At 38.3% G+C, this 288358-nt stretch overlaps 2 protein-coding genes and 1 long non-coding RNA gene across 3 annotated transcripts; all 3 read right to left on the bottom strand.

Annotated features, from left to right (window-relative positions):
- Positions 1-133221: 133221 nt before the first annotated feature.
- On the bottom strand, positions 133222-259265 carry lrp1bb (low density lipoprotein receptor-related protein 1Bb). Its single transcript, XM_067603669.1, has 78 exons — positions 259259-259265; positions 259023-259163; positions 257693-257818; positions 256121-256234; positions 251205-251285; positions 250881-251051; positions 249453-249635; positions 244274-244474; positions 241775-242020; positions 238895-239092; positions 237818-238022; positions 233057-233221; positions 232463-232707; positions 225196-225327; positions 224729-224956; positions 224130-224304; positions 223735-223829; positions 220439-220588; positions 215750-215890; positions 215492-215617; positions 214911-215042; positions 207684-207818; positions 207236-207365; positions 206008-206134; positions 205696-205847; positions 204982-205106; positions 204362-204733; positions 201210-201399; positions 198037-198241; positions 195552-195744; positions 192494-192619; positions 191272-191400; positions 190951-191070; positions 189961-190074; positions 189619-189768; positions 189282-189404; positions 183055-183174; positions 182060-182188; positions 181515-181637; positions 180414-180554; positions 179992-180179; positions 178569-178752; positions 178391-178476; positions 175529-175651; positions 172113-172294; positions 171740-171939; positions 171170-171358; positions 170885-171033; positions 170517-170610; positions 170139-170255; positions 169608-169727; positions 168625-168744; positions 163530-163646; positions 162305-162417; positions 159997-160129; positions 159143-159249; positions 158776-158908; positions 158214-158336; positions 157918-158040; positions 156171-156314; positions 155747-155881; positions 154757-154876; positions 154316-154557; positions 153682-153905; positions 152490-152596; positions 151318-151434; positions 150901-151074; positions 148969-149094; positions 148404-148568; positions 143910-144071; positions 143166-143340; positions 142700-142804; positions 140237-140350; positions 138558-138634; positions 137696-137786; positions 137209-137359; positions 135422-135496; positions 133222-134409 (listed from the first exon to the last, which is right to left on the bottom strand). Exons 1-78 carry the CDS (start codon positions 259263-259265, stop codon positions 134269-134271), a joined length of 11412 nt encoding a protein of 3803 aa, XP_067459770.1. The 3' UTR covers positions 133222-134268.
- A 4387-nt stretch (positions 259266-263652) lies between these two features.
- On the bottom strand, positions 263653-269112 carry LOC137192726 (low-density lipoprotein receptor-related protein 1B-like). The gene is made up of 5 exons (XM_067603621.1): positions 269098-269112; positions 268921-268969; positions 268591-268827; positions 267680-267860; positions 263653-263890 (listed from the first exon to the last, which is right to left on the bottom strand). The coding sequence occupies exons 1-5, from the start codon at positions 269110-269112 to the stop codon at positions 263653-263655; spliced, it is 720 nt and encodes a 239-aa protein (XP_067459722.1).
- A 979-nt stretch (positions 269113-270091) lies between these two features.
- LOC137192453 (uncharacterized) lies at positions 270092-270555 on the bottom strand. The gene is made up of 2 exons (XR_010930570.1): positions 270371-270555; positions 270092-270222 (listed from the first exon to the last, which is right to left on the bottom strand). It is a non-coding gene; the product is annotated as an uncharacterized lncRNA (long non-coding RNA).
- Between the last annotated feature and the right edge of the window lie 17803 nt (positions 270556-288358).

Here is a 288358-nt window from a genome sequence, read left to right as displayed (position 1 = left end):
TTCCAGCATCCATTCATGTGCTTAGGGCTGGGTGTTATAACTAAGCATGTTTAAACACCATTTTTGCAAAACAGTTGATATGATCGTTCCCATAAAATGAAAAGCTAGCATTAAGTAAAGAATATGGCCACCTTGAATCAGAAACAGCGGCTGCCACCTGCCATTAACTGAGAACAACAAAAAAAAAAAAGAGCTCCCTTTTTTCTTCTGAAATTCAGTTGGTGTGTGTTATGCTCTCCTGCAGTTAGCTGGTCTGGCCCTTTCTGTCCATCTGCTTCTGGGTCACTGCTTGTGGCTGGCTCATAGAGTAGTTTCTTTTATATTTATTTTATATATTTATTACTGTGTTATTTTGTGTGTATGTCGCTTGTGTTACATTTATATCCACCAGGATATTGTGTATTGATGTTTAGCTGCTTATGTTGCAGTTTTCATGTATTTTTGGCAAAGTTATTTTTTCAGTTCTGCCTTCTTTGTTTGCTTGCCACAACCACTCACAGTTGGACTACATATATCAGATCGTTTAGGAACACTGACTAGTGGCATGGATAGCTGAAGCCTTGTTTGGTCTCTGGTGTTTTTGCATCTATTGCACTTTTTGGAGTATGTATCTTGCTTAACAACTGGACACAACCTTCCTGACAGCCTGCGAGTCACATACTCTAGAGATTTTCTGCTGCAGCTAAGATTTCACTCCCACCAAGCTGTTACTACAGAGAAGTTTCCGGAGGAAATACTATGCGAATATTATTCCAACCAAGGGGATTCTTCTCACAACAAAAAGAAGGTAACTAGAAGGGTAAAGAGAAAGGGAAGAATTAGTGCAAGACTTAAACAGGAGAAATGTAAACACAGACTGCTCCCCTCAGTCATCCTGGCTAATGTTCCCTCTGCAATAAAACAGATGAACTACAAGCCAATGTTAATCACATGTATGAATACAGTACTGCCTCCATTATTGCATTCATTGAAACGTGGTTAAAAAGGAATGACGACATCGACACTCTGCATATAGATGGCTTTGGGACCCCCCTAAGACTTGACCGAGATAATGAGCTCACAGGCAAACAACATGGTGGTGGCGTTTGTCTCTATGTAAACACACCCTGGTGCTGAACGGTCGCCATCAGAAAGAAGCTGTGCACCAGCGACATCGAACTCCCACAGCTTTTTTTCATTCTAGTTTACATCCACCCCAGAGCAAATGAAACCACAGCCATAGAACACATCAAGAGAACATTAGACAGGCTTGAACTCATATCCCCGGACCAAATTCATCCTGGGTGATAATCACTGCTCAGCCAACAAATCTTTAAAAGGTTTATACCAAAACATCACATGCACCGCCTGCCTAGGAAAGACACTGGATAAATGCTATGGTTCAGTCCCAGACGCATACAGATCCATCGCCCCCCCCCCGGCTCTGCCAACCACCACACCATTCTGCTTGCATCAGCCTACTGACCGGTCGTAACGAGGACAGATAAGGTAATTAAAACCATTAAACAGTGAACCAATGATAGTATTGACAGGGTACAGGGAAGCCACTGACTGGAATAACCTCATAGTCCCGTCCAGCAACATCAATGAGCAAGTAGACGTGGTCCCATCATACATCTCTTTCTGTGTAGGCAATATCATTCTCACCAAAAAGGTCACAATCTTCCCCAACAATAAACCTTGGGTGACTAAAGAACTCAAGGAAATCCTAAATAAGAAAGAGAGTCTTCTTCACTGGCTCTGAGACTGAAAAAAGGAGGTTAACATTGGGGTCAAGCGTGCCATTAAAACTGACAAACTGAAATATAGAGACAAAGTGGAGCAAACATTTACGCAAGGGAACCTCTGCTCAGCTTGGCAGGGCCTCAAGAACATAGTAGCTGTGAATACTGATTCCACCACCTACAAGCTCATTCAAGTTGCAGGCAGCAGCCCAGCATCACTCCCTAAGGACCTCAGTACACCAGATTCAAGACAGACAACAGCACCCAGCTAGATGCAACCATCTCCACACTTAAACTCGGTGACTCTGCCCTTACCATAAACACACAGGATGTGGTGAAAGCCCTCAAGAAGACCAAAGCAAACACAGCACCTGGGCCAGAGCTCCATGGCCAGTGGTATAGTCCCCCAGCTGTGGAAACACTCCACAGTTATTCCCATACCACAGAAGGGCGCATTCAAGGCCCTGAATGACCTCAGGCCTGTGGCTCTCACCTCTCTTGTGATTAAGGCTTTGGAGAGGGTCATCAAAAACCATATCACCAAGGCAACAGACTCACAGATGGACCCACTCCAGTTTGCATACCGCACGGGCAGAGGGGTTGAAGATGCAAAAGCATTCATTGAAAGCATTCATTGTAGATACCATAAAACCATAAACATCTGGAACACTACAGGAAGATTCCTGTTTGCAACCTTCTCCTCAGCATTCAGCAACCTGCAGCCACACTTTCTTGCTGAAAAACTCACCACCACCACCACCTACCAATCCTGTGGATAATGGACTTTCTCACTAACAGGTCACAGAAAGTGCTTTTCAAACACACCTTCTCCAACCTCCTAAACACTTCAAGTGGTTCCCCGCAGGGCTGTGTCCTCTCACTCCTGCTCTTCATCCTCCACATTGTTGACTGCAGGTCCACCCAGCCAAACTGTCATGTACTGATGGCACAGTCCTTCTATCTCTGCTATCAGGCCCCTCACAGCACCACAGTTCAGCTCTTCATGAGTTTGTGGAGTGGTGTGACAACTCCTGACTGGTACTTAATGTCAACAGGATCAAGGAGATGGTAGTGACCTTCTCCATCAATCAGAGGGAACTGGCTGCGGCAGTCATCACCACTATCTACGGGAAGTCAGTAGAGGCTGATGAGGAATATAAGTACCTGGGCACAATCTTCAATAATCTGCTGAAATTTGCCTCCAACACAGAGGAGATCCTCAGGAAATGCCAGCAGTGGCAGTAACTCCTGAGGAAGCTCAACTCCTTTGGGGTCAGCAAGGACATCCTCACAACATTTTATTACTCCTTCATTGAGAGCATCATGACATTCTCTTTCACCTGCTGGTTCCACACCATCAGCCTCCAGAACAGAAACCGCCTGCAGAGCACAGTCAAAATGCAAAATTATTGGACTCCCTGTCAGAGCCCTGTCCACCCTATACGAACAGCAGATGCTAAGGTCAGTCAGCAGGATCTCACGTCCTGTTCCCTGCGTTTGAGTGGTTCCCCTCAGGACGCTGCCCAGTCTGCAGGACACAGAGGAGAAGGGCAACCTTTGTCCCCAAGGCTGTTCAGCTGCACCACTCCCAGCCATCCCTGTCCCTCTGCTCTCCCTGCTAACAGTCCCCCCAACTCCATACACACACACACACACACTCAGACATGGTTCATGCACTGAACACCTCTCACTCTTTCTCCCACACACACACACACACACACACACACAGTGACTTGCACATGGCTCGGACTGATGCTGCCATCTATGTTCATCGAATTACCATGCACTTATCATTCTCATATCATCATCATCATTATTATCATAATGTGTACAGCTTATTTTTGCTTTTTATGTATTTTTTAAATTTTTCCCTGTATTGTGTTGCCTGTTGACTGTGGTACTCTACATGCCTCTGCAAACTGCCCCTCTGGGACAAATAAAGTGTTTTGAATTGAAGTGAATTGAATTGAGTAGTACCAGTCTGCAGTACACTGTGCACATGTACATAGGATTTGTTCTATTAAAGTCAACAGGTTCACCTCACGTTTTGGTAAATCCACTTTTTGTTATGATTGTCACTACAGCTTCTTTTGTCACATCAGAGTACTGCTCTTTAGTTTGGGTTTTATTTAATCAAGTTCTTTCATTTCTCCTATAATGCACGTGTTCATATGGAAACTAAAAAATAGCATCTGTATTCCTCAGGTTAGGAATCGCTTAATTCTCACACTTAGTAAAAGCTTAAATGTGACCTCCTCAACTCCCCGCTCCCTCTGTCTCATCACTTTTACAGCATGAATATATTATTATTATTATCATCATTATTATATCTTATTCTCATCATATTCACATAAGTAAGGGGAACATGGAATTTGAATGACTACATTTAAACTGCAGATGCTGAGAAGTACTGTAGTTTTTGACAAGCAGTTTTAGACTGCTGTATGTAATGTAAACACACTTTCCTTTTGTTGCAAGAGTTGGATGCAGACTTAACTTGGACCAAATGCGAGTGTGCTTGTTACATTGATTAGATCTCAGGATAAGAAGGGATTACACCTCCAGAGGACTCCTGAATTGATTTTGGCCTCCACTTATGTTGCTAATGACTGAGAACTTTCAGTTTGTCAGTAAAATAAAACACAGACAGTTTACAAAATTAATTTGAAAAGTTGTCTACTGACTTGTGGATGATTCATTCTTATTTTTTTTTTGTATTTTTTTAGATTTGTTTTTCATCTCCAGTGTGCTCATTAAATAAAATGTTTTCTTTGTGTTGTTTTCTGCTATTTTCACAAAACAAGACAATTGAGTAGGTTGAGTGGCTTACCTGACAAGGCATTCTGCTCTGTTTAAATATAGAATGATAAATGTTAAAAGTCAGCTCACCTTATAATATTGTACTGTATACAAAGCCTGTTTCAACTGTCATGAAATATATTCAGAAACTATACAATATATTCAGCCTTCAGACTGCAGAGAGGCATTGGGTTCTCAAAAAAGTACGTCCAATGGGACTTCAATGGGACTGCATTCTCCAAAGAGATGCATTATTGAAAAACAAGGCTGATTTGCCAGTAGACTTGTATCATAACTACTCACAGGCAGTGGAAATTTTAAGCGCAAGCAACCAAGGCAATTGCCCAGAGCTGCAAGTGGGGGTTGGGTGGCAACCCTCCACTCTCTCTGGGAGAATACCTGCAAGTCATAGAATATGCAGGTATTGGCATTCATTTGCATTACAGACTGAAAAAAAAAATCACAGCGTAAGAATGCAAATACGTATAGCTAGTGGAAAAACACATATACTGCAGAGCAAAAAATAACCTGTGTAAACTGTGGCAAAGACACCTCTTCTCAAGTTAAGTTAAATATTAAAATGGTTATTTCAAAGTTGTATGCCTCCACTTCATTATCCACAGAGACAGGAGCAAAGAAGAAATCTTCACAGACGAGTGAAGAAAAGAGGATTTAAAGCAAATATGTAGTTGTATATCAGTAGTATTGGTAATTGTAATTTAATTTAATAGATGCTAAGTGCCTAGTTATTTGGTGCTCTTCTCTTACAACCTGATATCATGGGATCCAGACCGGTGTGCATCTTTTAATGTGAGGAGATAATAAGATTCAGTTAAACGAAACAACTTTGAAGAACTATGAACAATTTATTTGTCAGGGAAGATAGTTTCCATTTTGTAGACACTATAAGAATACACAGTATATTTCTGTTTACGCACTCAGATTATTGGAAATCTTTTGGAAAGTGACTCAATAGCCTCAGTATAATGGAGATTGACTATCTGCCCCTTACATGTACCTATTTCATTTCTTTGTGCCCATTTAGTTTGAGTTAAAAGTGAAAAGGCTACTTCAGCACTGGTCCTCTGAAAAATCTGCCCCTGAAATACAACCCTTATGATTGGGTATTTAAGGTTTTATGTAATTTTGTGTAACACATTAAGGCTAAGTGAACGTACACGCAACCTTCACTAGAGGGTACATATAGGCGTCTTAGTGGTACTTGGGAAAACATTTACATTCACACAGTATATTCTCAGTGTTTAGCAGCATACAGTTTAGCAGAGCTGCTTTCTCTCCCCTGGATTTTTCGAAAAAATGATTATGCAAACAACATTTATCCCTTGATAAAATGAGTCAGGCATTATCTGAGTAAAAAACAAACAATGAGCAAGTAATTCTCTTTGCACTGCCTGTATCCAAACATAAAACCAACAAAGAAAGAAATTACCTCCACAGACACACACATACAAACCACCCTCCTCTACTCATTACTGCTGTGGCATGTTATTTCTTGGCTGAAATGGACACTTTCATTTTCTATCTCTTTGTTTACTCATTCTATCAGTTGGCTGCACATTTGGTGTACCAAGTTGATTTTGTCCTCTTTCTTTACAAAGAGAAGCAATCAATGTGTCATTTTATTCCGCTCCTCTGTGAAATGTTAAAACCTTAGCAGTCTTTGGAAATCTTTGTGCTAAAAGTTCTGTGAGTGGTTCAAGATCAAAAATCAAATGAATCTTCACAAAAAAGGAATCAATAAGGATAGATTCATCATTTCAGATTCTTTTGAAAAATACCTTTTTTTTTAGTGTTTAGCTGACAGTTGTTTGCTGATTTTTAGTGATCTTATGCTTTGAACCGTGTAATATGCAGCATTTAAGGACATATATTGCAGTCTGCATCAGTGCAACATTTACATTTCGTAGCCATACATAAAACATGTGACTTTGAATGCATGCAGCAAGTTTTCCCTAAAACTTCTTCTCTTTCGCATTATGCTTCCCATTAAACTGAATATGATCCCACAAAATGATAAATGATCTTACTAAATAGGGCTGTAACAGTACGTGTATTCGTACCGAACCAACATGGTACAGGCATCGCGGTTTGGTGCATGCCGTCGTATGAAGAATACGCCCTGTGACCCAAACAATTACTGTAAAAATGGTTTAATAATCCACTTACTCCGACGTGTGGAACAATAATTCTAGAGCGTGAGTAGTACCACCCGGAACATTCTTGCAGTGCATCACTTAGCTGTAGCATGGATGTATGCTAGCCAGCTTAGCCAAGGTAGCCTGACTACCCTTGAATGTATAAGGAGAACTGGATACGGCGTCGGCAGCGGGGCTCCATTCATTCCTATGAAAGTTGCTCAGTGGTGCATGAAGCCAAATAGCCACTTCCCACTGTAAAGAAATTACCTGGACAAAAACACTGTGCAAACTCTATGCGCCCCATGCTTCCATAGAGTGTGCTCACTAGAGATACCGCTGGCTGAGACAGCTATCTTCCGGTTTAGCTCTCTGGTTAACTTGAATGGAGATAAAACAATTAAATTGTGCAGCCCCTCTAGACTTGAAATGTGATCGGACTGCATGGATCAAATTCTGATAGTGAAATGAGTTATTTCGTGGGGGTTTGAAGCTCAATAAAATGTATCCACTGTTTACAGCTGCTCCTTTTCCCATGATTGTGTGCGGGAAAAATGTTTTTTGGGCCCCTGTCGGACCCAGAAAGTTGTAACTCCACTGTTGGCCACTATGCCAAATTGGCTTCAAAGCCTGGCGCTGTTCCAGGGGGCTTTGGTTACCCTTTAGTGTCGCTGCCATCAGACTGACATATGAGAGACCCATAACACTGACTGACTGCAACAGTATTATTAAAATATGCTCCGTTATCTCCGTAGTGAAACAATACTACTCATCCCTGTCCATCTCCCCTCTCTGTGACGGTTGACTCTTCACTCCACGTTTGAGTGAAGCCATGCAGAACAACAATAAAAAACATTTGATTTCTGACGTGGTGAGACAGCACATTTTAAGAACCAGTTCTGAGAGAGAAAATGCAGATAAAAAGTATGAAGTAAAAGTAGTGGTTTGGTCCCTCTGACTGATTTTTTTTTTTTTAATTTAACCAGGAAGTCCCTTGAGATCCCTTTATCCAGACAGCTAACCAATTACAGTTTAAGTAGAAATAAAACACAACACATAGGGAATACATACATCAAACACAAGGAAGAGACTAAATCCAGCTCAAATAAGGCAGTTGAAATTCTCAGTTACATGACTTTAACATCCATTTAAATTTTCCATATATTATATATATTATTATATATGACATCATTAGATCATCAACACTGAAGCAGCAGTGTGTAAGCAGCATGTTACTGTTGTCGCTGCTGGAGGTGGAGCTAGTTTGAACTACTTTACATACAGTTAGACTATAAATCAGCATAAAACAGCTGTCAGCGCGTGTTCTGACTTCTTGCAAGAAACAGAAAGGTTGTTTTCCTTTTCCACTGCAGCACAACTAAACTGTTTCGGTAATAGTTATGGCCGAGGATCCATTGTTGGATGTTTACATTTTTCAGAATAAAAGACCAAATATGATATTTTCTACCTTTCTTTTTTTCTGCTATACCGAAATCTTAACGAACCGTGACCCCAAAACCAAGGTACTAATGATTAAATATTTAAGAGCTGTGCTGGAAATAAACCTCACTCCTTAGAATTTTCCCCTGAAAAGTAAAGCCTTATGACTGCCAGTTTAACGGACCATGTCACTGAAGAGAAAGGAGTGACAGCATATCACTTTACCTGAATTTTAGACCCAACAATTCCTGTATAGCATTCAGGGTACTAGGTAAACTTAGCTTATTAAGTTAGTCTAATTGTAATTGTCTTATTGTTGAACAGCTGGAAAAAATCCTGCATACATGCTTTTAGCAATGTACTTGGTGAAGGCATTTAGAAGGTACTGTATGCAAGTAGTACTAGTAGGTATAGTGCTATGCAGTTAGTTATTGTTAGTTGTAATGATGGATGACTACCTCAATATTTTAGGAATGTCCAGAGGGCAACAACTGCAAACTAGGGAGTCAAACTAGTGATTTATAATAATTGTAAGATAAAAGCATGGCTGGGAATATTCTGTATTTTTCATATAGTGAAAAACTAAAATGCCAAAACCAACAATGAATTGATCCTACTAGCAAGCATTGACAGTGTAGCCATAGTCTGATATAGCTTATCACTTAAAGCTTATCATTAATGTCCATTGTTGTCCAAAAATTATTTGAGGTTGCACTCAGTGGAATAATTCTTTATTATTATGAACATGGGCACTGTAGTTTATTTTGGGTCAATCTCATATACACACCCTGCTGCTGTAAATCCTCAAGAGCACCAATAATCTGAGACTTAAAATAGTCCCCAACAAATGCACTCTATACTCCTGTTTGAGTAACATTTGCTAAAAACCACAGTGCTGAGCAGTTATAAAGTTCTTTGACCTAATTAAAAAGTGAAACTATGTATTTATGAACTGTTTTTAAATAATTATGCTTACAGTGGGAGCAAAAGGAAATTGGGCTAAGCAGCATTGTTGGTTTGGTCTTTTCATGGGATTTGACAAAAGATGTTTCAATGTCTTATTGGTATACTTTGCAACAATTTTGTAGAGAAATACAAAAACTAAAATACAGAGTTGAATTATAAAAACACAAATAAAACTGGTAAAAAGTCAGCTGATGCACTAGATTATGATAAATTTATCTCCTGGTGTGTTGGTTTTTACTGGTTCCACTTACCTCTGCAGTGATGAGTGGTTGGAAATGATAAGTGAAAAGTGATCTTCCATGTCAAAGTCTGATGTTTTGTTGACTCATCCCAGCATGCCGAACTCCTTCCTCTGTGAACTGCCAAATCTTGATGTGATTACTCTTTTTTGCAGACATTCAATGTTGTATTATTCATTTAAACCAAAATAAAGATCATACAGGGAATTATTTTGGAGGTCCTCCAGCAGTAGTTCACAATCTTATAAATCCATTTAGCTACTTTCTGTTATCGTGTCCCCGACCATTAGTTCACCTACAAATAGAAACATCTGCGATAATTTTATTAAAAGCTTGTACTTAGTAACACAGCTGTGTCACACAATTTATTGTTGATTATTCAAACTGAATGAAACCAACAAGCAACATATGCCAATTCTACATCTGCTTACATTTTAATGGGCTAATTGTTCCATTCAGTTCCACATTAGGTTAGTTTATCACACTATGCCTCAAAGTCAATGGGACACAAAGGCTCAGATTGAGTGTCATTCAGGTAATGGCACATGCACAACACCTATAGTTCTCCTCTAGTGTCCTTGATATGACGTCTGTTTACTCCTGGATCAGTATGGATGTGCAATTAACAATGTGAGAATGCATACAGTAACTGAATGTGGATTCATTTAATTCAGATGTCATAAGCAGAGAAACTTTCAAGGACTACCACTGAATTTTTTTAATTATGAAATGTATGTCTTGCCAGATCTGTTTTCATATATAACAGACAGAGTAAAACCAGCCACACTTACAAACACCTCTCCAGACATGTGTAATCAACAATAGCGGTAATGTACTGCTTTATATTAAACATGTGCATCAGTAATGCTGTGATTTAAACAGACTGTCTTCTACTTGTGCCGATGTGCAAATGATCAGTTTGTGTAGATCAGAGATCTGTGTCTGGCGCATGGAGAATTCAGAATAGACCAAAAACTTTGGCACGCACGCTCGCGAGCTGTGCTCACAGCTGGTGAGCTCACGCTGCTGGCAGCAGGCAACAGTGCATTATAGTTTAATCTATAATGCTGAATCAAATTTTACCAATTGATATATTTTGTATCTAAATCTAAATCTGCAAACATAGCTGAGTGGCACAACATCAAAACATACAAGCAAAGTAGGCTATCTCACTTGAGTAAATGAAAATAGTTACTTCTCACTGTGAGCAGTTCAGGTCATGAAAAAACAAGGTAAATGATTGTATGCCTGACATTCAGAAACCTCCTTAATACCAGTAGTGGAAAGTAACCAAGTACATTTACTCAAGTATTATTATTAATTACAGTTAATAAGTACATGTACTTTACTTTCTACTTCTATTCCACTTCATCTGGGGGGGATTCAGAGGAAAACACTGTATGTTATCTTACTACATTTATCTGACAGTTTGTCACTACTTGCTTAGGAGTTTAGATTTAACACACAAAATATACTCTCTCAATGTTTTCTGTCTGTTTGCACTATTGATACAAGGCTTCATTCCACAAATCTTTAGGTGCCACTGTGTGTTTAGCTTATTTTTCCTTCACTTTGATGCTCGACCTTCACTGTGCTGAATGATATATGTGCAGAGTTCAATACCAGAAGGTTGTTTTCACATTCATCTGCTGAAAGTGGAAAGTTTCTCTATACGCTCATCTTAAATCTGAGTACAAAGCGTGAATCTACGAGCATGGTTTGTGCCATCATAAATAGTCTGAAGCTTATTGAGGTCCTGAGTGCAATTAAACAAGTGTAATCTGAAAGCCTCTAGTGCACATACACTGAGAATGAACTTTACAGTGAAAGAGACATCTTACATCCAGTAGTTAAACTTTTGAAATTAAAATTATTTGCATATCTATAGATTCTGGGTTTTTCAATGAGGGAGAAGGAGGAGATGTAACTTTAAGAATATTAACAAGACAATTGAACTTTTTTTGTGGAAAATCATACCAGGCACCAAAAAATTATTATTCCACACTGAGCAATTTTATATATTAAAAAATGTCTGGAGGGGACCTTTAAACAAACATAAGAGTGCAATTTGAGAAAAACAAATTTCTGTCAATTTCCTGTTACCCTAAAATGCTGAAGATCTTTTGATGTTCTATGCTGCCAAAAACTAACTAATATAGTTTCAGTTTTATTCATATGAAAAGATCTTTAATGGCTGATAAACCAGACATTGTGGACACTGACTTTTTAATTGCCCCGCTGGGAGATGAATAAGGTTACTGAATTGAATATCGAACTGAAATTGGTTAATGCACAGGCTACAGAAAATGGCATTTGATAGATGTAGTGGCTCTCAGTGAAAGGTGGTGTGGGTATTGATGGGCGTGCCTGAAGGCAAGAAAGAAAATACACAGAATGACTGCTCCAGCTGTACGATTTTCTCATCTTTCTCCTGAAATGATGCTGCACAAGCTGTAAGCTTGAAACTGATTTACTAATGAACAGACTCAATAGATTTAAGAATCCAATTCTCCCAGGAATAACCTTAGATTGTCCTCCTCAGGTATTGAATTCAAAGGTGTGACAGTTGTTGCTGAGAGCTGAAATTGGATTAATCAAGACCAATATTTGCTCAAGGAAAGTATTTTTGTTGTATAGCCTTTTATGTTTTCTATGTGGGTTTTTTGTGTGAGTGGTTTCTGTATCTAAAGCACTGAATTGTCTAATCTTATCCTCAGGGGTTATTGTTCAAGATGTGCTAACTGCCTCACTTTTGGCAACTTGTATACATAAAGGAAAAATGACAGCCAACTCTTTCTCACAACAACATATTTTTGGTAGGTATATCTTTATGTTTCCTTCCTACTCAAACTCAACTGTAAGAGGGGCACCCAAAAATTATAAAAAAAACAAAAAACAAAAACAAAAACAAAAAACTGTCATTATAAAACTGCAATCAGTGGTACCTTTCTAATCCTCTTCAAAGTACCCTCCTTGAGAAGCAGTGCACTTGTCCCATTGGAATTATGCTTAGCATAATTATGTAGCAATTTTTCTAGCATCCTTGAATACAGGTGAGATTTAACATCAAGAAACATCTTATCATATAATTTTAAGAGGACAGGGTAACAATCATGTATTACTTAAAAAGGGTCCAGTTTTCTATTAGGAAGTTATTGAACCTTGGAGGTGTTAAAGGCATACTATGCAGGATTTACTTGAAATACTATCACTTATGACCCAGTAGAAGTGTGTGGCAGTGTATGTATCTACAGAGACTCTGCCCTCTGCCTGTATTCTCTTATTATTTTGCTGTGTTTGGGACTCTTCTGGGCGTCAACCTTTTTGCAGTGGGTGTGTAGCCCCCAGCCAATACCAGTACGCGGGGTGTGAGATCGGGACTGGTAACGTAGCTACCAGGTTACATTGCTGTCTCCGTCTCTTTCCTCTGCTCTCTGTCTGTTTGACCGAGGGCGGGGCTGAGCTCCACACACACACACACACACACACACACACACACACACACACACACACACACACACACACACACACATACACATGTACACACTCACACATAGAGCAGAGAGGCCTAAGCGGACAGGATGAAGTGTGTGCTTTGGCTGCATTCACACCAAATCCAGCAATGCGACACCACAGGGTTGTGTGGAGATATGGGTGTGTTTAATTGCGCTTTAGATCGTAACCGCCAGGAAACAATCAGAAAATAATGCTTTATTTATCTGATTTGCTGCTTTGTTCTCGCTAACGCCGCTTGCTCTCTTCGTTCACTCTCTAGCTTGCTTGTTCGCTGCTGCTGTCTGTCTCTCTTGCCCTGCTCCCAGCTTGCTCTGGTGTCGTTTAGCCGGGGAGGAGGGGCCAACTTTGAATGGTGTGCTTACAAACAGCAACCGACAGATCTTGCATAGTGTGCCTTTAAGGACAAAACTCATTCCAAAAGGCATTAAAAACTTTTACGTCTTTTTACTTATTTGAACAGTTTAGAGTTTCAATTTTCAGTTTCAGAATAATTCTCAATTGGTTTCTGGGAGAATGGGTCTTCTCTCTCAGCAGCGTGGGGTGGAAATAGTATTGATGCTGCCTCTCCTCAGTGAGGCAGAGAATCAAGAGAGCAGGAGTCTGGCAGTAGGGTGGATATGTACTGATTGAGAGCAGAGACAGCTCATCATAGCTTATCAAAGGGTGAGGTTCCCACCATGTAACCACTCTGGGGAATGAGCTTCTTCCGCTGGGATTTCTCCCCAGAGAAGATGGCTGTATTGCAATTTAACATTTAATTTCACATGGGTGGGATGAGAATGTGCCAACCCCTCCCTCTGATCTTCATTCCCCCTTTAAATTAAGTGATAGTGAAAGGCAGCCGGGCCGTCATCAACATCATCTCAGAGCACACTATACTATACACTATATAACAGAGCAGCCATTTTAAATTTCTATTCCTGCTTCCAGTTGCTGTATGTATGAGAAGATTCAGAACTGCAACAGACAGTAAGTGTGGAAGAAGTTTTTTTTTTTTTCAGACATCATTTACGAACAGTCAGGATATCAAGTGGATTTAGAATCTAGGTTTTAAGAACAGATATTTAGGGGGCATCACATAGTCAATGACTTTTATTGACCTTCATCAGAAACTAGTAGGTATTATAAAAACATTAAGAGGCCTCGTATCTGCAGTACAGGGGTATAGCACATGTATCTAGATTACAATACCCTTTACAATTCACACATCTAGCAGACATGTCGCAACATTAGCATTCATTTGGAGTTGTGTGTGTCCACCTGACTAATTTAAAGTCCAATGTTTACTCTACCGCTAGCTTTGTTTTGGTCTCCACCAATTCTTGAGGGAAATATCCTTGATCCTCTTTAGCTGCTAGATGCTCCACTATGTTCACCAGCTAATATAGTATCAGCAACCACTTGATACCGTTTATAGTCTGTATTTTTTCACCAATAGCCATTTAATGTATTTACATTCTATAATTACTTTATTAAAACAATGTGAGCTTGTTTGGCTGCAGTGTAGAAGATATATCAGTTGCTCTTCTGTTGTACTTCTGAGTACAAAGTAGCTACTCAAGGAGTGTTTGCTGCCACGTGAGTTCTGGGACCTGTATTACTGCACCTAAAATATTACTGCACTTGTAGCTACAACCAATCTTTTTTTTATAACAGATCCATTTTACCTGGCACTGACAAAATAACTATTTTCGAGCTGCATTTGGAAATAAGGCTGATGAAAGGGGTGAGAACGAAATCTGTGGGTTGTAAAACCAAAACAACAAGCTGAATGATGCTGAAACACTCCAAAGGGCAGAGGAGGAACTGAACAGGTGAGTGATAATCCTCTGTGGGTTCACCATTCACTGTGCACATAGTCATTCCACTACTAGTTTGAAAATATTCATGCATGATTGTGCAGGTTTAGATAATGTTCATATAAGGGGTTTTTTTGAGTGCATTTTAGCTGGCACTGACAAAATTTAAGTATTTTGTTATTTAGGTATGAGGACATGTTGTTATGACAGATGAAACAATATTCTTTTGAAAATGCCTAGAGTATCTGCACTTGAGAGGTTGCTTTAACTACTGTATGTACTTGACCTGTGGCATCAACACACGTCTCTGCTAGTAGCAGGCGCTGTATGTATAAAGTCTATTCACTGGTTTGCAAAGCCTGGGCCAAGGTACTTTGTCAAAGACATTTGTCATCTGTCCTTGTCTCTTCAAAGCACTGGAGTACACAAGCAGACTAAGGATGTTTAAAATTCAAAGAGATTCAGCTGTAGGGGGAATAGTGAAAGAAAAGTTCTGTTCATTATCAGTCCTTGGTTTGTAGTTTGTTGCTGTTGTTTTTTTCATGAGATTTGTTGATAAAAATAAAGAGATGTATAACACAATTCTAATATATTAAATAATGATAGCTAATGAGTCATGCAAGCCATAGCAATATGAGATATTTGCACAGAATGTATTAAAAACCTACAAAAATGTCAGCATTAGAAATGTACATAGTCTAATTAAATGCTATGTAGCCTCATTCACCCCTAGTCATTTTAATATTTGATGGTTTTACACTTACAGGTGCCAAAGGTCATGGGCAATTTGAGCATTGGCTTAACTTTTTAACATTGACTTTGATTAACTGAATCTGTAAAAAATTAATAGTTCACTGAAATAGAAATGCAGCATCTTATTTACGGGCATCAACTAGCAGGGTCTGTCTAGAACTTGCCAACAAACTGTAAATATGACTGTGAAATAAGTGGTGTTCTGAAAGGTGTGAAATAATAAACGAGCATTAGCATCTTATGAAAGTCTCTTGTAGATTAACGGGGAAAAGAGAAAATTGCAAAACTATCACATTTATCAAGGTTGTATAAAATTCTGAGTACATCTAGGAAAATATCTAAAACATCTAGGTCCCACTTAGTTTAATGTATGTTGCTGTGTATTAATTTTAAAATTTTCTGCATGACATCGCAGGGGTACTCTGCCAGTGGAGATGGCATTACGTATTCAGAAGACAATTTGCCCTGAGTACCTTACCCTTGATTATTTGAACAAGAAAACAGTATCATTCCACCGTCAACATTCAAAAAAGCAGAACAATTTCCATTCAACGTTCAGACAAAAATAATAAACCAAAGTCAACCTTTGATGGATATGCTACAAAGGACCAACCATACTCGGTACTGGAGATGAAAATGCTGCTTTACTTTGACTTTGTTTGATTGTGGTTAATGTAGCAGATGGTACAGGGTTAATGGAGTTGTCTGACATTGTGGAGGTACTGCTATCCAAAAGTGAGGTAGACGCGCACATCCAATAAACTTCAAACAGGTGCTGGACCAAAGAAACAATGTAACAAAGGAAGATGAAGGTCCGCATACTGTAGTTCCCTTAGATGCAGTTTACTGAGACATCCACCAGTAGAGCTACATTCTTCAGACCGAAGAGGTACAAAGTTTACTGAAAAATGTTGTCAGTATTTAGAATAGGTATGTAAAAATATCCTCAGTTAAGACTTTAACCAAGGCATCACTATGCTGAAAATGATCCAAAGCTAAGTGATAGTACGGTGTTTTGGGCCTCTTATATAATTATATAAAGACTAGAATATGAAGCTGAGCATCACTTTTTTCCATAAAGAAATCTTTAAAAAAAAGTGTTGAAGACAATCGCAAACAGATAGTATAACATCATGGCAAAACACATTAATGTTTCAGCACTATCCAACCTTTTCAGCAAAATCAAGGGTGACCTATGTATTAGTTTCAGCTCTGCCCTCAGTTCTAAAGCAAAATGTTAAACAAAAGACTGATAGTAATATGATACAGAACATCCAGAGTCATTATTGATGGTACTAAATGGAATGTCTGGCTCTGTCCCAATACTCACACTTGTGGTCATGTGGATTTTTTTTGCAGGTTGCTACTTGTGTTACTGATTTCTGGTGATTACCATCAGAACTCAAGTGCCCATTAAGACTGCAAGCGTGAAGTGTGGAGGATTTTCAGAACACAGTATAAAAACAAGTAGGGGCAATAAAGTACAAACAAGTCAGAACAGCCACACAGAAGTCCAGGTACAGTCAACTAACTAAAAAACAATTAAAAAATCTAATTATTTATTGCCTTATTTTGGCACTGCCGGCTAACAGTCATGACTCTGTGTTGTGTTTCAAGAAGGATTTGATATTTTTTCTTCATCCTTTTTAAGGAGATGCTGTGGGAGGCAATGTGTAGAGTTTGTACCAGCCATCAATAACATTCAGGACTCTATTCTATGTGTTCTGAATGCCAATTAATTTAGGGTCAGGTTGATTTGACTTTTTCTGCAGTATCCAAAAATGGTGTCATATTCAGTGCATATCTCTTTCTCTTTCTGTCACTGCTTCTTTTCATTGTGATGTCTGGATCCATGCTGTCATTTGCCCTGTTAATTCCTGCTACTTTTATTCTCTTCATATTCTTAGTAATTTTACAGCTACCTACACTAATTAAGCTTTAGATGTGTCTGATGAACAAATATAAACACCAGACACCACAACACATGTCTCATATTTGGGTACCGAAATAGTTGGCAAGCTGGTTAACTGGTTAACTACATGCATCCTTTGAACAGAGCTGGAACCACAGTTTCAGTTTCACGTTCTAACAACCCTTTCCAGCCATAGGTTTTATGGACAGTTGCTGTTTAATTGATATTGTTGAATTCACTATGTTGTCAAATCTGTGACTATAGAAAAATGGACAAGTATTAAGTATTTTTTATTCACTTTGTAGGTCATTTCTCATTTGTAGGCACTCCACATATTATGCTTTGTGACAATTATTTTCTATGTATGTAGTTTGAGATGTTAAATCATTTTTTCAATAAGTTTACTGATAATTAAAGGGGGATTACACTGCCGAATTGTCTGTAACTTGCTAATGTTACTTTCAAGGCCACTTGTAATTTATTGTTGATTTATACATACCCCACATCACCTGACTTGGATGTGGTTCCTTATTAGGATTAAGCAGGTGCTTACAAGGTCATCACAGAGATCACTCTTAAACATCAACATACATGTAAACCATTAAAAGCTCAGAAAACAGTTACATTTCATAACAAATCAGTACAAACAGGCAAAAAAGTGGGAAAACAAGTTTGCTAAATTATCCTCTGACTCTCATGGCTAATTCCCAACATGATATAAGTCATTCAAAATAGTTGCTTATTAAACAAATCACCAGTACAGGTCATCATGTGGATTCCTTCTGTATTGCCTCAATGGATTCCAAATATTTCTTGACACCAAAGTAAGTTAAGTCTGTCACCAAGTGTTTGTAGGAGAAGAATTCAGCTGAGGTATGCCAACTGATCTCCTTCTCCTAATAGCACTCTTATGTTCAGACATTCTCATATTCAATGGCCTTATATTCAAGGGACATTTGATAAAATAAATTAGATGGTTAGACATACACTAACAACAACAAGACCAAATGTTCTCTGTATGTGTATCAGTTGACCAAGTATGTTTGGCTTTCATTTTAATTTCAGATGGGGATAACCTTTTACCCAGCTTACTCTTCTTTTCATTACACATCCGTGGTTTCTCACACACTCACCAATGTCATCTTTAGCCAATAAGAGCCAATGCTGGTTTTGCACTTTCAAAATGTCTCTAAATTGATGTCTGAAAGGATATCTTTTTTTTTATTCTGCTGATACTTGTAGTACTTGTATACAAGCACATTCACACAGACAGTACATATCCCTGTCATGATGGCAAGGTAATGGCACTGCTCATGCTATCATAGAAGGTTGAGTATTCCTGACAACATCTATTGCTCACAAGATAATCCTGGCAACACAATGTGTTACTGAAATAGCTGATTACTTTTACCCTCAAGGAATTGAGTAGACCTTACACTAAGAAGACTTTTTGGTGTATTTGACTCTTGGTTCAAGCAGACATATCAATAAAGGATTCATTTATCTTGATTGTGATTATTGTGGACAATGAATGATTCTATTACTAGTTATGGGTATTTTGCGATAAATAATGGTAATGTTAAGTTAATACAAAATTAATCTTCAGAAGACAGCCACAGTAACCCAAAGACAGAAAACTTTACAAAAGGACACAATGTTTTAAAGTTAGAACAAGAAACAGCTAAGACTCCATCTTGTTCACACATAACTTTGTGTTCCCTGTAAAACTTTAAACATTCAGTGATAAATTATACAGTGGCAGCATTCTATTAAGGTGGCTGTAGGCCTTCTGTTGCCAGTAGCTAGAGGCTAACAAACCTTCCTATTATTACACCCAGGCCTGTACACATACAGTATGCATCCCTGTAGACTGTTTGTATAAATGAGTGTCTTGTCTATTGTGTGTTGCCTTGATCTCTCAAAGTAGCTCTCCATGGTGCTGAAATGCTGATGCATATTTTGCATCGGATTTGTGTCTGTGTCAGCTTTGGTTTATCTGTTGGTTTGCATTGGCTTTCTTTGTAATATGAGATGGTAGCAAATTCAATTTTGAGATAATTTCCCATTTGTAGGGTGTAGCAGTGAAAACAAACACTTCTTTACAGATCTTTATTTGTGGCAAAAAATCTATATTTACTTTTGTCAGACAGCTGTGTGTTATGTGCTTCTCCTGTGCTCTGTTCCTGCCTCAATGCTCATTTGAGCTCATCTGAGCAGTCGAAATGCCCACTTTAGATAACATTTAGTAAATCACAACACATGTAAAAAAATATTTTCTGTGATGACAGAGAGACCCCAGTTCTTCTTTGTAAGGTTTTGCTTAAGATCTTGCATATGACAACTCTGAAGCAGATCTAGCACCTTGTCGCACCTAAATGTCACACACATATGCCAGAACTGACAATATATTAAATTGTTTAGGGCAACTGCAGCACATGGATGGGAGAGCTAATGGAGTCAGGCCCACCGCTCTGACTGCAGATGTGTTTAATGTTGTGTGGGCTGACTGACCGACATTGCCTTATCTCTTAACTATTTTCTGTTTCACTACTCCACCACCAAAAGATAGTTCAGTTCTGCAGAAACACAGCATTTTGGGTTGTTGCAGCTTCAGCAGAAGATGAAAACATGCAAGAGTGAACAAAATTATGTTCAAACTAGTTATAGGTTGGGTTTAATAGGGCAGTGACTAAGGCTGTTGACCCATGCTTGGTGCAAAGCCTAATGTTACATCTCTACTACTAAATGTTACTATGATTAAATTTAGTATCTTGTATGTGTAATCATATATGATTTTAAAAGTAATTTCTCCAAAACTGCCATGATTTATGCTATTATATGACACCCAACCTGCCATATCCAGCACAGTCAAAACTAAGGTCATACTGACAGTTATTGCTGCTGTAATAAATGTCAGTGTTAAACACCAAACCATAGCAATATGAACAGGCACAACATATGAACACATGAAGTTATGTTACTCACATCCTGTATAGGTAGATTTTGGCAGATCTTGGTGGGAAGGGATCTTAGAGTTTCCGTCTCTTGGTTTTATGAGCTATATTTGGTCTGATGACCCACTCTAATGGGATTAGGGTCTTCCAGAGAGTCCCATAGACTGGCTAATGCAACTCATCAGATGTGAATGCCTCCTCTCTTGCAGACAATCATATCCTGGTTTGTGCTCTCCTTGCGTAACAGGAGTGAGTGAGGTGAAAAGGTTAGAGGTCTGGCTTAGGGTGAGCAGGGCAAAACATGCCTCATGCATTACAACAAGGTAGAGGAAATATCACTAACTACAGTATGTGTCAGGCAGGAAATTCCAGTTTCCCACACTGCAGTACTCTATCTTGTCTTTGCCTAAAGTTAAGGTAGCCTGAGTACAGTGATGCAGGTATAACCTGTAGATGATGTATTCATTTACTCCAACTTTGATGTCTTAATATATGGGCTTCACCAAACTAAACCAACACATAATGTGAGAGTGTATATAGCAACAATGTAACACTGACAAATATCCAACATCTTAAACCCTGCAACTGGCTAACAAGACAAGATGAATCGATTACAGTGACACTGGGACTTCTAAAATGTGTTAGCAAGTTTGAACCTGTGCAACAAATTTAATACCATCTCCACTCCAGTCTTTATTTTTCATACCAAGTTCCTTCCACTTTTGAAATGCAGTGCCTGCAACCACTTAGGTCAAGATTGTCATTTTGGGCTGTACATCAAGGATTTCTTGCGACACAGGTGTTGTGCTAAATGTATGTCAAAAAATCATTCACTAGAAGGAAACTACATTGGGGGTACTTCAGTGAGGAGCTGCATTTGACAAATTCACTTCACAAGTATTCACTGTTTATCAAAAAGCTTTATCAGTTCTTAGTTGCTTCGTCTGCTAAATGGAAGCAGTGATCATCTCAAAAACGTATAACTTTTATTACTATGCAAAAGAAATTATCACACTATATCTGGTAACACTTGAAAGAAGCAGTTCTCAAGAGATTCTGTTGGCAGTTACTCTTTACCACAATCTTCTTTATCATCAGATACTATCATTAGAGTTAAACCTTTGTTCTCTGCTGCTGTAAGTCCCACTTGTGACTAAGATGTGAGTATTTGATTAATATTTGGCATTTAACTATATTTGGAAAAGCTTTTAGGCAAGTGTACAAAGGAACAAGTTGAGTTACTGCAATTAAAGTCCATTTTGAAAATTATTCTCACCCTCCCTATCAGTATTCCTATAAAAGTAGTGTTCCAACAGTTGACCTTCAAATGCAAATGCATACGGCGCTTTTGATAACAAAGAATCTTTCTGTGATATTTTAAAGTGACAGCTACCACTTCATCACTAGATTCACTGCAGAAGCAACCCTTAATCATACTAATTAAGTGGAATTAGACAATGGGGGTCTGAAATATTCATGTTGCACTTAACTTTGCCTTTCTTCTCCAACAGGATATAATTCACATGTTCTTTAGTGGGAACAGCAGAATGGTTCTCGAGTCTGGATAATGTCCGAATGTCAGAATATGAGTGAATATGAAAATAAATGCTGCAAAAAATACACAGGTGTCTTCAAAGTCTAGATGGGGCATATGGTCTCTTACATGGTTGTAATAGTTACTGAGTGAGGTTTTTACATTATGCTCTCAATGATAATCAAAAGACAACATGACACACAATGTGACGAGATGCCACTTGGCAATGGCAGAACACAGAATGTATCTTTGTGTATGCTGTCTTTTCTGCACAGACCAACTCTCTTTTTACATGAAAGGTGGAGTGGCCATCTGACAATTTTGGCTCAGTAAAGCCCTTCCACAGCGATGTGCTACTCTCCCAACACAGGCACAAAATGGATGGATCTGTTAATAGTGCTGTCCTCATATTGTAATACCATCTGTTCCATGGCAGGCCGTCGAGGGGTTTGCCATCAATTTGACTGTGCAGATTGAATTTTCATGCTCTCTCTTTCCTCTCCAACCTTAAACTCTTTGTTGCATCCTGGGGAAAGTAAGACTGAACAAGAAAGAGACTCATCTTTGTGTGTTGACAGGCCACTTTCAATTGATGATGTAGTGCATAGATGATTCCTGTATGTCAAAATGTCCACATCATGATTAAGTACTGGTAATAGCGGTATTATATTATGCAACCAGACTTGTCTCTGACCTTACCTATAGTTTTGAATGTATTGCAAATGGCTTCAAAAACTCACAGTGTAATTCATTGATGCTGAGTCCAGATTTGCAAAAACCTACGGAGAACACTAATGTAATATCTCATGGGACTGTTTGTATATTGTGTGTGAGTGCATGTGTGTATTCTATTATGAGCCACTAAATGCTTATTATTGTGCCTGAAAGGACTAGAGGTAAATGTTTCTGCTTTTCTGTATTGAATTGGAAGCAGCCAGATAATAGATTCTCTCCACACATTCCTATAAACATAATTTATCACCAGGAAGGCAAGAGAAATTAGGTTTCTGTGTATTGTGAGATAAACAATATTGTATTATGGTATTGGTATTACATGAATACTGCTTATATCAATAGGTCGTCTGACCTCATCCTGGCAGGAAATACTGGGAGGTTTGGGTGCCTACAAAGATGTCAAACAAACTTATTGCTTTTACTTCATTTTAAACAGCCTCGAGCCTAACATTTGCTTTTTTTAGAGCTGCTGTGTCTCTAAAAAGTGTCTCTGCATGAGTGGTCTCACTCAAGTGGGGACGACTGACGGCTAAGCTGTAGTCAAAGCCAACAGTGGAACAGACGGATGCACTATACGACAGACAGGGTGCAGATGACAGGCAGGTTCATTTCACCAAAACTGCTCCAGGGAAATCGGCCCAAGACTTTCTGGATATAGCTTTAATGTCTTGATATGAAGACTGGATAGATACACATTTGAAGCCCTCAGCAAAACACTGATGATAATCTGGCATGCCAAGTTGTCAAAGCAACATGCGCAGGGTTGACATGAACTTGTCTTCTTGTCTTCTTCTCTCTCCAGTCAGGTATATTTAGTTCTTGTGATAACCCTCAGTTACCTTTTCTTTAATAGCTTTCACCTAATTGTCATAACACAATGAAGCCACAAATCAACAAGAGTGTAGTTAAATGGTGAGATTTTAGTTTTTTCCTCTCTGCTTTCTGTCTATACTGGAGCAGTTGGGGACTGAATGAGGCAAGTCTCTGCCTGCAAGCATTAATCGTACACTCTCATAGAGTCTCCGTTGACATGGGGAGGAATACTGCGAGTGGGAGCAATGGACTGTGTCATTTTAATGCCCAATTTCAGCTTGAGCTCAGACCTCCCGCCAACCAAATCAATTGCTTTTTTACTGCTGGGCCTTTGTTGATGAGTAATGTCAGACAGAGGAAGCAATAAGCTTTAATCAGGAGCACATTCACTTCATCTTTTACGTATGAAGACATTTGGACGTGCACAGATAAAATCTTTAAGGTTGGAGTTTACTGATAGAAATGGCCAAACATAACTCCAAAATACAATCGGAATTGCTCCACTTCAGCCAAATAGGCCATTTACTCCTTCAGAACACATTTTTAAAAAAGGGCTTCACTGTCATATTCTATTTTGTTGCAAGTAATATTGCAGCTGATGTTAGTGAAAATTGTCCTCAAACCACTCACAAGAGTAGGTTGTCGGGTCACAATTGCGACTCAGATCATGGCAAGCTTTTCAAGGTTCTCTTTCCTCCCTCATGCTGAAGCCATTGTACTGTACCAGCCTCACAGTCCAGAGAACCACAGCTTTATTTGTGTTTGATCACTGGACGAGTGTAGCATTGCTGTGCCCTATTTCATACATGGAAATTATGATGCAACATTTTACAGTTCTAATGCCTGCAGGGTTAATGATACTGTGAATGAACCCTTTGATGCACATTACTGTGGCACCCAGTTTTCTAATGAAACTAAACTAATCAGATCCTCCAAAGCTGACTTCCAGCTGTGCAACTACAGGCGAGTACAGACACAAATAGACTCAAAACTGAAAACTCAGATGAGTGACGTCCATTTTAATCAGATTGCTTGTTTTATTTATGGAAATTATGGCTTCAACATTATTGTTACACATAAACATTGTGACACACAGAAGGTCAGTGCATAGATGGGGCAGACAAAAGATTCATTTAGACTGTGGTCAGTTGAGAGTTAGTTATGATTGCAGCAACAAACACAGTGTGAAAATACCTAAGAAATGAGAGCAAAGGAGGCACAGTGGTGCTGAACTAGGCATAAGAGTGAATGAGCTCCTGGCCATTTTGAGTTAATTCACATAAATTGTTCTCTAATAGTCACAAAAGGAGCACCAGCCATATACATCAGCCTCTCAGTGTGTAAAAATGCTGCATGTTAATTACCAGTCGATATGGGTGACAGCAGGGATTATGCTAGCTCAACAAGTGGCTGGATGAGAGATGACTTGCCGACCAAAACCTGTGGTGTCCAAATTTTTCTATTAGTTGAAGAGGGATATTGGGAAGAAGGAGACTTCTAGAGACATACACTGGAATGTTTTAGAAACTTGGCATGGCACAGACTGGCATTTTGCCAGTAGGGTTGAGGAAAAGACCATTTTAAAATGTCCATGAAGATCTAAAGTTAGGCTGATTTGCATATCCATTGGAAAGCTTCACTTCATGGAGAAATAGCTGCCTGGAAAGTGGCAGCTTCCTGGTCTCACTTTACAGCTATCTGACCACACACAACCCAGTTGCTTTTACTTGATAACTATGATTCTAAACTTCAAGAAGAAAGTCCAAGTGTTGTAAACAGCCAAACCAAAGGTACAAGGAAGACATCATGTCCTATCTTGGTTTATTGGTGGAGCTGCATAGAGAATAGAGTGTTCCTCCCAGCTAAACTGAGTATGATGCACATTGTTGGGAGTTTTCCCTAACTGAAGCTGAGAAGTTTGTATCGGTAATCAATCAGGACACACAGAGAAGTGAAAATGGAAGCTACAAAAAGCTGGGCCATTTACTTACGAAAGGTTCATTCCTCATTGAGCTTAGACGTGAACTTGTGAGATATTCCTAGAAGTGCTGTAAAGTTATGCAGCTGGATTTGGTTGAGTTCACCCGCTCTCTAGTAGGATTGGATCAATTAGTACTCTGGCGTGCACAGAGGTGAAACAGGAGGGGAGATGAATTCAACAAGCTGGTTTATTAGGGTTGGGAGCTATGGGAATCAGTTTCATGCATTATTGTTTTGTCCTAATAGCAATATTATTATTTTCTACCCTTATTTTGTTTTCTTCAAAAATCATCTGAAGATTGAACATTGTCAGTGTTGGTTTATTAGTGATCTGACATTAAACTACTATTTTATGTAGTTTAATGGTAAATTTACAATTAAGTTGTATTTTGTATTTATTGTTTGTGTTTTAGGTATATAGTATGCTGTTGTTATTTCACAATGTCTGCTTTTAAGAGCCCATCAAATGAGCTTAGGCTGTACATGATGTAATAGTGTTACTTGTAACTAACAGAATACATATGATTATGCTTTTTAATATAGCCATATGTGCATTACAATATACTTGTCTTGTCAGATCATTTCATCTCATGAATATGAACAGTATCAAAGGGGGTTCCAGGACTTCGACATAATCAGATTTGTGAACAAATAATAGATGTTTTTTTTTTAATAATGAATAGAGATCAGCCATTCATGTATCAGAGGAAAAATAATAAGCTTCACTAGTTCTTGATCCAATAATCAAGCGGAAGATGAGTGACACCAAAATTCTTACAATTGGAAAGTAATGCATTTTCAGCTAATTGAGTACTTGCAAATTAGTATTTGCTCTTACAGCTGAAAATCAGAATCATTTTAAAAGTTTGAGACAGTATAATGAGGTGCAAACAAACTTGACTGATGTGCTATCCTGGTGTATTAGGAGGCTTATCTCCGAAAGACCCATTAGTGATATTAGAAATTACCAGGAAGAACTGGCTACAGATCCATTTTAAATAAATCATATACATGTTTTAATTACTACAAGTCCATTAATTCCATTGATCTCATTATTCTGAGAGTAAAGCCAACCAGATAGGTTTTAGTGATGGATTGAATATGCTGCAATATGAAAAGGAAGCATGGTCTGACAGGCTCTCAACTTTTACACAATTTTTCAAGAAAATCTAACAAGCCCATTGTTAAACATGTATAGGGGATTAAAATCAGCAAAAATACCATCCCGTCTTCATTACAAAATACTTTGGGCTTGCTTTTTAAAAAACAAGATACATCTCTAACAAAGTACAGAGCCTACAGGATTTGTACTTATATATATATACATCGTATGCAGATGATATTATATTATTTCTTATTAGGAACTCAATATTAACCCGCTCCATTTTGAATTTTTTTTTCCTGGTGTTAAAATGTACAAGGAAAATCAACCTAACTAAAACAGAAAACATGACAACACACATGCATTACCTTGGAACTGAAAAGACATACAGAAGAGACAAAATAGAAGTAAAATCTGGAGAACACCAAACAGGAAAAGCGCAGACAAAGAAGTGTACACTCTGCAAGGAATACAAAGCCCATTGTTGTAAGGTATAAACTAGAAGTTTGTAATAGAGTAATATAAACTTAAGTAATATATTACATTTATCAGCCTTTGTCAGAAATCTGCAGGAGTCAACACAAAAATAGCAACAACTGAGGACAAAATAACCATCCCCAATGTTCATCCCCTTTTATGCACAGAAATAGACAGAATATCAGGAATATATTACAATATAATACAGTTAAATGGCACAAGATTTTTTACGGCCTCAACATTATTATAGATGTAAATCAGTGCCTCCCTGACACAGTCACAAACCAATCAAAGTTGGGGGGAAATCCAGTAAAATTCATACTTATTGGCCCTTTTGATGTCTAAAAAAAGATATTTGACTTGGTTCACTGTCAGAATAATAAGCTAACACAGACTTACATCACTTGGAAATTAGTTATGTTTAAACATTAGCTTTGTCTGTAGTCAGCTAACCCTGCAACTGGACTAAGTACATGTCATACTGCACAGTGTATTAAATGCATCTCATGCTGAAGTGAGAGCTTTAATTGGCAGTAGTGGTAACATCCTGTAGAGGCCAGACATCCCTGAAGCAAATCAAGCCGCAGGGTCTTGGTTTCATTAGGCAGATTTTTATTGGAATTGGCTCTGAGATGCAGTGCTGTTTCATTAGTCACCAGACCCTGACCCATGGCAAAGAATAGACAGACTGTCAATTAAAATCTTATATCAGTCAGATCAGATATGTCTGAGTAGAGTGTAAGCACAGGTTAAATTGGAATTTAAGTAGCTATGGGATCAATCTTTCTAAATATATGCCAACACCTGATTACTGTATATTAGATAAGTTGATAATAACTTTAGTAAACTAAAAGTAAACATGAAAATCAATATATATTTCAGTCAAAAGAAAAACTTAAGTTGGCTGTAAAAATCAACACCTATTACAGGGCATTATCAAATAATTACATCATTTTCACAGCATTTTTTCTCATCCAAACACATGTAATCTGTACTCAGCTGCGTCTTGTGTGTAAACTCTGGTTTTTTCGGCCCACTCCTCAGGAAAATATCTATGTACTTTTGGCTTTCTAAATGTTTATTAAAATGACTTACATAATTTGGAATAGCATTAGATAAAATCATAAAAGGTAGTGGACACTTTGTCATATGCTCAGTACTGGTAAGCTCTCTCATTTACATTTATTTTTATTCATTTGGCAATGAGGTACAATCCTCTTCCTGGCATGTTTGAAAAGTACTTTTTGGAAGAAAAGTCTTATCAAGGCACCAGGTTTAGTATAAATGGCTGATGTTTCAAGAAATGCACTTGCGTTCAAATAGTATTCTTGAGAATTACTGATGATGGTTCTAACTGACTTTATGTCAGTGTATTGTGCGAGGTACTCAAACCAAGAGCGCACCATGAACATCCAGGTGATGATGTGTCCATCATATGGTTAGCTTTATCCCGTCTCAAAGACATGGGCGAAAAGGCATTTACTGCAATGAATATCCCAATGGCAGTTCTAGGGGTTGACCTGGGGTGGCCATGGCCACCCCTAAAATCTCAAGGGCCACCCTTGTGGCCACCCCAGATCTGAAAGGTCATTGGTCAAGTTCATCAACACAATAAGGTGGGACAAATGCTGGTCAATCAACGATGATGGCTGATCAGCTGACATAGAGCCAGTTTGCCATTTCCTTCTACTATAGTAATGGTAGTACTGAGGCCCTGAGAGCTGATCTCTAGTCAGCAGACTTTTGACCATGAGTCAGAAAAATAGCAGGTCTCAAAATTGAAAGTACGTGCTGCCTGCCAGGACTCAGGACTCAGGACTCAGGACTCAGGACTCCGGTCACAATAACCACAAGCTGTGACATGAATAACGTTCCTGACAAGTGTTTTAAATATGTTTTGCACAGGTAAGAAAAGTATAATGGGACTGTTATGGTGACAAAATAGAGTATATTATTACTAGAGAAATAGTTTTGAACCTTAAAACAGACGTGTTTTAAGGTTCAATGTGTAAGAATCGGCCACCTGATCCAAACAAATAGGGGGCAGCATATAGCAGTCGGCTGCTCCAACAACAGTGCAACTTTCCATATAGGCATTATTTGGATGAACTGACAACTTATTGGGAATCTACATGGTTACTTTCTCGCCTGAAAAAATATTAAAACTTAATAAAGTTACATATTAACAGTCCTACAGTGAAAATTTCAGCAGCACTCACCCTGGCTCTGCCATTACTAAGGCAGCGCTACTTCTTTTTCCTCTCATGTTGGACTGAGGGCAGACTGGATGCTACAGTGACTCATTATCACCCCTGTGGTACAAAGTGGTATTATGAGACAGTATGGGCCAAAGCTAGCTGGTTAGCATACTAATTTCAGTAGATATCAATGCAACACAAAATATATACATCATTATTTCATCGTTTCATCGTCATTTCTTCACATTCTCACTCTGTTGATGATTTTAGTTCAAATCTTACACATTATACCTTTAAATAACCACTGCTTCCCAGAGACTGTGATAGGTGGAAATGGAAAATGGTACATGGAATAGAAAACTGAATAGAATGGTAACTGCATGTTAGTGCTGTTCTAGGTTGTAATTTTGAATTTAGTTGTGGGTGGTCAGGATGGCACCTTTAGTTTAATGCTGTATTATAAAATGTAAAAACATCAACCTGGCCTTGAGTACAAACATTACAATGGATGCTAACATGAGTTTATCTGTGCATAGGTTGAAGCAATGTGATGCATCGAACATCTGTATTCACATTTTTTGATCACCTGCTATTCATTAAGGTTCTCTATGCTATGGCCAGCCCCACACTAAGTCTGTGTCCCATCTTGGCCAGCTCAGTCAAAATGTCCAGTATACTGGAATCTCCACCAAAGAATCAAGTTTGTATTCCTTACTGTATTAATGTTCTTCAGGTAAATATGTTTGTGGCGGTTAATGCAGGCACAATTTGAGGGTTGATGAGTTTTGCCCTTGGTATGCAGTCAGTGTTTTGTCTGTCTGTGCTTTGATTTCTTGGTGGCCGGAAGAACTCCATAAATGACCACATCAACAGGAAAGTGTTTGCTAGCGGATTTTTGGATATGCTCGGCATCTTGAGTTTAGCAGCTACATGATCCTTTATTAGTCAAAAACTTGTCATATCAGCTGTAGGGATGATCATTTATCAGCCCCATGGCGTTATCAGATACACTGGGCAAAGACTAGACATGCAATGTGGTTATTGAATAGGTTTGTATGTAGGTATGTACAGTTCGTATGTAGGTCTGTGGGTAGATATGTGTCTCCATTACTTAAGTAATTATACTATACCTAGCTACAGCTGGACTCTAGGTGTTAACCAAACATTGTATGGTTGTGTGTTTGATTTGTTTTAGGTAGAGTCTTTGTCTAGAAACTCTACAAGCTAATACCAATGATATGTCACAGTGTAGGAGGGAACAGCTTTAGAGGGATCAGGGGATCAAGTTGATGTGTTTGGTCATGACTGATACTGTAATACCTACCTCTAATGCACCAAATGATAATTTATGATAATTGATTCCTTCTAATCCCACCCCATTTTCCAAGTGGGCAGATAGTTTGCTGCATATGAAAATACCAAATGAATGTGCTTCTATGCCCCGTCTTCACTGCAAATTTGACTGTGATTTGAGTTCTGGCCTTGAGTCACAAAAGTAGTTCCCTAAATAGCGAACTATTCACTTGAATCTAAATGAATCCCAAAACACATGTACCTGAAAAAATTGCAGCAAAATTACTTTACTTACTTCCTATCAGTTTGTGGCACTGGAGGGCATGGGTGCATAAAACATGAATTATCTTGATCTCCTCAGTTTTTGTTAGACCCTGACTTCCCACTCATCCCTTTAGTGCATTGCTTCAGTAATTTTTGACAGCACTTGAGTATTCATCGAGCAAGCTCAGTAACACATGACTGCCTTAACTGCCCTCCTTAAGACATTAGAGAGAGCCAGGAGTATAGAAGTGGGAGCACTGGGTCAGGGGAATTGGAGGCAAGGGAATGGGTCAGGTATTTCAGAAAAACAGCACCTGTGAATCTTTGTAGTGAGCAGCAGCTTTTTGCTTGCAGCAAAAACAACACACACACACACACACACACACACACACACACACACACACACACACACACACACACACAGATAGACTACAGTTGCCCACCTGTTTCACCTTTGCAGTGTTTTCACCTTCTGTTAGGAGATTATATGTAGTGCTGCACATTTGGCTTAGAAAAACAGCACTTCATGTTGAGGACTGTTGTGGCTACCTACATCTTTCTCTGGGTGCATTTAAATGAGGATTGGGTGTATGGTCACAAAGTAGCTCATCATCACCAATTACCTACTTTGACAGACTGGAGAATTAATTTTGCTCCCTGAAGAACATTACATCTCTCATTTTTGTCTTACAATACATTTAGTCTTAATATATTTTAATGCAATGTGTGACAGTTAGACCTACATATCCTCAATGTCACTGTACTTTTACAACAGATCAAATCTGACTGCAAAGTGAGTGTGAGTTCAGCAAGATGGAGAAATAATGAGAGTTTCTAGCTGATTCTGTGAATGGTATTAAAGGGATGGTCTAGAGGATCCCTATTAGTCCCATGATCTTGAACAATTTAGTGAGAATATGTCTCTGCTAGATCAAGATAAAAGGGAATAGAGACTCCAGACCATTAAGCAAAAGTCTCTGGAGATGCTTAGTTGTCAGTAAATGTGACTATGAGCACACTGACAATGGACCAGTAGGAATACAGGTCACTTTCATCATAGAGCTAAACTAAAGTAGAGCTTATTCAGGTGTAGCAATATTGTCAAAATTAATATTCTCCAAGGCAATAAAACCAGTCTCTCTATCACTGCCAATAAACCAACCCCAGAAAGTATCTCTCAGTTGCATCACAAATTTGATTCTCTGGATTGCTGGAATCTAATTGTGCTGAGATGTTGTTTTTGTAAACAAATGTTAATTGAATTGTTACTCGCAATGGCACATTAATGAAAAACATGTAAAAAGGCTTGGACGGTCTATACCTGATAAATTTACACATGTTAAGCAATTATGTATTAAATGTTTTTCTAATCCTTTGTAAGAAGCATAGTGGTATGTAAAAAACAAAAACAGATATGAGCCTAGATAATTAAAGTCTCAAACTTCCGGTTAATATTATTACTTCAAGCCTGAAGATAAACACAAAGACTTAAAATTGTGACAAAGCTGGTGTTGAACATAGACCAGAAATCATGGCATTATAAGATATTATTTATTTAGCAGTTAATTCCTAATTTGTTTGTTAGTGGCTGCACAGGATTTTGTGTATTTTATTTTGTGTATCCATTTTACTAAGCTTTTAACCACGTCTTATATTTCCTCCTCACTATGATAACCAGCTTTTTGCTCCATCTTGTACTCTCAAAAAAAGTATGAACAACCTGGCTCATGTAGTGCTGATGTAGTGCCCAGACATATTCTGAAATAGTTTTATTATTGCCTTTATCACAGCTTGGGTTTTTTGTAGTCTCTGTATCATTTCAGTCAGTAATAATTACATGGTACCTACCAATTCCTGAGCTCTGAGCACCCATCTGACATTTTAGCGATGTCAGACTGGCAACACAAGTAGTCAGACTATCAGACAGGTTGTAAACAATTCTGAGGTTATTTGAACTTATCTGGAAGAGAAAACAATTGTAAAGTGATCCCCTAAATTGTAAACATCCATTATAGTTTACAGACTGACTTCCTGGTTCAACTTTGACCTACAGTACTGCACTTGCTATAGTTGTACACTCATACAGTTTTCCTGTGCAATGAGCAAAAATTAAGATATTTCAATTGTGCTTACATTTAGTTTTACTTCCAAATAAAGTGATTTACAATCTGGCTGAGCTGTTGCAAACTGCTTGTTTACGGGCTTCTGATCATCTGACTGCTTGTTTTTCATGACCTGTTGTGAAATGAACTGGAATTATTTTCTCAAATAAATCTGAAATATTGCCTTTTACATGGTAAAACTAATGGTAAACTTTAATTCATAGGTGTTTTCAGTTTTCATCTTCTGACCACACTACATCCGCCACTTTCATTTGACATGTGTACATTATGGTAAGAGGTAGGACAGGCAGTCTAGTTACTATACTGAGTCTCAGAGGGTTAAATCTCTGTTCTGTCACCGTCTTCTCTTCATGATCACTTGTTCTGAGTTTCAATACAGCTGAAAATATATGTGCTGTCACAGACATATTTGTCCTGTTTATTTTGTCAGACCAATGAATGAGTATAAAATGGTGATTTGTGACTCACAAATGCTACCTGTTAACAAAGGTGAACAGTAACTCCTATACTTCTGCACCAAGAGACTATAGATCACTATTCCACAATATGTACACAAAGGCATCTGACAACATACAATGTGTAAAAGGACACATCTATGTTGTGTGATCAAGTGTATTGAAGGTGAACTGTTTTTGTTCAGTCATGCTGTATTTAATCTTATGAAACATCATCTCTTTTTAGACCTACCAGTTCAATTCACCTCTATTGAGTCTGAAGACTTGTTTCTCAAACCTGTATTTACCACAAATACTGTATTATACATGTCTATTTTTCATGGCCCATTCAGTTCTTTGTCCCATTCAAATATTCTTTATTTTTTAATACAATTTTTATTGGTGAAAAGCATAGGCAGACAGTAATCACAATAGGTGATAGATCACCATTTTTCATATTATCTTTTCCTCACCCATCCTCCCTCCTTTCCCGTCCAACCCCTGCACAACAACAACACACATTACAGAAAGAAAGATAACCAATACATTAATATTAACAATGGGGTGAGCAAATAAAAGGAACCCCGAAGATGGCCAGTAGTAGGCAAGACTGTAAGCCGTTGTTTAACAACGTCGAGAATACATCGAAAATCAAAGACCAATATGTTCCCAGCTTTCAGCAAGACCAGAATATATAAGAGAGGTCTGCCTGTAGACTGCTGCAATGATCACATTTAGGATTAGAATCAGGGTAAATTTCATGCAGTCTAGATTTACTGAAGTGGGTCTGTGTACCTCCTTTAGTTGGATCAGACTGAGAACAGGATAATGAAGATTTCACTCTATCTAATGCTGCATCTCATCAATCCTGCCATCTCCATTCACAGTTCCTCCTCCCAACTGGACTTTGACTGTATCACTGTTCAAAGACATGGTGTTTTGATAAATTTCAGAGATAGTTTGAAAAGGCTCTCCCATTTTGATTCTTGAGGGGGCCTGGGAAAGGAATCTAAACTAAATTTAAGACGTAAAGAGTCAAAGCTAGAAAAAAATATCACCATCATAGAGGTCTTTGAGATGATTGATACCCAATCTGCTCTAGAGAGTAAAGGTCGAGTCCAAAATGGAGGGAGTAAATAAGTGGTTATTGCTAATAGTCCCCAGACACAGCACTGAGAAAAGCATAAAATGATGGTGGAACTGTATCCATTTCTTTAAAGTGGACAGCACCAACGGGTTTGAGGAGTGGTGGGAGGGAGATAGAGGGAGAGAGGAACAAACCAGTGCAGGCAGGGAGGATGAGTGGCATGATTGTGCCTCTAGGCTACACTAATTCGTCTCAGGAGTTTTTAACCAGTAAATAAGTTTTTGTATGTTGGCAGCCCAGTAATAGTGCATAAAATTAGTGAGCGTGAGACTGAATAGCCTTACTGATTCTAGGAACCTTATTGCCCCAAAATAAATGTAGTGATTGCCTGGTCCAGTATGTGAAAATAAGACTTGGGTAGCAATAGAGGAAGGCATTGAAAAGCATACAGAAATATGGGTAAGATGTTCATCTTAACACATTGCACTTTTCCTGAAAGTGAAAGAGGTAGGCTGCTTCAACATTGAAAGGCTGACTTCATGTTGACTATTAGTGGGGCAAAGTTGGCCTCAAAAAGCCAACAGATGCTCCAAACTCCGTCCAGGCTATACAGACTCTGTGTATAATGCGTTATTGTTCACGCATTATACACATCAGTCATGCCAGTGGGAATCGTCCCTCATAATTCCCTCATTTGTCCCTCATAATCCATGTGGAGGCAAGCAGAATGAAGTAATCCAAAGCGAATATTCCTCTTATATAGCTTGGCTTTGACATTGTTGAAGGCAGCACGTCTCTGGGCCAGGGATGCACTGATGTCGGGGTAGAGAGAGACCTTGTGTCCATGGAACAGCACGATGAAGGCCCAAGGTCTGATGTTATTTCCTCAGGCGGCATCTGCTCTCCACAGTCTGTGTGTGCGGTCCCGGTCCCATTTCAGTGGTGTAGGGAAGAACTCCAAAAATGTCATTAAAGAGCTCCATCATAAACTTGACCAGGTCCAGGCCTTCCATCTTCTCCGGTATACTGACCATCCTTAATTTGGACCTGTGTGAATGATTTTCCAAGTCATCTACCTTGGCAACTAACACGCCGTGTTCAGTTTTCAGCGTAACATATGCTTTCTCCAGCTCTACAACTCTTTCACTGTAGCTGGATAAGCCAGTGTCCACCTTGGTTATTCACCGGGCATGTAGGTCCATGGAGGCTTGTATTGAGCCAAGGGATGTATTGACTGGAATCATAGATTTATCAAACAAGGAAGTGACAGTTGCAGCGAGGTCGGTGAGTAGGACAGAGCAAAGATTTTACAGATCAGTAGGTAGCTTGCAAGCGTTAGCTGAGGAATGCATCTCCATCATTGGGTGGTTAGCCGATGTGCTTCCTAGGTTGCAGGCCTGGTTGTTAGCTGGGTTGCTAGCTGGAGCTGAGATTAGCGTTTTCTTGTTTTTCGTTTCATTTTTCCAGGCATGTGGGATGTAATGATGCACTATGTGCCTTTTTATCAAGTACATTAGTCAAAAGGTAAGCTCCTCCACAGAATGTAAAAAGAAGCGAAAATGATCGGGAGCCACTGTTCTCATGACTACTCCGTCTCCATACTCAACTGGAAGTCCTGTGAGTTCAAATATTCTTTGTCTATTATCTATATCAAGTAAACTATCTACTCCATAGCCTGGCAGTAACTTTGCATCTAACCTCAAAAGGCTCACACATATATCTTCCTCCCCTTGCTAAAATTGATGCATATTTGCACGCCTAAGAAATATCTAAACAGGTTATGAATAGCTTTACTCTTGGAGCTCTTCCCTTAACCCCCCAAAACCATAGCCACATTTTCAAAAACTGGGCAAACACAGGCATGAAAAAGTGGGATGTATGAATACAAATATCTTTAGACAATAGAGATAGTTGGTGTACTTTACCTAGAATGAATATGCTGGTCAACCTAAACAAATCTTTACACAACTTTATAATGTTCAGCTTTTGTCACCAAATGAGAACTGACATGTGTTAATACATGTTACAGAGCCTCTAAAATGTATTATTTCAGGCTTTGAGTATCATGTTTGTTCTTAGCCAGAATGATGACATCACAACATCAGTGTGCAACAGATTACTAGATTACGTCCAGTACATTAATTCAGTGTCAACTAACAGTAAAACATGTGAAAGTCAAAACTCAGTGTTAAAATGTATTATTTTTGTTAATGTCAACTATCTGTCATTAGGAAAACAGGAAAACTACATATTGTTTCTAGAGCAGCAATAGTAATATTTTCCTTAGAAAGTCACTATATAAGCTTAATAATACCTTACTGGAAGCCAATCTTGTATTCCTGAGTTCAATTTACTCACAATTTTTATACTTAGTTCAGTTCAATTTTATGGCAGTCACTCACATTTTCATGTTGAAACAACTGAGCCAATGACTCAAACAGGTGGCTTAATTTTAAATGTCAAAATTAAAATGTATTAAATAATCTAGAATAACATCAGACTCTTATTCTGATAAATTATTATTAATATTATGAAGATCAGTTTGTACAGATGGATAGAATAGAGAGATAGATAAATTGGCTGTGAGGATGATATGAAGCGCAGTGTCCTGTGTTTACAAGATGCAAGAACCACAGGTGGCGTTACACCTGTGCGTAATGGTATGGTATGTTACAGTCATTTTAAATGTCATTAAGCTGTAGGAGCTTACAAACACATTTCTTAGATATTTTTATCACAAATTCCTCCTGCAGTGTGGCTGCATCTGCTCGCTGCATCTCAACAGGTCGAATGGCATCAACAATCCATTATGTGTTATAGCCTCATCAGTGCAATAGACAAGTGAAGACACACCAATAATACTCTTAAATATTTTACAAAAATTAACAGGACATTTTTTAATAACTAAAAGCAGGAATTAGCCTACAACCTACAAGTAATTTGATCAAAATATTTTCACAGATTCAGAGAGTAAAAAACCCTATTAGACTGATAATTTAATGAAAGTGTTCTCTCATTTGAATTTAGAGTCTTCTACATTTTATTCTTGTGACAGCAGCAGCTTGTTGTGCGCATCTCCGTTATGTTATTCATGACAATTTGGCAGTGCTCCAAAAGACAAAATACATTCAGTGTAGCATACAGACAGCTCTCATTTTAGCTTGTTTATGTTATCTATTACTATTATCTTAATGGTTCATTTTCAGGACAAACAGGACAGGATTCAGGATTTGGGACAACTGCTCATAATTCGGGATTGTCCCGAATTTTTCGGGACATCTGGTCACCCTAGGCAGTTAACATACTGATAAAATGTTGATAATGTTTTGTCCAGTGTGATATGGTTGAAGTCCCCAGTAATTACTACAAAAGCATTGAGATGCTGAGTTTCAAGTCTTGCAACAGTGGAGAGAATGGTGTCATACGCTACCTCCGCATCAGCTGATGGAGGAATGTAGACAGCAACAACAATGGCGGAGAAGAACTCCCTCGGCAAGTAATTTGGATGCATTTCCACAGCTAGCAGTTCAATGTCCAGGCCACAGAAACATTCCTTCACATTAACATGTTGAGGATTGCATCACCTTTCAATCACATACAGTGCAATCCCTCCTCCCTTCTTCTTACCACTCTGTATAACATCCCTGTCCACCTGAACAGTCCTGAAGCCAGGTACAGTCATGTCTCTGAAACACAAAATTCTATTTCCTTTGGGTCTTAATCAGCGCACCAAGCTCGTCCATCTTATCGCCCAAGGATGTCACGTTCCCCGTGATGATTGCTGGAACAGAAGGTTTATATTTCCTCTTCTTCAGTCTCTGCTTGGTTCAGCTCTGCGACCCCGGCGTCGTCTCTGCAGCCCCTCCAGAATTTCAAGGCCTCTCTCCAGGCAGTAGCACTGGTTTACTCAAGGTAATCAGCTGGCCACGTGAGTAAAAAATGCCCTCACTCCTCTCTGCATGGCCCTCCATTACAAAAAGTGTAGAAAGTAACAGTATAACCACTAGAAAAAACGCAAAACAAAAAGCCATTACCGCTCAGTCACTGAAACGAAATAGTTGAAAAAACACACATGAACAAGAAAATAAAGTGACAAAGTGACGAAAAATCAAACTCTCAATGGGAGCTGCTGCAACAGGCTGCCACTCAGCAGGGTGCCATCTTGCAAAATACATGTTCAGTTACAAACAGAATACGAACAGTATGTGGCATTCAAATCCTAATATTTGTACTATAAAGGGACTGTCTGTCAATTCTCTGTGTGCTAGACCTAAATCACTATAAATTTTTTGTGAACCAATTTTTGAAAATGGGTTTTTTTGATTTGTATGTGCCAATGTCAACAACATTGTGAGTACAAGATCCACTGTTTGAAAAGCATGTCTGTAATTTCCAATGTGATTTGTAGCTTGTAGTATGACCATTGTAGCTCACCTGCTCTGTCCTGATACTGATGAAGGAGATGGAAGAGTATGCATTTTAATAAACATGACACATTTCATTTTTGATGAAAATATCAAGCATTGCCTATTGGTCTTTGTTGAAAATTCAGATTGACTCAGCTGGCTAGTGACTTGTCCAGCAGCTCATATAAATGATTTATCATCTGTGGTGTGGTTTAGGATCGAAGCAATGGCTGCGCTTCTGCCAAGAGGCAATAATATTTGTCAGGCTTGTTGATTGATTTCTCATTTTAATGCACCAGTTTCATGCCTTAATCTCAAGGTAACATTTTGCTGTGGAGTGAAACTGTGGACAAGAGCCAGGGCTGACATATTTGTACTTCATCTTGGGGCAAATCACCATTTGTGTCATTACATTACTGTACGTAATGGTTTTACTGACAAGCTGCACTAAATCCTGCCAGCAGAGATATGCAAGATGTGTTTCTGCACAGTAATGGTATTTCAGTAAAATTAACTGGAACTTTGATGTCTCAAATCCAACCAATATTACTGTAACTCAAAGTGGAGCTTTAAGACGAATCCATGCGAACAAAGCTCTTGTAATGTCAAATGCTAAATTGGCTTCTATTTAGTCAAGACAGTGTGGGTGTATCCGCTATTCCTAATTTATTGCTACTCACACCTGTCACTGGATCTCAGGGCTGCAGTTATGGAAAAAGGCATGTTAGATGGCTTAAAAGCTAATTACACTCAGGATTTGTTACTTGACTCATCTTGTGGCTGCAGACGCTTCTTGCTTTATTACACTGAGAATGACATCCATATTGTCGTAGAAGGTTATGTAGAGTTTCTTTTGAGTATGCTGCCTCAAATAAGCAAGATTGTAAAGAGAACCTATAATTTTCCCATCACTCTGATGCACCATTATGATTGTTCAATTTAATTAAACTTTATTTCAGACACACAGGTCCATATCAGTATAAAAATAATAAAATACAATACAACAAGAGAGAGATATAATCATTGTAGTTCACAAGGCCACAGTGATTAAAACACATGCAGAAGTTTGTTCCAGTCTTTCCAAAAACAAGAGGAGTGCCTTGTGTCACTTCGTGTAAGCTCAGTTAAGGCCATTATGATTACATTTTTGAAATCAATTAATCAACAAATAAATTTGTACATAAAATTCCTCAGCACTTGGGAGCTTGAGCAAGATTATGAATGCATCATTAAATGCAACCTGAAGCTTTTTCATTTTTGCTTCAATATAACTGCACCACAAGTAAGCTGTATAGAGTAGAGTACAGCACGCTCTAAAAAGGGCTGTTTTAAAATCATCTGTACACACACGAAATTTGTGTGCCAGTATATTAACTTGTGTATACAGTGCTGCAGATCGTCATCATCGCATAGATCATTCCTGATCATGTGACCCAAATATCTGACTTTGCTCACCATATTTATAGTGTGCCATGAAGAATGAAGGACAATTTTGCTTCTCATCCTCCTTGGTTTTAGCAATCATGACAACACTCTCTTTAGAATTAAATTTGATGTGATACTCTTCACCATAACTTGAGCAGTTGATGTAAACCAGCACTGTAAGGAGGCAGGACGACTAAGTCATCATCGTACATCGGATGGTTAATAAGACTATCCCCCACCATACATCCAGTCTTACACTTTTAACTTTTTAGAAAGATAGTCCATATACAGATTGAAGAGAACAGGTGATGGTATTCCACCTTGTCGGACCCCATTGGTCACTAGAAAGGGTGCTGATATTCTCTCACCCCATCTAGCCTGCATGGTTTGATGCCAATACCAAATGTGCAAGATCCTTATCAAATATGAGGGGACCCCTAACTCTTGTAGTTTAACAAACAATTTACCATGAATAATTTGGTCAAAAGCAAACTAAGCCAAACCAAAGATAAACAAACGGTCAAAAAAGTTATCCTAACATACCAAGACCTTTGCTCTGATGTTAAGGTTTGGCTGTTCAGGAATGTATATTGTGTACTTTCTATTATTCCTGGAAACATGATAAATAAGCTAAATTAAAAACCTGCACAGTATGCTGTTTAGATTGTGACCAAGTTCAAGTTCAAGTTTCTTTTATTACCACACGGCTAGGCTGGTGGAATTAATCTCAGTACAGATGGAATAGCTGTAACAATACATCACATACAACACCAGTGCAAACATAAAGGACATAAGTGCAAAAAGAAAAATCATACACAGCTCCACATACCATACAATATAATTAGACCAACTTTTGTGTATTCATCAACTACATGGCTTTGGGGATGAAGCTCCGGTTAAAGCGCTCTGTCCTGCCTTCTAGTGACCTGTACCTTCCAGAGGGGAGACGCTGAAACAGATGGTGATCTGGGTGGAGAGGGTAATCCGTGATCTTGATAGCTCATGAGAAGGTACGTTGTGTATATATGGAGTCCAGTGTGGGGAGTTTATAGCCAATTATCTTTGATGCTCTGCTGATAATTCTGTCCATTTTCTTTACTGTGTACTTAGATGTGTTCCCATGACAGACAGTTCATCAGACAGACTGATCCATACTTACTTAAGATGCGTCATAAGGGTTATTTAACATCCTGATAACCACAAATTACAGATTGTGTAACTTGAAGTTCCAAATCTGCCACAGCATGACTCATATAGTGCATTATAAAGTGAGAGGCCTGCTTTTTTCATTTAAAATTGATTATCACTTCTGGACCTTCTATGTTGTTCCTTCCTCTCTGGACATTCTGTCTTCCATTACAGAGTCGTCATTGCGTCCCTTGGAAACATGGGGGAGTACTTTGTCCTGGCCTTTTACCTGAGTCTTTAATGGCAGTGTGCAGCTCTATAGAGAATAGGCTGTAAATGACGAAAAGGTGACTCACACTCAAGAGATCTTTGTTCACTGAAGAATGATAACCTCATACACATACTCATACGTGGGCAAAGAGTGTAGCCCACGTCATCAGTGTCCCAGTCATTGTAGGTGTGGGAGATCAAGGCTGTAGATAGACAATACTCACTTGTATTAGCTACAACATTTGGAGCCAGCCTCAAGTGGCCATTTGAGGAACTGCAGTTTTGGCACTTCCTCATTGGCTTCATTTTTCAGCCCCGGAGGGTTAAGCTTGGGGCTTGGGCCTTTCTGTGTGGAGTTTGCATGCTCTCCCCGTGCCTGCATGGGTTCTCTCCGGGTACTCCGGATTCCTCCCACAGACCAAAAACATGCAGGTTATGTTAATTGGTGACTCTAAATTGCCCTGAGGTGTGAATGTGAGTGTGAATGTTTGTCTGTCTCTACACTATATGTTAGCCCAGAGTGTACCTTGCCTCTCGCCCAATGTCAACTGAGATTGGCTCCAGCTTCCCCGCGACTCTCTAGAGAATAAACAGAAAAAAGAACATGGATGGATGGACATTTACTACTGAATTCATTGCATCCAGGGTCCATACAGAGTTTTTTTCCTTCTGACTAGTAAGGAGCACAATCACTGAATCACTTTTAACAGTTTAATTAGTGACCTGTGCTTTTCCTAATAAGACATGTGGAAATGTCTGCTGTGGAAAAGGCCTAGTTCCATTGTTGTGTATGACTTTCAGCATTTACAGTCAGGGGCGGTAATGTGCAAGGAAGTGTGCCAATGGGGCAACAGAGGAAGGAAGAAGACTGCAAGCTAGTTAACATTGTCAACATTGTGCAATTTAATACTTTAATACTTTAAAAAATGTTTTATGATGAAGGGAATTAATTCAACCTGTTTGTCAGGCCTCAAGGTGACACATAATACATTATTATGCTTATTTATGAGAAAACTCTACAGGCCACCTTTAAGCTGTATTGTATAAATTTCTTGGCCACTGTACTTGGCCGATGGGGTAAACAGGTCTTTTTAGAAACAGTCATTAACTATTTCTGGTCATTTGTTGTTCATAATTTTGAGGACACAATGTGACACAATGTGACACAGTGTGCTCAGTGTGACGAAACCAAATGCCTGGTCCAGGTGGTAAATAATATCCAATGCACTCCAAGGAAGATGTGCTGTCATTTGACACCAACATAAATTTCAAGGTTATAAACATCCCAAAACAACTTTACAAGGATGACCAGTAAAGGACATTAAAGCTTGTTTGCAGTCTGACAGCTGAGCAGATGAAATAATAATACCACTATAACTTCCTGCTTTCTCTTTGCTGACCCATGTAGGCTCTTATTTCTCCATCCCCTAACCTTCAGGGTGGCCCTCACATCAAAAAGTAGCTGAACTACAGTAAAGTTTGTGCAGATTATGCATACATTTGTTATGATAATGCATTATGCATTAAGTCTAAATTCATAGCAAACCTTTACAACATAAAATAATAGAAACCTGTAGAGATCCCTTCACAAATGGCTGAAAGACTTTTGAAATCATGATGGCGTTTGTAAACAAAGCATAATCCAGTGTACCTTGTGTTTTAACTTGCAGTATTATCCAAGCTTCTCACCTAAACACATCATGTGTAGCCTTGAGGGCTGAAAAATGTGATGAAGGTATTTCGTTCCTCATCTCATTAAGTCTTGCATCCTATGGGGCTTATCCCTGTACTTTTATAATCATGCAAAACATTTTGAACCCCACTTTTGAAGGCCCCCACTTCTTGGCAACCTGGTCTGAATAGATTTACTGCTATCATAGAGCTGACATCGAAGGGAGAACACCCAGATACAGGTGATTTTTTTTAACCCTCTTATTATTTACCCCTTTTAGAGTTCTTTCTATTCAGCTCTTGTCTGGATGTATCTTGTGCAAGGTAGCTAGTTAAGTTATTAACTGAAGCTGTTGACATTTTTTTTTTACAGATGTCAACATCATTATCAACAGATGTTTTAAACTTTGATTGAAAAATCAGCAAGTGCTGACTGCAGTCTGGCAAACCTCAAACTTTCAAAACATATAATCTAGGTAAGCAATGGTTTTTCCCATGCTGTTACCCCACCCTCCCCTGTTAAATACTGCTGGAGCCTCAAGTTGCACCCTCAAGGCACCCTGACTTATTTATGGGAAATTAGTTTCTATGTTGTTTATCTCTCCATCCGGTTATGTTTGATTATAGCCTTTACACTGCTAAAAAACATCTAACCAGACTCGCTGCTAAGAATTTTTTTGGATCTCAACAGGCAGTGAGTGCTGAATTTAAGAAATCACTTAAGAAATCACTAATCATCAGTGGCAGTATGTGAACTTTAACATATATATTATAATTTGAGAGTTTTCACAGATTACTGCAGTTAGCTACTACAGTGCCTGCATTATTCTAAATATACAGCAGTCCTAATTTCTATGGTATAGTGTCTTTTATGCACGCATGTAAGCCTGCCGTGTTGAACCTACTAAAACTGCTACTGAGCCTCTATCTAACAGTGGTACGGCTGCAACAGACATCTGATCCTGCAATAAGTTATTGTCTGTATCCCTTCTGCTATCAGACCTAAAACCCAAAAGTGGCTTCATAGACACAGTACAGAGACCATTAGTGAAAATTAACATTTCTTTTACAAAACAATAGGAAAATTAATGACCAATCTGCATAAAAGGGTCATTCAGATGGCGACACCAGTATACTGTAAGTTCTCAGTTGCCTTTAAATTGTCAGGTTCACAGTTTAGATCCAATCTTACCCTGACATTGTAGTGGGCTGAGAAGGGTGTGTGCCAAACAAGCACTCAGCGTGCTTCTTGACCTTGCCAGGCTCTTCAACAAAGTTAAATATTGGCCTACAATCACATTACTTGCCAAAAGGCAGAGCAAGACATAAGAATAACTTTCTATGGATTACCACAGCTCCCCATTTAATTATTTTACCGTCTAGAGGACTGATTGAAATTACAGATGTGCATAGGCAAAACAAATTTACCAACTTATCCCAGTAGTTTAAATTCAGTCCACGGTGGGCAAGACCAATTTTCTAAGAATTATTTTGCAGTACCTCTTGAGAGGGTGACTTTTACAGTTTCTATGAGTTGCCAAGTTTTAAAGTCCCTAGAGAGTTTTTTATTTCACTTTAAAGGGAAGCAAAGTGGCTAGATTGAGCTGAAGCCAGGCATTTTTGAACACAGAGAAGTGACAAAGCTCTCATTCTAGTATACATAAATTTGAGGCTGAATGATAGACATTACTTGTCATTCACAATTGGTTCTATATGTAAATCAAACACGTACAAAGATTTGAATGTTCCCATCTTAATGTCAAAACATGCAGGCCGTATAATACGTTAGACGATAAGTTCACAATTTTTCAAGTCTGTCTTAAAACAATAGCCAGGTGCCCATATGAACTTGCTGTGATAATCCCTCCTGTTTATACTGGCCATTAAAAGATGCCCTCCTAATGCATTTACAGTTTAAGTGAAGGGGGACTAAATCCACATTCCTCATTTTGTGTAAAAATAGATTCTGAAGTTTATCTGAAGCTAGTAGGAGACTTCAGCAGACTTCAAATGGATATCCTCCAAAGTTATAGTGATTTTAGTGCAATATTCCCTCTATGTGTTACTGTCCCTCCACTGAAGCTCAGCATGGAAACACTGTCTGGTGAAACACAAAGAAGGAATTTTGTTCTAAAACTTTGGAAGATCCCAACAACAAGATGAATAATTACAGCAAGCAAAACCTGATTCAATGTTCATATGAGCACCTATTATTATTTTTCATGACAGACATGAAAAATTGTGAACCTATCTTTTAAGGTGTTTCATAGATATGTAGCAATATAGCATTAAAGGTTATGTGGGTTATAAGGAGTATCTCTAATGTGCACTTTGTAGATGACTGTTCATTTTTAATTCAATGATTTGGGGTAATTTGTCTGATCTTGAAGTCTCACCAACAATAAATTAAGAATTAGACGAGGGAGCCCAAAGAAACAAAGGTTTCTACACAAGGAGCAGTGTTGATTTATTGCTGCTTTAGAAGGTGCCCCCCCTGAGTTAAACCATGGTAGGATAGAGGAATAAATCTCTCCTGATCTGACTGAGCGTCTGAACTTGAATATAACAGTTAGTTTGCACCAGAGGTCAGGTCCTCTGGCCTAAGGCCACTTGCAGTAGTTAATCATCAGCACTTTGGCTGAACTAAAGAATGGATAATCCAAGCCTACATGGACACATACGGTCCCCTCACCATTTAGAAACAATTGCAGATGCAGGACGGGATACACAGAATCTGGCAACAATTTACAATAAGGCACACAAGAGGAGTTTTCAATAACAAATCAAGGTGCTAACTGCTAATTAATAGATAGCTAGCAACTAGTACTTAAGAAAAAGGCTGCCAGACATTTTGTTAAAGAACGAGTGGCTTCAAGTTTAATGTCCAGATATCTGTAATGGATTTCTCTTGATTAACACTCGATCAGATATTGCCATGGCTAAAAGTATCACAGCTTTTTTCTCCAAAACGCATCACATCAGAGTGATTGTACATGAACATAGCCAGGCTGAACATTCTGTATATGCCATTTATGTAAAAGAATATACCACATTAGACATTACATTTTTACCATATCTTACAGTTTACAGCCTCATTTTACCTCTACTGATCAAATATGAAATATAGCCATGCACCTGTCACTGAAAACCACCTTAGATTTGCTTATTCATGCAGTAATTTTGGCTTTGAAGTTTCCCTCTAATTGCCATTTCCTTTTGAAGTCAGTGGGACTTATAAGCTTGATAAATTAAATGCTCAGCTTAGATTTCAGTTGGAGTCATTTAATCTTTGGAGCAGTTGGTTGTGGTTATCTCCCAACCTTGGCCCCACCTGGGAGAACAGTCCCTGGGGTTTAACACCATACTTAGATTTTGTTTCCGTACTTTATGCTAATGAATGAATGCAAATATGGTGCCTGACAACAATTTCTTTCACAGTCCTCCCAGGTGTTACTCAGAGTTTATGACCCTTATCAGGGTGTGTGCATGTAAGTATGTGTGTTAGGGAGACTGAGGGAGCCAGAAAGACAGACAGAGATAGAGAGAGAGGGGGTTTATAATAGAATTAGCAGTGATTGAGTTCAGTGGCATGCACAGTCCTAATCACCTCACATTTAAAAGACCCATGAGTAATTGCCATGGTTTGCAATTGGACAGATGGATAAGCAGTACAGTCTCAGTGGACTAAATGTCAAACAGACAGCAGCACTCACAGCATCACACCCACACATATTCCTTGTTCTTACAGAAAGACAGTCAAGGACAAACTACACCACTATAATTAATAGTACAAAATTTTAATACACATTATATGTAACATTTTTTATCAGACCTCAATTAACATATGTGTGTTCTTGTTCAAGTACATGCATTTTTGCTATAATAGCTGTTTTGTTTCATTCTAGCATTTGCTTGCATTGTGTTTCATTTGATGAATTATCCTTGCACAATCTCTGCAGCTGAGAAAGTTTTTAAGTTGGCTTTTGTTTATGAGAACTAATGTGAAATTCAAAATCTGCGGTAATCATTTTGCCCTGAATGTGGTCTCAAATTTTCCCACGATTTAGTCTTTTTTTAGTCTCCACCTCCCACTACTCCCAGCAAGTCCCCAAACAAATGGGGATGGGGATTCCTCTCTTTTAATTCACTGATGGACCTATGCTGGCAATTGAGCCGGTGATTACAATTTGTATTATTTGTTATATTGCCTTCACATAGAGGGTGCGCTTAAAATTACTAATATCCCAAAAGAGCACTTTAAGGAGAGCATGCTGGCCTGATAATCAGCAGCTAAAGGCCCTCTCTTTCCTCTTATTCCCAGTGAGCATGACTCGGGAGCTCTGAAGGACAGGCAGAGCCATTATATTCATGAGGAACAAAGGAGAGGCAAAGGGCTTGGATTCAGAGCACGCTTCTTAACCACACAACTTCTCTGAAAGAGCCAGTGTCTTAAAACTAAGGCTAAAAAAGGCACAGAGCATTTCAGAGTAACTAGCATGCAAGACAAAAAGATTCAGTTAAATTGATGTAACATGCAGCTGCCTTTAACTGCAGCTTATTACAGGGGTTAAAGGCATTCATGTTATAAGGAGGATAAAATGCTGCACTGCTACAAAGAGTTTTAGAACATTGAAATATGACATTTCATAAGCCCTTCACATAAATGTAATATTTAAAGATAAAATGTGCAAAGTTTTTATAAAATCAAGGATATGATATACCATGGACAAGGAAAACACTTATAGAATACAGATATTTTCCAAGTCAATCTTAATACATGACTTACGTGCTTTGTGTACCTTGAAAGAATATTGGTCATTTGTATCACGACTGCAACTTTTAAGATGGGGGACAATTTCACTGTTCTTGTTCTGTGCAAAAATGCCTTCTAAAGTTCAACCAAAGCTAATTAGAAGCTCGAGCAGCTAGAAATTAATGGACTTTAGCTTCCCCTTGTCCATTATTTCCTTCATTAAGACACTTTAATTATTCCTTATATCACAGTCAGTTCCAACCTTCAACTGTGACTAGCTGAGGGACAGTATGTTGATGCCATCTCGCAAAACAGAACTTACTACCACATTAATGGTAAGTAATTACCAACATAATTACCTTATATTGGTATGCTGAGTGGTTTAGTGTACCACACTATTCAAAGGGTAACCGACTTCACCACTAGACCAAGACAGAGAGGAAAGGAAATGTATTCAAATGAGAAGACTTTTTGTTTCCAAAAACATCTAAACCCACCGCAGTTGGGTGCTATGTTTTGGTGTGTGTTTTGTGATTTATCATTGATGTTTGTAAACACAGCATTCAAAGTTGGCCTCTCTACTCTGTGCGTGTGTGTAGTTCAGCCCCACCCTCGGTCAGGCAGTCAAACCTGTTCTCTGTATACATCCATGACACAGACAGAGAGCAGAGGAGAGAGACAGAGACAGTAATGTAACCAGGTCGCTACCAGAGACTGTATAAAAATATGGACGTAGTTACCTCGACGTCACCCGTTGGTTTCTGAAGAACGGTTCTGAAGCCCAAAGTGAGCCGCTCCGGCCGTCGCCATCTTGCAGTACGTGACTGTGCCTAACCTCCAGCCAATCAAAAATGAGTAAAGAGGTGGCCCGAGTGGCTGAAACAAGCCACCTAGTGGCTGGCGGACCCGTCACTCAAAGCAGCCATGTCCTTCATTATGCATAACTTTACAGCTTAATAAAATTCAAACAGGTGAGTTATAAAAAAATTCACCCCCCCGTACAGTTGTCATGAAAGCGGAAATTAGCTTTAGAGACCAAAACCGTTTTTTGGACCAGGCTGTAAACACGTTTATTTCTGCTGTAAAGTTGGGCATTTTAACATGGGGGTCTATGGGGATTGACTTGCAGTTTTTGGCACTTCCGCATTGGCTTCATTTTTCAGCCCTGGGGGTTGCCGCTTGGTTGCTATGCTACGAGTCCCGACCTCACATCCTGCACACTGTTATATGCTAGGGGTTACACACCCACTGCCCAAAGGTTGACGCCCAGAAACGTCCTGAACACAGCAAAAGAATAAGATAAATAAGAAAATACAGACAGAGTCTCTGCAGATAATTACACACTTACATTCACACTTCTAGTGGATCATAAGTGATGATTGAGAGGGGACTATTTTTGTATAAGTTTATACAGTGTTTTTTTTTTAGGAAAATCCTGCATGGTATGCCTTTAAAGGGTACATATCTATATTTTAACTATATTTTTAATCTGAGGCTCTACTGGAATATCTTTGCATGATTTACAGTTTAAAAAATCCCCATTTATCTTATACTGACCCTTTACACAGCCCCTTAGTTCAGCCTCTGTCTGAAACAGGCTGTTTTAGCTACTGTCTCTTTAAAGCTGGAGTGTGGGGCCTCGTCTCCCCCTTCTGGCCATGAGAGTAATTACAAAAACACTGTCAACATGTGTTTACTTCATAGGCTCTGCTGTAGCCCACTCCATTGCTACTGTTGGGCTGTAAGATGGTGGATAAATTGTTTTGAGTGTTACCAACCCCTGTGGTATGACTCTTTTCACTATCAGAATTTGATCCATTCAGTCCGATAACATTTGGAAAGTCTAGAAGAGTTGCACGATTAAATTATTTTATCCCCATTTAAGTTAGCAGAGAGCTAACCATTAGCCGTTCTGCCAGCGGAAGTCTCTAGTGTGCATGATCTGCCCATAGAGAAGTAGTGCAGTATGAATTCATTCAGCCAGCACAGGAATGTCAAACGATGCCAGATTAAAAACTCCAGTATTCTGTGAAATACAGGGAGATTTATTTGGTGTTGATATGCTTCATCGGCATTGTGTGAACTCATTTGGCAAGGGCTTGAATGTAACAGATGTTCATTTATATGTAAAAGTTCCGCACTGCAGGTTTAAGTCCCCCCTCCCAATGAGCCCAGTCTGTTCTGATTGGCCAGCTTCTGGAAGCTCTGTCACAGCCAACTTCCAGCTGCTTGGGAGGCTACGTCAACAAACTATGAAACAAACTACAGTAGGGGGATTTCACTACTTTTTTTCATTCTTTACTCGAAATGTCAACTTCCCTAATACATCTGTACATGTTCAAGCCAGAATCCGATCCAAAATATGAGAGTGGAAACGTAAACAACACATGGAAAAACCTTAGCAACAATCTTAGCAACCAAGGCTACAGAACGTATGGCCGTTTATGGGCATGTGCAACAATCCGATGTCGAGTTGTCGGCAAGGTAGAAAAAAAATGCTGCAAAGTGTTGAAGCCTGGGTGTTTTTTACTTTTCAACATACAGTAACATCAAGTTTTGAAACTTTGACCATGTTTGACATAGATATCCGACATTGTTACAGTTTATGAATAAAAGAAAACTAGAAAAAAAAAAAAAAACTGGAGTATTGGTCCGAATATAAGACAACATTTTATACTGAAAATGACATTTGGAAAAGTGTATGTTGTCTTATATTCAAGGACTAGACACATAGGTAGAGTTAGTCAGCTGCAGGAGTTTCTGGAGGCTCGTGTAACATGGTTTTCTGGCACAGAGGAAAGAAAGACATTGAGCGAAAACTAGTACAAAGCGTCTTCTGACGTCTTCTTGCTGCAGAAACACACTGTGAACTGAATAATCTGTCAAGCAGCTAAGATTTATTGCTGTCACAGATGAGGAGCTCAAAAAGACAAAAAAAACAGTCTGAAAATTGCTTGAGAAAATAATTTTGACCGCTTTCAAGAGCCTGACAGGATAACAGTATGTGACTGATACAAAACACTACACACTGAAGTTAAGTTCTGCTTTAACGGTATTATTTCACTTTTAAGAGAGAAAGGCTTCACGGATAGGAGTCTCTTCTCCATGGATTAATAGAATCTCAGGGAACCTTTCCCAACGGGACTAGTGTGAAAGCATGTTGTTTCTTCAAAATAGTTGTTTTGTTTTGTTTTTTCCCCCCAAACAGATGTTTTATACACAGGATCTTATATCCAGGGCAATATTTAGCACAAATTGGCAACATTTGCAGCCTGCTTCCTTAGCACACAGTGAGGCCTGATGGATGCTGGTTACTGTAGCTGCAGGGTAGATGCCTCTTCAAGACAGTTTATCAAGATGAGTGACAAGTGCTGGGATGGGAGGAGGGACAAATGATGCACTGCTCCAAGGTAAGAGTTTGCATATAGTAGTTTTAAAATTATTGGAGAGACTTAGATCATGTTATGTACATGTAATTTATTTACCGGAAGAATTTATTTAAATATTGATAATAAAAGTCAAAATCATTAATAATAATCTGCAAAGCCTAATGTGGTCTCATTGTCTAAAAATAAAAGTTGAGAGTAAAGCTGACCAACCTGAACTTATTTAGTTAAAAGAAGATAACACATTTTTTTCGTAGTAGTATTGTTCAGATGAATCTTGGATTCTGACTTGTATTAGGTGCAATACAAAAATATAACAAGTAAATATTGCACATTAACTACAGTTAATGTGGATTTATGTGTATGTTGCATACAGAAACTCAGAAATGTACAATAGGCAAAATAAGTTTTTGCTTACAAAAGAAAGCACAGCACAAATTATTTCATTTCTACAATAATGCATCTTGTTTTGAAGCACTTAGAAAGTCCTGTTGCATATACCAGACTGCTTTTTTATTGATTTTAGTTCTGCTTTTAACACTATTCATCCACACATCTTGCTTAAAGAATTAGTTCAGTTGAAAGTGAATCCCTTTCTGATTAAGTGGTATTATTCTTTTTTATTGAACAGGTCACAACAAGTGAAAATTAATTCAGCACTCTCTGATACAGCGATAAGCGATACATGGGCTCCTCAAGGATGTGTCAGTTCAACTTTATTGTTTACTCTGTATACAAATGATTGTGTCAGCTCCCAACCTAATCAATTTGTTGTGAAATTTTCAGATGACACTGTTATTCTCGGCTTACTTCCAAGCAACTCTTACATTAGCAGCTATCAAGCTGAGGTGGATAGGTTTGTGGTCTGGTGTGATGAGCATTACATGCACATCAATGTACAAAAAACTTAAGAAATTGTATTAGATCCTAGATTAACTGGAGATCATAGCTCTGTTGCCATACATAGTCATGACATCAAAAAGATCACTAATTATAAATATTTAGGTGTCCACATTGACATTGAGCTTAGTTTGCACATCAATGTTGCAAGTGTCTTTGTGAGAATCCATCAGTGCCTCCATTTCCTTCGTAGATTCTGAGTTTTTGGTGTCTGCAGGAATGTTATTCTCATCTTCTGTAGAGCTACCATAGAGTCCATTTTATGTTATGGTATTACCAGCTGGTTTGGAAAATAGGACCCTTAGTAAGGTGTTGGGCCAACACGTGCAACTAGAAGAGCTTCAATGTGTCTTGACATTGATTCTTCAAGTCTCTGGAACTCTACTGGAGGGATGAACACCATTCTTCCAAAAGATATTCCCTCATTTGGTGTTTTGATGATAGAGGTGGAGAGTGCTAACACGTAGGTCCAAAATCTCCCATAGGTGTTCAATTGGGTTGAGATCTGGTGACTGTGAAGGCCATAGCATATGATTCACCCCTGGTGCCCTACGGATGGGAGCATTGTCATCCTGGAAGAGACCACTCCCATCAGGATAGAAATGTTTCATCATAGGATGAATGTGATCACTCAGAACAGCTTTGTACTGATTAGACTAAGGGGACAAGTGGATCCAAACCATGCCAGCAAAATGATCCCAACACCATAACAGAGCCACTAGATCCCCTCACTGTATGGATCAAACATTCAGGCCTATACTGCTGACACTATGTGCATTTACGCACAAGGCACAGCAGCATAACTTCATTGATTATTTAAATCTCAGGACAACCCAGCAGGATTGGTCAGGATCTAAAGGTAATTAATGTCCTGTGTTCTTCTAACATCCAAAAGGTCAGCTTTTACACACACACAGTCCAGGTTTATACAGTGAAATTGTGTGGAGTAAAGCAACCATCCTCCTGATAAATCCTGAGCTCTGTCAGGTTTTAGTTTTGCCACTTAAATGTCCCACGATATTTGCTGCAGTGACATTATTGTGCACATGGAAACATTTACAATTACTGAAAGCAGCCATTCTAATCTTTCTTTAAAGTAAATTGTTAAAGAAAACACTCAGACATTAATACAATACACAATAAAGAAATCACCTGGAAAGCTTGCGCTGCTTGTCATAATTTAAAAAGCAATATAGCCTACAGGGACCGGTAGAAGTGGTGTGTAATGTCCACAGTAAGCAGCTGCGTTGCGGCTCGCTCATGAAAGGAAAAAATAAATTATTGCAACAACACAAATGGGCCTGTAGGTTGCCAGCCACCTGGAGACGGAGATGCTGCACCTTGGGCTGATGCTGCAGCACCCCCACCACCCCTGCTCCCCACGGTAACTATATGCACACATGCTCTTGCCCACTTGTCAAGAATATGGTGAATGATGAATCATCTGACCATATCACTTTTCTCCACATCTCTGTACACCAGTGCCTATGGTTTTTGCACCACTGAACTTTCAAATGTGCATTCATCTTTGTAATCAGGAGTTTATGCACTGCAACCCTGCTATTATATCCCTCTCTGTTCTTGCTGACACAGTCTGATCACATCCTGCATTGACATTCTCTGTCACCTGAGTTGCTCTACTGTTTTTCCTAACATATCACACTAATGCACAAGGATCACAGTCATCAAATGCGTGCTCTCACCACAATTTCTGATCCTATTTACTGATGTCTTTCCAATAGATCTAAATGCAGATGTCACTTTAGTCACTGTTCCTATTTAAACACTAGCCAGTTGAGCAGTCTTTGTGACTGAAGCTCCTGCCACCCGTACCCCAACATGAACCCTCTTTCAAAGTCACTTAGATCTTTTCCTCTTGCCATCTTGATACAGAATCAGACTCAACTGGTCCGGCTTAGCACTTTTATACATGCCACAGAGAATGATTAGATGTTAATTGCTTAATTGTACCATGCAGTGCACCTCTGTGGAAGCATCTGCATTCGTTATGTTTCTCCACTCATCTATTCAGGTTTTTCCTCTAATTTGTCGTCTGTCTAAAGCAGGTGATTTGGGATTGACTCACAATGTGAGAAAAGGGAGGGGTAAGAAGAACAGAATCTTTAACTTTATGCAGATATGGGCAATATTTGCCTGGAAGTATACTGATTTCCCAGAAGTCAACAACAACAAAAAAGTGATGCAGTCATGAATCAGGAAATTTCATCTGTAGACAAAGGAAGAGATGATCATTATTGCAGTGTCTGGGAGTCTTTTTTGTATGACCCTACCCTCAAAGATCACAGATTTCAAGAAGAAGAAAGTGTTGCTTGGCACCAAATCACAAAAATTTGTTGGAGAAAGTTGTAGGTTACATATTTACACAATGCTTTCTAACAAGCAGTACTAGGTTACACTTGCAAGCTTTGACATATCTGCAGTAAAGAAGTGAAGAATTTCCTCACTTCTAGTGGGTCTTCATGTTAAGACTAACAAGTGCTATTGTACCCCTGACAACGGGCAGCAAATGACTATGTGGCTTAAATTCTTTCCACAACCCTGTCTCCTAAAATTCTGTTTATGTACAACTAATTTTCAACAGCAAATATGTTTTGGACTTAACGTCTTGTGGCTTCATCTCAACAATTTCATGTCCTGCACATACTTGCATCTTCTATTTGAAGTTGCTGCCGAAAGCAACATTAAGCGCAGGTGGTGACATAATATTATCAGTGATTGATAGTGAATCAAACCTATGTTGTAATGATGCCTCTACATATAGGCTATTCTGAATGCAAACATCTGTGGATAGTACTGTGCAAATTATTGATCATTACATTTCCAGCAGTGTGCCTATTCTCTTGGCAGACTGTATCTTATATGACTCACCTAACCACTGGCATATCCGAGTTATTACTCTCACTGAAATACAGAGACATAGCAGGATGGCTTTCCAAGGCTCCTCTTCCCCTAATTGGTGAGACACTGCTTCAGCTGTGCCTGACACTAGAAGGCTGAGAGAGAAGAGGGTTTGTCATTTGGGAGCAGAGAAGTGAAAGCTAGAGAAATTTGGGAATAACTGAGCAGTATGAGGTAGATAAGGCACACATTGATCACCCTCCATTTGCTTTAACGGCTTCACATTTCCCGATATTAGAAAACCTCCACACTTTGTCTGTTTGGTTAAAACAGCTGAAGAGTGTTTGTAAGGATCATTGACGCAGCTATCCAGACACTTCAAACCCCTCTGTATGCCTCCTGAGCTCAGTAGGAACACACATTTTTACCACCCAATAGAAAAGCACTACAAGGTAAAAATACCAACTCTATGGCCACATAACACCACATCCATCTATCCTAGTGTTTATTTTATGGCTGGTGCAGGAAACCCCCGCGGTGATTATGTACAGTGGTGTAACCTGGGAAGTACAGAGCACAACCTATTTTGGGAGTCGACATTTTTGCTGATGGTGACAACTGCTCAGACATGCTGGTGTTTAGGTTCAAAGGTCATCATATCTCTCCCTCTCCTGATTCGTCTTGCATGGATTAAATAGGCCTCTTCTTTGACTGTCCATCCTTATCACGGAATTGTGCTGCATTTGCATTTGCACACAGCAACACCTTGCATTTATGCAGAACTACCGTATCAACAAAAAAAGTGAAAAAAGTGTTTTTTGAAGACCAGAATAACAGCATTTTTTTCTACCTCACTCCAAAGTAATGAAATGCTTGTTGCCAGGGTGAATTTGTTGTTACATTGATATGTGCAGTATTGGATGTTTGAGTTTAAATAGAGTGAGTGGACTTCGGTGCCAGTGAAGCTTTTAAAATCTTAAGTATGAGAGCAAGTTTGATGATCCAAAACAAATTAATACTGTCAGGCATTTAGTCCCATGTCTATGGCATTGAACTTTCTATGCATATCCCATTGTTGAACACAAGCTGAGCTCTTAAGGCCCCTTTAAACTGCCTCCCTTGGTAAATTCATCATCAACTGATTTAATCTAAATCCAGGCTTTTGGTCTGGTTTTACCCAAGTTCATGCCCTTTCACGTTATCTTTTTTAATGCAGTGATTGCTCCATGGTGAATGCCGATCAGTGCTAATGTTGGAGTTGAGAAAAACAAATAATATCTTAGCTTGTGATACTATACATGCATGTCATTTATTTACCTGAAACAGGACGTATTTTTTCTTAGTCTATAGCTTTATAATCTTTTTGATTTTACATAAGGTTAATTATCTTAAATCTGTAACTTTTGACAGTGTAAATTACGGTTACATTCACATTTTATTCAAGATATTTAACTTAACTAATAATTAATTGCATTTATTTCAGTTTTAACAAATATTACTGATAACTGACTTTCACAGACAGCATAAGAAAACATTAATAACTTGTAAGTCGAATCAGTTGTGTCAAATTTACTTATATAGTCCAATATCACTGATCACAAATTTTTCTTGAGGGACTTATGCTAATGGATTGGTTGAATTTTGGCGGTAGAGTTTACCTGGTTGCATTTGGACCTTGGATCATGTCCTTAAATGATCCACGCTCACTGATATTGTTGTTATTCCCATTTAGTTTACTTCAGTGAATCATACCAAGGCTGTCTCAACACATACTCAACACATGTGTACTTAACAGCAAACTACAGTACCAGTCAATAGTCGGGGACATGTTTTCTCATTGAAAAAGAAAAGCTCAATTTACCCAGGTATGCATACTACTGCATATTAATCCGCTAGTCTTATTACTGGAAACTTGGGTCTCCATATATGTTAAACTGAATCCTTGTTTGTGGACAAAATTCAGATTTTTGCATGTTTAGCTGCCTTAAAGGGTCTCTAGGTTTATCTATCAATTAATTTGAAATGTACCAACCAAACCTTGACCTGCTTTGCATCTTCTGATGATGTGACTTTTCTTTCATTTTGCAGGAACGAAAATGTAACTGAGCAAAATAGCAAAACGGTTTGAGAGTACGGTTTGAGAAGGTTACAGTGAAAATTAAAGCCACCAAGATGAAAGCCAGCAGACATGAAACTGGTACTGTATGGGTCTTGAATTTTAAAATAAGATGTTACTCTGCACCTTTCAGGTTAGAGATAACAATGTTACGTTGGAGCATACAGATGCCATTTTTGTTTATACTTGCTGCAAGCAACAATGACTTAATCCCTGTTTTGCACCTTTGCCTTCTCAGGGCAGCAAACTGCCAGGAAGCCAGCATCTGGCCATGTTTCATATCAGCTGATCTAGCACAGCTACGGTGTGTTTGCAAAGCCTGCCCTGTGAGAATGATAAATTGAAGTGATACATGTGTGGTCTCACCTGTACAGCTCAGGAGTCTCTTGGGTGAATAACTCTGTTTGTATGTGTGTATTGAACATATCGTCTCTCTTGGGGGGGAGTTAGGGTGCTGGGTTCGGTTGGGCCTCTGGGAAGACATTATTGCCCACCCATCTATCCCCATGGGTTGTAGCTCCTTGTATCTCTGCCAGAGAAGCTTGAATGTCATTTGTTACTCCTGTCATCTTATTACATTTCCTTCTGCAGTGGTGGCTCTTTCTTTATTGTGTCTATTGCTAATTTAAATGTGGTGAGTTACTAAAAATCACAGTCTTTCAGTTTCTTACCACATATTTGTAGCACACTTTCATCAAAAAAGTGCTACGTAATGTAGTGTTGGATTTATCGACTGATCTGTAGTTCATGCTGGGCAGTGTCATTGCAGTAAATTATTTATTTAAAGTCGATTAACTGAACTTTTGAGCTTTCTCTGTTTTGTTTTGTTTTTTTCTTGACTAATCTGGCAATGCCCATATCCTGTATCTTACACAATAACAGCTATCAAATGAACACATTCAACATTCAAGAACAACTGAGGGGGCATGACATTCCAGTTTGGCTAATATTGTACACAACACATGGTCTTTCATCCAATTCAACATATCAATTTCATTGTTTAATTGTAGATTTTTTAATAATAAATCACAAATGTGTGCAGTATTTTGTTTTTTTTTTAAATATTTTTTTCTGTTTATTTGTAATAGTTACATAATAGAAACATATTCCTAAAAGATCCTGTTGTTACTCTCAGTCTCCTTGCCTCTGAGCTAATGTTATAGTTTTACATAGAACAGCCCTGAATTTTCTGGTGGTGCATATTCAGAGGTAACATGCTTACAATGTTTGGATTGTGTGTGTAGCTAAAGGTTTAACTCAGATTTCAACAAAAATGTCTTGCTAGTACACTAGATTGTGTGTTAGCAGCTATTGTCAGCTAACAAAAAGTGAACAAAAAGCAGATGTAACTCCAAGAGCATGTTATATTGGATGCATGTTTGACACACTGTAACCTTCGTAAGTCAATTGTTTATTTTCTACACAGACTAGATGTCATAGCTCGCTGGGATCTTAACTATAGCAGATAGCATCCTTGAGCAAGTTCAAACAGTCAGACATGTCTCTTCTGATGATAGACGGAGCAACCTTTCCCTTAAATAGCAGGACACTACGTCCTGCAGGCTGTTCACAAAAAACAGTCAGTGACTTCACTGATATTTTGTCTGATATACCAGCTCCTTTCCCCTCCCCATGCCCAAGCTATGCAAAGAAGATGTGTTGGCTATCTTAGACAAGGTCGCTCAGTTAACCAAGGACAGCTGGAGGCTGTATATGAAAGTAATGCTGTGTATGAGTTGATACGCAGTGGCATTTCCTTGACCCTTGTACCATGGAGGATACAAGTCCATCAGAGCAGCAGAACAGGAAGAGGGCGGAGAGAGGGAGGAATAGAACTATGAGCAGACTCAGAGATGATTGACTGACTGTTGCTAGCCCCTGATTCGCAGAGATAAAGATCCCCTTCAGTGGTCAAAATCAAGTAGAAAAATGTTGGTCTGATGTTGAGGGTGTCCCTTAAATATTTGTGTTCAAGTGCTACAAGCTCATCATCAGTGTGAGTGTTCAGGCAAAGTTGTAAGTCTATCACACACCCTGCTCAAGCTGGACGATGCAAATATGGCTTGACTTGACTTGAGGTTGGAATAGCCTACATTGTGGTCTAGATCAAGGTTTAAGAATACAGTATTACCCAGTATTTTTTCTCACTGACCAAAGAGGAATTCTATTTGTTATTATATAGTTAGTTAGTTAGATTAGTTAGTTAAAGTTAAGTTTTAAGCGATAGGGCCCGGATCTGTTCTGCCCCAGGCCACTCCAGATAGTAATGTTCCTTCTGACATCTGGCCAGCTGACCAGGTAACATAAAACATAGAGACAACTGCTCTGTGAATCTTTCCACTGCCCTCTGATTGGCTGACCAGGTGGAGCAAGTGACTAGTTCCTATCGAACTGTCATAGTATGAGACTGTCAAGCAGTTTTGCTAGGAAAGGAGAGTAGACTGATTTAGGTGTGCTAGACAAACTCTATCAATGTGTTTCCCTTTTTTAGTGTCAGTTTTTCTACTCATGCTCGCCTCCAGAGGTTCATCTGTGAGTGATGGCAAAGTCATCTCCACCACAGAAGTTCGGATACTTTAACTTGACAGAGCGGTGAGCACAAAGAGCATACCAGCGGCTATTAATCATTTTACATCACTCACTCATTGTCCTGAATTTAAACAGCAGGGATTTCTGCCCGTACAGAGGATTTAATTCAGAGCCGTGTTATTGAACCCCATTGATTCGCTGTCATCATAATCTCACCTCAGCAGACAGCTGATGTCCTGTTACAACACATGGAGTTGTTTGTTTACCCAATGATTAGCCTTCTGGGTGCACAGGTGACTAAGTGAAGGCTTGAATGTTTCTGAACATATCACATGCACTATACCGGGGAGGTGAAGAGATGTTGTAATACACTGATCCTCTCCAAGTGGGGTTGTGGTTGAGTATTATCCTATTTTTGCAGCTGCCCTCTATAAGTATGGCACAGACTTTTCTATGCACAGTGGCTGCCTCGTCTAAATATTAATGGCTCGTCTTATTGCCAAGAGCTTCTATGATACCACATTTATGACTGGAAGAAATAAATGACTCAGTGTGTTGGTTTTAATAATGCTCTCTACACTAATTTGGAATATGCAAATATTCATTTTGACTAATACGATTCTTTTCTATAATTTATTTTTGCTGACACAATAGTCTACAAGCAGTATGATGTAAGGCTTAAGAAGACAAATCTGTGACTTAAATGGATGCTGGGTTATACAGAATCTGGTTGAATCTGTAAAGCAACCATGTAAGTTATCTACTCTGAGGGATACCTTTGGAAATGGAGATACTGTGATGAGGTGTGGCTATGCTTTGTGAAATGCAGCCCCTCAAACATCCCCCATCTACCCCGTTCACACACACACACACACACACACACAGAGAGAGAGAGACATACACCTTTCCAACTGCTATGCATTCTTCATGAGAGCAGATCTGTCCCCCGTGGGAGGAACTCCCACAGTGAGCTACAGGCTCTATTCCTGTTTAAACACCATTTATGTCTCTTTCTCTGTCTTTCTTCACCCACCCACCCCCCATTTCCTCTACAGTGTCACATCATATCTTAGTCGACATGATAAGACACAAGATTATCTTCAATCATCCTGACCTCACTTTGATTCAAGTCTTGTCCAGGATGGCATGTAGGCGGAGAGTGGACTGATGGGTAGCAAGCGGCGTCAAAGTGTTCGGATATGTGGCCTGAATGCATGAAGACAACACGCCTGATCCATTACCCCCTCTGTCACATTCTATTACATATATCAAACTGATAGTGGGGCTCGTTTGGCTATGAGACATGTAGGATTATGCACTCGGAAGAGATGGACAAATAGAGCAGACAGATCTGTTATGCTTGGTTATCAGGGGGCTTGGGTCCTGTCAAAACATTGCCTCATCCACTTATGAAGTGTTCCAGACTGCTGTTAGTTACCACACTTATCCTGAGAATGGTGTTTAGTTTTTTAAATTAACGCAGAGCACCCACTGCTGCATGGACACTAAGTTCAACCTCCTAAAATGAAACCAACAGCCAATGTAAGTGCATATGTGCCTGCATCGTTGATTGTGTTGTTTAAAGGATAGGTTTGGTCTGTCTTAATACAATACTGACACGCCAATATGTAAGTGTAAATAGGTCTTGGTCGCTGTAACAATTCCTTCTCTCCACACTGGCCCTGAAGCTATTCTCTTGGAACGTGACTGCACTGTAAGAAATGGGGGACAAAATCCACAGCCCTTATTCTGTGCTAAGATACATTCTGACATTCAGCAGATGCTAAGATGAGGCTTCAGTAGTCTGAGTTAGCTAACTTTAGTCTTCCAAAGTTATACTCTATTTAATACAAAAGTCCCTCTTTTTTCCCCAGAATTGAAATTCAGCTGAGCTGTAGTGGAGGGATACATTCTGGTAGGTGCGTGTAAGTTTGTTTATGCCTTTACTACTCAAGATGTGCTGAGAGAAAGCTTTGAATGAATTTTTCACTTTGCAGACTTGATAGCTGGAATATTTTTGCAGTCTGTGTTTTTGGACACAAATATTTTGAATGTTTTGGTGCGTGTGTGACATCTGAGAGCCAATCTCCAGCTGTTGTGGTTGAAACCTTCGATTTTCAAGTGCCTTTGTGCCTATAAGACATATGGTTCACGTCTGTGTTTATCTGGTGTGTTCTGAAAGAAACAAGCAATGGGCAAATGCGTTCGAGAGATTTCCTTTGAGAGATCCTGAAAGGACTGAGTTGTGGCAAACACTGTCAAAATGTATATAAATACAGTGTTTGCAAGGCTCAGAAGAATCATCAGTCATCACCAGTTGACAAGGTGGTAGGTAAATAAATATACAGGATGTGGTTCACTCTGTTTGCATGTGAATAAAAACCGGTTCTGTCAACAAATCTATATGTGATGACTAGAATGTATCCCTTCACCGCAGCTTGGCAAGTAACATTCTGGGGAGACAAAAAGGGGGAATTATGGAATACAGACTGTAACATTGGACAAACAGACTGGAAGGTACCAACATGATTTAGCTAACTGAGACTGCTAAAGCATCATATTAGCATCAGATGAACTTTGGAATGTATTTTTACATAGAATGAGGGCTGCAGATTTTGTCCCTCATCTCTTACAGTGTAGACTCGTTCCAGGGGAATAGCTTCAGGGCCAGTATGAGGAATAGGAATTGGTACAACGACCAAGACCCATTTACATGTACATATGAGTGCGTCAGTAATGTATTCAACAATTCAAACCTATCCTTTAAGAGCCCTTGTTCTTGAAATTCTGAAAAAGGGTCCCAAAAGCCTTGAGCCTTTAGTACTCAAAAACCATAAACCAGATTCATGGCTGTTGATCAGAATAACCTCAAAATATTTACATAGGATTTATTATCTTAAGTATAGTGATGAATAAATGATATACTAAATAACTGTCTAATTAACTTTTACCCTGGAGGAATGACATTGAAAGTTCTTGGATGAAGTTTTAAATTATGTTACATCATTTTCTGTAATTGAGCCCCCCTGTCAATCTGGCACAGTGTTATCAGAAGTAATCCAGCTCAAGCACTGGGTTATGTACCAAAGCAGCCCTTAAATATTCAAAATTCAACAGAAGCATCAGCAGTCTGTGCTGTGTTTTGCTGTTCACAACAGACTCATTCTTATAAAACAGTTTGATGTATTTGTATTCTATGTGAAAGTCACTCCTCATCCACAAAGACCACTGTTGTCTCCTATCGAACCACAAGCCTTAATGATATATTGTTCCTCCCCCCTCCCTGCAATTGTGACAGAGAACACCTTGAACAACAGTGTGTGCATTAGCGTATCTTCACAGCAGTAATCGCAGCTGCAATATGGGCCGGAACTGCAGCCATGCCAGAAAAGAGATGTACTCAATGGGTGCTTTCAAGTTCACGTATGTGATTAGCTCCATTCTCCAAGTTAAATTAAATTTCAATTAAATCACACTATGTTAAAAAAAATCACTATGCAGAGAGCAGTGGATTAGCATTGTGATGTATTTACTTACCTTGAACCTTGGTTGTTTTCTCCACACCATTTAACACCCATCACCAATGATTCAGTCACTGTAATTTGGAGTACATGTTAAGGATGCTTGTGTCCCTCAGGCCTACAAAAATGGTTAGACGTAGCATGTTTGCTGTCAGGCAGTTAAAAAAAACTCAATGGGAGACTCAATGTGACATCCAGACCTGTAAGAGGATGTGGAACACCCAACTGTCTCCTTGGCTTTGATCTACAGGGGGTTTGAGAGTAGACATGCTGGTCTGCCAGTTAGTCGAGTATGTCACTACAGAGGAATAAAAACAGAACTGAAAAGATGCTGTAAGTGTCTGCATACTCCCTTTGCATAAATTATTCTGACAGTAAATTCTTCAAAAGATTGTGGAAGTGATTCCAGGATAGGGCTCGTCTTTTCAGCGCTTGGGAGAACAGGTATAGTTTCAAACAGAGACAAAAACCTCTCAAAAGTTCTCTCTGCTGCAGGGAGTGTTATGGTTTTGTCTGCCGCGAGATGAAAGGAAAGCAGCAGGGTTTTGATCCAGACTCAGCACGCCACCAGGAGTTAACCAGGCCATTCCTCCAAAGCTCATGTCACCAAAGAGATTAATTGGCTTGGGTCTCCTCAGAATATTACTGATTGGCTCTCACAAACACAGAGGCCTTTATCTCATTGGCTCAGGCACTGCCTCGGGTAGAATGAAAGACTGAGACCTTTCAGCAGCAAAGTCCAACTTAATATCTGACAGCTCTTTCATGAATCTACTTTTTCTCTCGACCCTCCAAGTGTTGTCTACAGCTTTGTTAGTGTCTTTGAGGGGAAACTACTGTATTGTTATGAATCTGAGTTTCTCTTTTTGTTGCCACAACATGAATTCTGTAAGCACTGTTTTGCACGACTGCATGCCATCTTATGTAACCATCTAATTTTGACGTATTCTGAAACGACGGGTCTATTTTTTATACTTTTTTATACTCTATTTTTTATACTATAGTTTCTACTGAACCTGCAACAGTGTATGATGTAATGCTTAATTAATACTGATTTGACAGTTTTATGAGGCAGGTATATGAGGGATAAATATCTTACAGTGCTGGTTAACGGTGTAATAAATCATTTGGAAACATACTGTATTAATTAATCATTAATCAGCAGCAGCTACAAAAAAGTATAAAATTAATGATTATTTTATCATAAAGTCATTGAGTAAACTAACAAGAAAGCCTATATGTACAAATAGGATGCTCCCATGTTACTATTTAGCCTAAACATTAGCTTACAGAATGGCAATTGTGCTACATATTCGTCATTTTAAAGTGTTCCTGCTTTCCTTTAAAGTTCTTATTAGTTATGCAGCACATAGGGGATAACTAAAATGCAAATGAATAATGCATTAATTGACATATACAGCACACAATTAACAGTATGAATGATAACTCATAATGTTGGGGGATGTATCATTTAGTGTTAATGCTGTTGTTTTCAATAAGTGCATCATAGCTAATAGGAATGTTCTCAAGATGAGATTATTGTTCATCATGTTTAAAAGTAGTCCTACACCAAAATGATCAACAACTCAATTAAACAAGTTGTTGTTTGTCCATACACTCCAGAGCACACTTTTTCTGATTTGACGCCACTATCGGCAATTATTGACAGGATGACACCGTTTGTCTGTGTCTTTCGAAACCGTTACAAATCACTGTTGAAAAATAAATATGTTTTATGATGTGAAAATGCTTCTGGCTAGGTTTAAGCACGAAAACAATGTTTTAGGTTTAGGGAGAGGTTGTGGTTTGGGTTTAAAGAAGTACTTTATTAAGGTTAGGTAAACATTGTGGTTGGGTTAAAATTACTACTTTTTAAATTTAGGGAACCTTCATCGCCATGGTTACAATAATGACCATGTGGTTAAGGATGTGATTGTGGTCCTGTTGACTCCTGGTTAGAAATAAGAAACAAACAGCAATCTACTGTGTTAAATTCTTCCCTAAACAGAGTTAGCTACTCTATAATGATTTCCTCCTTTGCTCCCGTTACTTGAACGTACACATACAGTAGTATGCAAAAGTTTTAGGCACTTTAGATGTTTAGATTCTTATGCATGATGCAATATCATCAGGGAGGCGTCTGATCAGTCCCGAATTTATGCTGCAGCATGACAATGTCTCCAAACATACAGCCATAGTCATAAAAAACTGTCTTCAGTGACAAGAGGAACAAGGAGTCCTGCAACAGATGGTATGGCTCCCACAGAGATCTCAACACCATCGAGTCAGTCTAGGATTACATGAAGAGACAGAAGCAACTGAGACGCCTAAATGCACAGAAAAACTGTGACAGGTTCTCCAAGATGCTTGGAACAACCTACCTGCCAAGTACCTTGAAAAAGTGTGCAGGCGTACAGAGGAGAACTGGTGCTGTTTTAAAGGCAAAGCGTGGTCACACCACCATTTAATTTTTTTCCGTTTACTAAACTTTGTATGAAGTTAATTGGTAAATAAAAACTATTCATGGCATCCTCACTTTTAGTGTCTAAAACTTTTGCATAATATAGTATCTTTTAGCAATAAATTAGGTCATATTTTCGCAGTAATTAGGATAGATAATTACTTAGAGATGCATTCTTTGATCACTGTATGCAGAGTTCTGGTCATCTATCCTCAGGAGCAGGTGTCCATGATTTTAAATCACATTTTACAGCTGTCTTCATGATCTGCATATTAAAAATTGTTCAAGCCTCATCATTACTTACACTCTGTGGCCCTGTCAGTAATGAAATAAGCAATGAAACTTCCTTTATTGATAGCTAATCATACAACTAATTAGCCTGTTACACGACCATACCCAAAGCAAACACACCAACTAGCGATCAAGTAAACATGTTGATTTGTGAGTTGTTGTCTCCAAATATTATGAAATTGAAATGACAGGTATAAATTGTCCATGTCCTCATTTCCATACAACAGTTGCCCCCCTGTCTCGGTTCTGTTTTGTTCCGTTCATTATATAACTCCTATACTACTGTATCTTTTATGTTTCATATATAGTACAAGTCAAAATGTGGACACACTTTCTCATTCAAGTGTTGGGGAAGGTGTGTCCAATTTTTTGACTGGTACTGCATATTGACTAATGTACTTTTACTTAGAATATCAGGAAACTGCACTATTGGTTTTACATATACATGGCATTAACCACACTGGTTTAGGAAATATTCTCTCTCTCTCTCTCTCTCTCTGTCGCTCTACATATATATACATACATACATACATACATACACACACACACACACACACATATATATATATATATATATATGTTCAACAATCACATACTGTATGAGTTTAATGTTTGGCGGTAAGTGTACTTTTGGCCATGGATAGCAGATGAACTTGTAAACTTAAAACTTGTAATAACACTCCTGGTAACTCACTATCACTTTCATTCAGTTTCTTGTGTTCCTGCTAACCTTAAAAACAACAAAAAAAAAAAAAAAAAAAAAAAAAACATGACTTGGCTACATGTTTATTGGATGTGATAGCAGGCATATTAATCTAAACCTTTTGTGTTGACTAAGTCATTAAGTTGTTAGTGAGAGGGAGTGAACCAGACATTTCTATGTACCAAGGTTTTCCCTTCACATGTGGAGCTGTGGGGACATGGTAGGTATTGACCTCCACACTGTGAAAGTCACAATCTGAGATTGAAATGTTAACTCTCACCATCAGAGCTCGACAATAACCATAATGAAGACTTTGTGACCACAGCCGTTAAATGTTCATCAACTGATTGAGTGTGCTGAAATCTTCCCTTGGCAATGGGAGGAGAAAGATAAGAGCTGCATATGGGCATCATTATCAATGATCAGGCCTCTGGATGAAAACCATTAAACTCCCTATTTGATGGAGATTACGCTTGATGAGATGTTAGGCCATATGTGAGTGGGTTCACTGAGAGGGCATTTGTTGACATCACAAAACAAAGTACAATATATAAATGATTTATAACGCACTATAATATTGTAAGCAGATATAGTTTTATTAATGTATTTAGCATCAACTATAACTTGTCTAGAAGTTAGTTATATAGGTGTTGCTATATGAACAGACAATGAATGAAAATATAGTAAAATGTACTTGTAATAATACAAAATATGTCTTAATGGAGAAGTTACAAATTACAAAGTTACATTAATAAACACTTAAGCATGTCCTTACGTGTGCTTACAACTACATTATGTGGGTTTATAAACCATTCATTACATGTTAATATACTGTACTGCTTATATATGTAAATAGGGCGACTTAAAGTAAAGTGTTACCAAAATTTTTCAATTTGATCAGTTCTACTAGACTGTTCAGTGTTGGTATGGAGTAGGGGTGTGCCCGAATACAAATACATTATTCCGCAAAGCACAAACAGTGGGTTTTGTTATGAATATTTGTTTCATACAAATATTATAAAAAAATATTTGTTTGTCTGCAATTAGGTGATGGGTAAAGTTTTAGCTCAGTAGTCAGCGCAGTCATCTATGATCTGGGAGACTCCCGTTTAAGACCCGGAGTGGGGACCTCCTTCGTAAGGTAGTTTATTCATGAACACTTATTGTAACACTTTAATTTTCTAAAATGAAAAGCATAACAAAACAAAAACAAGATTTTAAAGCGTCTTTCCACTTTTATTCAAATACAAATAATTTTGCTGCCTCAACAAATACAGATACAAATACAAATACTGGGCCCTCTGCACATCCCAGTTTGGAGCACCAATTATATAAAATACTCCATAATCTTTTATAGAAACAAATAAGTAAATATATGTTGGTTTGTAAAGGACCTTGTAAAGAACCATCCACAACACTAAGATTTCTGAACAACAGTAAGGAGAAGACCACTAAGTAAATAAAAGATTAATGAAGAAATACAATCCAACCCTGTCTCCTAGAAATTACATTCATTACAAAACAACAAGTTACAAAAATGTTGATACTGAATGTCTGAGTGAAATGTACAGAGAAAACGCACCTAGTTGTTTTTTTTCCCACTTAAATATCTGATCTTGCAGTGCAATATCCCCCAGTAGAAACTACAGCATCATTAAACTTTTTATGGCTATGTTTCGGCACTGGTAGCACTTGGTTAAGGTTAGGAAAAAGACTGTGGTCGTGCTTTAATACGGAAAAGTTTGAAGTGCCTTGAAGCATTTAAGCCACACCACAATCTTTCATTAACCTTAACAAAAGTGTTTTTGTTGCCTAAACCTAACCACACGCAGGACTCAGGATGCAAACTTGGGTCTCTGTTGCCAGAGTCCTGCATCTCGTTCGCCCTCTATCCACCCTGACCGTCTCCGTCCAACTTGAGAGTGGTATATAAATGTAGCACTTCATTCAATAAAAAAAGTTACCTGTGAACATAATCTAGGCAGTGATTACATTTGACAATGCAACATAATTGGGAAAACAATTTTGTTATATATGAATGTAATTTCTAGGAGACTGGGTTAATTTGAATAGGTTCACTGGTGTGATGCGAGTAAGGGATGTCACTGCTGGCAGGTTGGTTTGGGTGCCTGCACAGTGGAGGCTGGAACTTAGGGGAAAGCATGACCCTCTCATGCATTATACTCTACCTGCGAAGCTTATTGCTGCCAGGTAAAAAGAAACAGTTGGTGACATGTGTCACAGCGGCAGCACATATCCCCCCCAGGCCAACAGAAGGGTTAGCAGTGACAGGGACAAACAAAGAATTGGGGACAAACTCAGAGTGCAAGACTGGGGGAAAAAGGAGGCCAAATGCATAAATATAAAACAACACAAAAAAGAAAAAAAAAAAGTGTGGAAGCACTGATAGCAAAAGCCCAATACTGTGATGGTCTGTTGATCTTGCCATAAACAGTCAAGATTATAAGCAGAATGAAGCATCATCAAAATTTGAAATGACTGTGCCATCAATTAAGACACACAGCTGTTCATTTTCTCGGTTGTTTCAGCTGGCTTGAAACCATATTGTTGTGTGAGGTGCTATTCTTGCAATGAATATTGGAGCTTCACATGTAATGACCCTGGTTTAATAACATAAGTACATCACTACATTTAATAATACAAATGAAATTAGGTGCAGCACAGAATGACAAAAAAAGTCTATGTTTTCCCGCATCATTACCTCCCTTATTTGTTGAATATACTGATAGATGAAAAATAGACAAAGGCCTCAGCGCCTTGTCATTCACATCAAGCGCTTTTCGAGGGGGCGCCCTCTCTGCTGGGATAAGGTTATCTTGAATGGAAGAAATCCTTGGAGAAGCAGTATTGATCCAGCCCACAATTTCACACAAAGCTCTACATTCACCATAAAAATGTTGGCAGGAATACAGTCATTGCTTCTCATTTAGGGCTTAACACAGAATTCTCAGGAGAAGCTGGCCAATGGTTTTACTTATTCCATATTCAGTCTCCCTTTGGGCCATATCATAAATGTCATCATATGCAAAGAAGGATTTCTGAATGCCTGGTTGTATAAATGGAGCTGAAAGGGCTGAACATTCACTCCTTTATCACTCAAAATGACCTTACCACCTGGCACAGTGCTGGCTTAACTCTAAGATATAACCTTGACATTTCATTTGTTATGCAATTAGTGATACTTAATTAACTTGTTTTGCTGTCATGTAAAATAAGTACTGTCAGTTATGAAGGTTGATATGAGTTCAGTAAAAATTACAAATGAATTGGTTTAAGTTGCAAAGTGGTCACGTCAAGATTCCTGTGTTAAAAATGGAATACATTCACTCATCACATTCACACCATCCATCAAATTGATTGCAGTTTTTTGGCTCTATAGATGGCTTTCTCAATCTGATGGTAGGTCAGTCAGTCGGTCGGTCCACCACTTTGGTTCAGAAATATCTCAATACTAATTGGATTGCCATGAAATTTTGTAAAGATATTCATGTCGTCCTCAGGATGAATTATATATTTATCTGATTTTTCATGTAAAATCATCATCAAGTCAAAATAATGTTTTCTACAATTGGTTTATGGCCAAATAACTGACAAAAAATAACAAAACTAATTAGCCTTAGCTGGACTTTGTGTTTAATGCTGATTAGCAAATATTTGCATGCTAACACTAAACTAAGAAGGTGAGCATGGTAAACTATTACCTGACAAACCTTAGCATTTTAACATAGTCATTATAAGGGTAATAGCATGCTCATGTTAGCATTTAGCTCAAAGTACCACTGTGTCAAAGTACAGCCTCACAGAGCTGCTTGTATGGCTGCAGACTCTTAATCATGTTTTTCTCAAATTACAGAACTATAGTACAATGAACTCTACTTGACTGATGTTTCAGATCTCAAAATGCTCTATGGAATTATTAAATATATTACTGTTAAGAACTACTGTAAGAATGTATGTGACATCTGGCAAGAAAGAAAGAAATACAATTAAAGGGAGAATGGCAAATACCATCCTTGTAAAATATATATTACAGAAAATCTAAACTAGGCCTTGAATCCCTTTTTTATTGAAGGAATAATAACATAACATTAACTGTATCATAATCAAAGATGAATCACAAAAATGTAAAAATAAATAAAAAAATACAGAGTTTGAATGCCCAAGGAAAAAGACTGGGTTAGGACATCATGATTGGAGTTTTGAAGCAACACAATGACATCTTTTACAATGGTTTAATGAATGCATTTCAAAACCAAGACAACAGAGAAAAAGACATCTGATCTGCCTGGCAAACAGGACAGATGAGTCAAATCTGCATTTATTATCTAGGCGCTATCAAACAATGAGGCAACAAGGATTTGCATGCCATTTCAGACCCTTAGTTTGGGTTTCATATGTCACTGCAGCCAAGCCACAAAACCCCAAGTTATTTTTCAAGGATTTCCCCATGGCGATGGATCAAAGACTCAAGAGAATTTCATAGGGGAAGCTGTATCCTACCTGACCTTGAGAATAAAAGTAATTTATTCTCAGCTTTCCAAGGAACCAGCACACAGAACGATATTAACATCTGTTGGGTCAGAGATCATGCCGAAGCGTATTACGGTGCCTGTGAGTTTCTTGCATGAATTCAATTGAGATCATCTGATAGGGTGTATAAGGTATAGAACAAAGTGCAGCTAGAGCTCAACACTGCACGAGGTCTCTTCATCAAAATGTATTATATTTTGTTCATTGTTTTCATGTTTTTCAGTGATATCATATCAGTTTATAGCCATAACAGGCACAGATGCTTACTAAAATGTCCACAAATACAGTTTATTCTAATTCTAATTAACTAATGTTGTCATCACTTCAAGTGAGTTCTGAACGTAGCAAATATGCCTTTGTGGACAACAGTGTGCTGAGAAATAAAGTAGCACATCTGAATGAGGTAGATAGTTTACTATAGACATTAAAGCTGCTGGTGATTTTCTAGTTTGACCAATAAGTTTAAGATGATCATATCATGCAAATGATACACAGATCATTTCTTGACCACAGACTGTCTGAGGTTTGTGGGGTTTTATTCACAGACGAAAAATAAATTTTCACACGTGAGGTATGAAATGTCAGTTATTTTCCCTTTGAAACAAAGCACCATTTATTCAAGCTTGAAACAAATATCACTGTGAAATATTTGCATCCAAATACTAATTTGTTAAAGGGCAACCATGTCATTTTGAGAATTCTTCATATTGATCCACATTTATATTCAGGATATCAAAGTAGCTAGCAAGACATTACAAGGGATACCCTGGTTTGCCCTATGTGAAAATTTCCAGTGCTCCTTACAAAATCTCCTACAAAACCATCACTTTTCAGGGTAGATGGCTAAGTGGTAACAATGTCATCAGAGACATTACTCTTTAGCTATCAAAGGCCTACTAGTGAAAGCGAATTCACTAACAAACACTAACAAACATGCCCTAAATCTTTTTGAAAACATGTTTAAAGTGACAGTAATGCTTATAACTAACAACTGATTTGCTGTCCACCTTTCAGCTATTAAGCAGACATTTTATTCACCTAGTACAATTCATTGAAAAATACATTTAATTTTGTGATTATAATTTCACAAAAAGAAAGACTTACAACTCTTTTGGTCTTATTGAATAGCAAAACAAAACAAACACACATACACAAAAACAAATAGGTACCATCTTTGTTTGGTCATAAATATTTCAAATATCTGAAAGCAGAGAGTACTCAAAGCAAACAACAGGCACCCCCAGGGTTTAATTTTGTAGCCCAGCCAATGCACAGACATTAATTAACTACTGATGATTAAATCTGTCAGTGACAGCCATCATTTTGGCTGCCAAATCAGTCTCTGGCTAAAACTTTCACGACTTACCTAAAACATGTTAAGATGACAGACTGTAGCTAATTATCACGACCCTTGTGGATTAAAATATAAATATGTCAATTAAAATAAAAATAATGAATCATTCAGACCTATTTTAAACCATCTCACATCTGCACGTTAGTTGGATGCCATCACAGGCAACATGGCAGCTAAGATTTTCAAGCTTTCCATTAACCTTTATAACTATCAGAATATTTATGTGATTGTGACATATTTCAAATTCTCCTGATGATGCACTTTAAACCTATGCTTTGAGTAAATGATTTAGATACAGTTTTTTATTTTTGTTGTGTATTACATCCAGCTACTCAAACTTTGTTTTTGCAGCTACAGCAACAGAATTTGTCAGAGCACTGTTATAATGTGCAGGTGTTGTGTGACTGTCTATAACTGTCCAACCACTGAGTATAAAGGGAGAGTGCTCTTTGACTTCGGGGGCTCTCATCATGTTTTGATGTAGACTCCATGCTTGCAAGCTTTAAAAATATCTTCTAGACAAAGTACTGTGTTCCAGTGATCTTTGCTCATTCACCATATATTGGTGGAAACCCTTAGATTTCCAATGAGGAGACTGTAATGTTCCTTTAATTAATACATGAAACAAACAAAGACCATATTGCCATCATGATTTTCTACGTTGTTTTTCACTATCTTAGGTTAGAATAGCGCTCTTTTAATTAAGTCGTCAGCAATTTATCTCAACGAGCCGACTCCAAATATTCACAGAACAGTAATGGATAGAAATGTGTATTCATTTGAATTTTCTTTTGCAGATATTCTGGAAATTTGGTTAAAATTTGCATGACAGAAAGGAAGTTAAAGTCCTGAAAAACAGAAGCAAACAGAGGCTTCAAAATGTGGATTCAGGACCACAGCACACTGAGTCCAGTGGAAAAACCAGTCAATGTTTTAAAGCTGAAGCCAGAAGATAACTGGAAGAAGTAAGTAAGATGTAATTTAGCTCGGTTTACGCTCTGGTTTCATCAGATATGCTAATATGATAATTAACCAAAGTACTGAAAATATTTTTTTTGTGTTTGTCACAGAAGAATTCAATAAAGGAAGTATAGTCACTAAAATTAATTACCGTTACAGTAAATTACAGTTAATTATTGCTGTTGAATATCAAATATTGATCTTGATCTTGATAAATAAGAAAAAAAAATGTATTTACTGTTACTGAACCTAAACCTTTAGCTTTTTAAAATAACATTTCTTATTTCTATCACTACCTCTAAGAACAATGTAATTTTTAAGGGAATGCTTGTGAAATAAATATAATTATTATTTTTGTATAAACAAATATAATACAATGTGTATTTAATAAAATCACTTCATGAATGGTGTTGTCATTAACAAAACCTATTTACTGTACACAATTTTACTGGAATGTTCTTTTTGATAAAAGCAATGAAGCTCAATTTTCTGTAACTGAAAGTGCAACTACACAACCCAACAGGCTCTGACCATGGCATGGTATTTAGATAAATTGTGACCTTCATTCCCAAAAGTGTCAGATGAAGCAAGGTTATGCTGTAAGCCAGATCAGCTACAACAGACTATGTACTATACGAACTGTTTTCTAAAGGCTAATTTTGTTCCTCATTCCTCTACCATCAGTTCATGACTGCTCATCACAGATAAGTGTGAGCCAATGGAACTGCGTTTCCAAAGAAGCCAGTAAGTGTGCCTAATCCTATTTTAAACAGCTCAACTGGGGGGAGCTGGCTGATATCCACTCCAGCCAGAACCAAAGCCTGGAGATGCTGGTGCTCCACAAGACCCTGCAGATCTGGACCAGAGAGACGAGGAGTAGCTAAACGGCAATATGCAGATGGTCTCATGGGCTATTCAGTGGGTGCCACAGTGGAGCTTCACTGGAGGCATCAACAGTCTAGTTGTAAATACATTATGTGTGGCCAACACTGGAGGCAAGGATGGGATCATGGAAGGCACAGACGGGGTGAAAAAAAAAAAAGTAAGATAAACTGCACTTCAGGCTGAGGAAGGAAGGAAAGGACAGGAACAGCCAGAGCCAATTAGACTAAGAAAAGCAGTGGTGGCTGGTGAGAAACTTTGAGGGTGGTTCTGTACCCCATCTAACCCTTAAAGCTTCATTTATTCTCCCGGGTGGACGTGCACACAGACAGCTGCGGACACCATGGACGGGTAGTGGTTCTGTTTATACTACCTTCTGGGGTCCGCTTGGAAGACACATGCATAGTAGGTCTGCAGGAACATAGTGTTGTGACCTGTCTGCACCAGTCCGCATGGACACAACAAATTGCAGGTACGCGGATGTCTGCACAGAGCCTACGTGCACACCCTCTGGTGATGAAATTTACGTCATGCAGACCCTAGCAGATGCGGAAACTATAATTTCAGCTTCACAGCCATCATCCCAATCCCATGTACTAAATATCGAGCACTTATTTATCACAATGTAAAAGTAAGTGACGATTGTATAAAGTGTCATTATAAAATAATATAAGCAATACTAATATTATAAACTATTATTAATATAATATATGGAATATATAAGGGCTTATGTTAGAGCTGCACTAATTAATGATCATGTGTAATGTGAACAGAGTCACTTATGGTGGCAAGTTTATCACCCATCTTTGCGGTTCTCCTCTGCTCCATGGAGCCGTCTAGTGTCTTTTAGCTAATTGTTTTGGTTTTACAATCCACAACTTCCACAAGAACATTTCAAACACATCGATAAAGAGTTATTCTGCTTTTTTTATTTAACAAAGAATAAGCAAAATAAATTGTAAAAATAAAAAAGCTTGACCAGAAATAATTGATAGACTTTAAGTCACAACAGTTAAAAAACTTTTTCTCTAAAAATGAATAAATAATTACATATATGCATAAATATGAATGTATAATGTCTTCTCCAGAAAAAAATACAATCCTTCTATGACTGCCCCAAACCCATGCTTGTGGATTATGCGAAATCAAGAGGTTCGGACTGAAAATGGCCCAACTGGAGTTTGGAGTGTCATGGTTATGCAGTCAAGTAGACCCAAATGCAGAAAAAACAGGCAAGCAACAGGAACTGAAGAAAATAATTATTTATTTACCAGACTCTGGTTACCAGCAGACGGAGACAAAAACAGAACTGGCTGACTAGAAACAAGAGGAGCGAAAAATAACAGCTGCAAACATCGGGATACACTGACCACGAACTGAAAAAGAACTCAAAGAACAGACAGGCATAAATACACAAGAACTAATCACAGAATAAGACACAGCTGGAGCAGGGGAGGCACTGGAAAAGGAGGGGAACATAAGGATCAGTTAACAATGAAGACACAGAGGGTGTGGCAGGCAACAAACAGGGCAAGGCTAATGAGACTAAACACTGAACAGTTGTGCAGGGGAAAACAGCCTGAACAGGACTACAGCAACACATGAGAAACACAAGGTTACAAACTGTCAAGAATTAAACCAAAGCAAGGTAGAGATGAAACTAAAGAAAACACTGGACTCAGAGGAAAAAAACAATACCAAGCTCAAGCACTACAGAAAGAAACACAAATGGAAAATGCAGTTCACAAACAATCTGTAACCCAGAGCACATTCAAAACACACACAATCCTCTTTATCACTGAGACAGAGTATATTCTGTGTGAGTTTCGGACAAGAGTGAAAACAAAGACAGACAAACCAATATAGGCAACCCAAATAGTCATCATGCAAGATAGTTTCTTAAAAACACAACTCAAATCAGCTTTCTCCCTCTCAGTCCAGTCCAAACAAAAAGGGAGAAAGGTCTAAGGGCCTCTGGAGGACCAGTTGAGAAAGGCAGCTAGGGACACCGAGTCAGACTGCGAACAGAATGAAGGTTACAATATTGTAACCCTTGTTCTATAAGCACAGGCAGAGCCCTCTACTGGACCCTATGGGTAATACTCTCCTCCAATCACATGCATGCCATCACCCACTGAAATTTTCATGTACGTAGCCGGCCAGTCAGGACGTATCTACCGATTCCGTGTGTCTCACACAGTATATAAGGCTGGGGGGCAGCAGCCAGAAAGCTGTGGTACTCCAATTTTGCCCTACCCACTGCCAAACCTATAAACGGAAGATTGGCTCATGGGGGACCCATACCGAAAGGGTCAAGCCAAGGGTGTGGTCTGTGAACGCATCACCATCGGCTGCCTCAACACAGCGTTTGATGTTGTGTCAGTGCATCTGTATTTCACACAGAGATAACCGGAGGGGAGTGGAGCAGACGTGATGTCTCCTCTCCACGGTTTGTGTGCCGGCCTGTAGCATTACTCTCTACGGAGGAAGTAATGATGCTGGCCGCGCTATCATTAACCCGAGAGATGAGCTGTGTATGCCGTCCCATGAAGGGTAGTGGCAAGAACAGCGGGAGAGAGTGCTGACACTAAGCAGACATGAAGCGTCCTCTCCCTGAACAATGTGAGGGTGCGAGGAGTTATTCCTCAGTGATGCCTCACCGTTGCCCGGTGAGATGAGCCACGCTGGCTGGTCTGATAGATAACGGTACCAGAGAGCACAGTGAGAGACAGATCTGCTTCTGTGTGCCGCTTTGTCGGGCGGGATGTGTTTCTTTCTCACAACATCACACCTAATATAACGCTACCCACCCGCCGTCTGCTTCCCTGACAGAGAGAAGAGAGGCAGGGGTGCCAGCTGAGTGAGTGCATTACGCAGCCTCTGTGACTGTCTGGACGATGCAGCCTAGGCCGCTATCATCTCAGTGTCATGGAGGGCCGGAGAGGTGGAAGAAGGATTTTGCTCTTTGGTGGAAAATATCATTTGTTTTATTAAAACATTTTCAACATAGCAGAACACATGTATATGAACAGTCATGGGAGGGGTGGTGAACTTTGCCGGCACATCCAGGGGGGATGCTGAACATAGCCCGCACCAATGTGACACTGTCTCCCATTGACAGTCATTTCAGTGCCGCAGACTCTCCCCATGCGCAGAACTTCTTCAGGGGTCTGCCCATGTGGGGTCTTTCATCCCTACATGTGCTGCTCTGTGGTTGTGGGAGGGCCATGCTGTGGTGTCTCCGTCAAGGTGGTCCAGGAGGTGGCTGATGCAGCGTGGGCTGATGGCACTCTGATGTACCTGCGTGTTGTCCTCCTTGCTGTGATGATGCGCCAATGCACCTCGTCACCTCTCTGGTTAGCAGAAGCGGTGAGCAGTAGATAGTGGCTCAGCTGCACCTTTTCCTCTTCAAGCCTCTTAAAGCACTGAGTGACAGAAGAAATTAATCTGAAAAAAAAAAAAATGCCCGGAGCTATAGGATCTCCCCAAAGGTTTTCTCTGTCTATTCTCTTTAGGGCAGTGAGTCCCAGCCACACATGACGTGAGCCCATTGTGGCAAGCGACATCCCACACCCCGTGGCAATAACAACTCCTAGGTGGTTAGATGCCACGGCCAGCTGTGTGCCCAGTCAGAAAATCTTCTCAAAATATTCCAGCGTGTCCCTATCCTGCACTAGCAGCAGTAGTGGCTTCCTGTTCGCTGATCAGCCAGGTGGGTGAGGAATCAGGAGGGCTGTGAGGGCCTCTTCCAGTGGGGGGCAAACCAGGACAGCTTGTTCAGCGGCTCCTTCCCAGACGTTTCAACACACTGCCAAATGTCTGGGAGAGGAGGCAAAATAAAAGCTGGTTGAGCCGGGCTGTAAAAGCCTTAACTTGGCCAGCTAACTGGTTTAGGTGAGATAGGTGAGGGCGGTGTGAGCCCTACATGCTCTGCCGCCATGGCCATAACCTCACAGCAAACTTAAGTCAGAAGTGGATTTCCGAAGGTCAGCGATGTTGCAGACAAAGATGACAGGATGACGTCATCATCCATCTGCGAAGCTACTGGGACAGTCTCAGCTGAGGCATCCACCGGTGGCAGTGGCAGCGGCAGCGGCGGGACAACGGACAAAGTGGGAGATTCGTCATCAATGTGGGGATCTATGTTGAGCTCCGGTTCATTCTCATGTGTGGATCATCAGTGGAGCGAGACGTCACACAGCCGAAAATGGTTGAAAAGGAGAGGTCTTCAGCAGCAAACTCAGAGTGGTGGCTGCATCATGCCACTTTCTCCATGGTCCTGACCGAGGCGAAGCAGAAGAGATGCAGCAGTAGCGATGAAGCCGGGGCATGATGGGGAGGAACGAGTCCCTTACCCCTCCCCATCTGTAGAGGGGTAAGATTATTGAGCAGATTCGCCATCGCTGAAGACAGAAGGATGAGAGTGGCAGTGAGGCACTGCCTTATATACTGTGTGAGACACATTGAATTGATAGGCGCGTCCTGATTGGCCGACTGCATACACATAAATTTCAGTGGGTGATTGCGTGTGTGTGATTGGAGGAGGGTATTACCCATAGAGTCCAGCAGAGGGTGGAGCCTGTGTGAGATAGAACCATAACATTGGAGGGTGGCAAACATAATTTCTTCCCGTCTGTTTTGGTCGTGTTCGAAACGTATTTTCATCCTTTTCCCTCACAGTCTCTTGACTTTTGTCATTGGTAATCCCAAACTCCAATCTCCAATCTCCAATATCATGACCCAAAGACCTAGCTGCTCTGTTTCAAAATACAACAGAGAATACTTTTAACTGTAATCAGTTTAAGGCATTTGACTTCTCGCGGCTGTTAGCCAACTCATCTGGCTACAATTTGTGAAAAGAGGCCTACACGCACAGTTTGTATGTGTAACAGATTTTCTTAATTAGTGTTGACCAAGTAATCATTTACCATGCTGAAATGGCTGCATATGCAGCATGTGACACCTCCCTCCTTTCTTGAGGCTCTTTTGTTAGGGGTGGCAATGCCAGTCTGTTGGTTGGATGGAACTTTGTAAAGTCACCCCCGAGAAGATTCATTCAAATTACTTTGCTGATCACCTGAGTTTTCCTCCGATGCCATTATAAGGTTGACATGTTGTGGTTTTGAGTTAAATGTCTTGACAACTTTTGGATGAACTGCCATACAATTTGATACAAATGTAGATGACCTTCAGGATGAATTGTAATAATTTTAATAACTTAAATAAAATTGAGGTAGAGTGTTCAGTCACTGTATTACTAGTTAAAGCTAAAGCAATTTAACCTCCAGAAAAATAGCCTAGCTTGATGTCTACCTAACAAACCAACATGACTTTTGTAAGTGTGTTCTTACAATATTTGTTGTAATTAATACATTATTCAGTGCTTCATTCTTTAAATAAAACAGAATTTCTAACATATTGTAATTACATGAAATGTCTACATTCACAGTTTCTTTTTTAAATAGATTTTTGGACTATAACGTGGTACACAATGAGGCAGTTGGCATCTAATGGTTCTGTACTACCTACTCATTAATTGCACCGTATATCTCAGGCCCAGAAAGGTGTTTTTTTTTTTTTAACAATTGATTTTTCCTGCACTCAAACGCTTTCCTAAATGCCCCCGTTCAAGAGCATCACTGGAGATAGTGCAGCAAATGATGGCAATTTTGGAGATAAGAGTTTTCTGATTGGTTAGGATGATAGCTGCAGGTATATGTATATGTTTGCATGGCCATGCATCTTTACATGTAACAGGCCCTATGCTATTGTAGGACGGGGTTCTATACCTTCTTCTTGCCATTAGGGATATAATTCCCACTTATGTTTAGAAAACAGAAAATATGATTAAGCTAAAATATTTACAGACCTTGACAGCATCCGAAATACTATCAGTATTTATACTGCTAAGAGGACAGAAAATTTCTGCAAAGCACTCATCTCATAACACAATGCAAGGACTGCATTTGCATGTTTCAAGGGGTGACAATGATATTTGCATAAATTTAATGAGTCTTTCAGAGGGAAAAACAATGGACACCTGCGGAAACAAGCTGACATTGTTCAAAGGCTTTTTTCCCCCTTATTACTCACAATATTGGCCTTGGCTTGCAGATAAAGCACTGTTACACAGATAATCAGGAGGTTTGACATCTCTGTCACAGAGAGGTTGTTTTCTTTGGAGGGAAAATGTGCACAGGAGATGGAATTTCATCCCCTGCTAAATGGATGACATAGATAGTTAGGACGATACAGGTATGAGAACTTGTTTCTCTGGGAGGGGCTAGCAATCCCTAGTCACAAAGGCTAGTGTGTTACTGCTGGCAACACGAGGCACCTCAGCCTGTGGTATTTTGATGAAAGGAGTTCAACTGTCAGCAACCAAATGGGCAAACTAATTATCAGTGTGAGCTGATTTCCTGGTTCAAGCGCTCCACAGAAGTAGCTCTCCCCAAGCACAGAGTATGATTGTTAAACTGAGAAAAGGTACATGTTCTGGGCAGATACACCAGAGACTGAGTAAATAAATGGGATTGAGTGTATGGAAATGAAATAAATGTGGTCCTCTTATTGGGAACGGCTCTGTGAATTCCAATGAGGGGGAAGATGGTCTCTGTGGCAACCACAGCAAGGATTTACATCCTTTCTGTCAGTCAGGCTTCTAATGTGGATCTATGGCATGGTGCCACACACTGTAGCACAGACCTTTTGTCCTCATATCGGCAGATATCAGATGAAAGTCAATGCAAGCACTACAAAGTTGGCATTTGTGAATTGCGGTTATACTTTGTCATGGTCATTTACATTTTCGGCAGCTCCTCCTGTTTGTGCAGCTATAGTCAGCAGCATATTGTTCTCTCTCCCGAGTCCTTTATTAAATACTGATGAAACAATGGTGACACATAAGCTCTCCTTTGTCAGACCCAGGCTAAGTTAATTAATTAGCCATCCATGCCGCAGTGCCAGGAGGTTGTTGATTGTATCGTTCTAAGCCGTCATCCTGTGTAAATTGACTGAGATTGAGATCTAACAAGGCTTTGACCTGGATCCCTCCCTAACAACCTGATGTGTGAAACATTGATGAGGGGATTTAGCTGGAGGAGGCTAGAGGACTGTTATCTTTAGCCATGCCATCAGCTCCATTAGCTCACAGGAGCAAATGCAGCAGTGGTCAGATGCTATGTCTTTTTATAACTGCAGTACTGGTGTGCAACCTTGATAAGTGTGTCCTTTTTGGCTTTATCATTGTGTTTTCACACCTTTTATCAAACCAAAATGATTCAAACAATTAAGACATGGTATTGAATATGTCAATCCTAACTTTGCCTCCCTGTGTGTAAGTGAATATCCTTTAGCATTTGAATTTGTTCCCATAGTGATGACACTGCATTGGCATTGAGCTCTTTAAATTGTCATTCTGTTGCAGTATGCTAGCAACAATATTCAGGGGATGCCTTGTGACCTGCTCACTCTTTTAATGAAAACACAAGCACAAAATTGCATAGGGGCAATTGTTTCCATATTCTCAGCAGAAATAGTGACATTGGTGGTCACACCATGGTGGTTTGTGAATGCATCACCATCTCCACAGTCCATCTACTGCTGTAAGGCACACCGACTGTCGAGTGAGCAGTCCCCATGGGCCCCAGAGGGGGGTTAGAAGTCTGTTCACTCTCATTTCACATGCTCTTGGACAGAATAACAAGCACAGCAGCTCTGTTCACATGTCGATACACAGACTATTGAAGAACTGTGTTCAAGAAATTACATAAAACATTTTGTTTGGATCTGGGTTTTGAGTGCTTGAACAGTTTGCCATAACCATACAAACCCTAATCTGTGAGTGTATAAAGAGACTAACCATTGATGCAAGACTCCAGTAGAAATTTGAACATGTTTTCAATCAATGTTCTATTTGTTGCATTACAATGCAGTTAGAGACAGTCTAGAAGAAGGTCTGATACAGTGTGGCATAGTTCACAAAGGCAACATATTTTGCAGGGTTATTGTCCACCACCTTTACTGTAAACATAGGATGAAGACAGCATACAGTAGTCACAGCTTAAATTTGGACAACCAGAGCACAGAGACAGTACCCATAAATTCAGCAGTCACCAAATATGGATCAACAGAAAATCAATCAGCAACAATTTTGACATATGGGTAATCATTAAAATAATTTTCAAGCAAAAATGCCCAAAATTCGCTATACTATAGCAAACTATTTAGTTTAGTGAATAGTGAATGATATGACCTAATATAATAAGTATGAGTTAATTGATAACTTGAGAAAATATTTGCAACCCTACAAGAAAATAAGTTGTTTAACCCAGCCTGTTCTCACTCCCAACTAATCAAATACTACTGCTTTGTCACGCCCCTAGGTGTCACTTTTTAACGCATTGGGTACCGCTTAGTGTCATTTTTCAAGGTGCAGGGTAGTCCAGTAGACTTCTACAGAACTCTCACAACATCTGAAATAGATGCCATTATACCAATGACGTCTATATAAGGTTACAAATGTCCTAATTCAGGGGTGGTGTTTGGGTAGATGGCAAGATAAATAGATGGCAAAAAGTAGACTTAGCTGGACTGCTGGACTTGCCATACCATAAAACATAATTATTTTTTAACAGTGATTTGTAATGGTTGGTGCAGGCCACGAAAGATACTTCAAATTGAAATACATTATATAGATTAAATTTTATAAACTGCTGTGATATTATGCATTGAAAAATGCATCTAATAATGACCCAGATGGGTTTACATTGGAGTAAATTGAACATCTGACACGTCTCTTACAGACACTAAAGGATGCCTTGTGTGTCAGTATCAGACATTGAGGGGCATGACAAACCGGCAGTATTTGATGACCTGGAAATGAGAACAGGTTGTTTAACCTCATAGAGTAGACAGATAGAGAAGTCCATAATGGAAAAAAGTAATAATGGAGAGGACACTTAGAAAAATTACAACAGTAAAGGTACAGAACAGGAGATTCTTTCGTTACCATAGAGACTTTAGTTCCCTCAACAGGTCATTTGGACAGCTTACTATTTTACAGTCCCTAAAAAAGCTCCTGCATTCAGGTGTGTTCAAAGAATGAGAATTTCTGAATGTCTCAAACTATTTATTTGATGTCAGATTTTAGCATTAATCATTAACTTTAAAAGTAACAGAAGAAACTACCAATTAACTTATCAACCTATACTTACACCTTCTCTAAAACATTTATATTTCAGAAATTTAAGTTTCAAAATAGTTTATTATCAAAATTGCTGTTCTCTACTTTTGAAGAAAGCTGTGATGAGGTTCTTCTGCGGATTCAATAGGCCTTCATTAGGTATGCCATCCTTACATAAGTGTCTATGATTTACTGTATGCTCACAAGACACAGGGGCCAACACCTCATGTCATTGAAGTTTCCCTGTAGGCTTCATTGTCTGACGTTAATCATGTGCTCCCTTCATTCATTACAGGGAATACACCTGAGTGATGAATACTCAAGGAAATACTAATGAAGGTTTCTTCTGTTATTGTCTAATGGGCTTGCCTGCCTCACTGAATGTGCTCATATTGTATTATTTTAGTCAGTATGTTATTAGCCTCCCATAGTCCCTGGTTTCTAGCTGAGCTGAAGAATCCCCTGTGCTTCCCACAGAGAGACATCAAACTGAACTGGGCCTGATTAAACAGCCTGCTTGAAACTTCACAAAATAACTTTAACAGTTTAACCTCTGAAGAAGCTCTGCTGGTGATTAATTTTGCCCCCCTTTACACTATTGTAATTGTTCACACCGGGAGGGGAGTTAATTGTGCCATAAGCCACAAACCCGAGACCCTGTTCAATTCAAAGTGATTACCATGTCTCAAGGAAAACTGGGCAATTATGTATAATTGCCACTACACAGCATCAGTATATGCTATAATCTTACTACATGATACTGTATGGGATTTGGCTTGTATCTTATTAACACTGTTTAAATTATGCAACTTTGACCCTAATGTCGGGTTTGTCCAGGAACTCATGGTTGCTTTGTGAGCATGACAAGACAGAAGTAGGAAATAAAAATGTACATCCAGGAAAAAATGGCACCTGTTTGACAGGTGTGAAGGAGTTCTGTCAGATATACTGTGTATTGATCTTTGATGTGGAATAACAGAACATCTCTTCAAGCTCTTCAAGGACAAAACAGAAATTCAGTCTGGACTCTTTCGCGTGTCACATACATTTTGACTGGAGTTTTGGGCAGTTGGCAGCAGTATAGCTTGACCAGAGATGAGAGCTGGGGCTCAGAAGCTTATGAGCCCTGGCTCGGTGCCATGCTATGCTACAGTCGACAGCAAGCCATATGGCAGGGCAGCTAATACACAAACCTGGACAAAACCAGGGGCTTACAGAACTATAGATGACAAGGTGATTGTGGAAGACAAACCGAGTCAAGATGACATTGTCTTGCAAGCAACCAGTGGATTCAGTACTGAAGAGATAGAAACATCAAGAAAGTTACTTTTTGGGGTTTGTCCATTACCACTTCATAGGAGTAACCATATAGACAGAGCATGCTATCATGCTAATAATGGTGCAATGCCCTAATGCTAATAGAACCATCCCTCCCTCATAGAACCAAGTTTTGAATGAAAGTGGAGTGTACATTCCAGTATTTTTTATCTCATAACCATATTGATGTGTAAGCACTGCTTGGAAGAATCAATGAGGTAAATAAGGATGTTGGCTCATGAAGACAGCTTTACATGCTCAAACTCAGGCTTGTTTAAGGGCTGTGTTTCATGAAGGACACAATTAAGATTTGTGTTTGTGATGGAGAAATCTCTTAACAGCTGACTTCAAATGTTTACCTCAATGTAATGATTTAAATTTTTAGAATATTGACCCATCTGCTTAGAAAAACAGACACGAGACAGTGTCAGTATGAATGGACACGTTCTTATTGTGGTAAACAACTTGATAAGAAAATGAATCAAAGACACACCTGCACCAACAGATGCTCATAAACCTGGATAAGGTTATATTCATGTATACAAAGTTACATGAATAACCAGGTGGTCTCTATGTTCTATTTAAACCTCAACAAGACTGAAAACCAAGATACTAATGTGCATGTTAATGTACTCAGTGATAGTAATGCTTTTATGTTTGTTTTCTATGTCTACATGGTATGTCAGACATTAGGCAGCCCACTTTTGACAGAAGTATGAGCAGAAACTGCAGCCATCACCAGAAAGACATCAACTGTGCTTGGTCACTCATTCACTCACACACAGTGACACTGATTGGACGGTGTGTCAGTATGTTGTGTAGAGCAGCTCCCATCAGTCTGCCTCACTGGGATGAAGTGGATATTTTTGTGACAAAGACTTTTCACTGTCTACTTTGAAATAAAGCAAAAAACTATTATCATGCCTTGCACTCCAGTGGTCTAAAGGTGCGCAACACTTAAATTTATACTATTCAGGATTTTCCTAAAAAAAAAAAAACAACGTATAGACTCATACAAAAGTAATCCCTCTCAATCATCACATATGACCCACTAGGGGTGTGTGGTGGTGTATGTATCTACAGAGACCCTGCCCTCTGCCTGTATTTTCTTATTTTCTTATTATTTTGCTGGGTTCAGGATTCTTCTGGGTGTCAACTTTTGGGAAGCGGGTGTGTAGCCCCCAGCTAATAACAGTGCGTAGGGTGTGAGGTTGGGACTCTATTAAAATGTGGAAACCAGGTTACATCACTGTCTCTGTCTCTCTCCTCTGCTCCGCTCTGCTCTCTGTCTCTGTGTCATTGATGTATAAAGAGCTGCAGGTCTGTGTGTCTGCTTGACAGACAGCAGGCTGAGCTAAACCAGCGTTGCCAGATGTACAGTAATTATCGTATTTGCATGATATTATTATTTTGCCCTCTGTATGATATACAATCAATAATGCTAAAAGTCTCATAATGGAGGATAATTTGATCATTTTGTGACACTTAGTATTAGTAGTTGTAAACAATCAGGACAGTAAAATATGGATTGTCCACATTGTGTTCCGGCTTCCACGCAGTTTTGTCTGTCCTCCACATGGCGTCCTACACCACCACATTTCAGAAGCTTTCATTAAGGAAATTGAAATTGTTAATTTTTGGTGGAATACTTTAAAATGTAAGAATAATTCCTATAAACAACAGGGTTATGTAACTGTGGCATAACATTGTAAATAAGAGTTAATTGGAAACAAAACTGTATTTATGATAGTTGATTAACTCTCTACTGTATGAGCTGTTTTTTTATGTTCTTGGATTTATAGCTTGAAATGAAGTTCATGCTGACAACTGAAAAAATCCATATGAGGGAAAACCATTACATATCATTTTATCCTACCCAGTAAGTTAGATATTTAGGAGACATTGAGGGCATTTTATAATATTTCATAACAAAGGAAGGGTGCTTATCCATCAAAGCTTGGGCAATAGCTTTCTATTACAAATTTGGATACAAGTGCTACACACCACTTCTCTAAACAATAAAAATGTGATAATTACTTTGGACCTGTTGAAATCTGTTAGAGGGTGAAGCCTGTGTGAAGAAGAACAACATGCATAGCAATCAGCAGTCTATATGACAAACCCTCTTGTCCTTGCAATGACTCTTCATTCAAAATAGGCTACCATCCTCTCAAGATGATGAAGCCTTTAAATAAAGCTCCTTATATTCAACGAGTAAGAACATTAAGCAACTGTCAAGAACTAAATAATCTGTGAAAAGTCTGGCGGTTAGCACATAAAAACTGGAATATATTATGTAGTAATGACACTTAATGGTATTATGAATTCAGTAACTGCTTCACAGTTATTTGATGCACAATTATAAATCTTTTTTTCACACTGAAACAACTGTGTTTGTAACCCATGGATACACACATGCATACATATTGTGTTTATTCAAAGAATTAAAGTATTAAAAGTTGTAAATTAAAATTATGACTGTCTTGCAATAATTCTCAAACAGTGATTGATTTTGTGGATATAAAAAAGCTACTGTAAACATTCACTTTCTCACACTATTCAGTGTCAAATTACATTGTTTAGCATGCAGGGGTTTCTAATTAATCTATACTTGTTATTACAAGTCCAGCACACTTCTAATGTGGTGATAAATGATAGTAACAGTGGCGGAAAGCAAGTAAATATGTTTACTTAAGTTCTGTACTTGACTACAATTCAGAGGTACTTGCATACATTATTGTATATTTCAGAGAGAATTATTGTACTTTTTACTCCACAACATTTATTTGACAACTGTAGTAACTGAGCAGATTAAGATGTTGAACACTTAAACAGATGAAATATGCATTGTTCTATGTACAGTAAATCATGTACATAGTCTAAATTTGCTCCCCTTTGATCAGCTAGAACATTAAAATGTTTCTTACATGTTATTGCATCAGTTATCATAATCAAATAATATACTTTTACTAGAGATGTTTTAGCCGATAATGAAGGACAGGTATCAGGGCTAATCCGGGTATATTTTAATGGATTAATGGGTTAACTAATCTCCTACTCTAACTCTCTCTTACCCATTAGCAAAAAGCAGTGAAAAAAAAACCATTCAGGCAGCAGCTTTTTAGCAGGCACTGATCATCTCTTTCTCCAGTCAAAATGTTCATGGCTTGGGCTAAAAGAACTACTTAGTTAAGGTTTTGGAAATGTCTTGCTTTGGGTTAAAATTACATTCATTGAGTTTAGGGGACCTTCATTGTCATGGTTACAATAATAATTACATGGTAAACGACTAGGGGACAATGATGGTCATGGTTTAAATAAAATAATGTTAATTTGTGGCTGGCAACAGGAATCTCCTGTGTTAAAGCCCATTGTTTTGTTGACCCTTCCATCCACACCAACCTCCTCCCTTTGCAGACTTTGTTGCCATATAATAATATCACCTGATTTCCTCCTTTGCTCCTGTCATAATTACTACCTAGCTGCTTTGTCACTTGAACAAAGCCCTCTTATTTGTATTTTTGGGGCACTTGCTGAAATGACTGTTCTTCTTGGGAGGACAGTTATGGTATTTCAATTATTATTTTAACCTGCAGTTCAGAACTTTTGTCTCCCCCTTCTGGCAGTGAGAGTAATTACACAAATACTGTGGACGTCATCGCCGCAGACCCCTGGCAAACCTATAGTGTAACTAAGTAAGTGTAAACTGGCAATTGTTTGCAATAAAGTGATACTATGTAACTTCTTTTAGCTTATTCAGCTGCCCTGAAGGGGCCAAACGATGAATGAATACAGATTTAAGATAAACACCTTTATATGCTTTAGCACAATTTACTGTTATGCACTGTAATTTCTTTTTAATCTATAGAATGGGACATTTTAAACTATCTGTACATTTGCATGAGCACCAATTCAAATCTTATTAAAATGTCATGATCCAATTGTTTTTGTGTTTTAATAATGCAAATTCTTCAGTCAGCTTAGTAACTTAGATTCCTAAATGGCTTTGATGAAAAATGTATAATATTTCTGCATATATATTGTTCATTATGTCTCTTCTTTTGGGATATCTAAATTTAAAGATTTTATGCTATTTTCTATTAACCATAGCTAACCATTTTCTTTCATAATTCATTATCTTCATGGGAAGTGCTTGTCGAGACAAATTTGAGGATATGCATGATAAGCCTTGATATTCTGCAGTTGTGTTGACCTCCAGTCCAGAGATGAAACTGACTCTGGCTGGGATAATTTAAACCTGCTGCCCTGGAGAGTCAATCCCAAGACAGTCATTTGGAAGACTTTCAAATGGTCTAGAGATGCCTTTGGTTAATTAAAAATTAACAATATATGATTAATTGACACCCTTGATAAGAGGAACTGAACAGGCTTCCATTTGTGTGGGTATCACACTTACAGGAGCTAATAATGATATTCACCAAAATCATTAAGTTTAAGGCCTATTACCATTTTAATTCACATTTTTGTCAATGATTGATCGTCCCAAACTACTTTTCACTGTGATATTGGCATATGTGAAAGGTTGTACTATATATGTATGTAATATTACAAATGCATGGACATGACTTCCATCTCCCTTATCAGGGTAGGTTTAACCCTGAGCCCTGTCCTGGTGTTACATTATGCTACCAGAACTAAACTGTCGAAGATTAACATGACAAAATTAAGTCATAACTGCAGAAATCTGCATCTGCAGATGTGTCTGAATTCCCAGCATACAATATCATGATTATTCTCTTTTATGAAAACTACTACCATGTCAACTACATCAGTTGACACTTCAGTGTATCCTCACCATTAAATCTACAAATATCTAATACAATAAACAAATATGTCAGTGGGAATGCAACAGCCACCATCCACGAGAGCACTGAGCATTAGTACATACAGTAGTGCATACAAGTAAGAGGAAAAGACTAGAGAGGGTCAGCAGGCCAATAAGGGAAAGGAAAAACAGCAGAGTCAGAAAAGAATAACCCTTGGTCCAACAATAACACTATGGGGAGGAGTGAAGCAACACCTGGGTTTCCAAACAGACTTGGAGATGTCATCAGGTTTAATTGACCAATAAGGTAATATGATAATGTAACATTGGAGTAACAAGAGTGGAAGCATAGGTAACACTCAGTTATACAAACTATTTCTTAGTCTGGCATAATCTATTTTTGTCATAATGTTACCAATAATAAATAAAACTACATATTGCAAGACACATCATAATTACTCTCATTCTTTCATCAGCCCTCCTGGAAATTTCGATCACTACCAGCCATCAGATTGTATTTTCTGCTGTGTGAAGAGGATGTGGATCGTAACATTAGTGGGACAAATTCACAAGCTGGGTAAATCACTAACTGCTTGTTGCCATGGATAGAATTTTCACCCCTGCCGAGGCAAGACTCTTACCTTTTGGTGGGTAACGCTACTGTAGCTGCTAGCAATTACATTTGAGCACACAACCACTGTGGGTTCAGATGTTTTCAGTCACGGTAATCAGATCAGCCATATGTACAACAAGGGATGTCATAACAGTAAAACAACAAGTAAAGTCTTTTCATCTCATTTGAAGTCATGTTTCCGTTCCTTCTATCCTGGTCTTGTGTAGAAGTCAGCTGCTAGAGGGCTTTGCCACTTGAATGTAAACATATGCTGTTTTTGGGCATTTGCTGAAACAACGGATGCTCTTGTTTTTCATGGGAGGACAGTTTCGGATGTTGGGGAGTCAAAGGTAAACTTGCCGGGATGATTATATTGTTAGAATTATATACAGAGAGATGAATAAGTCTACTCTGTGTTCCATGTGTGTAAACATCATATCCTAAACATTGTGAATATGATAATAAACAGAATGAGAATCAAAACCAGGAAACCAGTGTGCATATAATATACATACTAACTACAAAATCAAATGCAGTTCAACAAATTTCACAGCAAGGACCCAATTCCCAGAAAACACTTGGTGTGTGTGTGTGTGTGTGTGTGTGTGTGTGTGTGTGTGTGTGTGTGCGTGTGTGTGTGTGCGTGTGTGTATGTGTATGTGTATGTGTGTGTGTGGGGAGGACTAATGACAACTGTCGATGCAGCCATAACACAGCCTTTAATCATGTACCTACTGAAAAGAATGCAAGATAAACTATGAATTCATTTAAATGCAAAGCTTCTTTGCATTTTTTTAATGTAATGAGCTTTTTGTGCTGTGCACTGAAGAAAAGTATGTGTATAAAATTATCAACCAAAATTCTTTTTATGTGATATTATTTCATTTCTTTGTCTTCATATACAAAATGGCAACATTTGAAGTGAAGTCATTCTGTGCACAACTGAATTTCACAGTAAACACTCAGTCTCTCCCCTGTGCTCAACTGTTACGTCTATCAGCGGGTCTCAACAAAGGGAGTCACATCCACCTGCTACATGATGCACATTTCCTTACTTGGGCATCACTCCCATAGTTGGGGGTGTTCTCCAGAGATAAAGCTGAGCTACTGACATGCGCAAAGTGCTCCCAAGGGACTCTCCAAAACCTGTTGTTCCCTTTCTCCTTTCCACCAAGTTAGATTGTTAAAAATAGGCAATAAATGAAAAGCGCAAATCAATTATTGCCTTTGAAGTTCCTCCTTAGTACCTCTGCTAAGCTAGCTAGACAGCTGTCTTTACATACCTGGACACCTAATACAGTGGAAACCGCTTATAGTGATCACTGCCGTCTTGGTCAAATTGATCACTATAAGTGGATGATTATTATAACTGATTTTTTTTTCCTTTTCTTAATTTCTCATGTAGATTACCATCTAATTGACATTTGTATATTTATTACATGAATATAAAATAATGAAATGGGCAGCTTTGCTATTTACTGAATTTTATTGACTGTTCCAAAATACAGAACAACTGTTTGAAACGTTTGAAATCGCTGCTGCATCTCGTTGGCTTGTTTTTGGCAGTTTGTCCTAAACTTCAAGGAGACTGCATTTTTCATTGGGAGAAAATGACTTTTTCCTTTTGTTTTTCCCGTTATGATTTCAATGTGCACACATCACCGGCCTCAGGTAACCAGCTGGCAGCAGACAGATTGTGCGTTGTGCATTTAGGCGGCGGGGGTGGGGGCTGAAGGGACGCCACAGCGAGAAAGTTGAACCAGAATCAACTTTTGGAGAAACGCAACCTGTAACACTGTACAATCCTGTCATGAGGGAAGACAAAAACATTACTAGGAGGAGGAGATGACATTTCTCTTTGTTTGATAACGTTAAAAGTAAAGTTAGGCTTTGCTGATGAGAGAAAGAGGGAGAGAGAGAAAGAGAGAGAGAGAGAGAGACAGTGGTCGAGTGAGCTAGAAAGTGGATGAGAAGAGCGAGCAGGTGGTTACAAATAAGCTTGTCCACAACTGCACCTCACACTTTGTGCTGCACCTCACAGGTGCGTTGCAACGCTTGATAGTTGTGCCACAGCCGCTAAATACACATTGGACAGGTACTATGGGAGTAAGGTGAAAAGAATATAGAATTACCGTAGTTTAAAATGTTTTTTCTAGATGTTTTCATGTATGAAAAGACCCTAAATGAACACTGTAAGTGGACTACTTGATTACTATAAGCAAATTATTTAAACAGCATTTGTATAGGAATGACTGTGTTCTGAGCTTTTTGATCCATATACCCAGTTGATCACTGTAACCATGATCACTATAAGTGGTTTCCACTGTGTTCATCCTAATTGGTCCAGGTACATGCACTATGCCTGAGTTCAAACATTATAAATCTCTGGATATTTACAGACAGTAAGAACAAATTTGTAGCACTTCCTCTACTTGACAAAAAGTTGCCTGTGAAAATAATCAAGGCAGCAATTACATTTCCACATTGTAATTGAGAAAACAAATTAGTAGCATAAACGTAATGGTTTGGATTTTCAGGCCCTCTATTAAGTGTGCTCATTGCTCTGTTAATAAGATTTGAAGACTTATAGTAGCAGACTTATCTCCACAGCACTGTGCCAGCACTGGAGAATGGACTGGCTGCACCCCATCATCATTCTGCTGTAGGGAAAAAAAACGCTCTGGCTTGTTTATATTTCTTTAAACCAATCAAAATTGTCTTGGACAGTACTAAGCCCAGGATGCAGTGACTGTGCCCTTGCAATAGTGTTGGGGGGGGGGGACTTGTTTGAGCCTTGGCATTAAAATGGCTGAATGGCTAAATCCCTGCAAGAGAAAACTGAACTATAAAACAGTTAAAAACGTATGTCGACTATGTTACACAACTTTCACTGATAAAAAAGACAAGCATAACTTGCCATTTTTCAGCATGAAGGTTGCTAGCTCGGAGGTTGTTGTGTAGCAATGCAGATTTTGAAAATGGTAATGGTAGATAGTGGAAAGAAAGGAGAATGCCGCCTGAAATAAGCAGCCAATGGCAGGCGTATACCCACAGTCTACATCCGGTAAGTCAGACTATAGTAGTTGTGATTTCTGCCATGTGGGTATTGATTGACAGCTGTGATTGACAGTTCAGTCACCCATTGCTCTTTCCAGCTCTAAACGGACAAGATGGCGCCGATCATAAGCTGCAATGATATGACCATTACTTTGACACATACCCCTTTAAGAAATGATCAGTACTGGTATCGGTATCATTATCGTTAAAATTGTAGTAAAAAGTAGTAAGATCATATCTAATTAAAAAAGTATGGTATAGCCCATTCTTAGTTAATAGAAGAAAAATAATTTTGAGGTCTGATCTCAAATACAGAAACACATTTTTATCTATTTGTACCAAGGACATCCTTGGAGTGTGCTGATTAATAGCTTATGACTGTATTTTATGAGTATTTTGCACTTGCATTTGTAATACTGGACTTGAGGATATATAATAACAGTCAAAAGTTTGGACACCAGTATGTCCATACTTTTGAATGGTACTGTAAGTAAATCTTGAGCTTTTAATTCAGTCATGTTGGACTTTAATTCTGCGTGTCAAAGATCCATTTCAGGCAGCATATGTCACCATTCAGACATTACCACAAGGCAAATGATTATAAATTATTTCTATAATTACCTGTCAGACCTGTATCCCAGATTTAATCTCATATTAAATGTGTTTTTGCTGATGAGATGATTATCTGTTATTTAGCAATATGCAAATGGTGACATCTAGCACAGCAAGGCCACCGAGTCTGTATATTTGTTCTTTATTGATTTAGACATGATTGATTGGTATTTGACTCTTTAATCCCACTGTAGTGTGATTACTGAGACATGTGCTTTATTGTTCTATTCATTTTAAAACTCTGGGCCACTGAGATAAAAAGATATGAAACGAGGATTTATGTATGTGTCAGTATATGCTGGTATGAATATTAATCAAATGTTTATCAAAAAGCCCTAAGAGCTGAATGAACAATCTGAAATTCCCTTATTGGAAATGGCCATATCAAACAAAAGCAGCTGCAAGATTCTGAATGAAAGGACTTCTTCCATCCATTACCACTAAATTTATTTGGTCTATGTCTCTCTTTTACTGATGGCCAGTCATCGTATCCACACCAGAGCGTCTCCTTCGAACAACTGTCCTATTAATCCCAGTATGGCACGGGGCTAATAGTATACTCCTTAGAGGAAATTACTGAGATTATAGGGCTGCTGGAAACCTTGATAGCCTAAAGATTCCCAGAAGGAGGCATCTGAAAAGTTCCTGCCTCTCTGCTGACAAAACTGTCATTTAAATTGGGCTCAGAATACAAGATGCAACAAGAACAGCAACAGTAACAACAAAATGGGAAAGCAGTGTGGACAGAATGAACCCTAATTGTTGGTCTACCCAAACAAACAAACAAACAAACAAACAAACAACCTTTATGTGGTGAGGTCTTGAAATACCCGTCTGTAAGATTGCTGCAACTTGGAAATGAATGATATGCGCTTGTACTATTAGGGGCACCACCTCAATTGATTAATTAATTAATTACTAATTAATTAATATTTAATTAATGGGGGGGGGGGGGGGGGGGGTTAATTAAATCAAATTAATCAGTCTTATACCTGAAAGTCATGAACTCTGAATACAGTGACCTACATCTTATGATATAAAGGAATACAAATACAGCAACTTTTCAATAAATCAAGATATTTATTGATCTACTAAGGAATAGGGATGAATAGGGAAACACTAAGCATATGTACATGAATGAATTAAAATGAATGAATGAATGAATGGATACATGAATGAATGGATACATGAATGAATGGATGGATGCATGAAATTAGATGAACAAGTTATTGCCGACAGAATGAATGAATGAATGTTATCAAAACTAGTCAGACATGCAAAGAGAGGCTAAGACTCTAACTACAGCCGATAAAAATTTTAATTTTGAATAGGTCTTGCATCGACTCTGAGACAGAAGCATGGTAGATCTTTTGTATTGTATGTATTGTTTGCTTGGTGATGAAGGACTGATGATGAGGAGCATCCCAGAAAGTGCAGAGCAAGGCGAAGCAGACTCAACGTGATCTTCGGGTTGCCAAAGTGACAGCCAGATGAGGACCATTGTAGTAGGTTCACTGGAACAGTTTTGGTTCACTGCTTCTCAGGAGGATGAATCCAATCCATCCATGAATCCAATCTGACTAGCTGAGGCTGTGTAGTGGACACACACGCAGCAGGGAGGTGTCCCAGTCTTGGTGTATTCAGTGATGGGCTACAGAGTTGGATGCATGGAGCTCTAAATTAATCAGAAGAGTCCTTGGAAAAGTCTTTAAAAAGTTTAACTATAATAAAAATAGAAGATTACAAAAATAATCGATTATTCAAATGACAATAGGCGTGCAATGGCTAATGGTACTTAACTTGTGGCTTAGTCTTTTTTTTTTTTCTTAGTTGAGTCTTTTTCGGGAGCTTTCAGCTCTCAGCCATAGAAATAAAGGACAACACCCAAATTGCATGGACGGCTACCATGGCTCATAAGGCCAAGAGAAAGCAGAAGAAGAAGCAGCAGTCAGCAAGCCAAGAGAAAGCAGAAGAAGAACAACAGCCACCTGACAAAGAGTTGTAAGAGTTTTATAGTCTAGGAGGCGAGTTTGGGAAGAAATAAGATCCTTGGAGCTCTTATGAGGGAACGCCTTGGGTTGCTAATTAAATTCTTAAACTAAAACTTTAATTTTCTAATCTGTAATTAAATCTATTAAGAAAGCATTATCCTAGCAATTGAACCATAGCTAAATAATACACTTACACTGTTAATATCAAATAAATTAAATGCAATAATATGTGTAAAGCAGAGCTTGAATTTCCATAATATCAATCTAATTAATAGTTCTAAAACACAGAAAAGTGAACATTGGTTAGATAAGTCCAGATTTAAATTTTTATTGGCATTTTTGACCAATTCATACACTTATCATATATAAAACAAAAAGCAAGGAGAGAGACTCAAAGGGATGTGGCTTCTCTCACAGACTTCCCTACACAGACAGACTGTTTGGCCAAAAGGAATCATAATGTTTTTGAAAGAATTAAACTTTACTTCTTGAATCCCTAGGTACAGATTAGAATAGAATAGAATAGAATAGACTAGAATAGATTTTAGTTAGTGTTGTTCAGAGGATAGAAAATTTACATTGGAAAACTGAAATAAAATGGATGGAATATAGAATAGATAATTACATAAATAAATGTAAAAATCATATACTGTATATGTTCTGTATATGTATAGATAGATACATATTACACACATGCATGTATGTGATTGGCCCACACAGCCGGATGACATCACATTGCATTGCAGCAAAAGTTGAACCAGGTTGAACCAGGATATTTTGCTGGAGCTTTCTGTATTGGCACCCCCATGTGTCGATGCACTGCCCGAGTCAAATGAATGAGAGGGCTGTGTTTTTTTCACACAGAGCTAATGTCTGGACCATTGACTGTATATAAATACAGACATCATGACAGCTCCCCAAAAGTGAAGCCAAAATATCTGGATTGCTCCCTGATGGCTGGCTGCAGTATAAGTCATAAGTCCCGACCCCTCCATGTTAGTGGATGGGACAAGGTCCAAATTAAAAAGTCAAAGTACATGTCAAATAATTTTTTCCCAAAGATGGATTCTGACATTTTAGGTAGTTCTTATTACGCTGATGTATGTCCAAGTGCTAATTTTTCTGATAAGTTTGTTTGTAATCAGTTAAAATAATAAAAACATAATAATTATAAAAATATAAAATAATAATAATAAAATAATATCAAAAGGGCTGAGGGAGTGTCTCCCATGGGCTGTCAACCTGCCGCCAGACTCTATTGGCAGACTCTGGCTCCAAATGTCGTCACATAAGCAGGAGGAAGGAAATATTTTGGCTTCACTTTTGTATAGTGGTAGGAAGGGGAGACGTTTCATCCATATTTATATACAGTCAATGGTCTGAACGCCATTTCACAACATTGGCTACAATACACCTTAAAATGTTATTTTTCATCAAACAGCATAAGTATGTAACCATGTTTAGAGAAGAAGCTTGTGCAGAATGTTTATTTGTTTTTTTTTTCAATCCTAAACCCATTTTCTCTCACAGTTTTACCACAACACAACCACAATCATTAGCCCCTGTCCCCACAGAGTCTGGTCACTATCATGTGTTTACTATTGAAAATCTCCTATCCCGTAGGAAAAAAATAGTACACGTATAGTAGCCCTAATGGATTTAGCCTTGACCTAGTGGGAATTAGAAGTGAAAAAAATTGGTGTCCCTGTTTTTCTGATAAGAGAGAAACCACATGCTGGAAATATTTAAGGTGGTAGTGATAATGTCATTGTTTACAGATCAAATTTGGAATAGGGAGGGTAATTTTATTGCTTCCTTGTCCATCTGTCTTCTGCATGTGTGAATGGCAAGACGTGAGTTTTGCTCCTGTGTGTCCGAGTGATCTGTCCTCTTTCCAGGTCTCCATGGTGAGAGGAGGTTGTGTGGCTCAGGTCCTACACACTAAAAATCAGTGGGTTAAAATTTTATCCAGTTTGGGTCAATATAGTACCAACACAGTACTTAATGTTTCCCAGAAAGGCAATGAAGACAAGGGTTTGTATTGACCCAGTTTTAGTGTTATTATTTTTTTATTATTATTATTATTTTACTGCTGGGTTGTTTACCCAAACTAAAGCCTGTTATAATCTACTCTGCTCTTTTCAATCATACATGTTACAGTTTGTTATTGTTTTTTAATAACTTGTGTATTTTTTTAATGTAATTTGCACATCATTTGTTACAAGAAAAAATACATGTTTTAGCTAAAGCTTGTTGTGTCTAATACTGGGTCAAAATAGATTGCTGCTAGGTAAAGTTAACCCAATGTTGTTTTGATGCTATATTGACCCAAACTTTGTAAAATTTTAACCCAGTGACTTTTAGTGTGTATCTGTTTGGCAGCACTTGGAAGTTGCTCAACCTCCCCTCAATTGTATTCTTTATATCAATCTATCTCTAATTCTGTCACCCTGTTTGCATTGAAACTGCATTTTTGCTATCTGCTCTGTTCTGTACACACAGCATCTATTGTACGTCCCCTCTCTGTTGCTCTTCCTGAGGTTTCTTCCATTTTTTTCCCTATTAAATGTGGGGGTAGTTTTTCCTTATTCAAATTGAGGGTCTAAGGATAGAGGATGTTGTATGCTGTACTGATTATAAAGCCCCTTGAGACAAATTTGTGATCTGTGATATTGGGCTATATAAATAAAAAGATGATGATTTAATTTCCTTTAATGTTTTTGATGTTAAAACAAAACATGGTATTACAGTATATAGAATTGCTTTGCTTCAATGCTTAGAAAACAGGCTTAATATTCAAGTGCTAAAATGCCAGAAACGGAAATGGAAAGCTGCTTCCTGGTGACTTCTTATAAAACAAAGTGATTCCAAAGAAGTTTCAATGACCTCACTAAATGATCAGGGACTCACAGTGAACGATTCAGAAACATGATTTTTTCTCCTCTGTTGTTGTCTACATGCTTGGTTTCATTAAATCCCCTTTTTCTTCAGAATCCACAGTTATACAAGTGCTCCCAACCTGAGTGCTTCCAGAGGCCCCACTGTTCACACAGCCACTGATGCATGAAAGAAATGCAAGGGAGACATTTATATTTTGAAGAAGTACAATTTCCCCTTGATGCATTCAGCTCACTGAGGGTTTTATTCTTTCGTCCCTTTTCATCAATGGGCTATTGTAAGCAGAAGGGCGGTATCATTACAGGAGTTCAGAACAGTGATTATTGAAACCTACAAAAGACTAAACACTCCATGCATAATTTATTTTAAAAATCAATTTTAAATTTAAAAAACAAGAACGACTGAGTTAATACCACGGACAAAATACAAAAAAACAAACTTATTGAGTCATGTTGTCATGTAGACACCCCCACCTCTCTCCCCCCCAAAATCCCACAGGAACTTGAAATCTTGTATTGCATTATGCCAAAACAGAAATGGACATCCAATGAAACACAATCTCATGAAAGATGGGAAAATCTTCATTAAAATGGGTCAAAGGAAGCTGAACACCCAACAACTATGGACTAGCACTAAAAGGAGACTCTGTCAAGATTGGAGTGAAAGTAACGGTGCAGTGTTGTGGCAGTTACACAGTTTCCTGACAGTTCTTGAATAAATGACCTGCCACAAAGATTTTGAGCTGAAATTACTTTTTGAAATTATTTTAATGGTGTTATAGAATTCTGAAACTTAGTCAGACTGGCTTACACAATCAGATTGTAAAATAGCTGAGTGAGATCATGTAGCACTTATTGACTCTTAGGCTGTATTCAGACCAAATCAGGCATTGCAGTGAAAACGCCAGTCCTCCCATTGATTTGAATGGGGGTAGTGCATTTAGGCCGTGGGGGTTTTGGCTGCAGTGGTGCCGCACCAGCCTGTGGCAAGAAAGTTGACCCAGAGTCAGCTTTTGGAGAAACGTAACCCGACGTCATGCTGCAGTGGCCAATCACAGCCAGCAATCAGACTGATCAGAGCTTTAAAACCCTGCCATGAGGGAGGACAAAGACATTACTAGGAAGAGGGGAGGACATTTCTCTTTGTTTGATAATGTTAAAAGTAAAGTTAAACTTTGCTGTCAGCTTCCCTACTCATTTTAAAAAATGAAATGAGAAAAAGAGAGAGAGAGAGAGAGAGCTGAGAGCACCAGCAAGGGGGAGACAGAGTGCAGCTGTGGTCAAGTGAGCTAGAGAGTGAATGAAGAGAGGGAGCGGTGGTAGCCAGAAAGCTGGTGAATCAGATCAATAAAACATTATTTTCGGATTGTTTCACAGTGGTTACGTTCTAGAGCACAAATAAAAATGCCCATACCCCCACACACCTCCGCTCAACCCTGTGGCAGCGTGCCACAACGCCTGATTTGGTCTGAATACGGCCTTAGACATGCCAGCGCCAACAAACAGCACATTTCTTGCCTGTATAGAATATCTTTTCATCAGTTTCTTAATGATGTACTTTACCTGGTAAACTGAAGTAATTTTATTGTTACTTGAATGAATTATCACAATCATCTATCATTATCTATCCATTATATAATGTATACCAGTTTACCCTTTGGAGCCGACCCCTGTGAGGCGACAGGGCTAGCCACCACACCACCATGCTGCTTCTACAATTACCTTATCAGCACTAGCATTCATGTAGGCAATTGTTAATGTAGACATCATAGGCTGTTGCATGGCTATTGTCAGCATCATTATCATGTTTTTATTGATTTTTTACACCTGCTAGCTAACTGTAGCAGTTTGGTTGATGTTGTAATGACTGTTAGCAAACAAGGCTTAGAGGGTCAAGCTTATCAGTCCTACTCTGGCCTAAGTTAGAGTTGCCAGCTTGAATCTGGGATTCACATTTTTTATTCAATCCTTTATTTAAACAGGAAGTCTCACTGAGATCAAAATCTATCTTTCAAAACAGTGGTTACACATTAAAAAAAACCCATTACAAAAACCATTACAAATACTATTCAAAATGCTTGTGTATAATATTTTAAATCTTCAAAAGAAATTATAGATTTTAAGTTTTAAACTTTTTGTAACTTATTCCACTTCAGCGTAGTATTTAAAACCAGTTTTTTCAAGTTCCTAACAAGTGTTAAAATGTCCTGTGACCTGACATTATAATTACTACATTTATATGTGATCAGAGAGTAGACAAAAAAAAAAAAACAATATTTGGTGTAAGCATGCTTTGCCTTTAAAACAGCACCAGTTCTCCTCGGTACACTTGCACAATTTTTCAAGGTACTGTTCAGGTAGGTTGTCCCAAGCATCTTGGAGAACCTGTCACAGTTGTTCTGTGGATTCAGGCTGTCTCGGTTGCTTCTTTCTCTTCATTAGATCCCAGACTGACTCGATGGTGTTGAGATCAGGGCTCTGTGGGGGCCATATACCATCTTCTGCAGGACTCCTTGTTCTTCCTGTCACTGAAGATCATAATGACTCAGTATGGCATATGTTTGGGGTTGTTGTCATGCTGCAGAATACATTTGGGACCTGATACCTTGTGGTATTGTATAACAGATAAGAATCTAAACATCTAAAGTGCCTAAAACTTTTGCACAGTACTGTGTATATATATAAATTACATTAATTATTCTTCATTTATGATTAATACGTCATACACCCATCTTTGGTGCTGGCTAAACATGGGATCTGATATACCTGTAAATGCAATACAAAACAAATAATGCTAAAACTAACCAATTAAATATTAACCAAATAAACCATGATTATAGGAGTGAAAAATCCTAATTTACATAAGTTATGGGGTGGCTGCGTCTTGGGAGGTAGAATGGGTTGTCTACTAATAGCAGGGTTGGCAGTTTGATGCCCAGCTCCTCCTCCCGTGTCCTTAAGTAAGACACTGAACCCCAAGTTGCTCCTGGTGGGCAGGCCAGAGCCTTGCATGGCAGCTCTGCCACCATTGGTGTGTGAGAGTGCAGGTAATTAAGTGCAGTCCAAATGCAATCCATTTTTCAAACATGATTTGGAGGAAAAGCCTGGAGGGAAAGGGTTGACATGCCAGCAGGAAGGTGTTATAACTTCCTTGGAGTGTCCAAATATTTCAGAGCTCTAGTGAAAGTCTACATGCATGGAGTTGGCTAATAATGATAATCTTTATTTATAGTGCACTTTTCTCAGCAGGACAGTACAGGACACAACAGGACAAACAGCACCAACAGCAAAACTGGAACATTAAATATTTATCAGAAACAAATAAACAGACAAACAAACACAACCCGCCTAATATAAAATATGAATTGGATTAGAAAGAGGATCAAATGTGAGAGAGGAACAAAGTAACTTGAATCGACTCAAAAAGTATTGTATAAAAGTGAACTTTGTTCGATAAGGTGGGTGTTACGGCCCTCCCCTGTATAGTTGTGTGTACTATTGAATTGTGCAACGCTTTTCATAACAGAGTGGGGCCTCTGTCTTTTCTGGGCGGGATCTATGTTTATTGACAGGTGCTGGTTCCAGCCCGAATTGGTGGCCCCTCAGTGCCGCAGCCGCCGTGGATTGGCTGGTTCAAGATACCGGTCTACTTAGGTTTAGCATATGTAGCCTCTGATTAGTCTGTGTTAGCCTAGCACTTTTCTAAAGCTGCCTTGCTTTGTGTAGTGTTATCGCTCGGACGTTGTAAATCATGCACTCTGTAAATATCTCTCACTTTGTAAATAGTGAAGACCATTAAACTTTCTTGAAGCAGTAGAGGTGAATCGCCATTTTCTTTTGTACGCTGTTTTTTCCTGTTTTTGTTAGCATAGGGAGTTAGGTTTTTAGGTTTTTGTTAGTACTGGGAGTTAGGTTTAGAAAATGTCTTTTGTTTGATTAATTAGGAATTAATTAGTTAGGAATTGTTTTGGGTCAGATAGTTGGTTCTGTTTATTGTTTTGGCCTTGATTCACCCGGAAGCATAGCTTCATTAATTGGAAATTAAGTCATTTTAATGAGGAACCCAGTCATCTCTCGTATTGTCATACTGCTCACATGGTGTAGCAATAAATTGCTTCTTTTTTTTGCATTCATCGCCCTCCGCTTCTTTGTTCTTATGTCATGCCCTCATGCCCCTAGACCTGGGCGTAACAGTGGGGTCAGCAAAGGCATGGTCTGAGTGTAATCTTTGATATGAGGTTGGCATGGTGAACAGTGGTTAGCACTGTCGGCTTACAACACGAAGATCCTGGGGTGAAATCCAGCAGCTAGTTGTGCATATGTTTTGCATGTGTTTCCACTGGGTTTTCTGGTTCCCTCCCACAGTCCAAAGACAAGCAAGATAGGATAACTGTAGACTCTAAGTTTCCTTTAGGTGTGTATTTTTTTTTTTTTTTTTTTTTGGTGTGTGTGTGGGTGTGTGTGTGTGTCTGTATGTATGTGTACATATAAAAATCTGTCCAGGGGTGCATTTTAATAAGAAAGAGAAAAAAACAACCTGCCATCTCTCTCTCTCTCCCCTTCTCCTGAATATTCTTGATCCCTGTCTGTTATGTTAATGTTAAATTTTCATGGTGTGACTGTGTGTGTGCGTATGTGTGCAGTTTCGTTGTTGCCAGGTGACAAACACAGGCACATAAGAGTGGCATAATACGGATTTCAAATTATCCCCTTTTCTTTTCTTCAAGTCCTCCTGTCATACATAACATGCGGTGTGTTTTTGGTCATTTGTGAGGGATATGTAAAGCGGCAGAGCCAAAAAGTCCTGCTGTGAAACTGATGCATGGTTCCAGGAGCAATTTGATATTAATTTGTGTCTCCACAGGTCCTGTACCCTGAAGCTGATATGGTAATGAAATTGCACTTGTCTGTTTTTATTTGATGTTTGGAGTATTATCTGAATCTAAATTTGATCTTCATTACAGTACCACTATTGTGATGGCCTGTGCACACTCCACAGAAGTGTGAATTTGCAACATCATTACTATTGACATTGTGTACAGTCATTGCAATGCAATTTAATTGCAACTGTACACAATGTGAAGGAAACAGTGTATGCAAGACTAATTTTAGAAAAATTGTATTAAAAAGTGAAATAAAAAATAACTACGACCAGGGGCGGTTATTTTTTTTTTGAGGGGGCACAGTTTCATAATGCATATGTTAAAGGGAACAAAACATGCTTTTTGTGATTTTCTGTCCCTTATGTATTGTTATAATGATGGATGTCTATTTTAAACATAGTCAAAGTTCCAACACTGGAAGTGAATGTAAAAATATGTAAATGTAAAAATGCTCCCCAAGAGTCAAAAGCCCAGGCTTCAGCTTGCTCTGAAAGGTCTGTTTACAAAGTTACCTACTTCCCCATCGAACTGATGTCAGATCATCCGTGCATGCTCACAGTTGGCTGTCAGTTCTTTGTTGCCAAGGTTGTTCATTGGGTCTTTCGCATTGTCCACTTGCATATTTTGGATGAGATTTTGGCTTGAACATTTACACATATTTGAGAAGTTGACATTTTGAGTAAAGAACAAGAAAAAGAAGTGAAATCCTACCACTATTTTGGGTTGGAGTTTGAGACATTTGTTTGTATACTATATTATTAAATTATTAAGGCTAATTAAAAACACAAGCCATCCAATCTCTTGTATTTATATACAACAATCTTCAGGAAGATACATATGAACATACAGTCAAAACAAGGACAACAATGCTCAACAAAGACAATTAAATATAAAGTATGTATGCATGTACAAGCACGTAGGTGAAAAAATAGATACATGCATTAAATGGACAACAACATACAATGTCTATATACAGGTAAAATATATAAGACATATGAGATTCTTTTTTTTTTTTTTTTAAAAACCCACTCAGTTCTTAAAGATACCGTATAAATATAGTTGATGGAGAGATAAAGGGTATTCTTAGTGTTTACATCCAGTGTGTACTAGCTTTGCTAAGAACTGTAAAAGAGAATCCATTAAAACGTACCCTAAATAATAAATTTAGTATTGTACATCCATTAAGTTTGGGGACTCATGAGAGACAAATTAAAAAGAAGAATGGTCAGAATTAAAGCAGTGAAGGTCAAAATATCTTGACTTATAATCCCTAGTGTGGGTCATCCTCTAAAAATACTGGATCCAACATTTCCCATAATGCAACCAAATGTAAAAAAAGGCTTTCTGTTATAAATTTGTAGTCTCAAGGTCAAACACAAAACCCCCTGGTGACATCATTACTTACTTGACTCCCGAGAGCCACAGAAGACACTCCACTTTACAACTGTTTTCATGGACTGAGTGGTACTCCATGACTAGCATATTGACTTTTATGTGTAAATCAAGGGTGTGTCCCTTTAAGTCTTAAAGCTTTATTTTAAAATTATACAATTCTAAAGTAAAGTGAGAGAGAGAGAGAGAGAGAGAGAGAGAGAGAGAGAGAGAGAGAGAGAGAGAGAGAGCAGGGGAAGAAGTTATTTAAAGTAATAAGGTTTGCTAATCTATCTGAAAACATGACTGACTTACATAGCCTTTCTGTGGGCAAAGGGTGAAACATGCACACTTATCAATCATGAGGAGACATAAAATTTATCCAGTAGTTTACTCTAATTGAGGTCCTAAATAGCACATACTGTGTGGAGACCATTGTATCATTACCATTATCATAATCACAATTAAAATAAAAATATGTATTTTTTTATTCTTTCTGCCTGCAACTGAAATGTTCCTTTCACACAAAGCCACACACACAGAAAAAGAAATGTACTCAGCATGTACACATAACTGCAATTGATGATCTGCCACTTCACATTATATTGTACCACTCTATGTGATTATTTCCCAGGTGCAATCTGTAAAAAGACATACATAATTTTATATAATTCTTGGTTACTCAGACACTGTGATAATAAAAGAAATCAGTTTGTTATTGCAAAGAGTTTGTTAAAGTTTGTTAAGTTTGAATTACTCATAAAAAAATAAAATCAGTGAGCAGCCAATCCCTTGATCAGATCACTGAGTAAGATCTTTAACGCACGTGTTGAAATGACATTGTGGCTTTTACTGAAACATTACATACATACACATTTATATGAAAGCACATGGCATTATTAAAAGAACACATTTTGGAAGAGATTTCTCATATTTATGACTTCCATAGTGGATTATTATGACATGGCATTTCATAATAATGAGATCTTTGCCACAGAATTTGAGAAAACTATCACATAATCACGTTACAAGTCAAGGCGTTACCTTAGCGTCCAATTTTAGCTTTGTTTAATACATCAGTACAGTGACAAAAAACACATTTTTTTAATGTCAATTGTTTTGCGAGGGTACAACCATTCCAAAACCAGCAATCTGCCAACAGGACTGAGGGTGTTTTCAAACCCGTGTTGTTTAGTCCTTTGGACTTTGGTTTGTTGTGATTTGCTTGCAAATTCAGTTGTTTAACATTCATTAAAGTTTGCTGTATTTTCATATAGCTCTGTATACTAGAGATTAAATTCAGACAGATTGCATTGTCAGAGCGTAAAAATCAATATGTCTCACTGATATAAATATATTTGAACACTTCCTAAGCAACACTACTAATTGGTTTCATGTTGGCTGAATGTAAGCTACCTATAGGCATTAAGACTCTTGGGGATTTAATGTAGAGTGGAGAACAGAGTACCATCACTGTTTATTTTTCATTTGAATTACTATAATTCTCCAATGTCTTTGCTGGAATGACTGTTATGCCTGCAAGGCTACAAAGTCATGTATCTGTCAAAACATAGTTAGTATAAAATGGTGGACTGTAAAATAAATTAGTTTAATGAAAGCCCAGTAAAAACACTTTTATTTCTCATGTATAGTCCACAGTTTAACAACTGAAGACAACATGTTTACTGTAATAACAATACTTTACCCATGCAAAATTATTTGCTAAATGCATTATGATATTCTTATTTAATTAGGGGTACAAAAGATAGCTACCATCTGTATCAATAACTCCTCCCTTCATAATAGCATTTAGGAATGTAGAAAAATATATTCAAGATTTTTTTTTTTATATATAAATTAGAATGTTTTATCGTTAAAGTGAAGCTGCCTGGATTGGATTTAATTAGGAAAAGCTGTTAATTAATGTATCTGGCACTTTGATACTGAACACATCAGTAAAGTCTTCAGTCACAAAATATTTAATTTGTTTTTCTACAATATCAACTCATTGCGACAAAAGCATGATTACAGTTGTTCATGGTTATGTCCAGGCACTCAGAGGACTTGGTCAAGGTTAGGGAAAGACTGGCTTGGTTAAATATTTAAAAAGTCGGCAGTGGCTTGAAGCATGAGACATGAGACACAGCATGTTTGCTTTACACACAATTAATTAAAACCCCAATCTTTTTGAAAGTTCTGTCCTCCCAAGACAGGATCAGTCATTTAAGCAAGTGGCTAAAATGACATATATTTACATTCAAGTGATAGATGCCCTCTTGCGGCCGTAGCAAAAATGACTGTAGCAATGGAGGAAATCAGATGACGTTATTATTAGAGCAACAAGTTCTGCATAGGGAGAAGGTCAACAACACATCAGACTGCAATATGGGAGATAGCGGTATGTTTCTCATGATGATGAAGTTCCCCTAGCCTTTAGGAACCAGTAATTTTAACCCAAACAATGTTTCCATAACCTTAACACACTATTTATTTTATCTCAAACTTTGATCTTTCCCTAAACCTAACCTAACCTAAGTGCTTTTTGTGCCTAAACCTAACTGGACCTTGATCACAGCATTGTTACACCATAAAATGTATTTATTTTTCAACAGTGATTTGTAACGGCACTGATAAATGATATCCTCCTGACAATAACTGCAGATAGGGGGCATCAGATCAGAAAAGGCTTATATTTGTGGTCCTGTAGTGCATGGACAAACAATGTATTTTGTTGTTTAATCTGGAAGACTTAATGATCTTTTGCTCCTTTAACCACAGTCCTCAGCTTTTTTAACCCACCATTCACGCCGACCTTCTCCCTACAAATTACATGTGGTACAAGAACAGTTCATTCCCTGAAAATTCTTTTTTATGACTGAACATAACCCAGGCAGCAATTATGTTTTTGTCAAAATTAACCAGCACAACAAAGAATGAGAATATAAACATAATTAGAGACAGGGTTGGGAAGCCAGTGTACTGCATTATGAATAGAAATAATGTGTTCAGCTCTTCTGGTTGTTGTTAGTACTCTCGTAGCAATGTTCTGAATGTGTTGCAGTCTTCAGATATTCCTTGTGGGATGACCATGTTTTAGATTATGAAAGGTTATAGTTATTGTTAGTAGGTTAGGTTAAAGTGACTTGATGTGGCTGATAAAGCTAAGATCCCATCCAATATTTCTAACTTGGCCATTAGTCAGTCAATATGAGCAAGAACTTTGAGTATTTCTAGGATGATCTCCATCTTGTTTTTATTTAACTTAAGGAATGCAGTTGCATTTAGATGTTTACTTCCTCTATGCACTGACTCTGTAATTCCATAGTCATAGTGAAAGAGCAGTAAATCTTTGTGTCATCCTCACAGCCATGTTAAGGAATTGTCTTGCATTTGGTCTAAATGGTGCCTTGACACTGAATAATATTAGAGGCTCCCTGGGGGATGTCAGGGTGATGCACTAACATTTAAATGTTGCTAGAATAGTCTATTATAATTATACAGGTATGTGCATTTTAAGGAATTATGGGATCAGACCACTTATGCATTAGAATTCAAATACTAAGTATTCTAATATCGAGACTTTCTTTCTCTAATGTTAAACTAATGTTAAACTGTTTGTTAATTGGTAAAGCAGGTAAACCAGTTCAGCAAACCAACAACTTAGGGCAATGTCCTGATTTTTTTTATATTCCTCCATCCAACATTTGCAGGTTTTTTGATGGGCAGGTCTATCCCATCTAGGTGCAAACTTAATTGAGGTAAACACTGACACAATTCCAAATAGTTTTGAAGGGTACCTTGAGAAATTGATGCAGACCAAGATATAAAAATACATTATTTCCTTTAGAAAACACCTCTTCTAACAATTTCACTATACTTTGAAAGCACATGAAAAGTTATAAAACTCATTTCCACTATAGTCAGGATTTAAAATGAATGGTTGTGGCAAATGACAGTACTATTGGTTATTGACAACTACATCAAGTATAGAAAGGTTTTCTGACAAGGTAGCATATCCAGTACAGTTTATTTTGTTATAGGCTCTGTCATTGCCCCTGTTTACCACAGCATGTTCTCTTTCAAATCCAGTCAATTCACAAAAAAACAAAGTTTTTTTTTCATCTATTTATATGAATCACATGTATAGCTATCTCAGAAAAAGGTTTTGTTTCAGTCAAGTGACAGTGAAATGTAACACCAATGTCACAGGCAGCCTTCTTTTCTCATGAGACATCCATCTATGAACCTTTTTGGAATCCTTATTTTTAGGATGTGCTACTCCCTGTCCTGAAATCTGAAATTTGTACATTTACATATTTTTTTCTTATTTTTTGGCTTCCTTATTATTAACAGGGTGGTGTACTGATCCTCGAAGGATGATACAGTAGGATAAGATTGATCTATAACCTAGAATTTAATTTTCAAAGTTATTGGCACATAACATTATGATCTAGTCGATTCACTCTCCAACGGTGCACCTTTAGTCATTTCCTTCTTGCAAATTAACACCATCCAAGCATACCTTTTCAGTACTTTGCCCTTGAAGATACTGAACACCTTGACAATTACTGTACTCTTCTTTTTCAGACATAATGTTATACTGGTATGAGATTGGTAGTCTACATAACAATAGGCTTTTGAGAGAGTTTTATCACATGGCAAACAGATTTAGAAGTGCACTTATTTGTGAACTCAATATGAGGTGTTAATACACAAAAGAATTTGTCTCCTAAATTTTAAGGTTGCTTGTTGAAACCTTCAGCGTTGGTTTCTTACAAGTGGCAACCACCATTGTCCATTGTACCAAGTATCAGAAATGCTGTTTCTCTAAGTAGTCACCAAGCTGGCTCCAGGATAATTCCGGCTATATTGAAATCATAAAAGAAAAGCCCTAAAATCTCTGCAAAAATTTGCAAAAATTGCAAAAGTTTGAGCCTCAATATCTAGTTTCATTTCTTTTAATGCGTGTTTTAGAAAATCATTGTACTGAGAAAATATTAAATCTAAAAATAAATTGACAGGCTATCTGTCTCAGCTGTGGTGAATGCTGCTTAGTCCACCTCAGCTTCACTCAGACTCAATCCTGCTGCTCATGGATTTCTGGCTCAACTTCAGACTTCAAAAAAGGCTTTTCAATATCCTAAAGGTGACAACACATGCTATATACACTTTTCTCTACATAAGGGTTTGTTTGACTGTGTTGCTGTATTTTTTTGTTTCAAATGTATATTGTGTACATTACAATATCCCATGCCATGTTCAGACACAAAAGTTGTGCCACCTATAAAGTAATTGTGGCATTTCCACCATTACTTTTGCTGTGTCCAAATCCTTTTTTTACCCTTAACTATGGGAACTAAAGTATCACCCGAATATCCATAACTTTAAAGGCACAGTCTATAATTCAGATGTAAACAAAAGGGTGGCCCCACAACCAAATTACAAGATGAAAAATTTCTGTAATTTTCAAATTGACTGGAGGTTGATGTTGTTTTACTTAAAGTTTTCATCTCTGCTCACACTTATCAAGTTGAGATGTTAAAAAATGATTGATTGGCTTTAAACATTTTTTTAATAATATATACAGTAGATATGAGGCAACATTAAACATTTACCTTTCATGATGCTGTCCTCCTTTGGATTAATCCCAGACAGATATTTCTTTTAGCTTTTGTCATTTTGCTGCATGAATTCTTATGTTCTTCTATTTACTTTCACACTGTGTTAAAGGTTCAAGAGTCTCTGAGTTTAATGAAGTCCTGTGGGATTAATAATCTAAATCCAAACACATCAGCATACCCCCTCCAATGCCAACAGGTTCCAGACTTGCTGACAATACTTGCATGCATCATTCCAACCATTGTCATAATAAGGTGTTCTACAGTGTAATGGTGTGTTCAGGCCAAACACAGAGCCAATTTCTCACATGGCGTGATTGCATAAAAAGTCAATGCAAACACACGAATAGACGCAAATTTGCACAGAGCGACATGAATTGATGCGAATATGTGTCCGCCCAAGTTGAAAACGTTTAAACTTGAGCAAAACACAAAGGCACACCTCCTCAGACATGGTCGGTGCAACTGTTACCAGCTAGCTTACAGCAAATGTACAGCAATGTATTTTATCTGTGTGGGGCAAATACACACAAATGATCCTGCGGTCAAACTCACGTGAGTAACTCAAGATGAAAATTCATTTCACATTTGGTCTCAGCACACTATAAGAGATATTGTTCTTTGCTTTACATCAAAGAAAAAGGTGAAAGAATCAACATGAAATTATCACAGAAAACAGATTTGTGTTGTTCATCAATTTCTTCACTGTGACGGTAGCCATCACAGTATCCATGACAGCTAAAGGGCCTGTCTGAAAGGTGTTTATTCCTCCCTTTCAGTGATTCAACCAGCTCAGAGGTCAGCAGAGCAAGACAAGCTTGAAAGGACTGGTTCCTGCTCAAAATACACTTGTATGTCAACTTTCTGTAAAAGTATATCAACTCCTTTATTTGCACAACTTGCCAGGCCCTGCTTAAATCCTAATGGTTTTAAAAATACATGGTGGTGTGGTTCACTTTAAGACAGCAGGAAATCCCATAGGACTCATTATGTGAGTAATCTAGTCTTAAAGCATCTTAGAATTCTCCTGGTGAATGTTTGTGATTTAAACAATACTCCTCCTCAAGCAAATAACCCTAAACCACACACATTCCCCACCCATCGCATTATCCAAGCAAACTTGTATCACAGTCATTAAGTTCAATTAAAGCAGTTGTATGTATAAAAAAGACATTAGAAATTCAGAACACTACATAACTCTTACTAGTAGAGGTATTGTGCTTTACATTTGATTGGTAGCAATATCTCATATAGGCTACTAGAACTAAGGCTATTCTGTTATATATTCTGTAGTTTTTACAGACAACTGAAGGAAAACGCGGTTTTTCAACCTTATCTCCATATCCTTAATGGTATAAATGAAACACTTTACAAGTTCTGTTTTGAAGAATGCTATATGAATAAGCTTATTTGCTTGTTAGTTATCAATATGGTCCATCAACACTTTCTGTTTCAACAGGAGCGAGGCAGCCAGCTTAGAGCAACCCAGATAAATGTTGTACGAACAAAAAAAAAAAAAATCTTGTAGCAAAAAGTCCATTTGTCAGTAAAGAACTACTCTTGTGGCAAATTTTAATATTCTACTGCCTGTATTACACAAATAGCACTAGGTTACAAAAACACGTATCTGTGCTGAAAATAATGGTCTCTTTAACCTGCTGTCTGCAGATGTTTCTCTCAACTGGCTATACTGCCAACCTAGCCAGCAATCTGTACAACACAATTCCTTTGAAATCTAGAGACTGAGCAGGACATCAAGTAAAGTCACTGTCTCCTTAAAGTCATGAGTATGTTCTGTCATGGAGCATAATACTAAGTATATATTCAAGAACAAACATGAAGGTATGCACCTGGTCACCAACAGCATATGCTGTAAATCATGTTGAGTTTGTACTAAGGAGTCTAATATACCTACTGTTGTGGGTTGGTCATTTGTAAGGATAACCTGTGTATATGTGTACATGTGTATATATGTAGGGAAGATTGGGGCTGTATGATAGGGTGTACAAAACACAGGACATTGACACCAGAGATGGAGGTTTGTATACTGAATCCCGATGTCCCAAAGACCATGATCTAACCCTAACGCTAACCCTAACTTTAACCAAATGCTCCCAATGCCTAAACATAACCATAAAAAAGTTTCATAATGCTGTAGTGAGTATGAGCAGACATTGCTCTCCAAGATCAGATATTTTCATGGAAAAAAATTAAATACATAGTCATTTAACATTTTACTCATACATTTTTGCGACTTGCAAGATACATTGATTAACATAATTTTCTCATTATGTTAACAGAAAAGGTAATCCGGGTGGCATTAAGTTTCCTTCAAAACTGGTACTTTTTAAAAACTCTACCAATCCATATAATGTCTCATCAACATTATTCTACTTCATTGATTCATACAGGTACTTGCTGTATGCTGAAAACCTTTGGACATAGAAGCAAAAATAATTTCAAATATTAATTTTTTTCATAAGAAATACGTACAAAAAATACAGAAAAAAATATAATTATTACATTTTTTTTTTTTTTTATACAAGGTGTCCTTGAACATTTGTAATGTTGTTCATATAACAAATAATGGCTGAATACCCTAGATTATTCTGAAAGTGACAATATACAGGAACATTATTTTCAGGCTGTCAGCTTGTCGAAGCTGCTTCCCTTCGTTCCAATAACCCCATACAGCCTTTGATGCATGCCAAAGATGCTTTTCTATTTCCTGTCCATCTTTTGAATGACTTGCATTATGGCTCTCATCTGTGTTCGAACTTCACACGGTAGAAGTTTTATTAGAATTGAACTACAAAAATTGTGTGGGTGAGAATGCAGATTCATAGTTTGGCCAAGCTGCCTCTTAAACCTCTTCTTTTTCTGTATCAGCTTTATCTAGCCCTTGTAACATAAATGCTATCATCACCATTTTACGATTAATAACAAATGACATTTTATAAGAAATAGGAATAAATTACAGTATTCCTAATTCGTATAATAACTAGGCTACTGCATCAAAAGTCCTCAAAACTAAGTGACGTAATAATTTGTTTGTTGAAGTTTTAGTCTTAATTACACTGTCTTAAGTCTTTCATCGAAAATTGTGTAATTTACAGGGGAAAGTGGGGACCAGGAAGGATGAAAGTATGCACCCAAGGAGTCATGTAGCTGCCACTTTCTGATCCTATAATCAGTAGGCAACAGAAATTGAGATTTTTAAGAAGAAGTGATGGTGGTGTGCCTACTATAGCCTCATAATTTGTTTATTTCTAACTAAAAATTAGACCATCATACTGAGGATTGGATGACTTATGCAATTAAGTTCTAAGTATCTCCCAGGCTGTCTACCAAGTATCAGCTTTAGGTTGCCAAAATTGAAAAGATGGTCTGCTACTTTTTCACTCCCTATGACTAGCCAGGCCATCTTCTCTGCTGTTGATTACCACTTTGTTTGGTTGGTGTAGTATCTTCATATAGATGATAGTCAGAGGACTGATGAATCACACATAGATGTCATTTTTAGTTATTGCGTTTTTGTTTTCTTTTTGTCTTTTGCAATCATTATATTTGGCTTGTTTGGCTTTGTCTTGTTTTGTTGATCAATGTGATTTTAAATGGTTTGTTTTATTCTTGCTGTTGTTGTGTGGACCCCCAGAAGACTAGCGATCACTTTGTTGAAGCTAATGAGGATCTGTAAAAATAATACAGGATTGGCGTCAAACTTCAGTTAGCTGTCAGGTGCTATGGTACCAGACCACATGCAAACAGCCTAAGCAGAGGAGACTTGCACTTGCAAAAATATATTATGTTGATAAATTGACGCACACACAGTGCCAAACAAAATGGAAGAATGAATACGGTACATTAACTGGTCCCAATGTTTTCAAAAGGAAGCCAAGATGAAATTTGTTGTGTTTGATGCAGGGACACGGAGGTGCTAAAAACTAAAAAAATGAATAATAAATAAAAAATAATTTAAAACATTAACACATTTAAGTAGTGAAAATAGGCTTAATGACACCTCAAGTCCACACTATTTATTTGAATGTCTCAACTCTTCTCTGAATCCCCACTGAGCAACAGAGGACAGCCCTTTTTTTCTATAGTTTCAAAAGCATGGTAAACAATGCTGGGGGGCAACTTCTCAAAAAGCTCTATTATGTCCTCTCTTTCATGAGGTGTCTTTATCATTAGCTTGTATCCCAGATTTATGAATCACACATGTCTATGAATTTGGTTACTTTACTGCTGCTTTGTTTTTTGTTTTGTTTTTTCTTATTTCATTATAAATCAGTAAAGAAGAGATGGTAAACTATTACATTTTGGAACATTTTATTCAAAGGAAGCTTTCCTCTCCAAAAGGGGACAAATCAGGCACACATAGGTTAAATGATCTGCCCTGAGAATTGCATAGATTTTTTTTCTTTTTGGCTTTAATTTTACATAATTTCACATTCTTGGTATTTTTGGCTGAATTGGACCATTTCGGCTTAAAAATGACGGGTGGTCAGGCCATTCAGAGGCAAAAACAGTAATTTTCCTTAGTGATGCTTTCACCATGAGGCACTTTCAACAAAATTGTCCTTCTTGGTGCATGAATGACCGTTAACTCTTGGTGGTCATACTAGCTAAAACAGTCCAATAGTGCTGTTAACCATAGGGCTGTGTAGTAGAGAATTGCTTGATCATTCAATAAATATACAAAGAGAGCATTGTCGGGTTTAGAAATATTGTAATCAGATAATACAGTCAGAAGTACAATGCATAATATTTCTGAGAGAGAGAGCATACCACCTAGAATTACTTTTTCTCTCGCTGACAATTTGGCACTCAGCCAGTTCTCAAGTACCCCTGTACAAACTCAAAAATACCCATAGCTAACTCTAAAGGTTAATGAACAACCCTCAGATAGAAAGAAAGGTCCAACTAGTCTAGGAGTAAGATTTCTTCATGACCATGTCTGCTAGAATGACAGCACAAAGGTGTGGACCAAAGCAGCATCGGATGACAACGTGACTTTGCTGTCACATTGAATTGAAGAACAAACAACACTGTCCTCTAAGGGCTTGTCACATCAACACATTAAATAGACATAGACATCTACACAACTATGATATGTCTCACCACTGGCTCAGACAAAAGTACAACAACATAAAGTAACTGTTGACCTGAGGCTAAATAACTTACGTACAGTCAACTACCTCACTTTACACAGTAAGGATCTAAGTTTAAAATAGACACAGCACGTAGAACAGGTGTTGAATGACAGACTAACACTGACCACTCAATTTGAGAACAACAATTGTATAATATATACAAGAAATACATCAAATGATAACCATTATTTAAATCTCTTTCACAGCTGGTACTCACAAGACAATACATTTTCATTTCACAGGAATGTAATGATTGTTTATATTAGTCCTTGTCTTCTATCTCCTAGTTTGTCCATCCATTCCTTTCTTTAATTTGTCCATTTGTCAGTATCAGGGTCGGGTCTATGTTCAATCAGAATTAGCTTGTACGACATGTTGTCTGACCCCATTGGAAACCAAAAGTCTTAGTGTGTTATCAAGCTAACATTTGCTAATTAGCACTAAACAACATCTACACCTGGGGCTAATGGAGTGTTATTAATTGTGAAAGTAAAATATATGGACGGATTGGGGAACCCTAGTTACCCGCTGACCGACCACGCAACATTGCCATCCCAAACTACTGACTGAATTTTGATTAACCTTGGGAATGTAATGCATCTTATGTTCTACATTCATCTATGTTCTGGCAGTTTCAGGATTATTTTTAACAAAGTACAACATTATTTGTTTGTTCATCCACGCAGCAATCCAGTATCACACACACATTTCAATCAGATTACAAAAGCCAACAAAACCAAACAAAATATCAAAAACATCCCACTTCAACATTGTAGTCCAGTTTTCTGGAGTACAGGCCCAAAGCAAAATGCTCCTCATGAATTTAACTGTATTACTTTCTGGCCCAGAGGAAGACCACATCACTTTTAGGGAATGATTTGATTGATATCTCTTGACACTGCACTCTCATCACTATAACTCCATTCAAAGTCAGTGTTTGTCCAGTGTGTTGTTATTAGAAAGATATCCAATCCTTGGTTTATCTATGTTCATACAAGTGCATTGTATAATGATCACTATGAATGTAGGAAATAATATCTCAACAATATTCAGAACATATTCATGTGATATGATTATATAGGAATCCTTATTACATCGTCTTTAAAAAGGTATTGAACCAATTAAAAAAAAAAAAATAGACAAAAAAGACTTTACTGTACATACAGATACCATTGTGCAGGATATATACTGTCAATAATTGCTATTTGGTGATTAAAATCTAGCCTAATGCAGCAGAGCATCTGCCCTGGCTGGAAATGGCCATTTACTGTACTTATGATTAATGCTCTTTACACTGACTGAGGAAATGTGCAGTGGAAGAGATGCCTTTAAATGATTCATGTCCTTTTGCAGCTTTTCTTTATATCATTCATATTTCAGTTCATATTCCAGCCCAATGTTCAGATTCAAATCCAGATTCTTGATCCTGCAGACTGGTGCTAGCTGTGCAGTGAAATATAGTGCCAAGTCAAATACAACTACACAACTAAAAAACACAGGATCATGCATGATTTTCTCCTCTGTTCTTTGAGAATTTAAACTACAAATCCCACATGGTGCATGTATTTATCCAGGTGATTGCCTAATGTCTGTTTGCCACCATATGCCATGGTTGTCATGGTTGCTGAATTACTTGTCTTGTATGCTTTCCCTTTTTGTGGTAGGCTGATGATGGTATTAAGTTAGGTTTTAACATGGATGAATGTTCAGTTCCAAAGTGGAGTTGTAAATTAGCTCTTATCATGATTAATTAGGGTATGAGAGGTTGAATTCAAATATAATTAAAGGTTAACAGATGTTTGTTTCCTGGTTGAAATGTCCCCACCTAAAGGACTATTCCGGTTTTCTTTTCAATCAATTTACCTCGTTTCTGCCATCATAATGAATGATGAATTGAAAATGTAATCAAATAATTTCCTGCAGAAACTTTATTTATACGGCACACTTCATACAAAAAGATGCAATACAATGTACATCACAAAACATGAAAAAAAGACAAATGCAAGAAATAGAAACATTAAAGTGAGATGCACAGTCTCAACCCTACAAGGAGAGTGTTCCAGAGTCTGGGGGTGTATGAACTAAATGCAGGCCTCACACACTCCACGCACTCCTGCTAAGTGCACAAGGGTTGAGAGACGTTTGAGCAGGCTGTGATTGACTTTTTGAACACTCATGCTCACTTTTAGTAAGTCTATGACTCTGCTGCCTTTAAAATACCTGCATTTAAAGAAATATCACAGCATGTATGAGATAACTGTATGTTTAACACTGCCGTAGCACTGTTAACTTGTTTATCCCACACAAAACAGTACAGTGACTTTTTTTAAAACTATAAATAGTGGTGCTTTTAAAGTTCTGTTGCAAAATGTTGGCACTAGTTCTCCTTCTCAGTCCGATACAGGTGAGGAATTTGGGACTGAGCCCTCCATCCTCAGATCATCAGAGAGTTCTCTGCGTCGTACGGGGACTATACAGTGCCGTCAGCCATAAAGCTCTGTAGAGGGTTCTGCAGATGGCCCAGTATACCACTGAGGGTGAGCATCTTACCCGACATGAACACCAAGTGTTGTCTGAGGAAAGCTCAGAGAATCATCAAAGACTCATGTCAACAGAGCCACAGACTGTTCTTGCAGAATCATATCCTGGACAAGCAGGCTTTAGTACAGTTTCTTTCATTTAACTGCTGAACAGACTAGGTGATGGTTTGAGCTCCTCACAAGGATTCTTTCTTCACTTAATGTAGTTTACTGCTCATGGTCACCACACTAACACAATATACAGCTTTGTATTCAATTCTGTTGTGCTTTAATATTCCACTGTATTGCCCAGCATGCAGTATATCAATGTTTATTGAGACTTGAATCTTATTTGAAGGTGTAAAGGTACAGTTTGTGTATTTGTTCAGTATGTTCTTATGACCTATGTACTGTATATGTTGCCCATTTTTTATTGCTAATTTTTTATGTCTGTGGTACAGCATGGAACATATATTGTAATCCATAAGGTTACTCCACTGATTAGGGACTTTGCTCATTCCTACCTGTGTAAAGCATGCAGTGATGATCAAGATGCTTTTTTCTAAAATGTACATGTGTTCTGGTTGGGGTCCTCTTTAACAGCTCCAAAATATATTTAACATTGTTGTATCAGCTTGATACTTAAATATCACATTGAACTGATTACATGTTACTTCTGTCTGGGGTCTCAGAGACCCCTGCAGTAAAAAAAAATGCTTAGTTTCATAACAGTTTGTTCATTTGAGGTTAAATAAGGAGACCTTTCTATGGTCTAACTGACCCCTGACGTTTGTGGCAAACAAAAGGAATATATGTATTTGTTCATGCATAACCCATATAATAGAGAGAGCATGAAATACTTCCTCATTTAGTGCTTTATGTTCTTTTTTGTATTTTTTCACCTTCACCAAATATGCAAGATCATTTTGTGGAAATGGGAAATATTAACACTTGAATGATTTCCTCCATATTCAGTTCAAATAAGATCAAAAGAAATGAAAAAGGGTTGATTATGCATTATGTGCATTATTATTATTTTTGCACATACAGCAGTGGGGTCTATGACCCCAGACAATGAGGTTGTAAAGCCAAAGTCAACAAAACACAAGGTTAAATAGTTCAAATAGTCCATGGGCCCTATAATGTATTCATAGCTGTCTGGCATACTGCAGTGTTTTTATACATCACTGCTCCATTTGGTTTTCATTTTGGGTGCATCGGTTTTCAGCTGACACACTCGCCAATAGAGAACAAACATGCCAAAGCTCTTGCTGTTGTGAACTGTTGTGAATCGATGTGAGGAAACATATGATTAAACCAAAATAATTTTGCAAAACATTTTCAAATTGAATGCCGCCCATTTTGCATGCAGATTGATTTTGTCATTTAAATTTGAGGGAATGGAGGACTCATAGGGATCCAAAAGGTGCCAGCAATGTATAGGATTATTTGAGTTTCAATATTACTGAGCAATTTAAGAATTTGTGGTTTACATTCTCAAGTAAACCACAATGAACCTTTCCACTCGCTGCATAGTTCTGGTAATTTTACTGACCTTGATAATGAGCCACACCAATCTCTGGTTAATTAATCTCAAACTATTACTTGCTCGTGGACACTGACATTATGTTGCCACCAGAATGTCTTCCTTAGTAAAGTAAAGAAATTAAAGTCAAAAAGAAAAGCCTCTGGAGGAGGAATTAGCAACCAGCTGAGGAAGAGGTGAAGGCTGTTTCCTTGTGATCACCCTGCCGAACCTGAGATCTCTCAAGAACAAGCTGGATGAACTGATATTTTGTACAGGGTTATTGGTAAAAACCTTGCCTCATCCATAGCAGATCAGCTGGACTGTCTACAGTTTGCATATCAGGCACAAAGGGGGACAACACTCATCATGGTTTACATGGTTGCCAGTCACTTGCAGTGGACACATTTTTTTTTCAAAAGGCTCTTGATCTGACCACCCACAGATGGTATACAATGTTCACACCAGAGGGGTTTCTATTATCACCTATATTATTTTTTAAAAATACCAGTATTTGTTCTGTACCATAAGAATGTCAACTGTCATTACTTTTCTCACTTTTCAGAGTTGGAGCAATGGTATAAATTTAGTTCCCTGCTGATAAATGTTGATAAATAAAACAAACTCATTTTATACCACACAGGTCCATTACCATGTCTTTGAATTAGTCTTTAAAAGTAAATGTTCCCTGTGGAGTTTTTAGTGTAAGCAAACAAATGTTCTGTTTACATTCAGTGTTTCTCATCATAATATATTGTGTGTATCCTTGAGGTCTAACAAATCTGTGGAGTACATTTCCTTCCATATAAAACATTCTGAGAGTGTACCCCCATGGTTGAAGGGCTAAGACACCGCCTATAAAACACATTGTTACTGGTGTCTGTTCCAGAAAGTGGGTTCAGTGAAAACTGAACCCTGAGATGAGGGAAACTCTGCGGTAACTTACTCTGTGAACCTAAGCTGCTCACTTGACTGTGTTTCTGTCCCTCCTCCAGAGTCTGAAGGAGCTGTAGAACACATTGTTTCATTTCCTCATACAGTCGATATTGAAGCACATATTGAAGCCCATTCATTTGTAGAAAGTAAGTAGTAATCTGTTTAAATAATAAAAAAATCTGTCCAGTAGACACATAAGGCCCTGATCAATGAATAATCTTATATCTCTCATGGTGTGATTGATCACACTGAGGAAACATTCCTATCATAGTTATTATATCATATATGAGATGATGTGAATATTTCTGAGTGAGAATGATTGCAGTTCGACTGAAAAAAATGGACTAAATGTAGTTTAAAAGTGAGTTTTTCAATATAGGATGGTTGGTCTATAAAAATAAAATGACTTATCTGTTTGATATATATTTTTGTATGTCATTTTCAGTTGCTGCCACCTGTGTTTTGTCCCCATCAGGTTGCACCTGAACATATTTATTTAAAAAATTGATAACTATTTATAATACAGCCCACAATTTAAAGTGTAATTTCATTGTAATAAGGTACCAACAATGTACTTATGGGTTACTACTGGTGCGTAAATGGGGAACAAAGGAGTAACAATTTACCATTTCAGAGGAAAGGAGAAATAAATTACAATTCAAATTCAATTTTTATGAATACTGGGTACCTATATGGTGCAGTACTAGGAAACAGCTTTTCTTTGGGAAAAATGGTGTTCACAACACTGATATTTTTTAGGAATCTTTCATGTTATTATGGTTATTCACAGTTACAAAATACTGTCAAAACTGTATTATTGAAGAATATAACAAATATATGGATTACGTTCCTAAAATGACAACAGGGGTATTAACTATTGCACTATATTTTCTTACTGTCAACACCTTATATTACAACCCACATAATTTGTTCATACAGTGTAATTAAAGACTGAAAAGAGAGAAGAGAGAGAGAATAGTCAAGACTATTTTTTTTTATTACCGTCTGCATTAGCCTCTCATTATTCTAAGATTTGTACCTGTTTTCTACCCCATAACTACATGGCTGTATCGCAGCATTTATTGAGTGCCCCTGTTGCCACTTTGGGAATGAAAACCATATACAGTATTTTATATGTTCTTCAATAACCTCTCTGTCTGATTTTCAAGAGATTTTTTCAAAGTCCCTTGGGTAACCTTCCTGTACCTCTGCAGTTTTGGTAGCATATACTGTAGCTGTGAAATACATTATACTATAATTACTTTAGTTTTGTTTCCCAGTCCTAGTAGGTACTCAGTACTTACAAAAACACTTTCTTTTATTTCTCCTTTTGAGTTGTGGGTCATGTTCAGAGTTTGTTAAACCTGCTTTCTGGAACAGGCTCCTGGTTTGACATTGGAGACATGTGGATGTGACATAATAGACAGGGATTTACAAAAGCCTTTTTTTTTTTTTTTTTGCTTGCAGTTATAGCAAAATATTGCCACAAGTCCATGTAGTGGAATAGATAAATCAATATATATTATCTCTTATCTGTTCATATCCAAACTTATCACTCTATATTCAGTTTACCCCAACTGCCTGATATAATCCACACTAATGTTTTATGTAGAGCTAAGAGCTCCTCCATCTGAAGGCCTTAGTGACCTTCTCCCTATCTTTCTCCTATGGTCTGCATAGGAGAAGGCCTTTTTATTTATATTATAATATTTATTATATTTTTCTCCCTGTCCAGAAAATTACTGGGCATAAAAATGACTGGAATCCTTCATTACACGTAAGGTAAATGGATAATGATGTTACACATTGCCAACTTAATCATCTATCAACTACTATAAAGGCTTCTGTTGTAATTTTGTTGATTATTCTTTTGGCTCTCAGGGTCTAATTTAAAACATCAAGCCACATGCACAAAGCTGAGTTAACAAGGCTTATAAGAGTCCTGACAAAACTGCATCATTTTTGAGTAGCTCTTCAGAAAGGAAGTCATCTCTGCACTATGCAGCTACACAAAAATAGAGCCACTATTCCTGAATGCTCAATTTAATACTTAAACACAGTGTGACTACAGTATGGCTTGTCTCCAGGGATACAAAAAAAAAAAACAACAAACATTTTTTGGGGTGGCAACAGCAACAAACACACATTCTTAGGCACTACAAATGATAATCAGTAGATGACACTGCGAGTGTAGTGTACATGATACATAACCATCAAATCAAAAGTATAGAATGCCTCTTACTGAAAGTCAGAATGCTACTGCATCAATGGAAGGTACAATGGAGCCAGAACCTGCTGTACCAAAAATAGCAAAAATAGTGCAGTTTGATGTCTAACGTTTTGAGTGCATTTCTTTCCTCATAAAAAAAGATTATTTTTTTAAGAATTTGAAATCATGCAATATTTACATCCATGGTCACCTGTTAGCAGCCTTCCTCTTCCTTGCTTTTGTTGGTTAATTTCCATGCTTAATTGCACGTGATTGCAACCAAATATTTATCAGTGGAATAGAGTGAAATCATCAGTAGGATTGCATGTGTGCTGGCACATGTGTATGTACTGTATGTCTTTGTGTGTGCACGATACAAAGAAAATGAGGACCCGCTTCTAAAGACATTGCCATGTACTGTAGTACTACTAGTGGTCAAAAATTCCACAGGGTACCTTAAAATAGCACCAAAAAGACGGCAATACTTGCACTAAAAAAAGAGAAAAAATTGGCCAATCTAAAAATTCTAAATACTCTAAAGGAGACACTCAGGAAGCTGGTGTAGATAAGTTCACAGAACAGTATTTGCCATACAATACAAAGGCAAATAAATCAATATTTCTCTACCACCTGAGTTAAGTCAAGAACTTTGTTACAACAAAGTATTTCATTTACAGTATTTTCTGAACACAGCCTCAGCTGTGTTCAAGTTTCTGTCCTTCACCACACATGATAAATCAAATCAAACCCTCAAGTCTTACCAAATCTGTTTGGCATCAGCTGCTATCTGTCAGGCGGGTTTAAATGCAGGAAGAAAGGCCCAGTTGAACTTTCATCCCCTTTTTATATTCTACTCCTTCGCTGGGTCTAAGCACTAAACCTTACTTTGGTATCTTCACCTTCATATTTTTCTTTCATCTTCTTTGTTTCTTTCTTAATACAGTGATTAGATTGGGGAACAAAATCTCTTTTAAACTTGTAACCATCACAATAGAGGAAGCATAAAGGAAGCTACACAGTGAACAACCCAAGACAGACATCTAAACTTAATGGGCTTTCAAATGAAAATGTTCACATACGCATTGACAGATCCCAAAAGATCAGAAGGAGAATAGAGTTTCACCTGTTCATTTAAGCCCACAGCTCAAGAGGCAGATGCGTGCATTGAGTTCTATGGATCTGAGGAGTCATGGATGGGACTCACAATTATCTAGTATCCATTCTGCCAGGCCACAAAATTGAGCTGAACTTTCTCTGACCGTCACCCCTCATTCCCCTCACAGCAGAAAGGGTCAGGAAGCTCTAGCGATTCCTACCATGCTGTGGGGCTCAAATACACACAGAGACTCTATGAAAAAAAGCTAACATATCATTTCCTCAACATCTGCTGCCACAGCAGGTTTTTGCCTCCTGTAAGCTGGCAGGGCCTTGTGCGACTGACATGAAGTGGATTTAAACCAATAGCAGGATCATTGCTGCAGCCAGACAGAGCTTGGACAGTCGTGTCTATGGCACCGAGAGGCATACTGCTGTTTATTATCAGCCAGACTGCTTCGCATGCTCCCTTACTTTAGGCCACCAAGGTTCCAGATCAGGCCACAGACAGGCAGACAGCAAAGGGGCAATTTGGCACTGAGGAATGGAGAGATAAAAGCAAGCCCTGAGCTACTTTTGGAATGTTAACATTATTTTTTTCCTGCTTGGATGAATATGTTTGCAAAGTGGAGTGCACCGCCCTGGTTACTTGGCACACGCTACAGTATGCTAGTGTATATCTATCACGTGTAATGGTCCATGGAGGTGGTCAGTCTGTGACTAATAGGTCAGATGTGTCCACTCTGCGTACAATCCCTCCAGCCATGCATATCTGGCTGAATCAGTACAAATAAGGTATACCAATACCTCTGTTCCAGCTCACCTCTTTCATTTCCCACTCATAAGCTATATTGCTGAGGTAGGGAACGCATTTTCTGCTACATACCCCACCTCCTCCCTCTATACTTCCCTTCTCTGATTCAGTACACATGCATCAGTCTACAGGGAGGAAGAGAATAAATAGAGTGGAGACAGTGGCTATTTTCAAATGCATACCATGGCTAATGGCTGCAGTTACTTATTAGGGTTAAGTTGATGACCAGACCTTTATATCTCTGTTGGCATAAAGAAATTGTACATATAACCTCTAACTAGTGGATAATACACACAAAGGTGTCCTGATATGGTGGAAGTACTTTATATTAGGACAACTCTGAGTGTATTATCACAGTTATACCATGACCACTTAGCACAGGAAAAACTATGTACAGTACCTGTGTTCAAATTGCCTTTCATTTCTAAAGTTTTTTTGAAGTCAGTTTAATTCATGGCTAGTTGGATGAATTGATAGATGGAGTTAACTGTCAACCTAGCATAGACAGAAGTATCGTTTCCACGGTTACCTGTAGTTTTTTTATGGATTGCACACTGATTTAAAACAGTGCTTAAACTGCAGACTATACCTTAGTCATGCCTATACCTTTTGGGCTCGGTCCTTAAAAACATCAAGCATATACAATGCAGTGGTAAAAAAGGGGGAAAAAGAGTAGATTAAAATAATAACAGAGGTACTGAGGTGCATTTGAACAGTGATGTGACCGCTTTGAAAAAAAGTGAATGAAAAGTCAGTGACTACAAATCTTTGAACTGAACTGAACAAAGTGATTCGAATCACCAGAGTGATTTGTGATTTCCACCTCTAGAAGGAATAAGTCAATAAGTGAGTGAGTTAGATTACTGTCTTGTTTATCTTGTTTAATCTTGTCTAGTTTGTTTGTTGTTACAGTACCTTTTGTTCCTTTTCTCTTGCTCTCTAATAAAACACTTTATAATCTGTTTTTAGAAAAGTGCCTTAATAGTCAGTGTAGGTGTCAAAGTGTTAGAATTAAAGGGATATAATGTGCAGTACCCAATCAGCATGCAGTCTTTAACACTGCATGCTGCTGTGATCAAGGACCAAGAGCAGAATTGCAGAAACACAAGAGCTGCCAAAGAAAGAGTGGACCCTCCCACAGATTTATTGGCCGAGCTCACTGAAAGTGCAGCTTTCACCGTGGGGATTACAATTCAGCCCCATTTCCCCCTTAATCCCATCATTAGTCAGGGTTTGTGAGGACACAGAACACCCTACACTTTGGGCTGCATGTAAATACAAGGACTTATTGACCAGCATTTTAGAACAAAAAGATCTATTCTTTGGTAAACAGCTTTTAGAAATTAGATAAATGGGACTGGGTATTAAAGCTTCAGAATACATTTTACAGTTCTTCTTAGGACAGATCAGACTTGTTACAAAATTATTGGTAATAAAACTGGTTCATGAACCTTGTCAATGATATAATTTGTTACATATGATTTCCAAACCATTTCTACAAGGTCATTATGTCTACTTTCCACCCCCAACCTCAAGATATATGATCAAATGTAACCCTTGAACATTATGAGAAAACCTATGGCAACATGCATGGCTCTATAAAACCTTTGGCCTCAGTAGTAGTGTATAAAATGACAGTAGAGGTTTGATTATTGTTTTTTAACAGTACACACATTTGCAATAGTGCCAAAATAAACATTTTAAATTTTCAGACAAAGGCCCACTTTCCCTGCAGGATTAAGCTTGAATCTAGACTGAGAATGTTCTCAAAGTGTATCTCCATTGGGCTTTATTTTAGTCTAGCCCACACTAAACCCTTGTACATGTAGGGTGTATAATGTTAGTATTTACTGATGTATGTCCATTTAATTTCAACTCAAGAATGACTGATGGCTAATATTTTAAGAGTCAAAATACTCACTCAACATGTTGCAGGGTGCTCACCACTGACCCAGTTTTATTCAAATAAGTCTTCCATACTGTACTTTTATGCTAGATGCATAACTCTGTGATTAGCAAAGTTGGTTGGTAAGTTCATCAGTCCACCACTTTGGTCCGGACTGAAATATCTCAGAAAATTGATAACCATGAATTTTTGTGCAGATACTTAAGTCCCCCTGAGAATGAAGAGTGTCAGAAAATGCTGGAATGATAGCGTGCCATAAAGTTTGAGTGTTGTGTTGCCTTGGTGTACCCTGGTTTGGACCTCTAAATATATAGTAGTATTTGAAGTTTTTGAGTATTTGGTGTTGCACACCTTTCATGCCACTAGAGTGCAGGACACATTAGGTTGAAGGCTATATAAAGCTGTTAACTCATGAAATCAACAGGTGTTATACTTTACTTAGTTATAATTGTATTGCTATGTATGTACTATTTTACAGCAAATTAAAAACTAAAAAGAATAACAACAATCATAACTATAGCAGCCTCTTCAGTATTCTTCGGGATACAGGCAGTAATTTGGCATGTATGGGAAGTGTAAAGGGCAGCGGTTATGTACGAGAGCTGGTAGCAGCAGCCAAATCAAAGAAGAGATTGAGTTGGGTATATGTTTTTTTTTTTTTTAGTACAGAACAATCTAAGCATATACAGCTGTGGTAAGCCCAGAGGGGAAAACATGTATCCATCAGTCACCCCCTGCACTGCTTAAAGCAAGCTAAACTGCATCACACAGTACTGACACGCTGATGTCCTTCTCAGGATGAACTGTAATAATTTTGGTGACCCCCTAACATTTCATCTAGCACCATCATGAGGTCACATTTTTATTTTGTCCAAAACTTTTATAACCAAATACCAGACATTGCCATTAGTCTTTTCTGTACTTTGTGTTAGTGGTAATTAGCACATGTTAGCATGTTAACATGCTAAGATGGTGAACATTGTAAACATTATACACTTAACATCAGCATGTTAGCACTGTCATTCTCTGCATGGTGGCATAAACATTCAGCTCAAAGTGCCATAATGCCTCAGTGCAGCCTCACAGAGCCTCCAGCATTACTCAAGTCTTGTTCTTAAATTCAATTTTAAAGTTTGGTGTCCAGTCATGCAGCTATTGAGTGCCACCATCAGTCAGGTGTTTTTTTTTTTTGTTTTTTTTTTTATTCATTACTGGCCATTACTTCTTCAGTTCCCCTAAAATTGCTGCAAATGTTGGCATCACCTGTTTCTTCAAATCAGCAGTGTTGAATTTGAAGTTATATCAAGTGGAGGTAAATTTGCTGTTATTTCCATTCAACCCCATACCTCCTCTCTTATTTACTCTTTCTTACAGTCTCTCTCTCACCACACATGCAGAGATAAGCAGCTTTCCTTGGTGCAGGAAGTGGCATGAGTATGCAGCACCTGTTGTTCATAATGTGAATACGACTCCTGCTGTTATTGATTCTGTCCGAGAGATGAGCCCTCTGGGTTTTTCTGATGTTTATGCAGGAGAATGGTGATGCTTGCTAAGTGGAAAAGAGACAATAAATCAATAGGCAAGGTGAGGGGAGGGGAGCACGCCTATCTTAGTTCAGGACTTGTTTTCAAATTTCTGTTTTTCTCTTCTTTTGATGCATTTTAGGGGCAGAGTGAGTGGGCCAGCAGCCCTTTCCTATTTTTTTCCTGTGCAGCTGGGTTACATTACTGCTGAGCTGGAGGTCTTCATTAGTAAAAGACTTTTGTATAAAGAGAACTTGGAATGAATTTCAGTGTACTGTATCAGCTTCATTATAAAACTTTTAACATTTCAGAACACTTTTGTTCATTTATTCTGCATATATAATAATAATTACATGTTCAACTGAAAAATCCATTAACACATATGACCAGTGTGAACCATGAAAACCTTCACAGTACAAACAACTAATATTGGATCATCTGAAATTATTTGATGCTGTACAGTTTATCATAGTTTTTGTAATATGGCATGGTTCATAGGGATGTGCAGCGAGCCCAGTATGTGTATTTGTATCTGTATTTGTTGAGGCAGCAAAATTATTTGTATTTGTATTTGAATAAAAGTGGAAAGAGGCTTAAAGAGGCTTTTGTTTTTACTACACTTTTAATTTTAGAAAACGAGAGTGTTACAATAAGTGTTCGTGAATAAGCTACCTACCTAGTCCCCACACCAGGTCTCGAACTGGAGTATCCTGGATCATAGATGACTGCACTGACTACTGAGCTAAAACTTTACTCATTGCCTCATTGGAGACAGATCTCTACCCATAACACAGAGACAGCACACCATGTAACGTGTAGGGAAGAACTTCAAAGCCGATTATTGCTTTGCACTTTTGATTTATTGCCTATTTTTTACAACCTAACTTTGTGGAAAGGAGAGAGGGAACAACAGGTTATGGAGAGTCCCTTGAAAGCACTTCGCGTGTGTCAGTAGCTCAGCGTTTTCTCTGGGGAAATTAGGAAATGTGCGTCATGTAGCAGGTGGATGTGACACCCCTTATTGAGAACTGCTGATAGACGTAACAGCAGAGCAGAGGAGAGAGACTGAGATAGCGATGTAACTGACCTGCGTGATGGTATTTGACATGTTTTGTTTTTTTTTCTTCCTAAAAACAGATAATTTTTAAAATATTTGTTTCATAAATATTTTAAAAATTATTTGTGACATGCAGTTGAAATTGAGATATTTTTTTCAAACATTTTAAAATACTTTGACAATATTTGAAATTTTGTGATTCATTGAATACTTAATGTAACACATATAAAATGATCACAATTATTGATTTATGATTTATGATATTTTACAAATTTCCTCATCTGATAGAAGTAGGTTTAAATTTTCATTTTCAAGTTACAGCTACAGAAGTTCAGAAGTTCAAAAAGCATCCAGCCAAAGTCACATGATCAGTAAGTTGAGATCAAGAGTACTGTATGTATAACATTTGCATTTTGCCAGAAATTTGGTGCCTGAATTGTGAACTATGATCTACTGTTTCACACAAAGCTACCTTATAAGGTTTGATGAACCACTTTTATCATGATTGTTCTTTTTATGACATGTTAAGTTAATTGTGAGTTTGATTGAATTATGATTGTGGCACGCTGTGTTTGTAATTTGCAATTTTTTTTACAGAATAAATTAACTTTACACCATATGACTTCATACTGTAGTACAGTAAAAAGGCTACAATAGCTACAGATATTATTGCTGCACAAACCACCAAATACAGATTTCCTGTCTGTATCAGTTTTTAAGGCCAACATCAATATTTGTAATTAGATGCATTGATAATTAAAGAAATCCCTGTACCTGATCAATTTAACTGGTCTGTGATTTTTACTGTTATCTATTATTGACCAGACATTGAGACATTGAATTGCCTGTAATTCCCACAAATTATAGACTATAATTTAGTCACATGTTTACAATAGTAAGAAGTGAGAGAGATGATTATTATAATTATCAGTACCGAGGGTTGTTGTCTACTGAAAAAAATGATTTCTAATGCTAGATACTACAATATTTTTTATCACCATTTTCATCCAAGTATTTTTTTTCTTCCAGATTTGATTCCACATATTACTTTGTGTGCTTTTAGGCAGCCAATACTCAAATCTTGGATGTCAGAACTTTGCACCGGCAAAAATGATTTAATTTACAACAATTTATGCTTTCAACTGATTTATCCTTGCAATTACTTTGTACAGAACATATGAATAAAAGGTTATAGATGATCTGAAAGAAGTAGCTGCCAAAAGGGTAAGAAAAGGTATTCATCATCACACCCTTAGAAAACTGTATGCTGTTAAATACATACACACAAATCATTAGTATGGACCCTTAAATGTATGATGGGTACAAAGAGCTGGTACATGAGCAATGAAGCCTATAGTGCCATATTGATCAGATCATAGATATATGATATCATTTACTTTTATGCTAGCATTAGCTCAAATGACTATACTGTTTATTATATCATTGTCCTACTTTGTTGCTGAACAACTGTAGACAGTCCTAAAATACCCCATAGATTGCATACAACCACTGATGACATGTTCTTATTGAAAGGACAATATTTTTTCTTTACAAAATTTAATTAAATTGATTTTTTTCTTTCAATATGCTCCATATTTCTCAATTGGAGTCAGTTTAGCAATATAAGTTTATGATATGGAAATCAATTTTAAATGTTTCAACATTGTTTCTGAGAAGTCGTTTTTTCATCAGTTTGGTATGCCAGATGGCTCATAACTATCAGCCTTGTTGTTATGGAGATGAAGACAGTCAGATGTGTGAATCAGAGCTGCAAACAAAACACTGCGTCATAGTTGCCGGATTCATCCAGAACTGACTCAAAAATTAAGTCCAAAAGTGAATAAAGTCTGAAAGTTTTATCTGCAAAGCATAATGTTTATCTTCTGCTTGCCTGTAGTGGTACAAGCAACTTCCCTGTAGCAATGATGATTCTGCCTTTTAATTTTTAATCCCTAATCTTGCATTGTGATACATGCAGATCTTTATTGTCTGGGCATATTGTTATAATCATTTATTGTGTAATGTGTTATGTCTGCTGATGTTGTGCTGTTAACACTGTGTACTGAGCGTATTCTCTTTGCTGTAAATTTGCAAAAATTTCTCCGACAAATTTGTGGTTGCTTGACCATTGAAGTAGAATGAAATTTAAGCTCAGTGAATGGACGTTTCTGCTCTTGGGGAGCTGTAGCTGACTGCTCCTCATTTTTCTCAACACAACCTTGTATTTTGGAATTTCTAATTAAAGAACAAGACGTTTTCTGAAAGAAATGCTCATCTTTTGTGCTGATGATTAAAAGAGGAATTTCATGTCCATCCCTGGGAATGCTACACATGCCACTGACCTTACACTTGCTATTATGAAAATGAACTTCATAACCCTAATGAGAAAACTAGATTTGGGATTGCAGAGTGAGCCATGCTGGCCTTTTGTCCCTTGTGTAAACCAGAGCACTGCAAGGAAACAATCCCCCATGGCCCCCATAAAGACCACCATTAATTACATCATGAAATGTAACTTTTCAAGATGGTCACATGTTAAAACACCAGAAACTTCATTCAGCACAGACAAATCCAACATTTAATTAATTTGAAGTAATTCACTGCATTTGATTTCCTGGCTGAAGTTACAGCAGAGCCTCCTACAGATGTGCTGCAGTCAGGATCTGAAACACTTCCTCTTCTCAGCACACCAGCTTGTCTTTCTCCAAGAGAAACATGGCTGATCAAAAATAAATTAGTTTCTCGGTACTTTTATCGGCCCATTTGAGAAAGACAAGCTATTGATTTAAAAACTGGTCATCCATCTTATTTTGAACTTGTTGATCTTTCAGTGTTCACAGCCAATGCTCTCAGTAAGATATGCTGTTAACAAACAAAGTCAGTTACTGCAAAGAAACTATGAATATCCTTTCATCAATCTAAAAATCTTCAAGAATGTTTTGGAAAATTATTTTGGTTTTAAGTGTTTGTGTATTTTAAGCTAGAAAATGGGATAATCCATAAAAATATTAATATGATAATATAAAACAACACATACTTGATTTATTTTACTTTTTGGTCATTATTAACATTTTGGAACTGTCCCGTGTTATCACAGCAGATTTCTGAATGGTGTGTTACTAAAAAGCTTTACTGCAGAGGACAGTTAAGGAAGCTGGAAACTGTGGCATCTATTTGTACCATCGTCAAAATGTTGAGGGCTGGGTGCGTTGGCAGATCCAGCTGATAGCACAGACAGATGGAGAAAGGGCAGGAGTGCCTTCTCTGGTTGCCATGGTGACGGAAAAGGTGAAGTGTGTGGAGAGACAGCCATTGTAAGTAAAGTAAAAGGAGAGTGAATTATCATTCAGCAGGTGGCACTGATGCTGTGTCCCCACCACCAGATAATGAATGGTGCTGGCCTTCCTGCACACATAGGGAGGGCAATAATCCCCCATCAGCCACCTTCCTGTTCGCAGCAGGTAAAAGACCTCACACTGTTGATTGACTTGTCAGGTCAGTGGCTACGTGAACCACAGCACTATAAGAACTCTGCCAGTTTGATCACTGGTTGAATAGGTTGATAGTATAGCACATATATCACTACTTTTGTTAGGCCCACTGTATAATATTCTGTGGAGGATAAGGTGTGGTGTAATTTGCTGTGTCATTAGAAAGGGACAGTCGAAGTGGAAATAAGCCCCCTTTATTCAATATCGATTTACATTTTATATAAAAATTACTTACATTTAATACATTTCTTCAAAATACAAGCAGCCAAACAACATACAAATCAAATACAAAATTATAAAATTTCTTATATTTATCATCTTCCTTTTCTGAAGTAACAGATGTGTTTTTATAATAACTCTTAATAACCTTTTTGTAGCTGTGGTAAATCTCTTCCTTGTCTACATCTTTAATCCATCTGTTGACATATGAGCTCTAGAAAAATATGGTATTCAGTATCTGTCTTTTCAGTGTACAGTACAGGATCTGGGAATCTGATCTGAGAACATTCAAGGTGGGCTTCAATCTCTTTCACCAAAAGATAAGTTCATATGGTATATTACTGTCGAAACAGGGTGGATGGAGCTTGAAATCCGTGGAAATGAAAATGACAGAAGACCTATGGAATTACATACTGTGTGAGAAAAGATAATGTTGATATTATGGCCTTTGCAGGAAATCCAGTCAGTAGATCCATTAGGTACAGAGGGGAAAAAAGACAAATCCTCAAAAATCTCAAGCTTCACTGCTCAGTTGTGTAGCTTTGTGGTCCGTACGTCACATGATGTGAAAAAAAAAGCCTTAGCAACAAACCACTTAACTCTTTACCATACTTACATTTGTTCAGAAAAATTGAGCCAAACCTGCCTTCCTTACCTTCACAAAACTATACAGTTTCCATTTTCCCCTTAAACTAGAAACAGATATGGGTACAAATTTGAGCACTGCATTTTATCTGTGCAGAAGTGTGGCTTATGGTGTTAATAAAATTTTTGCGAATCAGCAGCTTTACTTCAGTGTCATACAGTATACAGTATAGTGCTGTATAACTTATGTTTGACAAACATTAGAAAGCAAACAGTAAATGGAAAATAAAACTCTTCAGCAACACCAACAAGGACATAATGCTGATGCTAAACCAGTAAAACCTAAAAGCCTCATATAGGAAATAGAAAATTCTTGTTTCCTCCTTCATATTATACATTGTACACTGTGGTAAAAAAGAAGTACAAAGTGTAAAGTTAGGCTATGCGGCGGTTTCATGAATTGTCCCCTCTAGTTTCTTTGGGAGTAGCTCTCTCCTCTCGTCAATACTGATGACTGGCTTCCGACAGTTTTGCCCGTCCATATAGATCTTTGCATACACTGGGTTGGAGTAATTCATGGGCTGTATAGGAAGGAAAGAAGATGGAGGCAAGAAATAAAGGTAAACATTCATTTACATATTACTTATGGTACTATAGAACAGTGACAGTCTTAAAGCTGCATAAATAGTTTTTTTTTTTTTTTTTTTTTTTTGGCCACTTGCAGGCAGCGGAACCAGCTGAGAATATGTTTTCCATCTTGCACAGTTGTTGTGACTAACATATTAGAAAACACTGCCTATGAATCCAGCAGACAAGAAGAACCATTGGCAGTAATTCAGAGCTGTGTTTTGGCCAATATTCACTCCCATTTTAGCTCTTTTTTGGTCTTCAGCTATTCCTGAGAAAAATATCTGGATCATTTTCCGCTAAATGCTCCAATATGTTCACCAGCTAGTTGCCAACTTGGTCTGTCTGCTGTTTGGTAGCTTACAGTCTGCCCATCAAAGAGCACTGAGTAGAGCTGAGGGAAACTGAAAAGTCAGGTGATAATTTCTGTGGGTTCATCATTACAAGCAACTTCCTGTTTCACATTACACAGAATCATTTGAGTTTATGGTGATATAAAAAATATTGACTAGTGCAGCTGTAAGGAAAGTCCACTGTGATTATCAACTTTTGACAAAGTGAGTAAAAACATCTGAGTTTTAGTCTTTCTAAAGCAGTGCAAAGACAGACACGAGACTCATGCATATTAATGAATTATTACTCAGCAAGCAATAGTACAGTAATAAACAGCAACATGCAGGAAGAAGGCAAGTTACACATAAAGCCATACACACACAGTCTTCTGTCAAGAAAATAATCTAAGTAGCAGCATGTTTCAGCACTCAACTTTGTCCTACATAATTTTGTGACTGTTGATATTAGCTTGATTCACTTTGGCCTGATTTATATTTGGTATAAGTAAACATATCATCTTCATCAAAATGGTTTCCAAATAACTGCAAAGTGCACACTGCTCGCCTACAACCTATGAAGGAATGACTCTTATCCTTATCAGGCAAACATATATTAAGGTTTGAAAAAATTCACCTGTCCAGGGATTACCTCCTTGGGCACAGAATTAATGCCCAAGGTGCGAGGGTCACTGGATTTTACACACCAGCCCTGCAACAAAACAAGCACCTTCGCTGTTTATCATGCCACACATTAAATTTGCCAACACAGCTGTCAGCAAACAGTCTACTGGTTATCTACATGCACAAAACTTCATGAACCATCTAGCTGTAGGTTATATGACTGACATTCAACTAAAATAAAACTGCATGAAAAGAAAAGTAGGGAATTGTTGGGGACCTGGAGAGAATAGTGGAAGACAGAAGCTACTTTAGATTCAAGCCAGCATGCCTCTGTTGAAAATACAGCCAGATTGGACTGACAATAGCAGATGTCAAAGTTGTCAGGGCAAGAAGCAATAGCATTAGGCTTGAAGCTCTAGCAGGTGAGATAGATAACAGTCAGTGTCAGTGAATGTGGTATGATTCATTTGATATGTTGAGTGTAAATGTGAAGTTGAAGGCCATGAACAGAATAAATCACCAGTCAGATGAAAAGTCCCGTTGGTTCACAGCACCTGTACATTCCTGCACATTAGCCAGGTTTAACAAAACCTCTGCAAAACCAAATGTAATTTTAACTGATTCACCCCACTGCTAGATACCACATTTACCTAGTTATTGGAACAAATAACAGAACACAAAATTATCATATGAAACTGAGAAATAGTTTAGAATTTATGGTTGGTGTCCTTGTACCTTAGGAATTAGGTACTTGTTAAACTGAATTCACATTTCTGGAAATACTGAAATTTATGTCACTGTGTGTGTAATGGAATATCTATATACAGTACAGTTCCAATTAGTGTGTTTCATTGATTTTTATTTCAGACATTTGACTAAAAATGACCTAATTTTCTTCCAAGAAAGTTCCTCACTTTAATGATATTCCTTTCATGTTATAACAAGCTATTTTTGACATATTATGACATTGTTTCACAATACTATCAGATACCAAGATATTCAGTTTTTTACAAGAAACCTTTCTTATTATAATCATCAAACTTTCCTGTTATTATGGTAAAAGTAATAGATCAAAAATATAACATCATGTCACATGTCAATCATAAGCATGATTGAAATGTGACAAGGCGTTTGCATGTATTATGGCTTTGATCTGCTTTCATATTGTTTTGTACACCTATACATAATTATTGAAGGTGGATTTGGGATTTGGTGTCAGAGTAGATGCCTCTGTACTAGTCCGTGCAGTGTCGCTACCAGCAATAATGGACATCTCCTACTCTCCCACCCGTTCTGACAGCATGAGCAATACGAACAAGGCTAGATGCGCATTCAGTTCATGCCCTCTCAACAGCATCAAAGCCCAGCATGCAGCCTCTGTCTAACAGCATTAAAGACCTGATTACCCTTCCTGAACACATACTGTACCTCTCTGACACTATATAGGTTATTTATGTTTCAACTTATGTAGCATACTTAGTGAAGTATCCAATGAGAAAGTCCACTCCTGGACTAGAGACAGAACACTGCTTAGGTTGTTGCATTTCTCACAGGTATAGTTTTACATCTGGACCTTGCTATAAGATGAAAAGGCTCTTTAACAAGACAACGACTTTTCTTGTTATATCCAGGAACTAAGCAAATATATTTTTGTCACAGTGGCAGCTGCTGCAATGTTGAATTGCATAAACCAACCAAAGTACAAAGACAAAACCATTAACTTTGCTTTTCAGACAGAAGAAGAGCTTTTGTTTGCCATTATTGTGCTGGTTAGTTTAATATTGAGCTCAACAGGCCAACCTTATGAGGGTCCAGTGTGAAGTTGGGTCGCAGCAGGCTGCCTGCATCAGCATGGTTGTCATGGTCCACTTCATACATATTGTATGACGGGTTCCCAATCTCCACGTTTATTCCTCCGTTCGTCATGGGCTGCCTCTGGACACGTTTTCCCCTGAGGTGTGTGGAGCCAGCCATCATTAACATGACACACAACATGCAGGTCAACATGCTGTACAGCCCTGCAAGGCTCCGCACAACAAATCGCATCACTCTACTTGGCATACTTGGTGTGCATAACTTTGCTGGGCAGACCTAAAAGCTGAATTATAATCAGAGGCTCAGCGTAGAGGTTGCTGTTCTGCAGAAAGCAAAACACACTTTTCATTTATAAAGCACAGATAGCTATTGATCTTTAAAAGCTGAGTAGTGTTGGATCTCTCATCATCTGTTGCTGCTTAGAAGCCTGTTTTTATTCATACTTTCTTTCTTTCTTTCGTTCTTTACTTACCTTTGCCTCCGTCTGCAGATGTAAACACCTGCTACCACCATCACAATTAAGATGACCAGCAGGACCAGAGGTACAATGATAGCTATGCTCCCTAGGGGACAGACAGAGGAGTGATGATGTGGAGAGATAGGTTGAAAGGAGCAGAGATGGGTTCAGATAGTGCTATACTGTATTTAACTATGGCTGAGTATGGTTTCAAAACAGGCCAGTTTATTTTTTTTAGGTTGACAAAACACTTGCTTAATTTACAGCAACAGCTGTCCAGTACATATGGGCTATACTGTAATATTTATGTAAATGCATAGCTTCTATGAAGACTTTTGAGCATAATTTTGAGCACCTCCAAACATCTTAGTTAGACAAACAGGTGTAGTAGAAGTCCCAAAGGTGACATGGTATGTAACGCTAAGGATCAGAAATATAGAATTTGCATTTCTTTGTATATACATTGCTTTCAGTCAAGAAAATGTTCATGTTTTACTTCAGCTGCAGTCCTCATAAGCACACCAGTCACATTACTGAAACTCTAATGGGACGGCAACTGTAGCTCCTCTAATTCAAATGAGATAAACCTGCTGCTTGAAGGCTTTTGTGTTCAAAAACTACAAACTGGCTAGATTGGATGGAGTTCAGTAATTCCTTAGTAAGGGTGCCAATCAGGACAGAGTCCAACTGTGGTGTATGAGTTGGAATAAATGCCTGTAACAATGTGTGGGTGTTTAGAAATGCAATAATTTTCAGATATACAGGTAATAATTCAACTTAAATAGAATGGAGATGCTGTAGCAATGACACATACAATTAATAACATGGAAAATTTTGAGATTTTATAATAAGGCCCATTGAAATTCCCAATTCTCACCTCCGCTGGTATTGTCTGATCTGCTGCTTTTAGGGGCAGGTCTCTCACACTGTGTTCCTGCCCAATTGGCTGAACATCTGGAGGTCAAAAGAGAGTATAAATAAACTAGCATTAGCATACGGCATACTTTTCTTAGCAGAAAAACACGGCTGAGAAAACAATGAACTATCGTATGACATGAGAGGGGCTTACATATACAACACATTATGATTCAATCTTGCTATGAAGTGCTTTGATCCTACACAAACAAAACACCACCTGGAGGGAGAACACTATGTATATACATTTTATGTCCATAAACAGTGGGTGAGAATTTACATGTTGAATATTCAATGTAAAATCAAATCAAAGGATGACAGCGGGACAACAAGTCGTCATCTCTTATGTGTTCCAATGGGATCCGATGGGCGTGATGTATGACCCTTGTTAGAGGAGGTGATATCTAATTTCACACGACTGACGCAGATGGGTCTGTAAAGCATGAGTGATCTGGTGGTGCGACTGGATGATGACAGAATGAAATTACTCTAAATTACATGCACTCTATGAATCAGAACACCAGGCTATCAAAAATAAGAATGCAGCCCCATGAATCACACCCCGAAGAACGAAATGTCACACCACAAATTTTAATAGAAAATTGATCTTGTGTGGGAAGCATGAACCATGAAAAGACTAATTCCTTAAATATTCTTTCAACCTGTGTTGGAGGAATTCATGATAATCACCAATTACTAATGAGATGTTCATCCTAGTAAGGTTACAGTACACATAGGTAATGATTGGTCAATAACGGACAACTTGCCATCATGCACAGGTTGCAAATGCACAGACTGATGCCCACATCACATAGACAATAGTTTCCCCCCTTGTTCCTGTGTGCTGGGTGAGGACTTCATGAGATGGGTGAATGGGTGGCAGTGAGGGGCAGCAAAGATAGAGTCATGCAGCAACTGATAATGTAACAAGTGCTACATTAGCTAATACCTGGTCCAAAACATTAGAAATATCATAATCCCACTGTGCCGAACTGCTAAAACGACTACTATTACTTCCAATAATGATCATTATTCAACTGTTCTTGAAGCTGCAACATTGAATTTGTTTACTCCACTAATTAGTGATTAAACTCTAAAGAGGTCGTAACATATTTTACATGACCAAGTCATTTTTTTGTCCAAGTCTCTATTATAAAAATAGATAACGTAGAGAAAAGAGGCTTCCTAGTTTAATAATGAAAACGTAATATATTATTAGTACTAATGAAAATTCAGTTACTAAATATAGTTAAATGAGAGAGTGAGAAAACATAATGTTGTCTCCTGTTCAGCTGAGTACAGCTGTGAACGTCTGCATTTACCGTGCTTGACAGCAACTTTACGAGCTTGCTGATTACAGTTAGTTAGCCATCCTGTTGTCCTTGTAGCCAGGGCGTGTGACAAAAGACATTTCACTCAAAATGGGAAGGCATATAGCAATCATTTATTAAGGACAGTAAGTAATCATCCCTGAATAACATAATGTTGAGCACTTACTACATGATAAGTTGCTACAAGGCGGCACTGTGACAAAGAGCTCATTTACTGGACTCAGGCTAAAATGGAGCCGGATGGAGTTGGGGTGGAGGTGTGGACAAAAGGGGGTGAGGGGCTCTGAATACAGCTGGAGAGGTGACCTACTTGCAGCGTGGTTTGTTAAGAGCTGTTAATGTGCACATCCCCTCATTCTGACAGAAGTAATCGCAGGGGTTGGCCAGCTCATCACAACGTTGGTTCTTGAACCCTGACGTGCAGCTGCAAAACATTGTGTTGGGAGTGATAAAAGGGCCCAGAGAATGTGTATTGTTGAACTTTTGGCTTCTTGATGAATGGAGACTGAAACACTAATCTCTTTCAACAGCTTCAGTTATAAAATGGAGTAAGTCAAATTAGCAAAATCCAAATATATGTTATGAACACAGAGCAACTCCACTGCTCACCAAGTTAGGGGAATATCTGCAAGAGAAAAATCTGTTACAGTGGTCTCATCTCTTAGATGTGTATTTCCTTGAGAAATAAGGTATGTAATAACAAAATACCAAAGATAATTGTCATTTGATTGCCGAGAATATAAGCTAAATTTCCAAGGACTGGGGATGGAAAATAAGGTACAAAGCATCAAAATATATGTTTTGTAAAAAAAAAACAAAAACAAAAAAAAAAAAAAAACGTACATGTACATTGTGCATAGATCCTACCACATACACAGAAACTTGAACTCAGTCTTAGTGTAATGCTGACAGTCAACAGTCTTTTACTTGAAGTTATCCATAAGTATAATCACAAGTATTCAATAAAACAAAACAAAATATGTGCTCATATAATTGTTTTGTTTTGACAACCATTATTAAAATTGTTGTGAAACGTGTCTGTGTAGAGAAAGTCTACAATTTTTCACATGGAGTCTAAGTTGAGGAATTTTTGGACCCAAAAGTTAGTGCTGCGTGTCAACTTTGCAGCAAAATAAATGTAATTTCACTTCAAGAAGAATATATGAGCTGTCTAAACTGAGGTCCTTTGGATACGGTTTGCCATTCTAATAAATCACAGTTGGCCTGGAAAGAAATCGTATTCATTGTAAAAGACTACTCAAAGTGCTACCCATAGATTAATACCACCTGAGCTATACTCAAATGCAGTGCTGTGTTAAAAAAATCTCCCATGGAGGAAATTGGAAATCCATTTCTGAAGCCAAAAAGTAAAAGTGTAAAATATTGTACTATAATAGTTGAAATGGAAAGATGTTCTTCAGGAATAGAACAACAGAAAAAAAAACATTCTCTTGTTATTGTGCACACATTATCCACAGCCTGTTTCTCATCCACAGCATCACAGATGAGAAATACTTTAGATACCTCTGCATAAAATAATGTTTTGGTTTACTACAAAGTTATGTGTTTATTGATCTAACTAGCCAGCAGAGTTGTTGAAGTAGCTGAGGTTTCTGTAATGTGGAGAAAAAAGAAAAAAAAACCTTGAGCTATTGTATAGTTGAAATGCTTTTCAAGAATACTGAGATAATGAGGTGAGTGAATGCGAGGGCTTGGATGTTTACCATAGCTATCTTTACTGCACTGCTGGTGCATTATGAAAATCTCTTCAATCTTTTTAGTGTTTTATACAAGAATCATCATTAAAATTGAAGCAGCTATAGCCAGCAAGTTTTTTGCTTTAACGAGGCTTGATGAAATATACATTTACTATATTTACTATAGTATTGAGATCAAACACTCTTGATACAGACATATTCATCATCACATGTAATCTCTGTTCTTTTCAGAAAATAATAAACCACATTATCAGGATCTGTTAACCTCAATTGAATAAGATGGGATCATTTGCATAGAAATTGATTCTATCCCCTTGAATTTGTGAGTGATGGCCACAAATTTCAATTTAATTACAGTGGACAATGGGCAGTTAAAAAAAATTGAGAGTTGGCTTTTGAAATGGATTTCCAATTTCCTCCTTGGGGAGATTTTTTTTTAACACAGCACTGCATGTGATTATAGCTCAGGTGGTATTAATCTACAGGCAGCGTTTTGAGTAGTCTTTCACAATGATTTCCCCATGTCTGCTAGTCAAGCTTTTGTCTGCTACAATTTTTTTTTACCATTGAGTTGCATGGCATGTTCAACCACTGACACATACCTCAGCAAACTTCTAAAACCTACTACTGAAGAGAGTCAGAGAGGCCTGACATCAGCTCTTAACTGCAAGGAGGAACAGTGTGATATGTTCAGAATGGCAAGCTTTGAAGGGGTTTAAACCATTTTTTTATGTGCGTAAAAACCTTAAGCCACAGTGAGGTGTCACATAGCATAAGATGGTGTACTGGCATCCAGCCCCCTGCTGTGTCATGGCCTCCAAATAGTGACATCAAACATCCTCTCAACTTAAGGATTTCTTTCCTGAGGAAGACATCTATCTTGTATTATTCTCCAAGCAGGGAAATGGTACCCCGTGATGGTTTTCAGTTCTGCTTGTAAAGCCAAGTTTTCTGGGACACAGAGCCAGCATTTAAATGGAAACAGTAGAAGTGAGAACAATAGTGCAGGACATTATTTTTCCCTTCTTTCCTTCACCCATTAAGCAGTGACTTACTGACAGAAAGGCAGGTTGGTGTCAGGGTCCAGGTGACAGGTGCCTCCATTGTAGCAATATCCGTCACACAGCTGACAGCTTGGTGCTATTCGGCCATTTGTGCAACTGGAGGGTGAAGAAATAACAGAAGCTAGTGGCAAGCAGAAAACTACACTTATACAAGAAGCAAAAATGACTGAGTGGTGGTTTTGTCAAACATATACATAATTCATATAAAATGAGGAGTTCAACTGGCCTCAATCAATGACATTACCAAAACTTAAAACTGCTATAGGATGTGTGGCCCAATAAATTTTTCAGATTTAATCAAATCAGTTAATCAAGCCAGCACCCTGTGGTTAAATCTATTGAGACCTGATTTGAGTAGAATTAATGTTTTTTCCATAAATGAAGAGGGCTATAGGCCTTCGGCATTATAGCAAGAGGGATGAGGGACAAGAATAGCGAGCAGATACCAAGTACTCACTTGCAAACCACATCTCCTGTCTCCTCATTAATGAGGCAGGGAGCACCATGGCACCGAAGACACTTGTCCACCTCGCACTTGTTTCCCTCAAACCTGGCAGGACACACACACTCCACATAGCCGCTACTGGATAACGTGCAGGCTTTGGAGTTCACACAGTAGTGATGACAGATGTCTGTTCCACATTCAGAGAGATAAAGAGAGAGGGGGTAATTTGTAATGAGAAACTGGGAACATGTTTTAAGCTAGTTTGATTGGAATTGTACAGGGCTTTAATGGGACTTAATTATCCACATCGAATGACATCTTAGCCACAGATGAAAACATAACACCCCTTGGGCAAGCAACAGTAGGAAAATATTAATGATGTGCAGTTGAAATTGTTTTCACACAACCCATCATTACAATGCATTGCAAAAGAAAATACATTATCATTTCAACACAGAAATACCCAAAGGTTGTTTGATGGTAGTATTTTGATTTTGTTTATCAGCAAATGTGGTGTTTGTGGAAAGAAAATACTTTAGGGGTTTGCTTTTGTTCCACACACACTATTTGTTTATGAACTTTGAAATGCTTAGTTCTATAGATTTTATGCAGCATAACTGAATGAAAATCAATGCTTCTTTGTTATGATTGTTTGCGGCTAGGCTGAAAGGCTAACGTCAAATAGATGAAGGCCAAGCACATAATAGAAATCATTTAATGTGTTTGCTGCTACCAAGTAGTAGGTGCAGGACTCACGATAAAGACAACGATCTCCAGTATATTCTGCCATACAGCGACACACTGGCTGGTTCCCCTGAGTGACGTCGCATGTTCCCCCATTTAAACAGTAGTTGTCGCAAATCCTCCTCTCACAGAATGGCCCTGAGAAACCAACAGGACACCGGCATGTAGGCTTACCTGGACAAAGGAAGAAAAGGAAAGATTAAGAGGGCATGAAAAAAATCAAACAATGCATTGATCCTACTAACAAGTACTGTCTATACAGCCAAAGTCTGATATAGCTTACTCCTCTGTGTCACAGAATTCTGTGGTTGTTAAAAAACTATTACAGTAAAACATATCCATGAGCCACACCATTGGACTGGTCGGTATGTCTCTTCATTACCATGATCACTGGCAATGTAGTTTATTTTGAGCCACCCATCGACCGTCCTGCTGCTGTAAGTTGTCACTAGTGTGTATTAATCCATGGCTGAAAATAGTCCCAACGAATATACTACTCACTCCTGCTTAAGTATGTTTGCTACAGTACATAACTATTTTAGGACTTTACTCAGCCTTTTTATGACTCATTTTTGAGTGAGACTTCCTTTTCTCAGGTTATATTTGCTTATATACGTATAAAATCTAGTGTTTCATAATCATAGTTTGAGATACCCACACTTTGCAATCTGTGGTCACCTCCAGTGTGTAATTGGCCATCAATCTGATGATCATAGTTATATGTTGTATGGAAATGATACACCCACAGTTACACAAGTTAGTAGCAGTAAAAAACATTCAGTACTTTGGTGAGAATAAAGGCAAAGATCCATCCTTCCATCCATCATTTTCAAGCACATATGCATGTGTGGGTCACAGAGACAGCAGACAGGCACCTAAGTAGAGTAGATGAGGTGCCCTTTTACTCGGTTATGTCCTCCAGATCCACCTCAGGGATCCCAAAATGTTTCCAGGCCAGACACAATATGCATATAATTCCTCCAGTGTGTTCTGGGTCTGCCCTGGGTTTTCTTCCTCATCAGACATGTCTGGAATATCTCCAGCAGGTAGACATTCAGGAAGAATCCTAATCAGATGTTCAAATGACCTCCACTGAATTGCATCAGTATGAAGCCATTTTCAGTTTTCAAACATGTTATATAGATTTTTATCTTACATATGTTTATATACCACACTTGAGGCCTGTACTACTTAGAAAAAGACAACAATGCAGAGATAATTATCTGGCTTCTGGCCAGGTTCTAAGGAATATACCCATCTTCTAGCCAAATACATATTTAAAGGGGAGCTTAAAGTAAAAGGACGCACATTTTTTTTTCATCAAAGAAACAAGCTACCATATTGGGGAAATTCAGTAGTTCCTGATTGACTTCATGTCTCATCATCTGGTTACCTGAACAGGTTTCTTAACCAGATTTCTTTCCATGTGACATCACCCTGAAAATCAGGGGAAGAAACGGTAGGTAGCCAGTAGAATACACTTTGTCAGGAGAAGTATATTGTACAAGTATATAGCACTGTTGGTTGGCACAATTGGTAGTCTGAGGTCCTGCCACTCCTGGATAGATTTTCAAGATGCAAAGGGCAACCACTGTCAGAAAAAAGGGAAGACTGCCTACATCAGTCTCTGGGTCTGATGATGACATGAGTACACCACTTGTACATCACTCAGCTCTGTCATTTTTATTGGCGCTGATGTTCCCAGGCTCTCATTAGTAGTTCATTAGTAAACACAGGAGCATGTACATAATGAAACAACAATACTTCCGCACTGAGGTTAGACATCAAACACACTTCAAACTCTCTTCACTGTACCCCATTAAAGGCATGGTGAAGTCAATTATAATGTATAAAAACATAAAAATGTTAGAAGTGACCTGAAATATAGCAAAGAAGTGACCTGAAATAAAGTTAGAGGCTATGTTAGATGGACAAATTGTGTAAAGATCTTAGGCTCCACAGGGGGCTAAGAACATAAGTAAATAAGTATGGTCTTTATGGTATAATGTACTCCATGTATATTTCTTGCTTAGTTTAACTAAGAAGTTATTTACATGCCAATGAAAATAGACTGAGGACAAAGGTCATGTACTGTGAAACTACTCTCTAAAAAGTGTTATTGCTTATAAAACAAAACAAAAAAAACCCAACCTAAAAATATTGCAGGATGAGATTGTGTATTTCATTCGTACCACACATTGAAAGTAAGTTGTAGCTTAATTGAATACTGAATTGTAAATAAATCCTGTAGACAAGTAATGTATAGCCCCTAATTCCAATTCTTGTTAGAAACACACTTTCTGAATGTTATTATTATCAAGGACGAGTTTACTTATTTTAATGCAGGGGGGGTAGTACTTATTTTTGTTCATAATAAAATAAGTATTATTTGTGGTCAGTTGACCCACTCGACCTCTCTCTGGCATTATGAACCAACACCTTTTTTATAAGACTTTTTCTTTTTGCTAATTTGTGTTTATTGGGTAGCATTTTTGATATAAACTCCAGATATTACACATATTTTTCTTCAAAGTATAGAATAAGAAAGATCTATGCTCCTCACCGTGGGCACCTGGTTATATTTTAAAATGGGGGAACAAACTTGGAAAGATACATAGGGTTAGGGCTCACTGCTGCTCAGGGCTGCTGTTGTGCTGTGCTGCTTTGTCTTATCTGTCCCTGCGCTGTCAGTGTCTTCTATTCGCGCCACAACGTTATCAGTTATGAATTTGTTTTTCACTGCGTGACAAAATGGACATGTGGTGTGAAAGCGTGGTAAAAGTGTCAATTGAATGGGTCTCACGGTCAGTGCTTGAGACTTGGCAGCCCTGCATGCTACAAAGATTTTTTGCCCATTTATGTTATAAAACAAGAAGATTTGTCAGTAGCAGACGTCACGGACACATAAGAGCAGAAATTCAGTGGAACCTTGTGGTTTTTATATATATATATAGAACTCAGAAATGTACAGCCTCTAATTGATTGTGAGGTTGCCTTCATTCATCACTCAATCATTTACACCAATATTCTTTTGCTTTGAAGACATATGCTCAATGCAGCGAAACCTCTTCCTTTATGAGAAACAACTGCCAAGCATGAATGAAACAAAATGCGCTGTGTCCCCCGCAACACAATAAATATCACAACACTTTCATTTTCTTCTCTGCCGTTCACCATAAATAGGAATACAATTCATCAGCCAGTGTAGCATGTTGGGCTTAGCTGGTGAATGAAACACAAACTAAGATTGATTGTTACCAATAGGAGCTCTGCCTTCTCTTATTCAGTCCTGAAGCCCTACTGCAGTGATCCCACAGCAAGTAACATGATTCCTATGCTATCTTGACAGACAGACTCCACCTCGTTTAACGAGCAGCAGTGATTATTCTGGCTTCTTTTTTATGCCATGTAGAGCTGTTTTAAACATCTAAACCAAATTTGAAAAAAGATATCAACACTGACTTTTTTTTTTTTTTTTAAATATCAGTTTGCTTCCTGTTGAGCAGACGCATTTCCCAAAGGCAAATTTTATTCTATGATTCTGAAAGACCAGTGGAGAGTGAAAGATAGCCTATTTGAAGGAATAAACGTTTAATCAAACAATTTGCAACACAAATCAAAAACCCACCTTTTTATCTCCCCAACTATTCAGTCCAACTACTATGACTCCCTCAAACCGAAACACACTGCTCAGTTTTTATTTACTGGATGTCATTCAATGATCTTTAATAAATCCAAACCCCTTGAATAAGATTCTGCTATTATAAACCATTTATGTGGGAATACAAGCCACACTTCCTGTAACAGGGCAATTACTGTGGTGAATCTTTATTTTTAATAACAAATGGAAATGGAGATGTTGTGGGTAATTGCTTTGATTGAGGGATGATGCACGGGCTTGTAAATCAAGGATAGCACTTTTAATAGGGTTGTACATCCTGATTCAATTCCAGCACTGACATCTCAGCATGATATACATTCATGGAATTGTGGGGTAGAACTGTTTGTTCCAGAAATCATAAAAGCATGAAAGTAGACCTTGAATTTAGAGAAGGCTATTTGAGGCTTGTTCTCCAGGAACATCAATGACAAAAACTGCCCAGCTGGCAGATGTTACATTTAGAGCTTAAGTGAGGAAGACATAGAGGTTTAAAAGAAGAAAAATGTGGTTGAATGCCATCATGCACTGGGTCAATGTGCAAGAGGAAATGGGAAGAAATTGAAAATATGTGTTTGTGGCAGTGGTAGCTTGGTTTGACCAAAGCATTCTCTATAGTGAGACTGAACACAAGAACCATCTATTCATGGATACTAGATGCTTATGTTTTAAGTGATCACCCATTATTGACAAACAAAGGTCAATATAAACATGAACCAACAGGGGTCTGACACAAAACAGGAACAACTGTGAAATATAATGCAATTTCTGCAATCCTGCAAGAAGACAGGAAGGAATCATGCTGCAAACAGTGTTTGACTATACAGTATATTGTGAAGCAGACTTACCAAGGGGTGAGCCCATGCAGGTGCCTCCATTTAGGCAATAGTCTGTACAGTGGTTGACCTCACAGCGCTCCCCTGAAAAGTCAGGCCAGCAGTAGCACCTCCAGTCTCCTTTCTCATTGGCTAAGCAGCGGCCTCCATTCTCGCAGGGGGGACGGCATAGTTCACCTTCACAACAGCAAAGCTTATCACTTACTGTGCTGCAGTGTGTAGCAGTCAATCACAACAAATGGTGCTGTGCTGCTTATGCCATAAAACAACAACCAAGGAGGCAGAGATCTGGATTTTCAAGTAGGTAAAAAACAGCACCTGACTGACCATGGACTGCATGCAGGTGGTGAACTCTGGTGACAGCTATGAAAAACTATGGATGTCAGCTCAAATTTAATTATGGCACTGTATATTTACAAGTTCTCATTCTCTGATTATCTCAGGATAAGTAAAGGATTTTCATCTAAGCCACATTGCTCCCTTTATTATAGCCGTGGTTAATCCGCTCACTTACATGGCTAATCATAAAACAACAAGCCACCTAAATTGTGGCATTAAAATCAAAGAGTAGGCCTACCTGAGATGTTAACATCGCTACAGCTGCCATTGACCAGTACCTTTCCCTCTGGACAGGTACATCTGGCACCCGTTGGGTTGAGCAAACACATGAAATCACAAGACATTCTCAGGCATGGATTTGACGCTGTGGAGAAAGTTAAAAAAAAAAAAGTCATTATATTTGGTTGTGAAAAATGTATTTGTTCTATCTCAGAGCAAAGCTATTTATTTCAAGTGTTTTAATTTCTGTTTTGAAGGATGTTATTTTCTTGAAGTCGAGAGAAGCACAAGGCTAAAACATATGAATAACTTCACACAGGCCTCATCTCCAGATTAAATAATCAAGGATTGTAGAATGTGTCAAGAATTTCTTGTTGTCTAATTGATTAGCAGCACTTTGAAGTGCTCTTCATGCTACTGCCTTCAATGGGCAGACAACCACAAAGGTGTTTGTACTATGTTCAATACTGATAATCAGCATGTGAAAGCTATGAGAGGGGTCTGGCAAAAACCATGTGAAAATTAATGTTTGAATTTAACATGAGACATCTAACAGAGCGCTAAAGAGGCCAACCTGAGCCCTAACTGCAGGAGCATAAGACAAACATTTGTAAATTATTTAAAGTTATAATTATGACACCATATGCCAAACACAGAGAAACAGCCACGAGCAGTGATTTGCAAATGTGATTTAAATAAAGATTTCTTTTTAATGAAATACAATTATTTTTATCTATTGTATTACACTCTATTTGCACTATACTGTACCTATATAATAAAATTATCTGATTTCTTACACAACTTATGAAAGTGAAAGACCAAAATAAATCTAAATGCTTGGTAGGCTTTTGCTGAAGATATCAAGCCTTCATGTCACAGATTTTTGCAAGATGTGTGTATCTTCTGCCCACAGACTACACACTACATGCTACACACTACACGGCAGGTCTAATGAGTCTCTGGGGAATGGAACAGCTGCCCTTTAAGTGAAAAACTGACCAAGACTGAGCTGACTGATGCTCTATAACCATTAACTCCAGAGATGTAACACATAACTGGAGCTGTTCAAACACAATACATGAAGAAAGTGGGAGGAGTTGGGAGAAGAAAAAAAAAAAGTTTCCTGTGAAACATGTTTTTTTTTTAATGTTACACACTTGAAAATGTGGCATGTTTCAAAGAGAGCTTCAATCAGCCTTATTTTGAGTAGGCTTGTACTCTTTAGGTATTATTTAACCAAGAGGTGTTATTTAACAGATGTTAAGCATATTGCATTATTAATAATGTTATATGTATGTAAGGGTGGACAGGTGTGCATGTTATTGCATGGTAAGAAATACGATTAATAAGTGTATTTCATTTTTAAGACTTTAAAGGACCAGTGTGTAGGTTTTAGTGGCATCTGGCAGTGAGGTTGCAGATTGCAACCAACTGAATATCCCCCCACTTGTTCTCAAGGTACATCTACAGGAAGTGTGTTGAATTAAGGTTACATGTCTTATATGACTATTTTGTTCATTCCTGATATATAACTTGTGCAGAAGTATATAAATAAGATGCCATACATGAAAGATGAAAGATACATAAGTACATATGAAAGAAAATACATTTTGAACTTATCTTTAATGATGCTTAAGAAATGATAATGATAAAAAATATAACTAACTCCACAAGTAAAAATGTAACAAAAACAATATTTCCAAGAAAACAAAAAGTGAAACTAAAACTATGAACATGCATTAAGAAAGTTAACAAAAACTAAACTGTAATATACAGTATACAAAAAATCCAAATCTAAATAATATCAAAAAATTGTAAAAAAAAAAAAAGTGTAGAACCATAATCATCCTGTTTGGGACTTCGGCCAGTTTTGTTATCTCTATAATTTGTCTCTAGAGAACAATTACACATATCATAAATACCTGTTACTTAAAACTTTAAGACAACTTACCATCTTGTTGTTTGTAACGGTGGGAGATCAAAACATTAGTGGGCTTCTCCACACCCAAATTGAAATATTCCACCGACTGTTTGCCGTACTTGTGAATCTTGAAGACCTCATGTTTTAGTCCAGTTCCATAGATGTAGTCTTCAAATATATCAATTCTGTACGGTTGGGAGATTCCTGTAAATCCAGCAGAGAAAAGAAAATAACCCTTTATGTACACTCACAGCCTTGGGATAGAAGAAGCAAGAATGTGCAGTGTGGGCAGATTGATCTTAACACACTCTTTAGAAGCTTACCCCCGTGAGACATACAAACAGTGTTATTGTTGCAATTATTTGATAAAAAAGTTGAGGAACTCAAAGAGCATCATGAAAAGTATGTGTTTAAAAAGAGAAGTTGCAATTTGTTAGCTGGCATTACCGTGTCTATCACTGATTGTCACCAAAGGGTCTGAGCCATCCAATCTCATGCTCCCTATCTGTGAGAGCTCAGGATCAGCCCAGTACAAACGTTGGTTGAAATAATCAATGGCTAGCCCTGTGGGAGGATGAAGGAAAGAGATTTATCTACCTTACAAATAACAAAGAGATCATCACGGAATCCCTCAATGCAGGAGACCTTAAGGTCAGGACAGTTATATGTAGCAGATGTGGAGCAACCCCTTTTTGTTTCTATCTCCTCCTGGCTGTTTGCATTCAATATTCAATTTTCTTGTGTCAAAATCTTATTGTGCACTGCACTTTTGATGGAATGCCTACATTACAATTTCAAACCAGTGACTCACTTTTACTTTCTCCTAAAAGTCTGACTGGATAATTGAGCACCTGGCTGGGGCATTTAAATCGGTATGCGTTTTTCCACAGATGATGAATTCCTTTTTCTGTGACCAAGACAGAGCCTGGGTCCCTTGAATTAAAGGAGGCCAAAGCAGCTCTTCAAAACTAGATCAGCACTAAGTGTCTCCCTGTAGACAAACCAAGCCCTTCCAAGTGGCTGTAAAATATTCCATACCACATAAATTTCCTTGGTGGTGTTTTATTTATCTTTAGCTACCATATCAAAGCGTCTACTTTAAAGGTGAATATATTGGCAAGTTACTATGATAGCGCTGACTGAATATATAATATAGAGTGAATATGTAGTATGTGTTAAGATATGTGAATTCTCCATAGTTATACAATGCTATATGGGTCATAACGTACTCTATATTGGGGAGCCCAATGACACTTGCTCCTGTGGATACCATCCAGAACTGTAACAAATGCATCTAATATCGTTTAATGCAATGTACAATTTAGATTTACGATTTAATTTAAGATTTGAACAGAAAAGAGCTCATGTAAACATGGTGAAACGATGGAAATTTCAAAATATTCCACTAATGTTTTGCAAATGCTTTATGAGGAAGGAAATTCAACAAGATTATTCAACTTCAAGGATAGACACAATGAATTACAGTGAAAAACAGTGAATGTAAACATTACTTTGTTTTCAAGACAACTACACAGGGTACCTTTAACGTACCAAAGAAACAACAAGAAAGAAACATATTACACTATAAATAATTTGTGGGCTTTAAAAGAAATACCTACCGGTGGGTCTTCTGAGATTTTTCATTAAGAGCACTCTGCGTAAGGAGCCATCCATGGCAGACTCCTCTATGTGAGAGTGATCACCTATTACGCTCCAGTACATCATCCTGCAAGACACAAAGAGAAATACTGTATCTCCCTGACATCATCTCCTTGTAAAATATTGTAGACAGTATGCATAGAAATACACATCTCTATCTATATAGCCTAATAAATAAAAATACATGCATATTACATGCATATGACATGATCATGACCAATTGCGTCACAGCTACTTCATCACGTTTGGTCTTTCTCAGTACAGATTCTTATAAATCCTTCTGTACTTGGTGATGTGTGTCATGTAATATTGAATGGCTTAATGGAAAAGCAATTCCAACAACACTGAGAACAAATAATGCTCTTACATAATATCTGCCAACTGGTGACGCATTAGATGGCGATGTAGCTAATGAATACATGTGTAAAGCCTCGAGAGAGAGGTATCTGCCTCATGTGGATGTGACAACTTTATTGTTGTTGGAAGGGCCCCTTTGACGTGGCAAGGCCTAAGTAAAGTTAAGTAATGTGCAGTAACAGGTAATGTAACTGATTTTGCTACTTCCATAATTTTTTCTTTACATACTTTTTTAAAGAGAATTAATCAATACCTTATTGATTACATTTTCCAGTTAACATTACGTTATTTAAAACCGATCCTTGGACAAAGGTCCATATCTCGATGTTTTTGTCAATAACTGAATATGCATCATACTGTAGCTATCTTGATGACCAAAGGTGCCCTTCCAATAGCAAGGCATGCTTGTCACTTATGTTGAGTGATTGTTGATAAGAATTGGTTTTGGGGTGGTTAAAGATAGTTGGTGTCTCTCACACGAATCTATATGGTAAGGGGACACAACTGAATTTGTTCTGCCTATAGAATTTTTCTTCTTTTTAATTCCGTGCTAAACGCCAACGGATAAACATTCAATGTTATGAGACATAAAAAGATGCAATAAAAAATGACACTTAACATGAAATTGTGACTTAGCTGAAGTATTCTGACCAGAGGGAAGATAACAAATGACTGAAAAAATACAATGGATTAATGGATGAACAAACAAACAAAAAAAAGCCTGCCTACAAATATTTTCTAAAAATAAAACATCTATTGGGCATGTGTTTTACCAGTTCACACTACACAACTTACCCTCGGGCTGGGTTGACAGCAATAGCGTAAGGCTCTCCTGCTATGTCAGTGATCAAGCGAGTGCAATTTGGTCCCTTAAGCTGGCCCACATTTATGGAATATCGTAATTTAGTCCAGTGGGCTGTGTAATAGCTGAACCAGTGCATCCGTGAGTGATCAGTCCAATAAATATTGCCCGTGATCCAGTCAGCAGAAATATCTCTGGGTCGTCGAAAGTCTGAACACTGCAACCAATAACAGCCACAAAGTCAGGCGCTCTATTAAATGTTATTACATACAGTACATTCACATAAATGCGTGTAAAAATGAATAAAAGAAATAGCAAGGAGACATTGGGTACAATGCAGTCTATTATATGACACGGCTCACATGAAAGTTAATTATTTTCATTGTCTCATCTTGAATTGACAGACAACATGAGCAGTCATTGCATTTTACAGGCAGCTTTTATGTTAATCATTAATATAAAAGTTGAGTGCAAAAAACATGATTGACATTAAAGCTGGATTTTGAAAAAAAAAAAAAAGTTTTTTTTTTCTACCCATATTGTCTTAACCAGCAAATTGAGAAAGTATGCTATACACAGTACATTAAAAAATAGCAATTAACACACATCCAGCTTAGATATACTTACAATGTTTCTGACATTTGTTTTAGTTTGACTTCTTTCTAGAGTTTCTTTGTAAAAAATTCCACCAGGGTTAAATTGGGTAGCCCAGATAAACTTTTGGTGGTGAAACAAAGCATCCATCCCAATAATGCGAGCATTGTCCTCAATGTGAGTGAGCAGTTTGTGTCCATGGCTCTGGTTAAACGGATACACAAAACTTCGGATTTCAGTATCATTAGCTATGTAGAGCACTCGATCTTCTGGTCCTGCCCGGTGAGTTATCAATATGTAAAAAAGAAAACAAAAGAAAATTGGCTAAATTCCATTTCGGGTATTAGACAACAGTTTAGGCACAGCACATACAGTTTTATATTTTAGTTATCAATAGTTAATGACAGCATATTACCAACTTAGCAATTATGCAGAATACACAGGAATGTTTGATATTAAACTTTGGGATCATACCTTTTGCTATGCAGTTGCCATTGATCTCCTTATAATTTCTGTCACATGTGCACTTAAAAGATCCTTTAGTGTTTGTGCAATAATGAGGACATGTGTCAAACTGCAGACATTCATTTACCTCTGAAAAGAAAAGTAAGAACAATTTACTTGAGAAAAAGTTTGCTTAAGTAAAAGGTTGCTTTAGAAATGTGTCCGTGACTATAAAGGCTCCAAAGCATTTATTCATATTTTTATAAATCATCGATGAAACACTTAATACACATTCAGAGATGAAAGCGTATAAGCCAGAAATACAGTATGAGCCTTATGTATATTCTCTCCATAAGTGATGCCCTCGACTTGTGAAGAGGACATTATATGTACGCATTAAGTAACACTTTCTCCAATACACGACAAAAAGCCATTAACTGGGAAACAAGAACCAGGTCACAGGGTTGACAAAACAATAAAAGCTATTATCTCTTTAGACTAAATGACTGCAAGCAATATTCTTCATCTGAAATGTGTTAGTGCAGTAGAAGTAGACATAACAAGCAAACATGTCTCAAGGAGAGGGTGTGGGGGCGAGACATTTGGAAAGCAAATATCTAATAATTTTACAGTACTCCTAAAGTAAGTTATGGTATTTCTTACCAGTATTTCTTTTGATGACTTTAGCCAACTTTACCTTTCTTTTAATTTACCATGTAGCAACAAACATACAGTTGAAGCATATCAATAGTTAATAGCATTTTTGATATCAGTGTAATACTATAGGGACTGTCAGTCTCTGCGTCCTGTCCAGAGATTCTCCAGATCACAGATTTGTTACTGCCAGTTTACCGCAGTGAAATTAGAGGCCATAGTTTGGCATGTTTTGACAAGATCTGACAACTGATATAACCACATTATTTGTTTCTATTTAAACAATGTGGATTGCTAAACTCTGGCTTGGCTTTTTCTCTATTTCGCATCAGATGCATTTAATGCATAAAATTGATCACATACTACCTTCACATTGGTCTGTCTTTTGGTTCCTCTTGAAGCCAGGTTTGCACTGGCATACAGCATTAGCATTTGTCTGGTTGCAAATTGCATCCTCTCCACATGGGTTTGTTTTCTTTCCACATACATCTCCGCTGGAAACTACAAATAAAGACAGGACTTTGATTACATATCAGTCCTCTGCATCTTAGACACCTGCTGTGCTTTTCTTTTGATGTGCAAAAGCCAAGAGGACATCATCCTCTTTCATATAGTACACAACGCACCTCAAACATGGGCATACATATATTACCATAAATAACAAAACATCACATCTAAAATGAGGCGATTGCTGAGCTTCCTGATAGCATCATGGTGACATTCGGTACTTTTCATCTCTTCCGAATGCTTCTTTGATCTGTTTGCTTAAGTCAATTGGCGCTGTGCTTACAGGCCTTGCAGTCTTGCTCATCCGAGCCACCATCCCCGCAGTCACTGAAGAAGTCACACTGCAGCTGGATTGGGATACAGCGTCGGTTACTGCAGGTGAACTCTGTCTTCCCACAAGGCCGAGGTCTTCCAGCCACCACCTCTGCTTTAGTACACACAAAATCAGTTTAAAAGACAAGAACTCATAATCTATCTAATCCAGTACCGAATATTCAAGTGCAAATATGTAGCTTTCAGTTTCAAAAGATATTATAGCATAAGATGAAAATGTTGAAATTTAAGAAGTTAAATATTTGGTGATCTACTATCTACTCTACTATCTTATTACTTTCACTTTTCTTCAACTGCCTTTTAACTAAATGTGATACTCTTTTTCTTTTATATCCCAGATTACCTTTGTTATAGGCTGCAAAACAAATCCATTTGTAAACAAAATCACTTCTTTCTGATCCTTTTTAACTCACAGTCAACACTGAGTTTGTAATAGGTGCTACAATAAAGGACATCACAGAAACAGCTGTTTGCTAATTATCTAGCCTGCAAAATTGTCAAAGTACTTTGCATATTTTGTTTTTGGTCATCAGTTTACTTGAATTAATGACACAGTTGTCATCTTTCCTTGCAAAATATACAGACAAAGAATGGGAGTTTGACATCCACCCTGAGCACAAAGGAGTGAAGGAAGGGAAGGAACAGAATTAAGTGATCGAGAGGTGAACGGAGGGAATGATGGGATTAAGGTGAGATTGAGGGGATGGATGGACGGAAGAGGCATACAATGGAGGGAGGTAATGGAGTGAGGTAAGAGATTGATGGTTGTATCAATGGAATCAGAGAGGAAAAAGAGGGGAGGACAGAGAGAATGAAAGAGTGAAAGATGAATGATGTGATTTGTCGCTTCCTATTCGGCCTGCTCCGTGTTATCATTCACAGAAGGGGGACCATGTCAGGACACTATGATAAAAGGACCGGCAGCGGTTGTGCCTTCATATCATATCATATAATCATAGCATATCAGAGTAAAATAAAAAAAAAAAACACTCAAAAATCAATTCAAACCTAAACTATGTACACCAAATGTTTTACAATGAAACTAATAAACCTCACAGAGTGGCAGATACAACAAAACCTGCCCCCACTTTGTCAACAAAAACACGGGTGATTTGGTCAGTTCCACATCAAGAATCCTCTTCAACTTCAAGATTTACACATAACACACCATCAGAAAACCACTGGGCATGTTAATATCTACCAACCTGGTCAGCGTTTGACATTTTATACCAAAGGACACCACACATGGAATGAGAGGTCTAAAATATCTTTTTTCTTTTCTTGGATAAATTGACCTCTTCAACAGTTCGCAACTAATATATGGGGAAGATGTGATAAGGGGTCATAAATAAACACTGGTTCTTTTCAGGGGTCACACGCTACAAAGGTTGGGTTGGGTAATTTCCTGTCTGTATCAAAACACTCACAATGAACAGTGGTCATGGGATGCCAATTTCATTCCCATGCCTAATTAATGTTTTTGGCTGATAAGATTGCTGTATTTTCAATTAGAATGAAACAATATCTGCACCTCCACATGTCTAGGACAAGTGCATCTGGGGAGTTTGGTTATCTAATAATAGAAGTAAACTTCTGCACTCTGTTTAAAAAATAAAATAATAAAAAAAAATAAATAACAAAAAAAAAAAAACTTTTAGGTAACATTTTGCTTATTTAGTAGTTTTATTTATGCTCACCACACTCTTCCTCATCCGAGTTGTCACCACAGTCATCCACTTTGTTGCAGACTTGATCCGTGCGCAGACACACGTGATTATTTCTGCAACGGAATGGCCTTGTAGGAGGACAGGGAAGTTTTGCTGGAGATGAAAAGACACAAAAAGCTAATGGATATGTCTTTCAAAAAACTGCATGGAGTCTTGTATGAAAAGACAATGAAATATTCCCTCTTAGGAAAAAGAAAAGTAGTGCCATATAAAATATGCATCAATTGCCTTCAAAGGAAAGCCTTGTGAGTGACAATTCAACCCACCACACATGTCTATGTCTTCGTCGGAATTATCTCCACAATCGTCCTTGCCGTCACAGACCCACGTGTGGAGTTTGCATAAGGTGTTGTTGCAAATGAATTCATCAGCACGGCAGAAGAAAGCTCCTGCAATTACACAGATAAGTGATACTCTGCCCCATACTTTTAAGACTAACTTTGGTAGAAAAGTGCATTCAAGGTTGTAGAAGGTGTGACTCAAAGAACTGTACATGACAAGATTATAATGACTGATCATTTTGCATAATGGTCCTGACAGCCCTGGACCATTTTGCCTCACAAAAGTAAAGTCTAGAATCCATTTTTGTCTTCCATCTCATCTGAAATCTCTCATTCTTACCGTATTTGTATTTACCTTTGCCAAACATTGTCTTAACTTCCCTCGCCAATATTATGTCCCCTTTATAGTAAAGGCTGTTAAATGGTTTACATGACATATTTTCAGTGTAAAGATTTCAGATAGCAAGTGAGAATCTTTTTTTTTTACCTTCAGAGACCCAGAAAGCATTAACACACTCATGTACTGTAGGGTCACACTCACACCTACCTTGGCTGCAGTTTTCCTCATCACTGTGGTCCATGCAGTCTAAGACATCATCACAGCGCCAGCGCCGGGGGATACAGTGAGCACGATTCAGACACAGAAACTCATCTTCTCTACACTCCTTTACACAGCCAATCTGTCAGCATAGAAATACCACAAATCATCAAAACTGTCCCTTCTAGTGATGTCAGCTGCAATCAGAAAGAAAACACTGAATGATTCATGCTTTAACCTGGGTTTGCTTCATGACTGAACAAGCAGCTCCTCACCACTGAACTACTGCATGTTTAAAAGTTATACAATTTTTGGGAACAGAAAGGAAATGGTCAGAGGAAATGCAATACATTGAATCATGTGAAACTGTACTGACCTCATCTGAGCCATCCAGACAGTTGTCATGTCCATCACACCGCAGGCTGGCTGACACACACCCTCCACTGGCACACACATACTCGTTCACAGAGCATGAAGGGACTACTGGGTAAGGGCAAAGTATATCAGTCAGAAATTGGTCCCCCTTTTCTCACTTAGAAATCACTCAGGTGTGACCTTTTCAGTTTCTTTTTTATGAACGTGTGTAAAACTCCACATCACGGTAATGCTGGAGAGAGATTATTGTAACTTCTGACTCTTAAATACAGTATGGTGTTGTCCTGCAGGCCAGCAAGATCATACTGCATGTATTACCAGGTGCTGAACAAAGTACTTCACAGTACTTGGCCAGTAATGAACGATGGAACTCAACAGAGCAAATCAGTAGAACTAAGAGCACTTGTACTCCTCCACATAATTATCTTATATTTTATTATGGAACATTTTCTTTTCAAGGTCTGACAATTAGCATGGAAGTACACAGAAAAATTGGATTTCTGAAAACAAAATCATTCATTCAACTTACACTTACTTTACTGTGTACTGTATAGTATCTTAAGGTAAGGATGATAATACACAGAAAATTTCTTCAACCAAATTTGACTTTGATTTGAGTTTATGTGGTACAATAATAAGGCTAAAAAATATAATGGATTTGTCCATGCAATAAGGTCTACTTTCTTTTAAATGATAAAAATCACTGTATTGCATGAACTCAACTCTTAAGGAATAGGAAAAAATATTCCTGAGAATACAAAGTTTAGAAACAGGCAATGTTCTATGCACCAACTGGTGCTTGGAACTACTAATCAGTACTCAGACTCAGTCTTTTACAGACTATTAGCTTTGCACCTGTTCCCTGGCAGTTTTTCTCATCTTCTCCCATCTTACAATCTTCTTGGCCATCACACAGCCACTTTTGCGAGATGCATAGGTTGTTGTTACACCGAAACTGGTCATCTGCACAGCGTGCCTCGCAGCCTTTCTGTGAACCAATATAGTAAAAACATGACATAAATATATGGTAGAAGATCACTGTCATAATAAAATTATCATATATTGCATGGTTACTGGTAGAAAAAAACACTTCTAATCTGTGAAATATCTTGACTGGGCTCTGGAACCCCCCCTATCATGCAAACTTGCAAGTGCCACTCATAACTGCTATAAAATATATTCAAAACAAAGTTCATTTTTCACAATCTTCGGATTTCAGTGCTGGCAAATGTAAAATAGGTGAAGAAGCCCTTGTGGTTTCTGTGATGTACTGTGTCTCCTCTTTTAAAGCTCATTCAAACTGCTTTAGAATCCTGGGCCAGTAGTCTCTCAGAGAAAATGTTAATCTTCACTGTTTAAAAATCTGACAATGCCTCAGAGGTTTGCTCTTATTCTTGGAATTGAAAATCAACATCTTGCACTTTTGTACCCACTGACAAAACATAAAGAAATTGAACTTCATGACATGTTGGATTCAGTATGAATACAACCAAATGTTGTGAAGTAATTTTATACAGATTGACCACTACTACATAAATGAAGAAACTTGTTTCAATAGTTATAATGATTAGTCTATAAAATACAGATTTTTTGTGATTTTGAACAAAACAAGAAGAAATAATATAAAAACAGTAAAATCAAACATAAAACAAAGCATGTTCTAAATATATAAACTTGTTTTATATACTGTATGTTCTAAATACATAAACTTGTTCTATATACTGTATATTCTAAATATATAAACTTTCAAGTATCTCTGAAACTTGAAGAAATACTGTTATTTGCATCTGTTTATGCAAATAAAGATGTTCAGTCAAAAGTTTACTGTAGTGGAGTAAATATATTAAACTATTTCTACTTGAGTACAGGTCACAACTAAAATGTCTTACTGCAATTTTTTTTCACACTCAAGAAAATATTTGCTGTTTATAACATAATAATGGGGTGAGCAATCTACCCACATCATGCCCACTGTGAATAACTACATTTAATAATCACCGTTAATTATAAAGGCCATTGAATGGCAACTTGCTTTCCTGAAACTATTTGACTGCGCTGACCCAGAAAGCTGCCACTGGGGAGACTTATAATAAAGGGTTAATTAGGGTTGCGCTGCTTTGCATGGGGAGGGATTACATATAAAAATTGCTGTGCCAATGTTGAACAGAGCAATAAATTAACAAGAATAATGAATCGTAATAACAAGCCTTTGTCCTTGAATTATGCATTGCGCTGCATTATTATCACTGATGGGGCTTTTTGTAAGAAACCTACAAAAATCTCTTTACACCATGAGTTTAAGTTCATTTCTCAACATATTACGAGAATGTAAAATTACAATGGCAATTTGAAACTCTATAAATTAAGATTAAGATTCAACAAAACAAACAGTCTTTGTTTGTTTTGTTCATAAATATGCTTATGCTGAACAGCATAAGGGGATTTGGATTTCCAAAGGCAAATGAATATAGGTTATTTCATGGACTAATATACTTGAAGTTACAATAACTCATCACAGTGATATTTTCTGTCCAGCACTGTTTCGGAATGCAGCGACCATGACGAGGAGACTTGGATTGAGACAATTAATTGTGCCTAGAATATGATTATTTTCTTTTCAAGTGGCAAAATACCCATCCAATTTCACTTCCCCTTCCAATTGAGATATTTATTCTGTTCTTGTGCCGCAAGCTCAGACACTAACAGACATTTACAGGAGATTACAGACTAAATTACAGTATCCATATGTATAAACTGTATTTTTGAACTGTGCACATTGTAACTTAATATCCTTTAATGTCCTTTGTATGGTCTTCACAATATTACATTTTGTGTAAACTGACCTGTAATTGATATATTGGCTAGTACTGACTAATGATTTAATAGATCAGTTAGCACATGGTGATATAAGGAGAGTACATGATTTAGCATGATTTCTCATGATTATAATTGCATGATTATTCACATTAAGAAAGGCAATATGTCAGTAAAGGCAAAATGTCCAAAATGATGATTTATGATTTAAAAGGGTTCTTCTACTTTGAAGTGTGCAGTATTTCATTTTTTATTTAGCGTCTTGCTAATATCTGTGCCTCATTAACAGAACTAGTGTGAGTTCAGCTCCCTCTTTGATTTATAAGTAAGTGGTACACATATCTCAAACACTGGCCTCATCTGAATTATCCAAGCAGTCATAGTCCCCATCACAGCGAAATCGAGAGGAGATGCAGTCTCCGTTTGCACAGGCAAAGTCCTTGTGGTTGCAGGTGACTGGCTCTGAGTCGGGAAAAACACAAAAGACACAAATTCAAGCCAAAATGATTCATTTTCCAGCATTATACACAACAAACAGACATCCCCAGATACAGTTATTGGCCAAATGTTCTGTGTGTAGAATCACATGCTAATGCCTTGGCAAAACCATCGTTTTATATAATTAGAGTCATTTTGTATTAGAAGTGGAGAACACTGGCAAAGCTGATCAGCATGTAAATACATTCATTGCTCTGCTTGCAATTGAGGGGGCAACATACTCTCTGATACCAAAAATTGTGTAACTGCCATTTAGTGCAAGTCTGTCCCTAAGGACAATATTAGGACGCAGCTAAACAGCTGCATCAGATCCACTGTCTGGGCCCTCCCCTCGTTATCATGGATTGTTAGCTCACTCAGGGTGTATGTTATGAGCTGTGCTGCAACAGAGACTCACAGCAGGCATTGCAGCAAAATCTGATTTGCAGCCTCTCCACTGTCTGCTGGTCCACCTGCTTAATTCTTTGCCACCAAACACTTGACTGGCTTTTATTTGCATTTTAAGTGACATTAATAGGTATGGGGAATAAGCATCTAATAAATCATGTAAATTATGGATACTCAGCAAAAACACACAGACGGCCTGCACATACTTATATGATATACAGGCAAACAATCCCACTCAAACATGCAAGGACTTGAATGCACAAACAATATGAAATTTAACTAGGTGCAGTGTCACTTCATGTGAAAATAAAAAGTTTTCTTCTAAAAGATGATGATGAGTATCTAAACAAAAGGGAATATGTACTCAGTAAATTGCATGATATCAAGAGCTCAGGAGCCTGAGCCTCACATTATTCTCAGGGAAATAGCGCAGATAATAAGCTTGAAAGAGAAAGTTGAGGCTGGCTGACTTGATAGTTGAAAACATTACTAACAATGTATATAGAAGGTTGTGCGTGTGAGTGAGAATGAGAGAGAGAGAGGTGACAGGGTGGTTGTGGTGGTGGGAGGGGCAGTCAGGTGTCTTCAGAGAAGTCCAATTCTTCAATGCCTAAGAGCGTGTGGAACGTCAACAGTGTATATAAATGAACAAACTGAGCTGACAGAAAGTGAGCGAGTCAGGTACTCACTGCAGTTCTGCTCGTCTGAGTTGTCTCCACAGTCATTCTGGCTGTCACACCTCCAGTGGTCTGGGATGCAGTTGTTATTCTCGCAGCGGAATTCATGAGGTCCGCACGTCTTTTCATCTTTTTCATCAGGAGCAAACAAACACAAAGATGAAAATGGCTTCAAAGAGCATGAATATTAATGGTGTGCTAGCTATCATATTTTCTGGGTGTAATCATCATTTCCTCAGGGTTTCCCTGAGCAAGTCTGACACTGAGTTCAAAACACAGTATGCACTCCAGAGGCTAACACACCGTAAGATGAAATACCTGACCGTGCTACCAATCTACCTCAACAAAATTTGTGACATGAAGATGGCAAAATGAACTTTCTTCAAAAAGACATCTGAGAGGATTTTGGAAAACAACAAATACTGAAGTCTGATTTTGGCTTTGTTATATTCCAAACCCAAACTGTGTTTCTTTCTGTTCTGTCAGTGCTAACAAGTACCAACAGCAGTGAATTATTGATATTTTAAATGCCATGTCTTTCAGACTGTGACAGACTGCTCTGGATATCAGCACACAGCTTCTTTGTCATTAATGTAATTTATTTGATTACAGTAAGTAGTACGTTCAAAATTCCAAAATTCTTAATTGCTATTAAATAACAGAAATCTCATATTTTCTTTTTTAAAAAATATATAAGTGCAAATTGTGCAAGCGGGATTGTAAACAAGGTTCTCTGGTTTTGTCTCTTTGACGGTGCATGACTTATCCTCTCAACTTGAATGCCCTGAAACTTAAAGCTTATTGTTTGTTGTTTTACTGATTTTTTGATAACACTTTCTATGAAGCCCATGTCTATGATCCATTATAAGCATACTTATAATACGTTATAATCTGCGTATAGCGCAGTATAATTATAGTTATAAGCACTTATAAATATTCATAATGCTTTATAACAATAATCATGACACATTATGAAGCATTTCATAATGACTTGTAAGGTCAAGTATAATACTTCATAACTGCTGGCCACTTGTCATTTCATCAGTCGTTTTATTAGTCATTTTATAATGCATTATAATCACTTATCACTTACCAAGTCACTTTTGTTGATTATACGTTTACATAGTAAGTAAAGCAAAAAGCTACAGGTGTGATTTGAGTCAATTTAGTGTTTAGAGTGAGTTTTTTTTGAGGAAACGTTACATCAGTGAAATGTAAATGTCCATCATTCATGTTCATCACCAAAAATGTTGTGTCGAATTGGAGTACTCCATTCATTGTCTGTTATGACCTGTTAAACAGATAAATTAATTTTACAACGTTTTGTGTTGTTCTTGCAAAGATTTAATTATATTTTTTTTCACTTTACTTAAAGCAAACAATGACCATGTATAATGACTTATAACCAACTTGGAAGAAAGCATGTAGGAGAAACTATGGTGGCCACGAAACCTGCAAAAAACACAAAAGGCCCTCTCTAGAGCCAGTGTTTGGTTTGTCCATTTTGGGCTACTGTAGAAACATGGCGGTGCAACATGGTGGGCTCTGCGGAAGAGGACTGGCTCCCTATAGATATAAAGGGCTCATTTTAAGGTAACGAAAGCACAACGATTCTTATTTTCAGTTTATTATATACTAATTAAAACATACTTATGAATATTATATTCCGTTTCTGCCAAGTCCATTTTGCTAGATGCCACTAAATTCTACACACTGCATGTTTAAAGTACCTTTATAATGCATTGCAACAGTGATCATAATGTATAATGAAATGATTATAATGTGTTACAACTATGAGGATTATAATATACTATGATCCTTGCAAAAAAAAAATGTCTGTGAGTGACCAGCAATTATGAAGTATGATACTTGACCTCATAAGTAAGTATAAAATTCTTTATAATGTGTTATTATTATTGTTATGAAGCATTATGAATATTTCTGAGTGCTTATAACAATAACTATCCAGTGCTATAAGCAGATTATAACACATTATAGGTATGTTTATAATGCATTATAGATATGGATGTCATAGAAAGTGTTATCAATTTTTCCAAAAAAGAAAGAAATAGATTTTTAAAAATTTTGGTTGTACCTGTTTTTTCTTTGCCCAAGAACGCACAATTTTTAACATGTTCCTGCTGCAAGGCAACATTGATCACCACAGTTTAAAGTAAAACATGCTTGTGATGACAGCTTAGAAAATCTGTAGGTTTTAAAATGTGAAAGGAAAATGAGAGAAAACATATGTTGTGTTGATACAACCCAAATAATACAATTACTGAGATAATGAGCCTGTCTTGTACACAAGATATGAAAATTGCATTTGCATACCTTGAACACATAAACCAAAATTAAATTGGTCACCAGACTTGGGTCAGTCATTTGACAGATTGAGCATTCCAGTGTTAAACATTAATGGCCTGAGTTAGAATTATTCAATTCTAATGATTAGATTTTTCTTTTCCTCAAAAAGAACAGATGTTTTGATGTTTGCTCCAGCAATACTTCCTCAGGATGGGTTTTCAAAGTCAAACTGAGAGCTCCCTTTTAAAAAGTCATTTCAGTGCAGGCATCATCAGGGATAATGGCCAAGGTAACGCTGTTATCAGTTAGGGAAGAGATGCGTCAAAAAAGGAGGGTGGCAGATTCTGCCTGGATCTCTTTCCAACATGACAGCAGGAGGAGAGAATCAGGGGGGAAAGCTGAGTTGAGCAGCAGAGGACACGAGGCAAAGCAATTCATTAGGAAGCAGTTCAGTCACTTACAGCATATAAAAGAGGTGACACAGAGAAAAAAAGCTATATTTCCCTGCTAAGTCAGAGCTCATTACTGTGCTAACAAGCAACACTTCCTTAAACAGTCTGAGGTAATTCAGAGTGAAAATAAAATACTTTTAAAACAGCATTATCTCTTTTGTGTGCTCTAAAGTGTTGAGAACTTCAGGTGATGAATTATCAGGTGACACTGACAAACACTGTGGATAATCCTGTTTGAGGGGCTAAAGTCAATCATCAGTAAGCTACAAAAAGTGGGATAGACATTTAGCAAATACAGCATGACATTAGGGTCTTTTCAAGTTAATCGACTCTGAATAACACATGACAAACAGTAAAACCTCTACATGAAACCAACTTAAAATCACAAAGGAATCTATTGAGAGGACAAGTGAGGTGTCAAACATCAAAGCAAAAAAAAGCTCTCTTAATAATAATCAAAGTTCTTATTCAGGCAACTCTATGAAGCAGCAACACCTGGCTTTCAAAACCTAGGAAATCTTGAAAAACTGATAAATAACCATTAGCATTACTAATGTTGCAATTAATGATAAAAGAAATGCAGTACCAGTCAAAATTAATTCAAATTAATGACCTGTGTGTGCAACTCTGGTCAGTGCGGCTGACTTTATCTTTGGTCAATAATGCATGTAACATGACTGATCTGGACATATGCAGGGTGTTTATTATGTATCATGGCTCACAGGCTGCTGCTTGTGAGTGATTTGGTATCAAATCAGTGTTTCTGAATAAGTCCTTGAAGTGTTGGCTGCTGGACCGCATCTTCTGCCAGTGCATTCAGTCCAGAAGCCTTTTTCTCATCATTTCTGCCGTCCATTAAAACTGAACCTCCGCCATTCCCGATCACACGCCTTTGTGAAGCAGGTGTCTTATGTCAGCCACAAAAACAAGGTTTCGGAAATGGATGTAGGAAACACACTGCCATAGTGATTTCTCCATGCGATGACAAATTAGTTATTTAGAAACAGGCCCAGATTTCTCACTAAGTGCTGAGTTTATTTATTTATTTAATTAAATTTCTCTTTAGAGGTGGCGATAGCAAAATAAAGTCTCTCTCTCTGCCTCTATATTCCCTCCTGAGGATTTCCATGGTTCTGAAAGGTTTTGCATGACAGACATGTCATGCATCTGACAATGGAAAAGACTTAGCTGTGAACTTTAAGTAAAGGCTATATTTCAGCTATGTAGGCCTACTAGCTACAGTATATACTTTTGCCACAGTTTAGCTTGAACACTAGCAGGCTTGATACGTTTTCTGGTGGTAGATTTATGATTAATTTGTGTCCTTGGTTATGTGTTGCTGTTTGTTTACATTGCATTCCACTTTTTTCTGCTAATGAAGATGAATCAGTTTGCACAAATCCTTTCACCTCAGTTGTGAAAACATTTGTGCACCTACTGCATGTGACTCCACAGGAAGGGAATACAAAGACTTTTCCAATCCTGTAGTTAGTCTAGAGTTTTATATGCACGTCCTTGTGATGCAGACTTGTAAAACATAATGACATCAAGTTTTAGTGAGTATACAGACATTTTCTCACAGTATCTCAATTTCAAGTCTACAACATGGCCACATTAACAATTAAAAGTTGCATTTTGTACTTTACCCCATATCTGACATTCAATCTAGGTTTAAAGTGAATTTCCAAACCACCCTTTCAACCTTCAATAGCAATTCAAAAAATTTGATGAAAAGGGTACATTCTCAAAAGGGAAGTGGTAATCAGTCCTCTTGTAGATGAATCCTATACTAGTTCTTTGGTTTCAGAAATTTTAACATTTTATATTTTATCAAGTTTTAGAAACAGATTTAGAGAGCAGGGAAAAGAACAGGGAAGTTAGTTTGACTACTAATTTGCATGTGGTAAAATATTTTACTGAGCTTTGCATTGATGGTGAAGTTGTTTTGATTGAAGAAATTCTTGCTCTCTTCAGAGGTATGTCAAGAAAATATAATCCTTGTGGGTGGTGTGTAAAAGTTCTTTATACTGAAGAAGTACAAGTTCCCAAGGTTCTTTACCTGGCCTCGTAATAATGGCTTTGACCAAATACCCGTGGTAGTGAAACTCAGTTTGATTGCATGTGTGTGTTTGTGTGAGTGAATTCAGTATTTAAAGACTGACAGCTGTCCTTCATGGTATTCTCCCTCAGCACAATCAGATAGGCAGTGAGAACAAGTAGAAGGTCTGAGTCAGACCAGAGTGAAGGCAAGTGTAAAATTAATTCAGATTAAATCAGATTCTTCCCCCTTAAACTGAAAAACAAGTGGAGTAGTGTGATTTATGGTTAAGTGGGTTTCCACAACTCACCGCAATTAGCCTCATCTGACCCGTCTGCACAGTCAGGGTCCTCATCACAAACCCAGAGTTTAGAGATGCAGTGCATTGAGGCCTTGCACTGGAACTGGTCTGGGGAGCATGTGCTTTCAGCTATGGGCAGAGAGAGAGGATGTGTGCGGGAAAGAGGAAAGTTATCCATATCACCATTCAGAAGGAAATTTAGATTTGTAGAAATAACTTGAATGTCGGAGTGACCATAAAAAACTACTGTGATATAAGAACCAGTGAGGTACTGTAGCCATTACTTTCTCCAAAACACTTACACATCTTCTTGACATACCTTGACAGTTTAGTATTATAGCAAGCTGGCTGTAGTTGCTTGTTGTAAAACCTCACTTTGTTTCAGATAGCATTTTAATTTCAGCGGTGCAGTGTTCATTACAAAACTGCATTCAAAACCACATTCAATCATGCTGAAAGTCTAAGAAGGGGTGAGGTAATTAGCTTCACTTTAATTAAAGCTTTTTCTCCTCCTTACTGTCTTGCATTCCCTTTCCCCCACTCTAACCCCTCTTGCAATCACATGCAATGCAGCAGGCTGAAAGACTTGAATGGGGTGTGATATTCTGATGAGTTACATCATGGCAGAGAAAATCTGGTCTTATCCTCTGTGTGATTCAAGATCTAATCCCTTTTCACAAGAACAGGGCATAACAAGGGTTGCTTTTGGAATACTTAATGAAGCCTATGCACGGTTAACGGCATCATATAGTCTGTCCAAACAAAGAAATAAATTAACCATGTAAAAAAAAGACAATTAAGGTGATTTATCCATAATATTATGTATTTGAAATAAACATATAAAATAATAATAAAAATAGTAACTTTCATCTAAGGTTTTGCTATATTGTTGAGACATCAAACTGGGCATATATCCATAAGCTTCCCGTCTAAAAGCTCAGAAAAGCCATTTCTAAGACAATGAGTCTGAAAGAATTAATGCAGGGCCTTACGGCAGTCTGTCTCATCTTCTCCATCACCACAGTCATCCTGACCATTGCAGCGGAGGTTAAGAGGGATGCACTTCTGTTTCCTGGTACACTTAAACTGGCCTGACAGACAGATGTATGTCTCTGGAAGAGAAAAACAGGTAAGGGGCCAAGGGAGCAAAAAGCAAATCATCTTTACTACTACTTCTTCTACTACTGGTTCAAGTATTCAAGTAGTATAGCCAGTTATGAACACTTCTACCTTTATTGCTGTAAACACACGAAAAATTACACAGGTAGTGAGCAGTTTGTTTGCAATTAGTTTTTAATAAATAATAAGTGGATAGTATAAACATGGCTGAACACATGAAAAAAACAGCACAAATACAGAAAACAGAAAGTTAAAAAAGACATGACATGCTGTTTAACTGATGAAGACAGATCGCTGGGAAATGCAGAAACATCATAGCAATTAGCAACAGGTTTTAAATGACACAAAATGAAAAAGAACCTCTTAGATTTCATCTTAAACAGCAATAGTTGTTCCATTCTTACCACAGTTAGCTTCGTCTGAGTTGTCACCACAGTCGTTCTCTCCATCACAGATGAAAGGAGGAAGAGCACAAAGGCCAGTACCACACTGAAAACGCCCAGGCTGACATTTGAATTCCGCTGTTGGAAAGGAAATCACAACTATATCTCAGGGTTTAAATTGTGAGAGTTACATACATTGGTACATGGCCCTGTGTAAGAGTGTAAACATGCAAATTAAAATGTCTGTAAACCAAAAGTAAATAAGCAGCAAAGGCAGAAACATCAGTCCCTTCAGTTTCAATTCAATTTGAATATCCCCCTAAGCTCACCAAAAGAGGAGTTGACTTTCTTTACTATAGCACTACTTTAAAGCCAACCTTGGAATAACATGACACTCACGGCAGTCCGCAGGTTCGTCTGATCCATCCCCACAGTCATCCACTGTGTCACATTTCCACCAGAAAGGGATGCACTCATCTGTCCCGCAGCGAAACTGTTAGTACCACAGAAAAATATATTTAAAAGAAAAGAACAGAATTGGAAGTCAACATGAATACTTGACTATTCACTTTAGCTTCAACATTCTTCAAAGCCAGAGTCAAAATCAATACACAACCATTTCCTAGGACCTACGGTACATGTCAGATGAGGAAAGCATATCAAAGTAAAGCAATTTTGCCTTTGGGGGGAAAGTACTGAACAGGACAGAAAAGCAACAATATGTTCAAACTGGACAAGAAGTGGGAAGGAAGAAAAATTCAGCTGACCTGACTGGAGGTGCAGTTGGAGAGGCAGGTCTTATTGTCAGCAGCCAAGTAAAAATTAGTGGGACATGCACATTTGTGTTCCCCACCGGGAGACAGGAGACACAGGTGACTGCATCCACCATTTGCAATCTGACACTGGTGCTTGGGTACTATACAGAAGTGCAAAACAGAGAGTCCAAACTGTATTACACAAACCATTTCCTTCTTAAAACTGTAAAGGAGGCCCATAATCACTGCTCGGCATGGGAGGATAGAATGAACACAAGTGCCAGATGGACTTTATACCTTCAGGCTGGCGCAGGGAGTGGTAGACCTTGATGGATTTGATGGCTTGCCAGGAGTTGAGGAGCTCCATCCCTTGAGCGCCAGTTGTCTTATGAGCACGCCGCAGTGATTTGGACTTCCCATCCGTCCAATAGACAAAGTCCTCAAACAAAGTCAGTGCCATTACCCCTTGGATGTGATCATAAGACACTGGAAAGGGACAAATGGCCACTGTGAGCTTTTTATTCAATTCAGCAACCAGGAGCTTTGCAGCTAACTGGGGAAAAGGGACACTTCTAATACAAATTCCCTTGGACATTTGCAATAAGAGTTGACACTTTTAATCAGTAACATCCATTTAACATCCATTTTTAAACATAAACCATTTTAACTTCATAAATAGCAGTAATTACATAACCATTCCTAAACACTAATAGGTACCAGTCATCCTTAGAGTTTAACTTATAGTATCTATCTAACTATGCCTGTTAAGAATTTAAAAGCCAGATTTGGGGAAAGCAGAGCTTATTGAGAAATTTTGAAGATTTTGTCTTGTATCTTACTGTAACATAGACAGGAACTTAGCCTCACCTTTGCGTTTTTGGGTGCCATCCATGTTGGCAAACAGGATGTGGTTGTCATCTGCCCAGTAGAGCCTCTTGTTGGTATAATCAATAGTGAGAGCAGTGGGGCTATATATCTCCGTGTCAATAATAACCGTTTGCCCTCGGCCATCCATGCCAATACGCCCGATGTGAGGGGGTTCACAGCAGTCTACCCAGAATACGTACCTAGGCAGAAATATAGCACAGTTCAAAGAGCTATGTAGTACAGCAGGTAACCATGATAGGAATGAAACTGAATACAGACACAAAATGAAATTTCCCGAATGAGAGCTGGATCTGCATTTACAGGTTAAGTATCTACATATACCCCTGTTCTCCACTCAATTTAATATGCTTACCCTGTCTGTGGGTCCAGAGCTAGATCCGTGGGGTTCTTGAGACTAGAGCTGATCAGGATGGTAGGGTAGAGGCCATTAGCTTTGGACACCTCCAGTGTATTCTTTTCTGCATCACACCAATACAGATTCTTTCCTATCCAGTCCACTGCTAAGGCGCTGGGAACTGCTGTTCTGTGGACTATCTGGTAACGCAGGGAGAGGGAAATCAATTTCAGTTGCTAGCTGTGACCCTTGCATCTTAGACACGCTTGAAATTATTAACCATTAATAAACACTTGAGCATGTACAAGGGATAGATCATCTGTCAAGTTGGAAGACATTATTTCAACCTTGACAGAAATAGAAAGCAGATCAGAGTCATTGTGAACCAATTTTTATATCTCACAAACATCACAACACCACATATTTTATTGTTTATTATCAGCATACATTTAATTTTATTTATTTTACCAGAAGATTTTATCCCACAAACATCAATTTAGAGACATTAGTATGCTCTAAGTAACACCCAGAACTAAAATGTACATTCAAGTGATGATAGGGATAGTATTTTTTCAGATCTGGTCTGCATACCTGTTATCTGAAATGCCTGTTATTTGGTGTTTCTCTTACTAAAACTAATGAAAAGGTTGTCAATCAGTCATATTCAGTTAGGTTTATGTGCCTACAGTATTACCACAACTGCTAAAATTGTGGGAAAGGCATTAACTGACAGCTCTGACAGTTCTCTACATGTTTTTTTTTTTTTTTTTTTTTTTTGGTTTGAGAATGGTGTATTGACTTTTGCTTTAAGATAAAAATGTCATGATATATTTAATGGAGGTCAAAATCCTGGTGAAACCTACTATACTCCAAATGATTTCACTTGGACTCTCTGTGAAAGAGCTTGATGTTATAAAAAAATCACACTAGTCTATGCCCTTATTTTGTTAGATCAGGAAGCTGTGTCTAAGGTTGTATCTAATTAATTAAGGTACCAATGTAGTTTGACCCATGCATAATTGTGCATAACATGTTTCTCAAATTAGAGACTACAGATGGAGAGCACAAATCATTTCTGCTCCTGCATGACAGCTACAGTTGTGGCTGACATTAGTAAGAATATAATTAATCTGACTCAGAACAGACTCATCCTTACTCTTAATTACATTCATTGTATTTTGATGTGCATCTAAATATATACTACGGTTTATTTTATGTGATCCAGTGAAAGCTGTGTAATTTGCTCTTTGCACTTGTGTATGCAATACGCGGTAGTCTCATCAGCTGGATACTCAAATACAATGACGGTGTAAAACTCTCCATCCTCCATCAGAAAACAGTTCATTTCCAAAAAGTACTCTTTGTATGAGTATTTCTTAACTGTGTAAAAGTAAATGATATAAATACAGCAGATGGAATAGGGGAGAGGGCAGCAGAGAGACAGAGAGATGTGGCAACAGCTCATTAATTCTCTCATTAGTCTAATTGCACTATAAAATATAATTGAAGGTATCTAACTGATGTGACCAAAATCTAGGAACTATCTAGGAACTCCATCAATACGCCCACGACAGTCTAGCCTTTGAGTTTGCAAAAGCAGTTGTTCAGAATAAACAATCATTATGCCAGCTGGCAGATAAAGCCAATGCCTTGAAAACACTTTTTCAAAATCCCAGCACCCGTGCAATCTGTCATTAAAGAACATGGTGTGCTTTGAGGCCTTTTCTGTCATCATTTGCAAGAAAATATATAGCCTTGGCAGAAGACTAGACTGTCCCCTAAGCAGTAATTTGGACAAAAAAATAAAAACAGTCTCTAAAATGTGCAATATTTTCCATCACTACTGCCTCCTTGGGAAAAAAATTCATTGATATGCTTTACATTATGTACAATAAAGTCCCTCTGGTGGTCTTCATCCATAGCATCTGACTGCATTGACTGAAAAGATTCATTTATGTTTTAAAAGAACCTTTGGTTCCAGAAAGTTAACTTGTTCTAAACAGGTAACTTATGAGGAATGTCAACGTTTGAATGTGACTCTAAAACATAAAGACCTGAGGAATCCACAGTATGTTGGATCTCTGCAATTACTGAAAGTCATTTGACTTTGGGCTGCACAAAACTTTTGCTTTCAGCCAATTAAAAGTAAAACTTGTTGCTCTAGAACTGAAATGTTCCTGAGAATACTCATTAAAGCTATTGGTGCATTTTGTCTTTCATAATTTTGTTAATCCAAGTTGCGTGTAAGCTAAATGTTTTCACATACATGAATAGCAACTCTTCCTTTGTCAAGATCGCACCTGGCAACTGGTGATAGCACTGGCTGTTTCAACAAGAATGGACACAGATTAATTCACCTTAGAAGGTTTAAGGTGAACCCAGTTACATAAGGCAGAAAGCTGCTACATCACATTCTGTGGGATGAGAACAAGCATTAAGTGGGTGTTTTCCATCAGCTATCGGTTGCAAAATACTTGCTATAACATGACTGATTGTGTAGCCAGAAGTGTAACTGCTAAAACCAAAGTTTCTATGTTTCAGAGCAGTGCAGCAGCACTAAAAAATAAAAGTAAAAACACAGGAAATACTGAAAATAAAATACAAAAATCCTGCATAGTTTTAATCAAACTGTAGAATTCAATTAATCTCTGCCAGGATCAGATGAAAATCCTATCTTGGCAGAGAAAAAAATCCTCAGATATCCTTACTCATGTCCAGTCTCTCTCTGCCTCACAAGCCTATACCATTGTACTAGATATCAGTGGCTCTTTTAATTAACACAATGTGAGGACCTCCCCGATCTGTGTCTCAGACAGTTTGTCCTCTTGCTGAGCTGTGGCAGTGGCTTAAACACAGACTGTGGAAGTAATTGAGCTGAATGAGTCCAGAACCCCCGCACACCAATGCTAATGAGTTGTGGGATGGGGGCCCAGCAGGTGTTCTGCTGACGTCCCAGTGTCCCCAGTGTCTGGGCTCCGATCCCATGACCCAGACAAATCTGGGTGATTAAACCAAAGAGCACTGTTGTATTCATTGGCCTGTTACATTTATCTGAAAGCCACTGGTGATATTACTAGTATTATCACTTAGACACATTCATTGTTGATTAAGCTAACAGGCTGTTAGCTGCCAACAGTAAAAATTCTTTATGTGGTCTATAAAAAAGGACAAAGCGTGCCCATCATCAACTGATGTGTCATCACATACTGTATGACTCATCTTCAACATAAAAAAGTTAGTGTTGAACGATAGTACATCTTGATAATGTAAAATATATTAGTTAAAAATGCATAAAACAGTAGCTGGATATAGCGAGGAAAGATTAATAAATAAAAGTTGGAGAGGCAGAAATAAAGATAAAGTCAGGGATTCTTGGGTGAAGTAGTACAAGGCACCATACAGTACACAATCACAGCAACTAAATCCTGATGTACCTTGAGATCACTCCCATTGAGGCGCATTCTGTTGATCTTTCGACCACTTGGCCTGGTTGAGTCGACCCAATAGATAAATTCCTTCTTGTAGTCAAAGTCTATGTGGATGATGTTGTTTAGGCCCTGTGAATTACACAAAAGGAAAGGACAGGTCTGTATAAATATGAAAAAGCTATTGAATAGAGGAAATTTAAATGAACTTCAGGAGCAAATTGTCATGTATTTTAATTGTTTATTATATAGAACACCAGTTAACACTGAAACAGACTTCTACAGTACCTCCTGTGATATTTGCAAGCAATATTGACTTAGGTTTAAGTTTTCCTATAGGTTGCAATGCTCTCAGCTATACAGAGCATTTGTAGAGTCAGTGAAGAACAAGTCGAGTCCTATCGAGTCCTATCAAAGCAGAATGAGGTACTTCCTTTCTCTGTCATGCTCACAAGACCCCACTGTCAGTCAGACAGAGCTGCTCACCAAACAAGTGCCCCCACCCTCCTATCTCACACTATGAGTGCAAAGAAAAAGGTGTCAGAAAATCTGACAGGTGAAATGAGACATCTTCATCAGATCATCAACACCATCACAGACAGGCGCCAAAGTGTCCCGCGGGAGCCTTCCTCCAGTCCAAACATCAGCTATAAAGATGAAACCTGCATGCCCCTTACCGGAGCTTCCAGATCCAGAGCTACATTTTCACTTAATTTCCCCTGCTGACTATATGGAAACCAGCAAGCTACAAAATCAATCATAAGTTTGTAACAATAGATAAAGAAACAATAAATGTGAAAATAATAATAATTAAAAAACAAAGTTTATTACAGTGAAAGTACTTGTATCAATACCAATGTCAATAAATCATTTATTTCCACATATTCAACTACTTTTCTCTCTATATGAACAAGAAGACATTATGCTTGACAGTAAAATCTTAGCGCAGGGGATGCGGTCACCAAAGTTTTGCTTGCCAACGAACTTAACTTTGCTTTTGCTTCAAGCATGATTATGAAGAAGGGATCATTCTATAATACCAGCCAACGATTTCAATTGGTTGCAACAAGTTCAAGTTTATCCAATAAAGCTTACTGTACTTCACAGACATAGAACTCTGGCATAGGACTAATTTCCCAAAACAGCAGTTGCTACTGTGTCTATCAACTGTGCTGCGGTTGTCTATAAAAACATTCTGTATTGCTATTTCACTCATTTATTTTGTTATTTTATCTAACAGCTCATGGAAAGCCTAACTTAATTAATGTAAAAAAAAAACAAAGTTATCCAACATCATCACATACCCTTATAAGAAGCAGAACCTGATGTTACAGCTCTACTGAAAAATTAAAACTAGGTAGGAGAACATAAACAGAGCAGCTCTAAAACACACTGTGTTGGAGTATTGTGAGTCAGTTGTATTTGTGGTGGGAGGACAAATTTATGCTGACAGCAGAGGCAATATAAAGATAATGATTGGCTCATTTGAAATTTACATAATATCATGAACATATAATCTGAACAGCGTATGTAATGGTGTGGTTAAGTGATATGAGGTCACTGAAGTATCCACCACCACTTAGCAAAGCCATGTGCACATTTCCCTCTCTAGTTTCCATTACATGCAGTGATTAAAGTGAGTTGTGGCTGATGAGAACTCCGATACAGACAGTAGAGTACATCGAGTCAAGAGGTTAATATGAACGTAAGAGGGGACTGTTGGATACCCGTGGGTTGATTTACAGTCAATCACAGCCAACCATTTGTGATAATCAACAGCCAGATTCAAGCATTGCCCGGAGCAGCTGTGATGAGACCTAGGAACGATTGAAATAGTTTTTCCATGGGGTCCTCGATGGGGTGATTTTGCTTTTTGCCAATCAGAATGGCCAGTTTTCTTTTCCTCCACGGTAAAAGTTGGGAAATCATGATCAACAGTTGACGTCTCATTTACACAGAACAATACTATACAGAAGTTTGTGCGCCATTAAAAGTTTAACCACAAAACCCACTTGTTAAAATAACTGAAGATGAGGAGTACACTAACCTATGCAGACGTAATTAATAATTTACAGTGAAAAGGAGTTTTCCCCTCATATTTCATGAATGTGCAGCTAAATGAGGTGCTTCTCAGATCAAGAATAGCAAACTTTAGAGACAAAAAAGACCAGAACACACAGAATCTTCACTAGAGTCTGAAACACATCATTTTGTTTTCACTGTCATAATGTCTACTTTATTCTTTTCTGGACATTCATGGACATAACTGTCCATCAATTCTGCAATAAAGGCTGTGCAGTGTTATAATAATATAATAATAATAAAATTATAATAACAGTACAAGTTTTACTGCTCTGCTCAAAGGTACAATTTCACACAGGTGTACATCATTATACTGTCAGCTTACAGTAAAATGATTGAGGGTTTTCAAACTGGCTCTGACCAGCATGTTGTTACACATCTTAATTGGCATACTGATGTTTCCACTTTATGACCTTCATGTATTATCTTTTTACATGCACTTAGGTAACCAGGTTACGGTGAACTTTCTCCAGTAAGCTGATTTCTTAACTGTAAATGAGAAAATGTGTAATCATTATCGGGGTATGGGATTAGAGAAACCTGCTTGTTCTGCATTAAGAGTCAAAGCCATTTAAACCCATACTCCCTCAATGTATAGCTGACACGCTGGGTACAAGAGACAGGGGAGATTCAAAATTAGACAAAAAGAGGACAAGATGGTGATTTGATTGAGAATCTGTTGTTGCCTCTTAGCAGTATATCAATCTAATAATGGAACTACCACTTATCTTCTATCCTGTGAGAATGTCTCTACAGACACTATATGACAATGATACAGATATCGCTTACCTGCTTCAAGATGGTGTAATTTGAGCCATCCACACTCAGTTTCCGGATCTCATGGTGGTCCGCCATAATGAGAAAAGGCTCTTCAGCTGAAATGAGGAACATGCAGTATTAGAGGGCCGGCGGGACTTACAGTAGCACTCTGAAATCTGCAAGTGGAGAGAACAAAAATCAGACTGACTTGACAGAGCCTTGCATGTATTAGGGTTGCGCTCCAAGGCTTCATAGCCATCCACACAAAGGCACTTGTAGGAGCCATAGGTGTTGATGCAGCGTTGGCTACATGGAAGGGTAGTGGAGCATTCGTCAACATCCACACATGTCTTCCCATCATCCTTCAGGTGGAAACCAGGCCAGCATTTACACTGATGACAGGAAAACACAATGAAAAACACAAAATGGTAGATTTGATCATGCATACAGGAAATGCAAGACAAGAGCAAATTACTCATGCTTTATGTTCTGATTGGCAAAGTCATGGAAACATCTGAGATCTTTCTTTACACAATGTTTGTTTTCGTTAGTTTCTTTATACTATGTTATAAAAGCAGTATGCTATAACAGGCTGCACTTTGATAATGATTTAAGATCAGTCTACTTTTTAATCAAAGTTTTATGAATGTAATGAAGGTCAGAAATGAAAATGCCTCAAAAACCTAGCAACTAATATACCCTATATGATGACATCAAAGCCATGATACAGACGTACTGTACCAAAAGTCCATCACACTTCTGTGACCATCGCCCCCCAAAAATAACTCATAGTGCTTGTATCAGCTGCTCTGGATTCACAGCAAATCCCTTTCTTAAACAGTTATAACCTTGAGGGCCCTTCTGCTGATCTCTCTGTTCAGGCCATAAACGGATGAGCTAAGGTTCTGCACTGAGTGCTCTCTGTCCAGCTCTGACCCTGTCATGGCAGGCGAGAGAAGTTTGCTATGCTTTCAGCCACTTTTCTGATGCAGTGAACACCATCTTATGGAACAGTAATAGAGGAGAATCCAGGGATGAAGGCATAAACTACTGCAGTATGACAACAGAGATGGCCAACGTAACACTCTAGCGGATGTGGCCTTGACCTGGATTCAACCCCTAACATCACATGCTACTATTGCCAGGCACAGCACAATCGCCCAGCACAGTCAGGTCGCACAGACAGTTGTTGGCATATCATTAAACTCCCTTTACAGTATTCAAGGTTATTCAAAAAGTCAAAGACTAAATGTGTGCATACTCCCACCCATCTTTATCTGTTTAATGATGTGCAAAGTAAGGTTTGATTCATTGTCAGTCATTAATCATTTGTGTCCACACTATTAGTAATATAAGCTCCACATTTCACCTGCTCCTGAATTAGAAAGGATGCTAGTGCTTAGAATTGTGGGTCAGTGGATTCTACAAACTAAAATCTCTAAACTTGAATATTACATATAATGCAAATCACACAGTCTCATTGCTATCTTTCCATTTGCACTTCTACTGCAGCTTGGTTTAACTTTCAGCTGGATGCATTAGATTTATGGACTAACTGCATTCAGCAAGTGATTCTGAAGAGGAATTCACTTCCAAGCTACTGAACCATGACTAGTTCACTGGTCACTTACCTTGTATCCCACAGGAAGATCTTGGCAGTCTTGTGTGCACCTACTAACCCGACGATTCAAGCATTCATTCACATTACAGTTTCTCTCATCTGACCGGTCACCACAATCATCTTTCCCATCACAGAGATTCCCCTCAGAAATACAGCGTCCATTGGAGCACATGAAGAAGGAGCCATTGCACAAGCTTCCTGAAAAGAGCAAGAGACGACTGTCACTGGCACAACGCCCTTAATTTCTCAACAAAGTTGGGGAATGTTTTTGACCTGACAAAGGATGTCAACAGCTTAATTCCTTTCAGAAAAGCTCTCCTGGTTGTAGCACCTTTTAATTCCGCCATATGTCCCTGCCAGTTTCCTGGGCGAAAGGTGCTGCTGGTGACACTGATGAAAAGATTCCAGCTGAGAGCCAAACAGCAGTCTTACCTGCAGCCAGACATTTGAGGTTCAGAGGCAGTTCGTCAGAGTGGTCAGGACAGTCTGCATAGCCATCACACTCCCACTGCGAGCTGAGAAGACAGCGGCCATCCCTGCAGCGAAATTCCTCTGATCCACATGAACGATAGACTGAAGAAAGAGAGATAGCCACTTTTTCGTCAAGTTACACTTGGGGGTAGCAGTGACACAGCTTCAGTTTAAGGTGAAACTTTAGCGGAAGTCAGAGCAAATAGTGTAAAATACAGCTGCACAAGGCAAGATTTCCACTGAAGCACCCCCCTAGTGTATATAAGAAACATTGTTGATCAACAAATCAAGCCATCCAGAGGTGTAATGGTCTCAATAATATCAAATATAAATTTAGAAAACCCTGAATAATAGAAACTCACTACTCAGTCCCAAAAAACATAAATGCATAAAAAGATAATAACAATAATAATAATAAACCAGCTGCTAAAAGACCTAACCAAATTTCATCTTTAAAAGCTTAAACATTTTTACTGTGGAAGGCACAGTTTATCTAATCAATCAATCAATCAATCAATCAATTTCTGGTTAAAAAAGCAAATCATTTATATACTGTAGGTAATCATAATATCATTCCAAATTGTGTTATTCTATCTCAGAATTTTGCATACACAAACTGGCCAAGGAGTAAAGTAACTGCATAAAAACATTATATCTCCTACAGCGTATCTCCGCTCTGCACAAGTCATGTTTTTGGCCCTTCATGTGGGGTCTCTACCACAACTATGGCTTCATGTTTTAACTAGACTTTATTCTGGGCTCCACTTCCATTTTGAATTGTACTTTTATTCACTTCAGGTTTGATCTGCCTAAATCTGTCATATATTTATCATACTGTAAATCTTAATGAGTCTTATCTCACAGATTAATTAGTTAACAGCTCTGATATTCTAGTCCTTTTAATATGATTATCATGTAGAACCTCTTTTCTGAAGGGAGAATATGCAGAGTTTAAACAGTGTAGGTAATACAAGAGAACAAGTAATGCAGCTTTAAATAAGGCCATATTCATATACAATTTGTGAATATTAAGCGCAAGAGAGCAAAAAAAAATCTACTTGCCACATTCCACAGACTCATCAGATCCATCACCACAATCGTCATCATGGTCGCAGACGAATCTCTGGGAGATGCATGCTTTGTTGTGGCAGTGAAACGAGCTGTCATCACATGTGTTGTTGGGTGCTAATGCATGAGAAGAAGTGGGGTTCAATCATCCAAGTGCAAATCAATGGATAAACTTTTTTTTTTTCAACAATGGCATGCAATATGTGTAGAACATCAACATTTAATTGCTATTCCACTGGTCTCTGTGTTTTCTTGTTTTTCAGTTATTAAGAGAATTGTGCAAATGTGCAAATACAACAGCTTTCCACTTTATACTATTTTTCTTGTTCAAACTGAACTTTGCACAGGAATTTACAGCATAGTGGGTGTTACGTGGGTTTCATGTTCTATGAGCTACTATTTTACACAGTGTATTATAAAATTGTACATGGACAACAATGTGTAAACAAACAATGATCTCTTAATTCTGGGATTACATTCAGTTGTTTTTATAATTGCAGAAAGCAATTCAATGTGCTGAACTAGAAGGCAGAATTTACCACAGCCAGCTGCAGACAGTTCATCACTCCCATCGGGGCAGTCCCTTTCACCATCACAGAGCCAGCGTTTCGGAACACAGGCGTACGACCCTGGGCAGCTGAACAGCCCTGGAGCACATGTCACTGAGCCTGAAAGCAACACAGGACCACATGCTCTACTTTCAAAAGCCAAAAATATAATGGGTCAAATGCTCCACAGAGAAGAATAAGTATAAAGGGCACTGAACTGACGCAGGTGTATTTTGTTTTGCTAGGATGGTACCCTGTTACCAGTAATTTACAAAAACCAAAGCACTTCACATCACATTAGAACTCAAAGAATTAAGGTTTCGGTTATGGTGTTGAACTGATACCCCTTTATGACCCCAATGGATTTTAATCATGCAGCAGTTCCCCTTGTAGCAATAAACAAATAATGACTGGGCTATTGTGTGTAACAATTATTTACTTGAATTCTGTACGTCAGCAATACATTCCTTTATCTGTCTGAGGCAAAAGCAACCACTGCAGAAAAAATGGCTGCACAGAGAAATAAAAGGTGAATGCAGTAGCCTAATTAGGCATGCACAGCTACAATACATAAGTTGCTTTTGACTGGAATTGGGCCTCGGAAACCTCTGGGCCATTTTGTTAATATTTCCTTGACACTCCATTACAATCCAATTATACAACCAATGTTCACAGCAATTCTTGTCTTTTTATTGCAGTTGGATTTCTCTTATTTTATTGTGGAATTCATTACACACACATCTCTTTTGTCCATTTAAATAGCTGTGCCTCTGGGGCCTGATGAAAAATCTATTTGCCTCAGTGCCCACTCGAATCATCAGAAATGCCTGCGGTCTCATTTGTTGGCTTATTAAGATTGTTTAATTTCTGTCCATCCATTTCCAGCTCTGTTAAGAGGAAGACATGGAGCTGTCACACGTTATGTAGCAGATGTGACCTTTTATACCCACAGCAAGACTCCTCATGACATCTGAAAGGGCACTAACCACAGATCTGCACGCTCTCGTCAAGGCCATCCTCGCAGTCGTTCTCCCCATCACACAACCATTGTTTGGCAATGCACTTATTCTTCGAGCAGGCAAACTGGTTCCATAAGCATGATGAGTCTGCAGTGGGCAATGGGAAAGAAATTTCAATGCCATAAATCATACAAAGTGAGGAGGAAACAACAACAAAGCGGCATACCCTATAGAAGGGGCTTAGTGCCTTTAATCAAAACACAACAAGTGGGCTGCCTCCTATTTACCCCTTGGCTTGCTTGTTTTCCTTTGTAGCTTTTCGGCTTAGCAGCACACATGAGTATAGCTGCCACACAAAGGACTGTGCGTAGTATTTCTTTCTTTTCTTTCATGGTTACTGTGCAAGAAAAAAAATCAACTGAACACAAAACAATTTTAAATAATGTTTGGATTACATTTTTTAAATAATGTAATATCAAAGCTTGTAGGTACTGATTATTGAGATTAATTTACTCTTATTATATCTAACAAGAAACTAGTGTGCCGGTAGTGATGGGAACAGTTAGAGGTGAACTGAGATGCATTCCGTTGATCATTGTGTAAAATGTGGATATATTCATAAACTGTGCAGAGTTTGTGTCACTGAGCCACCCCGCTCTCCCTGGGGAGCCGTTCTGTGGTCTTTTTCTCTCAGATGCCTGGACTGGCAAAGTCTGACATAGCTTTGATGAGATGTTGAGAGAAAGACGGGGGGATATGTGCTCTAGGTCAGACCACAGCACAAGGAATTATGGATCCTACTGGGGGTGGGTGGAAGGGATGGAGGGGGTCTGTCTCTCATGCTGCATTGCTTTCCTTCCTGTCAGACTTTGTTCATCACACCAGCTTTATGTGTACTGATAGGATGATGTAAGATAAGGATGAGATAAATATTAAGTGGCTAAATCTGGAAACCATGATTATTCAGACTTTCTGTGCGTGATATTAAATTTGCACTTCAAATGCGAACAGCTGCTTCACAGGTATTACAAAATAGCAGGTCTACAGCACATTAAATGTATCAAAGGAAGTCTTTCATGTCTCATTTTCAATAGTGTTTCAAGCAGTAGAAAGGCACATTATGCATTGTGAAGTGACAAATGACTATTTCATCTAATCAGATGTGGAATTTGAAATTTCTGAAATGTAATGACATTTTCCTCAAACCATTTTGCATTTGCCGTCAGATTATCAGTGGCTGGAGCTTTTTATATGATAATTAACTTGGAGGAATGGGAATACTGTCTATTTGTCCTAAGAAAGCTATTCAGAACTTCTCAAAGAATTGTCGCATAATTCATATCAGTTCTGATATAAGCACATTTGAAGCATGGGGTGTTATCATTTCACACAGGCACAAATGGCATTCTTAGATGAAGGAATGGAAATGCTGTTCATGTGTTATGCATCTCTCTAACAACATTCATGGCCAATTTACAAAATTTATCTGATAACCCGAAGACCATTAAATATAAAAACTGGATTGAACTGAACTGCCTTTCTCTATCTGTTAGAACTGAAAAGTGAACAAAGGTGCTGGTTAATTATACAGGAAGAGCAACCCAGACAAGTAAAAGATTTGCAATATCTAAGTCAAACACTCTCAAAGACATGTAAGTTCTGTGGTCACATTTTATTTGTGTTATTCCGCTTCTTAGAATTAGCCTCTGATGTCAGCAGTCCAAAACTGCTGGGGTATGGCTGGTTTGAAGGCAAAATGAATCATACATAAACAAGACTGAAGTTTACAGCCATGCTAGTGGCTCTTTGAGGCTGTACTTAGGCACAGAACTGTTTTGAGCTAAATGCTATAGCGTCAGCATGCTAAGATGCTCACACTGACACTGCTAACATGATGATGTTTAAGCATGAACTGTGTTGTTTACAACAACTCCCCCAAATGAAATGACAAAACACGTCACTTGTAAAAGCCCTCCAGTACGACACATAAAAACATCTCTGGGCTGACACCCCTATCAGCAGGATGACATCATTTGTCTGTGTCTTCAAAAACTGTTGTAAATCACTGTTGGAAAAATAAATACATTTTATAAGGTAATGTAAAGGTTTGCTTAGGTTTAAGTACAAACATGCCACGGACATTTGCTAAAATGATAATGTTTTTTTACTGGAAGTACAGTCACAATATTTACCTTGATAATTTAGTCCAGCATGTTAGCATGCAAATATTTGCTAATTAGCAAATGATGATGACAGTAGAAGAAAAGTCGAGATTTGACCAAAGTCATTACAATTTCATGGCAATCCATCCCATACTTGTCAAAACATATTTTCACAAAATCACAAATGTCAACCTTCTGTTGACGATAAAAAGTCAGGGGATCATCGTCTGGCAACTATGAATGTCCATATAATTTAATAATTTTGTGCCAATCAATGTAATAGATGTAGAGATATGTCACTGGATAAGTGAAAATGGTAACATGCTGGTGGCACCACATGAAAAGTCAGGGGATCACCAAGTACATTACGCTTCATCCTTTGGGCACCATGGATATGTGTACCAAATGTCATGGCAAATCCATCCAATAATAGCTGACATTTTACTATAAAACAAAAATGTCAACCTCATAGTGGCACTATGAAAAGTCAGTTATAAAAGACAGTAGGACTCATGCTATGTGGACCACAAATGTTCATAAAGAACTTCATCTCAATCCATCTAATTGTAGGAGATCCAGTGCCCTTCCTTTCCTTCAGCTAATGTCTGTGAAAGCCCACAGAATGTCTAGGCTTAATTAACAATAACCTTCAACCTCAAGAATATGGATGTATATTCAACTTTGGTTTGGAAATTCCCTTAAAGGTAAACTGAGAGTCCTTTCTGAACATTGAAGTGTCAGTCGGACTCTTCACAAAACAATCCCTCTTCCATTCAACCTCCAGAGAATTCCCAACTGTATCAGGAAGTGGGAATTATTTATTTAAAAAGCAGTTACATTCTTTCATTAACTCCTCAAGTCTCCAAAAAATACTGAATTTAAAGACTCTTCCTTGGAAAAAAGAGAGACTGTTTTACCACAATTTAACCTCATCAGCTTATTTTGATGAGTTGGGACAATTCTATCACTAAGTTTCTATCTATCCCAAATTCTCTTTCTCTCCCCTCTAACTCCATGCTTACACACACACACACACACACGCACGCACACACACACACAAAAACCAACACATTTATCCTCCCCCTTAGGTTTTACACTCTGGTGTGACTTCAGATAAGAACGTTTGCCAGACACCAGTCATAAATTAAAGGAAGGCTTTGCTTGAGTTTTCTGTGTTTCTAAAGCCAAAGTTTGATTCAGTGTTTATTAGGGATATGTTATGTGTTTATGTTATTCACTAAATTGCTGTTAAACTCTATATGACTTGTAGTCATATAGAGTGTATGAAGTGTATGAAGGATTGTATTGATGGGTGATATCCAGTACAGATAATTTGGAACGACACTATGTATGTGTGTAACAAACTGCAGTTATTTCATTTTCTAATCTCCATATATAAAAGGTACTAGACATTCAAAAGTTTGAAAAGAATCAACATTAGTAGTTATAAAATAGAATTTAGTTAACATCAAAAGAAGATTTGTTAAATAACTATAGTATATTTTCATTAGACTGAGCTGATTGCTGTTTAACATTTTTGTATGAGACTATATAGTCAGCAAAGACTGCATTTTTAATTTTATTGTGTAAGCTAATCAAGTTGTTCAACTCAAGTATTGGGATAGCTGATTACATTATGGATTTGTGTTGTCTCTGAATGTTTGGGTAATGTATTGAACTATGCAGGTCATGTGTTTTCTATCAGACAAAGGATTTTCTGGTTGCTGCCAGAGGCTAGGATAAAATAGTGTGTCGGCCTCTGCCCTCATTTTTCTTCTTCTTTGTATCTCCATTCAGTCGCACATCATGTCCCTAAGGGCCTCCGCCATCTTAACTCTCTCCATACTTTCTTTTATTATAGTATCATGTGATTTCCTAAGTTAACTTTCCTCTCTTTTAAGCTACGTGAAGTACTGTAACTCCAGTGAAACAAACTTTATGTTGAAATTCTTCTGCACTTAGTAACTTGAAGTATAGTTTAATTTCGGTAATTTGTCAAGTTATTTAGTAAGAAAGTCAGTGTAGTCAGTCAGGAGACTTCAAGGCGTAAAGCTCTTAATCTTCATCTGCTTCTATGATTAAAGAGTTGGTGTTGTTTTAACTGAACTCTCCAGTGCACCTAAAAACCTACTTTTTTAGAATGGCTTTCTCATAATATTTCATAAATTCAAGTGTGTGCTCTGGGTGATGACTGTATACTTGCTGTGTTCGTATGTGTGAGATGTCTGTATGTGTTCTTGAATGTGTCTTTCATGGTTTTTGTGTCCTATTTTCTTTGTGTCCTAATGCCACTGTAAATCACTTTGTAACCTGTATTGAAAAAGGTGTTATATAAATAAATAAATAAAGTTTTACTTAAATTCTTCAAGAAGTTGGTTAGTCAAATTACTTTAGCTTCAATTATAATTTTCCGGTAGCTACGTTATTATTCAAACATTTCACTATCACGCATTCATAACTTCTTATTCATCATTTGGAACCTATTACACTCTAGTTGATTATTCATTTATCTGTTTGCATTGATATCTCATTTATTCACTTGTTAACCAATTTAGTTAAATAAATATGCATTTATCAGTGTGTCATTAGGTTTAGGGTTGGGGGGGGGTTAGGGGTTAGGGTTAGGGTGGCTACAATTTAAAGCTTCATTTTAAAGCAGAGATTTAGATCCCTGTATTATTACACACTACTTCAGACGTGAGATTGATAAAAAAAAATATTTTCTGTGTCTCCTTCTGGCACAGTTGAAAAATAAAGGTGGGTAGTGCCCTGGTTATTACAAGGTTTTTTATGTTAATAAATGTAGATTATCCTACTCAATAATTGTTGTGGTATTGCAGTCTGGACCAAATCGGTGGACAGACTGACTGTCATTCCCATCCCTAGAGCCATAACACATGCGTGACTAATAAAAATGAAAAACAATGGAAGGGGAAGCAACAGAATTTGTTTGTGTGCACGTGTGTATGTGTGAGGAATGGGATGTACTTGGTGTTTATAATTGCAAATTCCAATAGTTACATCTCTCTTACTTCACAGAGAATGCAGTGCAATACTCCTCCAGGTCTGCACACAGATGACAGCACTAACGTCTGACTGTTTCATGACCTCTTACACTTTAATTGGCTTGACCACACAGTATGAGACAGTGCACTGAGCTGACAACTCATAATACAATACAGGTAGCGAGTGTTTTGACACTGTGTGTGTGTAGACTGTTCCATCAGATCTAATTACATTGTGCATGTGTGTGATGGTGATGAAGCTTAACAACTACTCTGACCATGTACTTTAAAGCACCCAGTCCGTTTTGCTCTGATGCCAAAACCAATGATATGTGAATGGGTATGTGTGCAAGCTGTTGGTTTTGAGAAATTATATTAATCCATACTATGACTTAATTACGGTTCTCCTGTTTAATTGGGGAGATCTTGACTTTGTCATGGTGAGTTCTGCATATATTATCATGGATCAAAGCATAAGCAACATTGCTCTTGCTGCCTCTGGTGAGGGAAGAAGAGGAATGGCATTGTAATGTGTAATCCTTTCAGATGACACTGCATTCCACTGAACCCACATTCCCATCTTCAATATAACCATCTCAGTGGCTGATGGCTCATTAATTAATTGTTACACTGCACTACTACACTACAGTGCTGTATATTATAATTCAGAGAGAAGGGTAAAAAATAATCTCCTCAACAGCCTCACTTTGAATTCAGGGTCGGAACTTGACTTTCAAAAAAGCAGCATCATCCACTTCAGAAGTCTCAAACACACAATAAGGGGGAGCAAAACAAAGTGTATAGAAATTGCCTTATGGCATGATAAACAATCATCTCCTGTCTTTTTGTTTCCTTCTTATACTGTGTGCTGTATGTAATATTTGTTGCAGGCCTGTATCTATTTAAATGACAAACACATTACAACAAATAGCTTCTTGTTAATGGAAAATAAATATCCTTCCATCCACAGACAGTGTTGTGTAAAGCCCCCAAATATGTCATTTATTTCTTCATGTTAAAGAACAAAACACCTTTTTAGTTTATTGTGTAGAAGCTCTACCATAAGAGGTAAGTTTTGTTGTCTTACCACACTGGAATTCATCTGCTCCGTCTTCACAGTCTTTTTGGCCGTCGCAGAGCCATACACTGGAGATGCAGTTCCCACTTGGACAAGCAAAGTGGCCCTCCTCGCACTTCTGCCCATGGGAAACTGGGACAAACAACAAAACCAAGTCAGTCCTCTGGGAACTCGTGATGATTGAGGTCAGTATCTTTTCCTAAGCGCTCTCTGAATCTCTTATCCCACTGTCACAATCATCTCTGAAAATGAGATCAGTCTTAAGTGTTTTCTGACTGAAGCTGGCATCCTTACATCTGTCTCTGAATGCACATTCAAAATGTGTATCTTTGTGTTGGTTGCTCACCCTGGCAGTTGGTCTCATCGGCGTAGTCTCCGCAGTCGTTTGCACCATCGCAGATCCATGAGGGGTGGATGCACAGTGAGGTGGAGTTGCAGCTGATGAAATCTTTTTCTTTCACCCCCAGCTTGTAAAAGTGAGAGCAGTCGTTGTGGTCTGAATACAAAACACAGCACCACAATAATTGTCTGTCACAGTGGCAGTGATGGTGAGGGGGGCAGCATTCAATCTGATGCGAGTGACGAGTACAGATTCAAGTTACTGGATCCAACTGATGTGCTATAGATAGAGCTGAGTGTTTACATTTTCTTTTTAACTGCAATGCAAAACACAAGCCAAAGGACTTACTGCAGTTTTTTTCATCCGAGGCATCGGCGCAGTCAATGACCTGGTTACACCAGGCTGAGCTGGGTATACAGCTCCCATCCTTGCACGATGATTCTGATGAGCCACATGTGACATCTGGGAGAGAGAATTAGCATTTCAAAAAGATAACAGAACAGAAACAGCACTCAGAGACAGTTACAGGTACAGCTCACAACAATACTTACAAGCTCTTTCTGGAGGTGGTGAAAATTAGCTCTTGGTTGCAAACTGCCTAACTGAAAAGGTTTATGAAGAGTCTGTGGACTGCCTGTACTAAAAAATTGCTTGAATATCATGACCCTCTTAGTGTTGTGCAAGAGCAAATCACACTTAATATTTGTTTTGTTGTTTATTTACCAAATACTGCACATCGATTCTTGTCATTTCACCCCTGCATGTTATTACCAAGATACAACTTACATAATCCTGTAACTAAATGTTCTAATGGTAAAAAGAATAACTTATTGTTGGTGCCCCATTAAAAAGAAAATGCAACACAGGAAATGACATATCACAGTGAGATAAAGTCCTTCTGAGATCCCAGAGTGATGACTTGCAAGGTTCACATTAATTAAGAGAACAGTACTGTCTTCTTGTGGACTCAATCAGCTTGGTAGAGTATTAAGAGTCTATACACTTCCACATTTTCCCACTGTTGCTAATTACAGCACAGAAATACACACAGCTGTACTTTTTTTTTCCTTATTTCACCAACAAGGTCAAAACTTACTCAGTCTGGACATACTGGGGACATAGAGCATTGTCCAGACTCTCAAAAGCAGCCTTTTAGGGTGGGGTGTTAGGAGCATCTTTGAATTTGTGAACTCTTTATGATCTTGGGGCTCATTAGAGAGTGAAAGCTTAGCACAGCATGTGGCCTCGCGTGCTGTATTAATATAAGCATTAGTGTGGCTGGATCCTGCCCTCAGAGGCAGGACGGATTGAAGAGAAGATCAAACGGTCGTGACTCACTGCTACAGAAGGCTTCATCAGAGTTATCCCCACAGTCATCAGTCCCGTCACAGAAACGACTGTTGGCCACACAACGTTGGTTGTAGCAGGGCCTGAAACCCTTCCGGCAGCTCCTGTTGTCTGAACACAAAGGCATGCATAAATATGTTAAATATGACCAAAAACCCCTTGGTCCAGACATGACCTTGATGGAAAACAATCAACAGGTGCTTTTAGCAATTAATCCTATAAGAATTCTAAACCAAACCAACATCTATTTTTCTGAAATATTCTTATCTGAATATGCTATATACTGTATGTATGAATATATGTGTTTCTTACCACAGTATTGCATCTTTTCATCTGATTTGTCTTTGCAGTGGGCGATTCCATCACAGGTTAGCTGGTAGTTAATGCACTCTCCATTCCCACACTCAAATTCACTGTGGATGTTGCAGGAGGAATTTTCTGCTGCAGAAGAAGGGGAGGGTCATGAACAATGACTATCAAAATCTCAAAACTTAACTGTGTATATTGAACTAATGTCAAACATACAGGTAAAATCAGAGGCTACATTTCAATGCATAGTGAACTCCATTTTTAGAGCATTTTCTTCAACAACCCAGTTCTGGGTCAACATTTGTAAATGTCATAACTGCATTCAATGACCCCATTATGCTTATACTTCAACTTGAGGGAAATCTGGTATATTCTTATCTGCAATTGGTAGCTAGTTCACATTTGGTCTAGTATAGTTATTTAAAAATAAATCTCAAAATTGTACTTGTAGTGATTTCCGTCATCAAGCATACAGTAAATTAAAACATACTCTGACAATATCCCTCTCTGTTCTGCTTGCAGCTTCATCATTTAAAAATACAAACCTTCTTCCTGCTCTAGTTTTGAATGGAAATGGGATGTGGTAGGAAGCCTGTATTCCTCTATGATATCCAGGCCATCATCCAACTCTTCTGAATCATTTTTCATGTCTGGTGTGGCCAAACTTCCCCCGTTTGAACAGTCTCTCCCACGTTATGGTTTATCCTCACATTGTGTTTCAAATTCAAACAGCAATTTGTCAAATTAGGAAGCCAGACACCGTTGCAATGCTTGTTTCTTGTGACTTTAGGCAGGTAACTGTGACAAACATCCTACTCCTTTGAACTTTGTGTTCTGCTGTCTGCATAGACGTAAAGTCACACAACATTATAGATTTATTTTCCTCAGCAGTATTGACTATGATCGCTGGAGTCAGTACAAACTTACTGATTAGTCAAAGAGGAAGAGACAGCAGCTAGTCATGCTTTCTTGTTTGTGTGTGGCGATGTAAAAAGGAATCAATTCAAAAATATCAAAGGTCCATGTAAACAGCACAAACAAGATCTTAACCTGAGTGTGGACAGTAGCCAGGTTACACTATGCATATAAATGTAGACAATGACCAAGTTCAAAATAACAAATCCATAAAGCGTGCCATTAGAATCAATATTTTGTACTGAGACTGTTCTAAGGGTTAGCAGAGGTGGCCCCTGTATAATTAAATCTGAAGCTCCTCATGACTTACACACGCATCTGTTGTCATCCAACAGCACACGTTCTCCACGACAAGTGCAATTGACCTTTCCATACGGGGTCAGGAGACAAAGGTCACCGCAGCCTCCATTCATGTGTCGGCATGGGGACAGCTCACCTTCAATAACAATCAAACACAACTGATTAAGCGGTCAGAAGCAGTCAAATCTCCTGGGACACACTTCCTGTTTTAGTTGCCATCAGTCTCAGATGTTCAGTGCATTAATGCAGTTATCTGGTGAGGAAGCATTGTAGATTATGCTTTACAAACTTAGGCTCAGCCTTCCTCATCTATTATGTTATTAATGAGTTATATTCCAAATAAATTTTAAAAATTCAGTGACAGAGCTGGAACAAAATTTGCATTATCTTCTTCTCATAGGATGGATTTTTCCCTAAAAGACTGGCAAATCTGAAGAGAAGATCTTGCTTCTTGAACTTGAGGGCTTGACACCAAACCTGACCTTTCCAGTTAATGGCTGCGATAGCTGATATGGATTTTGTCCTGTAAAATCCCATTAAATTAGAGATGGAGAAATCTTGATGTGTCATGCTGTGGTTATTCCAGTTACTAGCAGGAATAAGAAATAGACCACTAAACCAAAAAGATATAGAGCAATTATCCAATAACTAATTTCTAGAATAGATTTTAAGCTTTATTAAGAATGGGGTTGATGTAAGGACAAAATACATTTTGTTTAAATTTAAAGGATCTTAAGTGGCCAACACATGAGTAAGAGGGCATTTCTGTACGAAACATACCGTACTAATACTGACTACAGGCAGCTATCCTCACTGACAGGTAGCAGGTGTACAATGCTGCATATTTTTTGTCTTTCCCTGCCTGGGGTGCTATATGAAAAGGCTGTTTGTAGCTCTGTGGGAATCATGAAATGCACTAAAGCGCATGACCAAACAGCAAGCATAACCAGTGAAAGAAAATGTAGGTGGTAGTCTAGTCTGAGAAAAAAACTGTAGAAAAGAAGCTTAGCAAGAAGAGACACAGAACCAAGTGCAAGTGTTCAGAGACAAGCATGTCCATTGGAGACCCTCCATTATTACTTACCCTCCAGTCATACGGTATTTTATTCATGAAAGATGAATATATAATAATATATATTTACAGTCAGGATATTCTTGACTAAAACAATGCAATAAGAGGTTAACAATATAATGACTGAAAAGGACAAAGTGATTATGAAATCCACCAATGGCCAATGCACATTACACAGTAGACTTGCAGCTGTGCCCATGCAGGTCATGGGATGTTATTGTCACTGTTGGGGAGTAACTAGTTACATGTAACGGCATTTCATAAGTAAATTAATTAAAAACAATTGCAGTAGTAAACAACAATAATAAACAATAATAAAATGAACAATTACAAACCAATATGTCGGTGATTACAAAGGGGTTACATCTAAATATACTACTTTCGGTAAAAAGCGTACATGTAGAGTATAACAATCATTCTGTTGCTTTGCATCTTGTTACTGTGAAAATTTGAGTGCAACACCATCAAGGGTAGGATGGCTTACAAGGAGCTGTCTCTACATCCAGACAGGGGCTGTGTTCGGGATCGCATACTAACATAGTACCTACTACATAGTGCCTACTACATACTTAATCAGTATGTACTGAACACTGCCTACTAAATGAACGATTAAGTATGGCATTACCAGCAGACTGTTCACACTGAAGTATACTCAAGCAAGACAGTCGTGTGACTGCATTCCATGTGACTGCATCATATGATTGATTGCCTGTCTCATCTGGCCAGCGGCTCCTCACATCTCTGAAAACGTTGCAGCAAATTTCCAAACAGGCGTTATTTGGATAAACTGACCACATATTGGAAATCTATATGGTTACTTTCTCACCTAAAAAGATATTACTACTTAATGAAGTGACATTAACAGCTTTTAGCCCGGCTCAAAATCTAATCTAGCAAGAAATTCTTAACTAGTAATCTGTAACATATTAGATTTCTAAAGTAACCTTCTCAACACTGGTGATTATTTCCCATGACAAGATAAACAAGGAACTGTGTACGTCTCAGCATCAGAGTCCAACCTTTGGGACACGCTTAAGCCCACTTCCCTTTGCCCTACTTGGAAATTAAACTTCATACAGCACTTTAGAGACTCCCTCAACACCATAGGCTACTTTTTTATTAATTACCTCTAAAACTTAAGTGTCTAGCCTTTCTAAATAAGACCTTCTTCATTTATCATTCCTGTTGTTTTTGGACATCAAAATGAGAAGCTCTTTTAATCTTTTGCTATTTGTTAGTATAGCCTGGCCAATATATTAGTGGACCGATATTATCAGCCAATATTGACTAATAACAGATACATCTGTGTAGAATATTTGACTTTTATAGTATAATATGTTTTTGTTGTATTTGGGCATTCCTATTACTATTTTAAATAATTCTATTAAGCTTTTATAACATTTACTGCATAAAATGTACTTTTTTTTAAAAGCCTTCACTGTCATCTTTGATTATAAAGCTTTTTGTTCAACTGTATATAAATATCCTAAATATCATGCCTAATACATATCTTTGTCACCAATGAATCCTTGCCAAGCTGCTTTTTTTAGGCTATGTTTTTGGAAAAACAAAAGATTTTTATTATTATAATTACTTTGTATTCACAAATATTGATATTGGCCTAAAATATCAAAAATCAGTCTGGCTTTGTTATATAGTCAAGTGTTATACCACTGAAAAAACATTAAGCCAGAGAGGGATGAAAGTGTATCCAGTCCTCACCAAAAAAAAAAAAAAAAAAAGAAAACAGACAAGTGCATACAAACTGTATAAGTGACACAAATAATTCTCGTTTAGCTATAGTAGAAAGTGCATGAACACATCTATTTTGGTCTATTTTCCTAAACCTCACAAACATAATAAATATGCACATGTACAAACCCCTGCCCATAAGCATGCATGAACACCCAGGCACCTGCATACACATCATACACAAATATTTGCAGACACAACACTGCTCATTAAATTAAGTATCTCCAGGTGTTTAAATACTCACAGTTGTTTGTGTCCTTGGCCACAGCTATAATTCCCATTGGTTGATGAGGTATGTCTGCTCGTAATACCTTGGTGTCACCGCCTGTGTGCTTGTTTGATCGCAGCACAGACCTGCGGGCCCAGTCTGACCAGTAGATGAAATCTGCATAGATGGCGAGCCCATAGAAGTTCCCGGGGCCTGATTTGACAATGACCTAAAAATTGTAGAGCGGAGACATTAGGACTGCTTTACATCACGCTTTTCAGATCTTAGGCTTATATGTCAAATGCTACTCTGGTATGCAGCATTTGTGAATGATTATTTATGCATAGATGATACAGCCACAACACAAGAGGAATTCATACATTTGGTGCTGTCAATATTTGCACTTCCACCCACAAACCCATCACACATGTCTGTTCAAGATCTGGCTGGAGAAAGCATCCCCAGAATTTTGAGTGCAACCCTAGGAATAAATCTGGAGAATAATGTTTCGACTCATTAATCAACACATCACCCCTGCTGCCCACATGACTGCTTAACCCAGATGTTGGGGGAGTAAATGACAGTGTCATTGGCAGGGAGGCAGGAATCCATCAGATCCCTCCTTGTGGGACTCTCTGGGCTTGTGGGGGGGGATCAGGGCCTCCAGCAGATCTGTAGTCTCAGCCATTAGTGGAACAGGTTTGTAAGCAGCATCACATTAGCCCTGTGCCATACTGGGATTAATAGGACAGGTGTTGATTAAAGGAGCCCAGCGTGTGGATGCAACAACTGGCCATCAGATGAGTGAGAGTCAGAGACAGAGAGAGAAAGAGAGGGAAAGATAGAACGCCAGATGGGATGTAACATACTGATAGGAAATTAGATTTGGGAGACATTAGGTTTACAGCCAGAAACATATTACTTGTGTGCTGAAATTGTGTTTTGGATAAATGTGAACATATTTCATGCGATCTTATCATTCTAACTTCAAGTATTCCACTCTGTTACTATTCAGCAGTATTCAAATATCTTACTTCAAACGCCATTGTCAACAGACTCCTACCTGATTACTTCAGTGGTAACATAAACACATTGAGAGCACATTGTTGACATTGAACTCAAATGACACTCAATTTATATTTCCTCTCTTCATGGTAAAAAGGGACATCTTTTCTCCACTACACATGCTGACATCTTGCCTTATCATGCACTCCACTGCCCTTTGTGAAGCACTGCCTTCATTAATGGCATGGGTCTCTACTCTCAAAATGGCACGGCTCTTGTTCTCCTCTGTCGCCAACCACACTGTAAGCATATAATGGCACTGCTGCAGTGAAGAGGATTACCGGGACACTCCATTGCCATACTAGTCTACATTCATGTTTCAACACACAATTGGTGCTCTATAATGCATTTTATTCTATAAAGAATAGTAATCTATAAATAAAATCAGTAGTTCAATCAATAAAAATAAACTCAGAACACACTTAAGTGACAAGGAGACTTAATCTTCCATATCCACAACAGCCAGTCCTTGTATACAGTGGAAGGAGTTGTCTTAAGATTTCCACCACTGCAGTTTGTTTAAGTGCTGAGGTTGACAATCAGCTATCTCTGTTTAATTTACACATTTTAATTGGAATGGAGAATCTGCACCCAGAGTGCTCTCATTGCAAAGCCTTCATTAGCAGGACAAGGCTGCAGAAAGGGCAGGTGGGGATCCGAAGTTGAAGACTTTTTGAGCCTGGTGACCCGGCTCAGCAAATATATGGGTAGCTAATTGAGATGGGCCAAGGTGCTGAGCTGCAGAGGTCGTGTCAAGCAAAAACTGAAATCCCTAGCAAAAAATTGTATCTCGCACTGTAATCCTTCACACACCAGGGATACAGAAGATATAGCCAGTTTTACATTACAATATGCATGCAACTTTTCATTCACAAAATGATAACTCGCCTCACTGAGCTTCTTTACTTTAGCAAGGAATGCCTTTTATGATTAAGCAAACATCTACACTCTAAAAGATGAAATATCAGAAAGAGCGTCATGAGGTATCTTATCACTTGTATTGAGTTCTAGGAACACCAACAGGTATCGGGGAGTAAATGGGAGACAGAAAAAATGTTTAAAAAGGGCAGATAAATTTGAGATGTGTTCCCTGAATATGCACCTTGCTTCTCAGGTGTTTTGTGATAAAACATCCACATCACTGAGAAGCACGTGGAAAATACATCCTAACTCATGAGTCACTGGGTCTCTTTCATAAAAACATTTTTCGATTTGCAGGAATTTCAAAGGGTACAATACAAAAATGTGCAGCTTTAATTAAAATGCTGCCCAGTAATTGCAGTTATAATAAGATTATTAAAAATAAAAATAAAATATGTTTTACAATTGTAGGGAGAGATGTTTCTACAAAAGACCCATTGTATTTTTTTTGTATTTAAAAGCAATTTGGTGCTGCTGGGTGTTCATTTTTGTAAAAAAAAAAAAAAAAAAATAGGACCACAATTTTCATACTCACATATCTGCTGGAACCATCATAATCACATCTCTCAATTTTGCCAAGGCTTCCATCTGAAAAGTAGAGCTTCTCTGCTTTGTGATCAATGGTCAGTCCATTGGGTGTCAGGATGTCAGAGCTGATGATAATCCTCATGGTCTTGCCCGCTAAGGTGGATCTCATGATGCTGGGCCTCTGCTCATTCCAGTTGGTCCAAAACATCAGGCTAAAATGTGCGAGGAAAACGATAGCAAGAATAAGACATTTTTTAAACTGTAGTCCTCAGCAATTTATAAGTTGCAAGTGGCTTCATTTTAATGTGTAGATAACATCAGAGACTCTCTCACTCTCCAAATGAAGCACTACATTATTTCACCTCAGTGCATCTACAAATTCATATCACCTCAGCAAGAACTATGTGTAGTCTGAAATTGGATCAATGAGCAGCAATGATGGCTTTTTATAAGAGCTGCTACACCAAAATCTCACCAAGGGAACTCTGCCATGCAGGGAAAACAAGCACTAATGAATAGGAACATTTTCTTCACCGAATTAAATTACTAGAGGTCTATGCAGTAGTTTCAGTCAGTTATCAACATGATCCCATAGCAGCCAAGACCTCCAGGCCTGTCATCTGCTTCCCTATTTTGCCCTGAAGAAGCTCATCAGTGATAAAGGGTAGCTCAGTTTCAATTTGATAAAACAGATCAGCATCACAGGTTGTGAGATAGAGGTCATTTACTCATATTCTCATCTGTGAGGACTTCTAAGGATATAAGAAACACAGATAATAGCAGCAGACTAAATAAATGAAAGATTTATATCTTAGTTTTTATGGGTTTTGCAAGATGGACAATGCATGTTTTGAATCCACAGCTATGTAGATAAACCACAAAAAAGAGGTGGATATGTTTTCCAATTGTATAAACAAGTTTTTTTTAGCTCCTACACTCTCATCATATAATGAAGTCAAGGAAGTCCACTCCAGTTGGAAAATAAAGATTACGGTTAGAAGTCACAACCAGGGACTGCTGATTAATCACTTGAGTTTGAATTTGAATTATCAGACAGTGGGTCTGAAATGGTGACAAAGTGCAAACCCAAATCTAACCTAGATGTAACATACATACTGTAAATTAAATAATCACATCAGCTTTTCAAAGTACAAACATTTGTTGAAGGCACAGATCACAAAATTGACTCATTAAATGTATGTTTACCAAAACACAATATATCTAAATTTAAGATAGCTCAAATTATAGCGTCAGACAGCATAATGCAACAAAACCTTGGCACCCAATGTAGACTTGCTAAAGAGTCAGAAAGTTGATTGTTGAGAAACTATAATTACTGTATCACACAATTTGTAACTGTGTTTTTTGGTGCTAAAAAAACCCTCCGAAGGTTTTGTCTCAATTTGTCTCTTCTGATTTTCTTATTTTTCTGAAGAAACATGCTATCACCTTTACAGTACAGTAAGTAGATCTGTTTAAGGTCTTTAAAGAAACATTTTTCAAAAAAAGAGGAATTTAAAAAAAACTAAGCCATTTGAATGTTGTAATAATTTTGTAATTAAGTGTTTTTTCATTTAAATTACAATGAGAACCACATTACAGTGATCAACTGCTGATATAGATCAAGAAGCTTGGGACAGAATCATTCCTATACAAATGCTGTTTAAATAATTCAGTTATAGTAATCAAGTAGTCCGCTTACAGTTTTCATTTTGAGTCTTTTCATACATGACAATATATGGAAAAAAAAATTAAAACTACGGTAATTCTATTTTCTTTACTTTACTCCCATTATACACATATGATATGTGCTTAGCGGCTGTGGCACCATTATTACCTCGTGGTAACCTGTCTGCTTCCAGCTGGCTACCTGAGGCTGATGCTGTGTGCACATTGAAATAATGACGGGAAAAAGAAAGTCATTTTATCGCAATGAAAAACGTAGTCTCCTCGCAGCTTATGACAAATTGACAAAAACAAGACAACAAGATGCAGCAGTGAAACAACAAGCATTTGAAACAGCTGTACTGTATTTTGAAACAGTCAATAAAATTCAGTAAATAGCAAAGCTGTTTGTTTCAGTAATTTATATTCATGTAATAAATATACAAATGTCAATTAGATGGCAATCTGCATGAGAAATAAAGAAAAGAATTTGATTATAATAATCATCTGTTTACAGTGATCAATTTGACGTGACAGACGTGATCACTGTAAATGGTTTGCACTGTAGATTAGAATTTTTTAATTATAATAACATGGCCATTGAGTGGTATTACTATCAACTAGGCTAAAAGAAAGATAAAAGGCAGACACAGCATGTAGTTTAAAATAAATGCATTTGGTGTGCTGTCCTCAGATCCAAAAAGAAACTTCTCCATTCGTCAGCAGTTTTGTTACAATGGTAGGCAATCTGTAAAATTGAGAGCTCTACCTGGATCATATCTTGGCAGCATATCAGTGATATTGTTAGGCGCAAGTCTATGATTAGATGTCCACGATTTATAGAAAAGTGATCTTAAAATTCTGTCCTAAAACTAATTGGATGCCAGTGGACAGATTTTAGACTTTTTTTTCTTTCTCCCAGTGAAAACTCTGGCAGTGATATTCTATATGAGGTGTAATTTATTTATGGACTTTCTGAGGATAATGAGCGCTAGTGGAAATAAAAATGAGAGTAGCTGAACCTACAAACCTATAAATAAACACTTTGTGATTGATGGTATCAAAGGCTTGACTTACAGTAGATCCAGACATTTTTTGAATTAATTGAGTGATTTGGAAAGAGTGAGAGAGTGCTTAAAGTCCAACTAAAAATCACATTTAATCATCCGCTTTTGCAGTCAAAAATAATGTCAGCAGAACAAGACGTGTGTTCATTTTTGTAAGTTATATAAGAGAGAGGCAGGAAGGTGGATCTAGTTGTTGTTCCAAGTCTTGTGTTGTGCTGCAGGCTGCTGCCTGGCTGTCTCCATCCATGTAGATGGAGAACTAATGGTATATTGATGAATTAATGCAAAGATAGGGGGTGCCATCATCAAACCATAAAACATAAAATTAAAAAAATCTCAGATTTTTCTCAAACATTAACACGGGACATGTGATTTACAGAGCAGATAATGTATATATGCTGTATGTTGCAGACAAAAAACATTGTAAAGACAAAGAAGAGCTACTGACTTTTGACACTCATCCAGAGCCAAGACATGTGGGTGGTCTTCCTCCGAAAGAGTGACCACGGCCTGCCGGCTAAGGGCACCCACTCGTTTCTGGTCCACAGTTTGTCTGGTGATCGTGGAAGTAGTGGAGCTGGTCCAGTACAAGGTGTCCCAGGCTCGGTGGTATGCTAGGCCCTCCACTGAACCCACATCTAAATGAACAGACAAATAAGACCTCTGCTCAAATTCTAACCAAGTAACCCAACTCAGACACAGCATAAATTCTTCATTCATTCTTTTATAAAGGTAGGCCTGGGGAGCACATAACGTGTTATGTGTCCTTGGTTAAAGATCTACACATAGTTAAAAATTTAATTTGTCTGCCACTGCCTGAGGCCACTAAACTGAATAGTTGCTTACAGTAGTGTAGATTTTTGGTGAAAATACTGACTCTGCTTGTAACAGAAGGCAGGCTCCAATTGTGTTAGAATTGGGATTATGCTTTCTTGGTGATTGACAGGGAACTTCATGCCTCACTATGCTGGTCAGACACCTATTTGTTGATGCAACGGTCACTCAGCAATTGAATGTTTTCATTGGGAACCAATTTCCTAAACACAGAATATGAAAAGGACTTTGCGGCCCCCAGGTTGGAACAAGAATGTGATTTACAGGAAGGGACTACAGACAGAAAAGCTGGCCATAATTCATTATTCATGTTTCATTATTTACTGTAGATTATTTTGCAATGCTTTGACCTATTAAACTTGACCTCCACTGCTTTAATGTTGCGTGAGGAAGGTCAGAATAACTACAGTAATATAGTGTTGTTGAGTTGTCATGTATTAATGCATGAATATGGCTACTATTCCCCATGGACCACTGTAGAGTATTCATGGAAACTTATGATTGAAGGATTGTTTCCATTTTGTTAGGGGGGAGAAAAGAGAAGACAATACTAGGAAAAAAACACAACTTTGCACCTTGTAGCAGTGGAAAATGACACCATGCAAAAAGTAGTAGAGATTGCCAACCTAGTATTAAAAAAAAAAAAATAAATGAATTTAAATCCCCCAGTATAAATAGTTCTTGTGGAGGGCAACAGAAACCTAAAAAGGACTAATATGCCCCTAATCAGATAGAGGAAGCAAAACAATTTCCCTGAAGAGATGAAAACAAAGTTTGTTTCTTTCTCCGATAAATCCCATTTATTAAGATTCAATAAAGCCACACTTTACAAAGCCACCAGACCCAAAGCAGTCAGATATCACAGTTTGTCAGCCAGATAGAGAATTGGCTTTGTTAGGGCTTTGAAAACATCACCTGCGTGAGCCAGGTTCTGTGTATACAATTGTCCATGTCTAACTCTTTTATGTACTGGCACATTTGTTTGTTGTTCGACAAAAAGAACAGATTACCTTTCATACTTAAAAAGGCCAAGGGATTATCTACATATGGGTGTCAGTTGAATGAGAGCAACAAAATTGATAAAAGAAGACAAAATAATTAATTAAAATAATGAAATGAATTTTACAACACCCCTTTATTCACATAATAATAATTATTACATAATAATTATTCACATCTGTATGATGACGACTATCTTGGCCGTAATCCTATCTTTTCTTTAACTCTTGACGTTTGCATACACATGGCCAATGCTAGATAATTTGCCTGTATCCCCTTATCTAAAAACCCATAAACCATACTCTAAAATACTTAAGACACTACCTGAGTCAGCTGACTACTAATTAATAGTTTGCAATAAAAGCCGTCTGGCAGCTTGGAGTTTCTCACAAATTGTTGGCAGGGCAAGGGAGTAATTAATGGGGGACATGGAGTTTAATTAGGGAAATATGGATGATTAACATCTTCACCTTTCCTCAATGACGGGATGCAGGCAGAAACTTTAAGAGGAAAAGAGGAGAGTCTTGCTTTAGATGCTGCCTAAGGGTGATGATTCCAGCAAAAGGAGTATGGATTCCTCAAAAGAACTACACAGTCTTGTATTATAGATTAAAAAATTAAAATTGTAGTAAAATTAATTCCTTGCACCACTTTGATTCCTCATTTTGTAAATATGCTAAGGTATGAAGGACACTTACAAATCCCGACAGATGGTTTCTAATAACGCTTGTTCATCTCTAGAAGATAATAAATAAGCAGAAAGCTCCCTCAGCAGGGGTGTGCGAGAGGGGTCGGGGGGGGTGGGTGGGAGTGGATCAGTAACACTCTGCCAGTTTCCTAGTGGGGGGAGGTTGGATGGGGTGGGGGTGGGGTGCTGAGCTCTGCTCCCAGTGGAAACTTCACAGAATGGCAGATGATGCTAGCCGAGCAGAACAGAGGCTTTTGCTGTTCATCTGACTCCAGTCATGCTTATCAAGACAGGACTGACTGAGCTTTAGTGAAGGAATAGAGAGGGATTGGCCCCATCATTCAATCTGTGACAGTCAGTAAGCGGAAAGCATTCAAACATTGGTATTATACCATACTGATTTTGTGTTAAATGGCCTTTACAGGGGAGAAACAGCAGAAAAAATTGACGAGAGGAAGAGAAAATGTGCATCTAGGTAAATGCTATTAATTCTTTGCTTCCTACGTAAATGCTAATAATTAGTGAATATTGTGTTCTAAACAAGATTGTCCCATAAGATTTAAATTTGCATTAAAAATAACACTACACCATTCTGGTATTGAGTGCAGCACATCACAACAGCAGCTGCTGCAGTCTTGAGTCAGTGTCTAAAGTGGATCTGTTCACCCACAGAACCACTGTGTACTAGAGGCATGTCAGCAGCACTCACATCCCAAAACACAATCAATGTAGTTACACATAAGTCAGATGAAAATAGACCTTGAGGGTAGAAATACGCCTTGGTTAGCAGTTATTTTGTGAAAAGTGCAAGTAAAACATGAGCTGTTATGTGTCCTTGTAGACAGCCATAAACAAACACAAATGTTACTAATCCTACACCACATTGTGCCAAACCATACTCAGGACCATCATGGGTGCAATACTTGCCACCATGCCACCATCAATACTGTAGTAAATGTGTAGTTCCTAAAATGGGCATAAGAAGTGAACATGTATAGTAGCAGAAGGCCTGTTATTATTAATAGCATCAACAACAACCTACAAATAATGTAAACGGAGAGAATGTGAAATTAACTTACTTTCTGCAATAATAGATCTCCCTGTCCAGTCATCATTAATCATCTGGATATTTCCAAAATGGACATCACTGAAAAAGATGCGATTGGTCCCTGCTGTCTTCTGACTATAGTCAAACGCCAAGGCTATGACATTCTTGAAAAGAGCAGGATTTTCAAAAGGCTGGACAGGTGAGTTGAGGTCATTCTCATCTGAAAGGTGGATGCTTTTCAGTATAGTCCTCTCAGAATAGAGGAGATAACCTTCATAGCGCTCACAGGCAAAGCCATCCTCTGCCAAGCGGCCATGGGCGCAGGAACAGGTTCGGCGACCACTGCCCAGGTGAAAGCACAGCTGCTGGCAGCCACCATTACTCCTCGAGCAGGGGTTGGTGCCTATGATATCAAATATTCAAAACCCAACACATGTTAAAATACTGGTTTGCTTTGGTTTCTTCCACTATGCAATCATGTTTAAATTGCATATGACTGCATAGTGGAATTGCAGATGAAAATCAAATGGCAAAATGTAGCAGCCACATATCTGCAGTGTGGCTATTATAACAGCCTTTCAAAATAAGCTGTAAGCATGGCTGTAAATGTAATTTTGTGAATATATAAAACCGTGAAGCTGAAACCTCAACCTTTCTCTCTGCCTCTATTGAAGACTGTCACGTCCTTCAAATTGACCCCCAGGCCACTCCTCATGGTCACAGCCTCACTGGTGTCGGTCTTGAAGCCACGTCTGATTGAACCATTCGAGTAGGCCCTGAAGCACACCAAGAGAGACGGGGGGTAAAATAAGTGATTTTAGTTTCAGAGAAGAAAGCACACTGTATTCAGACTCTCCATTGAGGCAGGGTAATGGTTAGCTTAGATAAATAGAATGATAGAACATTTTATTTGACAATAATAAAGGTAAATCCAAAACTGCAATCACTCAGTTTTGACATGCAATTCAAAGTGTTGAGGATACTTCAAGCAATGCAAGACAGATTAAAAACCATGCAAACTCAACCAATAGTTTATAACGTGTTTCAACCTGCTGCTGTTTCAGAGATCTTACAACACTGCTGCAAAGAACTGCAGGAGTGTGTAACTTCATGAAAAGACATAAGAAATCATTAAATTTATCTTTGTGCCTCTTTTACAAAAGGTTGTGGAAGGAGCTGCTCTTGCTGATGCCATAGAATTCTATCTGGAGTATTTACAAAAATAGGAGGTGACCCTCGCTATGTGGACTTGCCGTTCCTAATGTTTTCACATGAGACTTTTGAAGGGAGGGGTTAATGTCAGGTTAGTATCGCAGGCTTTGCAGGCCAATGCATGTGTAGGCATTTAAGAAAATAATAAATTACCTGTCAGACCAGTAGATGTAAGGCCCAAACACAGCCACTGAGAACAGGTCTACGTTGGCCACTGACAGTACAATCTCTCGGCTCTCACCTGTCTCAAGGTTGATCCTCTCGATCTTATCTGTGCGGGCGTCGCACCAGTATAATGTATTTTCCTGGAAGGCAATTTTAAAATGCATATTACACACAAAACTCTTACACATGGTCATATCTGTGTCACAGAAGAGTAAGATGAGGTAGGAGGTACAGAATGTAGGAGTGTAGTGGAAGGGAAAGAGGTTGATGACGATGTGCATAGGAAAAAAATAACTGTACCTCGTAGTCTATGGAAATTCCATTGGGCCACATAATGCCTGAATTGACCAAGGTGACTTGGTCTGAACCATCCAAGCGGGAGCGGCCGATACAGGGGTTCTGGCCCCACTCAGTCCAGAAGAGATACCTGGCCAACATAGTAACAGCACTCACTGTAACAAACGCACTGATTTTTGCAATATAGTGCATAGTGTAGATACTATTAATTAACAAACACTTGATTTAGAGTCATAACCAGGGACAAAGACCTTGAATCTTTCAACCACCATGTAAGCAGGCAGTTGTTTGTTATGAAGCCTGAACAACTTGATAAGGCAATCATAGGGCTGTGTGTCTGTTGCTTGTTTTTGTGTTCTTTTGCCTCCTAGTAGCCAAAAATATATAAATTCTACTCCAAATATTATATCAATATTATGACTGTCCATCTGAGTTGCATGGGAAGTTATCAAAATTGTAAAACATTTAACAATCTCCCATTTATTAGTGAAATCTATGTTTTGGGGAAAACCTTTGGGGAATATTTTTGGCAATGATCCTTCTTAAAAATATTTTTTGCAATGTTCCTTGGTATAGGTATAACAGGTGTGACAAAGATACTTGGGAAGGATATTTTACAGTTTAAAAACTTTCTATCACAGATGACAGTGTGTGTGAATTATATTAAAACAGTTTACAGTACATTTTTAACACTAAGAAACAATAATTATAAATAAATATTAAACACAAAACAAAATATTTTTAAAACTTTAAGAAAAATAAGGACCAACCACAATCCAGCTTTTCAGTTTGCATTACTGTCAACATATCAAAACCAATAAACATTAACTGTGATTAGTTAGTATTGCTCAATAATGTTGGCCAGCTGATGTATTTATTGTTGGACACATTCAAGATAAAGTAAGTTCTCCCCCGTTTGCTCCACTCAGCATGACCAGTTCATTGTCCAATAGAATTGGCCATTGCTGGGCCTTGTGACATTAATAACCATTTTATGTGGTCATTACCTGGTTTAGATAAGATATTTTCATGCTACCAATCATTATATTTACAATATATGAGTTTCTAGAGGGGAAAGTATTAAGAATGACTTCTGGCCAATCTGACTACAATAAACCTTTTTTTTTATACTGCTGGACCACTGATAATAGAAATGTTAATGATTACATCCAACAGTGCATTGATATAGGGAAAACACAAACATCAAAACACAAAACAAGACATGGCCTACCCCTTCTGTGGGTGGACAGCAATGCCTCTGGGCTGATCAAGTCCTTCAGATATGACCACTGAGCGGTAAGCACCATTCAAACGGGAGATTTCTATTAGATTGAAACCATGGTCTGTCCAGTAAAGGTTCCCTGCGTATAAATAACACAATAAATCAATAATAAGGTGTGTAAATACAGCAGAAGTATATTGATCCTCAATGGGACAAGACATGAAAACACCCCCCACCATGAACATACTCATACAGTACACTAAAACTAATCTTGCATGTGCATTCATGATTGGCAGATACCCTATTGTGTCACTGAGGCTTACTGTTTATTAGCAAAAACATCAACTTAATGCCATAACTCTAAACATTGCACATAAAATGAGAATTTTCAGCAATCAATACAAACTTAACTGTCTGCAGTAATACAACCCAGGGCCCAGGGAATCGCAATACTAACCAGCAATCCAGTCAACCGCGATGCCTTCAACCCGGCTGATGCCAGTAGTGATGATGTCCTCCCTCCAGGTCTGATCACGTTTGGCCCGGGATATTCTGTTCAGGCCCATGTCTGTCCAGTACACAGTGTCATTTCCTGCAAAATACAGTTAATGACAAGACAAAATGGGATAATGAATGTGGCTGCCACAAAAGTATTTATGCCCTCAAACAAAGCAGCTCATGAAACCACATTTTACTGCAGCACGGCCCATTTCACCAAATGTTGTGTGGGACTATAAAGTATGATGGTGAAAATACCCACACAGTTCATCCACATTTCTTTGTTGACATACAGTGCTTGAGCAGGCAAGGCAATTGTCAGCCAAATTTTACAGGGCAGTATATTGCTTCATGCAAAACATGGTGTTGGTAAAACTGTTATGGACCCTTTCTGATTTTACAGCCCTATTAAATAAGCATATGAAATAGTATGTAATTTATATCTGGTGTAGACTGAAAGTGCATCTCTGTGCATTCCTGTCAATTTGGCTCTGTACAGGTTGTTAGGAGGTTAGAGGGCGTTATATGTTTATTTGCACTTTCTTGTTCCTGCTACCTTCACACTCTGTTAACACGTAGCTCATATATGACAGAATACAGCTGCAGGGCTTTCATCTGTTCTGCTCTGGCAGCCTAGCTTCTGTAATGACATGTAAATGATATGCGTAAGCTATCAGCTGCTGCTCTTGGAGGGGCTTAGTAATGCATTTGCATGTTCACCTGCTGAAAGTCATAAAAGGGAGGACAATCGTCAATTTAGTTCTGTACTATGGCAATGTCTAATTCTGTTTTGGACACCACTTATTTTCTCTTTTCCAAAAGCTGTGGTGACACATCAAAATTGCTGGTGATCTTTGAAGTAACTGATATTCAGAATTAAATTTTAGGCTCTCTTGGTAGTAACTGGATAATGGACGGAATTGTGACTATTACTTGTGTAATGAGCAATGTAACCTGCTCTTGTTCTCCTGAACTCTGTGACTGAGTTGTACTTTTTGTGAATAATATTGGACAATGATAACATATGACTAAGAGTAACTTGGGGCAGCTGTGGCTCAGGAGGTAGAGCAGGTCATCCACTAATCGGAAGATCGGCATTTCGATTCCCGGCTCCTCCAGTCTGCATGTCAAAGTGTCCTTGGGCAAGATACTGAATCCCAAATTGCTCCTGATGGCTGTGCCATCAATGTATGAATGTGCGTGAATAGTTAATTCCCCCTGATGGGCAGGTTGGGACTTTGCATGGTAGCCCCTGTACCTGTGCAGCGTATGAATGTGTGTGAATGGGTGAATGTGACACGTAGTGTAAAGGTGCTTTGAGTGGTCAGAAGACTAGAAAGGCGCTGTACAAGTACTGTCCATTTACCATTTATCAGGATAGGGAAATGGTCAACTCACCACTTTGTAAACTCTCCTCCTGCTGCCTCTGCTACCTAGCCAGTCAAGGTTTTCAAGTGTAAGCATTGGAGTAAACATCGAGAAAAAGGTGGAAGAGATAAACACCAACTATGATTCCAACCACATAGACAAGTAAGACCATCTCTGTATCCATCTCTGCATCCATCTCAACATTGGAGGAAACACAAGGCAAACGTGGAAGGATTAAAAACTGACTGCAATCCCAGCCACATGGATCTTCTCTGCCAAGCATCTGCTAGCCAATGTACAGGCGTTGGATAATAAACTGGACGACCTCCATGCCTGCATCAGTTTCCAATGGGATATCAGGAACTGTAATGTCCTTTGTTTCATCAAAACTTGGCTGAATCCCGGAATACTGGACAGTGCCATTCAACCAGGTGACTCTTTTTCTGTATACCGATCTGACAGAATAGAGGACTCTAGCAAGAAAAAAGGAGGAGGCATGTGCTTTATGGTGAACAAGGATGGGTGTGACATTGGGAATATTAAAATGCTATCCCGTCCCTGCTCACCTGATCTGGAGTTATTGTCAATGAAATGCAGACCAAACTTTATACCAAGGGAATTTAAATCAGTGATTATCACAGCGGCCTACATCCCACTGACAGACCGGTAATCCTGATTCTGCACTTATTGTTGCTGGAGACTTTAATCAGGCTAACCCTAAGAAGGTTATGCCTGACTTCCATCAACATATTGACTGTGCTACAAGAGGAATAAGCACTGTGGATCACTGCTACATGGCAACAGCTACAGAGTGGAATCGCAGTGATTCCGCATTCAGGAAGAGCAAGCATGTGGCCATCTTACTGCGGTCAAAGTATGTAAACAAATTACGACACATGCCCCCAGTGACGCAAGAGGTCAAGAGGTCAGGAAATGGTCAGGCCAATCAGAGGCTGCCCTACAGTCTGCACTACATGATGCAGTCTGGAGCATGTTCCAGGACACCACCGTCAACATCACTGATGATATCAGTGGATTTAATTTGTGAAAGAACAGAAGCAACTGTACCCAAAACTAAAAACCGTTGGATTACCAGAACCATCTGATGTGTCTCTATGCTCACTTTGATACCATCGGAAGCCAACAAGCAAAAACAGCTGAAGCACAGGTTAATGGATGGATGGGTGCACCTTTCACACCCATCACCCTTTCTGAGCATAATGTCAGGAAGGCATTCAAGCATGCAAACACCAATAAAGCAGCAGGACCAGACAGTGTCAGTGGGCAGGTCCTCAAACTATGTGCTGACCAACTAGTGCAGGTGTGTTCACAATGATATTCAACCTGTCCCTGGCTCAGTCTGTCATAACCACTTGCTTCAAGAAGTCCATCATTCCATGGTCCAAGAAAACAAGACCAGCCTGTCTTAATGACTACCGCCCAGTGGCACTCACCTTTGTAGTGCTGAAGTGCTTTGAACACTTCACTGGACCCACTACAGTTTGCCTACTGTCCCAACCAATCAAGGGAAGATGCCTTAGCACACATCCTTGACCGCACCCTATCTCACCTGGACAAGAAAGGGAGCTTACTGTGAGATTACGCTTCATTGACTACAGTTCAGCATTTAACACCATAGCTCCCCCCAGACTCGTCACAAAGCTCAAAGACATGGGATTAAACACCTCACTGTGCATGTGGATCATTGACTTCTTGATGGGCAGACCCCAGGTGGTGAGGGTTGGTGGACACATCTCTTCTACCCTCATCCTTAACACAGGGCCTGATCACAGATAAGAATGAAAAGACCTACTTGAAGGAAGTAGAGGAACTGACCTGCTGGTGTCAGGACAACCTATTCCCAGACATCAGCAAGCCTAAGTGCCTGATAGTGGACTTTGGGAAGAAGCAGAGAAGGTACTACGACCACCTTAATATCAACAGGTCCTCAGTGGAGAGGGTGGACAGCTCAAGTACATTGGTGTCCACATCTCTGAGGGCCTGATCTGGCTGCTGCATACTGACTCAGTGGTGAGAAAGGCAAGGTGGAGACATCTCACCTCAGATGCTTGAAATTCTGGGTATCCCTTCAAATACTAAGGAATTTCTACTCCTGTACCATTGAGAGGGTCCTGACAGGGAACATCACTGCCTGGTACGGAAACAGCACTGAACAGGACTGCAAGGCCCTTCAAAGAGGGGTTTGTTCGGCTGAACATACAACAGGCCTTACTCTACCCTGCCTAAAGGATATTTACACCAGGCGCAGCAAGATTAAGGCTAGGATAATCATTAAGGATCCAAATCACCTGGAAAATGGCCTTTTCTTCCTCCTGTGGTCAGGAAGAAGGTACCATATATACCAGACCAGCACTGAGAGGCTCAGGAAAAGCTCCTACCCTCAGGCCACATGTATTTATTACTATTCTATTTAAACTCTTTTTACTGCACAAATTGAAGGAACTGGCGGGATTACATTTCACTGTGATTGTACCTTATATGAATATGTGTGACAAATAAACTTGATTAATTGCTTGACTCCATCTGAAAGAGAGAGAGTCAATATGGAAAGTCATAGTTCAGTAAAGAACAGTACTTATATGTGATTATGTATGTAATTACAGTGGGCATGTGCACCCAATGGAGCTGATTTGTTGAGACTGCTGAAAAATGATTCAGCGACCTGTCATTTGAGGGAAGTAGAATACCTACCACCAGCTGTTGAATGTGTAAAAGATCAGTTTCCCCAAACCACAACAGGACGAGTCTACAGCTATGTTAGCAGCTATGTGAGGCTGTACTTATGTAGGCACAGTGGTGATTTGAGCTGAATGCTGACGTCAGCATGCTAAAATGGTCAAAAGGACAATGCTAACATGCTGATGTTAAGTAAGTATAATGTACATAACACAACATATTTACATACCGTGTTTGCCATCTTAGTTTAGTGTGTTAGCATGCTAACATTTGCTAATTAGCAATAAACACAAAGTACAGCGGCAGCTTGGCATCTCTTTGCAGTTTCTGTAACAGAAGTGAGTAAGTAAAGTGCTGGACAAATTGGAAAGCTGACCTGAAGATGGCCCTGGATGAAAAAAGAAGGGATCAAGAAAGTGATTATAATTTATCCTGAGGCACACATGAATAGCTGAACTAAACTGCATGGTGATTCATGGCAGCTGTTGAGATATTTCAGTCTGGACTGACCAATCAACCATGGCTAGAAAGAAAACATTTTTTGACCCCTGACCTCCTTTGGCTATGCAGATAGTTTTGGTTTTATTTGCTGAGACTCGATGATATCCATCAGGTTTTCCGAATTAAACAACCAATTATATCATTTGACCATGCTCTCCAGAACGACTCACAGAAGTGTTGTCTAATCTGGCGGCAGGCAGTAATCGGCAGGACAATATAATTTTTCTGTGCTTTCTAAAACCGATACCAATCACTGTTGTGTTGATAAAATGTGGTGTGGGTTAATTACTACTTCCTTAAAGTTAGGTGACCTTCATCGTCATGCTACAATAATAACCACAGGGTTAAGGTTAGGGGGCGATTGCAGTTATGATTTTTAAAAAAACCGTCCTGCAATTAGAAATGGGAAACAAACAGTGGTCTCCTGTTGCAAAGTCCACTGTTTGGTTATAGCCTCGATCCACTGCATCTCCTCCAATAAAGCAAAATTTTAGACATATTTAAACGTCATAGTCACAGTAAATCAAGATACTTCCCAGACTTTGATGTGGACAGTGTTTTCTGTGATTTTCTCCCTTCTGTTGATAATAGTTGGTAGATAGTAATCCCTTTCTAGTGACAACTGTTGACAGCAAAGTCTAATATCTGCCTCTAAATTGGGAATACTAAACCGGTTTCAGCGACCATTTGTAAAAATTTACATTCCCTACCGTCATTTTTCGCAAACCGGCAATGGAAAGTTATATAATACATATGGAATTACCCAAACATGCTATCTTTATCTGGTGCTGCTTTTCTGCTTTCTAAAATCCTTCGTATATCAACCCTATTGTGTGTATGTAGTTTGTTTCCATTTTCAGTTGTGCATATGCAATTTCCTTTACACAGCTTTTGTTATCGTGCATCAGTGGCAACCTATTACATATATGGAGCACTACCAGCCTATAGTATATTCATAGCATTTGTTGGTGCAATAAATCTATCATTTTTATCATATATATTATGTAGAAGGAAGCAGGGATGTAACAAATGACAGCACAAGCTATCGGGTTCATGCTTTGCAATGCAGGTTACGGTACCTTCATTTGATACAATATCTTGGGAATTGCTTTGTATTAGGATTGCTTCAGAGGCTTGTGAGGAAATAGTTTTATGTTATTCATACTGAGGTTCGCCCATAATGTGAACTTATTACTCTTTCATCTATGCTGCACTCCACAAGCCCACGGACCATTATTCATAAGCATAGAGCCCAGTATAATAAAGACCTTTCCTTCGCCTTCATTGTTTTAAGACTGAAAGGTTTGTACTGTAGGAAATAAAGACAAAGAAGAGAAATATGTTGTGTTATATAATGTAATTTAGCAACAATAGTGACGGTTAACTAGTTACTAGTTAACCAGTTAAGTACTGCTTTCTTAAGAGTGATGCATTTCATGTAATAAAAAAAATATTAGCATGCAAAAAAATACCTTAAAATCTCAGCACACCTGGAAATATTGCTTAAAGGATCATCAATGTATTCTGTTCGGTGATTCTAAAGTAAATGCACACAATTTTTATTTTGAAAATCCTCTAATTTCTTGGCAGTACTAAAAAAACAAACAAACAAAAAAACTGTGATGTGTCAAATGTACTTCCCCTCTTGACAATTTGTAGTTTGCAGAAGGAAAATGAAAGACGCGAATCACTTTTTTTTGCTAGATGACTTCTATCTGTTAAGTTCAAAACTGTAATTTCCTGCTTCAGTTGATAGTGTATAGTGTAGTATGACTGGTAACACGGGCAACATAACAATAATTGAGCCTTGTCCCAGCGGCATGGTTAAAACTCATACCACATAACCACAGCGTCCATAGTTCAATTCTGGCAGCGGACCTTTGTAGCATGTCATTTGCCACTCTCTCCACTCATTTCCTTTCTATTCCCTACAATGACACTATGTAATAGAAGCAGAAAATACCCCAAAAATAAAATAAAAAAAACATAATAATAATTGTGTCATCAATTTTCTCTCCACTTGTCATTATAAAGCCCACTACAGAGCCTCTCAACTAGATTCCTTACCACTTTAGGGGGGCAACACAGAACACAATAAATTGAAAGTCCACTTTTTTCTATTTTTGCAAGAATTGTTAATATCCATGCAAACATATGTGGTTTGAACTCTATGTATGTATATACCCTTTTACACAAAATGTCTTGCACAAGTATGTGACATGTAAGTTACACACTTGTGTGCTTGAAACATTGTTGAGAAGGAAATGCCACATTAAACTGGTCGACTTGACATCTTCACCTAGGCTATTTCACCTCATACAAACCCCCAAAGAAAATAACTGTTGAAAAAGAAAAGTTGAAAAAAGAATAATTGAGTTGAGAAGAAAGAAAAAATTCACTTGTTTACTTTCCAAAATTACAGTCAGGTTCATGGCTTTGTTTTGTAGTTAAACCCAAGCTAATACCCAATTAAAAGCATCCAAAAGTTAAATACCCGGAACAACACACAGTATGTTCATTTAACTATATGTCAAACAAAACAACTCCTCAAGCAAATGTGTCCAGCTGATCTCTGGTATAATTGCACAAATAATCCCTCTGTGGGTTGCGTGATACATACCTGCGTGGAAGTCAACTCCCACAGCAAACAGTGTTCCCGTGATGGGCATGAGGGCTTCACTGTTGTCATTTGGGTCCAGAGAAATTCCCCGGATTCCCTCATGGATGGAATACATCAGAAATGAGTCAACACCTAAAGATCAACAAAACAAAGAACAGCCTACAGTATTGGACCACAAACATAGACAGTATAGCACATTATGAATGCCCTTACGCCTCGGACACAGCGTGTGTGCGTGTGTGTCGCTGAACTACTGCGTCTCGCACGCTTAATGTGTCCACACAGGCACACATTCCTATCTCTCTATCGTTTTCCCTGTCTGGAGAAAATAGACGAGACCTCAAATCTCTAGATGATGGGACGCAGCAGCCAGGCTGTGTGGCTGCTCTGACCTGTTAACATGGGCACCGAAATGAAAAGCAAGAGGTTCCGCGACGCACACATGCTGCTCACGCATCCTGTGTGTCCTAGGCGTTAGACATATGTACAGATTAATCACAGATTCAAACATAAATGCACTGCTTTAGATTAATGAATGCAAAGATGTAGTCTTAGTGATAGAAAATATTGGTGAAACCTACCCTCACAAGACATGCGGTCGCTACGCAAGTTATATCCAACAGTGCAGGAGCAGCTACGGGTGTTCTCAGAAGTGGGGAAGCAGAGCTGTGAGCATCCTCCGTTGTTTATCTGGCATGGGTTTCTTCCTGAATGTTAAGCACGATCAGCAAAAGGCAGAAAATAAGGTACGGTAAATGTATGTGGGTAGTGTGTGCATGTTTGTGCCTTCATCTTCATATGTATGTTTGTGTTGTGTTGATATTATTGAGTGTGCTTACCTTTCTGACCCTCCCTGTCGTACACCTTCATGTGAACCACCCCGCTAGTCTTGTTTCTCAGAATGACAGGGTTCCGTCCATCCCTCTTGGTGACCGTTCCCAGCTGTGCTGATTCCTCATCTGCCCACCAGAGTTTGCCGCCTGTAACCATCAACGTCATTTTCTTAAAAATATGGCCACAGATACATATTCAGTAAAACTGCAATGCAAGGGCAAATTGATCTTTTTGCTCAAAATAATACTGCAGTATTTTGGTCTTGTTGAGGAAATGTATGCAAATCAAGGTGTGATGCAAAGAAGCCTTCAAAAACACTACATTACAATCAAATAGGCCCATTCATCACCAATTCAAAATGTAAACGGCATGCTTCAGCTTTTGCTCTAATCCACCAAGGCTGACACTCTTATGCCGTAAAGCCCCTTAATAATTGTTGCATTCTCTGAGCTGATTTGAGATTAAGGAGTGGGGTACCCTGTCCCCTGCTCTACCTGGTTGCAGTTGCTGATGCCTGCATCTTGCAGCCATGAACCATTGTTTGTATTATATTTGGGAAAGGTTTTCGCACCACCAAAGGCTCTTCCATGCACTTCAACAATGTGGGGAGTTTCCATTATGAAATCAAATGGACAAAATTGTAATTTTCAGTGCCACGTTCACAGATAGTTAAGGAAAACAATCACATTCACACACAATTTATATATTCATGACTGGCATGTAGAAAGATATAATCTTTGACAACTGATATTCATCAGTTTCACACTCATTGTGCTTGTGGTTGTATAACATGCAAAAACCTTCAGTGATTCAGAGGCAGCTTCTTTACATCTTTGATGTTTTATTTTATAAGACCATCCTTCATGGGGTAAAATTCTCTTTTAAGAGCCAGTCTAAACACCTAAATGAAACACTGGTGCTGGGGAAATGATAACATGTACTGTAGTTGTTGTGTGTCATGGCTTTTCACTGTCTACTCCCTGACAGAGTGGCTGGCGTGTCTGGCTCTATGTGACAGTGAACCTCCAGGTTTATGTGCTGCTGCCGTCGTGAGCATAAATGATGAGTGTGTCTTTGTAAAGAGGCACATGCACAATAGGCTCCTGACCCCAGCTCAACCAGCCACCACCACCATACGATCCTCCAGCCCTATCTCTGCCCTCAGCAGAAATCAGTGATGCACAGTCCAGGCACTTTGCCACAGACTCTACAGACGTGACAGGAACTCTCAATTTTCAAATCCCACTGAAGTGCAAAGTGAACAAAGTCAGGCGGCCCCTCTCCCTCCAGAATAGACATTGTAAATGGCGTTGAGATGGACATGATTGTAGTCCTTTTTGAAAGAGTGGTTTAAGAGATGGTTTAAAATGGGAAGCATAATGGGATGACACATTCATATTTATACAGAGGTAACACCAAAATAGGTAATTGTAAAGGATCATCTTCTTCAGCAGGTTAAAAAAAAAAAAATCGTGTTTTTAATAGATTTTCTCTATTAAGTACCTGTTCTATTAGCAGCAGCAATCACTTATTAAATGACTGATGACTGAATGATTGATGTCACATCATTTACAGGTCAATACAATTTTTAATGTTTTGTGCTAGAATTCACTCAACCATTCTGAGCAGCATTGCCTTTATTGACATGAATAGTAGTGCTGCACACAAACTGGTATAGTGTATTACCCTCTTTAACTGTATTAGCAACATAACATAGATGACACCATAATGTTACAGTCAAAACAATATGTCATAAATAAATTGTTACTTATCAGACAATTTAGCATAGCATAACATATATGTTTTTTTACAAAACAACAATCAAAACATGTGCCCTTTAGGTTCACACTATCAGTCCCTTGAAGGTGAGACACTGTTTTGCTCTCTTACCCTTTTTGATTTAAAAAAACAAAAAACAAACAAGAAAACACATACACACACACACACACACACACACACACACACACACACACACACACACAAACTATTCACACTTGCATTAATAGCTTCAGGCTCAATGTCATCCTTTAAAAAAATCAAATAAATTCCCATGAGTGAGAATGACAGTCTACATGCCGTTTACAAAACACTTGACCCTGGAGGACATGCTAGCCTTGATAAGCTTTGCCCCCTGTGTTAATTTGATGCCGTGGGGACTGCCGGCTAGCTGTGATTGTTCGCTTGTGGCACATCATATTCAATTTCCACTTCAACTGCTAGTTTGATTCCAGGCAAGTCAAGGCTGATGGATCGCCCACCTTCTAAATAGAAGCCCTCACATTTCCCTCAAGCCAATCCAATTATTACAGCGCCGTAGGACTTGAGTGGATCGACCTTGTGTCACTAACAGTGCCTTCGTTACACCTTTTCACAACCAGCTCGTGCAATCACAAAGACATGCATGCAAAATGAATAAGCCAAAAGGAAACACAAACACCCCAGAATGTTTCTTTTAACACACTGCATTATGCTCATCAATTGAATTATCATTTCAATCGATTACTTTTACTTAGCTCTCTGAAGCTGAGGATGTATTATCACAAAACTTTTACAGAAGAAGGCAATATTCTATTCAGTCTGATTCCTTTGAAGAACTGCACTCCATCGATACCACTGCAGTAGAATCACTTTTGCAAAATCCCTTTCAGCAGTTGTGTGTCTACCTCTGCCTCCTGCTGTGAGGGATAGAACTCAAGCTTTCCTTGTTTACACATGCTGCTGCTGTGGAGTAACCTCAACCACTTCAAACACGACCAACTAATTGATCAAGATATCACAGACCATAAGAGAGAGGAGAACCACTGTTAGATTAATGCACTTTAGTGCTGATTGATTCATCCTTAATTGGTACAATTAGTTTGAAATACAGGTAGATAGGAGCATATTTTGAAGGGTGCTGTTGTAACACTCTGAACAACACTTTAAACTATCATCAGTGTTATCACATTGGAAACTTGGAATATGGAAAACAGTTCTACTGCTGCTGACATGTAATCTTGCAAAAGGTGAAAAGGGGATATGAGTTGCTACATATTATAAAACGCCAAGCTTAACATTAACAATTTAATATCTTTACAATATCTATTTTACACCTAACATGGGTGAAGTCAGTCACCTCACGTCTAGATAATTTAAGGTCTGTGATATCCTCATTAAAACACGTCTTATGAATATTAAATAACATGTTCATGCTTGCATGAATCCAAGTAAAAATCCACTAAATGCTATCTTCTATATATAGTATTAATTATAATGTGAAAAATGTACTGTTGAGCCACTGTGAAATTTCTCTATTTAACAAAGTATAATAATAATGCAGTATAGTGCTGTTCATTCAACCATTCAAAACAATTTCCTCAACATAACAAAATATCATTAATTGTGATTGATGGCGACTCGCAGACATCATTTCACTGTTTTGCTGTACCTGCTACTGTGCAGGAACTGAGCCATTACTCTATGTCACCTCGTATTCTATCTCCCATTTATGAAATGCAATAATGAAGTCTCCATCATCCATATAGGAAACAGCCCTCCATGGTCAAAGTCCTTACTGTAAGAAATTCCTAGAAAAATGAACCAAAGAGATGTGGCTTACAGTTGGGGAATGCTAACGGCTCACAGAACAGTAGGATGCCATTCTGCCACTGCTGTGTTATTCTGTAACAGTGTAAAAACCAAAGTGCTCTCTGCACATGCTGACAGATACCCACTACAATGGAAACCAAGGCCTGTCATGATTAATAACATGCTTCAAGAATGCAAAGTATCACCCTGGCAACACTCTTGATTTAAATTTTTCTTTAAAAAAAAACAAAATTATACTTTGGTCCAAAAAGACACATGCACACACACACTACCAACAACTCTCTCTTCAGTATGTTTGCTCCCTTCTCATTATCAATCTTGGCAAGCAAAATGAATTCACATAGCTCAGTGGGAAGATTCCCAGTTGTCAAGACTGCAGCAGTGTGGACAAAATTACAATTCTGGTTTATGGCAAAAAAAAAAGGCATTGCAGGTGCTACTCAGTAATTTCACTTACGTTTGGCATATACAGTATGTGTGTAATTTCCCCTACACCACAACACAGTTTGTGTTGTATTAATTATAACATCCTGTTTGGTTGTTACACCAATAATAAATATCCCTCCCGAATATTATATTTTAAAGCAAATGTACAGTACTGTACTCAGTTGACTGTGACACATGGTCAATACTGGAAGCGCATATATACAAAGTCTAAAAGTAAAAAAAAAATTAAGTTTTGAAGTTAAAAGTTTAAAGTAAAATGGTTTGGAGAGCCAGACCTTGCCAGCAAGAGTGACTGTTGCAAAGATTTCTATCCAGGCCATGTTGACTTGGATTTCAGCAGATTTCTAAATTAACCTACAAGTTGATAGATGATGTGACACATTGGATTCAGCACAGATACCAAGAATCAACACATAATGAACATCCTCCTCCCTTTTCATTACAAAAGGGGTGAGAAAATCAATCATCAATCACTGCTTCGCTGTGTTTTAATTATCTAATGCCCCTGCTACTTCACACAAAGTGAAGCACAACTGTTGCAAGGACTGGCTAAATGGCTTCATTCTACAGCCACTTAACTGGTTAAATACGTAATCCCTCCACACTCTCTGACTAATCCCCAGTGGCAATCTGATGCACTCGTGACAAGCTCCACTCACCCATCACGGCCAGAGCTGTGCCTTTGGCTAACTCCCTCTTCAGAGTCTCCAGCACTTCCAGCCCACTGCCATCCAGATTGCACCTGTTGATAGTGCCATTGGCTGAGCTTATCCAGTACAGCTTGTTGGCAGTGTAGTCTATTGAGAGACCTGAGAGGAAGACAAGTGAAGAGAGAACAGCAGGTTAGAACTTACGGTGAAGGCTCACTAGGACAGCTAGCTTGACTTCAAAAGAGGGCAGAATTTGTAGTACCACTGGCAAAACACTAATCAGAGACATACGAAATGGGTACTTAAATGGATAAGCAAATCATAAAATGGTAAGACAACTATATAACTTGTTATGTTATCCTTAATTTTGAGACATTACAGTAAACAAAGGAAACTATTCCTGAAAAGTGTGGCTATCTCTACCACTTTTTGTACTGCACTGAGTTCCACCAGGAAAGATAAACCAGTAAAATTAACCAGTAAAGTAAACATATTCAGTTACAAACCCTGACTACATTTAAGTGCAGCACTGAGAAAGTGCATAACACAAATATCAATAAAATCTAAATAAAGTCATTTTGACTACTATACTTTACTGTACAGTACTGCAATGATACATGCAGTAAAGATGCAGTACTGCATTAATGTTAATATACGGAAGTTTGCATGAAGTTGGTTGGATGAGGTGTTCATGTTTATATGACAGCTGTTTGTGGGGGATCTCTTCATAAAAACTCCAGCTGGCATGAAAAATGAACAAGAGTGAGACTGGCAGCTTTTAAATCCATTTCCTGGCTGACATGATGGTTTTTCATAGAATACAACTATCAATGGTGGCAACTGAAAGCAATTTCAATTGTGGACCTCTGGACAACTCACTGTCTCTCACCATGTGTTGGATTTATGTCTGGCAGATTCACAGTCACAATGCGTCATTAATTTACTCTTGTCCCCAGGTCTATCCCATAATCATAAATGAAGCCAGTGAAATACGGTGTACCCTGCTATCTGTATTGCTGACAGGCTCAGGAGAATGAAGAAATTCAGTGAAGACAATGGTGTTGTTTGTGTGAGAAAGGGGGAGTTTGACCTTGAGCTGTGTGACAACAGCCACTAGAGATGAAGACCAGCTGATTTTTTTCTCAAGCTGCAATCGCTCACTCCAGCATGTGGGAAAAGAGTTAATATTCAAAATATATGGGAATACTATGATTTAAATATTAGCCTTATGAACATGTAGAAAATATTGAAAATCAGATGCAAGATTACTGTGTAAAATAGGCAGATCTGCCAAAAAGCATAACATCATTTACCACATTTTCCCAAATATTGTAATTCATACCCCCAAAATTTAATGACACATCGAGAAAATCTTAGATCGATCACTTCTCTTACTGTTGATGCATCACAGCAGAGGACATCCAAAACCATTGCTCAGTGATTCTTTTCCAGTTCTACATTCCTGCACATTTCTGACTGACTGTTTTATACCTATAGACTCATCCTACTCAACAGAAGCTTGAAGGATTTGAAACATCTTAATCATTGTCCTTGCTGGAATATTTTTACATATTTGTTTTCCCTTTTCTTTCTTCTTTTCTTCATTCCATGTTTAACACATTTTAATTACTTTAACTTTGTTTTAACTTAATGAACAATTTGTTTTCTGATTTCAGTAATAGAAAAGCTTGACTTGTGTTTTGAATGAACTGACAAAAGGTCAAATGCAAAAAAAAAATTTCTAACACTGTCAGTATGCATGCAGGCATGCAGTACATACATAGTTATAGTATATACTCAGGTGAGCAGTCAGTGACCAGAGCAGTAAAAAGCCTGTCCTTTCAGAGGAAGTGAACATTCCCTTTATATCTGCATATGTGTCACTTCAAACTACATACACAGGTGCATAAATAACAGCGCCTCAATGTCTACACTTGTTAACGGCTTAAAAGATTATCTAACTGACTATAAAAAAAGGCATAAATGTTGGAGCCAAGGGGACGGTTTGAACATTGCTGTAGAGTTGCACAGTATTTCAAAGGCAACCACCTCAACCTTGAACTAGAACACAATACCTTATCATACAAGGTGGCCCTTGGCAGGTGGACATAGGGAGACACTGGGCTTGAACTATATGCAGTCCACATTAAGGCCTATTTACATTACAAAGCAATTGTAGGGTACAATCTACAATTTTGGAAATCGCAATGTGCCACACTGGGTCCTTTCAATACATACCTGCAGATTGACATCTTAATGAGAGCATATTTTAATTAAGTAGCAAACCAGGTTCATTCATTCATAGCCATCAGGTACCCCCAAGTGAATGAACACTTTCCATGTGATAATTCTTCCTGTTATAGTACAAGAATCATTCAGGATTGGTTCAAGGAACCTTCAGGTGAAATTGCAGAAATGATGTCATTACTATAATCTTTTGTATGAATCCATAAAATCAACATCAGTGAACATATTTGTCATAATGTCATAAGAGCTTCCATAGAAAGAAAAACATCTATCCATTAACCCTGGACAGTTGTGTGATGCTCTGATGTCTGTAGGATCAGCTTTAACACTAGAACTGTCAATAGCAACAAAAATGGTCATGAAAATAACAAAAATGTAAAATATCCATGCTTGTATTTGATTCACAGATGGTTTAAAAGTAAATTATTTCTTTGGGAATCAAATGATGAGTATACAAGTGTCTGCTGTAGGTAGGTAGGTTTGTCAAGGGAAAGAAATTCCAGCATTCCTTGATTAACTGCACATTTTGACACCTTTACCCAAAGAGTCTGGGACATTGCCTGTTGATATAACATCACCATTGAGGAGGTGGGTATTCTTTTTGATTCATGTTGACGTTGTCAAAACAGAGAAAATGCAAACAGGTAAAAACATTAAATCTGATTCAATTTGTAAAAGTCAGTGCATGAACATACATGGAAATAAATTGATTATAAACACATTAAGGCAAACTGAGATTATTACAACTTTCATGTTAACACCTATGTTTCAAATTAAGGTTCAAATAAGAGAATTACTTTGAAAGAATTTGGAATGAAGTGAACACAGATGCAAATCTGCAAACCATGCAAGTGCTTTAATCTGGTCCTTTACAGTCATATTGTCTAGTATGTTATTATTTAGTCGTGTGTATGTAAACATACGGTACAGAGTTTATATAAACTGAGCTGACAGAATAAAATCAGTGTCACTTTACACATGTAAAAAACAATCTGCTGGGTTTGGTCACATTCAAAGTACAATAGGGGTCTAACTCAGTGCAATACCCTCATACTGACCTACAGGTTCCCTCTGATTCTGGTGGAGGACCTTGCTGTTGCTCCCATCCATGTTGGCCATGTTAATGGTGTTGCCATCTGTCCAATAGATTTTCCTGTGTGAGAAGGTGTGAAGTGAATAGTTAGCGATCCAGTTAGGCACAGGGTATCATGTGGTTTATAACATAATTAGTAAATGTTATGTTTTTATTAATTAACTGAAAATTGAATGTAAGCCAATAGATTTTTTTTCACCTCACAACCTTGTAAGGATCTGAACTAACCTTTCAAGCTCAGAAAACATGTTCTCCTTACAGCAACAAGGCTTTGATCACCCTTTCGGTCTGCAGTCAGGTTTCTTAATGCATTGAACGTGAGGTACTGATGAAGTGTAGAGACTGTTCTAATCTACTTACCCCTTGGCGGGGTGCACTACAAGGCACCTTGGCTTATCAATGCCGTGGATGATGGAGGTCTTCAGGGACCCATCAAAGCGAGCCACATTGATTTGCGACTCATCATTTTCTGAGCTGAGCCAGTATAAGTTCCTGGAAAGCCAGTCCAAAGCCAGGCCACGGCAGTTCACTATGTCTGTCAGAAAATGTATGAAAAACCTGTCACACCTGTGTGCTTTAAAGTTAATCTGCTACTTATACCATGAGCAGAAAAGGCAAAAATGGTCTTTAACAAGTGACATATACTTTTGAATATATACTTTGCTCTTGAGACCAACATCAGTTCTTACAATTAATAACTATCACATGATTAATTAGTTATTAATTGGTTAAAAATAACAACAATTACTGCACTTGTACTTATTAATTACTAAATACTACTCCCTACGCAGGAAAAAAGGCCCTAAGGGCAGATTGCTTTACCATTTAGTACTATATTTAATTGTTACATACCATAGAATCAATAATGGCTGACACACACACACAAACACACACCAATTCAAGTGCACATACACAGCTATGACTTTGTATTTTTTTATGGATGTCTGGAATTCTCCCACCTGCAGAAATTATGGTCTCTAGCTGGGTGCCATTGATGAAGGCACGTTTGATGGTTTGGGTTTTGATGTCAGCCCAGTAAATCCTCTCCTCCAGGGCATCATAGTCCACTACCGTGACATCATCGATGTCTGGCACCGTTAGCGCCGTCATGACATTCATGTAAGGGTTGTCAATGTCCACACCACGTATTTCAGATCGCCGCACATACAGGAGGAACCTTTTCAATGCTGGTGAGATGATTAAGAAATCAAACATTTGAGAAAGGCACCTTTGCTGACCTTTTCTGTCAGGTGCAGCTGAGAGCATGATATAGATGAATAGCCTGATAATAATGCTAATGTCAATCAAAAGGGGAGAAATTCATATGTAAAACAAAACATCTCTCCTGCTGATACCATAGCATCCTATATTTTCACGCTGATAATATAAGGAGAAAGCATGAAAAATGAAGGTGTTAACTGCTTACCAAAGCAGGATTGTTTGTTGGGTGAAAGCTTTGTAAGGTGCGGACAGGTGCAGGACGCAGTGCGGTTGTAATTGATGAGACACAGATGTGAACAGGGGCCACGTCCATCATTCTCTTCACATGGATTTGAGGCTGATGGGAAGAGAGGAAAGAGAAAACAAGAGAGGTAGAGTAAGACAGAACATTTTACAACATTCAGCATAAGAGGTTGTGATGGCAAGCAAAGAGATATGTCAGTATAATTGCTGAGTGCAATTTGGACTTTGCAGCCTTTGCAGCATGACATTTACAGGCCATTCTGATTGTGCCACTCAAATAAAATGCATATTTTGAAAATGGCAAAAAAGCACTGCTGAAAACAATTATTATTACAATATTGTTTTTGTTGTGTAACAGCAAAAAAGAGATAAACCATTAAAGAACTGAAAGGAGATATGAAAATGTGTTCATTTGTTCCAAAAGATAACAAAAAAGAGAGAACAAAAATACAAAAAAACATCTTCTGCCCATGTTTGGGTGTTTAGGCTGGACTCCTGTTGGATTGGGTTTAAAGAGATTCAGGGAATTTAGATTTTTGCTCTTTTTTCCTCAGAAATTCTCAGAAATGATGGGATAAATTATCTAAACCGATAGATATACACAGCAAGCAGAAATTCATTTCGCTGTTTTTAAGTAGAACAGTGATCCTAGGAGGATCATTTTCATGAATTTCTTACTCTACCCTATTCAGAATAAATCACCTCGGCAAAACTAAAGAAAGTCACCCACAGTTCAATTATTTCCCCTCACACTGTAATCACATTTCATGCATCAAACACATCATTTTTTCCATCTACTCTAGATGATTTATGTCAAACAAGCTCATTCAAAGTTCATTTCCCAGGCTCACTCAGCAACACATTGGAGAGTCCTGTTGCATCATAAATGTGGCTTATTTTAAAGCAAAAAAATGCAACTTTGTCTCTGTAAGCTGGAAACTACACCCAACTGACTCAGTATGCTAATAGGTAGACATCTGAGTGGATATAGCACTGCTTTCACCTGAATCACGCTCTTGAGGGATGACAGGCAGCAACAACAGAGCCAAGGTGTTTGTTTGCTCTAAACTGTACGATGTCTTTGTTACAAATAAATAAAAAAATGTGCACAGCACTGTGCAAAGGCAGTGGAAATGGTGGTTCTGCTCATTTGCAATACTGTAGGTATTGAGGACACTGTTCAATTCCAACCCTGAATAATTCAGTCACATTCAGGGAAGGCCCAGTGTGGTGATGATAGCACTTAGTATGCAACTGCCTCTTTCCACTGAGAGACCCATATTTGTTGTTCTTATTTGTTTCAAAGCCTGTCATATTTGTCATGATAACAGTACCGACACAATTACAGTATGATTTATCCACCTGCATATAAATGTGTATGTTCTAAATGACATTACAGTGTTTGTATTCAAATTTGCACATATTGAGAAAAATGATTTTGACTGCAAAGGGATCTAACTGAATTATCCTCAGTCATACCTCAATTTCTCCTAGAGAACTTCAAGGTAATAGGACAAAGGGAAAAAAAGGAAAGGTGTGTACTACTACTATGACTACAAAACATGTACTGTTCCTAAAAAAACGATTCCATAGAGCTAATTTGACTTTTGGGCAAATATAATGGTTGAAATAAATATTACACAATTGTGTTACAAAGAATGCATCAACACCAACATTCATTAATCAAAATATCAGAAAAGTCACTTTCTCTGCTTTGTTCTGTCTACTGTATAATGGTACAGTGGGCGTAGGTGTTTTTGTGATACTCTGGCTATAATCAACCAATTATCTGTTATAACTGCGAGGCCCTGGGACTGCCAATCTGCTTTCTAATTTGCAAATGCTTGTTCCCCACTCTTATGTTAAAACACTACTTTGCCTTTCAAATGACACGTTGTATTTACAGGCTGTTTATGCCTCCAGTGAAACTCCACTGTGGCACCTGCTGAATAGCTCCTGAGACCAGCTGCATATTGGTGTTCAGTCTCCCTTCTTCATCAGATCCCTTCCTTTCTTTTTCTCTGGCAGATGTTCAGGGTCTAGTGGAGCACCACATCTCCTGCCCTTAGTTCTGGCTGGAGTGGATAATAGCCAGCCCCCCAACCCATTGAGCTTACTGTCTTCTTTGGAAAAGCAGTCCCATGCAGATACAGGAAGGAAACAAGCAAATTAACTCGTGGCACATTCAAAAAGTGGAGGATTCAGTGAATAGATGTAAACCCGATTACCAACGTAATAACGCCCATATAAGGATGGTGCATTACTTATATGTGTATGAAGGGAGGGATACATAAACTTGGCAATGGTGAAAAAGGCAATTGTGATGAAGACTGATCCGTCAATCAGGTGGTCTTGGCACACATGGAAATAAATGTTCCATCACCCCGAATTTTATTTTGGCAGATCTGCTTAACAAATATATCAAAATCAATTTCAAACAACCTATTTACAGGAAATAAAAAACAAAACAAAACAAAAAAAACATGAAGTGACTTGAAAAGAGATTTGATGCTATTCATCTTGAGCTTGGCAGTATATCTCACAAGCTGCACATCAAGTATGATTGGCTTACATATGTAGGCTTTCTGTCAGACAACACATCAGCAGTGTATCTTTAGTCAGAATCTTGGCTTACTTGGCCATTTCGTAAAATTGATTACCTATTCCACTGTGGCAGACACAAATTCAGCAATGTTCAATGAAAGGAAATTGTTGGCAATATTAATGAAATTTCAGAACTTTTTCATATATTTCCTGTTATCACAACACACTATTCACTAATTCAACTAATTGATTTGATGAATGGATGTGCCGCAGTTATTCAGTGGCGTTGTTATGGTTCTCATTTCTGCAACTTCCAGTAACCCTCCCTTTTACAGTCCCCTAATTACTAAGTATTTACCCGGTAAATATATGGTAAATTATAGTATATTATTGGGTAATTACCACTGGTAATAAGTAAGTAAATACAGAGAAACTACAGCTCAAACACCAAGGAAAACCTCTACCATTACCCAGCAACTCAACTAAGTACCATGTAGTTGTGACCAGTTTAGGTTGGTAATAACTCAGATATAATTGCCTACTTCCTAAGAAAGTGGGCAACTAATTCTTACAGACACCTCCTCTATTACCCATCAATTCAAGTTACAATTGTAGTTATCCAAGGTTAATATTGGTAACAGCCTAAGTTAAATTATGTTCTATCTAGAAACTAACATAGTACTTTCCAATAAATTACATTTTCCTATATAGTTATTGTTCATGGTTACACCCATTTATAAAAGATTTATTAGATTTACCTGGTAACTACCTCCACAGAAACAGTTTTCCTCTAGTGTCATGGTAAATCTTCTTAAATACTGGGTATGTTCTTGCATATGTTTTTACAATTTACTCAGTAAGTAAGCTGAAACTGTACTCTAAAAGGAAGCCTTGTTTGTTTCCATGGTATTATCATGATCTTTCCATATCTGTCTGACCACCACTGTGTGTCTTTTAACAGTTTTGATCATTCTCATGATTTGATTGTGATACATCACATTATATTCACTGAAAAACTTAAAAACAATTCAAACATCACTGCAAGAATATTTCTCACACCTGATCAATATCAACATTCACAATCCCAGACTGCTTTTTAGTACAATAGATTCTCTGGCAAATCCCACAACTAACTACAATATCGAGTTTCCAGGTTCTAAATGTGAAGAGTTTGCTGGCTACTTCAGGGAGAAAATAATCAACATTAGATCTGGTATCTGCCAGCAGAACAAGCACACTGCATTTTTAACTACAGTATATCCTCTGTACAGAGTGATGTCAAGTTGGAACCTTTTAACCTGGTTGAAACTCCCTACATGTTCCCTTGTCCCAATTCCTACCTCCCTTTTTAAAACTACTTTTAATTCAGTATCTGAAGACATCCATAGTTAATCCCTCCCGACAGCTTGGTGTCTTCCTCGCTGATTTTAAAACTGCTTTAGTAAAACCTCTTTTTTAAAAAGGGAACCCAGATATTTTAACACCTAGCAATTTTAGACTGATTTCAAACCTCAATTTTTTTTGTTTTAGAGAAACAATTTTTTAATGAACTAAGTACCGTTTTAAACTCAAACTCTAAATTAGAAATGTTTCAATGAGGTTTTAGGACACATCACAGCACATGGACAGCCCTGCTAAAAGTAGTGAACGATATCAGATCAAATCTTGATAGTAATTAACCTTCAGTTCTTGTGCTACTTGACCTGAGTGCTGCCTTTGATACTGTGGACCACCAGCTTCTTTTAGATAGATTGAGTGAGCATGTTGGCCTGTCTGGAATTGTTTTTAACGGTTTACCTCATATCTTTGCGGAAGAAATTTTTTTGTATCTATAACTGACCACTCTTCCAAACACTATGAGATTAACAGTGTCATCAGGAGGCATGGCATCTTTTTCCACAGCTATGCTGATGACACTCAGCTCTATGTGGCTGTGTCTCCTGATGACACCGGGCCTACTGACTCACTTTTTAACTGTATTTTAGATATAAAGACCTGGATGTCACAGAATTTTTTACAGCTCAACCAGGATAAAACAGACATACTGATCATTGGTTCAAAGGCTCAGAGAGAGAAACTGGCCCCCAAACTAAATACACTTAACCCAAGCCAAGAAGCAAGCAATCTTGGAGTGATTTTTGATCCTGATTTTAATTTCAAGGCTCATGTGCAGGGTGTCACAAAAACAGCATCTTATCATCATCTCCAAAGTGAGGTCATTTTTCTCTCTGAGCAACACAGTGAGACTGATGGACACTTTTATAACTAGCAGGTTAGACTATTGTAACACTCTCCTTTCTGGTCAACCAAAGAATACAATTAATCAGCCAAAATTCATTCAGAATTCTGCTGCACTAGTGCTGACTCAGACCAGGAGAAGAGCAGACATAACTTACTTTAAAGTCTGGTACCGCTGGGTACCTTTTAGTTTTCATTTTCATTTTAAAATTCTTTAATTGGATTATAAAGCACTACATGGCCTTGCACCAGACTACCTCTCAGAAATGCTTTTGGTGTATGAACCACAAAGGCCCCTCAGATCCTCTGGTTCTTCTCTTTTAGCTGTTCCACAAAGCAGAACAAAAACCTTCGGTGATGCTGCTTTCAGCCGTTATGCTCTGAGCCACTGGAACCACTGGAAAAAACCATCTATTTAGTCTGGCTTTCATGTAGTGTTTTATAATTCTATGGTTTTATTATCTGTGCTTATTTTAGTTATCATCATTATTCATTTTATTCTATTTTGTTCTACAATTTCATGCTTTGTTATGTTTATATTGCTTGCATTATCTTTTATTATTTATATTTTATTATCTTAACTATCTATCTTTTACTGTTGTCTTATTCAATTAAAGAGGACCTATTATGCTCATTTCAGCTCTAAATTTTTGTTTTTGGACCCCACTAGAGTAACTCTGCATGATTAAAAGTTCAAAAAACTCCTTATTTATCTTATACTGGTCCTTTATGCAGCCTCTCAATATACACAGTTTCTCTTGCACTCTGTTTTAGCTCCTGTCTCTTTAGAGCCCCCCTCCTGATGAGCCCACTCTGTTCTGATTAGCCAGCTTTACGTAATACGAATTGCGTAACTTTGCCGTCATTGCAAACCAAACATTTCCTGCTATACTGCTTCAAATTAAAAGCTTTTTAATGACTAACTAATGGGAGACTTTTATTGTGAAGAATTTACAGGAAGTAAAAACGTGTTCCTCACTTACTTAGCAGAGCTTTGTCGGCGCTAAAAACCGGTTGAAACAACAACATATGGAGCTATTTGGAGCTATTTGTTCAGCGGATCAGTTAGAAATAATGCAGGAAGGACTAGTACAAACAGAAACGGCCACAGTGAGATGTTTTATGAGCTGCAGACAACCAGCACACCTCCAACAGGTAAACTACTTATTTTACTTTACTGCTACTCAGTCTCCTCTGCTCCACTGTTACATCTATCAGCAGGTCTCAACTAGGGGAGTCACATCCACCTGCTACATGATACACATTTCCATATTTGGACATCACTCTTGGGGTTGGGGGTGTTCCCACATTGTGCTGTCTCTGTGTTATGGGTGTATAAATAGGTAGAGGTCTGTCTGCAATGAGGTGATGAGTAAAGTTTAAGCTCAGTAGTCAGCGTAGTCGTCTGTGATCTGGGAGACTCCAATTTGAGACCCAATGTGGGAACCTCCTTCATAAGGTAGTTTATTCATGAACACTTATTGTAGCTTTAGTTTTCTAAAATTAAAAGCGTAATAAAAACAAAAACAAAAACAGGATTCTTAAGCCTCTTTCTACTTTTATTCAAATACAAATACAAATAATTTTGCTGCCTCACTAAATACAGATAAAAATACAAATACCCTCTGCACATCCCTAGTACAAGTTTGTAGTGATTGCATGGAAAAAGGAATAATCATTAAAAATTACATGGTAAGAGCCTTGTGATACAACAAACAAGGCTTTCAGTTACAATACTGTATTCAGTTTACTGAGTAAATTGCTGTGTTTTACTTAGTAATGTAGTGGAACATATATGGTCCAAGTTCCTTTTAACTCCATGGCCAGTGGAATAATCTGTTACAAAGGACATGGTAAGATAGCATATAACAATAATATACTATAATTTACCATATATTTACCAGGTAGATACTTGGTAATTAGGGGACTGTAAAAGGAAGGGTTACCCAACTTCCTTCATTCACATTCAGTTAAAAAAAGGAAAAAAAACTTAGTAGTATGAGCCAATTAGAATAATTTGGATGGCAAGAAAAACACATTCAGAGGAACTATTAACTAGCTAGTTAATTCCCTGCATGAGCAACTTTTTCATTCAGACACCTGCTCATTGATTGACAGGCCAAATGAAGGCAGAGGCAAAGCTGAAATTAATTACATTATGCTGTTTTTTTCCCAATGCAATATGAAAATGAATTCTGTTTTAAAAGATAATATATCCTCAGATAATGTCCAGTGGTGCTTGAGGATTCTAGACATTCTTTATGTTTACCTAAAACATGTAATGTGATGATGTGATGAGTTTGCACTTTATATTGCACTACTGTGCATATGCCAGGAAAGCAAAACTGACAAATTATACAAAGGCCTGCTTCAGGCTAATACAGTGAATTGTCACTTATCTGTGAGTGTCTCATCTCCAACAGTAGAACCAGTAAAACTGTTCTTACCTTGTGGCTGTCTGCTGGGATGAAAGATCTGCAAGTCAAAAGGCTGAGCACTCGTCTTCTGGATGACTGTGACATTTCGCCCAGTCCACTTATTGGCTCTCGCTAAAGTGTTAGTCCTCCAGTCCGTCCAGTAGACATTGCCTCCAAAGAGAGATACAGCAAAGGGATGGGACAGGTATTCGTGGCCCCTGAGGATCTCAATGACCCCACTACCGTCATAGAGTGCAGAGAAAATGGCGTCGGAGCTGTTTAAAAGAGACCAACACAAAGGTCCATATCAAAGTTTAAACTGCTCTTCAAATGCATTGAAAGGAACAGTAGATGAAGGCAGATCAAATTGTTACCCACCAAGTCCACTGATGGAACTATTAAATTGTTCAAGACCCGATTTTAAACCAAATATGGTCATTGCACTAAGATCTAAATATTGAATGGCTTCCATTATTTAATGCCCAACAGGTAGATGGAAATTCAAGTTGAATTTTTGCTCAAGGAATGCTGAATTTTTTGCAGTATATAATGTCATACATGTATTAAAAGGTATAAAATGTGTGAATGTTTCTGCACACGACTTGAAAAACTCTATTGGTATACCGTGCATCTGTCCAAACAATCCTCTTTTCCAGATGATCCAGTGTCAGTCCATTAGGCCAGGCCCCAATCTCCATATCCTTAAACACAATGTGTCGACCTCCTCCACTCATTGATGCAGCCTCAATTCGGGGGAAAGTAGCATCCCAATCAGTCCAGAAGAGGATCCTTAAAGTAGAAAACCAAAGGCAGCAGTTAGTCTTGCATCATCGCCTGTTTGCCTTTAAAAGGATAAGCAAGAATAGGTATCTATACACACAGCAAAAAATAAAATGAATTTAGTTTTCAGATGAACAAAGGACAAAATAATATCACTGACTATTAAATATAAAAGTTGGACAATGAGCACAAATCTAAGAAATAATACAATTTGCATATATCCACTAGCAAAACACAAGGGCTATTAGATAGACCTCTTGAACATCTGAAAGTAATTTCACAGCCATTTGTACTTGTTTGTTAATGTTATTATACTGCAAAACACAGTCAGCATATATACATTGCTGTTGTTACTGAATTCATTACCATAGACAGTGGCAGTGACTGTCCAAGAACAGCAGTGATCCAGTGCAACCCTCAACATCTGTGACAGGCCTTGAAATGGGAAGCCATCTGTTTTATTATGATTTTTCACAGCTCAATGAGGCCTGAAAATGAACACCATCGATGTGACCATCGACAGTATCCATAGCAAGCAAACATTGCTTCTGTCCTGCTTTGGTCCACAAAGTCAGCTAGAACGAAAGAGAAACTGGGTGCTCAAGCTTAAATCACACGCTGTCGACAACAAAACCGTGTTAGGAAGAAATATCCTTGTCCAGATCAATAGCCTTATTCACTTGATACGGCCTCCCTGATCAATGACCCACTACTTTGAGTGGATTCAAGTAATTAGATTAGAATTATTGCCCTGTAATGGAAATGCGCCTTTAGGCACCAAAAGCACCCATTAATCCTACTCTGTACAGCCACGAAATGTAGTCATCCTCCCAAATGTGAAAGAGTACTATAGGAGAGAGTGCATGAGCAGATTACTCATTTCTTAAGAGTGTTAAATTGATTTTAGGAATGTCTGGGTTTTGCTTTAATCTGAAATATACTGGCCACAGTATACAGCCATTGGCTAGTTCTCAGATGCATTTATCAAAGTAAGCACCTAATATGAAACACTATCAACACACCAACAGCAGATGAAATTGATTCAATTTTTTTTGTATAATTTGTACTACCATATATCATCTAAAACTCTAATGCTATATTCTGTAGATAGAAAGAGTATAACATTTCCCTGTTGTGTTTCCAGCATTGCAGTATTTACTTAGAGAAAGTGAACAATTGCTTCAATTAATAGGTAACTACTTTTTCATTACTCTTTATTTAACTTGTACTATACAAATATGTATAAAATCTATCAAACTGGAAAATACCTGATAGACCAAAAATTACCCTCAGAGTGACTGATTAAGCAAGGAATATTTAATGGTTGAGCCAACATAGTGTGAGCCAACATAGGGTTACAATAAATCTTTCAGTCTGGCAGATTAGGGTGTGCGTAGGAAGAGATTGGAGAATTATAGTTAAATGGGGTAAGGGGTCTGACTTGTTATTAGCTGAATAATAATAGCTGAATGAAATGTTGAATTGTGTTGAGATATCAATTTCAAATTTAAATTCAGACAGACTGAATTGCTTGTGTTGTTGTTGGGGGGTTTTTGTATTTTTGTTTTTTTGTTTTTTTGGACTGTGTAACAATTTAGAACTTTGCCCATTGCCCTTATAACCCATAAAATAAAACTAAGCCAGACGGCTACTGTCACCAAACTACAAACTACTTTTTCCAGAGCTGAATACCTTCAGGCATCATGGTATTCCACCCAGATTCCCACCTTCTCCACTCAGACACCTTGTCCAGTGGAGTATCAGTGTGGTGACATGGACATGATCATCTCTCCACCAAAAATCACTGTTTGATGAAGCACCTGGCCAATACATATGTGGGAGGTGAACCTTGGCAAGTGCTTTTTACACTACTTTTTACTTACTTACTGCCCACTCAGGCGCCCCTAAAATTAAGTTGACTTCAATAGGAGTTTTCATCACTACCAAATGAATTTAAACCACTTTGGTAATTTCTCATTGATCAACTGGAATTGCATTGAATGCTGCATGGAACAAATCCTAGCCAGGTGCACAGGAACAAATACTCTGCTCACACTTAGAAATGTTTTGAACATGAAAAAAATGTTCAGAAGACAGAAAAATATAGAATTGTATTTTTGAAACTTTATCCTGTGCAGAAATAATTACAATATTTTAGGGTTAACAATAATTTTCTGTGGGATATTCATACCTGCAACAAGCTCAGCTGTTGTGCAGTTTAAGCAACAACAGCTGATGTTGTGGTGGTTTATTTAACATATTATTACTGATGCATCATGTTTTCAAATGCTTTCAGATATTCACCATGTCTGTCTCTGTCTGCTCCCAAACTCTGCACTGGTCAGTGTTTTTGCTGCACATTTGTTGTATCTCTGTCTTGCAAGAGTGGATATTGGGTCAATGGCTGCTCTGTGCCCACATGAGGACATTGCGATCCAATTGAGACAAAACAATCTTAACCAGGATTTACAAGAATAGAAGTGAGAGACAGTGTACTGATTCATGTACATTGTGGTCTAAACTCTGCCTAAATGCCCCAGAGGATATACTTGACACAGAATCTTACTCTCACAAGTGGACACCATGTCCTGTTGTTCTATGGTTATTTTTCTTGTATTTGGACTGTTTATAGTGACGAAGCATGTTATTCTCTTCTGTGCCATACTTTTCTATGGCCAATCAACAGTTCCCTAAGCCCCACATCCCTTAGTTACTGCTGTTTTGCCTGTCAAGCTTTCAATTTAGCAAGGCACTTATGCAGTTTACAATGATAAAGGTAGCAGATTTACCACTTGAAATTAGTTACTTCTGGAACAATTGTTCCCTGATTTCACACAGAGGTAGAAAAACGTAGGCTTCTCATTTTTAGGTGGCTACCATCAATTTTACCAACTGAAAAGACAACTGGCAGCTTTTAAAGCAGACAAACACACTATTTAATGCAACACTTGTATTTCTGTTTTCGATCCTGGCCTCCAACCTCTTTAAAATGCAAAGTATCACTCTTACTGCAGCCGAATGCGCATCGCTTCAGCATCTGAAGAAATCCAAAGCTTGACAAGCCTGCCGTGCCTACTTATGGTTGCAAAGATGTAATTAGACAATTGCTGTTCATGTAAGGGGTTTAGCAAAAGGTTAATTGTGTTTGCTACTGTTTAGCAGCTCCCCGACACTTTGAGTTTAAGTGATAACATGAAGCAGTCATGTTAGGATACTGAGGTAGTATGCCAACTTTTTGTCACACTTGAAACACAATAGAACACAACAAGCATCTTAAGATAAATCATGCAAATATTTTTTTTATCAGATATGAATTTAAATGGTAAATTGTTTTAAATAAATTATATTTCCACCTGCCTGCACCCGTGATCCTAAACTTGGATTAAAGTATACTTTCAGTGCTGAGCTAGGCTGATCTGGGATCAGAGAAACCTTAATAGGTTTAAGTGGCCTCTGAAATCCAAAATAAAATTGTATCACCATTGAACAAACCATGAAATCTTGCAGAAATGTAAGACTATGCCAACACTGAGATACTCACAACTGTTTATTTTCAGTTATGTCAAAATGCTAAACAGTTATGATGCATTGTAATGTGCTTCCCATGAGGCTCCATAAAACCATTCACTGCTCAGTAAATCTCAGTTTATAAAGTACAACAAACATCAATAGTAAAAATACATATGATGGTGCGTACAGATTAGCACATCATGAACAAACACTCATACACACTATTTCTTCAATGTTCATGGGCCACAATGCATTTTCTTTAGGCTTTCTGGTTAAGCAGTAAAGATTAATTTCAAAAGTAGGGATGACTAAGTTCTTACTCAGTCCAAAATAACATATAAAACTCTCCAAGGTATGTTGCATCAATGGCTAATAACAAGTCAGCCTCTTTTCAACAACCTGTTTTCCCCAGTGTAACAACAGTGCTGCCCATCAACTCTCTTCCTATTGCACAGCCTAATTTACCAAATTAAAAAAACTTGTTATAACACTACTGTTATTCAAAAATTCTTGATATGATGAGAAAATGAGGTCATTTTTTTGTCAGCGTCATCAATACACTGCAATAGATGCCGTGTTTCCTGTAAAGACTTGCTTGTTGACTGTGGGGCAAACAAATGGTTGCCACTGCAGAGCCACAAATCAGTCTACAAACACTCTCCCCATGCATCTCAGCAGGATAAACAACCGTGATTTTGAAAATTGGGCCCTGAGGGGAATGATGCACAGATAAGAACAAAGCATATTTTTGGCTTTTTATTTGAAGTTCTTGCTTAAAATGATTTAAAGAGAAACATTTCTGGGGAACAAGACAGAAACTGTAGTAAAGCGTATAAAGCAGGAGCAATGGTTGGGGAAGTATTAGCTACATTAGTTGTCATTACTGGAATGGAGTGCACAACACTGTTATTGATGTATTCTATATCTGCTGCCTTAATGGACCTTAACACAGCTGACATCTTCATACATCAAGGCAGATGTGAAAGTGAGAAATACAAGACGGTTGTAATTTTACTTTATTCCAATAATCTCAGTGCCTGATGGATAGCACAGCTTCCAGCAAGCACTGTATGCAGGAGTTAGTGCATAACGTACCCTTGCCCTGGGTCGAGAGCGATGGCCCGTGGATGCTCCATGCCTCCGGCAATCAGTGTGGTGCGCATATCTCCGTTAAGTTTGGCTACCTCAATCTGGTCCAGATTGCTGTCAATCCAGTACAGTTTCCCTGTAACCCAGTCCACAGCCAGACCCTCTGGGGTGGCCAAGCCGTGCTGCACGACTACCTCGATTCCTGTCACCCCTGAAACAACAATATCAACAACACAATAGCATGACAATGTAGCACTGACACATTGTAGTCAAGGGACAGTGTTGGTGTTTAGTCCCTCTACACTGCTCAGAAGCCAGCAGGCAAGCAAGCAAAATTTATTTATATAGCGCCTTTCACAAACACCAGTTACAAAGTGCTTCACAGTCAAAGTAATAAAATAAAATAAAATAAAATAAATAAAGTCAGAATAAATAAAAACAAAGACACCAGATAAAATATACAAAGAAAATATATACAGAAAAAACATCCTAAAAGCAAAAGAGGAACCTAAGAAAACCAAAGCACTTTCTCAATCATGGTAAAAGGGTTTTCCCACAGAATTTATAATCTAGCTGTTAACAGGTATTGTCAGATGCTGAGGCCTTTATGTGTGTCCCACAAAGGGGGAAAGAGGTAGGCTAAGAGCTGATTTCTTTTTATGGCTCCACCAAGGAAAATGAAAGAAAGAGAATCCAGTAAGGTACTGCCACCCACAAAAATAAAGAGTGAAGGAAAGGAAGGAAAGGAAAGGAAGGGAGAAAAGTTCTGATTCATCATTTTATGGGGGAATATACTGTACTACTACAGCTGACTTCATGCCCTGAAATCAAATTTTTTATTTTGGTCAACTTGAGATAAATTTTCAGGGAAAGACAATGTCAACTCACCATGTCAGACCTGAATATGTGTAAAGATGGTAGAATAAAACATTGTTAATATCAGCAGGCTTTTGGACTTCCATTACAGCTGCTGGAGTACAGATGAGCACGGCATAACTCCCTTTAGCATATACATCACAGCAATCTTCAGATATATAGCAAAAGTTTGTGTGCATAGGTATGTTTACTTGTGTGTGTGCGTACCACCAGACTCGGAGAGCCTTCCCCTGTAAATCTTATCCTCCACCACATCTGTCCAGTAAAGGAGGCTGCGGTTAAAGTGGAAGTCTAGCGCAATGGTGTTCCTCAGCCCCGGTACCAGCAGGCTGTAGTCCCGCTTGTGAAGATCTATTCGTCTTATCTCGTGCCGAATTGAGAAAATGATGAAAGCCTCAAAGGGATCTGAGCAAGGAGAAAGACAAGAAAAAAGCACCTTATTTATTTAGGAGTGTCTCCTGGGGCTGAGTGATGTTTTGTGTAAATTGTTAATTGACAATGTGTAACATCATGTATTGGTCATTGTGAGAAAGGGTTTTGCACTGTTGGCAAACTGAGACCTTTAACAGGAGTGCCGCTGGAATGTGTAAATGTATACTACACGAACAGCTCTGGGACATATTCTGAGGAATATTATTCTCAAATGTTAAAAACATTTAAAAATGTAACAATGTACCAAGAGTAAGTCCCCCAAGAATAAACAGTAGTATGCTTATGGATCATGTTATTGTTATACCAAATAATTATAGCTCTTTTAAAGTCAAAACAAGATGTGGAACTGTTGATATCACTCAGACCTAGTGACTTCACACTTGCAAATGCATGGCCACATGCACACACACAAAGCCAGTATGTGTCAATACATAAATACACATTTCATGTTGGACTTACTATTATTTGTTAGTGCCAGAACTGTTTTTAGAGGAAAACAATTTGCTTTTAAAATCATAGGTTAATTCCTCCTTGTATGTTATTTGTTTAACTTTTTTAACATCAGTGCCTGCTATGGTCAGTATTTGTTGTTTATAGTGTGCTGTTTAAATAAATTGATTTGAAGCCACACAAAAAAAGACAAGGGATCAAAGAGAGCCCCTAATGTCAGCATTTTAACATGCCATAGTATAAAAAGCACAGGTGTTATAATAAAACAAAACTGTGGCTGAATTCTATTTAGCTACTTCGGTTTTAGGGTCCTGCCATTGTACATACTATACTGTCACACTGCTGTGGGACATTTGACCGGAGCCATTGTCATTAGTTTCACATGCTACTATGACAAGTCAAAATGCTATAAAAATGCCTATTGTGCTTTTTTTAGGTGAATGACGCTGTATTAACTGTTGCTAGCTCTATGTGCTGTTACATCAGATAAAACAGCAAGATCAGTGAGCACTGAATGACAATGTAGGCTACGTGTGGCAAAAAATACATTTAATCATAAGTTATTTTGATTGAATTCCATCAAAATATGGTGGAGATGTATTACGGTATATAGTAATAGAGATAGTTGACATTCATTTAGTTAAATATAATTACATTCAGCTTGGTCCCTCTCTGCTGATTCACTGAGCAGAGGACATGCTTTCAAACATATCTCACTGGTTTATACCAGCACGTAGCACAAATTTATATGCATCAGCTGCAGCCAAACCAATTTAGTGCCAAATGCTTAGGGAATCAACACATTACATTTTTCCATTTTCTGAAAAAGTCGATACATTTGTAAGTAGTGTCTTTTGAGAAATAAATTTTGTAGGGTCTCAAGAAGTCGCTAAATCTAGTGTCGAGTCCTAAAACTGGCAACACTGCTTACATACATTTCTCTGGCCTCGTCCACTGAGGTTTAGCTCAATCAGTCAGATTATTTCTGCTTGCAGAACAGCTCAGCCTCTGAGAAATGTTTGTACAGCTAAAATTAAAAATATGCCACACATGGACACTTGTGCGCATTCAAACTAATTCATCTACACTCAGAGCCCACATCTCCTTAGCATACACACACAGTCTTTCAAAAGTGGGCCTTTTTGCAAGCCTTATCTTCACAGAACTCTAGAGTAAATCATACTTCAGGGAAAAGAAATGTTTGCCCACAAATGCAATTAATGATGCCCTTGCTTCAATGACACATTTCAACATTGTAGCCAAACTAGTCACAATGCTACCAGAGAGAATATATCTACACTAGCAGGTTTTCCTAACAAGTCTTTTATTACTAGGATGTGCAAAGGAAAAGGAGGAGTGGATGTGTGCTTTGGACTTCACAAAGAATCCAATAACACCTCTCTCAAGATTGAATTGGAATGTTTGTGGTTTTCTATGCAAAATTTGATTTATGATGAAGCTGTAAAATTCTGATCGGCTTCCAGAGGAAATTGTGTATTCTTTTCCTGCATTAATGTATGATTAAAGCTGCGACTGCCATCAATCTTGGAGTGAAATAGAGAAGCAAGTAATCAAAACAAGGTCCATAAATCTGAATCTGTCAAGCCAACAGCATGTGTGTGTAACTACTGTAATGTTAGCAGTTACAGAGCAGTCTCATCAAATAGATTATTCAATAACAACATGAGAATAGCGGAAACTTAAAATTTATGATGTGACACTATGTTGGCAAAACCTTTGCATTTGTATGGGATTGGGCTTGACGTGAACTTCTGCAAATCTGAATGTAGTAAAAAGGCTCTAGTGGTTTGGGAATAGAGAACACACTTCCTTCATTCAGCATCAGCACAGATAGAAACAAACAGGACTCTTCGCCCAGATGCCTCTTCAGATTTGAAACTGATTGAATTTGACCTCATGGTACCCTAAATCGCCTTCTATTACTATTCTTCAGACCAACTCACTTTTAAAGCACTCAGAAACAATGACACAAAAACCTCCCACATCCGTAGCTCATATTTTAACAATGCAGTCTGCAACAACACTGCAAGAGCAATGACTCCAATTTACAATCAAAATTATAGAGGAACTAGTATTCCTGAGGATAAAATTAAATATTACTGCAAACACAGGCCAACAGCCACACATCATCATGACAGCTAACAGCATCCCTAAAACAAACACTAAAAAGCTAGGGTCTGTTACCTGTGCTGTGACAGCTGTCTCCGTCTGGGTCGAGCATCCATCCTGGATAACAGGAGCACTTCACTGTGGTCTTGTACTGTTCACACACCTGGCTGCACTTCAGGTGGCGGCTGCAGTAATCCACCACCTCACATGTTTTGTTGCTAGAGTCCAGGTGAAGCCCAGGGGGACAAGAACACACCACCCCTTTCCCTGGTGCCACGGTACACTGGTGGCTGCAGCCCCCTCTGGCTACAAGACACATATCTGGGGTGAAGAAACACCAACAATTCTCAGAAATTGTACAGACACTGGAAGAGAGAATGAGATTTAAAAGAGCATTTTAAATAGATGTTTGGTTGCTCTGTGAGATAGGAGCATCTCACAGAGGCCCTAACTGCCAATTGCATGAATTTAGAAGGTTTAATGTTTGGGCATAATGTTACAAGGATTTTCCATCCAGAGCTGCACATCAGGGTCACAATTCAAGCTTTAGGAGTGTGTTCACGATCTAATCAAGATAGCTGTGTTATGTAATGAGAAAACCTTCATACGGAAGGTTCTCTGTGGATTCACCTGCTTTTACTTCCATCAAAGTTTCCAAAATAAAACAGTGAAGTGAAAATTATGCACTGTTCCTTTCAGAAGTGATATAATGACATATCTTTATTTCATACTCTTTTATCTTTTTTGAAAGTTATTTTTCTTTACTACACACCTGGTTCTTGTTAGAAGCTGCCAGGTCAAAATGGAAAAGTATATTGGTGAAAATAAACTGGTCTCGTGTCTCTTTCCCCACCATGGTTAAGTCTGTTTTTTCAAGGTGGGCAAGAACAGCATTGCATTCTCTCAACAGGGGGGGATGGTGTATGTGGTTACAGTAGTTAATGGTGGGTGGGAGTCCTGCTGAGCTGGTGCAAATCAATCAGACCCTCAAGGTCCCTCTGAACACAACGTAATTGTCTGTGAGGAGGCACAAGCCCTCTTTTCAGCTGCGATAACACAGACACTTGAGGGTCCTATAGGGCCCCCCTGAGGCTTGGTTAGTGACGCTCTAGAAAATGAACCTCTGTGTTTACACTGCTCACTTTGAGAGATTAGATGGCTAGGGCTAGTCACACGAGATCCCCTTCTTCCATCTGATGGCTGTTGGACAAACACTTCCACGTTCGCCATCATCGTTAACCCAGAGTATTTCTTCAAGCTCTGTCCCTTTGGTCTCTGAGACAACACATACCGGCTCCTTGTCAGGCTCTAAGCCACTCAATGTGAAGGAGAGAATATAGCAGGACTCCACTGGGAGATGTTCTTCAACATCCCATGATATGATATAAGATGAAAAATTAAAGTGATTGTTAGCACTAGTGATGTGAGGTGCCTCAGCAGGTAACATGTCCTGAACCTCTACAACAAAACTCGAGGATGAAAAAGTGCTTCAACTTTTCTTTTCTTTGTTCTTTTTGCAACTCTAAGCTGGTAAAAGGTAAATTATGAGGAATAAAGAGCTATATATAAATAAAGAGTTGCACAGAACAATGTGCTACAGTTTTCATTTGCAATGCAAATGCTGTTTATTGACTCCTCACTGTTTTCTTTCTTTTATTTCCTTTTAAATGAATGCCACCAACCAAACCTCAGTGTTTCTATCCTTGCAAGAAATGGAAAGATCTCAAAGAAACTCAAACACAGTTGGAGCATCCAAAATGCCTTACAGTCTGTGGTAGTCATTATTTTTGACAGTTTTTGTTGGTCTTTTCACTTAAAAGTGATTCTCCATCTAAAATATATCTTTTGAGTATCAAACACTCACCCCCTGTAGGCTTGAAAGGTGGCTATAAAAAGTTTCTCATGAAGAACCACAGCTGTGGTCAGCTTGAATTTTGCTGTTTACGATGGATTCCAATGTTGACGAATGTTTACAGCTTGAAGTATCAAAAAATCTATATAAACTTCCCAAACTCCTCAAAAGTGAGGCCCTTACCCTCCTCAGAGCTCAGACATTCAAGCACTAGTGCTATATTTAGCCATATTGAGGTAAAAACATTGATTGTTAAGATGTACTGAGCATACAATGTTTTCTCAAAACCCGTGTTTGACTCTCTAAAAAAAGACACACTATAAAAAGCACACACCTCTGTCCAGATACTCCTTCTGTGTTCTTTTGGTCAGGGGCTGTTTTTGGAATGGCCCTTAATTCCCATTAAGGGAAGTGCTAATGCTACAGCATAAAATTATGTTTTAGACAATAAAGCGTCCATCTTTGTGTTAACAGTTTGTGGATCTTCCTGTCTTGTTTCAACATCACAATGCACAAAGCAAGGCCCATGAAGAAATAGTTTTTCATTTCTCATTTTCAATCAAATATGTATGTAATGTTCCGGTGTCGGCTTACCTTGTTCTGCCTTCCACTTATTTTTAGTCACAGTTATGTTGATTTTAAATAGAGTATCAAATTACATCTTACATCAAGACAACAAAACAAAAAGAAGATATGACATGCACAGACAAAGCAAACTTTACCACAGATGGGTCCTTCGTCCGAGCGGTCAGCACAGTCCACTTTGCTGTTGCAGATCTTATCAGGTGTGAGGCAGACAGAGGTGTCATTGGCACAAGGGTATTTGGGTGGTTTGCAGACAGCGGACTCACAAGACTCCTCATCTGAACGGTCCTCACAGTCAATGTCCCCATCACACACCCAGCTCTTTGTGATACACTTTCCTGTAGAGTATGAGATACAGAAGTAGGCAGATATTAACTTCTTTTTTTTTTTTATCTAGCACTTCAAATCTGAGAATTAACAGTTCTCAGTTTCACTATAATTCAAACTATGTAATGTCATTGTGGTAAGTATTTATATTATGACTTTTATACAAATTATGAGGTTCACAAATAGTTTCATGCATTAACTAACTCAAGTTAAACAAGTACATCCAACATTTGCATTTTCCCACTTTGTATTGATACCCACATCCTTTGAATAAACCATAGATAGCAAAAATGCCAACCTTTTTTCACAGGGGCTCAATCAACAACAAACACTTTTTCAGTTTTGTGCCAGATGTTGATCATAAAATGATCATAAAATTATGTACCCTGTGGAGTTTCTGATCTCTAGTAGTGTTATGGAACAGTTTTTTTATGAGTGGGTCCCATTTTGTTTCTACTGTGTAGGTGTGCCCAGCTGACGCAATACACAGTCCTGCCAATGGTTTCATACTATTCCAATGATCTACAGGTGGCTGTAATGTTCAAAGAAACACAACAAAGTGTCAACAAAAGCAGGGAAGAGTAAGACTGTGTACTTAGAATTTTCTCTTAGGTACTTCACCTAAGTTACTCTTGGGTGAACAAAATTTATGATCATCTCAGCCTTTCTTCACTGCAGAGAAACATGTGACTTACAATTATAATACCCTAATCTAAATTAATTTGGAGTTTAAATATGATACCTTTTTTTTTTTTTTTTTTTTTTGATTTTATGATTTTTATTGGCATATTTTAGTGCAGCAACTTCTACATTTCAGTAGTTACTAAGAAACTCACTCTAAGAGCTGCCCCTGTGTCTCTCTGCAGGGGTCTGTCCAGTATCATGTTGTGTTGCAGCTGACAGTGTAACATCACCTACTGTAGACTAATATTCTCCTTTAAAATCTCTGTGACTGCCATAATACCGCCTCCCATCACGAAGCGCTTTGCTTAAGAAAGACATTTTTTAGTATCTAACTGTCACAGCGCAGAGCTGCTCTAATGACATGTTAACTGGATTCATATTGTTTCATGTCTCCTATTGTCACTCCTAAATTTGTTCTGTGTTTGTCTGCTGATTTCTGAAAGTAGGACCTGAAGCTGTGCTGTTTTTTTACTCTTTGGAAGCTTTTTTGTGAATGAAACTCACCCACAAATGGAGCGGAACATGGAGCCTTATATGGCAAATTTAGGGGTGTGGATTATGCTAATGATCACATTTCACAAAGACGCACCTCCTCATGAACAGGTGACATTCATCAGGCTGAAACGAGTGATTTACGACAAGTTCAGGCAGTTAAGAGAGTTTGTTGAATCCCATTTATTATTTTCCTCTCATTTCTTTGTGCAAGAACAAATATAAGAAAAAATAAGAAAACATTCATGCATGAGGCCCAATGTGTTTTGGTCAGTTACCCTGAATGTAAACATAACTTCTCCAATTCCACAGGGCTCCTTTAATGAAAAAAATCCACACAAGATCAATATTCCTTTCACTGAAAGGAATATTGGAGTGTAATTTGTAATTCCCTCACTATGCAAGTTAGAAAGGGGTAGGTGGAACCACTGACGGGGGCGAGGAAGAAAACATAACAGATACCAGGATGTCTCATCATTTTTGCACTCTCCCAGGTGAAGCTTGGTTCGCAGCATATTCCAATTTACAGTTTTTCCATCAAAGCTACATCATACGGTTTTGAGATCCCACTGGTTTACGCTTGGTGCCAGATCAGTGCAAATCGACGTGGGAGGCTGAAGCAACTGCTGAGGGTGCGTGGCTCTTATGTGTTTTCAGGTGTGTCTGTGTTTATGTTTGGCTCAATTTATCTCTAAGCTTTCCAGTTGTCCCTACAAAAATATATTGACATGACTTTTGATTGAACCCTTGATATGCTTAGTGCCTGATGTTACACTCATAAGTTACACTTATGAAAATGCAACGTTACTGAAGTGCACTGGCTTTTCCATGCGTGAAATATGGGTGACACTTTGGGCACAGAAATGTTCCACTTTAAGTGTAAACAGAATGTATGTTGGTGTGTGTTTGTGGTAATGTACATTGACAAGGAGGTTGATCATTTGTCCAATTGAATTAATCAGTCATGATTCTGGAATGACATTTAGAGCTTAGCAAAAGAAAATCAGAGAACTGCAACCTGCTGAGTTTTAGGAGTGGTTGGATCTGTTGAACGGAGGGGCTTAGAAAGTGAATAAAAATGGAAAAAAAAAAAAACATGATTATTCAGAGAGTGGGGGACACAAATGGGAAGGAGCACTTCTGAGTGGGTTTATGAAACATAACCGTTGGTTATTTTCATGAGTATGAAATATATTTTTACATTCTTTCCAAATATAGAAAAGCTCAAACATCTAAAAGTTTCATCTTTAATTCAACACAAATGCAGAATATCCACAGATGGATTTCCTACAGAGATGGTAACTTTCTTATTTATGTTGGTCCCTCCTCTATGCATGGCTAAAGATTTATTTTTAAATAATGCATGAGTAAATTCATAGCATTTCATTTTGAACGTCATTAAGCTTGCTGTGTTGATAAAGATCTTCATATTTGTTGTGTCCTCTATATTTTTTCACTCAGAGGATTTTATGCATTAAAAGCTAATACAGTACCATGTTTCAATTGAAGGTTAAGGTTTCACTCATCATTCTTTTCCAGAATTGAATTCATATGAATTTAGTATATTAAATGATTGCAGAATTGAATGCACCTTTATAAAATAAGACTCATGCAACCTTCACACGACTTGTGAATGGTCCATCAATAAATCTTTGAAAGCCTTGTATAATGTAAAACATCATAACCCACATTCTATGAGTACAAACAGTGCCCTCTAATAGGCGTTATGGACTTGACCACTCACCACTGCAGAGCGCTCTGTAGTTTGAATGTATGTGTTTTGCTCATCAGTAAATGCATCTGTGTTGTACTCAAAAGGATGAAGGCACCCACCTGGTCTTAAATGTGCAACACTAACCTAAGTGGGACCCATAACCTGCTACCAATTAAAAGAGGTGCTATCGTAGTATAATAACTAGTAGCTGCCAACTCAAGTAGTCATACATGAGAAGAATAAGGTGAAATTATTTTGTTGATCATAATGCACACAGTATAGAGAGATTTTATAGACCAAAGCAGGCCTGTTTCAAGTAAAATACATGGATGTTGGCTGAGGCAAAAGCTTGCCAGACTGTTTACCAAACCCAGCCTACCAAATATTATTAATATATAAACTATATTTTTACAAATACATCATCACATTTTAACCCATCGATGTGTAAAAACATAATCTCCATTTTCTTTACTACCAAATTGCAGTTTTTTTCAACCTCATTCTTCAGAGTATAATTGGAGGATATTCAGTAATCTCTTCCATCTCTTAACATTTATAGATAACTAACTTCTATCAACTAACTAATTTAACTAATTTCTATCAATCAAAAGCTGACCTCAATACATCTCTGCTTTAACTTTTTTTTTCTTTCAGTGTCCCATCTTTAAGATAAAATGTAAACCTCCAAACTAATTTCACTCTTTGTTTGCATTTTATCTTCTACAAGTAGAAATGCCTCTGGACAAAACACCAGCATAGCCATATCCTTGGTGTTCAAACTGGGCATGGTTCCATAGTGAGTATCTTTGTTTTATTTGAGAATCAGGAAAAAAAAAGGAATACAGCCCTTTCTCCCTTTTTATTCATCAGAACTGTTAAGTTTGCCCCTTTGAACAGCAGCTCCTGAATTCCGTTGCAAAAGGCGCTCTGTTCTTCCACGGAGGACAGAATGAGCTGCGCCAGTGTACAGGGGTGTGACACTGCAGAATTAAAGTGGATAATAATTGTGAGGTCTAACAAACCCTTCACCACATAGCTTTGACTCTGTGCTTGATAATACTGTCAAGGGATGTATAATATAGAAAGCTACGGCACTTAAGACAGAAAGCAACTGAATCTTTCTCTGATCTTGTCCTTTTAGCTGCTGAAAGAAAGTGGATGCTGGGTTTGGGTACACAGGTCGTTTAAATGGTTCATTCTAATTGGTTGAAACTTCACTGCACTGCTCCACAATGGAGAATGGTTAAGCCTCAAGAGCCTGTCAGACAGTGAAGCCTTTGTGAAAGGAAAGAGAGTAATACACAAAGAAATGTTCATAAAACCACTCCTCTCTAAAGACCCAAACAAGTGGAGAGAAAATTATCTTTTATTCATTTTGTTGAGAGGTTATTGTTTATTACGGCTTCCACTGTGAAGGTTAACTACTGTGAAAGTCCAATCAGATAAACTGCATTTTTGTAGAAGGAATAGGTTTTGTCATCAAGAACAAAAGCTTTAGGCTATGTTCAAACTCCAGGCCATAATGCTTAATTTAGAAATGAAATCCATGATAATTTTGGATGATTGTTCATTTTCTTTTTGCTTCTTTTTAAACAGAAGCAAAATTATAAGATTTTTTTTTGTCTTCACCTCTTTCCTATATAATACAATACTACAGTCAACAATTAAGTTAGCTAATTTGGCTTCCTTTCTGTTGCTGTGTGTCACTGTCCTTAATACCCACACTGCAGCCAAGCTGTCATGGTGCTACAAATATGTCAACAGTCTGAGGCGAATGATGCAAGATTCATTTATTGTTTTCATGCCTCAGGATCTGATTTTATACCAGAGCAAAGAAAATAGTCAGTGTCAGTTGACTAATGAAGTGTAAAAATCAATGCTATGAAGGTGTTTACGTATCTCAGACACAATTTAAAACCTCTGGAAGTCATTTCAGAGCCATATAACAACTATAGGTATACATTATCCACCCAAAATTAAAGTAAAAAGGAAACACCACCTTTAGCACCTTTTTAAAAAAAAAATAAAAATAGCTGATATGAAAGTACCATTCTTTTCTGAGCTCATTAGGGTGTTCAGTGATGCACTGTTTTCAATACCTGTATCCTTGCAAGTAAACTTGGCCTTGGGGTCACACATTCTTTTCGTGCCCTCACAGTCTTTCTCGTCGCTGCCGTCCTCACAGTCCTTGTCTCCATCACATCTCCAGCGTTCTGGGATGCAGGTTCCATCTGTGACACAATGGAATTCCTCTGCACTGCACTCAATCACAGATGGCAGCACTGAAACAAAAGCCATTTGACAATTACTGCATCCTAGATCTAAAACACACTGTCAGAGACACCAAAGTATTGAACTATTTTGTTACAAGATATCTTTTATTGTTTGCAAATATTTATCTTTGCAAGCAAGGCACTTGGCAGTAATTATAGGTCAATTAGTTCCAAAGATAGAAAATATTTCACTTAAGGCATTTCAGGCTTATGTCTCTAAGAAGTGTCTGCCTACTTCAATGGTTCTGTTCACTATATCTTTATCCTGTGGGAGTTCATTGCAAATAAGAGAAACTAGTTCCATTACACCATTATGTTGTAGATGCATTGCATTTAAGATGTGTTACATTGCAGGTCTTAGGAGTCACTGGATATATGCTCTGTTGATAATGTATGCATGGACTAAATGACTGTGTGAAAAACATCCCACGTTTACTGTAATGTTTTTATAATGGTTTGATTAATAATTAAAAATCCTACAGATCATACCCAAACAGAAACAGAATGACACCAAATATGTTCTTGAGCATACTTGGTCAGTTTCATCATGATACATTACAGATTTTCTGTAGAGCATAATAAACAGCATTATGAATTAATTAAACAAAACCATGGCATCACGCATTCAGCATAGATCATGCACTAAATCTGATGACCATATGGCTAATGCTTAAAAGCTAAAGCCAAAAAGCATTCCCTCAGCAGCCGAGGAAAAGCTTAGACAGATTCAATCCCTTGGGGTGAAAGGAAAAGCAGACACGGGGGAGTGGAGAAGCCTACAGTTCCCATCAGGAAATGGTTTGATGAATAGTCTACACATTCTAGTGACAAGCAAGTGAGCTGTGAGTTTTCTAGGCGCTTGCATGAGGTTTCTGAGGTAATTAGATTAGATGATTCAGCTCCTGATGGTAAAGTTCCCTGGAACAGAGACTAGATAAGATTAGTCACATGAGTGTCAAAACAAAGTTATTGGACTCAAGCTGATTAATTGTTGAACTTGTAATTACAACACCTAAATTTATACGTTGATTTGAATTGCAAATAAAGTCATTAGCACACTTAAGGGGATATGAGGGCAACTACACCAAAATTCAAAAATAGTGAATCCCAGTGATGGCTTAATGTATAATAGGATCATTATAAATACCGTCCCTTTGTTCTGCCAGTATTTTAATACAAGATCATCTTATCCTGGAGGGATTTTTTTTAGTCCACCTGCTGTTTTTCTGACTCAACACTTTAGGTATTTCTTACCTGCCGATCCACCTCTGCAGGTCGTGTTCTCATCACTAAAGTCTCCACAGTCATTGTCACCATCGCAGGCCCAGTGGTCTGGGATACAGCGGCCACTGGTGCACTGGAACTGGGAGTTGGAGCAGGACTGGATGCAGCCCACTTCATCACTGCCATCTCCACAGTCATCATCTACACACATTCACAAACATGCATGCAAGTTGTGACCACACCAACACACAAAAATATCATGGTTGATACATGTAGAGTAAATAGAGTCACAAAATTCTTTTGGGAACATGCAGTACTATACTATGAATATCTTAAAAAGGTTGGTGTCCTCACCTGAATCACAATGCCACTTCACACTGATGCATCGTCCATTGGAACAGCTGAACTGGGTGAGGGGCTCACAGGTAGGAAAGGCTGAAACACACAGGTACACATTAAATACTGTACAATTCCAATTCAACTTAAAGACGTAGCTGCACTACAATCAAATACACTGATCAGAAAATAATTTGGAATTGTTAAATGCCAAAGTCTATATCCCCAATTCCACACTATTACCATGTGGATCATTGTTAATTCATTCAATATAAACTTGCACCTCTAAACTAAAACATGGGGTTATCTTAGTTTTATAATATGGGTTACTTTATTCATGCTCAAAATGACTTTAAAAATGTAAGCATGAATTCTGTTGTTGAGTTTCTTGATGTTTAATCAAGGTAGTCTCATTGAAGGACTCATCTTTTATTGTGCAGCACTTTCTAATGCCCACCACATTTCTCAGTTTTCAGATTCAGCTTTATTATTTATTATTAACAATGTTCAGGAAGATACACATGGACATACAGCCAAAACAAAGCCAACAAAGCTGAACGGAGAAACTGTTATAGAAACAGCAAATGGATAGCAACATAAGATGTCTATATGCAGGTCAAAGAGTTTCTGTAAATTGTAAGGATACAAGTAGTGCAAAGTTTTATAAGAGTGCGAAGAGCACTGAAATAAATATTGATAATATAATAATTTACTTTATATACATATAGTAAGTGGTTATGTGCCGTATGTGTACACTTCTGTGTACATTATATACAGTCTGCTTGAATATACATTTGGCAATGATGGATGATTGGTTTAACATAAGAGTTACGGCAAGAGGGAAGAATTTGTTCCTGTGTTTTGTCGTACAGTGTTCTGTAGGGCCTACCAGAAGAAAGGACTTCTCACCTGGCCTTGGGGAACCAGATGAAAAACATTTTCAAAAAGAAATATAACATGCCAAGGAAACCAATAAAATGATCAGTGGGAGTGAAAGAAAAACATATACAAGCCTCTGTAAAATGCATTTTGTGAGAAGTGCTTTAAAATATGATACAGTAAAAAGAATCTGACCTTCTCATGGAGGGCTTTCTAAACTGCATCATTAAAGGTAAAAAAAAAAAAAAAAAAAGATGCAAAAGCTCTTTTAACCAGACCACTATACACTGGACTCAGGGAGCAGCCTCCTTAGAAATGACACCAGTGATGAAATTCAGTTTGGTTTTATCTTTAAGTTGAGAAGATGGTGGAATTACCAGATTTTGAAACCAGTATATAGAGAAAAATATGCATGTGTATGGTGAGGACATTTTATTGTACCCAACCAAAGATATGATGATGCAAATATATAAATTTGAATTGGACCACTAGAGCTACATCCTCAGAAACATTTGTTAAAGTCATTGTTATGTGTGGCCCTGGATGGAAGTTGAAAATAAACATAAAGAATAATATCAAATTCTTCATTTTATTAATGATTTGTACAGGGGCAATACAGTGGCATTTTTTATTTATAAGGTCTGTTTTTGAGTGTCCTATCTTGATCAATGCTTCCAGTCACAACAGGTTTGAACAAAAAAGAATCATCCCACTGTATATTCAAAGATCTGCAATAAAGTAATGGACTGATTGATTGATTGATTGATTGATTGATTGATTGATTGATTGATTGATTGATCGATCGATTGATCGATTGATTGATTGAAGCGCTGTAGCCGAAACAGTCACATCATAGTCTATATTCCAATGCAGTAAGGATATATACTCTGCTACTACTATGACCTGAGTCCACATTGGGGGTTCAAGGCAGACAGGGATAGAAGAATGTGAATATTGTAATTAACTAAATGACTTGGTTTGACATATTACAGTCGCCATAATGTGACAGCTACTTTTTCATGTCTGTAATTGTTCATCTCAACCTATGGCTGCTATTGCACTCACTGCAAACTCTGGAAAGGGATGTCTCTCAAAGTTTCTCCCATATATTCAATCTTCTGAAGTATTTAAATCTCATAGACAACTTGGGTTGGGTCAAGAACTGTTGCTGACTTGGTCTGTATAGCCAGATGAGACAACATACATATCCATGTTTTTCCCCTACATTTATAACTTAACTTGACAATGCAAGCTGGTGAAAGCAAATTACCACCTCTGTAGTCAGCAAATATTGGTTCCAACATCCATCACTGCAGTAAAGGAGACCTCATGAACTAAATTGGTCTATGTTATAGCATCAATATTCTCTACCAGTGCTGCAGTAAGTAATACAGATACTACTGTGTTTTGTAGACGGATGACAAGGTTGAGGACTTACATTTGTTTTCCATTCTTGATACCATTCTTGTTTCCGATTTTGAGATACTATATATATATATATATATATATATATATATATATATATATATATATAGTGCTTTTCAAATATCTTACTGGATGCCTGAAGCTTTATTGACTTTGGTATGAAATGCAAGTCTACATTTGAATTGATTTGTTGGCATTTGTTGCTGCTGCCTGTAACACCTTAGGCACTGTTGAGGAGACATATTGTATCTGTATCAGACAACTGTCTTCTATATTTCCCTCAAATGTGTGAGGTCTCACTGACAGTGCATGACTGGTAGGAATTTAACATTCATTAAAAATGAAGCACTAACATCTATAAATAATGAAGGTTTCAAGTAAACAGTGAGCCTGGCTAAAAATGAAACACCAGCATCCATAAATAATGGTGGCTTCAAATGAACAGAGAGCTCAATATGAGACACTGTGTGACAACTACTAAACTACTGACAAACAAAATCCAAATTAGCATCAATCTCTAAGGCGGCCACCACTGAGCTTCAGGTGTTCCAAAACCCACAGTAGCTTCAGTGAAGCTAAGTGAGCTGCCAGAGCTGCACAGTGGAGTGCTTACAGAGAAGTAATGCCCGAGGAAGCTCAGACAACAGTATGGGAGAGAATATGTTTTGCTGCACAGCTTGATTATGATTGAATGAAGCCGAGCATGAACTTTAATTACTGCTTACGCCCTGGCTGTTTGTGACTGCGTATTGAAGCAGCTTAGGACACACAAAGGGAGGCTGAGGCAATACAGCACAGTGCAGCATTTGGCAAACATCAATCACTGTAAAGGGATGATTTAATACAAATAGTGATTAAAGGGGAATCTTAAAACCTTTACTCCCACCTTTTAAATATATGCTGGTAATTCATCCAGCCCAATTCCCCTGCTGAAAACATATTTTACAGCCTAAAAGGCTCTTTTCCCTTGCATAAAAAGGTTAAATACATCTTCAAAGAACTCTAAAAACTTCAGGCCATCATGGCGCACCATGTATTTTTCTCATTTACGTACAGTATGTTTTCCAAGATTAATCCAGAACACAGACAGCAACTTTTACTAACTGAGGCTGACAGATTGTATAATACCACTGAGACATGACTTGAGAACTACTGTGCTAAAGTATGTTCTCTGCACCACCCCTCTAAGCTGATGCCATCAGTGAGTGCATGTCTATTTCTTGGTCCAAAGAACACAGTATCAATAATTCAACTCCTAAAACTATCTCAGTTGAATAAAGTAATGCATGTGAATGAGACTTGCAAAATATTCAAGAAATCACAAAAATGATAAGAAGCTGCGAGTGGAATCTTTTCTAAGAATATTCAGAAGTATTCAAATGTTTAACAAGTGGTGCACTAACCATCAAGAATATTTGCAATTTTACGAAGGCTTTTATAAAACCAGTTGTGTGGCTACTCCTTCCCAAAATGTATTTTTTTAAATTGATTTATTAGATTAAAAATATTTTCTGAGGTTTCTAAATCAATACACCATATCCACAGAAAATAATCGTTGGCTGACTTAACATTAGGCACAGCGATGCTTTGAGGTAAGTGCTAACACCAAAATGCTAGCATGCTCACTATGATAATGCTAACACTCTGATGTTTAGCAGGTATAGTGTTTAACATATTCATGTATAGTGTTAAACATGTTTAACCTTTCCCCTTTTCATGAGAAGGGGAAAGGTTAAGGATTCACCAAAGTTGTTTCATTCTGAAGAGGACATCAATGTGTGTACAAAGTTTAATGGTGATCTGTTTAATAGGCTAGTTGTCGAGACATGTCAGTCAAAACCACAAATGCCAACCTCATGGTTGTACTAGAGGAAAGTCCAGAGGATCACCAAAATCATAAGGATACATTGTCTGGAAACCATGAATGTCTGTACACACTTTTCACCAATCCAGTAGACGTTGAGATATTTCACAGGATAAGTGACAATTTTGACCTGCTGGCAGCACTACATGAAAAGTCAGGGGATTACTATCATCCTCTGGGGACAATGAATATCTGTACCAAATTTCATCACAATCCATCCATCCATTTGTTGAGATATTTCAGTCTGGACTAAAGTAGTGGACTGAACAACAATCATTGCCATCCCTAGAGCCACACCGCTAGCTGGCTAAAAACTCTTTCATCCCTATTATGTATCAGGACACACCATTGTGTGCTATGGCTTTCATACAGTATGTCATTACCGGTGAAAAAGAAAATATATTACACTTATCAAATTACATCAAATGATCCTGTGTAAGTGCTTAACACATATTTTCTGTCTATTCATTAGAGGTAAAACCCTATTACTAAGTTTCTGCACAAATGTTGAAAACTTTTTGGCACAATCTGCTACATGAATTACTCATTCGGGCTTTAAATATGCCCTGATTAGGCATGACATTATTAACAGTGAAGAGTAAACAACTAGTGATTGCCCTAAATGCCCTTATTAGTATTTGATTCATTTAACAAGCTGGCCTTCTTAAAATCTTGCTCAAACAGAACAGCACAAATAGCAATAGCAGTCAAATCCACACAGAATGACACTTGAATGGCACATGGTAAACAGCTATGTGAGACTCACTGCATGATATTTCATCAGACATATCCCCACAGTCATCCTCCCGGTCACAGCTCCAGGCTTGAGGTATACATCGTCCAGTTTGGCAGGAGAACTGGTCAGCCTGACAGGGCTGGGCTGAGAAGAGAGAAGAGAAGAAGGAAGGCACTTAATTGAATCACACGTGCATAAGTCAATGCAGGATGTGCACAACAACTCTAATGATCACTAAATCACCAGGATGTCAATGTCTGCCCAGTGAAAACTCTTTATCGCTCAATCACACAGTACAACACAGAAGGTCTGAAGGCCATGGGGAACGGGCTGTTACTTGACGGGCTGTCAGTGACATGCTGCACGGCAATGCTGGGCATACCCGGACAGCACACAAGTGATCTCTTGCTGATGTGGGATATATATGTCAATCGGATGATGAGGGAACATTCATCATCCTCTGGCTAATGCTTATTGATTGATCCTCTAAGGATAAAAAGCTCCTGAGAGGCCCCAATGAATACATGGGGAGCAAAGTGATATACTGTAAGTGTTTCTGACATACTAGCCCAGTCTCACATTAAAATGCGTCATAGTTACATTGGTTCACAGTACAAAACGTATTAGTTTCACAATAACAGCTCTAATGTGGATGTGCCTATGTGTTTTTTTTGTTTGGTCTATTCTTTTCTATTGGCCTGCATCCACGTCACCTGACTGTCAATTTTCTGTCTACGAAAACAAAAAAAATAGTAACCCTACTTTGTAAATGCAACTCAGAGACAAATGACAATGAATGAATGCAATGAATGCCAGACAATGATTAAAACAGCATGAAACTACATGGTTTCAGCAATAGCAGCATCCATAGCAACCACCATAGCAATGATAGAAATCCTGAAAAAAATCTTTGAAATAACTGACAAATTACACATCATATACATTCACTGAACAAAGATTATGAAAATAAAAATGTACATTTCTCACTAGAAATATTATCAAAATGCATTTTAATGCCGAAACTATCTTAAAATATTGCATTTTTCACTGAGAATAAAAAGGAATGTCAGCCTTTTTTTGTGTGTTTTGTTTTCGCAGACAGAAACTTGACTCACGTGACATGGATGCAGGCCAATAGCCAAAATAAACAGGCCAAAAAAAAATGTAGGCATCTCACAATTTTTGAGTCGTTATTGTGAAACATTTTGCACTTTTGTCCCCTTGAAAAATAAGATTGCACTGTACTGAAGCTACTCAGAAGTTGCAAGGCCTAGCAGTGATAACTGTCTTGACAACACTGAACACGACTTTTCAAGACAGTGATGAATACAGCCAATGTGAGGTGAGAGAATTTTAACAAAAGAAATTAGAGAAAGATGTTATGTATATAGGTTATGTATGCCTTATTGTGCTGTACAGTAGAATCCTTTATACTTAAGTTCTTTAAATGCTTTATTGAAATGTTTTAATTACAAAAATTACAATTACAAAAATCTGAAATTGCAGAAAATTATCTTCTAAACTGAGGTGACATGATTGTAAGATTATCAGCCTGCAGCCACACTGCATCTAAAACAGACTTAAAAGTGGCCCAATACATACCTGAGCATGTGAAGTTGGCCTCATCCTCATTGTTACCACAGTCATTTGTTCCATCACAAAGCCATCGTTTGGGTATGCAGCGATTGTTGCTGCATTTGAACTGATCAAATGGACAGGTGTGATTGTCTGCAAAAAGTTCAAACCACAACAAAAAAGTCAGAAAGTGACTGCAGCTACAAGAAGAAATGAATAAGATAAAATTAAAAGAATTTTTAAAAATCAGGAGAATTATACAAAGCCTTAATCTTAACCTTAAAGTCCACAGCTCAGCTAATCTTGCACTGGTAGACCAACAAGCCACATTAGGAACCATAAAAAGGAATGATGTTTGACTCATGTTTCTCCTTGGTGGTTTGTCCTTTAATTGAGAGTAATGGATTCTCCATAACAATTTTACAGTGGTCTTAAGAATATTTGATATATGCTTTTAGTGCTTTGATTTTCCTTTTATACAAAGCTACTTTCACATAATAACTTAGAAAATATACTTAACTGGAAGTAGGAGCCAAGCTCCATATTTTTTTTTCAATCATGTCGTTTAACTTTAATTACACATTGACAATTCAAATTCATTGAGCCTCACCACTCATAAATCATACTAAGTGAATGTGAGCAAATCTCTGTGTAGTTCTGGGATATTGCAGCACTGCGTGCATGACAAATTACCTTCGATTTTGAAGCAATATAATTCCATGTACCTAGGAGAGTGGTGGCTGTTTTGAACACTGTAACTAGCGTTATTGTAATCATAATCTTATCATTGACTTATTACAATCATCTTTTTCATCATCTGAACAAAATTCTGATTGTGTCTCAGTATAAAATCAAAAGTTGTGAAAAGCCAAAAATCTTATGGCCACAAAAAAATGACCAAATTGCCCTAAGAAATTTTCAACAACACCAAAAAACAAACCAAGTTAGAAGACTATTAAAGTATATGATATCCCAGCAAAGCAGATAACTGATTTGTCAACTTTGACATACCATTAGGTTATGGTACTTTGCTTTCTGAAAAAAATTAACCAGCATCCAGCCATCTAACATGGTGTTTATCCAAATGATCTTTTAAAGAGAAAAACTACTTCAACAAGAACAAAAGGAGAGACAGTAGCATGGAGGAGGAACATATTTCATCCATACTTCAGCACTGACATTTAGGAACACAGAGGTTGACTGCAATAGAGAATCAGCCTTACAAAGCTTGTGCTTTTTTTGATCAGTGCATGGTTGTGCATGCAAAAGTATCAAAATGTACAGTATCTGTATGTACAGTGCATTTTTGTATTTGCATGGAATGTTTGGGCCAGCAGACACATTTTAAGATCCTTACAGCAGCTGTGGCTCTCCTCATCACTGCCATCCAGGCAGTCATCATCTCCATCACACTTCCACAGGGCCCGTATGCAGCGTTGATTATGGCACTGGAACTCATCACTTTTACATCGCAGCGGCTCTAAACCACTGTTGGAGACTTCTGGGAGAAACAGTGGTGAAACAAAATTAACAAGAGACTGTCTATGAAGTATGTGTTTAGGGGAAATTATTGGCACAGCAATAATAGCACACAAAACATGTTAATAATGTGCCATGACCTTATCCTTAACAACTGGGATTTGGCTTATATTTCTGGAAACCTAGTGGGAGGATTTCCCATCTGTATGTATTTGTTTATCAACAGATTTGCATATGAATAGATAAGGTTATTATTTGATCTTTCTCCCATAGGATGAAACCAGGATTACAGTATACTGGGAAAAGATGATCTTAGGCCTCTCGCTCTGTCTGATTCATTATGTCCTCCTACCTGAACAGGTGACATTGTTCTTCTCCAGAACCTGGTTGTCAGCGCAGGCACACACTCTGCCTCCTGGGATGGCAAGGCAGAGGGTATCGCAGCCCCCATAATTCAAACTGCATGCGTTGTCACCTGGAGAAATAGATCCCAAATAAGGTGTCTTGCTCATTCAAAGCTACATTTTCTAAAGCCCACCTTCAGTGCCATGCAATTCTGTTGTTGTTTTGTCGGATTTTCCTATGCACAATGAGCAGCAGAGGTTCAAGGGGTCACTCTGAATACTACAAAATAAATAATCACACTGATACAAAACTCATTTCCTGTCTAGGAGAGCCATGCGATCTATAACCACATGTCAAATGAATTATTAGGAACACTGTTGGTGAGAGACATTTGACATTTTTATCCTTCTTGGAGGAATAATTTGTCTTTCTGGACAAAGCCGACATTCTCAGAGGGGAAAAAAAAAACTGTCACATATAAAGTTAAGGCATAAGACACCTTTGTCACTTTCATTTAACACAGAGCCCAAAGGCAGTGCCTGAGCCAATGAGATAAAGCTTTTGGTTTTGTATGAGCCAATCAGTAATACTCAATGGAATGGACAGCCAATTAATCTATTCAGTGACATGAACAATGGAGAAATGTCCAGCAAATATTCTCTGCATGGTGTGAACCATTCATCTACATCACATACTGTACTTGGCATGGCACTTGCCTACTCAAAATCCATGGCATTAAAATTCTTGCATGAAAAACAGTGTCTTGAGAATGAAACAAACTCATGCCATGATTCTAAAACCACTTTACTAGACTGTATAAAATGATCTTTGTCTATATTTAAATCAGTAGCGTCAGCCTTCCCTGATTATGTAGTGGGTGACTGAGCACTACACTGTATGACAGACTATATGTCTCACTAGGAGGATGCAGGTCTAGATTGCTCCCTGTCACCTGTGGTGTTCTGCAAGGATTGGTTATGTTGATGATACACAGCTGTACATCAAAACTGCCCCAAGCAGCCATGTCATGCCTCAGAATCTGTCTTGTGGAGATAAATGACTGGCCTGGCAAAACTTTCCTCCAGTAAACAAAAAAACTGAAGCTCTCCTTATTGGCACTCCACACCAGATTCGGTCATCCCCCATACCTCATCTCACCTTTGAAAGCCAGGACATCCCCTTTTCCTCCTCAGTCGCTAATCTGGGTGTTAGGTTTGACCCTCAGCTGACTTTTGATGACCATATAAGACATTTATGCAAACCTCTTTCTACCATCTCAAAAACATCTCTAAACTCTGCCCCTCCTTAACCCTGTCAGATGCAGAGAAACTTGTGCATGCCTTTATCTCAACTCTGGACTACTGCAATGCGCTCTTCACGGGGATCCCTGGCACGAGCATCCAGAAACTCCAGTACATTCAGAACAGAGCTGCCAAGATCCTGATGAGAGTGTGAAAACACGAATACATAACACCAATTCTGTTTTCATTGCACTGGTTCCCTATTTCCTTCAGGATTGACTACAAAGTTCTGCTACTCACATACAAATCCATCAATGGTCATGCGCGTCTCTACCCACAGGAACTGATCAACCACAAACCTCCACCCGCATCCTCAGATCTGCCAGCAGCTTGCTCCTCCAGACCCCCAGTACTAAGCTCCATGGGGGAATTGAGCCTTCTGCTCTGCTGCACCACACTTGTCTTCCTAACCATCTGATGACAGCACAGACCCTAGTATCTTTTAAAAAAGGCCTAAAAACATTTCTATTCAGGAAAGCTTTTTTGTAACTCTTATTATTATTATTTTCTTTATGTTGTGTGTTCTATGTTATTATTACTGTAGCACTTTGAGTTTCACCATGCATGAAAAGTGCGGTACAAATTAAATTATTATTATTTTATTATTATTATGCCAATTACAGCACAACAACAGAAATGCTTGCTGGGTGGACAAATGCAGTACTCCACTGTCAGCACTATCCATTACCTCTCCTATCTGTTCTTTTCAGCTTTCTAACAGCATGAATCCATCATCATTTGCTATAGAAGTGAGCAAACCCCTGCAAACCTTGACCACCCTATATAACTTCATAGAGCAGAGCCCCAAGTGATTTCAAAGTCACTGTCACTGTTGTTCAGTGTGCTGGTTTATACCATGAAATTTGACACCCGTAGGCATATATGCAGATTCTCTAGTGTATATACCATATAAAGTGCTCTCCATTAAAGAAATGTGTATGGGGAATACAAATGTCTGGACACACAGCCCAGAATGGTTCTAAAGGCAGTGCAAAACAGCCAGTCTCTCTGTTAGTGGAGCTACGGTTCAGTGGCACAGGATGAGGAGTAAATGAAGGGAAAGCAGCCAACCTTGCTGAATCTGTGCGTCGAAGACACGCAGGCCAAATAGTGGTGGTCTCTCGCTCCGCAGCAGAGTGACATCGCCGGTGTTCAAGTCCAGCTGGAAGACCGAGGCATTCATGTACTCCGTCCAAAAGATGAAATTATGATAATGAGAGATTCCGAATGGATGGTTCAGCTCTTTTCCACTGTACACCACCTGCAACATGAAGCCAACATACAGTGTAATCACAAAATTTGGAGAGCTAAAGGAAGACAAGGTAATCACACCGATATGATAATCACACCAGTTCCAGATGGAAATTATAAATGTGGAGCACAACTACACAAACTTGGTTCAACCACCCACATAAAGGGTTAAAAACGCAGAGGAGTGATCTTACGCAAAGGGTGTCATTCATCTATCAACATGTCCTTGTGGAAAAGGATACTATGTGTACGAAAAACATCACGAGAACTCAAACAAAGAATAGCACAACATAAAAGTACCATAAGACACAAAAAAATAGATCTATCCAATTGCAGCACATTTTATGGAAATGAATCACCCCTTACATATTTGGGAATTGAGACAGTATGTTTATCAAAGAGAGTGAGATATTTGAAGAAATTGCATTCTGGATCTTTAGGCTTTAGGCATATGATGTAATACGTAGTTTTGTTTGCCTGAATTGAGAGATGGATATTCTTCTTTTTTTTTACTCATTGATGGCTTGGGATGAAAGAACACATTTTCTGGAGAATATTGTGAAAAGATATGTTCTGGCTTTATGGTCATTAATATTTCTCATTGTTGTATCAATTTTATGTATAGTAATTTTGAAGAAGGGATTGATTATGATGTTTTGCATGTACGGTATTTATAGTGATTTGTTGGTCACATGATGAATCAGTTAATTGCATATAAAGGAGACAAACACCACCCCGATGAAAGCAAGATAGCCGATAATGTTTGTTGAATAAAGCATTGTGTACTGGAGAAGAGCTGTACAACGTGTTTTAATTCTGATGGACTTGAATTAAAGCTCACAGTGGTCTGCACCTCGTTGTGTGTGCAAAAAACAAAGCAAAAGGCTGAGCTACGGAAAGACACCATCAACAACAACAAAAATAATCTCAAACAGGGTTCTAGCTGTTTGAATATGTGCTTAGAAATTATTTGATCACAGTGTATGGTGAATGTGATTCAGTTTCTTTGCGAAAATGTATGCACACAGCGCTGTCTGCTTATAATAATGTTTGCTAGAATCTTGGCATTGATTAAATAGCATTTGCAAATAATTCATTAGCTTAATATGCCGGTATAAGCACAGTTGACAGAAGCAGCTGGGGATGAAGGGATGTCTTGTTGGCAGTTAGTTGTGGGAAGAGGAGCACTTTTCAATCATTACACTGCTTTGCAGGCTAACACTGTATCATTGCTAAAATAGAGAACTCATCAATATCGGACCCTGAAATTATTGTATAATATTGATTTGACATTGAAAATGAGTTTCATTTTTTTTAATTTATCGGAAAGTAAAACACTCATTTATCAAACTAACATGACAACAATGTTGAATTATTCTGCAGCAGAATTCTGTGGAGAAGTGCCATTTGCTCAGCTTAATATTTTAATTATGTTTATAATTTGGACGTGATTTTTACACAGCAAATAATCAAGTCAAGAAGAGCATGAAATAACAAGAAAAGAAAAAAAATAGCCAAGAATGATCACAGCACACCCTCAAGCGTACTAAATCAGTGCTAACATTATTCGTACGTTAAGTTCCAACATAACATAGCTACTCTGCGTGATCTCTACATATTGAAACTCACCATTCTTCCAGTCCCATTGAGTTGAATCTTCTCTATGTGATCATAGTAGGCATCGCACCAGTACATGGTGCTGCTGCTGTGGTCCAGTGTCAGGCCATTGGGCCACAGCATGTTGGAGGTGACAAAAATGCGGCGGTTGGAACCGTCCATCCAGGCTTTCTCTATCCGCCCAATGCTGTCATTGACCTCATCCTCTTCCCAGTCTGTCCAGTACATCCAGCTATCATATATACAGAACCACACGTACAGGCACAAAAACACAGTAGTTATTTCACCGTTGAGGCACTGCTTTAGTTCAGGCATCATACAAAGAACATACAGCAGTAGATATAAGGCAGTGTGCTGTCTGCCCCCCCATTCATCCCTACCTTTATTTCTTGAAACACTGATGTTAAATGGTTGTGCTTGTTGCTTTGATGTCTTATCAATCAATATGTGTGACAGTATGTTTCTGCAGGCTTCTCTCAAAATGATTTATTCCAATCAGAGTGATATGTGTCTAGAGGGTTCTGTTCTGTACACCCCTGGGGTGGCATGACTGTACTCCCTGCTGAATCTTTCCCATGCTGCTTTGATTCATATGGAGAATATTATAAAGAACACAACCTGTACTGCCAAATAAAACTGTATAACCATTAGCTTAGAAAACTGGTTTTAACATCACAACAAAAGAGCTCCCAAAAGAAATGGAAATAAACTGGAATCAAGATTTCCCATTTGTAACACCAAATAATCAAACATCCATAGCAGTTAAAACTGAATGCAACACAGCCTGGGAAATTATTCAGGCTTATCAAGTTAAAGTGCTGCTTGACTGCACATCAACGCAAAGTTAGAAGTCTCCTATTCCCCACCAAAAAAGAAAATAAAAAGTTTTATTGTGTCTTGTGTATATTGAGACTGCAAGTCTCAGTGGGCCTATGGTTTTTGAAACGTGATTGGGTCAACAATTTGACGTGATCTGTTCTCTAGTAACCATGCCCAGGGGATTTGCTCTGTTTGAGCGTTGCTGACTGAGCCATGTACCCCCCTGTTTCTCATCAATGATAGATGGCTGGCTAAGGGAAGATGAAACAGAATCGGATATGGAGGTGAATGAGGACTCCCTCTGTCTCGAAGTCATCTTTACGACCCCATGAATTATTCAGTGGTTCTCAACGCACACACACACACACACACACACACACACACGCCTACAAACACATAGACATACTCAAATACCAGATCAGATGGGCATATGGACACTATACTGCTGCATTGTCAAAATAATCATATTCTCAATTAATGCGAGCATCAATCACCATCTCCAGAGGGGATATATGCACTTGTACTTGGTGTGAAATGGGCTTTATACTTCAAGTGAGAAAATCAGAATGGTGAAAGATGTGGCATTTGAAAATTGCTACAAAGCTGTCCATACTTATGTATACACACTCATCCAGGGGTCCAGAGTTGAGAAAAGCTAAGTAAAGTCAAATGTTATTTGTGTGTAGATCTTTTATGTAAATACATGTATGAGATGAGATTGAGTTGACACTAGTTGTCCTTGACTGAAATGGACATGAGTTGCACAACAGAGTAGAAAATAAGGTCGCAAGGACACATTTAAGAAATAGATAGAGATCAAAGGACTGTCGGGTTCAGGCTCAATGCTCTCTCAGAAGCCAAAAAGTAGCTTTTCTAATCATTTTTGCTGTCACTAGGAGGTCCAAGTAAAAGTTATTAATCCTTACATAAAAAAAGGGATTTCTATTCTCCTCACCCCAAAAGCTGAATGCTTCATCTGTCAGGGTGAAACATCTTAATAAAATTCAGAACAAAGGCCAACATTCTATTTCCATAATAGTCTCAAAAGCTTCAGGCTTCGTTCCCACCAAAGTTGTTCCATTTTTTTTGTTCTTTTCACAAGGCATAGGCATAGATTTGATGTTTTCAAATCTGTGTGCTGACTTTGTCATTTACCTTCAATATCCAATCTGCACCACTGTGACATGTGTGTCACTTGTATCTGAATGTTTAAATCAATGCCACTGTCAGTATGAAGAGAAAGTGGAGAGAAAAATATCAAATACAATTCAGATGTTATAGTTATAGTCCTACGATACAGTTTTTGTGCTGAACTCTTCCATATTTTCACGTGCTACGTATTTACTTAAATATTTAAGTATATTATTATTTCTACTTATAATATTTACTTAATCATTTTAAAAAGATATATTTTTAGCACAACAAATTGTATGAAAACTCAAAGTATGTACCAACTTTTTCATAGTATTCTATTCTATTAACCTGTGTATTTTTGATATATCGTTTCATGTTGGTAGTGAATATGAGGCCTGCAATGTTAATTGAAATCAGAAGGGCAGTTATAGTCAATAAAAACCAAGTATGAATAAGTTTTGGTTTAGTTTTTGATTTGGTGTATGCGTCTGTAGAAGTGAAACAGCTGTGTATGGCAAAATGTTCAGAACAACCCTCTTGAGGCTTGAAAACTAATCTCTGACTGCTATGGATTTGGTGTGTGTTAATACGATTTAAGCCTTAAAGAGTTAATCCCCAAGATCCTTAAGACACTCATTGAAATTGAGTTTTGCAGCATCTTCTCTGTATGTTAATTATCATCTCTGCTGGTGGGGTCCGCCATAAATAAATTCACACAGGAAAGCAAAGGAAATTATATATTGGGGCTACGGAAGAACAACTAACACGTGGCTAATAAGCTGGTAGTGGTGGTTCATATTCAAGCAACAAGACAAGCCACCATTTTCTTTCTCAAAAATTCACACCTAATAAAACAGCATATGTTCTATCAATTTAATCATGCTGGTTTACTTGAGGGTGACAGACTCCCCTCCCCCACATGTACGTGTTTTCTTCTGAACAAAAAGATATTTGATGTGATCCTCAAAGCAGATGTCTGCTAAAACAAATGATCGTCACGATTAACATCTGAAGCAAGTGATACTGAAATATACAAAAAGACATAGCGGTCTTTGCTAACTTGCAACATTACTGATGTATTTGCAACAGCAAGGCAAGACAGAGCTCAAAACTGATTTTAGGGTTTGACTTCTGGCAGTTGTGAGATGCTGATGATCATAAATCAGGATACCATGAATAATCCCATTGCATGCCAAAAAAGTATTCTCTGTTCAGATAACTTTTCTCTCACTTTAGGGTTCATAGACAACATCAGTTGTGCTTGAAATCTGGCTGTGAAATTTGATTAAATCCCCACATTGGTGTCTGAGGCAACACCAATAACTCTGTTCTCCAAGAAAATCAGGCAAAAACAAACATATGAACAGCCAGGGCAAACAGCTTACAGCAGTTTGAGGATTTACATCTTGTGATCTTTATTTGTTCAGTCAAAGTTTTGGCATATAAAAACTTTTTTTTTTGTTTGTTTTAGTTTAGTTGTGAATTCCCTCAAATCTATGCTTGTGAAGGTTTACAAAAAGGCAGGCAAAAACACACAAACATACTCTACATGTGGCTACCGGCAGAATCACACACCAAATCTACAAAGTTCAGTACCAGAACTGACCCATTATTCAAAATGATCACAAAATTTTCTTCAGACCAAACCTGACCGGCAATCCAACCCATACCCATGATTAAACTGGCTTAGAACTGGCTGCGGGTATAGACACCAGGGTACTGTAGAGGCACACAGTGGCTGGGGGAAACGTGTGATGTGATGACAATGTGTGCTAGGACTGAAAAAATACATTCATAAATATTATATTGAAAAGACTGCAAAACTGGACACTAATTGTATTTCTTTTTCTGTTTGTTTCTTCGTTCCTTTTTTATTTCACCCACCTCTATCTAATTCATTTTTTACTCATACCCATGCCTGTACCTTTAATTATTTATTTATTATTTATTTATTCACCTTAGAAGTATTTTTTATGGGTCAACAATTGACCTAGTGCAGGACTGACCTATAATTTTTAGAGTACTTATTTCATACAATACAAAAACAGTTTTGTTTTTTTTTCCTGACCTGTTAAGAGGGTCGACCACAATGGCTCGGGGATGTGACATGTTCCCTTCCAAGAGAGTTTTCCTGGTCTGGGAGGCTCTCTCCAACCTGGCAACACTGATTGTCTTCCTGTAGCCATCGTTCGTCCAATACAAGTTATTCCCAATCCAGTCCACTGAGATTCCTTCAACATTGTCAAGTTCTACAACAGAATCAGCAGCACAGAATTCAACAGAATCACCAAATATAAATATTATCTGCAATTTTTTTAGGTTCTGAATAAATAACTTTAGTGCAGTACAGCCACTTTGATTGAGTCTACAAACAGCAATATCTGTCATTTATGTATGTAAAATAAGATTTCTATATACAAAACATTCTGATAATATTGTAAACGTGTAAAAATTAAAAATTAACCAGGGAGCCACTGAGATAAATTATCACACATGCAACTGGGAATTAATATGAATAAAATTCCCAATATGCAAAATTTTGTTTTGCTGTGTTTTATATTATTACTCATTCAAGCAATAAAGCATTCTTTGGTAAGAACTTGTATTTTCATTCTGTGACATCAAATTGATTTAATGAAATGCACAGTGCTTAATTATTGGTAAAACCATGTTTGTATAAATGATAAACACTTGAAAACTGCCTACAGAGCAGCCTCTTGCCAGTCTACTAAAACATATTTACATGTTTTTCTTTTTTTTTTTCCTGAGATGAGGTACAATTAGTGTGTAGTGCATTTTAAGTATACCTTTTCAGTGTTTTGAGTAGAGTAAGAGTGTGTGAAATGGCTTTAACCTTTAACCATTAAAGGTTAAAGTCATTAATGTCAGGAAAAGAGTCACTAATATAAGACATTGCATACCAGATTCATTATTCTGGGGAAATTCTGCAGTTAGTATAAAAAAAGCATTTTGACTCACCATCTTTGAGAATTGTCTCTCGACTGTTCCCATCTATTTTTTGCCGCCCTATGAGGAAACTGGTGGTGTCAGCAAAGTAGATGTGTCCTAATTCTGCATGGTAGTCAATAGCTCGAGGGTTGACCAGGTCCTCGATTGGCACCATGTGCTCATCGCTGGACTTGATGTTCATGTCCAGACCTCGGATGACCCCCGGACGCCCCTTACCATAGAAGAGGAAGAGATCGTTTTTGGGCTCTACAGGGCAAGAAAGGACAGACCCATTTTACTGTTATTGTTAATTAATTGGTCCAATTCATCAATGCTGATCCCAGCATTAAACCCTCTTACCGGCCACATTGTTCTTATATGTGAGCGGGAGCCAGGGCCATCCATTCACCTTAATGGAGCCAGTAATCAGTGCCAATGACCATACTCTCCCCCCTCAATCACACTTGCGCTACAAAGCTGCCTTCACAGTATAGGAGAAGGAAAATGCTTGAGCAAACAGACAATGGCAATACTTACCTTGGCTGTGAACATTTCCTCTGATCTAAAATAACATGGTGTCTGGGTAGAAAGGCAAACAGAGAGGCCTAGAACGCTGAGGCAGCTCCTCAGTGGCCCACCAGCCGCTTAGGGGGCTGTATGCTCTCAAACCCTTTGGGATCCTCCGGAGAGGCAAGAGGAGGAATGAAGGAGGGTTTCCAGTGAGAGAAGTAGACCTCTCCTCGCTCTCAGCCCCTGCCCCAGAGACTGTGATGCTGGGGGTGAGGACCACACATGCCTCACTTCAATTTATCATTTTGTGAGGGAGAGACCAACTACCCAGGAGACAATTAAGCATTGCAAGAGACCCAGATATCAAACTCCAGCATGACTGCTGTATGAAGAAGCACTACCATTTAGCACCGAATCTCATTATGTTTAGGGAGAGGGGAAAGCGCGAGCAAGAGAGAGATAGCTGGTGTCATCAGAACATCTATAAGGGGAGAATAAATCAAATCTGTCATGCCAAGCCTCCCGATGCTTCGTTACCCCGATCGAAATGTGGTGGGCCCTCCAATTGTGTCATCAATTTGATCTTCTGCTTTTATTGTCAACTACACAATGTCCAGCAATTGATCAGACCAGCCAACAAATGCAGACAAACTTAAAACCTCATTATGGCAATAATCAATCAGGCTCACGACAGGTCGATAGCGGAACGTCACTTACAAATGGGTCTGTATCCACTAGCGCTCATCTTTTTCATTGTCAGTCTATGGCTGATACATGTGTGGCACACCCTCAGCTCTAATATGACACATGACCTTTTCAGGCATAATTGTCAATATTAAAAAGAGCAGTGATGCAGAACATTCACGTCCTTATGTTGTCCTTTTCAGGCATATGTCAGGATCCTTAAGAATATGAAGAACCGCCAACGACAGTCCTTTAAAACAAATGGATTTAAATGGTAAAAACAAGACTGCTTTAAAGGATATGTTATAAAATACACAAACTAACTTTTGCAGGACTGTCCATCAGAGCCCAGACTGTAGCCAGTATGACAACGGCAGGCTCTGGACTTGTAGCTGCCACTCAGAAGACAAATATGGGAGCATCCACCCGATTTTCCATATGAATCCATCTCACATGCATGACTCCTGACTGTGGACAAAATGAAATGACAGATAAATCATTAAAAGCCAATAAAGCATCCTCTTTCTGTACTAACACAGACTCCAGCTTAAGAGTCAAAAGTCAAAATTCTGACACATACTTGCACATGTTAACCTATATAGAAAATGTCCTTTACCTTTTGGCTGAGTGAGTTTGTGGTAAACACGGAGTCTTCTTGTATTCCCCAGGCTGGCTAGTGTCCTGCTCTCTGCTGTGATGTTGAACCTGTGGATCTGCAGCAGCTCCACAGTGGAACTCCCTTTGGAAGGGTCAGAGTGGGTAGCATAGAGGTAGTCCTCAAACACAGCTAATGCATAAATGTATGACACCTGGAAAACAAGAAGATCCATGGTGCTTTTTTTTATCATCCCAGAAGCCGAAAATAAGTAAAACCACAAGAGGGTATAAAAAGAAAACAATAACAACAAAAATTAATGAGAGGCGTTTTATCTCAAAACATGCAGCAAGCATGAGGGGGATGGGAGATGGGGTTGGGGCTGTCTGCGCATTTGGCAGCCCACACTGGGTCAAAAGCTGGACGCCTAGGGGAGGCCACTGGCCCTGACACCACAGCCTCCATGCTACATTTAGCAGGCTGACACCCACACAAAGCGACATGGCTGGATGAGCTGTGTTCACAGGAAGTACACCTAAGCTCACTGGGCCACACCTTAACATCAGGGGCACCAAGGAACATGCGTCAGAATAAATAAATAAATTACAAACAAACCACTCAACCATCTCTCTCTATGGAACTGGCCTCAGCACTCTACTTTCACAGGAGAACTTTCAAAGCAATCTCACACATACTGCATATACTGTACTTGCATCTTTACCTACAGGACATGTAATTCATGCTATTTGGTACTTGCTGGAGGGAATATGATGACAGAATCAACCAGACAGGATCAACCTCAGACAGGGGAAATAGAAAAGCAAGGTTGTGAAGATTAAAAGATAGAAAAGGTTAGTTACGCTGAAACTGTATTGTATTGTTGCTTTTCTATAAAAGTAACATATTCTGCCTCTACAGATAGGGAGATTATTCTTAAGGGAATAGTTCAGCATTTTGGGAAATGCTTGTTCATGTTCTTATTCTCACATCTGTATGAAGTTATAGTCGGTTAGCTTAGCTTAGCATAAAGACTGGAAACAGGGGGAAACATCTAGTGTGACTCGGTCCAAATGTAAAAAAAACTTCCTATCCAATCAAAAACTGAGGTGTAAAAATGACAAGCTGAGGTATTAGGGGGTTTCTGTGGTGGGCTAAGACGTATTGCATGCTTCTCGCAGCAAGCTCTGCAAACATCCACAAGCACCTACAAATCTCTGAATTTACATAATTACAGATGGCCCATGGACCGGTACGTGCCTGTTCAAATATGCAATGTCACTGTCAATGGCTGCGGCAACTGGGAAGCTTAATCGCTATCTATTTTGATTATTTTTTTAGTCATCTGTGATAGTAAACTGAATATCCTTGGGTTGTTGACTGTCGGTCAGGACAAAACAAGACATTTGAGGATGTCACTTTGGGTTGTGGGAAACAATGATCAACATTTTTCCCCATTTTCTGAAATTTTATGGACCAAATAACTTATCAATTAACTGAGAAAATAATCAAAAGATTAATCAGTAATTAAAATAATCGTTACTTGCAGCCCTAATTGTCTCATTGGCCTGTGGTACCTGACTCAGGAACAAATAAACTCCTGCTCTGGTCTTTATGCTAAGCTAAGCTAATGTCCCCTGGCTGTAACTTCATATTTAATGGGCAGACATGAGATGAAATACATCTTTTAATGTAATTCTTGGCAAGAAAGCGAATAAGCATATTTCTGTAAATGGCAAAAGATTCCTTTAAGCAAGACACAACAGTTACACGCATTACTATCATAGCCAATCAGAATTACATTTTTCTCTAGACCATAATAGTAAATAGCCCAGATCTAGCCCACACCCAACACTTTCGGCGCTTTTATCTGGCCCACATACTGTGTGGAATGATGTCACTTCAGCGTTCCACTCCTGTTTCCCAGATCTGGGCCACAAGCAAGCCATAGCAATGCCGTATGTCAACCAAGACCAAACCAGATAAACCAGAACTGGCCCACATCCAGAATACACATACCTGAGAGCACCGCATCTTTACCAAAAAAGGCCCACATTTGATTTGGGATATTTGGGCCATATTTGCTATTTTACATGTAGGCCATTTCAGGCTCACATCCATTTTGTCCGGGCCATCATTGCCTGAATTGGCCCACTTCCGTATGCTATCTGGAAGAATTGGAGGGTATTTTGAAAGCAAAAGATTTTGTTTTATGATTTTGTTTTTAGGAAAAATACTCAAATTTAAGGGAAATGAAAAATACAGATCGCAAATTCCAAGTATGAAATGATTATAATGAATATAATATAAAATTGTATAGCAATGTGGTAGATTAAGTGGTGGGCAAGGTAGTCACATTTGACCACTGATACTGTTACCTATGACAGAAAAGACTACACAGTCTATGGAAAAGATGCAGAAAGGAGCTGCATGACATTTGTCATGTAGATGCAATGCTATAAACCCTCTGTCTACCAAGACCACAAGCTAATGAAGGAGGCAATATTATGCAAAGAACACCTGCAAACACAATAATATGTATGTTTTTTTCCCTCATAAATGATGAATATGTAGTCCAAGTTGCTTGAAAGGGTCTTTTAATGAATAGTCATAATCTGTGATGAAAGGCCTCAAACATACTACTGGAGAGAGACTATTGACATGCTCATTTGGAAGACAGCACCACATGTGCGTCAATTCCATCAATTTAATAAATCATCTATTCCCTATTCAGAAGACCTTTTCTGTGAAAATGAGGAGTGAATTATAGCAACAAGCAATGGATATACCACCTGCCTTGCAGTGATAAAACAATGTGCCCTAAATCAGAAAATTAACCAAGAAACTCCCTCTCATACCACAATTTAGTGTCTCTCAAATGAAGAGGGAGAAAGTACTGGTAAGAGAAGCCAGTTGTCTGTTCATATTCCCACTGATGTTTGTCCACAGTGGCTCCTTATGATGTGGAGCCCATGAAAGACAAAAAGCAGCACTTATAGTGAAATGTGACACTCACTTGGCTCCCATGGATAATGGTGTGCCTGTTCCTGCCTTGGTAATCCACGACATCGATGTAATCCAGGTAGGCATCTGCCCAGTACACCAGCTTCTTGACCACATCCAATGCCACAGCTGTGGGCTGCTCAATTTTATAATCCACCAGACGGGTCCGGTTGGTGCCGTCCATATTGCAGCGCTCCACCTTGGCCAGGTTTCCATAGTCAGTGAAGAACATCATTCTGCAAAGGGTGGGAGTATTTAAACGATTAAATGCTAGAAAGGCTGCTGTCTAAATTGTTGGGGTTGAGAGTCTCACTCTTTTCTCCAAATAGTCTAAGACCTGTTCCTTCTACATACAATAAACATATGTACAGACATACTTTACCTTATAGTACAGGTTTGTGTATTTTTCTGCCTTGTTTGACATGATGGTGTATTTACCTGTAGCCATTTGATAAAACAGAGTCACACTTATCACTGAACCCATTCCCCAAACAGTGAATGTTCTAGCAACTGGAGATAAAGTTTTGGACATCACATGTTGAAGCATGTGCATTACTACTCAGCATCTTAGGACGGTGATGCTTTTGTACAGCCTTTTCCCAAGCCAGAAATAAAACAGCAAAAGTATAAGGAATAGAAAGAGTATGTTTGTCTGCTGTAATGTAAACTGCAACCATTTGCCTGCCTGACATATTAGTTTATAACCCACAGCTGTTACATTATCTGTTTCATTATTTCCAAGGACAAGAGTTAGCATGTCATTAGCTAACTACATTATTTGTGTGTTTATAGGTTGGGTTTAACAAAATCCTTGTTCATGACTAGCACATCCACTGTGTAGGCTTGGTCCTGTTTTTCATTGCATTTGGAGAAGTATAGGTTCCAGCCAAACTCACTGCCCAGATATCCCAAGAATGACATTTGTCAAACAACTTTTCTCTTGTAATGTTTAAATTGAAACATACTATTTGAAAATAAGAACAATTCTTTCTTGCCCAAGTAAGAAAGGTAAGTGTCCAATCAGGGTTATGTTAGAATAAAACAACAGTCGTATTTTACATTTTACATTTTCATACTTATAATACTAGTGCTATCTTACACTGCAATACAAGAAAAATGCTATTCCTCTGTATTCTACATGGATCAAAAACATGGTGAGGACGTTGACTTTTTGTTCCTGGGACCTGTTAGCTTTAGCATCAATCAGTAGCATAGCACAATACCATGTATGTAGCCATCAAGTGCATATTTAAAACCCTGTTCATGGTATTCTTTAGCAGTACTTTTTTTTTGTTCATAATAAAGTGAGCATCATCGTAATGTGACCCACTTGACCGCTCTCTGGCCTTGTTTAGTGCTGCAATGCTGCAATAACTCTACTAATCTTGCTCTACTTAGGCCAGCTATACAACTTTACACCAACAGATCCTGAATAATACCTGACAAATTAGACCATAATAAATACAATAACATAACCATAATGACCATTGCATACACGAAAAAAGACAATACATTCAACCATAGGCACCTGGATATGTTTTAAAATGGGGGAGAAAACTTGGAAAGATACATAATTGGTGGGGGGGTCTGGAGGTCCCCCCCCCCCAAACAAAATTCCCTTCATTTCTACATCACCTAACCTCTTGGATTAAGTCAAGATTTGGCCACCGGCATCAGTCTAGATTAATTAGATTGACAGTGCTTAGAAAACCAAGAATGCATCAACAACAGTATATAATTGGTTGGATCAAAACAGGAAATGATTATTAGAAGAATGGCTATTTCATATTTGAAATTATATTATAAAAACATTATGTAGCCTAAAATGGTAGGTTACCTAAAAACTATCACTGGGAATTGCAGGAAAGTTTCAGAGCAACAGACACAGAGCATCTGCGTAACCATAGTAAGTCACTCTCACGCCTGCCTGCATGCACGCAGCCCAAGAGGAGGGGGCGAGATGCTGTGCTGTTGCCAGAAGAGGCGCTGACTGAGATTACTCTGAGCAGCATGCATGGGAATACATTAAAATACAATAGATTTGTGTATATGAATAACTTGCTGCTGCATGGTGCTACTGTTGTGTTGTGCTGCTCTGTCTCCTCTGTCTGTGCACTGTCAGTGAATCTGAGGCGTCATCGGTTATGGATTTGCGATTCTCTGTTTGAGAAAATGGACATGTGGCGTGAGTCTCATGGTCAATGTGTGAGAGTTGGCAGCCCAGGGATTACATAATGTTATTATGTTATCTAGTTTAAGGAGGTTGTACAGTGATGACAGTTACCAAGATTGTTGATACTTGGTGATCATCGGTCTAATAGTCAATGTTTTTGAAATCAACACCGAAAAACAGAATAGTTAAACGAATTTCAAAAATTGAGTCTTACAACTGTATTAATAAGCAGGTGACATGTGCCAGATCTGTAACACCAACAACTTCCCCCAAAAATTGCTGCAGTCGTATTCTCAGTACCAACTTGATGCTGCCCAGCACAGCATGACATGAAATTAAATAAGAGACAAAGGAGTAAATGGTGAAGGCAGGTAAGCATCTGGCAGTCTAAAGACCTGGATATTTTTCTCAGGAGTGGTTACCCAAACCACAGCTGAAAGTGGATGTAATTGTCTCATATTCATGAGGTGAATTGTCTTACAGTTCAATGGTTTGCCCTTAATGCTGTTAGAGAGTAACTTAACACTAAATCCACTTGTTTGAGTTACATGTACTTCATTACACTGTCTATTGATCATGGACCCATCTTATTGTTTTCATTACGAAAGAAGTTATTTTCCTTTTCCAGAGAAAATTCAGTAATTTAATAACCGTAATTTAATTCATTTAATTTAAACTTAATTATTTTTTTCCCATTCATGTGTGCATCTTGGCCAGTGGAAGTCTTGGACATGCATGCTCTCTTGGCTGGAGAGGTACTAGTGAGCATGCTCTATGGCAGTGGTTCTCAAAGTGGGGTCTGGGGATCCCCAGGGGTACTTGATGGGGTTCCAGGGGGTCCCCAGCAAAAAGGGGAATAATTTATTTTCACTTTAGTTCCATCCATAAGTAACATAATGACAGAATGTATGACTATTTTGGTCATGGGTTTCATAAACTTTCTGTGATAAAACATTTAAAAGCAAAAATCTTATCAGATGGGGGACCCTGGGACAAAATCAAATGGGGGTTCGTGGTCTAATTTGTGTCAATTTAAGGGTCTTTGATGTGACTCTATAGAGTCACATCAAGAAGCAAGCTTACTCAAGAAGCAAGCTAAGTTTTTTTTGTTATATGCGCTGAGTGAGCGTCTTTCATAGGGATGAACGGAGCGCCATCATTGATAATGGTATCCAGTTCTTTTTAATACATCCATTGTTAAGACGATGACCAGGAACAGCAATGTCCCCTGTTTGAGTCCAGCCAGGAACCTTTGTTGTATCTCACTTCACCTGCACCTCATTTCCAGTCATCTCTCTGTCTTTAACAAAGGCATAAAAATGCCCCCCACAAAACACCTAACAAAATAGCCTAACAAAATAAAAATATCCTTACAATAAATTCAAATTAATTAAAACAATACATAAAGGGTGTGGAATAAATGTTAAATGAAAAAAAGCATAAGAATGTTTTAAAATTCCTTATAAAAATTCACAGCGAGGCTGCCTCTCTGATACATAGGAGCTCCGTAACCTGGAGGCAAATAAAAACACAATAAAAACAGCAATTCCCATTTCCTTTGTGGTAATTTTAGGGACATTTAGAAGGCATGCTGTAGAGGCCTCACAGTACGTGAATAGACATTAAATGATAGACAATGTGTGATGCACAGAGAAGCCAAACCATTTAGTACCTCCAATACTGTGAGGAGGGCTTGAAAATCAATTCCAAAAGACACAGGGAGTCAGTGTAACTCATAAAAAACAAGTGTTAAAGATACTCTAATTTGTTTCTTACAATAGGGAACATCTGAAATGTCCTTTAAATATAAGTAAAGATCCCATGGATTATCAGAATTGTTTTGCTCAGGTCTGCACATACAGTAATTAACATAGCAGGTTTGCTATGCTGTCCAGCTGTGTCTCTGTGAGGACAGAACTCCAACAGCCTTCAATGATAATGAGCTACAGTCAGAGAGCGGCAGAGAGCCGACTTAATCTGCACAAGTCAAGTCAGGGGAGAGATAGGCTGCCCTTTGAACCCTAGACCAGGCTGTGCTGAAAAACTGTCAGCATCAGCAAGGAACCCAGCTCCCCAAACAGGTGCACCTCCACTGGCATACAAATGATAGCTTTCTGGGATTAGGATGGTGCTGATGCTGTACTTGTGCATTTTGCCGCTACAATGAGATCCATGTTGGATTCTGGAAATGAACACCCCTGATAAAATAAACTGCATGGGACCAGTGAAAAATGTGTGTCTCAAAGTCATACAGAAGACTGAATAGACACTGTTATAACTGATAATCAATAAAATGCATATACTGCAAAGTTGTTCTCTGTGCTTCTTTTCTTTAAGTAGTAGCTTTATATCCATTTTATACAGAAGTGTCAGGAAATAATTTCCTAAAGACATACTTCAGCTGCTTTGTTCATATTTGCTGTTTCAAGACTGAAATGCAATGTTGCAGTGATACCTCTATGATATAACAAGGATGAGCTAATCCTGGGGTTTTCATCCATTGCCACTGCCCAAGCCAAACATCTCTCCACATTGGGCTCCGCCTGCTGCGGCAGCGGAGGTGCCAGCCCGGCTTCTGTTGCACACAACGATGCCACTCTTTCCTGGTCTGGCTCTGTCATGACCGGAGGGGAGCAGATCCTTTCAACTGATGTCCTGGCTCTGAATGATGACATGTGGCCCATCCTCGGGGCTAAACCCAAGTCCCAAGCCCGCTCCTCTCCCTGCAACTTGGAGCCGTTGGTCCTGGTCAAGAGTAGCAAGAGTTGTGCTAAACACTCCCTCCAACCGCTCTCATCTGACACTCTTCAATTCAGCAAATTCCAAGCCCTGCACAGCGAGGATGGATCACACTCTTCAGTGAGGCTCCAGCTGGGTGACCATCCATCTTCTGCCCAGGCCTCCACTCCTGAGCCAGTTGGTGGCTCCTCCACTGCTGTGGACCACGCCTCACCTTCTGCCATCTGGGTCCAGTCCCCCAAGTGGTCAGGCATGCACACTCAGGTGCGGTGCCCCCCCTTAGTGCTTACTGTTGGCACCCCTATGGTCCAGCATGTAGTGGTGCGCAGTGGCTGAACTGGTCGCACTTCATTTTATGGTACACTGATAAGACGTAATAAGCCCTACTTTGTATTAAATTAGACAAAAACTAGAAATATGTTCATTTTAGAAAGTAAACAAACACAGCTATACCCTAATTAGACACCGTACACCTAAATTATGCTGTTATTAGAAACTGCATAAAATGCCATATTAGACCCACAATATACTATACTTAGACACTATTATACCAAAACTATACTACAATTAGAAACCAAATAGGAGATCCTCATATACTATTAGACACCATTTTACAAGATAATAATTTAATTAGAAATCAAATGATCCAAAATAGGCTACAGTTAGACACTATTCTACCCTTACTACCAAATTATGCTGTAATTAGACACCACATTTAATGCCACCAACATGGACCTATGATAGCTTAATTAGACAACACAGGCTATAATTATACGAATGTAGTGCCATATTATATTGAGCATAGCCTTTATAATAGTATAAAAGTTAACCAAATCACAAAAGTATGATCATATCTCCCCTATTTTAGCTTCCCTTCGCAGGCTGCCTGTCTATTTTAGAATTGATTTTAAAATTTTAATCTTGATTTTTTAAGGCCCTGCATGGTGTGGCACCGAGCTACATGGCTGAGCTTCTAAATCATCACTCACCAGCCCGTAGCTTGAGATCCTCTGATAAGGCCCTGTCAGCTATTCCTGGTCAAGGCTGAAGACCAACGGTGACAGGGCTTTTGCTGTCAGGGCTCCAACCCTTTGTAATAGCTTACCTGAGGAAGTCAGACTAGAAAATTCACTGCCTTCTTTTAAATCATCTCCCAAAACCTACTTTTACTGTATGGAGTTTTCTTATTTATTTTATCTGTTACTTATTTTATCTGCTACTTTTATCCATTATTTTATACTTTTAACTGTTTTATTTGTTATTTTATTTGTTGACTGTGATTTTGGATTTGATTGTTTGCCTGCTTTCTTTATTTGTCCTGCTTTGTGAGGCACTTTGTAACGGTTGTTTTGAAAGGTGCTCAATAAATAAAGTTACTATTATTATTATAATCGTGGACTTTGACATTGTTAACAATTGTAAGTATATGTTGTTAATAGCAAATTATATTTCAACACAAAAGAAGCACAATATGCACAGTACACAGTATATCAGCATGTTTGCTGTTGAAAAAAAATTAAACTGTTATCACTACTGTAAAATACTAGTCTTCTTTAGATTGTGGTGTTCCAATACAACTTTTTTCTTTTTAATATCAATTAAACACTCATTAGACAATTTTTTTTTTATACTTACATCAAAACAAGTTACTCCTGGTTATGTAAAGGTTTTTCTACTGCCAACAAAACTGTGAATCTATGCGCAAAGTTGTACAGTGTGCAGTTTTCAGCTATTTGTTTTGGTTATGTGAATGCAACCTCGTCACCTAGAGACTACACCTATATACTTTCAATTAACAGCATTGCATTTTAAGAAAAATGTGATGCCGTAATATGAGTCAGTCCATAAACAACATATCTGGAGTGTTCAGTGACAATGAATTTCATTTTTCTTTCTTACAATATCCGCTCTTGCAACACAATATCATCTCATAGCAGCTGAACCATGAAAAATGTTTTTATGGTAATTTTTATGGTTATGGACTAAAAGCAACTGCTTGAGGTCAGGGAAAAATTGTGGTCTTGGTTTTATATTGGTTGAGTCAGTGCTGAGTGCTGATTTTAGCATTTAGCTCAAAGCACCACTGGGCTAACCTAACATGCCAGATGGTTTGATACATGGAACCATCTGAGAAGTCATCCTTGGAAACGGGCAGGTACTTTCAAAAATACCGGGCAGGTGATTGGATGAACCATCTGTCTATCACCGTCTATCACCATCTTACCTTGCAAGGCAGCTGGATTCGCAAGATCATGAGATTCTTAGGGGGATATTTACTAAGTATTTGCTTTTTATAAGCATAACAGCCACATTGCATTTCTCCTTACTTACTAAAGGACCACACTGAGGTTATGCACCGGTGAAATGGAAGAAAAGTGGCACCACTGAAAATTGTGCAACATATATTTAAAGGCATTCTTGTTTAGAGACACAAAATATGGAAGAAGAGAATGGAAATTAATACAAATATCCACTGCACCTGATTCCTGCAGATTGACCAACACGGCAGAAGAAAGTGTCTGAATTTTAATGTTTAGGAAAAGCCTGATGTCTGCATGCAACATGGAATTATGGTTATTCATGTTTCTGGTTCTTGTGCAGTGGTGTTAGCAAAGTGTATGTCACAAAAATAGCGACAACCAGCAGTTTTAATTAATGATAAGACAGCAAGTGTCAGCCCCCAGTATAGTGTCCCCATATACATAGTGTCTACCTACAGACTCTTCTCAGCATCAGGTCAGGTGTATATTTCAGTGTGGCTATTATGTTTCTTTAATAATATAATGCACACATTGGCATGAGTGAGACAGAATTTTAAAAAGCGATTGGGTGTCTAAAATTAATTTTGAAAGGGACATATTATGCTTTTTCTGGTTTTCTGTTATTTATGTTGTGTTATGATGTCGGATATCTATGTTAAATACAGTCAAAGTTCCAAAACCTCAGGTTAACATATGTAGAAATGCTCCCTGCAAGTCAAAAGCCAGGGCTTTAATCTGCTCTGAAAGCTTCGTTTGGGATGATTTTTTCTACCTTGCCAATGAGGTGACATCCTTGCTCTGCAACCACCCACCCACTGCTTGTGATAGCACTTGCTTCAATCGAAGAAACATTGATCTGGTGCTAATCTGACATACTTATTTGTTACATCCTTCCAGGCTTTATTAATCTGACTGAGCACAATTTTTTCTGACTTTCCAAAAAAAAGTACATTCGGTAACACTCATTCACACTTAATTCAAAGGGGACTGTACAGTGCTGATAAAACATTTAGTGTACGAACAAACCAAACTTTCCTTTAGACTCTCATTCAAAATGCTTTTTAAGAAAAGAACAGCTTGTCCATCAAATAGCTTTCCTATAGCAAAGTTAAAATGCCTTATCTAATAGTAAGAGCAGAAAAGAGACAGAAAGAATCAAACAACAATAAAAACGGAGTGCCATACCAGAGAATATTCTATAAACACTGTTCCTCACACTGTGCTACTGTCTAAGACCTCCCTAATTTCTTATGTTTTCACTCCATTGCTCCAGGCTGACAGACCTCTCTCAGGCTCGCATCTTCAGCAACAGCTGTACCCATGTTTCCCCAATTAGAGGCAGGAAGAAGACTTGGAAAACTTCTTATAGAGTCAATCCAGCCAGCAGCCTCCATGCCCAGTCCCCTTGAGGGCCAGCACTCTATATCCATACTATCATCCCTCTATACACACAACAGAATGGGCACTTGTGTGTGTGAGTCATGTACTATTATGACGAAACCTCTGAATAACAAGCCTGACTTATCTAAGGCACTTCATGGAGAGCCAGCTTAAGTAGAGACTCAAAGGTACAATATTTACCATACGCCATATTGCTTACCAATGGCTGACAAGCATTTAATGAGAACACAGAGACACTGCCAACCAAATCAAAACTGTATGTATCATTAAGAGACCAGCAGCTAATTAGACCCAATAGTTGATAGTGGTAACCCAAGCTGCTGAAAAAAAGTTCATAAATTGAAAATGCACAAATAAGACATGTAGTTCAGCATCAACTATCAATTTAATTATATGTTAAGATGCAATGTTAAGATTTACAGATTTTGTATATTGTCTAAGGCCTATGGGAGCTGGTCAGGATACAATTCAGCACAAAATGTGCACCACATCTAGATGCTTCCTTTGTTACTGCTGTTTGGAAGTGGTAATTATTTTGCTTTGAGACACATCGCTAATGAGACACACTCTTCTTTTCAGAAAAGGTGTATCATTATTATTAGATGGATAATGATTTCTGAAATCTGAATCTGAAACAGAAAAGGTGCATCATTAAAAACTTGCTCTAACTCTGAATATGCAGCCGGTTCCTACGTCCTCATAATATAATGGCCCTGCTCCACTCTTGCTCACTGTATGTTCGAGGGCAGAAGGCTTTGAGCTGTTGATAACTGGAATAATAAGAGAAGCTTTCTCTAAGTTCACACTCTGGTACAGCTGCTTGCAATTTATTCACATTATTTGGTTGGTTTGTGTTTTTTTGCATGATGACACAACCCGCCACAGGAAACAGCTGGGAAACCTACAATATAAGTTCTGTTACATTCTGATTCATGTGACTGTCAACCACATGCTGTATTTTATTTATTTCTTTCACTGTGAGCAATGTGGGGATACTTTTTACTCCACAGTTGCTCAGCTCTTTTGTGATGTCTACAGAGACAAAAATCTTGTAATGGAAATTCCAGCAGGGGGATTTTTTACTGAGAGATGCTGGGTGAAATCAGTGAATACAAATGAATGTCTAGACAGAAGAAGCATCACCAGCTATCCACCAAATTACACAGCTCAAAGAGAAAAGGGCTGAGTGGAAAGACAGGGAATCATTTAAATCCCTTCATTGTAACTCACTCACATTCTTCCAGACAAGTCAATTGTTATGCATAGTGATTTTTTCCTTCTTCCATGATTTTTTTTTTTTCTTAACAAAAGATGCATGATGATAAATGAGCCCTGCAGGGCTTTCAGAGATGGTGTATTATATAGGCTGCGGAACACTCACCCCATGAGAGGATCCAGAGCTATTCCTTTAGGATTCAGTAGGTCTAGTTGTAGGATAGTAACACAAGTGTTCCCACTATGGTCGCAGACAAATATCTTGTCAGTGACCCGGTCAACAAAATAGAAGTTGCCTGTCAGCCAGTCAATGGCCATCTGGTCAACATCTGCAATAAGAAAACAGGAGTAAGATTCTTATGTAAAACATATAATAAATAAATATACACACACATATATATATATATATATATATATAGTGCATTATAAGGGCACTTATTCCATTCACACATAATGACTGCAGAATGGACATGTACTGACGTTAGAGCATAGTCCATATGTGCTTTTAGAGTCCCCAGAATTAGCAGAAGTGTTCACTGTTTGGCTCGAAGCGTCTGTCATCTAGTCCACTAGTCTTTGTGGGCACATATTTCACAGAAATACAGATTGAAAATACACTGTGGGTTTCATCACCCACCAACTGAGCCATTATGATTATCAACCTACTAATGTACACGCGCTCTACTCCACAAATGGCACAAAGGCACAAAAGGCATACTTTGGGCCAGCTTGTGACAAGATATAATGTAATACCTACCTTCATGAAAACAACTGCTGTACTGTAGCAGTCCTGGACTTTCAAAGTCCAAGGTTAGAGCTATTGAGATATTACATTTCAGCTTTTACTGACTAAGTAAACTGATTTTTATATGCAAAATATGTAGAGTGGCATGGCTGCTGGCTAGCATGTTTGCAATAAGAATAATAATAATACTGCAGCAATAATAACCAGACACCTCTGATGTAGGTGTTTGCTGTTCTAAAATTTATACATCAATATGAAACTGTAGGTAATGAATTTGAGTTGTACACATATAGTTGTATTGTAACAAATATAAAAACTGACAAATAGCCGTGTATGAACCACACAAATTTAATGTCAAGCATGTTTGAAATTTGTAAGACCAGTTCAGCGAAAGGGGAAAAAAAGGAAATGCTTTTGATATAGTGAAGATGGTGTAACGTGTTGGTTTTGAAGGACAGCTGTGGGGGAAAGGTGAGTTGCCAAAACCGCTGAGGCTAACCTGCCTTCAGCTGCACATATAATGAATAGATGGAGAGCTTGCAGGTAAGAGTATGAAAGAGAAAAAGAGAGCGAAAGAAGGATGAGCCTGTGTGTGTCAGAGAGTGCTGGGAGATATCTGTGTGTATCTCAGAAAAGATGCGCTGCTATCCTCCTCTATACTTGTGGGTAAGTGTGTTCATGATTTGAGTGCAGATAACCACTTAAATTTGTCAGAAAAGTACAGAAAAGGAAAGGAGTTCATAGGATAAGGGTATGAAAGGCTGAAAACGTACTTAGCAAACTGTGTTGTGTTCTTATTTCCTGTTCCCGTGTGAATCCACGTAGATTCCTCATTTCAGCACAGCGAAGTTGCCCAGAGGACTCCGTGGATAGAACCCAGCATACACTTTTCTGGTTGTGCTGGAAATCCAATGCCAGTGTTCCATTTACACTCAGAGACCTCAGGGGCTGAAGGCCTGTTCCATTTAGATGGGTGATGACAATTCGTTCTGAACCACCAATGAGAAGCATTGGACGGCTGTCACCAGGATCTGGCGATAGAGGGAGAAATAGCATTTTGTTTCTTTATTTTGGGAAGCACATTTTTTTATTGGTGAAACATCAAGGGACTACCTGAAATCAAAGAAGGAAAAATGTTCAGTCAAAAAAGGAATAAAGAAAAACAAAAATACATTCTAAATAAGGGTTTAAATAATGGAAATATACAGTATATACTAAAGAGGGGCACACAAACAATAAGAAAGAAAAAAAGGAAGGAAGAAAGACAAGCATAACTCACAGACTCAAAGAAAGACAGAAGATCTGACACAACAAATTGAGACACATCAACATTAACTCAAGTAATAGACAATAAAAATAACGTAATAATGAATTGATCCTTCAAAGTATTGCCTGTCTAACCCAAAACTATTGCTCTGTGACATAGAGCTCCATTGTCATCCAAGAGCTATTAAAATACATCAGTGAGTCACGCCATTGCACTAGCTTGACATGTTGCATTACAATGACATTACAATGAATGCGGACAGTGTAGTTTATTTTGATACTGTCCCGCTGCCATAAATACTCACTTGTGCATGTGTATTAATCTGCAGCTGATAAATAGTCCCCTAAAAATGCATTACTTACTCTTTGTGTTCTAAATTTTCTAAAAACTACAGTGTGAAGCTGGTCAAGAAAATTGCCTATTCTTTTTTTTTTTTTTTTTTTTTTATCAAACTATATATTCATGGCCTGTTTTTAAAGATTTTCGTCTTCAGTAGGAACACTTGGCTTTGGAACTCAATGCCATAGACAGTGTAGGAAAGTCAGACACTATTGAAAGAAGGAAAAAAAACAGAATAAAACCAGATGCATCCTTTGGGCATTGGTATTTTATTTGGACATCCGTATGATTCTCATCAATATAAATTTCAATAAATGTATTTGTCTGCACCATGCAATTACCCCACACTTCTATTACCAACAGTTTGGTACATATCATGAATCTGTGGAGTGTATTATCGAGCAGACATGGCAACCATCAAGCTGTTGAAGAGTCGGATTTATGTTAGGGGTAAAAATAGAATGGAAAGTGGTATACCTTACACTTTAGTCTGAGCCAAAGGACAAGAGATTGAATCAAGATTAATTCCTAAAAAAGAAAATTTGTGCTGTAGAGTTTTAACTTCAATCTTACACTGAACACGTTAATATGTTTTTCATACCCTGCTGCTCCTCATCTTCTGGCCTCAGAGAACTCTATCTGAAATTTATATTCATGAGCTTTTACAACTAATGGTAACCCCATAGTTATCGCCGTACCACCATCGCTCTCTGCTGAATTAATATTAATGCATGTGAGCATTGGGTTCAGTTAAGTTTATGGGTAATCATATTCAGTTTATTCCTGGTAGGACACCAGTCACATTGATTAAAAGCTGCAACAGTGGTGTTCTCCCCAGCTAGGTGTGTTGTGCCTCCAGCTATTTGCAACCCATATATGCCATAGTGACAACACTCAAAAAAAAAAAAGTAAGAGAAAAAAAATTGAATTCATGGTTCAATGCACGACAAAAATATCGCATGAGGTTAAGCTTGTTTACTTGTTGATGGCAGACCACCAAAACACAATACCACTTTTTATCGTTTTATTTCTAAGTAGGCTGTTTTACTCATTGGGACAGATTTGTTACAAGCATCAGGCATTAGCATAAATCAGGGTGACGCTGGGCATTGTCTCTGCACAAAATACTCCAGACTGCTCGCATTTAAATCTCATGCTCATCAATTTTATCATTATCCTGGCCTGACCACGTCTACCTATTCCCGTGTGGGTGATAGATGTGGTCACTATTAAACCATATTAATCTTGCCCCACCAATGCTGGGGAGTACTGAAGAGGTGATAAGCTATAATTCCACTCTGGTTTGAACAAAACCCAGTTTATTATTAGAAATGAAACATACATACTATGCAGATTATATTGTTTCCTGATACAAGTGTGCTGCTCACCTTGTTTGGCTTTACAAGATATCTTGTCAGGCTGCAGGATGTATCCTTCTGTGCAGCTGCATCTGTATGACCCGTAGGTGTTCTTGCAGGTTTGGCTGCATGCGCCATACATGGCACATTCATCATGATCTTATGGAAAAAAGAGGAGAGTCATTTGTAACAAATTAGGTGTGCTCAAACATGACCCAAATACATAAAGTATATTTAATGTGGCCTCACTCTGGTACCTCAGGCATAATTACTTTTATAACCAAGGAGCCTCTTTTGGAGTCGCAGTACCCTATAAACCACTCTTTCACATGTCTTTCCTAAACAGGATCAAATTCAGGAAGCGCTGCTGCTTTGTTAAACCTCTTCCTCCAGCATAATATGCTATTTATGCCACGTCTTTAGTATAAGGTATGTACAGAGTCCAAGTGAGACACAACTCTAGAGGCACCTTTGACATCAAAATTCTGTCTTTCTCATTGGCTGTCAGAAACCAGGCTTGTGGCACTTACTGTAAAGCAGTGTCTCTTTCTGTTGCTTGTAAAGAAAAGCAAGAGAAAGAGACACAGACAAATTGTGTTCTGTATGTGCTGTATATGTGTATGCATGTGTGTTGGAGTGTAATGTACTGTACATTGGGCCCTGCCTGCAGACAGATGGTTCTCATATATCCACCACCCCCTGCTTATTCATCTGAGGGAAGTCTGGCTGAGGGCACAAGGAGAGATTGGTGTGGGGAAGAGGAAGGAAAAAAAGGGTGGGAGAGGAGTCCATGGCAGGAGGCCCCCACCAGCGCTGCTGAAACCTACCTCTGCAGCTCGTCCCATCCTCGCCGACCTCAAAGCCGTCAGCACAGAAACAAAAGGTGCCATTTCTCGTCATGACACAGCCGTAGCGACACCGGAGCTCGTGGCAGGCTGACAGGAGCTCTGAAGGGGAAAGAGAATGAGAGAAAAAAGTGAAAATTGGGGAAAAAAGGGTATGAAAGAGTAGGTGGAATGGGAAATTTCTTTCTGATTTGTGAGATTATTTTTTCATTTTCTTCACAAATGCACCCGTGTCATTTTGCAAAAAAGGGACATTTCCAGATGACTGTCACAAGTTTAAAACCGGTGCAGAGTAAACAGCCATTTTGTTACTGTAAAGTTCAAATGTCCCAAGTAGAACAAGTGATCCTTCCGTTTGTTACATACAAATAGTCATTACATTAATGTAATGACTGTTCTGTCCTTGTACAGACTATGTGAATTGTGACCCTGCAATCTATGACTGTTGATAAGGGTGACTGAAACTTATTACCAACATTGCATTGCAGTCATTTGACACACTGATTGACTGTTAGCAGTGCTCAGGAAGTGCCTACATAGTAATTTTCCACATATTTTTTCGAATGTTGTGATTGGTGAGAATGCTTTGTATAGCACTAATCTTTTCACAGGAAGGAACAAAGACCAGCTAACTATGGCATGATGAATGTTCAGAAGAATAAATGG

The sequence above is a fragment of the Thunnus thynnus genome, chromosome 11, assembly GCF_963924715.1.
Source record: "Thunnus thynnus chromosome 11, fThuThy2.1, whole genome shotgun sequence".
Classification (NCBI taxonomy): Eukaryota; Metazoa; Chordata; class Actinopteri; order Scombriformes; family Scombridae; genus Thunnus; species Thunnus thynnus.
Note: the sequence above shows the minus strand (reverse complement) of the source record. Positions and strands in the feature narration are given on the sequence as shown.

Bases quoted from the DNA above. Each gene is read 5' to 3' on its own strand.
- LOC137192726 (XM_067603621.1), bottom strand. The intron at 268,828-268,920 runs GTAAGAGGGTTT...CTTGCCCTGTAG, and splicing joins ATATAAGAACAATGTGGCCG to AGCCCAAAAACGATCTCTTC. The intron at 267,861-268,590 runs GTGAGTCAAAAT...ATTCTGTTGTAG, and splicing joins AGAGACAATTCTCAAAGATG to AACTTGACAATGTTGAAGGA.
- lrp1bb (XM_067603669.1), bottom strand. The intron at 206,135-207,235 runs GTAGGCCATGTC...TATGTTGGCCAG, and splicing joins GCTGTCCACCCACAGAAGGG to GTATCTCTTCTGGACTGAGT. The intron at 149,095-150,900 runs GTAAGTTGTCTT...CTTTCTCCACAG, and splicing joins CCGTTACAAACAACAAGATG to CGTCAAATCCATGCCTGAGA.